Source organism: Cygnus olor, chromosome 2 (assembly GCF_009769625.2).
Source record: "Cygnus olor isolate bCygOlo1 chromosome 2, bCygOlo1.pri.v2, whole genome shotgun sequence".
NCBI lineage: Eukaryota > Metazoa > Chordata > Aves > Anseriformes > Anatidae > Cygnus > Cygnus olor.
Genome location: NC_049170.1, coordinates 136129549 through 136373341, shown reverse-complemented (window position 1 = coordinate 136373341; position 243793 = coordinate 136129549). Strand labels below are relative to the sequence as shown.

General features: G+C 41.8%; 7 protein-coding genes across 15 annotated transcripts; 5 read left to right on the top strand and 2 right to left on the bottom strand.

Moving 5' to 3' along the window:
- Positions 1–344: 344 nt before the first annotated feature.
- Positions 345–35182, bottom strand: ESRP1 (epithelial splicing regulatory protein 1). Of its 4 annotated transcripts, none has more exons than XM_040546548.1 (15): positions 34727–35182; positions 34382–34510; positions 33444–33557; positions 30785–30899; positions 23178–23276; positions 23019–23073; positions 21147–21257; positions 20928–21060; positions 20792–20834; positions 19175–19476; positions 17379–17597; positions 15377–15563; positions 13328–13496; positions 4004–4109; positions 1911–2510 (listed from the first exon to the last, which is right to left on the bottom strand). In XM_040546548.1, the coding sequence occupies exons 1-14, from the start codon at positions 34856–34858 to the stop codon at positions 4019–4021; spliced, it is 1899 nt and encodes a 632-aa protein (XP_040402482.1). In that variant the 5' UTR covers positions 34859–35182; the 3' UTR covers positions 1911–2510; positions 4004–4018. The 4 variants fall into 4 exon arrangements, with proteins under 4 accessions (XP_040402483.1, XP_040402482.1, XP_040402481.1 ...); XM_040546547.1 differs by having other exon boundaries at positions 1913–2510; positions 15365–15563; positions 34727–35180; XM_040546549.1 differs by lacking the exon at positions 4004–4109 and having other exon boundaries at positions 345–2510; positions 15365–15563; positions 34727–35179.
- A 3437-nt stretch (positions 35183–38619) lies between these two features.
- Positions 38620–64770, top strand: VIRMA (vir like m6A methyltransferase associated). The gene is made up of 24 exons (XM_040546540.1): positions 38620–39094; positions 41536–41651; positions 41892–41978; positions 42358–42406; positions 43073–43241; positions 44113–44235; positions 44768–45052; positions 45781–46933; positions 47785–48276; positions 49022–49176; positions 50588–50670; positions 51619–51712; positions 51851–52395; positions 52973–53208; positions 54019–54271; positions 55503–55720; positions 57303–57435; positions 58254–58406; positions 58796–58956; positions 59211–59307; positions 60371–60537; positions 60698–61029; positions 61926–62069; positions 62516–64770. Exons 1-24 carry the CDS (start codon positions 39032–39034, stop codon positions 62671–62673), a joined length of 5466 nt encoding a protein of 1821 aa, XP_040402474.1. The 5' UTR covers positions 38620–39031; the 3' UTR covers positions 62674–64770.
- A 5597-nt stretch (positions 64771–70367) lies between these two features.
- LOC121064673 (RING finger protein 151-like) lies at positions 70368–82305 on the bottom strand. 2 transcript variants are annotated; one of them, XM_040546545.1, is made up of 8 exons: positions 82174–82305; positions 80493–80589; positions 78224–78340; positions 76973–77198; positions 75785–75924; positions 73883–74045; positions 72400–72520; positions 70368–71425 (listed from the first exon to the last, which is right to left on the bottom strand). In XM_040546545.1, exons 4-8 carry the CDS (start codon positions 77176–77178, stop codon positions 71189–71191), a joined length of 867 nt encoding a protein of 288 aa, XP_040402479.1. In that variant the 5' UTR covers positions 77179–77198; positions 78224–78340; positions 80493–80589; positions 82174–82305; the 3' UTR covers positions 70368–71188. The 2 variants fall into 2 exon arrangements, with proteins under 2 accessions (XP_040402479.1, XP_040402480.1); XM_040546546.1 differs by having other exon boundaries at positions 80982–82176.
- Positions 82291–151669, top strand: RAD54B (RAD54 homolog B). Of its 3 annotated transcripts, none has more exons than XM_040546541.1 (16): positions 82291–82414; positions 85210–85363; positions 86036–86210; positions 121362–121562; positions 124213–124500; positions 127471–127633; positions 128224–128449; positions 133685–133892; positions 134435–134574; positions 135174–135464; positions 136841–137016; positions 139236–139497; positions 140816–140882; positions 141190–141390; positions 144962–145226; positions 151209–151669. In XM_040546541.1, exons 1-15 carry the CDS (start codon positions 82326–82328, stop codon positions 145180–145182), a joined length of 2862 nt encoding a protein of 953 aa, XP_040402475.1. In that variant the 5' UTR covers positions 82291–82325; the 3' UTR covers positions 145183–145226; positions 151209–151669. The 3 variants fall into 3 exon arrangements, with proteins under 3 accessions (XP_040402475.1, XP_040402476.1, XP_040402477.1); XM_040546542.1 differs by lacking the exon at positions 151209–151669 and adding an exon at positions 145952–146158; XM_040546543.1 differs by lacking the exons at positions 82291–82414; positions 151209–151669 and adding an exon at positions 82483–82778 and having other exon boundaries at positions 144962–145853.
- LOC121064671 (fibrinogen silencer binding protein) lies at positions 98879–106260 on the top strand. The gene is made up of 2 exons (XM_040546544.1): positions 98879–100468; positions 104767–106260. Exons 1-2 carry the CDS (start codon positions 100098–100100, stop codon positions 105290–105292), a joined length of 897 nt encoding a protein of 298 aa, XP_040402478.1. The 5' UTR covers positions 98879–100097; the 3' UTR covers positions 105293–106260.
- Positions 151670–178580: 26911 nt separating the features above from the next.
- GEM (GTP binding protein overexpressed in skeletal muscle) lies at positions 178581–187485 on the top strand. 2 transcript variants are annotated; one of them, XM_040546483.1, is made up of 5 exons: positions 178581–178748; positions 180336–180678; positions 183761–183837; positions 184320–184524; positions 186186–187485. In XM_040546483.1, exons 2-5 carry the CDS (start codon positions 180345–180347, stop codon positions 186461–186463), a joined length of 894 nt encoding a protein of 297 aa, XP_040402417.1. In that variant the 5' UTR covers positions 178581–178748; positions 180336–180344; the 3' UTR covers positions 186464–187485. The 2 variants fall into 2 exon arrangements, with proteins under 2 accessions (XP_040402417.1, XP_040402418.1); XM_040546484.1 differs by having other exon boundaries at positions 178595–178748; positions 183764–183837.
- A 16428-nt stretch (positions 187486–203913) lies between these two features.
- Positions 203914–230541, top strand: CDH17 (cadherin 17). 2 transcript variants are annotated; one of them, XM_040546482.1, is made up of 18 exons: positions 203914–204185; positions 206911–206980; positions 209518–209616; positions 210182–210316; positions 211575–211713; positions 212925–213083; positions 213673–213872; positions 215114–215245; positions 216033–216183; positions 216895–217110; positions 218496–218572; positions 219815–220006; positions 221157–221401; positions 223284–223414; positions 224634–224870; positions 225629–225745; positions 225866–225982; positions 228939–229859. In XM_040546482.1, exons 2-18 carry the CDS (start codon positions 206936–206938, stop codon positions 229049–229051), a joined length of 2505 nt encoding a protein of 834 aa, XP_040402416.1. In that variant the 5' UTR covers positions 203914–204185; positions 206911–206935; the 3' UTR covers positions 229052–229859. The 2 variants fall into 2 exon arrangements, with proteins under 2 accessions (XP_040402416.1, XP_040402415.1); XM_040546481.1 differs by lacking the exons at positions 203914–204185; positions 206911–206980 and having other exon boundaries at positions 209361–209616; positions 228939–230541.
- Positions 230542–243793: the final 13252 nt, after the last annotated feature.

Below are 243793 nucleotides of genomic sequence, written 5' to 3'. Positions count from 1 at the left end.
TATCCACAAATGGAAGAACTTACTCCTTTTCTCTTCATAGTAATTTTTTTAATATACCGTTACCATAGCTATCCTCTGTCTCCTTTTTGCCAACTTAAGCAATCCCAAGAGCTTCAACAAGGCCCTGGGAGCTGTTTCCAGGTCCCTTCTGTTTGCTCGGCAGCTGGTCCACACCTTTCTGCAATTTTTGTACTACTTGTTAGATAGGACTTTTTCCTAAAGTTTTATCAGCACTCCACAGAAGACCAGAAAACCTTCAATGGCATCCCAAGCAAATGTCCCATTTGTGCAACCCAGTGTGATGTTCGCCTGTTTTTTTTTTCCCTTTTTTTTTTTTTTCAGAAGCATTTCATTGTTGTTGCTTGAGTGCAGTTTGTGATATATTCTTCCAAACGTTTTCTGACCTACTGCTTCCCATCCAGTCATTCACTGTCTGTGTTTGCACACTTGGAGCCCTCCTAGGCAGTTAATATGCACGCGCTCTGTTCTGCCATCATTCCCTGAGTGGCTCACGTAGGCTAATCTTTTCTCTGCATAACTGCCAATTTATCATTGTGCTCCAAAATCAAAGGCAGAACTGTTTTCCAAGAAAGGTAAGCTGGAAATACCATTTTAAAAATATTTTGCATCAATTAATGCTGCTCAGTATACTCACATTTACAGAACAGTGATTTAAAATAATACCCAGTCAAACACATCGGACTCTAACATTGTGAAGGTTCCCAGAAGAAAATTTAAATCTAGATTGCTGGGGTTGTACTGTGGTTTTGGGGGAGAGAAGAAGTGTAGAAGTGTGGATTGGTGGCACACAGGAAAGAGCAGAGGGAAGAAACAGGAAGAAAATGAAGGGGGGAAAATGTCAGTTTTTAAGATGAGATATAGTCTCATTTGCATTATCACTTGCGTTGGCCGGAAGTCTTCTGCCTTGGCACCCCCATTTTTCCCTTGTACTTTCATAGCTACCACTGCACTGTTGTGGATTTAGGCATCCAGTAAACATATACTGCTTTAAGAGGAACATACACAAACCCTACCCAGAGCACTTTACAAAAATTGTCCTAACTGTTGAGGTTTCCTGTGGTCTCCCAGGCACCGTAGCACGTGTCACAGAAACAAGTTAGGGTCCTAACATTCTACCATTCTGTCTGCTGAAGAGGGAGCACAAGGGTGCAGCCAGCCGGCACTCACACAGGTACTGGAGAGCAAAACAGCAGCTGGGGGTGAAAGCAGCATCACAGAGAACAAGAGAAAGAACCTGAGGTGAAGCTCAGCATCTCCAGCAGACTCTGGTCCCAGCTTCTCCCACCATGGACCATCCGCACGTTTTAGAGAGCCTTGGACTAAAACGCACACGCAGCTCTGAGCACCTGCCTCTGGGAGGGGAAGGAGCAGCCAAGCGCATCCCTGGGCTGTGCTTTCCAGGGGAAGCAGAACAAGGACCGATCCCTAGGATACATGCTTCTGGAGGTGGATGGAGGAGAGTATAACCAAGCAGAGCATTGTGGATTTGTGCGTTCTTAAATAATGAGACAGGTTGATTTGCCAAACACTTTATCTTGCTTGGCAGCAACTTTTGCACTTGCAAGACATTTCTAACATGCTTTCCTAACATCCTCCCCCTTCCATTCTTCAATACCAATAACAGTATAGTAGGTATGTAAAGATGCTGCTCTCCCTCAAAGGAGACTGCTTGCTGGGTCTCACAACAGAAAATATGAGATCACTATATACTAAGCAGGGTAGAAAAATAAGGAATACTACAGCATGAGAGGGGTTAACTGCTTGTCAGTTTCTGAATAAACAGCATGCCTGAGATTTGGAGATATCTGCACCTGTAAGCCATTTTCAATGTAAGTACACAGATATAGAACATGTACAAGGTAAGAATCAGAGGCAAAGCATTTAACATCCCACATTTATGTGCGTATATATATATTATTTTTTTTACAGTTACAGAATTTTTTTCTTCAGACAATTTTACATTTGTGTGCTGTGTAAGGCACATCTAGTTCAACTGATATGATGAAGTACACAGGCTTCTTTTGCACAGAACAATCAGATAAATATGTACAAGACATGAAAACAACGTTTGATAAAAGTATCAAATACACAATTAGGTCTTAAAAACATTTTAAAAAATTTGAAGTGTGTGCAAAATTAGACAAAGAAAGCTTTTTTTCATATCCCAAAGGTTATAGTATTAGAGGTTTTAGGTGCTGGCTAAACTATTTCTATTTTAAGAGCAGCTTAATACTTAAAAAACAAACAACAAGAAACCCTCGAGGCATTGCATGATTTCAGTATCTGTGCTCTCAGTGAAGGGCTGAGTGGTCTGACGACAGTGTGTGTTAATTGTGCATTAACTTAAAATCTAGAGGTCCATAGTTCCAAAGCTCTGATGATTTCTCTTGAGCATAACTGGTTTGAGAATTGGTAAATCTGAGAATATGATGACGATGTCCATCTAGGTTTGCTGCATTTGTTCAAAACACCAGAAAGCTTGGAGGAATCTGCATGAGAGAGTTGTGCACGTCACTGAACCCCACCATGAAAGCAAATCTTAATTTCTCAATTTCCAAGCAATCAAATCTTTACTGAAATATCAAAAGCATTGATTTTCACATTACATACGTAGATTTTCAATGACTTTCTGTTAGGGAAACAGTGTTTTTCTTAGGAGCAAACCAGACTACATTCACTGTTCCACAACCCTTTAGTTTTCAAGGTGAAGTTTTACCGTCAGCTTCAAGCTGGTAATACTATCCTCCTCCTTCCCACTCAGCAACCCAGAGTGGTTGAAAACTGCCTGAAGGATGAACCCTTTCCTCCATGGGTGCAGCTTCCCTGATCCAGGTCACCATCGTACAGCGCAGGTGCAGAAACAAGCAGCAAGGTGTGGAGGGGAAGCAGCGTAGCATAGCTTAAGTCAGCATGCTACCAAGCATCCAACAATGGCCTCAGTTGTATGGATAGAGTTTAAGCTTTATAACCCAGCCAAAAAAACAGCTTTTGACTGACTAGATGAGACAGCCACTTTTGTCCTTACACATGCTGCACTTCACTCAGCAGGGCTGTTTGACTAGATGGCAGCTGCAGGTGAAGATGTTGCCTAAAAGTGGATTTTACCCTGAACTACATTGCCTTTGTGTCAGCAAAGAGGAAGAATAAAAAAAGGGCTTTGTTGTTATTTTTCAGGGAAAAGGTGAAAAATGGAGTAGAGGAAAGAAGATGGTATAAAAGAAGTCTTATCACATCTTGGACTAGGTATTTTTAGAAGACCAGATGTTACAGAAGCATTTTTGTAAGCATACTTCCACATCCTCCTCTAGGACTACTGCACATGATGAAGCACACAGTGCAGCCATCAACACGCTGCTTTTTCAGTTGAACTTGCATTTTTCTTCACAAATGCTTTCTGGGTGACTTCACCCTTTGACTGGTCCTGCACAGAGGATCAAGTAAACCAAGCTTGAAAGGCTGAAGTGGTCTGGTCAGAAAGCTCACAAAGCAAGAAAGTAGCTGCCAGTTATACAAACACAATCTACTTCAGTACTGCAATTTTACCTCAACCCATGGTTTAGAAATTAGATTTTTGCAGTTACCTAAAAAAAGTAGCTTATTCTGCCTAATGAATGCTATATCCTGCTTCTAAAAGCCTCAGTGTATTGCTAGCAGAGTAACATCTCCACACTTTGCTCCTCAGAGCTGTCTCTGAATGTTTCTGGAGGCTCTCAGTCCCAGTTTGAAAGCTTGAAGCAGCATGAGTTTGGAGCCCTGGGAAGTACACAAAGCAGCAGCCCACAACAAGACTGGAGCAATCAAAATCTGTTCAGTGGTGGCTTTCATAGCCAAGGTCTTACAAATCAGTACAACATTCTGGACGTAGCAAAGAGTAGCCATGTTCCCTGGACAGCAAATGAAAAGTGATGCTGAACATAGTGCTTATCTGAAGCAAGCACTCACAATACCCCCTGACCCATCTCCTGGGGTTTGTTATCCTTACCTTCTCTAAGGAATTCTAACTGCTGGGACCTTTAAATGCAAATCCATTCTTTGGACACTGTTCTGGCCGCATCATTTGCATGTACAAGTCCATCCTCTGCTGCATACTACAAACACAAGACACAAGCAATCAGAAGCCAGACTAGTACAGGAGAGAGCCAGCAGCTGGCTGTGCTACTTGAACCTTTATTAAAGCACTGGGCAGATATCAGAGTTCAGGCTACATAATCAGACATCTGTAATCCTCCATCACCATGGTATCAAGAGTCATTCATCAACAGAAACTGCGCTAGGATAAGCAGCTTCCTCTAATAGGACAACGCACGGGTACACTTAGGATCTTGTTGAAGACCACCAGCTCCAGGCTCTGGCAGCCACGGCTGACTGGTCTCATGACAGCATTCCTGGAGAGCAGGGGGAAAACGTACCTCCTGCACAGTCACCTTCCCCACAGGTCTTCTGTAGCATGGGAAAGGTTAGGAAGAAGTCCTACTCTGTTAGCCTATGTTGACTGTGTAAATTGAAGCTCACCTCTCCAGTTCCTCTGCACCTACTGAAGGTACATTTGCCTACAGACACGTTCTCATCACTGCTTTGTCTTCCCCAGTTCTCACTATCTGCAAATCCCTAGGTCAGCTTCGGCACAGTACTGGAGGGGATAGCTCAGTCACAGCAGGCGACAAAAAGCAACTCCAAGCAACAAGAACCATTCCTGGACACAATGTACAGATGTTCATGATTTCCCTTCAGACAAAGGCCTTCAAGGGGTTTCACTAAGCAAATGCAAGTAAGGTCTAACGCTACTTCAACAGTAAATAGCTGTCCATGTCTAGGAGGCCTGTTTTTTCCTGAATAATTCTTCATTCCATGAGGTAGCAGAGTTAGACTAATGCCAGAAGACGCCATTCACAATCACCTGCATCACTTAGGAGCCTGTTGTCAGAAAGACAGCCATGGGAAGTTAAGATTTTGTACTGCAGAGTAGCATCATCACAAAAATTTGTCACAAAACAAGACTTAGCACTAATGGTTCCCTGTGTGCCTTTTCCATAGTACTAACAATCCTACTAATCTCTAGTAAGTATATTGACTGTTCTAGTATTTTTATGTACTGCACAGCTTCTCAAACACAAGATCCAGTGGACACCTTATGACCCCAGTGCACCAGCTTTGGAGCTTCGTACCACAACATGCTGTACGTGACCACAGCTTTAGGTGAATTTAAACAGTAATGAGATGAACCCACAGCAGACGTACGTACCCATCCGTTGTTTGATGGGAGCTCCAGGCCAGCGCTCTCCACTAAATGCCTGCCAAATACCTCCAATGAAGGAGCACTCTATGACTGCTGGCAATGCCAGCAAGGCAGTATTGTTTTTTGTTTACTTATATTTCACGGACTCTTCAGGCACATCATCTTTAGTGGTCATTGGTAACTGCTGTAGGTTGAAGATTACTGCCACAAAGGAAGATGCTTGTCTTGCTTTAAAGAAATATTAATGCCAAGATATTAAATATAATTTATTCATGATTAATAAAAATACACTTCTCTAAGATCCAAAACACTAATAGTTTATAGACAGTAGAAGCTTTGTTATTCTTTGTCAGGTCTTCCAGCTTTATTCAAATTTTCACAGGAGTGGAACTAGGTAACAGACCCTTGTTTTATTTTTGACAGTTCCAGCAAATATTGTCTTTTTGCTAAAATGGCAGGTAATCCATTCACGTTTACGGTTCCTGCTAGACACATGTATGTATGACACTTAAAATATACATTTTACTCTGATTCTTTGAGCAAGATGATCCCCCCAGACTATTTGCAATTGCTTTGTGAAAAACATAATTAACATTAATCCTCTGGTATGTCTTCATACATACTCCTTCAGCTGCCTGGCCAAAAAAAAAAGGCTAATTTGTGCATCTGATATAAAAGAACAGAACATCATAAGAGAAAAGTTTAGGTAGAATAGTTTAAGTTCTTCTAGAATCCTTACAAAACCAGCACTATAACTTCTAAACTCATGTGAAAAGCAATGAAAGAGACATTTCCCAGTTTTCCTTGCAACAGAGTCAACTCTTGGTGAGGAAAATCAAGGAACCCAACAACAAAACCGACCACGATGCAACTTTCTGCTGTTAACTAATTTAGAAGAGGCAAGGCAGAGTATTTTTTTTTTTCCCCGTACAGTGAAGCAAACTAAAAAGCAACAAAAATCAACATGAAACACCACCAAAAATCAGACCCACAACAAGACACAGTTCGGGCAATCTAACCTTCCTCCCCAAAGCAAAGCTACAACCCTTGCCTTACGAAAGGATTGGTGTTGAACACAAATTCCCTTGCCTCCCTTACTCTTGCTGGGGGACCAAGCCACAAAAGCCTTCCCCCTTCCAACCCCCTTATTATTTATTGTATTATTTTTTCAGGGTCCTTATCTGTTATAGCAGAAGTCAGACATCCTTTTAAAGCTCCAGCTATCCAGGCTATCCCTGCTGGCTTTACACCAAGACACTCCGAGCACTTGCTAATTTGTAACACCAGCTTGGAGGTGAACAGCTTCTGCACCACGTTAGGCTAAGGGCACTACCACCTCTAATTCCTGATAGAAGACAACATGAACTGCCCCCAGCCATTTCAGTGTTCCCCCAAATTGAAGGGTGACATCTTCCAAGAGGAACAGCAGCAAAAGACCTAGAGTCGTCCTTCTTCAAGATGGAAAAGCAGCAGATGGGGACACTTACTGAGAAGTGTCCAAAATAAATAGCTATCCTAGCCTACGTTCTCTAGTTAAACAAACCAAGAACAAATACTGGCATGTTTTACATTGGGTCAGAGAGGATTTCTACAGTCATTCTTAAAGCTGCATACCACTATATTATGTTGCAGCGCAAGATCTCAGCTCTTTTCATATCAATATAGTCCTTGAAATCAAATGTGATGAAGCATTTCCCAATGCAGCCTTTTTTCCTTACGAGTTGATCCTTCTTGGGTCTAATCGACAGCCAGACTGGATTTTTTCCAAATCAATATTTCTGAGATTGTGGTACTCTCCAAAGACTCTCAAAATAAATCACAATTAAGCTTTAGAAATCAGTTTTGGATGCAAGAACAAGTCCTCACATGTTGATACTGGCATTCAGACAACATTTGTATGCCCCAAGGGATTCCAAACATTCATCACTAAAATCTTAAGAAACATCGAGGATCACTGTCTCTCATTTGATTTCCTAATAGCTACACACACACACTATGCAGTTGTTTAATAAATACTAATATCCAGAAGTAAGCTGTGATTTATATTAAAAGTAGGTGAGAGTTGGGAGCAGTCAGCATACATAACCAAGCAACTTCTCAGGTCTCTGCCAAGTATTTGGCAGGTCAGTTGAGAGAACCACAGACATGCCCAGCACTACTTGCTCTCGGGAACAGGTACATGCATAGACACCATCTACAGCTTTCAGCTCCCTCCTCGGAGATCTTCTTCTGTTTTTCCCTTAGCTTTGTTCTCTGTAGTCCTGAAAAAGGTTTTGGTTTGTTAAGCGTTAGCTATTTTCTGCTCTGTGACAACAGATACTGAAGATATCCTTTCAGACTACTGACTGACAGCTCACATTAATTTATGTGCTGTAGGCCAGGGCCTGTATTACAGGTTAGCCTTACTGCATATCCCTCACCGTACTACACAGAGGAACACTGCTAGATAAAGTCCTGGGAAAGACAAGAAAGGGAAGTGGACAGTGAAAAACAACTTGGAGAACTCATCTGTTTTTTTATTCACTTTCTTCATCTTCAGTTGTACCTGAAGTGTAAACTGCACAATACCAAGCAGCCGTCAGAAAACCTCGAGGAAATGTGATGGATCACCCCAGTTCCCTATAAACAGGAAATATTTTTCAGAGACCAACAGGGATTTTCAGCTACTCCTTGGGCTGGCACTGATCGTGGGTATAACGCGCACGTATACACGGACTTGCGGCATAATGCCCATAATGTTCATTACTGGAAAGCAGCCCAAACGCAGGAGGAAATGAAACTTCAGTATAAAGCCTTTTTAGAAGTGGTTCACACAAAGTTTGAGAGAGGCAAAACTAGTAAATTTTGCGGTGTAATTACCAGAGTTGAAAGTTTTAACCTGGTACTTTGTTCTCAAAAACTAACAAGGCATGCTATTAGCAAAAGTATTTACATAACCAGAATAATTCATTTTATAAGACTGGAATGTTTATCCATATTTAAAGAAAGCCCATGTAACTTGACAAATAGTAAAGGTAAAGAGTGCTAAATCATAAGGTCATCCGTTCATCAAATAGAAACATTGAGAACCCCATGACTCATTTAATCATGCACAAATATCACAAAGTTTAAAGAGGCCTGCTGAGAACAAAGTTTTCAACTTTAAGGAGCCTTACTCCAAGATCAACCCACCTCAACCTCTGGGAACACCAAAAGCTCCTTGGGTACAGATGCCATCCCCACATTTAAGCAGCTAACCTGCTCAAGGCACACTTAACCAGCCTGCCCGCTGCGTGCGGCATCCCATCCGTACAAGGCAGCAGTAGCACGACAACAGCAAGCAAAAGGAACACCAGAAGTGTTGGCTGCCACTGAAACTGCATTAGTTTGCCCTGAGCAGTGCTGGGACTTTACTCCCTGGTGTAAGGTGGCTGCTGCTGAGTAAAGAAAAGCATCTAGTAACGTATCTTTGCACCCTGAATTGCCGGAGATCCCTTTGTCATCACAAGTGAAGTTTAAGAAAACACATCTGCATGTATGACACGCACGCCTCGAGGCACAACAGGATACTCTCCCTACTGCTCAACGGTGCTGTAAATACGCAAAAGCAAGAACGACCCCCAAACCGATCTCCGTACAATGTTTGCGCAAGCTAGATAATATCAACTAATCGCTCATACGAATCCACATGAGTTACTAGATAGCAGAGGAAAAGTCAGCAGTTCTTAGCGTCACCTTCTGGCTGAACATCAACTAATTTCAGTACACTAAGTGAACAAAAGGAACTTGGATTTCTAAGACCCTCCATTGACATCCATGGTGGTGGTTGGTTTGGTGGGATAAGTAGGTCTTGGACATTATCAGCAGCAGGTTTTTTTTTTTTTTTTTAGTGTTATGAACTATGAAAAAAGGTATTTTAAGAACTTAATAAAAAACACTAATGTTGTTACCTTGATCAACAGGTAATTTCATATCAAGATATTACCATTCTGATACTTTTCAGATATTAAGACAGTTTGACTAATTAAAGCCTATAAGTGAAGGGATAATGACAACCTATGAAGGTGTGCAATGATTTATCTTCCCTGCTAATGCACTCTCTCTCCAAAGTAGAGAAAGGCACCCCTGCTGATCCAATGCTTGACAAGCTACCTTTGGTTTCAGAAGTGAATCATCAAGGTGTCCCCAGAAGCAATCATTCCAGTGCTAAGATTGTGCCACTAACTGGAAAGCTCAGCTTCTGCAGGATATTTTGACAAATCCATTGTGGAGACAGACTTGCCATGAGCAAGGGTAGTTAATGAAGAGTCCCAGATTCTGCCACATGATCCAAACATGTGAGCTCCATTTCGGCAACTGACCAGGCTTTTATCCTCAGCTAGCCCATTCCCTACAGCTGCAATCCAACCTGACATGCTTATTAAAAAAAAGTAAAAGTACTGCAGTGTAAGAGCCATGGTCTGGAGTATTACTATCAGCACAATTAAGCCGATGTTTTGTTTCTGGCTACTACTGCTCTCCATCTGTGACAGCTCTCCAAAGCCAAATATACATATGGTTGTTATCTAACCTAGTTGTCAAGTGATCCTGGTTAGCCAGAGAGAGATGCAAACAAAGCTACCAGCAGCAGCTCTGACTGATAGTACTCCCGATCTGGCCCACTTGTTCCAACTTCCTAGATTTGCTACTTTAAACTGGTTGGTAGTTGTGCTCTAACATGGATCTAAGCAATGGCCAAGGTTACAAAAAAGCCTCACTTGTTCTCCATGGTGGTTGTTATGGAGGAAAAAGTGAGGATCCATTACGAATTATAAGTTCCCCCCCACCTTGGTCTTTAATATACACACATTTTTTATGTACGTATGCATATATGTAACATTAATACATATACACACAGTATGCATACAGAGAAATACTTTCACAAGTTGATTAGTGTATAGATAAAAGTAATCCATAGCAGAAGGAGGTGGAAGCTTACAGGTGATAACGCTAACATATTACCCTGGATTTCCTCACGCAGGAAGTGCCAGAATCAGTTTTTTTTTTTTTTATCTACCACATAAAGAGACAAACTCAAATTACTGCAATGAACAGAGCTCTACATAGATTGATAACAGGGAAATAACTTCTTAACCCAAACTTAGCCACCATTAGACCAGCACAGTGGAATAAAACCACACTCTTTGGAAGAGACCCACGTTCACAAGCAGAACTAATCTCTCAAGACAAACAGTACTCCGAAGATGCTAACAAACAAGTTTTCCTTCCCAACTTAGTTCAATAACACTATCGTTTACCGTAGGACACCAAGCGTAAAAACATTCTTCCAGTTATTTTGGGTTCAAGGACTTCCTGAGCCAGATGTGGTTTCTGCGTATTCACTAGCTGACAATGAATTTCCTGCTCTTGAGTTTGTTCGGTCTGTTTGAACCCACATCAGTTTTCAGCTTCCATGTCATTTTTTGGCAACAAGTCCCACCAGCACACTACTCACTGAACACAAGCCTCCTCCTTCCATTTCACTCTTCAAAATATTGAAGAAAAATGTTTAAATGTGTTCCTACCATTCAGGATTTTGTCAGAAACTTGAGGTTTTAAAAGCATTGCTCAGAACTGATCAAAATGGCATTAGAACTGAGCAAATACACTAAATTAAGTTTATTTTAAAGCTATAAACCCTATAGCAGTAACTCTCAAGTTTGTGTATGCTAATGTTTCCATAGTACCTGTTAGCAGTTGCCAAGTAATGCAGCTATTCATTACTTTCAACATACATGCACATGACAACTAGTGCACCTATTTATCCAGGATTAGGTAAGGAAAGAAACCCCTCCCTCCCATGAATCCTATTGTTCTTTTTCTCAAAAGCCTGGGACTAGGCAGAGATAGAGACCACTGATTTGCTGTCAGAACACGTTGCCAGATAATAATTACAAGCTGAACAGAGATATCAAAGACTGACAGATCTCGAATAACTTGCTCTCCCTCCTTTTCATTGGTAGTTCACTAAAGCTATCTTAAAGAAATGGATGCCTTCTATGCTATTATGTCCTCACATTTCATCACCAAAGCCAGAAGAGTATTAAGAAAAGTTATATAAAGAAAGGGTTTCTGGTAGACACAAGAAAACCAAAACAATCCTTCCCCCAACCCTGCCACCTAGGTTAATTACTGTGTAAAAAAAAAAAAAGGAACTGGCTATTCTAAAGCAACCCGACCTTGCAAAACATGGGCTGTAGAACATTTTGGCAGCAGGTCAGAGAAACTTTCCTTATTGCCATAAATATTCACTAGATAGATTTATGAGCCATTGTCTGACCATTAGCCACCGGGTCAGTTTTGCTTTTCCACATATGTGCATTTAAATGCACGACTGAGTACAGAGGGTACCCTGCTCTTTCCTACTGCACATTTAACATTTTTTGAATTAAATTTCAGAACCAGAAAATTCCACTTAAAAGTTCTGATTGTTATGTGAAAGGGACCCAATTGCTCATTGCATCCTTTACAAAGCATGGGAACTTGCATGATAAAATAGAACTCATTTCTCTAACAAAATATCAGCTACAAGAGATCACCATGTCTATTGGAGTCACGTAGAAATTGTCTGTAGATCAAACATTTACATTGGACAGAAAAGCAATATCCAAATAGCAAACAGATGTCATAAAATGGAAAGAAGCCAAGTTTACTCCAGAAATTTTACCATTAAAAAACCAAACACAGGTACTTGTAATTGCTATAAGAATTGCTACGTAATTCTGTACTATTCTTAGGGAACAATTGCTGTCAGTTAGATAGGCATACAAAAAGGATATTTTGACCTGGGACTGATCAGTCTGTAACCAACATATGTCCACAGCTCAAGCAGACATTGATGGGATTCGTGTGGGATCCCATTCAGTGAGGTCTCTGTCAGGCTCGATGCTTAAAATAATTATAGACTAGCCACTGCAGATTAAGACACCTAATATGCCACAGTCACACCAAACTATTAATGATACTGTGTTCTCATGATGTAAGAGCTATTATTGAGAAACTTGTTTTATATTGCCAGTGCAAGTTCTGGAATTTTATTTTTTTTTTTGATCTTACATTAAAGAGGCTGAGTTTGGTAACATGTCATAACCATAAGACACATGAAAGCATTATAGAAATTAACTTTGAGTGAAAAACACATTTTAATGAAAAAAACAGGCAGCTCACAGACATACTGGTTTAGTTTAATTTGAGTAGTTAGAAAAGTTTGGTTATCTTACAGGTGCTACAGAGTCCGTACTGCTCAACAACTCCATAAGTAGCTATTTGGACCCTTCTCCAGAGATAAAAAGCTCTTGCCTGAACCTGGTTGAAAACTTGGGGTTCTTTTCTCAGGTTCCCTGACAGATGAGGAGCAGTTTATGGCTTATAGGGAACATGGCTCTTTCCAAGGCCTCATGACTGCAGAGAACAAGAGGTACCAAGAGTCTTTGTTCTGCAGAAGACAGGTAGTATGTGCAGAAGAGCCAAAAGCCTTTCACAAGAGGTGTTCATGAGGTCAGGGAGAACGTATGCTTCAAGGCACATGTTTCACATATGCATTCAATGCACATATGTTTCAATGCAATATTTTCATAAATAAGTAAACAACAGAATTTTCACCATAAAGGTCAAATGTTACTTTATTACAAAAACAAAGAGGCAGGCTTTCAGGAACCGTTATAAGGGCAAGACCCCAATCCACCCCTTCTGAAAGGGGGCCAAGGGTTTCTTTGTGGACCCAGGTAGGAGTGTCCATAATCAATTCCTACCAAGGGCACAACAATGCAAACTAACGAGTTGTAGAGGCATGTGAGAGAAAAACAAAACCACAAAATTCCCACTGTAACCGTGCGACTTGTTTAAAAAAAAAAGTAATCATCACTACCTGAAATAGTCTAAAACTTGGGAAATCCCTAGATATCCTGAAATTGTTTCCCTGAACAAGATACTGAACAAGCTGTTCTTTGCAGCACAAGCCTTTAGCATGACAGACAATGTTCTTTTGTGAGCTTTGTGCATTTGCTGCAAGAAGACTTCTTTGTTCCTGCTTGGTTTTCTCTTCTGCTTTACCTGGGGTAGTACGCTGTGTAGTTCATGAAGAGCTGAGCCCCAGCAGGGTAGTACGCCGTGGAGGGCTGGAGTGTTCGTGGGTTCAGGAGCATGGATGGCTGGTACAGAGCAGCTTCTGTTGGCACAACTGCAGCAGGAGCCGGAAAGGAGTAGGAAGGGGGTGAAAGGCCTAAGGGGACAAATGGAAAATAGATTAAGACCTTCGAAATCCCAGCATGTATGTGTATATACATATATATGAACTCCATTAGCTGAACAGCTCTGCGGTAAGTAAGGAGCTCTCAAAAGCTTCTCATTTGCTCGCTCATCACAGAAAATAAAGCTGGGGCACTGCTATGGGCCTGACTGCAAGACTAAAGTGTGTCCTTCTACCCCCGAGTCAAAAGCAAAGGTCAGTAACACAAAAGTCAGTAACCACCACTTACTCTGGGAACAGGGTCTCTTTCTGATGAGGACAATATTATTTCTTGTCTAGGCTCATGCGTTAAGATACTTCTCCATTAAAGGAAACTTCAGTGCCTGAGATCTGCCTAACTTTCTGCAGGGCAGAGGACGCCTTTCCATCTTGATACTCCCTATCCCCCAAACTGCTGTGTTCAACTGACCAAGAGCAGAGTGGGCAAAAACTTTGCAGCTTCTCACATTAACATTCAGTTTCAAAAAAAAAAAAAACACAACACACAACACACTGCACTTAGCTGTGAGGGCCTCATAAGGCCTCACCTCTTGATGAAACAGAGTTAAACTGCCTCCTTTCCCTTTCCTTTCCTTCCCACTTTTCTTCTCTAGTACCGTAACAGTGAACATATAAAAGTTTTAAATAGCCCTGAATAAATGACACAGAAGCTTACTTTAAAGCAACAGTCAGCATCTCACTGCATTGTGGGATGGGGCAGCGACAGAGGAGGAAGGGCTTATCTGAGGAATAAATCATTTGCATTTGTATTTACAAATAGAAACACTGCCACCTAAGAAATCCCAAACTTTGGGACTTCTACTCAAGAACCTGTCCTAGGAACTCTCAGAAGCTCCTGTCTGGGATACGTCACACGTAGGACCACATACTGCAGATCCCTGCTTGGATGAATCTTGCATTGCAAGAAGTGCTAGTCAACTGGAAAGCTTAGCTCCTAAAGATTAGCTGAAGGTCTACTCACAGCTCAGGAGGAACCACACCCAAGAAATTCACTGTCAGATTGGGAGCTCTGAGTAGGGTTTAGAGAATGTTTCTTAGAAATGCCACCGTAAACAATAATACATGTGCAGAGAGAGAGAAAGCTCCTACTCTACTGCCTTACCATTTATTATCTTGGAAGCAAAGTATTATTTTTCCCATAGGCTCAGATTTCTACAAGCGTGCATGTTTACTAAGTTAGCCCTTAAGCTCTTAAAGCATCTTCCCCAGACATTTGTCTAGAAGTCCATGCTCATCCTAACAGCTCTGAGGAGCATTATTGCACATGAAATACAGTTTCTGCAGTTCTCTGAGGCCAAAGGGATGTGTATTTTACTCCCACAGAGGCAATTTGGTTTTGCACAAACAACAAAAAGGAAGAGTTCAGCCGGTAGTGGTTCAACAGGTAGACCATTTGAGGATGAGTTCCAAAGGAGAGCATTTCCAATGATTTCATGAATTAAGTTTGGGGAGTGAAAGTGGAAGGACTTATTTGACACGTTCACCATGATGAAAAGTGTACATACAAATCAGTTTAAATGGGAAACTGCTCTTTAAGCTTTAGGCAGTCAAGTTACTTTTCAGAGTCATGGCTCACCCTGGCCAAGTTCAGTTTCAAGAAGGGGAGGGGAAGTTTGCCACTGGAAAAGCAAGAGGAATTTGAAAGTAGTATTTCAGTCATAATAATTCACAACCAAAGGGAAAAATAATGACTTCAAGCTGCTGATTTATCATGAAAAGGCCTTATTTTACCACCCCCATCTGAGACTCCTTTCCCAGAACCAGAATCAGAGTCAAGAAAGCAGCTCCAACACCTACCCGCACACAGCGTAGAGTATTGGCAAAACCCATGCAAAACTTACATGGTAACTTACATGGTGGTGGGGACAAGCCATTTCGATTTAAAGTGCCCCCCATTAATACAAAGTTCATCTCCTCAGCAGAACATTGAAAGACTTCAATGTATCTGTCCTTCATAGTCTTCTTGTGACACTTCTGTGCAGCCAGAAAAGCTCGGTCTGCAGATTTCATCTGAATAAAAGCATCTCCCGACGGACGTCCCTACAAACAAGACAAACAGAAGTGTTTCTGGAGCTCCCACAAAGTAGCAGCACAATAATGACTCGTGCTGTTAAAAAACAATCTTCAGCCATAAAAATATTTATCTCCAAAGTAAAGTGCAGCCAGTCATCCCTACAGACTCTTGCAACTATCAGCATGCTTAAACTCTCCCTGAAGTTTCCCCACTATTGCTGGGGAGTCAGTCTACCTGTTGCATCTTATGGGCATCCTTCCAACTTGTGCTAACTTAACTGAGAAAAGAAATACAGTCAAAAGCCTTTTTATTTTGTTAATGCCAATATGGGCTGGAATATTTTTAAAATGTCACTAGCTGAAGGCTAATCATGTAGATAGGTTTGGTGTGAGCGTGCAAGGAAGAAAAATTAGATCCTTGTATACAGCTGTAAGTGGGTGGGATACAGAACTAGGAAGAGTCACTTTAGCCACATAAAGCTGTTGGCTTGAAATAGCCAAAACAGGAGGTAGAGATCTGAAACCAGCTCTAAGTTAAGTTCTGGGCCAGTTCTTCTAGTTTCTGAGGGAAGAAAACCATAGCACCATCCTTTACACACTTGTTTATGATTAGAGGGTTGGAAACAGGAATGGTGGGAGTAGTGAGAATATTCAAAGAGATAAAAATCAAATAGCTGGGCAAAGCAGTACCTAAAAGAAGGGTGACAGCTTTGGGCAGGGATGGCTGATAGCTCTCAGGACGACACACACACGCTTCCTCCGGGTTCTTTCATTACTGCTGACAAGGGCTGACGCTAGCGTAAACCATTACTTGTGCTTTAGCATCTGCATCATTTTATTTGTCTCTCCCAGACCTGCACATTCCTCATTGTTTTTCAGTCCTGGCTCGGCTATGGCTAGGTCAGGTCCTCACAGACACAGAAATCTTTAGAGAGGTGCTGCAGAAACTCTAGTCCCTTCTCTCTTCCCATGTTCCTCAAGCACAGCAGCTTTACTCTGGAAAAAGGAACTAGTTTGCAGCTGCAACATAGGCTTAGCATCACTCAAAACAGTTTTAGAGAAAACATTTTTACACCATAGTAATCAGCAGAGCCACTCAAATCATCTCCACAGAGAACGAGGAGCTGCCCTCTCCTCCCCTTAAAGTCACAAAACTATGCAGATAAACAAGGAGGTCACAACATGTGCCTTTGTCTAAAAGGTTTTGGCAGAAACTACCTCCAGGAAACAATGGCAAAGATGAAACTATCTACACATGTCAGTGAGCCACTAATCCACATGCTTAGCCATAGCCATTCAAGGAAAGTAGCACCACAGTTCAGGAGACTTGAAACTTCAGCTGTAGATTTAGACTTGTGCCACAGGAAATCCCTCCATCTCAGAAAGGCTGCAGTCATATGGCCTCAAATACGCCTGAGGCATATCGTTCAGCAAAGCAGGGGCAAAACGCTCCTTTGTGAGTTAATGATGACCGCACTTTTGTTTTGAAGATATGCCTCACATAAGAGGAATTATTAAAGCTGTTGAGCAGGACTCTTCAGTTCAAGCAGTGCAGGATCACAGCTGGTGCTATAGGAACACCTCTAGAGGTTGTGGCTTAGCTTTAGGCACGTGGCTCTCAGCGACAGAGACCACTCTACAGCAGATGCAGCAGCTGTTATAGCGTGGTTCCAGTAAGCCCATCTATTATCAGTACATTTTTAGAGGAACGCTGGAGGCCAATTCATGTCATTAGTGTCAGTCCCAAAGGTGCTTCCCTACTGGTGATGATATCATCAGGAGGAGCCTGTAACACATACATGCAGTTGGCACAGAGTGCCCAGCAACGTGGCGCCTACCAACCTGGTGATTCAGTACCATGTGGACGCCATGGGTCCGAATATCTGTAGAAAACTCCCCCAAGAACTCCAGGATATCCTCAATAGTGGCAGCATAGGGGAGGCCACGCAAACGTATGCAGTCTCTGACGTTAGTGGGAGGCACGAACTGCTGAGGTAATACTGGAAGAATAGGAGGCGTTGGGAGAGGAATGAGAGGCGTGGAAGAGTACCTGTTCAGCACCTGTGCAAAACAGAAGGAGTTACAGAAAGCTTCCTTACTTATTTTTCAATTCATAGGATTGGTGTTACATTATTTTCAGTCTGGGTAGCATTTAAGAAACAAACAGTGAGCTAGTTTCTGGGCTTAAACCACAGCAGCAATGCTTAGAATTCAGACACTTTGCAGAAAGTCTTTAAATTCTCCAAAATAAGTTGATATATTTTTCAAAAAAAAAAGTCACTTGAACCATAATGCAACTCTCAGAAGATCTAAAACGTGAAACCTGCATTTCTACAGCATTTTATCATGAAAATATCCTACTGTTTGTATAGTCATGGGGCCATTTCTACTGAAAAAAATATCTCCTCTACTAAGTATTAGGAGAGTCTATGAACTAGAAACATACTTCACTACCAAACAGCCTTGACATGCAATAGTACATCATGTAACATGGGTGGTGTCACTGAGTCACAGTATTAGAAATAAGGCAGTCATGCTCTGAGATTTTGGTAGTCTTAACAGTAAAAACCCCACCCAGTCAAGAGTTTACCAGCTTTTTAATCACTTTCCTTTAACCACCTCTGAACAATATCAATATTAAATTACACAGGTGTCAGATGTTTTTGCTAAACAAAGAAATTACGGGATCACTTGATGAAAATACAAGAGTAGCAAGTTGCAGCTATGTTTTCTCACTCACTGTCACCCTTCAAATGAGGCACCAAAATCTCTGCATATTTGAGGGAAAGAGCTGTGCTGTTGCTTGGTTACAGTGAAATGGCTATGGTAGGCCACAACTTGCATCATGGACAGGACCTTTTAGAATCATGTGTAGAAGTTAGTGACATCAGCCCAAGCTCTACAGGTCTTTCGAGACACAGATACACAGTCCTCTCAGTCCTAATTCATTCCCTTGACAACGTACCTGCAGTCAACGCTCTATCAAGCCATGCTCATGCAAGAGCGGTTACTTCTCAAGCCCAGTTCCGCTAAGTTTTGCCACCCTCTGCTAGGTAGCCAGTGCTGTCAGAAGATGGCCGACAACTATCATTAGAGGCACTTTGTAAGGCTTTTCTGATACACTGCTCTGAAGAAGCCAACTAGATCAAAAGGCTCTGTTTTCTGTGTCAGTGACTAAGGATGCATTTTAGATCAGATTTGTTGCTAGCACTCCTCTTGAATAGAGCTAATCAGTGAATTCAGTGGAATTCACAGAAAATGTATGTGGGTCTACTGCTTTACACTACAGATACTGTTATTATCTATAACTACTGTTTGCAAGAATATCAGAAGACAAAAAATTCAAAGATTCTTTTATACACACTTATGTATGCATATTTTGCATGTGCGTGTGTGATTAAGAACATCCACATTCCTTAAGATCCTACATGCAGAGGGAGCAAAACCTTACAGAAGTTTGGACAGTACTCTTTCCAGCAACAGTTGTCAAAAAAAAAAAAGAAGAAAGAAGAAGAAAAGTTTTTCTTTCCAAAAGAAGAAAAACTTTCAGTTATGGCCAAGCAGTACTTGCTGACACTACTTAATGCCAATACAGGAACCTGGACTGCACGAAGCACGTTTGCAAGCTTTCCACCCACCTGCTGAACTTCTGCTGCAGTGCTCCTGAAGAGTTCAATGTACCTTTTTCCCAGCAAGTCCTTATGCTTTTTCAGTGCATTCTGCGCATATTCCTCGCAAGCAAACAACACAAAGGCATCCCCTGTTGGCCGGCTGTCAGGGTATGTGACAAATAGGACTCCCTCCTTCCCTCCTGTTACAGGGCAGTGCTGGCCAAAGAACGTCAGCACTTCTTCCGTTGTCACATTGAAAGGAAGGCCTCGCATCCTGACAATCACTTGGTTTTCTTTCGATAAGAACTGTGCAACCTCGTTGGAAGTGCCTTTAGCAAAAGAAGTACGGAAGCACTCAAATTTAGGCAGCCACATAAAACCCCGAGCAAGTTTGGCATAGCTAACTTCTCCTCCCCCTCCTAAGACCATTTTAAGACCATTTCTGAGCAGAATCCTTTCTGCGTGAGTACTGCCTCCACTACTGTTCACCTCACCTTTTTAACTTATACTTTTGGCATGCTTTGAATCCACAATATATAGCAATCAAGTTCCCAGACCATTATGCTCAGAAAGAAAGCTAGAAGGGCATGTTGAAGACAGCTCAGGAATTTCATCCTATCCTGAGGAAACTGTCAAAGTCTGACAATTCTACTTCCAGCATCTTTAGAAGACCATTATGCTCATAGTTATAAGCCTACACTACCCTATCCAGATCTACCTGCTAACCAATTTTGCACCTTAGCACAGTCCTTTCACTTACAGCTAGCTTGTTTTGCTAAGCTGATATACAAAACAAGTCTGGTAGCGTCAGACCTACAATTTTTCCAGCGTTAACAAGCAGTGTTTTTACTTTGAATGGTGCAACTATTACCAAACCTATCAGTTAGCCATCTATTCAACAACCTAATAGCCTCTCCCACTCCAAAACCTTAACTTTAGACATTCAGTTAGTCATCTACAACCCCCAGAACAAATTTATGTTAGGAACCAAGAAGGATTTTAAGCCAGTATTGTAAGTACATAACAACTTATTGGATCTTAACTCAAATTCTGTATGCTTGCAGTCATAAAGGAAGAGTGGTAGTCTGTGGGAAGATTAGTAGAACAAGTTTTGCGGTCTTTCAATTCAAGGTTTAGGAATAGTCCCCTTAAAATAAAGTATTTCATCTAAATTTCCCCTTCAGTCAGAATCGAACGTTTCATTTGAAGAAAAATCAGTTCCATAAATCCCTTGTTATTTACACTGTGATATCTGTTTGCTTTTATGTGCAAGTCTCCACAGCAACAGCATTGTTTTGCAGAGAAAAACAACCTGAGCAGTTTTTCCAATCAATAACATTTAGGTCCCCTCATTTAGGGAGGATTACCTTATGAACAAAATTCATAAGTGAGATCACCTTGTCTGTTCAAATCCTTATTTAATAGGCTGTTTGAAAATGGTAAGGGTGTGGAAGAAACAAAGGTGGACAGAAGTCATGGAACAGCTTGGACTGCCAGCAGACTACCTAATTATCACCCACCAGTTACCTACTCGATCATGGAAAGAAAAATGAAAGACCGCATCCAAGAGGAGCCGTTTAGAACCCCAAGTTAGTTGCAGATAATGATGGAACAAACCCTCCCTTCTCATCCCCTAAAAATTACCTCCTGCAATTTTAAGGAAGTCTTCACCTGTTGCCTTGTATACCTAAAGAACGGGAGGAAAAGAGAACACGACACGTGACTGACATGCAATTTGCATTCCTGTTGAGAAGAGGACCTCAAAGCCAGTGTCACACACCTCAATGTATCGATTTCCCATGTGATGCTTGTGTCTCTGCAGCGCTAGGTCTCTATGCTCTTCACTTACAAACCTCACGAGAGCCTCCCCATTCCTCCGACCCTGGGCATTGAGGCAGAGTGCAGCACCTCCCCTGAAAGATTTAAGTCAGAGAGAGAAAAACTCCGTGATTGGCACAGCAGAAGCACTAGAGGCAGAGGTAAGTTCTTTGCTACTAACTTGGCAATGTTTAAGCCTTTGAAGAACCTCGCTATGTCCTGGTCAGACGACTGCCAAGGTAGTCCTCTTGCTCGAATGACAGCATTGTCGTCCACAAGTTCCATCTTGCTGCTGCAGGCACCAAAAGAGGAAACAATGCTCGTCACCCACACTTCTGTGACAAGCTTCTGCCCATGCTCCCCCTCTGCTAGGCAAGGGGGAAGGTACTGCCAGGGCTTCCTGAGACCCACGACCAAAGTCACAGCAAATGGCAAGCTCTGCTGAGCTGCCCCTTTCCCAGCTCCCCACCACACTTGCCCCTTGAGCTCTCCTCTTGAGCATATTCCCACTTTGCTCTCCCCTCCCGACATACCAATGTTTTGTGCTCCCCTGTTGTGTGAACAGGGTTAGTGCACTGCAATGAAACACTTGCTCTTCTCATCTCGGGTAAGTAGAAATTGAAGCAGAGCTGTTAGATCCAAGTTAGTGTTTGTACAGCATGCAAGGGCCAGTCACAAGCTAAGACCAGATTTGTTTCAGATTTTGCTTCACCCAAGGAGTTGCGCCTGAATGTTTCATGTTGAGGCCATTACTGCGCTACTGGAGACTAATATAGCTACAGGCTACGTCAACTGCTTAGCATGGGAATGGCTCAGCCACAGAGAGCCAGATTTAATTGGTCATTACCACAGCCTCTTTTGTTCTCTTGCATGTTAAAAACGCCATGAAGAACAAAACACTGACAACAGCTACCCACGGCTGCTTTTATGGCTATTGGAAGGCCAGGTTGTTGCACAGAGACCACGAGATTGATTAAGCAGCTGCCTCCCCTCGTACAAGGGCTGTGCTTTGCCCTGCTGTAGGAGGGTCACGGTTTTGGTTGTGTTTTCAGCTCTCAGGTGGCCTTTCCTGTAGGAATCTGTTCAGAACTGCTCCTCCCTATCCAAATCGTGTACTTTAATACTTTGCCTTAATAAAATAAGCAATTGGTGCATGTGCCTGTGCAAATAAGACTTATCTTCCCTGATGACATACCTCTATTGGAACAGTTGAAACAAAACCCATCAAATTCCACTTATTATCACAAATGAGATGGAAATCTTTTACCTCATCGCAACATTTCATTATTGAAATGGGAAAAATCTTAAAACAATGCTAAAACAAATAGCTGCCTGAACTAATCTCACTGGATACTTTCTGCCAATACTGTTGCATTTTTTTTCTTGCCTCTTTTCACTCAGAATCATCTCTTGCCAATATCATCTACCATTATGAGAGTTCATTAATCTGGAAGAGGGAAGTAAGTGCTTGTGCAAGAAGGGACTAAGTAAAGCGAGGAAAAATCTGTATTCATACATGGAAAAGCAAGATTACATTTTAAGAAGTCATCAAGCATAGATGAAGCTTTATGTTTAAAACATGTTTGGGAAGAAGACAATCATCATAGCTCAAGCAATTTACTGGTAGCAGCCTTTTGTTTGGCACTCTGTCTTTATGGAAATGCATCTTTCCTTTGCAAGAAAAAAATCATCATGATGTATATTCACTGTGAAACAAATTGAAGGGAAAGCTTAAGACTTAATACTAAAATGGTTACTTCTGCAAAAATGCAGAAGTTCTTTGTTCACGGAAGAGCCCACTCAACATCCATTATATACACTTATTAGGAGAACCCAGAACTAACAGCACCTAGCAGGCTACAGTTTCCTTTCTAGGCTTCAGTCCTGCATCTGGTGCAGTTTTCTACCCTTTTTCCCCACTTAAAACATCTAATTTACTTCCACAGCAGTGGCAAGATAAATAAAAACAATGGCAACATCTATTTGCAGAAGTACAGTTTATCTAAGCAGTGCCTTTAGAAAAAAAAGAAAAGAAGAGCAAGATGATACATACCAAGGCCCACTTTCAAATTTGTAGTTCACTCTTTCTGGATCTGAAAACTTGTGATCTATGAAACACAGTACAAGTTATTTCCTTTTTCCTCAGCATACAAGACAGGCAGACAAAAAACAAACAAGCAACATAGAAGAGTAGTTCATCACAGTCACTTACTGTATGGTTCAGATATTAGCGTTAAAATAATGTTCCCCATATCTTCAACTTGAGAGGCTCCATAGGGAAGCGCTGAACTGTTCTTGTCAAGATTTAAATCTTTATGCTGGAGTTAAGTCAATCATCACTGGATAGATTTCTAATTGGTCTCCTACTAGAGCAACGAGCTTTCATGTTATCCTTAACGGTAAGCCGCTTCTCAGGGGAAGATTTAATCCATTTTCCTGCGGAGATGCATCAGCTGCTCTGGGTTAGCTGCTGCCTTAGCCTCTAACTACTGCCACCTGCGGGAGTGTGAGGTCACTCCAGAAAGCGTCTGGGCACATGAGACCCCATAATAAGGACATACATATTTAATTCATACATACAAAATGCATGAGCATAAGACAGAAACAATCCTGCATGCAGGAGAGACTGGAGTCCTGTCCTCTTTAATTAAGATCTTTAATCTCTAGAGGGAGATCTGGGGAAGGAGGAGAAGCAAACCATCAACTACAAACTCTAAAAATAAGAGGACATGCCACACGTTTTCTAAACAGGTAAATCCCAAAGTAGAGTAGCTATCTTACCACTTTGCTAAAATTCACAAGCAGCAGCTGGTCTAAATCTTGCCTGTTAGAAGGTACAACCTGAGCTTTGTGCTCTCGTGCAGCATTAGGAGAATCAGGTTTAGAGTTCATCACTGTGAAAATCCAAGAGACAAAGCAGAGTCCCACAGCCCACATATTTTCTGATCTGAAGGGTGTTGGAAGATGACAGCAAGGAAAAGCTCTCCTGTCAACAGAGAGCAGAAAATGTTGTCTCAGTCTGTAGACTGATCAGATACAAATCTGTGCTTGAGGGAGACTGATTTAAGTTACAAGTATCAATTTCTCACAAAATTTTTAAAGTTCACTAAGGTATCTCCCTCCCCATTTTCCTCTTGTATTTGCCCCTCCCTGTAGCACCAAACTGCAGAACAGTAAGATTGCTTTTAATTCCATTTATAAAGCCAATTTGTATTGGCTTTCCCAATGGTCTTTTCCATCCTCATCTCCTTCTTTGAAGAGAGAATGTTTAAGAAACAAACAAAACAAGAAGTCAGCCACAATGCAGTTTGAAGTGGGACTCATTTTGTTTTTGTGCCTTATCACTGCGCAACAAGATATCAGAGCAAAAAATGTACGTGTTTCCTAAACAACGAGACCTATCTTGGCATGGCTATACAGCAATGCAAGGCATTCAAAACAGACAAACACACCAGTTATTCACCCACATTTCCACAAAACTACACAAGATGCATTTCAAATGCTCAGAAAGTTCTGCATTTTGGACTAAAGAACAACTTTTGAACACCTAGATGGCAACACTCCTCAAAGAAAAGGTTTTCCCCATCTAGAGTTGAACCCATTTTGAGCTGGCAGATGCCTACATGAGGGACACACAGCAGAGGAACAGCTTCTGCTAGAAAGAGACAGTGCACACCAAATCCAGTGCATCATCTCGGGGGTGAGGGTAAAAGTGTCATCGTCTTCCCATTGCTTGTGGGAAGACTGCAAATCCTTCTGACAAACCTGATTTTTATTTCTATTTTTAAATCTCAGGACAAGCCATCAGTTAAACCTCAGAACAATTAAAAAAAACAATTTCAACTGTATCAAACTCTTCTTCCACAGCAGGGAAAGGAAAGGTGCAGCACTAAAATTTTGAGACTAATTTGATTTTGAGACTTTGCTGGTTTTAAGCATGCACTGAGTATGGAAGGCAAAAGGATTGTGCTTAATCAACTTCAAACGTTCTTGTAAGAAGTGACTTATATTTAAAAAAACAAACACAGGTAAACCAGTGATCTGTCCTGCCAACTGCTCCACTGAATACCGTCTGCTAGCCATTGCCATCACCTTCCCTTCCCAGCACCTTTGGAGTAAACTAGTAAAAACACTAAATAGCTTTCTTAAAACCAAGCTGAAAATCCTAAACAAGCCACATGAAACAACCCCACAACATGGTTTAAGAGACTATCGCCAGTAATTACGGCAACAAGGGACATCTTCATTGCACTCTCTCTTCCTAAGCCATACACCTAAGCTTGTCTCCCCCCACAACTGCCTGGGGAAAGCTGGTGCGTGTGGGGAGTGCTGAAGAGAAAAATAATCCACAAACAGACTGCCTTCATCCCTCTCAGTGTCTAATCAGCAGCACGCAGATGTTTCTGGACACCTCACGTATCAAAACAGAGGAGCGCTTCTCCTCCTTCGCCTGACACCGTCCCCTTGCAGCACCTGGCAGCCCCGTGCTGTGCTTGTGCAGAGCCTCTGCCACCCTTGTGGGGAAGGAGAAGTTGCTGAAAATGCAGGAATTAGAAATCTGGTCTTGTCTGACCTTTTTTTTTTTTTTAAATGATTATTCTAGAAATTGTGAATTGTGGCGTTTTTCCAACGTCAGAGGGGAAGAGAAATCAGGCAGTAGTTTCAACAGCCACTGGGACAAGGGACATGTGTACGTGTGCACACATGCAATAGCTTGGCTGTTAGACCGTGCTGTCACAATGAGGAGACACTTTTAATACTTCCCGTTTGCAGAGCCAAAGATCCCTACCAGCAATCAGCTGCAGAAGATGGGAACGCAGCAGTGTGAAAGGGGAGGACACTGAAGCGAGGTCGTCACACAAGGGAAAAAAAACAACAAATTCCTCCTCCCTGTTTATATTTTCCCCGGAAAACTTTTCATTGATAATATTGAACAGGAGGTAGTTTCTAAAAATGCCCCAATGCCTACAGAAATTGCTGCCGGCTGTTCAGAAGCAGGGAGACAGTTGTGCAAAAAACCTTCCAGATTAATATAAACACAGTGGGAGGGGAGGGAGAAATTCATCAACATTAGTAGGAGTGAGAGGAGAGAGAAATGGCTCACACCTCTGCCTGTGATTAGCTAGAAGCAAGGCTTTTAGGCAAGATTGGAGAATAAAACCGATTGCTTTCTGCACACGTGAAGGAGCACGTTTATAACAGCATCAACTAAGTGAAAACCTGCATTTTAATAAACATGTCCGTCCACAGGCAGATGGACCTCTGATCTGAGGCACTGGAAATAAAGGATGCTTAAAAAAAAGCTGTTAGTGGAATAGCCTTTAAAAAAGACCTACCACTTGTTCTATGAAGGTATACGAGACCACACATGCATACACTGATATTTAAAGCTTGTCCATCCTAGGCAATTAGCAAAAAAACAACTGTTGAATCCAGTGGACAAATCTAAGCTCACATTTAAAGCATTAGAAAAATGGACTTGCCTGTCTAAAGCTACTATAGACAATAACAGGTACACGCAATCCAAGTGAAAAAGGACAAAGGGCAAAAGATGTACTCAGAAAACAAGACAGGATAGGGAACAAGGATTTTCCTAATCTTGCCGTGCAGCTGTGGTACCGCCTCTCTGTAACACTCAACACACTGAGGGGTGGCACATCCTATGTCAAGCTTGTCTGCATAGCGTGGGAGACATTTTAAACCATTTCCCCTGATTCTGCTGCAGCTTCGCCTACTCCAAGTGTCCTCCAAGCCTTCTCCCCTCAGGCTGTCTCTTCCAGGGTCTCAACTCCTTTCTTAACCATGGCAAAATTAAAACTAAAGCTCACTTGGCCGAGATGACACGAACTACTGTTACAGTTATGTTCTGCACCGGTGCTTTTCCCCCTTTATTCTGACTGTAATCTTCTGCTTGAAGAGACTTAAATCTTTTTAAATACTATTTTGATTAAAGTAATCTGATATTACCTGGTTCCTGGGTGCTACCACAGGATATACAAATAGCAATGCACAAGATTCGCAGGTAATACCCATTCCATTAATGGGCTTTTCATAGCCAGGGCTAAGTACTGTTGGTTTTAGCTGTGCTCTACACTGTGGTTTTCAAAACATCCAGGTCAAAAAACAAGTTTTAGTATTGTAGTGCCCAGATCTTATCCAGAGCATTAAGCAGACTGCTCTGAAGCCCTGCTGTGTTTCTACTGACAACACCCAGCCGGTACTGCTGGTAAGGAGCTATCCTCACAATCCCAGTTCAGAAGCAAGTGGAGCAAACCATACACTGGAGGAAGCAATAGCTATTTGCCATTTAATGACTTCTGCACGCCCAATCTTGAGGCAAAGGATGAGTCTTCTGCAGACCAGTTACGAACAGTCATACAAGCTTTGTTCACTCCACCCTGGAGGCACTCACAGCAGTGAAAACTGGCTCAGCAAGCTTTGCAAATCAAGAAGTGCAGCAAGTATGGGAGGTACAGAAGGTGCAAGAACAACCCTGCTTCTTTTGTATCCTTACACATGCTTAGAGAGATTTCAACAGCACCAAGTTCTTTTCTTTGCCAGAACACGATCGTTTCTCCCCAGTTTTTTGTTACCCAAAATTTCTCATAATCGTCCTGCTTTAGTCAGTGTTGTGTAAGAGCAGCAAAAGATTGTCTGCCGCAAGACAGTCTCCTGCACCAAAAACCTGTTGGGAGACCTTAAGGTTGTAGCAGAGACAGCAGTTAAACTCATCTCAATTCTTCCTCAGTCTCCCAAATTCAATAGCATTTTAAAGACTGCCTTACCTTGCATTAAAAGAAATCAGTGGCCATTTGGACAAGGAATCATACTTTCTTTGGGAGCAGGGGGCACAACGTAAAGTTTTCACCTGAACTCTTAAGATTTAGAAGGGTTTCATTGCTATACACAATTTCAAGTAGTTTGCTGAAGGATTAAGTCCCCAAAATTCTTTTTAAAGGAAAAAGAAGTCATCAGGTTATTCAGTTTAATGTCTCTGTGTTCCTTTTCAAGATCATGCAAAGAAGGCAAGCACTAAGCATACAGCCAAGCACCAACTACCCAGTGTTTGACACCCTGGAATACGCCTCCTGAATGACTGCAGCAGGAAATTATTCCCTCTGATTGCTGGGAACCATAGAGCACATTCTCCACTAGCCTGTAATTTGTTGCTTAATCAAATACTACCAACCAAAATAAAAGCATTTGAAAGCCTGCTAATGATTTAAGTGACTGCATACCAATGGTCAGCTTTCTCATAACTCTTTCACATCAGACACATTTCCTCCCATTGATCGCAACCGTCTTCTGCCTGGGTCAGAGATACAAGCACATGAAGGGACTTGCCCAAACTCATTCTTCTGCTCCCACCAATTTGTGAATGCAGATCTTCTACATCTCTGCTCTGTGCTCAGCCCCTAAACCAAACGCTAACAAACCTGGCCCAGCGCAGTCTGCAGGCTACAAAGCAGTCTCATCGTGCAGCCCCTCTAATTGTGGGGTGGAAGAGCTGCAACTCGCTTCCTGCGAGGGTAACGAGATTGGTCAGGTTCTGGCACTAACCTGCAGCTTCCTTTCAACCTGCTCCATCAGCTTTTATTTTCTTCATCCATCCGTCTCCCTTCCTCCATCCACCCTCCCCATCCCCACCTCAGATATGATACTTTTCTATCAGCCTTCTCTTTGCTACCTAACTGTCTTAGAAAGAAGGCAGCTGTCTCACTTGAGGGAAAAAAAAAAACCACTAGGCATAAAATTGTTTGGACTAATCCTCAGACTTAATCACCTGCTTCAACAAAAACTTTTATCGCAAGCATTACACGCACGTACAGACTCTCCAGGTGCAATTAAGTTAATCTCCTCGGTGTCAGGAGGGGTGTAAACTGGTACATTTCAGCAAGGTGAGGGGAAAGAAAATTATCATATTGGGCAATAAAAGGAAAACAAGTATTTTACTCTTTTGGCTCTGCACCCTTCTTTTCCCAAACCCCTGCAAGGACTCCCAAACAGTGTGGGGTAGAAACAGTTGATTCCAGCCACGTTGCATAAACAGAGCAAGTTTACAAATAATGCATCAGCAGTTACAAAACAAGACAAACCACAAAGATAAAAACAGAATAAACTTATACACACACCCGAAGAGAAGCATATCGGACCTAGAATTCAGACTCAAGCTGAGACCACTCAGACCATCCAAACCTCCAGGACCTTGGAGGAAAAACTTCCTGCAATTGCCAACCACCACCCAGATGGTACTGGCAGTGGGGTCTGCTCCCCTCTCCCAGCACACAGGGAGTGCACAATCAGTCATCGTACCTTAACTGACTAGTGACCCTTCAGGTGTCTATGGTCACAGAGGTGTTTCCACAGCAGCAGGATACACGCCAGACACTCACACAGGGCGAGAGTAAAGGCATCTCTCTGAAACAGCTGAAGTAGCTCACTGCCTTTAATTTCTCCAGCTCATGTTTTCTGTTAGAGCATCCCCAAGCAACGTATTAAGCTTTTAACAATTTAAGAAGCCTCCATCATCTGGTTTCTAGACTATGCAAACACTTATGTAGAAAAAGCAAGATAAAAGTCCACACTCTTCCACTTAAATATACCACTTTGCTTCAGAGTAGGGGGGAAAAAGTGATTTCTGCCCCGTTGCTAGAAGACACGCATCTTAATTTGCAGATGGCAAAGGAGAGCAGACAGCCTCCAGCATTCAACCTTATAATTAAATACATGCACAAAAAATAAAGCCACAAACCAACAGAACACACTTAGATACTTTATGCCCCTCTCACTACAGGTACAAAACCCTGGTGATGCTGGTCCTACAGAGGAAGGCTAGTATGATTCAGATATCATGCAATTTTGAGTCTGAAAAATGCCAGTTCTTACTGGCGATCACTCTACAGGTGCAATAAGCTAGTCAAAGAAGTTATTAATAGCAACTTAGAATTCTCAAGATCCTTTATCTCTCCTTGTCAGCTAGCTTTTGTGGTCATTATTTCAATAGGTCACCAGGGAAGTCGAGAGTTTTCCATTCCTGAGAGCAAGTCCGAGATGAGGACTGGAGCCTGCAGCAGGAGGGGGGGCTGCCAGCAAGGAGAAGGGCAGAGCCAGCTCACTTACAGCACCAGCTTCAGCTCTGGGAATTGTACACGGCACACCAACAAAACCGAGCTGAGGCAGGGCTAGGTTACAGATTACTTCAGAATACTCCAAATGTAGTTTTGGACCGAGAATAGAAACACGATGCAGACTGCATCTCACTGCCAGCACAGCCTTGTGTTGCTAGGTGGAGCACGCACAACTTCCACGGCTCTGAGGCTGGACGCCACGTGCACCAGCAGCATCCCTCCCCGCCTTTGGTTCGCTCCTGAATTAAAGGCTAACTACCCGTTCACATCAAGAGTAACCACTCCCCCTGCTAACAACTAAGATGAAGAGGTCTCCCAACATTTACTCTTACCTAAAAAACCTAAAAATTTAATTAACCGATGCAACGAGCAAGCTCACAACTTTAAACTCAGGATTCACATCAAGGATTTGAATAAGTATGTCAGTTACATTTAGCTGTGAAGTTTAAAGGACAGCTATAAAGGTAGTAAAGAAAGCATACAGAAATCAAGAAGAAACAGGATTTTCCCCCATGGCATCACGCACCCTCGTACGTTTTTATCTTTGTGAGAAAGCTCTGTACAGCGCCGAGTCACTCATTAAAGTTATACCACCTCTAAACATGTGTTGCAAGCATTACTCACACATCTTTGTCCTAAAATTCAGCCAAAGCCGTAACAGTAGCAGACACCGTCGTTGTCAAAAGGATACATTCTGTCATGGCCGCAACATCAAGCTTGCTAATATCAGGTGAGCCAGGGCAACACTTCTTGAACTCTTTCCGCAAGTCAAAAAAGGAGTAGAAGCATTCAGGCAGCAAGATATTCTGTAAAAAGGACAAGGTAGCTACTGTCAGCTGGGGCAAGCATCTTCTACTTTGTCTTTACATACTAATCTTTCCCACTATTTCCTTATAACGGGTAGGGGGGAAAAATAAAAAGACAACAAAAAAATAAAGACAACAAAATATCAAACCAAAACACTTTTGCTGCAGAGAAGCTCATATAGCTCCTCAAAGTATGTTTATCGATTTATTTTATTTTATTTTTTGCTTAAGCAACTTCCTCTCTGTGATTTAAGGAAGAAAAATGTGCTTTTTCACTGCCAGAGAAGAGTTTGCTGTTATTACCAGTGCCTCAAATCCGATATATATGTAGGAGAGCAAACACGTGCTATTGCAACATTTATCATCAATTCCTGGTTCCAGCTTTTACTGTGAAAAGCCAGAGGGCACTCAGTTCAGTTTATAGAGCCAAGCAAATTTTGCAAGACTAGCAGAAGATGTCTTGGTTTGCAGGCAAGGCTGAGTTTTCAGAGAACAGTCACACTTCAAATATTTATTCCCTTGAAAAAACAATGGAGCAGACGAAGGTTTGATATGGTGTAGAGGTTATCAGTCTATGCTTGGTAACTGCTTTAATTGCAGTGCACGAAGCCAGGAGCAAGGCCATTGAAAGTGTCAATAAAACCCTTTTTGCCCCACAACGACATCTATCACACGCTTTATTTTGTTCATTTGTTTCAGGATGAGGAAGAGAAGAAGCAGGGAAGTTATTTCAACTAACACAACCTCCCCCCCTCTCCTCCAGACTTCCTCACAGCCTCGGTGCTTGTGTTCTACTTGGCTGCCTGCAGTGCCTCTAAATCACAGAAAGCCCTTACTTTCTGTCTAGAACGGCTAGTTAGCATCTTGGCTTTGTAACAGAATGACAGCATACGTGGATGTACGCTTAAAAAGCCAGAAGAAAGAAGTTTAGGCTCTGTAACTAGTTCTGCTTTGAAAACAGCAGAGCTTATCTTAGCATATAGACAGGTGCATTAGGCAAACGACATCCTTTAAAGACAAACTTATGAAAATGCAGGCGTGCTTGCCAAGATTTCCTGCTCTAGTTTTAGCATGGCTATTTTTCTGCTTCCATGAGAGACTGAATTCTGTACTTAACTGAGTTTCACTTGAAACAGTTGATACCAATTTACTGTCTGAACACCACGAGCTACTAGGCTGGTTGAGACCGGGCGTCTTAAAATAAACACAGGCAGAAATCACAAGGCTTTTGAATATACCTGGATTTTCATGATATACATGCCACCAACCTCAGCATTCGGTATTTACCAGAGAACTACTACAGGTCTCATAAGCATCTGATTTACTTGATCTATAGGCAGCACTGAGCAAATTTCAAATGAATAATTTGTAACAAAACAGCAACAGAACATTTTGATGACCATTTGATTCCTGTCAATGAGACTGAAGATATATACAGGAAAAAAAAGGATCCCCATCACTGGCACCAAATGAACTTAAATAATTGTAGGGGTACCCCCTTCTTTTACCTACATCATTTAGCTGCACAGAAAAAAAAACTGTATAAAAACAAATACCCATTTTAAGTGACAAAGTTTGTTAAAAGCCTCTTTTCTCCCAGCCACGTTATACTCTAACACAAAATTACACATACACAGGTCTGTTCATTATGAATCATGCTCATGGCTTCTCTGCTCAAGCTTTAAAGGTGTAAATACTTACGGCACCAACAAGTATTAGGAAACAAACACCCAATATCAGTTTTGTAACAGCACAGACTTGCAGCATTGCTCCTTCAAAGGCCAAGCAACAAAATGATAGGTGCAGAGATCAGTAGCCGGTGGGGATACCAGAACAGCCCTGCTACTGAGCAATGCATGTTCATAGCAAACCACAAAACAAGATTTTATTAATATTGAGGTAGTTAATTCAGGCCTGAAGACTCAGCATATTGCTGCAACCCTATCACTGATGAAAATTAGGCAGGAGCTCATAACACTGTTAGCAATTTGGCAACTCTGAAGTTGTAGAAAACTCTAGACTATGGGACTAGTCATCACTCTCAGCCTGCCTCATACTACTGCTCAGCTCCTCACAAATACAAGCACCGCCCTCGCAGAGTCAACTGAATGCACAGAGACCGAAAGCTGCTAAAGGTGAATGTAAAAATTTCAAAAGGCAGTCAGCCACCTTAATCATGAACTATTTGGCAACGTTTCCAAATTTCCATTTTAAAACCCATTGTAGCTCGCATAGCAGTACGAGTGTCAGATTTAGAGTAACCTCTCAGTGCATTGCTCCTTTCTCAAACACTTAATTCACAGTTATTCTTCTGATTTTGCTTCTAAAAGCTTCTCTCAGGGCAGCACAGGCATTAGACATTGCCTATGCCATCCACATGGACAGGCTCGTAGTCTGGTGAGTATATTGACTGACAAGCAGCGATTGAATTACAGACCTGTGGAGGTCCCCTCATACTGTGCATTTTAAAGAAAAGTTGATCAGTTTCGCAAGAAAAATATACAGAGCACACCAAGAGTTGAACTTCAGTCAACTGCTACATACCTTTTTGGAAGCTTCAGGATGCAGAACCTGTCTAATGTGCAACTGCCCGTCAGTACAGAAACAGAAGGAAGTACCTACACCAATGTTCAGCTCATTGCTCACGGACTGATTAAACTGAAAGCAGGAACAACAAAAGACATGCATGTAAGAGATCAGAGTTGCTGCAGGAGGAAGTGTCATCAATTGGCAGTATTAAACCTGGTCAGCAGGATCATAGGGCTGGAATTTCTTTCTGAGCAAGCCTTTTGTATATTTGTTTCTTACTAGCTAAGCACATGATTACTCTCATGGTAATTAACTTCATAGGGAAATTGCCCCTTTTCCCCTTCTACCACGATGTGGCCACACACGCAGCCCACACCACAAAAATAATTCTTTTTTCACTTGCAAGAGCTCTGCAAGGAGACGTAAAGCTGTTTGCAGAGAGCTGGGGGAGCACCTGGGCAGAAAAACCTCACAGACAGGGCATGTTGGAAAGGAGAAAGACTTTCAGCCCTGCCCTCAATGAGAGCCACACACACCTCCCTGTTTATTTAGAGGTTTCTATGCTGTCTTCTTCTTTCCAGGAGAGATAAGTCACCATAAACCCAGCTTTTTTGAGGGGCACCTCCACTTGGCTTCCTCCTACACTGAGGAGGACCCAGCCACAGCTGCAACTCAGAGCCCAGCAGGGCAGGAGATGAGAGCAGGGCAATGCCTAACCTTCATCTTCCTCTCAGGGTTCAACCCCACCTCCCAAGGTGAAAGAGCACAAGGCAAGAGAGAAAACCCCACAAAGGCCGACACAGACCAGGCTGCCTGGCCCACGTGTGACTGGTGCCCATGCCAGGCTCTGCTGCCCCAATAGTGGGTGGGGAGGGAGGGTAAACGGGTGCTAAGGTGGCTTCCACCTCCCACCAAGAGACTCCGGCCCCCAGCTGCTGGTTACGGGGTGTCACCTGTCTCAATGCCTGCTCCAGCGGCGGAGCCAGCGCCAGGCTCTCCACGTCCACCTTGGTGACCTCCTGGCACTCGGCAGTCAGCTCCGGGTGGTCGGGCCTGACCAGCACGTTGTGCGGGTGCCCCAGCTCCAGGGAAAGCAGAGGAGGGGCGAGTCAGCACCCGGCCATGAGCTCCCCCACCTGCAGCCCCACAGCCCTGCCCTCCACCACGACCTGCTCCAGCCTGGGGCACCCACAGCCAGCCCAGCTCCTGGGGCACCCAGCCCAGCAGGGGCAAGGGGAGCAGCAGAAGCAGCTCGGGATGCTCCCTCCTCCTCCTCCTCCTCCCTCGGGGGAAAATACCTCCTTAGTCCTCAGGTCGACCACTTTCCACAGGAGCTGGAGCAGCTCCCGCTCATCCGAGCCCAGCCTGGCCCCGTTGGTGCCCGCCGTGGTCACAAAGAGGATCACCAGGTAGTCGGGAGACGCCGTCATGGTGCCGCCAGGCAAGTGGAAAGGGGGGAAAAAGAGAGAAAGGGGGAAGAGAAGAGGCCAGAAACTTTCCCTCTTCAGGTCGCTTCCAAGCAGGACCCAAGCGGCAGATCCCCCACCTGCAGCCCTGGCGCAGGGGAGGCGCACGGGCAACCCCTTTCCTTCCCTCCCCCCCTTTGTTATCCTTATTAGATATATATATATATTTTTTTTTTTGTTGTTTTCTCCCCGGGGGCGGGAGGCTGCCGCTCCCACGCCGGCTGCACCCCTGGGAAGCTGGCAAATGGCTGCGGGCTTTTTGCAAGTTTGGGGCCGCGGCGCTACCTGCCCGCCCCCCACGTGGCGCAGGTACGGGGAGCGCTCACCTGGCGCCGCCCGCCCCGGGACGTGGCGGCCGGGCGGGCAGCGCCCATGGCGGGCGGGGCCGAGCCGAGCGGCGCTCAGGGCCTCGCTTCTCCCCGGGGGGGCTCTGAGGAGCACCCCCCGCTTCCGAAACGGCAGCCCCGGGTTCGCCGCGGGGTGCTCGTCCTGCTCGTACCGCCGTCGGAGTGCCGCCCGCCGGGCTGCGCCTCGCTGTTGGGGCGGCGGGGGGGCTGCTGGCTCCTGGAGGGGCCCCTTGCCTCACGACCCCGCAGCTCCCCTGCCCCACAACCCCACGACCCCATAACCGAGCGGGGACCCCCCCGTGGCACCACATACGGCCGGGAGCAGCTCCCCATGGGAGCCCCGAGCGGGTTTGTCATGGTCACGCAGCCTCCCCTCACGCAGCCTTCCCTCCACCGTACATGGGCAGAGGTGGTTTTGTTCCTTGTGACGACCTCCTCTTTTCTTCCTTTCTTCTTATTTTTTTTTTTCACTGTGAAATTTATGTTTTAAACGCGTGTTGATCAGAAAGCGATTTTCCATTATGGCAAGGTCCCCGAATGTAGGGTAAACAAGTAACGCTAACTTTCCTCAGTGAAATCCCCTACTTCTTTAACACCCCAGTTGTGTGTTTCCAACTTCACTGTGATGCCCCTTCCCTAAATATTTACCGAGATGATAGCTCACATCATACTTTTCTTCATCGCTGCTCCTGCTGTGGTGCAGGTCCGCGGCCCGCACCATCTCCTACTACCCCGTGCATGTTTGTTGCTTTGGCAGCAGGGCTCAGGACACATTTCAGAAGCGCTCTGGGGTTTGGGATCCTGGCAGCCCCCAAACGTTCAAGCACAGCTGGATGGCCTGATCCTGATGCACTTTGTTGGGCTGTGGAGCGCGCTCCTTGCAGGGACTGTCACCAGGGCCCTGCTCCATGGTTTATGGGCTTCACTAAACAACCTCTGTGTGGTGGAAAGCTGGCTGGAATCATTTTCGACCTTTTTGGTGTAAGATTTGGATAATGGCAGTCACTGAAACAAATTCCTATTGGTTTAAAAGAAGTGGCAGAAATGTGCTGTGCTAATCTGACATCAGGGACATGAGGTGATGGTGCCCCAGCTGCAGGAGGGTCGGAGCCCCCCATTTTCTCTGTGGATTTGTCTTTCAGCTTTCCATCTAGAAACCTCAGTCTCCTCACCTTACTACTACAGCAGGCTACCACTGCATACAGCAACCTTTTTATAGGTTGCCCTAAAAGTATTTTTATTTCCCATTATGTCTTCTGGGTTCTTGATTAATCAGTATTTTATTTATTTGTTAATTTTTGAAGCCACTTACCACTAATTGCTCCTGTAGTGGCATTACCCTTTCTTTTTCTTTTTCTTTTTCTTGGGTAACGCATTCCCTAAAATGCCTGTTTCCCAGCCACGGTTCCTGTTCCACCCTGCCTCTTTTATGCCTTCAGTATCCGGTCTGACAGCATGCACCAGTCGGTCAGGTTCCCATGTTTTGCTGCCCGGGCTCCTGGCATTCTGGTTGCTTCTCCCTGGCTGTGCATTATCCCCAGGCCTGGTTAAGCATAGTCCATGCATGAAGTGTCATCCTCCAGACGACATCAGTGTTATTACCTACAGGAATGTACTAGGATGCTTTGGGGCACGACGACCTCCTAAGGTTCCTCCCAGCACCTTGCTGCTGTATTTCTCTCCTCTCGTATGCCTTCTGTTGTCTGCCTTCCCACCATCTGTCTCACTTTCAGCCCCTTTGCCAATCTCCCTGTTTTCCCCTTTCTTTATTAGTTCTGTTTCCCCCCGGACGTTGCTTTGTACCACTTTCTGTTTCAAGGCATTTCTGAAACTATTCACATCTTCCTTCCTGCTGAGAAGCTGGGTTTAACTCCGCCTCCCCGACCGCAGCAAGAGACCTACCTATCTACCCACTTTTTTATTACCTGTGTTCCCAAAGCTTCTTCCCCTCTCACCCATTGATCCCCTTCTTCCTAGTTTCTTTTGTTAATCTGCACATCCCACTTTCTCCAAGGCTTTCCTACAACCCTGTGAGTTCTGCACATCCTACCCTGCTCTATTACTCAACAGGAGGGTCTTCAGTTCATAAGACCACCTGCAACTCTGGTATCCTTTTTGTGGGAATCTGTGCGCCGGATCTCCCACCATGGCTTCCTGTATCACTCTTGGGTTTTCTTGCAAAACATCAACTTTTTAAAACTGTGATTGGACAATCAGCAGAGCTGTACCATTTTATTGGAACGTGTTAGTGGTCACCACCAACTATTTTTCTAATCGAAGATAATTGCTGCTGCTAATCAAATCATTTTCTCCATATTCATCAGTTAATAAATAGAGTGTCTGCGGATACCTACATTGCTCCCTGAAATCGCACAACTGGCTGTAACATTCACGCGCTGCTGCTTTACCTTGTAGCAAAGAAATGCCAACTTGTAAGCTCTGCCAAGTCCCAAAGCCAACGACACCGTATTTACAGCCATCTGAATGCAATATAAAATGTAATACCACAAAGCACGGTATTACAGTCACATTCTCTCATCCAGAGGTGCAGCTGTTACTGGCAGCAGGGAGTCACTGTAGATAACAATGCAGGGTTGGAATTCCCCCGCCACTCACTGCAACTACTGGCTCTAGCTGGCCCGGTTGTGGTACTGACCCAGGCTGTCCCAGAGAAGCCACCTGACTGTGGTACGGACCACAGTGCCACGCTTGGAGTACACCTACAAAACACGTTCATGTGTAAAAGTCTAAACAGGGCCTATAAACATAACCAAAATAAGCCGTGGCAAGTGTCATGAGCATCTGTGAGGCATTGCATTACTTCAGCAAAATATATATAAATTCAGGTTTTTGTTTTTATACACACATAAGAATGTTGTATTTCACTTTAGGAGTGTATATCTGTTTGTCCATCAGGGCAAGAGAAGGTCCCAGCTCAGGGCAAGATTGAAAGCTGGCCAACCTTCTGCCAGTATTGTATATGAGAGCCCTTGATTCTCAAATTCTGTGATGTTTCTGCAAAAGGATTTGCAGTATTTTAAGCACATCTGTTGAAGCAGTACGGGGAGGCAGTAGTACGATTTCAATGGATTCAGCAGTGCCACAAGCCCCGTCTTCAGCGGTACCAACAGAACTGGTTGTGGAGCTGCGTGTCGTGACCCAGCTCCCAGCACGTGGCGTGGGGACCAACCTTCCTGAACTAGTTTCAGCGTGGAAAATGGGAGACACAGAACCACACCCTTGCTTGAACTGATGCAATGTTTTCGTATGAGGTCCGACCTAGAGGCCTGCAACCTCCAGTGCCAAGTGAAACTGTGGGGTGCCGAGAGAGCAGCAAGCTTAGTTACTGAAGTAAAGAGACTTGTCAGTTCCTGGTGTGCACACAAGAAGACTTATTTCGTCAAGAAGCTGTTCCAAACACAAGGCAGAGCTAATGAGGCATAATTAGCACCACTGAGGGAAACATGGTGGCAGTTCAGAGATGCTGCATTTCCTAGACTTCCCCCTAAAAGACCACGGGTCTTTGCTGTTAAACACCAAACTCGTGCAGCCCCACGCAGCTCGCTGAGAGCAGCTCTGGGGAACGGCTGGGACTTGTGAGGGGACACACTGAGGGCTTCAGCTGCTGTGGAGCCGGGGCTAAACTTCAGACACCCAGCTCTTTCCCCACAGCTCCGTCGGGCTGCAGCTGCCGCGTAATGGCCATGACGGCCGTACCGGCCCCGGCGGCCCCTGCCCTGGGAAGCGCTCGCACGGCCGCCGGAAGCGCTTCCCGCCCGCCGCAGCTAAGATGGCGGTGGACACCGCCACCGAGCTCCTCTTCCTCGATACGTTCAAGCACCAGAGCGCCGAGGTAAGGCGGCGGGGCCCGGCCGCCCGCTTGGCAGGGAGGGAAGGGGCGAAGGAGCGGCCCCGGGGTAGGGTCCCGCCGAGCGGGGGGTTCCTCAGCCTCCTCCCGGCCGGCGGCTCGGGGCTGGGGGTGAGGGAGGATAGGGGAAGGGGACGGGGGTCCGGGGGGCTCCGTGTGCTCGGGCTGCGGGAGAAGGAGCCGGGAGGAGCTGCTGCTGCTTCCCGGGGGCTTTATGGGGCGTTTGGGGGCCCCTGAGCTTTATGCATAGGAAGCAAAACGAGTGTTTCGATCTAGGTTCAGCAATGGAAGGTTTTACAAATAAATACCTCACTTTGAGCGAGGCTCAATAACTAATATTCAAAGTGAGTAAATACTTTGCTACAGGGAGCGTGAGCATCCTTGAAGATGCTGTGTCAAATGGGGTTGCCCGAGGCCTGGTCCCCTTCCCTCTTCAGAAGGGAGAAAGGGGACTATGAAGGTGGGAAATATAAAGTGTAGCATAACGTGAAGGAAGCTCCATGCATGGACAGGTACAAGGATGAAAACAAAGTATTTGGAGCTAATGCTATAATTAAAAACAAACCAGAAGTTATTCTGGAGTCCTTTCTAGTGCCACATTCGTGGATCCCCAAATGTATTTCTACTTCTGCAATTTAAGACAGCATTGGGTAGGACACAGTAGCCATTCCTCATCTTCTCCAGCACAGTGCATGCTGTTATTGGACATTTTCTAATTCTGTAGGTTGTTTTCTGGCATTTTCAGTCTTGCCGATGACTTTTTCATAACCAGAACCACACTGAGTTTTTATTAAAAACAAAACAGTTTATGTATGGCAGAAAAACCACCTTCACGTTAGAATAATTCTCCAGCTAAATGGATCGTGAGTCTTGCTTTGGAACTTGCGCTCCTTGAGACGTACCGCTTAGTTTTCTAATAAAATTATTTATTTGGCTTAGCTGTATAGTTTAATGTCTGTTGGGCAGTTCCACCATACATTTTTTTATATATATAGATGATCTGGAGAAAAAGGAAATTGGATTCAGTTTTGTTGTGATGAGGTTGCTGCGTGGCAGACAAGGCATAGTCCAGTATCCTTTAACCACAAGTTTGTCCCTGGGCTGTGCTGCTGGGGCCACAGCCTCCTTAGCAGCAGCCTTTCTTCAAAGTTTGAGTCCTACAGGCTGTGTACGTTTGTAAAAGGCACAGCAGAGAGCTCCCACAGCCATCACTCCACAGGGGTTACAGTCACCCCATTCCTTTAATGAAGTTGTGCCTCCTGTCACAGGCTCCTTTTGTTCTGCCTTCCTGACTGGACACCTCAGCCCCTGGGACAAGATACTGTATTTGTGCACTAAAAGATGCAGGCATAGATTTTTTTCTTAAATTATAGCAATATGTGTCATAGAGCACACACTTAAGTGTTCCTCTTAAAACTTTACTTGTGACTATTTCTTCAGTTATTAGCTTTCTAAAAATCTTAGTACCTTCTTGCTTCGTGCTGATAATTTTGGAGTTTCTTTTGCTTCGTAATCACGATGAACATTATGTAACTTTTTACTGAAGATAACTTTTTTAACTTTCATTTTTTATTTATGTTGGTAGACAGTTTTTTTTGTTGTTGTTTTGCTAGTGCAGTCTTTGCTAATCCAATGTGCTGGCTGGAAGCTGAGAAGCGTGATTCTGAGCTTCTGTTCGAGAAAGTCTTTATGTTTAAGGTTGGACATATACGTTATATACCTAATAAAATGAATTTAGTGAGAGGAGATTTTCGGCATTAATTGTTTGGTGGTTACTACACAGGAAGTCACAGTGACCTTATGATTACTTCCTAGTTTGCTCAGGCTTTTAGGAGTGCTGAAGCATAAGATGTCTTTACATTTGCTGTTTCTGTGTTGTAAACAGAAATCTCAGTTTCAAAAGGTTTTCAAATGTTGCAGAATTGGTATATAGATGTCACGTGTTTTTTTTGTACAGGTCTAGCAAAACAGATTTATAGTATCACAATTATTACTAATATTAGGTTTGAAATTTAACATTCCTGTATCTTTAACATTAGAACACACTTTTTTTTTTACATAATAAACTTGATAAGGTTTATTTAAAAGGGAACTGTATACTTAGTCTTTCTTTTAATAATTTAAGTTTCAGTTTTTCTCTTTTACCTTCTGTTGAAGAAAAGCTGTTCCTGTTTAAAAGATTCTCATAAATAACTGATTATGTAAATAAACCTGTAATGTTGTCTATAAAAAAGTGTCAAATATTTAAATAAGTGCCAGAAGATCATTTAAAAATCTTTTCTGTTTAGCAATGTTTAACATTTTGCAGAGTTGAATTCTGTAATTATTATGATTGCAACCTTAGTTTGGTTAATAAAGAATATACGAGTACGTTACGTTGCTTCCATTTTACATTTCATCGTTTTTCTTTCTTCTTTGTTTTGTAGCAAAGTACCAATATAGATGTAGTTCGTTTTCCATGCGTGGTTTACATAAATGAAGTACGTGTCATTCCTCCCGGAGTGAGAGCTCACACGAATTTGCCTGACAGTAGGGCTTATGGGTAAGTGAAAGATACTGGGTGCCCGATTCAGGAACACCTTCCTATTAGTTTTCCTTCAGCTTGTGTATTTCCATAGAACTTCCTGTCTAAAAAGGCAAAATGCATTTGTGTGTCTGCTGCTCTTGTAATTATTTTGGGGAACCATTTAAACAGTAAAATGTAAAGCTTTTTCCTTGTTAGGCCTACTTACTCTGACAAGGAGCTTGATGGGTTTAATTTTTGCCTTTGTTCTGTTTCCAGAGAGACATCCCCACATACATTTCAACTGGACTTGTTTTTCAACAATGTCAGCAAGCCAAGTGCCCCGGTTTTTGATAGGCTGGGGAGGTAAGTACTTTCACAATTACTTCTTGGCTTCATTAGCTACCTTTCTTTTTCTTCTTGAGAAGTTTTGAATGCAGAACATGTACAATAGAAAATCTGTATCTCTTGTACTTTTCTCGTTTGGTCTGCCTTTTGCTAGTTTGTGTTCTCCTTGCCCTTTTGCTCCAGTTTGTATGGGAGGACAGAGGTTTGTGCTTCAAAGATGAGACAATTCTGTTATTTTTAGGCTTACAGAGCCCGAATGTATTGAGGAAACGTGAAAATAAGTGGTTCTGCACTCTTGTTTTTAGGAGTGTGTATTTGTTCAGTATTTTATTATTGGCAGTTTCTGTAAACATGTTTTATATTAATGGAAAATAATTTTGTGTATTTTACTTAACAGCCTCGAATATGATGAAAATACTTCAATTATTTTCAGACCCAACGCAAAGGTAATGCAATACCATTTAAACCTCCTTTTCTACATGTCTGTCACTTGTGTATAAGCATGGTAATGTGTGGTGTGTTGGAACTGAGTAAAACATTTATTGTTTAATTTCTTACTCTGAAATCTGCCTGTAGTTCAGATACATACGACTTCAGAGCCTGCATTATAGACGCTATATAAATTACATGAGTTGTAGGAGACTTGATTGCTTTACAATTCTAATTGAGATTGCCAGAAGTATCCATTACTTATGAGCAAAGATGAATCAGAATGTTATGGCTGCAGGCCACAACGAAGCACATCCTCTTCAGTTCTGTTTAGGTTTATTTCGTTCTGATCAGTATGATCAAATGATTGTGACCTATGGTAATGTTTTTTTTTCACTAACTGGGTGTATAATATAAGCATGTAGGCTGTATTAGTTAGGCGACATACTGCAAGTAATTGAATACTCTTTAGAGAAAGATTACTGATTGATTGTAATGATTTGATATTTAAAGTTTTCTAACCTGCGTTTTGAAAACTAAGAAGGATACTTCAATGTTCAGTTCTCCATTCTTGCCTTTATGCACATACTGATACAATGATATAAAAATAACTATTTCGAAGTTTTCTCGTGTTGTTTTTAAGTGCTTTTTCTTTCCCTTAAAAAAAAAAAAAAACAAAACAGGTCAACACAGATGGATTGGTTCTAAGAGGATGGTACAACTGTCTGACTTTGGCAATATATGGCTCAGTTGACAGAGTAATCAGTCATGACAGAGAATCACCTCCTCCGCCTCCACCTCCGCCACCTCCTCCCCAGCAACAGCCTGGTTTGAAAAGAAACCCAAAACATGGTAAGCCTTGTGAGATGCTGTAGTGTTTTTTTAAATCAAAATTACATTATGGCATTTGAAAAGACAGTTCTTTAACATTTGAGATTTCACTGGCCTTATTTTTCTAGCTTTGTTTGTGTCCATATTTTTGTATTTTCTTTTAGATTTATGCTGAATGATTTTGAGTAGATTCTTTTCTAGTGCTTTTTTGAGAGTAGATTAATTGTTCTATTGCAAATTACTTAGGATTGTCAAAATTCAGTAACCTGTATGAACTCATTAATTTTATATGATTATAATACAAAAAATAAGGTTAGAAAAGTATTAATAAAAAGAAAAATTCACAACTGTAATTAGCTTTCCTTCTGTGGCTTGTATGTAACAGTACACTGCAGAAAAGTGTTTGCTTTGCCTTGGTATTAGAATAGCCATGAATGGAATTCATGAGCAGATTTCTACCTGACTTACGGGTTTAGATTTAAAGTTTTTCAAGGTACAGGTATTGTGCTACAAAATTTGAATAATTTTTATTGTACAAGAGAGTAGTAGACTAAAATATAATCCCCCTCCTTTTTTTAAAGTAACTTCTGTTGTTACTGATAATGGAACAGTCTTGTTACATAGCATTAGAGCCAAAAAATGGCAATTAACCATGTTAATTTTAATCATTATGTTAAAAAACATCTGTAGTGTTAAGAACTACATCAATAAGCAAGGTTATTGTTCACATCAAAAGTGATTTCAGAAAACAGCCTCATGTACTGCAGAGGTAAAATACAGATCAAATAACAGCTGGGAAAAGAAGGTGGTGTAGCACTAAAAACCTGAAATGTATTGTTTCTATTCCTGCAATTCTATTAATTGCAAGCTTTTATTTTCATAATAAACGTAGCTGATGGAGAGAAAGAAGACCAGTTCAATGGCAGTCCTCCAAGACCACAACCTAGGGGACCAAGGACACCTCCAGGGCCACCGCCTCCTGATGATGATGAGGATGAACCTATGCCAGTGTCAGGTAGAACCAGGCTGTGTTTTGTCTGCTGCACCACTGCTCAGTGGAGTCAGAATTGTGAAGTTTCCTGTCTGCTGTTGCTCTGCTGGACAGATTCTATTTTAGGGAAAGGATTTGAAAGAAGATATGTTGGATATGTTAAATTGTATCAATTTAAAAATTAGTAGGTTTAAGAATATCAGTAATTAATTGGTATATTCAGTTAACATTGATCATTACGCTGCTTGATCATACTGCTCATATTTTATAAAATTTTTGTTGCCTCTGTTATGTGTGGTCCTTCCCCTCCATCACTGTTTGCAGCTTCTGCTGAGTCCTCTGGAATCTATAAAGCACTGAGAACTCTTTACATAATTCTTTACAGTCTTGCTGAACTAAGTGATTGTTGCTTGTGTTCTGCCAAAACATTTGAAGATTTTCTTCAAGATGTTCTTTTGCACCTCCACAATGCGTAATGCAAAATTCTAAAATGTTACTGAGCATTCGGTTTCACAGAAGTACTCTGATTTCTTAAACTCTGTATATTGTTTTTTAGTGGTTGGGGAAAAAGAAGGTGATGTGGACCACAGGGAGGATTACTTCGAGCCCATTTCTCCTGATAGAACATCCATTCATCAAGAAAGCCAGTATTCTGATGAGGGAGAAGTGGAAGAAGATCAACCAGAAGAAGGAGATGATGAAGAAGATGTGGATGTTGAGGAGGAAGAGGATGAGGAAGAAGACGATGGGCATACAGTAGAGAGCATTCCTGATGAGGAAGAGGAAGAAGAAGATGAAGACGAAGATGAAGAAGATGGCGAAGAGGAGGAGGAAGGTGAAGGTAAGTAAAGTTACAAAAAGCTGAGGAAAAAATCATTTACCCTTCTAAATTTTGAAGGCGGTACCATTACGGTGACTAGGAGTGGAGAGAACTGGGTTTCATTTTGCAGTGGTCACTGGACTGTTGTGTTCCTTACGTATACTTCTGACATCGCTCGAGGAGAACAGTATTTTGCTGAGGAATATTTATTCCCTTATAGTAAATCTTCCTGTCGCTTTCTATAAAACAGAAAAACACAGATTTTATAGGTAAGAATGAACATTGGATCTTGTTATCTGATTTGTTTAAAGAAATAGGAAAGCTGTGAAGCAAATTATTTCCCAGTTAACAAATAAAATTGTTTATGTAATAATGTCGGTAGTTGTCATCTTGATTTATTCAAAGTTCCTGCTGATGCCTGTGCAAAATCTCAAGCTAGATGTTTAATGATAGATACAATCATAAGAAGAAAACTGGACAATATTTTTGTAGTAATGTTTTGTTTTATGTATTTTAATGTTTTTGTTTTTCTAAATGTCTCCCCTGTCACAAAAAATATTCTGTTGGCTGGGGCTTTCACTTAGAGCTGGGGAGAGAAAGGTTTTTGTGTGGTAGCATATGATTGTTTTCTAACCAGTAACATTTGTATTAAATAGTTTTTTGTATTTAGTTTGAGCAGCCTCTCAGCATTTATGAACTGGATTATCCGTAATTAATTTTATTCCATAACTGAATCCTTTCCTTTTTAGGAGATGATGGATATGAGCAGATTTCAAGTGATGAAGATGGAATTGCTGATCTGGAACGTGAAACATTTAAGTATCCAAGCTTTGATATTGAGTACACTCCTGAGGATCTGGCATCTGTGCCTCCTGTGACGTATGAACCTTTTGAAAGGGAGCTCGGACCTCTTTTGTACTTCAGCTGCCCTTACAAGACTGTATTTGAGAATGAAGTTGCAAAAATAAAGGACCAAGACCCAGAAAAAGAAAATTCAGGGGCAGTGGAAGCCTCCGTTAAATTAACTGAACTGCTGGAATTGTATCAAGAGGAAAGGGGTGCAAAATGGGTGACTGCATTAGAAGAAATTCCGAGTTTAATAGTAAAAGGATTGAGCTATCTGCAGGTTAAAGACACAAAGCAGGACTATATTACTCAGCTGGTAGACTGGACCCTGCAAGCTTTAAACCTTCAGGTAGCTCTCAAGCAGCCCATCGCTTTGAATGTCCGGCAACTCAAAGCTGGGACAAAGCTGGTATCGTCATTAGGAGAATGTGGGACTCAAGGAATAATGGCACTCTTGCAGGCGGGAGTTATTAATGTATTGTTTGAACTGTTGTTTGCAGACCACGTATCGTCCTCCCTTAAGCTTAATGCTTTTAAAGCTTTGGATAGTGTTATTAGTACGACTGAGGGAATGGAAATGTTTCTAAGAGGTGGCGTAGACGTACATGAAAAAAGTGGTTATCAGAAACTCCTTGAACTCATTCTGTTAGACCAGACGGTGAGAGTAGTCACTGCTGGCTCTGCAATTCTCCAGAAATGTCACTTCTATGAGATTCTGTCGGATATTAAAAAGGTGGTCGATCAGTTAGCCGAGAGCACTCCTCCTCTTCCTAATCACACGGAGACAGAACAGGACCAGGACTTGGCAGGACTTGACAGAACCAACCAAGAATATGAGAACGATGTGGAGGCTCCTATGGATATGGATCACCTTTTGGAATCTTCTAATATAAGCGAAGGAGAGGTGGAAAAACTTGTTAGTCTTCTTGAAGAAATCTTCCATTTGATGGAAACTGCTCCTCATACAATGATTCAGCCACCCGTGAAATCTTTCCCAACGATGGCACGCATTACAGGCCCTCCAGAAAGGGACGATCCTTACCCTGTCCTGTTTAGGTATGGTTCTTGCAAGTTCACATCTTAGAATGTATTTCCTATAGCTTGGTATAGATGTCTTTAGGGATGTGCGTAACAAAAAGTTAACCTCTTGCTGCTGCTGGTAGTGTGCTAGCTCCTCAGTTGCATTCGTAGACCTGGATGGTTGTGCTGGGTGCTGCACAAGTGTGTATTTGAAAATTGTTACGGATGTAAAGCGTCTTCCCTTTATCGTCTAGGAACGTGTCTATGCATAAGGATAAAAGTAGTCTGGAATTACCTCTGTCCGTGTGCTGAGCTGGCAAAACACAAGCCAGCGTGCTGTTCTGTCAGCGAGCTCAGTGTGCCAGAACGTGGGCAGACGAGTTGAGGCCTGTCTGTGTTCAGCCATTTAAAGGATTCCCTGGGTTATTTCTCTGTTAGCAAGTTTCAGGCTAGAAAGTGTTCCTCTGAATGCTAACAGTTTTCTTTGATAGTAACAGCGTAGGGTCACAGCTACATGGAAGTATCTGTAAGGAGTCTTCAAATCGCCTCCTACATATGTGGTAATGATTGGTTTCTTACTGCATTAAATGTTTTAAATGCTCTCTTAATGATGGTTCAAATGCAGCGAATTCAATAAAAGATAGGGTGTAGTTTTTGTGGGGCAGATACTTGGTTTTGGTAATCAGTACTTTATATTTAGGGATTTATTTCCTGTAAATATTCCAGCAACTGTGTTTTGTATGCTTAAAGTTTTGTACTACTTCATAATTAGTCATTTCTCATCATCCACAGAGCAGTAAGTACTGAGCTAATTTTATATTCTATTATTGTACTGTTATGGCAGATGATTGTAATATTACTGATTATTTCCTTGTACTTTTTTTCAGGTATCTTCACAGTCACCATTTCTTGGAATGCATTACTTTGCTACTGTCTATTCCGGTGACAGGCGTGCATCCAGGTGTGCTCCAAGCTATACGAGACCTCTTGCGTTTCCTGGCGCAGTCCCAGAAGGGTCTCCTCTTCTTTATTTCCGAGTACGAAGCGACGAACTTGTTGATAAGAGCACTTTGTCAGTTTTCCGATCCGGATCAAGAGGAAGGTCTCCAGTCAGATGGTGCAAACGAGGACACCTTTGCCCTGTGGCTCCTGCATTCGACGCAGACGTTACAGTGCATTTCAGAATTGTTTTGCCACTTTCAGCGGTGCACAGCCAGCGAGGAGACCGACCATTCAGATCTGTTGGGAACACTTCACAACCTTTACTTGATCACCTTTAACCCTGTGGGAAGATCTGCTGTGGCTCATGTCTTCAGTCTGGAGAAAAACCTCCAAAGTCTTATTACTTTAATGGAGTACTATTCCAAAGAAGCTTTAGGGTAATTTATATTTGCATTCTTTAGGTTTTTACATTTAAAAGTATCTACCTTTTAAAAAATTATTCAGTATATCTAAAAGAATGTTTTCTTTTAGACAATGATCTTTTTGAAAATATCTGGAGTAGGACAATGTTATTGAAAATCAGGCCTGTCAGTTGTGATCAACTACTTAATGCCCAGAATTTGTGGGGGTCATCCACAAAGGTGTTGTGATATAGGTCAGACATTCGTTTATATGAAAAAAAATCAGTTGGTAGGCATTTTTGAATGAAGCATAAGATTTTGCATTAAAGCATAAGATTTCACCTTGAAACGAGCAGATTTGGCTGGGGAAAGTCGGATTCTGCACACTCCTCAGGGGTGGGAATCTCTCAGTTTACGAAGTTCTTGTATGTGTTAAAACCATTATTTTTTTTTCTGGACAGGCAGTCTTACTATTTCAGGTAGCAGTGCTTTTAAAGCAAGATTTTAAAAATGGAAGCAAAGTTATGGGAAAAAGATTTGTTGGCTAGTTGACTCTAGTCAGTATTCTCAGGTCTCTTTTGTGGATGATAAAGTAAATGTAAACGAAAGCTTTCTCTTTTCACAAAGCACGGGAGTTTTTTTTTTTTAATAATCATATGGAGAAAGCCTTACTGAAGGTTAAAGTTCTGTAGGTAGATTTTTAGGGGTCAGAGAGAGCTAATGCAACTGGGTATTTCTTACATTTTCTGAGATCTAAAGGAAGTTCTTATCGTTGTTCCAGAGACTCAAAGTCTAAGAAGTCAGTTGCTTACAATTATGCCTGCATCCTTGTTTTGCTGGTGGTTCAGTCTTCTAGTGATGTCCAAATGCTGGAGCAGCACTCGGCGCCTTTGCTGAAGCTTTGTAAGGCAGACGAAAATAACACCAAATTGCAAGGTACAGCGTGTGTCATTATCAACTGAATTGTTTGAATGTATGGAAGAAACCTTTTATATGTGGGTAATTGGTACTTCACAATCATCTGGTTTGGATAATGTATATAATGAAATTCCTTTTCCAGCTGCATCTGATTAGTTGAGTCACAGAGATGATGTGTAATTTTTTTGCCCCTGTTAATGAGAGTTAAATAGGAAATTCTGTATAGTTAAATTATTTCTCAAGCAATAATAACTACCATGAATTTTGGATAATTACAGGAAGTTTGAAATTATTTCTGTGTTGAAAATAACTTAGGAGAGCAAATTTCAGTAAAAATGGGCTAACTAGTTAGCGAGCAGACTCTTACTTTTGTTTTTCTTGGTGATGTAGGCTTATGTGTATATATATATACTAATAAATATTCCTGGGACTGTTTTCTGGCAGCTGGGCCAACTGGCATGGAATGGTCAGGTCTCTGTTAGTAAATCTTTTGACTTCCAAACTGTGCCTTGGGATATTCCTTTGTTTGTGTTGACTCGCATGTCAGACCCAAATCATTTGGAATGGAGGAGATCAGAGAGAGCCTGCTGGCAACCATTCTGGCACCTGAGCCTGAAGCTGCAGGGTTGTCCTCTGCACTGCTTAACTGATGTGTGTACATGTGCCAGCAATTTCTCCCAAAACTTTAGCGCTCCAACAGAAATCTAAATTCTTCGAAAATTTAGTTTAATTTCCCCTTCTGCCATTCTTTTATCTTTTCATCTTATCTGATCAGACTATTTCATGAGAAGGGGAACTAGTTTATTAAAACAGATCATGAAATCAATCTGAGAATAGTAGTCAATTCGTAGCCATTCAACCTTTGAACCTTCTGATTATTCTACCTATTTTCAGAAATAATGGGTTTTGAAACTTGAGATCTCTTCTCCCAAAAGGATTGGGACATTCAGATTATTCTGGACTGAGAGAGAATCTGTTAATGTCTAAAGACTTCCAGAGAGGATAGGTCTTACTGGTGCAGATACTGGCTACATTTGGGCATTTAATAGGAGGTTCATTTTCAGTTTGTAATAACCTATTACGTATAACCGTAGGGGAATGTGTCCTTGTTCTTAATGGCTTTTTATTTATCTGACAGTGGGACCCTTACTGTGTTTTAGAAAATGTTTAATTATAAATAACACAAATAATAAGCTGAAAATTGAGTGTTCAAGTTGACTCGAGCAAAATTTTGTCCATATACATGACTGTTTTGAAGTCTTGCTTTTGTTGATGATTTTCAACTGGCTACAGCTACAATGTTTGCCTCATGGATTTCACGCTTGGACTTAGTACCCTTTGTGTAAATTAAGTGCTTAAGGTTTTATGTTCATAGATGCCCTGACAAGTTATTTGATTAACTATAGGTAATCTTTTTTTCTCCCTGCAGAGCTCAGCAAGTGGCTTGAACCTTTGAAAAATCTTAGATTCGAAATAAATTGTATTCCAAATCTCATTGAATATATCAAACAGGTTAGTAAAATACAGATAGATGCTATCTTTTAGTTGTGCTCTGTAGGCTTATGCTTTTTTGTCGTTTGATATTTTATATTACGTACGTACTAACATTTAAAAATATTATGTAAAATACATGTTTTTATTAAAGCTTACAATCTAAGCCAGTTATTGCTCTCAGTAATATATGTTGAAAAAAACCTGCAGGTAACTGAGTACAAAACCTAGCGGAACCCCCTGGGAACCTAGGGCCAAGAGATTAGTAGCCTGAAGAGGGATCAGCATAGGAGCTTGAGTTCTCAGCTGCCAGATCCTGGGGAGTAATTCTTCAGGCAGAGACAAGTTGCTCTTCCAACTGTATTGAACAGGCAGCAGATCTTCATCTTGCAGCTTTAGTTACTTAGCAAGGCCGAATACAGGATACTTTTTCAACAGAACATCTGAAAGGGGCTTCCAGCTGTTTTCTCCTGAAGTTAGCTCCCAGAGGATGCTGCTTTGCTTCAATAGATACCACTGAAATACTTCCATTCCCTTCAATAGAGGCTGATATTAGTCAGTGAATGGTAAAGGTATAAATGTGTGAGTTTATGTTTGTAGGTATATAATACATTTATAAATTTTAAACACTGATTGTATTTTGTCTGTAACTAATTTTCCAAGGCTTGTTCTGGTGGACTTGTTGATACATTGGTCCCGTAGTCTCTTTAGAGCTCTTTGTATAGCTGCAGATTATCAGAATTAGTGTGTAGTGGACCTGTTTTTCAAAAAAGTGGAAAAAGAATGGCATTAAGATGTGTCTTCTGGAAGTCATGTTAAATTTGCTTGTAGGTGTAATTAAGCATCTTGGTTTATATAACAATCTGATAGCTGTTCTTTCATTCTAGTCAGAATATTAATATAGTAATATATTTGTCATAAAGTCCTTCCTTGTAATACATGTTCATTTTTTTTAATTTTGTTTTTAAGAATATTGACAGTTTGATGACCCCGGATGGAGTTGGCCTTCCTACGGCCCTTCGTGTTCTGTGTCACGTAGCATGTCCACCACCTATCGTAGAAGGTATGGTAAATCTATTTGTACCGTTCAACATAGAAATCTTAATTTTCCGAGTTTCTTCCTTAAAAATGTCCCAAGTGTAACTGTGATTTCCCAGGAGGAATTAGGCATACAGAGATGTTTGTTTTTTTTTCTGTACAGGTCAACAGAAAGACCTTAAATGGAATCTTGCAGTTATTCAGCTCTTCTCTTCCGAGGGAATGGACACCTTCATTCGGGTCCTGCAGAAGCTGAACAGCATCCTCATTCAGCCTTGGCGACTCCACGTCAACATGGGCACCACGCTTCACAGAGTTACAACTATTTCCATGGCCCGCTGTACGCTGACACTCCTTAAAACAATGCTAACAGAACTCTTGCGGGGCGGATCTTTTGAGTTTAAGGACATGCGCGTTCCGTCGGCGCTCGTTTCTTTACACATGCTCCTGTGTTCTATCCCTCTCTCGGGCCGCTTAGATAGCGATGAGCAGAAAATTCAGAATGACATTGTTGACATCTTACTGACTTTTACGCAGGGCGTTAATGAAAAACTTACCATTTCAGAAGAAACTTTGGCAAACAATACTTGGTCTTTAATGCTAAAGGAAGTTCTCTCCTCAATTTTGAGAATTCCTGAGGGTTTTTTCTCTGGACTTATACTGCTTTCAGAACTGTTGCCTCTTCCACTGCCCATGCAGACAACTCAGGTATAACTTAGATTTATTTACTTTTTAAAGAATTTTTATTATGCATAACCTTTAGACCATTTTTCACCGTTTTCTTAGCTGTAGAAAGAACAGATACATGAAAGGGTGGATTACATTTTTTGTAAAGCATTTATATTCACATAGATGCTTTGGAGATATGTTTCTTGTTGGGGAAAAAACCACAAATATTCTTATTTGGAGGATTTTTTTTAAGTTAAGTTATATGTTGTTGTTCTGTCCCTTGTCAGATTATCTAGATTTACGTTGTATTACTTAAATGGTTGGCTAGGAAACCTCTGAATTTAACCCTGAATGCCAAACTCAGTTTATTAAGGCATGGATCTCGAATTTGTGATCTTTAAGTGTAAAAGATGTCACAACCCATGCTCCCAAAGGAGTTAGGAATACCTAATTTGTGGAACTGTGCCCTGTCATTTAGTGATACTAATGAAAATGGCATTGCATGTTTATGATGAGGGCAATATTAGTGCTTAGTATTTGTTTGTACCTTGTGGTGCAATTCAATTTTTATGATAAAAGTCGAGAGGAAAAACCTCCTGTTCTTCTGTTCCTGCAGGTAATCGAGCCACATGATATTTCAGTGGCACTTAACACCAGGAAGCTGTGGAGCATGCACCTTCACGTTCAAGCCAAACTGATCCAAGAGATAGTTAGATCGTTCTCTGGTTCGTCTTGCCAGCCTATTCAGCATATGTTGAGACGTATTTGTGTTCAGCTGTGTGACTTGGCTTCGCCTACCGCTCTTCTTATCATGAGGACTGTATTGGACCTGATCGTAGAAGACCTGCAGAGGTATTTTGGCTTTCCATTGCAAAGAATGGAATTTGGCATTTGGAATTCCGTTTGGCATGGAATTTGGCACTTCCATTTCTTTAATGGACTACTAAATTTGACCAGGTTCTGTGCAGTGGATTTAGCAGGAGAAAAACACTTTCATTCTGTTCATAACATAAGTAGTATTTCTGAATTCTCAGTCCAGTTCTATATACCATGTTCTGATACTGCTTTATGTGGCCAACAAACCATGTCATACAGGTATTCAGTTTCACATTATGTGCATGGAAAATATTTTAGGAAGGCTTTTTTCAGGTTGTCCCTACAAAGCCTTATCTATTCAGTGAACTTCTACACGACTTGTTTGAAATAAATAATAAAAGTAGACGTGTTATCAGTAGCGGTAAAATTTATTTTACTGGGATTTGCCGTAAAATCCTGATAAAATAGGAACAGGAAAACATGTAGATATCTGTAAGCTGGAGGAAGTTGAAGACTACCATGTCGGAGGGCATTGAAGCAACGAGTATTGTTTATTTAAAATCCTGTTTATTCGCATATAATTAGATAACTGTGTAAAAGCATATTTATCTACATATAATTAGATGCTATAGTGTTACATGCATAGTTAATTTGTGATGCAACTGAAAGATGTTTAGTGAAAGTTAAACAGCTTTTAAAAAGTACATGACAGTGTAAGTTTATATACATTAGGTGTTTGTTTAAAATGTGGAATTATGACTCCTGTAATGAGTATTTTTATAGCTTTTTTAGATCATTTTTGAGCAGCTTTTCCTATGTATTCAACATGCGTTGATACCCTTTCAGCAACACAGAAGATAAAGAGAAACAATACACTGGACAAACCACTCGATTGCTTGCTTTATTGGATGCCCTGGCTTCAAACAAAGCTTGTAAATTGGCTATTTTGCATCTTATCAACGGAACTACTAAAGGTGATGAAAAGTATGCAGAAGTTTTCCAGGAGCTCCTGGCTCTAATGCGGTCAGCTGGAGACAACGTCACTCATCAACAGAGTGCTGAATATGTAACCTCTCTTCTGCAGTCCCTCTGCGATCAGGTATTTTATACGTTAATGCATAATGTGTGTTGACACTTTTGGGAGAAACATTAAAGCAGGTTATTCCTAGGTGCCTGTGGTTGGTTGTTTCCTGAAGGGGAAAAAATCCATCAACATTTTTAAAATACAAAAAGTAAAAATTTGTGTATAGTTGGCTGCTTTGACAGGCTTGCTGCCAGGCTTTTTGTTCTTGAACGTAAATCTTTTAATTTATGACATCTCTTTTGCACTGTGTGCGCTATTCTGGTAGCTCATTGGAGACCAAGAGCTGAATGGCAGGCAGACTGACCGTCCTCTTAGCTGAGGGATGTTATTTCTCCTCACGGGGAAATTTTAGAACGTGGGCCACTGGCAAAACTTGTGCTGTCACTATTCACCTCGTACTCAGTTGAATAAGTATCTGTGTTTTTAGCTGTCTGAAACCTCTTAAACGTATGTTGCAAATCTGAAGATATGTATGATAGGCTGCTGACACAGTTTAAAAAAAAACAAACACAACAAATCACACAAGAAAACTACAACAAAACACACAGTTTACTAGAACAGAGTAAGAAATACTACCTGAAAACTGATTCATGGACTAGCCCAGGTGTATTCTTGTTAGTTGTATGCATATATTTGCATGTCATTATCTGTCTTACTGCTTGCATGTATTTTTTTGGTTTAGTGCATTTATACATCATTGTACAAATGATGGCTGAGTGCTGTTGGTCGGTAGAGATCAGTCAGCCATTTTCCATTTGCATATAAACAAGAGCTCTTTGCCTATGCAAATTCATTGTGAAAGTCGATCTTGTTTTATGCCACATAAAATATGAATGGGATAGTAGATCTTAAACTTCCTAGGTATTGCTTAAAACCTCTGAATTTGGATGTATGTTTTGAGATCAAGGGACAGTTTGACTCAGTAAGCAAGAAACTGAATGCAAAGCTAAGATACTATTCAGTTACTCCGTGGCATTTAGTTGTCTTTGCCATCACCTTCACCCTTTGAAGCTTTTATGTTTTTAAAAATCAGTAACGGTTTGTAACCCTTGACAGAACCAAATGAAAAAGGATACACTGGATTAGTGTTTTGCTGCTCAGTAATAATGTCAAATGCTTGAATAAGCTGATAAAGGGGTAGTGAAAGAACCTAGTGTTGCTGACATAATGTATGGTTTATGCTTATTGCTGGTATGTCAAACGCAGCTATGTGTATTTTACTGTGTGTAATAATCACTTTTTGTAGGATATTGCCCTCATTTTGCCAAGTTCATCAGAAGGCTCTGTGTCTGAATTAGAGCAGCTTTCCAATTCCTTACCAAACAAGGATCTGATGCCGTTAATCTGTGACTGCTTAATGGAAACATTAACCAATTCTGAGAGCAGTTACAGTTGTCTGCTGACGTGTATCCGAACAATGATGTTCCTTACAGAGCACGACTATGGCTTCTATCACTTAAAGAGGTACGGTATCTTAAGATATCTCTGACAACTTAAAGGTATTAAAAACTTCTGCAATGTGAAATCAGATGTCTAGAAAGATTTAGAAGTCTTATAAATGTCTTGCTTCTCTGTCTAGGAGTCTCAGTTATAATATGGGAATATAAAATAGTGTGCTAGAATCTCAACATTTAGTGAGAATCCTGAAGACTTCACAGTTTTAAAAATGCAGAAAAATAACATTGGGAAGAACGCTTACTCTTAATAACCAAGTGATCATATTTCTAGTATAAAAGAGTTTCTAAACACTGAGGTCACTCTTTGGTCACTGTAAAGAAAAAGTGCTGAAGCTCTTTTCACTTCCCCTACAAAAAGTGTAAGTATCTTTTAGTGGAGGCTGTTGCATGCAGCACACTGAGTGGGGGATCACTGTATTTAGCAGGAAATGAACTTTCACTTCTCTTTTGAAGCTTCAGTGTTTTACTCAGGTGTTTTTTTCATGTGGTTTTCTTTTTTATCTTTTTCCACTTGAGATTTTAGCTATGATTTACCTACCATTTCTGTAGTGGGCACACAGGAGCGCTTTCTTTTAAGAAGCAAACAAATATTGAAAAAAGGCTTGTCTTCCTCCAGCCTTGAGATGGGGGGAAATGGATTAGAATGAGATACAGTGCTTGTGTCCTTTCCTTTTCAGTAAAGCAATAGATACAGTTATCATCTGAAGCATTGAAGCGTTGTATATCTTTTCCTCTATTTTAAGGGAATTCAGTTTGCCCTTCTCTGGAATGTCGTGACCACCAGGGCTTTTGAAATGGGGATTTTTTTTTTGACTTCTATTAAGTCCTCTCCCTTTTGAACAGAATGTATACATACAAGGGACAGTACTATGTTGTTTTTACGCTTTTTTTTCCCTGTCCTATATTTGGACCTGTTTCTGCCCATCAAAAGTGAGGTGCAGAGAGGCAAGAAGGGTGTGAGGTTCCTGAAAATAAAAAGGTAGCACCTGGAGCCTTGCCAGTAAAAAGCTGCTCGAAACAGTCTTCTAAGGGATGTTACGGAGCTGTGCTGCTCAGACTTGAACAAGGTACACAGCCTGTAAATGAAAAATAAGTAGGTTAAAGATGCTGTCGTTTCTATGCCTCCCAAATGCCTATCTGTCAGCTTCAGTGCATGGCCGTGCTGGTTTTTGTTGTTGATTATGTTTCTGGTTTTGCTCCTGCAGTTAGGCATCATGGGATGCAGTGAAACTGGAAGCACAATCCTGCTCTATATATAAGGCACTTGTGTGAGCAAAAGCTTCTGTACTCCTATGCCTTTTCCCTCACCAGATGGAAATGCCATTTCAGGCAGGTTTTCAAGATGCTGCTGTAGTGTGTGTAGCTGTGTACATGCAGGCTGAAATACCTGCGCACAGCCCTGGTGAGAACAACAGTGGGATAGAGAGAAAGCAATGAAGCTCCAGCTTTGTAATCAAGACCCAACTTGATAGTTATCAAATGTACCAAATTTATTTTGCAATATATCTTGTTTTCTTATGATAAGTTACAGCGGGGTGGTCCCAATGTATGCACTAAAAATTTTTTTTTCTGTTTTTACGATAAAACAGCTCCCTAAGAAAACACAGCAGTGCTCTGTACACTGTATTAAAGCGAGTAATCACCAGTTTCAGCAAAGACACAGGTGAACTAGCCTCTTCTTTCTTGGATTTTATGCGACAGCTTCTAAACTCGGATACACTGGTGAGTGAGTATGTATTGAATACTTACACAAATTCAGCTGCATTTCTCTGAAATTGCAGGGTGAGATGCATTTGGGAACTACGATCTCAGAAAGCAGATGACTATTTAGATTGCTGCGTATGGCTTTTCTATCGGTAGTGTTAGTGCCATCTTCATTTTGTAATGAAATCTGTGAAAGCTGGGCAGAACATATGTTTAATAAATAAGAGCTTCTTTTCAGTAGGAAAAAATGGCATATTGATTCTTTAGGAGAAAAGTGCAGTTAGTTATTTTCAAGCTACAAATGAAGTATTTCAAGAAGTCACGCTGGCAATAAAAAAAAAAAAAAAAAAGGGCCCTAGCAAGCATTTCAAGTGCTAGCTCTGTGCAGAAAATATATTTATGTAACTGGTGAAACTGTGAATTAGTTGTACTGGCTTTCCTAGGGGAATAGTGTGCTGTTGCGTCCAGGTTCTGATTTGATACGGATGTGTTAGAGAGTAGCTGTATCAACATGTAGCATGGAAAATATGCCAAATATAATGCAGTAGTATACAAAAACTACTAACAAGTAGTAGACAGAAGTTTAAAATAATTGTTAGTTCTCTGATACAAACCTCAGCTTATATGGGAAAGGATTGGATTCATCTTGATGCAGCATTTGAACTAGCCTGTGGAAATGTATTTAATTTAAAAATGTTTTGCATTATATGCAGAATAATCAGAAGAAATTACTCTTTGTTCGATTTCTCTAATATGTTTGAATTCTAAGGTGTCTGCCATCCAGAAGTATAATAAATATTTAACTGTACTTATTTCCCACCCCTCATGTTTTCCAGGGATGCTGTGGAGATGACGGAAGCCTTATGGAAGTAGATGGATCTCATCCAGGCAGAACGCTGGGTCTGACCACTGCGGAGTTAAAACATCTACTGCAGAGCAAAGAGGAAACCCCAGAGAACCTATTGCTTGATCTGGAGAAACATGTTATGGTAAAAGAATTTGGATAATCAGGTTCATGTTGCGATCTGATATCTGACTCTGATTTTAGAGCAATATAGGCCATCACTTCTTGATGAGAAGGATATACATTTCTGTAGCATATGTTGCAGAATTGGTAATAGCAGTTGCTGTTGTTTTAAGAAGTTTCAGGTAGTGTTGGGATCCCCTTGTGCTGAGAGTATTTACACACCATAAAAGCATAGCAACTAACTGTGTGGTAAAAGGCAACGAATGCACGCAAGAGAGAACACTGACTACTGCTGAGAAGATTGTTAATGTAATAAAGCATGAGGAATCCTGTTTCATGTAGTATTTTTTAAATAATTATCAAAAAATATTTGAGGAGGGGAACAAATTTTGTCTTGATATGTTGACTTAGGATCGTTCTAAGGAAGACGATGGCCTTGAATCCTTGCTGGACAACATCGTTGGAGTCAGGCAAATGTTGGAATCGGCGGGTGATTCTTGTCCCCTGAGTGACCAAGATGTAGAGCCTATTCTTTCTGCACCAGACTCTCTTCAGAATTTGTTTAACAACAGGTAAAGCAGATAAAAGTGTGGGTGTACAGCCTGTAATTTATTTAATAGAATGCAATAACTTATGCATTTTATATTATAAACAGGATCTCAATAGAAGAGCTGTTGCTACTCCCTACTAGTCCCAGTGTATTTAATTTCATAAAACTATCAAGGATAAGGCAGCAGGATTTCACTGTATTTCTGTGGTGCTGCACATGCTTGCATTTGGTTGTAGTTCATAATCCAGTAGGCATCAGACATCTGTCTTATTGCAGGACTACGTACGTGCTGGCAGATGTGATGGACGACCAGCTGAAGCCCATGTGGTTCTCACCCTTTCAGGCTGAAGAAATAGACACTGATCTGGATATGGTAAGGGGCTTCATTAACGTTATTGAAGGGGATTTAAAAATCAGGGTTAACCTGAGCTAGCAGCGTCAGAGATTCATGTGGCCGAGTGGGTTGGCTTCCTTTGCTCACCCCTGTAAATTGACATAGACACAGGGGGGCTGGCATTTGTTAAAGGTTGTCATCAAATGCCTCCAAGTTCACATGGAAGTGGACAAAGAATTGGCACCTTCCACAGTGTCCTGACATAGGAGGGAGTCGTCTCCATCAGAGGAGCAGTTGCTGCATCAGTCCTAACCTGCTTTTGTGTTGCTGCTGGGTCTTTTCGGTAATTTGTGTTAAGCCTAAACAAGGAATCTGATTTATCCTCTCTCTCTCTTGCTTACCTTCCGTCCTTGCAGTGATTCAAACAGTCTGATAGCTATACATTGTTTCAAATTCTTTGCTCTGATGTGACAAAAGTGGGGGAAAAAAGACAGTAGTAAATGGAAGAAACTATATACACAAGGAGTCTTCGCAGTACTTGAAACATAATTTTTGTAATATGAACTTTAAATGTAATTTTGAAAAATATACAACAACTAAAAATAACATTTTATAAACTAAGCTGTTGTTAATGGCTTAGCTTCTTATGTGGGAAATGGTTACTTTCTGTTGACTTCATTGCCTTCCTTCTTTTTTAGTTTTACTTTTTAATATTCACTTCCAAAGACACTTGTATTTTATTTTTTTAAGCAAAACCCAAACTGTTCATTCCCATATAAAAGCAGCACTGATAAATTTATGGAACTATAGCTTAAGAGTGCTCTACTGTAAGTCATTTAGTGACAAGACGGGCATTCAAACTTGGAAGTTTGGCCCTTAACATAGAACCTTTAGGACAATTTTGCTGCAGTTCTGCTGCTCTTTTTGTTTTATTTCTGCTGCTTTTTTTTTGAGACACACTACTGCATTAAAAGGGAGAGGAAGGACCTCCAGAGTAGGTTTGGGACCCTTGCTGAATCTCATCCATCCTGGTGCAGCATGTTTTCTTCTTCAGAGGTGCTAGTGATGATTGTTGTGATAAAACCACCCTCTATTACCGCAGGTGAAAGTTGACTTGATTGAGCTGTCAGAGAAGGGCTGCAGTGACTTTGACTTGCAAGCTGAGTTGGAGAGGTCATTTTTGTCAGAACCGTCATCCCCTGGTCGGACAAAAACCACAAAAGGTTTCAAACTTGGCAAGCACAAGCATGAGACCTTCATAACGTCAAGGTAAGATGAGTTCAACGAGTAAATAGTATGTTTAGCACTGTTTTGTGTATCCTCAAAATGTTGAATACCTTTTAAATGGCATTTCAATATGAAGAATATTTGACTTTCAGTAAGAATATTTTTTTCTGTTAACTAAAAAAAACATTGTTTGTCACGACAGTGGAAAATCTGAATACATAGAGCCTGCAAAGAGAGCTCATGTTGTGCCGCCACCGAGAGGAAGAGGCAGGGGAGGATTTGGACAAGGAATTCGACCACATGATATCTTCCGTCAGAGGAAGCAGAACACCAGCAGACCACCCTCCATGCACGTGGATGATTTTGTTGCTGCGGAGAGCAAAGAAGTCGTCACTCCAGATGGGATACCACCAGCCAAAAGGCCACCGAAAGTGTCACAGAAAATTTCTTCACGTGGTGGGTTCTCAGGGAATCGTGGAGGACGGGGAGCTTTTCACAGTCAGAACAGGTTCTTTACCCCACCCGCTTCAAAAGGTACATTTGCTCTTTTATTAGAGTTGTAGTAAATGAATGCTTAAAATGCTTCAGTAATGCAAGCCCAATCTTCCAGCAATTAATCACCACAGCATGTGATGTTTTTGACCTAGTGTATCTGGGAAGGAAAGAAGTTGTTTGATGCTTAAAAAAAAAAGTGTTCTCATGTGCTGTGGAATTGAACTAAACTCTCCTCTCCCCTTTTCTCTTACAAAAAGAGCTGTTTTGTTTCTGATGTCATGGTCCTGTGTATAGCAACTGTTGGAGCATTTCAGAGATGCAGTCAGAAACATACAAAGCCCCCTCTCACATTTTTGATGGGGCAGTTCCTGAAATCAAACCTCAAAATACATCTCTGGATTTAAATGGGGCTTGAATAAACGGATGGAAGATTCTGACAAAAGCAAGGCGCAGTTTGATTGAACCTGGAGATTCTAGCTACAGAGTGTCAAGTTTCTCTCATATACAGAGAAGGTTGCATTCCTTTCCTTTCCATCTGGCAATTAAGACAAGTCTGCCCAGTGGAAACAAAATATTTTAGTTTAGAAAAGTTATAAATACTAGGATTTACTTTACTACAAACAGTGCTATGGATACTTTAAGGTAAAGTGTAGGATTATTTACCTTAAAGTATAGGGGTCTGTCTATCTTAGTACACTAGATAATGTGAATCTTTTTTTAAACTTCAGATCATGTCTGAAAAGTAGATATTGTGCTATGCACAGAAAATACCGTACACTTTGAGTTAAAATACTGATGGTATGTTGATGCAGAGTAGTTTTATCTGTCTGAATTATGTAAATATTGTTTACCCACCCTGAGTATCATGAAAGATTAAAATGAAGAAAATGAGAGACTTGCTCAAGAGCGTGCGTTTTTTCTCTCCCCATATCTAGGAAATTACAGTCGCCGTGAAGGCGCTCGAGGCTCAAGTTGGAGCGCCCAGAGTACGCCCAGAGGAACCTACAATGACAGTAGAGGTGGTCAAAGCAATTTTAACAGGGGTCCACTGCCACCACTGAGACCATTAAGTTCAGCAGGTACATGGTATTCATATGGGCATCGAACTATAGAAAATTCCTTGAATTTCATTTTTGCTTTACAAATGAAACCGTGCAAGGATGCTGCAGACACCTTGAAATTCAGCAAATGCTTTAAGCATATATGAACAGTTGTCACTGAGACTGTCAAATCCGTACTTTCCTAAGAACTGTCCTGTAATCCATAAGACTTGCTGAATTGAACGCTTGAGCGCAGAATCTTAATTTTGCAATCAGTTTTTTGCGGTTCAGTTGTCTTCGTAACTACGCAGTAGTTATAGAGCCAATCAAAACAAAAGTGCTTGCCTAAAAGAAAGGTGAAAATTAAGAGGAGAAAACAGACCCAGTTCGTGTCTCGTCTTGATTTTGTTTCTCATGCTTTCACAGCACCTGCTACGCCTAGGCTTTTTTTTTTTCCAACTGAGTATACTTTTCTTTGCTTTAAGGCTACCGACCGAGTCCTCGCGATCGTGCTTCCAGAGGCCGGGGAGGAATTGGACCATCTTGGACAAGTGCTAATAGTAGTAGCAGTGGTGGCTCAAGAGGAAAGTTTGTTAGTGGAGGCAGTGGAAGAGGTCGTCATGTACGTTCCTTCACGCGATAAAATGCGACCTAACGGAACAGCCCAACCTTGTGGACTTCTGTGAGATGACAAAACGGAGGCACTAAAGGACCAATTCAGAGTTGGTGGAATCTGGAGGACACCAAGAGAATATTTTTGTCTGAAGAAAAGTTTTTGTTTGATACAAGATGTGAAATTTCAATAAAATTCAAGACTTTTTGTGTACAATTGTATATTTTTGTTCCTTTTGAAAGGATGTTTTGATTTTTTTGTGGACAGTAGACAACATTCAGTAAAGAACCTTGTTGAGTTGACTTGAAGGACTTTAAAAAAAAAAAAAAATTCATTGTGCCAAAAGAAAGGTACAGGTGTTTTGTGTGTGACTTATTACTGCAAGAAAATTAAAAATATATATATGTAAGGCAATTCTATTTTTTTCTCTCAGGTTTAGAGCCACTAGCCCTTTTTTTAGCCAATCTCAGTTGTTAATGGTTGAGGTACATCTGAGAGCAGTTGAAGTAGCAGGTGATAGAAGATTGACTGAAATGAATTGATCTGTGAAAGAACGCAAATGTAATTGTAATTTATATGTATTTTATATGGGTTTTGTTGTATGTTTTTGGTAATATGATTAGACACTTGCTCCTGTTAAAATTTGTAGAAAATCTGTCATTGACTTCAGTGAGAATAAGAGAACGTTCTAGTACTTGCTTTACAACTCCAGTTCATGCATTGGGAGTGTGTCATTGTGTTGGAAAACAGATTATGTATGCTTTGAGGTTAAACGGTGAGATACCCATCCTCTGAGAGTCTGGAGTTAATGATGGTTGGCTGCCTATCTGCTGACTGAAGTAGTTGAGGAGAGGGCACAGACATGGAAAACCAACCAACCACGTAGCGAAGCAGTAAAGCTAAACTTTCCCTTTAAATAGATGGTTTGGATTTTTGTTTCTGTAATGTTTAGATGCATTGCAAAGAGGAAAAACTTCTGAGAAGTAGGAATTCATGAAGAGATGTTACCAGTAGATCCAGCTCTAAATTTACTTTCACGTTATACTTGTGTTCTTTTGAGCTCCGTGGGATTTCTTAGAAGTAACCAGTTCTCAATCACCTTACTGCATTTTTGGATGGGGTGAGGAGTGGTAGTTCTTACTGAAGGCCATGCACCATTTTTATTTTGATTTTTTTTTTTACAAGCTCCGCTGTTAGCTGAGCTTGATTTTCACTTATGCTTTGGTTTCTTGACATTATGGAGTGCTATAAAGGGGTTGTCTTCTGCTTAAGTAAGGCCCAGTTATAGTGTCCTTAAGTAAACTCTTGGGCAGCTAGCCTGCTTAGTATCACAAACTTCAACAACCTATTTTAAGGGTTTCTAAAATACGATCATACTTCAAATTGGATTTTTTTTAGCTTTTTGCTGGTTGGCTAAATAAAGATGTGTTCTATTTGAACCATTTTGTGCATGCTTTCTCTGAGGAGGCTCTGGGGCATAACGTCCCCCAGTTTGAGAGCTGTGCACAGTCAGTTGACGTAGCCTATGAACGTGGTAAGCTTGACTGGGTGCAGTGAAAGGGAATAATACTGGTTCACAAAGGTATGTATTTTAACATTGTTTAAAATGACATGAACAAAAATCAAATTTCTAAAATTCTAAAAATAACACAAAGATGTAATTTCACTAATAATGCAATTGTAATGACTAAAATGGGTGGAGCTCTCAGACATTACAGGTATTAATGCTATTTTTTTAAAGGAGCACTGCATAAATATTTTTCAAGCTGACTTGCTCCTTTAGACCATGTGTTTAAGGTTCTTTAATTTTTTTGGAAACTTTACTGTGTTTGAAACTAGCAGGGATATGAATCATTTGTTTTCTGTCAGGGAATTTGAAATGAAAAGTGTCAGGCATGGAAAAAATATGTAAATATATAGTATTTGTTCTTGAAAGTTTAAAATATATGGCATGTCACACTAATCATTTTCAAACTAGGAGGAAATAAAGGGTTGCTTAAGTTGTTTAAGATGTATGCAATCTGTAAATTTAGTCAAACTGGAAAAGGAAGTATGTGTCTTAATGCATTTAGTTCTGTAGCCCTTTACTGCAAAGCGGTTCCTTTCCTGGATAAATTCAACTTGAAATAATGCTGTTTAAAACTGAGTTCTTTGGTTTGACTCTTAAAACTGGAATCCTTCCATGATTAAGTAACATTCTAAGCATTAAATTTTGCTTTTCGTACCATGTCCAAAAAGAAACGTTCAAGTTCTGTTTCCTAAAAGGAGTGCTGGAATGCTGGAAGCTAATAACAATGCCAAAATACTGTTTAGTGAACCTTACCCTTAGCCAATGAGCAAAACACTTGGGAAGAGCAAGTACTGTAGAACCCATCCACCGTGTGATACAATTCTTCCTCCTACAGTCCTGGGGCTGAGTACCCAGATCTGGTGCCAGAGTGCGCGTGGTAGGGAAAGAAGATGGTCAATAAAGGCTGTTTCAGCTGTTCTGGCTGAAAGGGCAAGAATTGCCTTGGTTCAGTTAATGTCACAGTCAAGCACAGACAAATGCAGTTTATGGGATAATGGTGAGACAAGTTGTATACGCTTTATTTCCAAAATCTTCTAGCAGCCATGCAGTATTTCTGCATGTTCTAGTCTCTGTTCTCTACCCTCTGAAGGTCAAATACTAAGCAAGTTGTCTGCAAAGATCTATACTACTGTCTGTAGTTATCACGTGCAAGCTTTCAGCCTTCCCCTCCTGACTACTTCCTACCAGGTAAAAGAATACGCTTGGGACAGTTAATGCAGAGTACTGTAGGCAACTAATTCATGCTCTAGAGTGCCCTGTATCCTAACCAGTAACGCATCTCAGAATTACACCTTTTGGAGTGAAAATCCTAGAGTACCATGCTGTTTTCCTACTCTTATGTGTCCATGTATATTCTTATAGAATGTATGAAAAACTGGCATTAACAATGAGATCCCTTTAATTGATGAATGGCGAATTGATTTTTTTCCCCTTTGTGTCAGTTTATTTTCATGCTGCCTGTGCAGGACTGGACCATTGTATTCTTGCAGTCTACGAGTTGTCAACTTTTGCTAGCTCTTCCCTCCTTCAAAAATGGCTGCTTAGCCTATTCAGGAACTCTGAATTCAGGCAGGAGAAAAATCCATGAGAAGGGGGTACTGCTTGATCTAATGCTCGCTTTGTTCAGTGCTGTGCATTCGCTCTGTTTGGCAAAATGATGCGCAACTGGTAATAATGCCTTAACGGCTTTAGTGCACTGCCCTATACTGTTGTTTATTCGGGACCTCCTGCACGGTGCAGTCAGCAGGCCTGAAGTTGACTATTTCAGCCGAGCAACTGGGATACTCAAACTTTTGTAACAGAAAGAAATGACCCAAATTGCATTAATTACAGTATAATCCTTTATTAGTTCAACTTTTATACAAAGTGTACTTCAAAGTGATACAAATACTGTTTCTTGTACATACCAGAGATCAAGGTCTGTTAAGCACTGTTTTATCCATGTATATATAAAGGTAGAAAACGTAGCTAGGCTGGCAGTGAACCATAATGCTGGAAGACACGTCAATGGTTATTTGTTAATACAAAGTTGCATAGAATTGTAGGTCTCTGTAAAGGCATCTGTCAATGTGGTAAAATCTCCCTGACCTACCGTACCTCATCCGCTCAGCAGTACGTGAGAAAGGAAAGGCTGGTACTGCTCCTTTTAAATACTATCCAGCACTTGTAAGGAAAACAGCTGTAGAAAAGCACCGTGCCAGAAACATCCGAGAGGGCAGCATCTGGAAAACTTAATTTGCAAGACTAACCGTTTTATGTATCTTAGGAACTAGGGTCTATTAATGCATTGCATTTCTTAAAAACACTTAACAGTTGAGATAAAAACACTTTTTTCCAGTCAAAATACATCACTGTATTAGGCTTTCTGCTTGAATATACGATTCCATTCCCTTCTGTATTTCCTTCTATATTCATTCCCTTCTATATATGATTCTATTCCCTTCTAACTCTGGTGTATGTATTCGCCACCTGGCCGTGGTGCTGGGCAACCTGCTCTTGGCCCTGCTTGAGCAGGGGTGTTGGACCAGCTGGCCTCCTGAGGTCAACGTTTTGGTTGGTCAACTTGTTGGTCCTGCCAACCTCATACAGGCCTGTTAATCTAATACTAACTAAGAACTGTCATCTTCATGAGCAAGGCTGGTGAAATTCCGTCTTGCAGCTGACTCAGATGCAGGGGTCTCAATTCTAACCTCTGTCAAATCTCAGCTAACCCTACTAGAAGCACTCCCAACTCATCCTTCCCTTTCCAAATAATCTGAGCAGCACAGCTCCACGCTGGCTGAGGCTTCTGACAAATTTTTGCTTTGGGAAGACAGCAGGAAAACAGGGAATGTAACTTTAATACTAAAGGAAGCAGAGAGAGCAGTATTTTGAATTTGACCTCTCAAGTTGAGAGGTCGGTTTAAGGGAATTAATTTAAAGGTATTTTTAACTGGCCTCTTCAGAATAAATATGTAAGTGTTGGTTTTCTTTCAAATACAAACTTTAACACTCACTTCAAAATGTTAATTTCTTTAAATATATCTTTATCATTTTTCACTCAATTTAATGTAGGATAAGGATTTACTCAACTCATTGTAATGCCTTGTAATCTCCAGTACTTTACATAACAACCACCTCTCTGTGTGTTTTGTTTGAGGATGTCATAGGTTTGGTACTATTACGTTTAGCGCTCAGTTGTGGACAAGGACTTATTCTCGTTTTATTTCTAATGCTGTGTTAATTGTGATGCCCCAAGCCAGCAGTTCGTGTTGGTAAGCCAGCTGGCACAGCTGCATCGTTGCTCTCAGGCTGAGGGAAGACACAGGGTATGCTGCAGTCAGTCGTTCTCCCAGTCCTCCTCCCTGTTCTAGCTGCTAAATGCAACTGTTTGCATGGCTCCTGGTCCACTGGAGTACCTGTTCAATTTGCAAGATTAACCATTTTATCTATCTTAGGAACTAGGGTCCAATTGTGAGGAAACAGAATCCATTAGAGTGTGATGCAGTATAAGAATATTTAGCATAATTGTTGCCAGTAATTCAGTGCTGGAATGCACAGAATGAAATTAGGAAATTAGCAGTCTTTCATGTAATCCTAAACTGATGACTGGGAAGTAGCAAGTGAGTGCCTTCACCTACCCCAAGTCTACTACAGTATTTGGACCCTTAGTCTGTTAATCCTTTTTATAAAAACTATTTGAACGGAATAAAGAAATCCCTCTGCTACCTGTTGTTAAGAGCTGTGTAATACATGAAATTGGAAAAGCTAAAACCAGGTAAAGCATTATTTTAACGGGCTATTTCAGTCCAGTTAATTTTAAGAAATAGGTAAAATGATGACCATGGTTAAGCGTACGCTGCCCTGTGAGTGGTTCAGTAGTAGGGGAAAATCTGAGCGCAGAACAGTTGTCACTGAGGAACGGGCTCAAGCTTAAAGTGGAAGGAACAGATGCCATCAGCCAGTGTATCCCCGTTCAAGAGATGGGTGTGAGCTTGTTTCCTGCTAAAGGAGACGCAGCTGACAGGTCCTTCCAGCAGCAAGGGGGCCCACGGGACTGCCCCACTTCAACACTGGAAGCTGAGACTCTCCAGAGCTGGCAAATGGAAGCTGCACAGATTGCACCACCTAGGGCGTGTTTTCTCACACAGCTCCCTCCCTGCGTGTCGCTTAGGGGACAGAGAGCAGACCAAATGCTAGGTAAATACTAAATAAACCCTACTTCCTGTACTAGAAAGAATTCAGTCACAAAATCAGTGGGTGAAACCCTTAAAAACAAATAGAGAGATCCTGTTATAGGAAAAGCACAGCTAATTACTTGCTTTTTTTTTGATCAGAATAGAAAAGATCGGGTGATCTTTACTGCCCTCCAGTTTGGGACGGATGCTCCAGCTCATCTGAGTTCCATAGGATTTTGAAGGAATTTTCTTCTTTCACATTAAGCAAGGTAGATTAAAATCACATCACAGAACCGCACGGTTATAGAACACAGAAAAACATCCTGAAAACGTCCTGATTCTACTAGCATGAAATCTGGTGTGGCTAAGAAGCTTCAAAAATCAGTGGGAAAGCTGAAACAGTCACAAAAATCACAGAGAACACGAGATGATCAAAGCTTTCTAAGTCTCTACCTACAGCTTTAGTATGCACACGGATGTACATGAAATGACCACCGAATGCCTGCTGGGAACGAAGGGGATTATTCCCAAATCATAGCGACCGTGCTACTGTCCCACTTCGTGACATACGGCTGCTGAAGAGATGTGCTATGTCGTGAATTGGAAGAGACTGCTATAATGCCCTAAACGCTGTCAGTGAGCGTAGTTTAATCTAGAATATACACAGTGTGAAGTGAAAACCAAATAGATATTTGGTCGTAGCTCTTCCTGTGAATGTTTTCTTTCAGAAAAACAAAAGGACTTTACAGGAGAGTTATTTGTGTTGGATTTTCAGCGTACGACAACTGAACATGTGCGCGTTTGTTTCAGTGTTACTGAAGGAACAGGTTATAAGGATTTATTAATGCCTGAAATGAAGAGAACGCTGGCCACAAGTTTTTCTAATGTAGTGTATGTGCTAAAGAAGGCTGCTGTCTCTCTCTTTGGTTATGGTGTTAGCCATAAAAGCATTGCTCTGAGTGACAGCAAAGCACGCAGTATCGTATTTGCTTTCTAAGCTAGAGAATTGGCTTATTAAGACCGTTGCACCTGCACACATCTTTCCTGAAAGGTCAAAGCTGATTTAGCACAGTCAGTAAACAGGAGGCCAGGTTCTCCCCCAGCTATTCCACTGAAGGGCTGCACCAGAGGACAGAATATGGCTTAGTTATAGCTCTGAAAACAATGCAAACAGGCTTTGTGAGAAGTTTAGAGAAAAGTCTTTGAGCTGTACAGATTTCTCAGTCATACTCCAGTCCTTACAGGGATACGTCCCCTCAGTCCAGTATTTGTCAGTCTGTTACAAAATCCTAGCTCTGACACGGCTGCAGACTTGAGAACTAAGACACTCGAAGTCCAAGCCCCCGTGCAAATATTCCTCTGCTGTGGACATTAATGCTCAAATAGCCTTAAACACGCCAAAAGAAAACCAGAGCTACTCGTAGCTCTGCACTTGCCGGGAGAACAGCCCCCGTACTGCACCGCACCGCTGCTTCGCCTATTGCTGAGCAGCGCTGGCACGGCACCAGGGCTCCCTCCAACACCCCCAAACCAGGAGGGCAAGAGGTGGGGAAGGGACACAGGCAGGGCAGGTGACCCGAAGGGACATCCCCTGCCATGACATCCCACTCAGCAATAAAAGGGAAAGGGGAAGGAAGCAGAAGGTGGGGCTCTTGTTAGGAAGACATCCCGAACAACCACGTACGGAGGCCCTGCTTCCCAGGACATGGCCAAACATTGCTCACTGATGGGAAATAGAGAAGAATTGTGGTGTTTTTTTCCCTCCCTCTTTGCTTCCACGTGGCCTTTGCTTGTTTCCCCCCCCCCCCCCACTTTCTTTCCCATTTAATTAAATTATCCTTATCTCAACATGTGAGCCTTTTTCTTTCATTCATACTTTCACTCCCGCTCCTCAAAAGAAGAGGGGGAGAAGAGAGAGTGGTTGTGGTGGCGTTCAGCTGCCCAGCAGGCCAAAACCACCCCACTCAAAGTATTTATATATTTTTATTTTTTTTTTAAATATTGAATACTGAATGGGCTGAAGTTAGGCTTTAAGGACCCTATAGAAAGCTAATATTTTCACATAGAAAAGCTCAAGTTACTAAATAAAATGCAAGATCCTCTCCCACAAACTCTAATTTACACACAGATCTATGTAACAGGTTTTGGGTAACACTATTACCTTGGGCTCTGGTACATATCTCTTCAGTGTGTGTCAGCCTGGGAAGTTAAGAGAAGCTCTAAAGTAAGTCAAGCTCACCTGAAGCTGTTACATAGCAGTAGATTTAGAATTTAAAGTGCTTTCGTTTCACCTTTGAGATATACCTCCTACAGATGATACAAACAAAATCTATTAATTTCTATTACTGACTTTCCCCAAATTAAGTACATCCCAAGTGTCACTACAGATAATCGCATTTTCTTTTTCTTCCTGTTTCAAGTATAAGCATAAACTGGACTGAAACAGACTCTAATGGACCAGGAAAGAAAAAAACTTCAAGTATCCTTGACTTTAAAAGATTCCAGTTTTCATGGTACAAAGAGGTCTGTAAATGACACACTGAAGAGATAGAAATCAAGTTTTCTTCCCTCTTTTTAGGGAAACATGAGCTACAAACATCTTTGAAAATTACCAGGTTTAATACCCAGTGTTCTGTAAGAGAAAACTCCCCCATTTGTTTTTATGGCCCAGGAGGACAGGAGGTTGTAATCCAGGTTTAAAAAGAAAGCAAGCAAATCAGAAATGATGTGAAGTTTACCAATCATTCATGGAGAGTAAAAAATTTTGTCAGATGGTCACAGAAATCAGAAAAAAAATGCTTTTTGAGCTTACTTCTGTTTAGATAACTGTAACTTCCCTGGGTTTCCGTTTTGCACTCTCTAGTCGTGTCAGTGGGCGGAAGTTTGCTGACTTCCTGCTTCCCTCTGTGGTACTTAACCGACAGTCCTTCTGCAGCCCCCTCAGCAGCTCCATTAATTCCCGTTTTTCCAGCTCTGCTTGCTCCAGCTCCTGCCGATGCTGTCTCTCTGCAGCCATCAGGGAACGTACATCTGACATCATTCGGGACATCTGACTCTGAAACGCAAGTACAAACTTACTGCAATAAACAAACTCTTTTCCACTGATGGCATTAAGAGGCTGAACCGGTCACGCGTGTAAGGGAGATGGAGTATAAAGAAAAAGCAACACTGATGTGATCTACTGGTTTTGATAGCAGAAAAAACGTAAACGATTTAAGACACAATCCAGCATTGACCTTCTTGGATGGTCTTTTTTTTTTTTTTTTAAATTCCAAACCAGTTTTCCGACAAGTGCAGAAGTTTTCTCATGAAATATTTTAAACAGGGAGTGGATTTATCCGGTTTCTGCTTAAATTTCACATTTCAAGACCCCTACCAAAGTAAGGTATTGGTTACATTCAGATATACTCTTCAAGGATTTAAAACTCAAATCCATTAAAAAAGAAGAGCGTATAATCTGAGTATCTCCATTGCTTTAATATAATTGTTATTTGATGATACAATAAGAACTGGCTGTGTGAAAAAATAACATGGCTTTGCTTGTTATTTGATTTAATTTACAGTGCGACTTTGCAACCTTTTGACCACAGCTGATAGTATAAATACCACTGTCTGCAGGAGGGCTCTGTGTCAGCACAGCACTGGATTAAGTCATTTTGAACATCACTAAAAAGGGGGCTGGATATTTATTTACATTTGATTTGTGATGTATGAGCTATGTTTAGACACTGAAAATAGGTTTAGACTGATTTGCTGACGTGTTACATGCACAAAGAACAATGCAGTCCTTGTACAGAGGTATCCAAGCCAGCTCCAAATGATTTTGAAGTAGATAAACTGCATGAAAGCAACACTCAGTCTGCTTCTCAGAGCTGATTAGCCCAGACGAAGCGTTAGGCTAACATCTGTTTCGCTCTTCCCATCCTTGATTTAATTCGCATCTATCTGGGACTCTACATTTACAGAAGAAAAGACTGCTACTGGAAGAGCAAAACTTTAGACTGTTGGGGTGGGGGGAATCATATTTACCTTTAGTTCTTCAATTTCATTCTGCAGAATACTCTCTTTCTGGACCATATGCCTTCTCTGTGAATCTAACCTTGACTCCATCTCATGCTTTGCCTCCTCCACTCTGCAGATCATTTCTGACCTAAAAAAGTATTTCTCCTTTTTAAGGCTTGTTAACACAGGAAAAAAAAAAAAAAAATCAAATTCCCAAAAGCCTTCTTGCAGCCAGATAGCCTGATCTGATTCCCATCATGCTCTAGAGGATGCCTCTCTGGAGGCACGACAGTATTATCTATAAATTTTTCCCAGTGACACATTCCTGCTGCTTATCGTGCAGTGTTTAGTGTTATTCCTTTTTTTCTGATGGAATGTCCTGGTGAAAAAAGACTAGCATAAAAAAACCAGTGTATTCTGCTGAGAGGGCACCACATTGACCTTGGACAGCCTACATAGGGAAAAAATGCATCGTATTTCTGAAATAATTCTATGATCAGGTATTTATGACTTTAAATTATTTACTGCCTTTTACTATAGTATATGCTTGCTTAATATTACTAAGCACATGTAGTCAGGATAACGTGTGAATATTACTGGATTGCTAAACATGTCAACTTGTCACTTTTATGGAAGATACTAAACGACAGCAATAAACTAGCATAACCTAATCGCTCGCACGGACTCACAGCCAAAAACTAGCTGTTACTACAGTAACCTTGTTTGGTTCAGTAACGAGATATCTGAATTCCTCGTGCCTCGAGGCATTTAAAACAGATTTGAGCCAGATTTCACAACAACGTTCAAGAACACAAGACATAGTGGAAAGATAAAAAACAGGAAAGAACGTGGAAAACAAACACACAAAACCAAAATACAGCCCAGTTGGAATATCATGGAAAGGAAAAGCTACAGAAACACACACACACACACACAAAAATACACACATATATAAGCATACATATCTTATTGTATATAAGAGGAAATAAGAAAATGCTGGTAAGAACATGCATGTTTACCAAATGTGATGCCATGACTTTTATCAAAATTGAAAATTAGACTCTATGAGGTTTAATCTACCAGTCTGTACCGACCAAAATAATCAGAGATTTTTATATTCGGGAGGATTTGTAAATTATTAAATAATTTAGTTTATAAATGTGATCTTGGGTCTATATCAGGCCAGCGGAAAAATAAAGTTTTTAACTTCAGTCCGGTTCTTGGTAGGTATTTTGTCGTTTTATTTAGTCAGCTCACAGCTGTGTTCAACTGCAATCAATGGTATTTTGGGATTTGTAATAACTTGGACAAGAAATAACAACAAAAGAAAATCAAAACAGTAAGGACTTAAAGTCTGCATGGACAAATAACAATACCCTGGCCCACCAGTATCAACTAATGAACAGACTATTTAACACATACCAGCATCCAGTGCTAGTATTTGAAGCGCTTTACGCAGTGATTTTAGGCCCAGACTAACACAAACACCAAAGAAACAGCAGATTTGTACCGAAGTAGTTCTAGCTCGGTTCTCAGCTCTGCTACACAGTTATGCTGCGTGTCTTCTGCGCTGAGAATGGTGTAACCACAGCCGTTGGGGCATTCACGGCTCCGATATTCACACACTGCCAAGTGAACATCAAGGTTACGTCGCTCAACCTGAACTGTACAGCCTGAACAGGGAACAATAAGATGAAGTCAACCACTTACAACACAAACATTTTAATAATTAATAACATAACCACTTAAGTAAGTAAGCTGCAGTAACCTGAGGTAAGCAACTGTGAATCTGTTAAGAAGTGAAAAAAAGCAAGTTCTTTAGAATATTAAGTTCAATAGTTATAACGCGCATACTAGAATTAATACAGACTCTCAAAAACTCTTATTAAAACATTTATCAATTAATTGAAAGTACTGATTAAGAAGTGAGTATCTTTTTGTAAAGTTTTCTGCCACTGGTCTGGCATTAAACCAACTTCAGCAACGACAACACTGATGGCAAGCTAAGACACCAGCAGCTTGTAATGTCTGGAATTGAAGAATGATTTAATTTTTTTTTTAAAGTATAAATTTTCAAAAAAATGGTCCTACGACAGGTAGTAAAACAGTGGGTGAGATTGTTTTCCCAGCCATAGGTTGGTCCTATGAATAACATACTAAGCCACATAAAGCAAGAGCAATCATGTTTGAACATTTAGTATCTGTTGCAAAACAAGATACATTTTCACAGAAATGGCAGGATATAAACCTTGCAAATTGGTAGTAATTAAAAGTGTGGAGAAGCAGCAATAAACACTACATTAATTTTTGCTATATTTAACAGTAAACTTTGAAACTCATGGTCTTAGCTTTTAATCTGTGAGGCACTGTGTGCTATAGTATATGTTATAGCTCCTTTCATTTACTTTAAGGATAAAAATATATACAGGAAAACTGAAACAACACAGTAATGAAACTCGCCAACAAACCATACCAGAGAACTGCAAAAGAGAGCCCTCTAGGAGAGCTTTATTAATAAAACTGTAATGATTTGTAATTGAGGTACTCAAAATATACTCTCGTGCCCTCTTGAGAAAGGGATTCAAGAGATTTAAGAACGCTCACACCTTGAATGCCATATAGCAGTGACAAGATGTTGTAACTCTGTCTTACTGTGTCTCTAATCTGAAGCATCTGCGATAGTCACTGAGAGAAGTTGTAACTTCCAGTGGAGCAACACTAGCAACTTAATCTTCTCATAATTAATTACAGTGGCAGACTTAACTATGCCCTTAACATCACTAATTAGAAATTAAGTTTTTCTAGGAGCATGCAACATTGTGAATAGAATAAGCTGGAAAAATTTAACAGTACATTTCTTTTTAATAATATATTTCTTCCTTGGGAAGCTTTGGTTTGTTTTAAAGACCTTAACACCAACATATCAATTCTAATAAAACTTTAGTTAAAAATCCTCATTTCCAAAATACTTTTTTGTTAAAACCAAGAGACAGTGAGTGGCTGCACATGCACCAGACAACTAGCTGTTTTGTTAATAAATTATGACCTATACACATTTGACTTCTGTAGGTGCTATTACATCGATGGAATTCCAACTTAGTATTATTATAGTACTGTATTTGTTTTGGTTTCCGTGAAGGTATGAGTTTGTCTTTCAATTTTGAGAGTTTGAGATGTCTAAATTATTCTCATTCACTTTGGTTAGTTCTTGGATAAGAATTTGCTGCTAATGATCACGATGGCCATAAATGGGTAATAAATTTTCTTTAAAAATACTTCTGCAAAGAGTAAGTCACGCTAAAGTTTTGAATATGTTTAGAAATGAATGGACATTATTGCCATCCTGTTGACAGAAAGATGACAATTACATGTTTTCCTGAATATAGAGGATTTGATTTTGAATGTTACTCACCAGCATTGGAGCACGGTATCTGACTGTATTCACACTCCCGTTCGTGCCGGTCGATAGACTCTAAAGAACAAACCATTTCACAGCCATACTCTCTGTTTTTGCAGTGTAGCTGAAGACGATTTAAATCATTTTTCATATATCTACATACAAAAGAAGAGTTGTTCTTAAATCTGTGATCGTTATTGAAAAAATTGAATTTTCTACTTTGGGAAGAGAAACTAAAAATTCAAATTTTGATTAGAAAAACTTGTGAATAATCAGTTTCCATATTTGTTTATTTTTAAGCATTCAAGTGACAATATCGGAAAAGAACAGGCTTAAAATAAACAATTGAATGTTAATGGAAAACTCAGTCTCCACAATCAAATGTGCAAATATATAAAAATAATTCAGAAATAAAGAATTCAACTGTGCCTTTTCATTAGTTCTGCAGATATCACCAAACACTTCGGCTAATCATTCGTCATTTAAGTTTTAGCTTGTGTTTATAAACATGCCAAAGCAGACTGGCCACAGTGAGTACAGACTAAACAATGTATAAATTGAACTCTAAAATTGAACAATGTAGTGCTTTTTGTCCAATGTGTAATTTGAACAATGTATAAATGGAACTGTCTACATTATATTTCAACTTTCAATACAGTGAACTCTCATTAGTGAGAAAAATAATGAGAGTACTAATGGAGTTAATTTAATGCCTGCAGCTGAAGATTTTAAATGTAACTGTTAATCTGAGCAAGATCAGACAATGCAAGGGTTAAACACCAAGCAGCGTCTGCTGATGAAACTCTGAGTATTGATGATAGCAGGAATTACAAAAAAGAGAACTAATTGTAAGACTGAAAAGAAAAACAACAGATATACAATGTTCAGTTCATTCTCAAGAACTGCATTGCCCACTTTTCTCTGAAAAGATATGGGAAAGTTTTGGTGCTGTAGAAGACAGAGTAATATCCAGGCACACATCTATAATCAGCACTCAAGATATAAAAAGGTGGAGAACGAAAGTGTTCTTTCCATTTTGAAACCTTCATACCTCCAAAGGTAGGTGGTTATAATGAATACAAAAATTGCTTGCATGCAAGTCATCAGTTTCTGCCATAGACAGAAAATGGGTGAAAGTAAATGACAAGAGATGAAAAATCCTAAATTCATACAATTTTAACATACAGTGAGATCATTGTATACCTGTACAGAGGTCGTAGCATAGACACATCAACCACTTGTCTGTCTTCAGGACAGTTACTGTGATGAACGAGCCACCCGTGTATACAAGCAGTACAGAAAGCGTGTTCACAAGGAGCCTGTAGTGGATCTTCTAACACATCACGGCAGATGGAGCATAAGAGCCCTTCGTTAACGTAGCCAACAAAACGCTCGATATCATAACCCATGCTTCCCACACACTTTTAACCTATTCAAACAACAAAGAGAAATAAAGCAGCCTTCGTCCTCTTCGTCCTTTATCTACGGCCAGATCCACAAAAGGCCTGGAAGCAAAATCTAGAAATATAGAGAACTTAAGCCGAATACAGAACTTTACTGGCGAAAACACAAGCGCTTGCATACTTCGGAGACTTTAAGAATTAACTGAGAATTTGAGGATTGTACTGGTGGAGGACAGCATCCCAATTTTATATCAAGATTCTCTGCATTTTGAAAGCAAAGATTTTAGCAGATACATTCCCAACTGTTACCAAACACAGCTCTAGCAAGCGCTGGGATACACTTAGTTTCTACTGGAATCCTACCTGAAGCAGAATTGGCAAAAAAGTTCAAAAGTAAGTGTTTGCTTTCCATTTTCATGCCTTTTATATAATGCCTAACAAACTTCCAAAACAGGATACTTACAGCCAGTAGCTGTGGTAGTATCAGCCAGCAGACTTTGTATTTATGAACTACGTATAACTTTGTGTTGCTTTCATACTGGAGGGAAGAAACAAAACAAAACAAAATAACAAAACAAACAAAAAAACCACCTAAGATTCCCTACTCGTTGTTGACTTCCATTCCAGAGGGAAGAGCATGAAATCTCCACATGCCTAGAGAAATACTTAATATTTGGGAGAAAAAAGCCCAAACTTATGGTAAATTAAAAAAAAGCCAAAACTTATCCTCATGATAGCCCTGAAATCATGATGAGCTATCGTCTTCTCCTACAGGATCTATTTTATAAAACTGAGTACCTTTTAAATTGATTTGAACGTTTTGTGAAGAAAAACTAAGAAGCAATCTACCTTCATCAAAATCCTATCAGGAAAAGCCTATTAAAATTTGGCAAAACTCAGAATTCCCTTAAAAAAAAAAAAAAAGTGTTTTAGATTTTGCCTTCCTCCTTAATGTACAAAATCACTTCTGTAAACCCACTCAGGGTTTACAGGTTAATTAGTTACGAGATTTTCTAAATAAAAGAAACAAACAAAAAGGAAAATGTCTTACCTTTTTAGATTTTACTACTTATATACTTGTTTGCCCAAATACTTCAGAAACAGTTTTCTGATCTTTAACACATGCAGTACTTCTTTCCTTCAGTTTCTCTTCACTGCTTTATTACGTCTGTAAGAAAAATCAGAGAGAAAAAGGCTCAGTTGTGTTTCCTAAGTTGGTGAGTCCTATGCCTAACCAGCCAGCTGTTGTATGGAAAGCTGCCCTAACAGCATTAAAACAAAGCTTTTAAAAGTACGTCACTGTAAAACCTGTAATTCAACACAAGACATCCGACTAGACTAGGGAAAAAAATCATCAGTCTCTCTTTGACAACAGAACTCAGTATTATTAAAAAGTAGCAACTGAAATCTGTTAAAATCCTATTCCTTAAAATGATGTTTCTTAACTAACCTAGTTTTAATGGACGCTACACAGTCCATTCTTAAAATAAAACTATCACAGTCAAGTTCATAGCATTGGTAAATAGCATAACTCAGGTTGCATACTTAAAAAAATTAGAAAGGAATTCATCACTTAAATCCCCTAGGACAATATTTAGTAATTGCAATATGACATCCAAAGATAATCTGTGCTAGCTGGCCAGAGTTCTGATTTATTTGTCTAGGGTGCTCTCAGTCTGAATTAGACCTGTTTAAGAACAGTAAGGATCTCTAATGACTAAAGTAATATTTTGCTCTAGAGGGAAAAAAAATAACTTGGTAGTTCCTCTTCATTAATGCAATATAAATCTGGAATTTGGAAGATCTTATATATCGGAGTAACAAAGCATACCTCCACTGAACATGAGAGATGCTTGTGTTAACAGGGTGACTTAAGATTAAAGTTAATAAAATCTGCAATGGGAGCACACACAACACAGGCAAGCATGTACACTACCCAAACAAAACACGCCATCTGCTACAGTTTCAATGCTGTGCTTTGTTCCCAGCGGCATGCTTACAGCACAGCCACAGCAGCATGTAGCACAGTCCAGACTCCTGACAAGGTCTCAGGTAGATTTCACAGTCTGCATTTAGCTCTGTGATGATGTTGTCATCAACAGTACAGGCCTCTTGGATATGCTATTCCTGTGGTGACAGCACAGACATTTTGTATTTTAGAAGAGCCTGCTCAAGCAAATACTGTATTATAAAGACAATAATCCTTTTCATACCGCTATTTCCTTTTATGTTGTATGTTTATACAGGTCTCCTGCAAAGACAGGAAATTCAGGACTTTGCTAGTTGAGGGTAAACAAAACAAGCAGTATGTTTGCACAGAGCTGTCATTGCAAGAGCAGCAGGGAACACAGGGGGAAGTTTAAGAACTGGAGAGCAAAGCTATTAGCAACAAAACGTGAAGTTAAGTACCAGCCCCCAGTACTGATGAAAGCACTGAACCATACAGCACGTTTGTGCTGGAGGAGTGTTAAATGGCCCACGACTTTCTATCATTTGAATTGCAAGCCTAAAATTTTGATTTGGCTTGGCGGATCCCAGAGGATTCAGCTTTTGGAAAACTTTCACAGAGACATAAGACGTATCAGCAGAACTCTACTTCTGCTGTTCCAGGGTTTCTTTTCCACGGGAATTGGGGATGCTGTAAGCTACAGCTTGCACACACTCTGTTGATCCCCAAACACTAAATCTTCAAGGCACTGTTTAGCTTATTTCAGCAAGTTTCAAGAGTATCAGAATGCACGAAAGAGCGTTTTTATTGAGCGGGAAACCAAAACTTCCTTTGTGCCTGACAGAAAAATGAGTGCGACAAATGTGTGTACACATAAATATATATATATATAAATACATATACATGCACACCCACACGTATTTATATATACAAAAAGCCTCAACCTAAAGAGCTGAGAGCGCGCCCAGAGTTCAGATGGAGAGTGGATGAGAACTCTGAGGCAAACAATACAATCAATGGGGTTTCTGACGAGAACGTCAGTATGTTTTAAGGTCTGATGCTGGAGCAGCAACATCCCTACACACCACCACAATCCTTGCTGCTTGTACTATGGGTCAAGGCGCATTTTTAGTCTGAGACCACAGACAGCCTTCCCTTCAAGAGATGTACTTAGTTAAGATATAAGTGGAGGGAGAACATCAGCTAGATGCCATACACTCTTGCAGTGCAGATCACTTTGCTCAGTGCTTTCACCGCAGAATTATATCATTTTCAACTTTTGCTCCCTCCCTGTAATTTCTCCTTTCCTGACTTTGAAACTACACCAGGTGTCACTGCCTTCTCACACTCCACTAACAGTTCCAAACCTTACTTTGCCTTTGGTTTCTCCGGTCCAGAACTCTGCCCATCACCTCGCCGTTGCCAGCAGTGCTGTCCCTGAGGAAATCTGGAATTTGCAGATGCCAAACCTGGAAGGCAAGAAACCGGAAGCTATCACATGCTATTCACTTTTCCATTGTTTCAAATGTTTTTTTTCTTCCCCATGACATACAACAATCTCTCCCAGTGTTACGGCTTAACCCTAGTAGACAGCTAAGCACCACGCAGCTGCTTGCTCACCCCACAGCAGGATGGGGGAGAGAATCAGAAGGGTAAAAGTGAGAAAATTTGGGGGTTTAGATAAAGACAATTTAACAAGTAAAAAATAAAACAACAAGGAAAAAACACAAAGAGGAACAAACCCAAGGAAAACAAGCAATATAAAACGGAACTGCTCAACACCAGCAAACTGATTCCCAGCCAGCTTCTGAGCAACAGCAGCCCTGGCAAACTTCCCCCTGGCTTTATTGCTGAGCACAACCTCACATGGCACGGGATATCCCTTCGGTCCGTTTGGGCCAGCTGGCCGGGCTGTGTTCCCTCCCAGCTGCTGCTGTACCCCCAGGCTCCCTGCTGGCAGGGCAGCATGGAAATGAAGAGATTTTGACTGTGTATCAGCACTGCTCAGCACCAGCTAAAGCACTGGTGTGTTATCAACGCTGTTTTCATCACAAATCCACTGCACAGCACCATAATGGCTACCAGGAAGAATATTAACTCCATCCCAGACCAACCAGCACTGATATTAAATCCTTTTTCAGTAGCTGTCAGCCCACGTTCACCAGGCAGATGCACACTTGAAGGCAGCCCTGAGCTATGTACGGTCTGCTCTGCCTTCAGGGATTTTTTTGTGGGTATAAAAGTAGGGAAAATACAGGTGGTAGGCAGGTCCCACCAATGTAATGGAACAGCTTGCCAAATACCTAGCACTCATCAAAGCCATTCCGTTGTAAAATCAGGACCGTGATATATTAGTGACCTGCATTTTTTTCTTCTAAGGTAGTTCCTGAATTTTTTAAAAAATGTTTCTTTTTACGTGACAAACTAAAGGCTGTTAGAATCATGATAGCACTAAATGTGCATCACTAAGACACGTTTCCAAAAGTCCTCAGTGGAAGAACAAACAATTTGTGCAGGGCCCAGCACTGGGGTGCCATTAACATGCTACGGCTTCAGCTCCTATTTTCACAAAGACACACCGGCAACACAAAAGGGACATTTTATGGTGTCTTATGGCAACACCACAGTCACTATAAGCCAGTTTAAGACACCGTTAATGCCTGAAGAAGCAGACTAACCCCTTCAACTGTACCAACACATGCTATTCCTACAGCCACTTGGCGTATAGTGGGGCACTAACTGCTTTTAAGAGAGAATTGCCACAAGTCCTACAAGTTTTCACCTCAACACGGTTCCCACAGCAGCCTAAGCCGAGCTGCCCCCCGATGTACCCCCCAGCTCCCCTCCGTCGGCCCTCCCCACAGCAGCACCCGCTGCCCTGCCCTGCCCTGCCCGCAGGCGGCTCAGCAGAGCCGTGAGGGGAACCAGGGCAAGGCAGCGGGACCGGAGGGGCCACCAACGCCACTTGGCGGGGCGGAGGGGGACTGATTTCTGCCATAAAAGCCCCTCCAACGCCCATTACAGAGAATTTAGGGCACACAGCGAGCACCCACCTGCCGCCGACGCTCGCCGCACGACCCCGCCCACCGCAAACACGGCCCTTTTGCGGCAGCGCCGCTTGACAGCAGCGCGTCGCCCTTCCCGCCCCAGCGCGGCCAGGCCGCCATCTTGTGTGTGGCGCAGGGCGGCTCCCTGCCTCCGAGCCATGCGCGCTCGCCGAGGCAAGATGTCCGGCGCATGCGCGGCGCGGCCGGCGGGTGACGGCGGCGGGCGAATTGAGCGGCCGGGCCTGAGGTACGGCAGGGGCGGCGGGCGGGGACCAGGGAGCGGGGGCTGTTCGGGCGGCTCCAGCCCTCACGGGGTTCGATGTGGGTCTCCTGCGTGCCTCCTGTGGGAGGCAGCTTCCCTAATTAGTTCTTTTAGTTACGTTTGTTGGTAGCTAGCAGCAATCGCAGCGATTTTGTGCCCAAATTCTTGCAGTTACTACTCGTTTCGAGTCACCTCCAAGTAATCCCGATACCCAAGGGGACAGCTCGCTGCCTGCAAAAAAATAACTAAAAGTTAGTCCCGTGTTACAGCTTCCTGACCGCGTCCAGAAAGCATTCAGCCTGCTCAGGTGTGCCAGGAACCTCCAGCGTTGGAGGGGGCAGCCCCTTAGGTTGGTGCTAAAATGGCTGACCTCACAGCCTGTAATGGGGTGCTGCATGGTGTTGAGCTGAACGTGTACAGTTTTGAAGTACTTTCTGCACATGTGTTTCCTTTTAATGCAGATGTTAAGAGAGAAAAACACCACCGAGTACATTGCTTGCAAAAACAGGTGCATTTGGGAGGCGTTTTAGGCTGTGGTTTCATGGTACGCTTATTCTGGTCTGGTTGGGTCACTAATAAAAGCAGCGCTTTTATCATTGCCTCCAGCAGTTTCCCTGGAACCAAACCCAACGTGTTGAAAGAATGGGATAACTCCAGTTGTTGGTGACTCTCTCCTTACAAAGGGCACATTTGGTTGTTGGTTGAATTAGTTGAAATGTGGAGCTATTCCTTGACCTAGTTACACCTGCATCAATCCTATCTAAAAGACCAAGTGTTACCGTCACCTACAGGGCTGGGTAGAGAAGGCCAATTTCTTGACCACCCTCCTGTTACCATGACAGAGCTACTCCCTTATCCCGTTAGCTGAAGCACACATGCTAACGATGCTGTTCAGAAGGCCTAATTTGTGTGAACTGCCAGAACTGTTCACAGAGGCCTCTTCTTTCCTTATTTTTTTAACAGCACAGCCACAGTGGAAATAATAGCAGTTATAGGAGGCTGCTTTGTCATCAAGATTTACATCTAGAAACAGCATCATATATGCGTAAATCATGCAAATATGTGCAGATGTAACAGAGAGAGCAGTACCGTCAGCAGTGTATATAGTGTCTGCATGTCTGCAAAGTGTTTTAATAGTGCTCCGTTACTAGTTCTGTGCAAACCTGGGGAAGAAAGGTTGTTGTGCCCTAATAGGCCACTGGAGTGCAGAATAGTGTAAAAGAAAAAAATAAGCACAGTAATACACAGTGCTTCTTGGAACAGGATGCAAATAATACTTTCAGGATGGTAGACGTGATTGTATCTGCAGTTGGTAAAAGTATGTTTATAAATTGCTGTGCCATGCTTATCTTTGTCATTTGAGCTGCAGGGTTACTTTATTGGATTATTTTTTTCTTGTTTTAAGATTGTTGCTTTTTTTCAAATGGTTGCAGGTATACTTTGCCATATTAATTTTAGTGTATGTTTGGTTTTGTTCTGAGGTTGGTTGGGGGAATAATGGTCTTCTATTTCAGTGGAAAACACCTAGTACATTCTTTCCACTGTTCAAGTGCACATAGTTCAGAGTGATAATCTCAGCTGTAATTTTGAGATCGTTCTTTGCTGAATTCTAAACTTTTCATAGATACTGGAATGACCAATATCCAAATCTAATCAGAGATTTTGATTAGACATTAGGAAGAATTCGTGAGGCTCTGGCACAGGCTGCCCAGAGAAGCTGTGGATGCCCCGTCCCTGGAGGTGCACAAGGCCAGGCTGGATGGGGCTTTGGGCAACCTGGTCTGGTGGGAGGTGTCCCTGCCCATGGCAGGGGTCTGGAACTGGGTGGGCTTTAAGGTCCCTTCCAACCCAAACCATTCTGTCATTCTACAGTTAATGTGTTCAGACTACACCTTCCAGTTGCACCTGCAGGTGTTCAGTGTTACTACACATGAGATTGATTCTCAAATCAGGCACTCGTGCAAATCTCTGCTGCTGAAAAGTTTGGGTTAAATTACTTTCCTTACACCACAAAGGAACACTAGAAAAAATGCAAGCAACATCCAGTTCTCGAAGGCACTACTTTTCTAAACATGAGCGTACACTTTGTCATTGCTCTCTTGGCCTCCTTCACCACCCATCTTTTGTCTTTTGCATCAGAGCAGGTCAGAGGCCTTGTACATAGTAGCCTCTTTTTGCTGCAGAGCAGTTTGATTTTCAATTAAAGTCCTTTTCAATTCAAACCACTCTATGATTCTATATAATTGACTGTCTGGTGCAAAATGCTACTTCCAGAAATGATATGTAACTTAACCATTCCTTGTTTGTTGTTTACTAATGCTGTTTTTTTCAAAATTATGTTTTAAGTTTTTAGAATAGTTAGTTCTGTTACCTCAGTCAATGATTAGAAAGATGACATGGCAGTTGATAAGAAGCTCTATATCATTCATCTCCAGAGCGTTTCTTGCTCTTGAGAACATGCTTTACTGACTTTTCAAACAAAAAAGGAAATGTTCAACTTCAGAAATTGCTGTAGTTTATCTTAGTATTTAAACAAGGCATTGCAATTATATTTCTTTTTCATATGTTGTGTTATGTTTATGAATTAAAATTGTTATTTGAAAATCACAGAATCATAAAGGTTGGAAAAGACCTCCAAGATCTTTTATGCTATGCAAGTTTATGTTTGTTTGTTTATTGTTGTTTTTAAAAGTGTGTTTATATTGTCCCCTATGGATATATTTATATATATATAAAGCCTGTTCTGACTGCGGTTGTCCTATCTGCTTCGTTCCTTCCAGAGCAGTACAACCAAATATGAGGCGATCGGCAGCTCCAAGTCAAGTGCTAGGAAATGTAGCCAAAAAGCCGAGGTTTATACCACCAGGAAAAAGTAATGCACTTTGTCCCAAGACTGAAACTAAGGAGGTGGACCAAGACATGAAATTAAAGGAGGTAAGTGAACAGTGCACTAAAAATTATATCTGTTTGAACACCGTTGTTACTAAAAGGTAGCATTGAGCTCAGCACAGACAATTCCAGCTTAGACAGTCTGTTTCAAATAGACTTTGATACCTTTGCTCTTACAAGCTTTGATCTTGCATCTTGGGTAGGTTTCTCTCACTCTGAAATGCATGCAGAAAAATGTCTTTAGAATAAATAAAGGTAATTAGTATTGAGCCCAAATACAGTTCTCAATGCAGATGAGGCACGTTGGCCTGGACTTTGAATTCAAATGTTTGGAATGCTGTGACAAAAGCAGTTTCAGAAAACACGATACTTATTAATGAAATGCCAATACATTGGGTTGCAGTTTTGCTAAAAGAAACTTCCTCTGAAACCTTTAGTATCGTCCAGAAAGAGCACCACAGTTTTTATTAATTTTATCTGTAGAAGACTTCTATTAAGTTATAAACTACTTGCACAACTGGTGTTTGGTATTGTGTTCCTGCACTTACTGTTCTGAACATTGGGATGCGTATATTTGTGTAGGGATGTATATATTTATCTCGACAGTTTGATAATAAGGATCACACATCTATTAAAATCCCTCCTTGTTGCTCTTTTTTACGTTTCTCTTCAACTGCTTGAAGGAAATTCTATCTTGATCTTGTTTCTCTTTTGCAGGTAAATGAGCAACAGGGAAGCGCTTCAGGGCTTTCTAAAATATACCGCCAGAATCAAAATGTAAATTTTACACGGTCTGTGGACTCAACTGGGAAAGTAAAGACAACAACAGCGTGTAACAGCGGTAATAAGTGCAGCAGGTTGGAAATGAAAATGCTAAGTACGCCCAAAGCTGGTAAGATGCTCTTTCTTACTTACTGCTGTGTAACGTGAGAGAATCTAAAAGCTTACGAGTGACGTGCTACTTCGTAAACTTTTATGAAATACTAACGTGTTGTGCAATGGGACCATTATTTGGTGTTCTAATTGATAGAGTGTGACAGGAACAAACACTAAATGATTCTCTTAAATGGAAAACAAACTAAAAAAGTTGACATTTTCAGAGGCAGTTGGTAGTGCTGCTATTCAGGTGTGCGTCTTCCAGAAGAGTACTTATAATCAACTTGCTCTTACCCAGGGTGACGTCACAAAGAAAGTTGGGATACCCTAAGTAATAGAAAAGTGTTGTGATTTGGGTACGTTGTTGGCCTCATGCAGAGTATGCTAACCGTACTGAGGGAATTCAGTTTACTGAGGATTTCTTCAATGCAAGACCTGAGCAGTTTTCTTCGGTGTATCTGGTGGGTATTCAGGCTCAAGGGGGTTGTTAACCCCCATGTCACCAGAGCAGGGCTGGCTCTGCTCTCTCATGTGTGCCATTCATTAATTTTTTACCCGGTAATGAGCATTACTCAGAAAACCTAAGTAGCAAGCACTGCAAAGATAGTGAAGCACCTGAAAGGTAGCAAATGCACTTTGGTGGACCTGAATGACTCTGTGGGGTTGAGTGTCTTCATTTTCTACTCTTCGTGTGCCCTGACCACAGATGCAGTGCAGGGACATTCCACCTTGTATGGATGCGGGTACTTTAACCGGGTTGCTCACATTGCTGGAATAAAATCAGTCTTCTTGGAGCCAGCTCAAGCATCCTAATGCCTGCCTAACAGATAATTCACTGCTCTCTCCTCACAATTAATTACACTGATAATTAGAATAGCTCTCCACGCTCCCCTCCCTCCCGCTGTAACTGCTCTGATGCGCTCGGCCTGCCTGGGCATGTGAACCACGAAGGCCCCCAGTCTCATTGCAGGTTCTCAGATGCTGGTTTTCCTGCACTCCCCCAGGTAAACACTTTATGGATCCCCCCAGGAATTGGCCTTAGACGCTTGGTCTACTTAGTAGCCTGACTTCTGGCTCCCCTGGTCTGCCAGAGACCTTGTGCACAAGAGATGCATGCATACCAACGTGTCTGGGTGTTAGAGCTGGGCCAGACTTGCTGGTAGCCAACCCCCCAGATGTGCTGATCTCTCCAGTAACTCGTTTCGACTTCCCAGTGACTCCAGTAGGCAACTTGCAGACCCTCTGGTCTCTGCAGTGTGTAACCCAGATTCATGGCTGCTCCAAAACCTGGCTCCCAAACCTCTTTTCCTACTTGCCAGTTAGTCCAGCTCGATGTTTGCTAGCGATCACCCACTGACAGCCACAACCAGGCAGTATGCACGGACTCTCCAGTTGCTGGCACTTCGGGTGCCTGGGCCCTGTGACCCGTGTGTGGTCCAGCTCCACCTTCTGGCTTGTACAGCTCCATGGGCACTTGTGCACACAGGATGGAGAGAGCCCCTTCACCCAGAAAGTGTTTTGACATGTAGTTTCATAACAAGAAGGGACAGCTTGTGAAAAGAAAGAGCACAGGTGGACAAGTATACTGACCAGTCACCTGTTTAAAGCTGGTTCCTTTTTTCCTTTTGTTCCTCCCCAAACCACCTTCATCTTTCCCCCTTGCCCATCTTTGTTTTATCCTCTAAAAACCTCATTATAAGCCTTGTGCAATCCCCAGTGCTCTTTCTAGCGTCTGCGAAGTTCCATACCCACGTGGGCAACAATTCCCTTCATTCCATCGGGTGCTCTGGAGAGCCTTTCCTGTTGACTCTTCTTGTTGACTTTCACCCTCAGAAAACGGGGTTGGTTGGTCCCCTGTGGCGGGGGACCAATTCCATCAGGTGCTCTCTTTGGCAGGGATAATGTGGGAAAATTCAGCCATCTTTTATGCCTGGTCTTTTGGGTTTTGTGTTTATCTGCAGCATGCTGTAACTCCCAGTTCTTCCCGTGATGCCCATACATGCAGAGACCTTTCAGTGTGTATGGGACAAGTTGTTTGAGTGGTCCTGCTTCCCTGTCGATACATCTGTGAAAATTTGTGTCTGCTAGTGGATTTATTTCCAAAATAACCTTCCTGCGGCCTGCAGGGAAAATTGTCAGTCTTCCCAACAACAACAGAAGTTGTGAAATGGAAAAGATAATGTTTTCTGGTTTCGTGTGTTCCAGGTGCAGTTGGTATGGGTTCTCTGTGATGTGTTTAGGAAAAAAAAATTGGGATGGGGTGACCTGTTTCTGTTGATGTTGCGCTCCTAGCTGAGTGACTGACCAAATCATTTCGTGCCAAAGCCTTCCTGTGTCTGTAGAACGGGGCTAATCCTGCAACTCTTTGTAAAGCTCTGGTAAAATGTGGTATAAAATAAGGATTTTAAAAGTAAATGCTAGTTATGGTCATCAGGCTCACTGGTGATACATGCGCTGTGAAAACAGTCTTGCATGGAGGCTTCATTAAATCTTAAGCAATTTCTTGATAACTTAGATTCTCTAAGACGTAGACTGTGTGAACCAGAACCTCCTTTGTAGCGTGAATTAACTTGGTTTGTCAAAGCTGTTGCTGGTGTGAAATTCGAAAGTAATGGAAACCAGTTGTGAAAACCGGAGTCACTATTTATTTCTTTATTTATTTTTGTCCTAACGGAATTATATCTGACTGTCGGTCTCTTCAGCCAAACAAGACTTCTCTTTTAAAGGGGCGTTAAGACAATTTCAAGATTTAAAGTCAGTGTGCATGCATTATTTTGGTTCATTGTCTCAATATCATTTAATGCGCATGATAAGCTGTTTGTTAACGTTATATCACGCTGAAAACTGCTGTGTTTGGGTTGCCAGTGCAGTAGTGGAATGTGTAAATAAATACCCCAGCTTCCATTGAAATTCTTATGAAACACCTGTGGACGACTGGACAACTGCAGTGTTCATTGAGCTTATCTTTCTGAAACCCAGCCCTGAAAATGCTGCGCATTCTTTCAATAAAACTTGCTCTCTGACACACGGTGTCCTTTTCCGGGAGTAGACAAGTAAGGATTTGATCAGATGCCATCAATCTAAAAATTACAGCATATCTAGGTTAAAAAAATACTTGCTTTTCTAGCCTTCTTCTCAAAACGAGCTTTTTTTTCCTAAAATTTCACTAATAAAAGTAAAATGAAAAGGACCCTGAAATTCTGTAAGATGAGATAAAAACCTCTAAAGAGGCTTTAATAAGATGGTAGCAACTGTTGTAGAGTGAAACCTACCGATGTAATTTGAAGAAAGCTGTGGTGGTGGTAGCAGGGTTTGGGCTCGAAGCTATTTCAGATGCATGTTTATGGTGTTCAACAAGCAGATTACTAATTGTGATTATGGTGAGTGCTGAATACTGGAAAATGATGCTTCTTCATAAATACATATCTTTGTAGGAAAATAAACTTTACTACTGCTTTATGAATCAGCGTGGGTTCTTTTGTTTGTTTGTTTCAAGAGGAAAACGGTGTGGCAATCATTTTGGTACCTTTTTTCACATTCAGAACATAATATTCATTGGCACTGGTGTGGTATGGGGAGGTCATTTATTTTTCTTATATGCCTGTACTGGATAAGTCTGTATGTCTTTAAAAGTGAAAGTTACTTTACCATTCCAGAAATACTTAACAGAAATCGAAAATTATATGTCTGGACTATTACCGCAGCTCTTAAAACTCCTTGGCTTCTACTTGTCCTCATTCCATTCTGAGGTCCTATAACCGAGTACAAAACAAACACAAATAATTTGTTTGAAGAATCCGCAGACAGGCAAATCTCTGAACTATAGTTAATATCTCCTCGGTTTCTTACCTCTCCTTCTGGATTACGCTTTTGGATTTATGCTCTGCAAGATGATGAATTCAGATATGGTGTTAGTAAGTGGGATTGGCCAGAACCGGGGTTCTCACCTGCACTACCTTCTTCAACTTAACATTTTATATGTCAATATATATGTAATGAATTTAATGTATGCTTATTATCTGAGTTTACAGTTTACTTTCTGTTGGTATTTTTAATCTAGGAGAACCTTGACTTGTTTCTCCTCTGGGTTTGCCACATCACATGTGGAGACAAATAGCTCTTTCACCTGCGTACTTGGGCACAGCATTGGGCTCGTATGGACACAGTTGGGCTCAGGCTTCATTATTTGAACCTGATGTAGGTGAACAGAAAAGCTGCATACTGAGTCTGTCACTTTCTTCCATCTCCGCTCCTGTTTAGTTTTTGGTTGAGGAATACCTTGTCTTTCATCCATCATTAACATCTCTTAATGCTTCTTCTAAGAGAAACTTTGTCAGAAGTCATACTCAGAGATTACCTTTGAACTAGCAATGCAGACAGATTGTAACTGTATTTCAGAACAGGATTAAAGTGTTCGCCCTATGATGACAGAATGTTTTTCATGCTTATGATGTTAACCGTATTTATTATTTGCATGTAGTTGTGAATATATTTTCCATATTTTCCCTGGGATGCTAATGTTTACTGAGTTTGTTGGCCTATAAAGTTTAAACTCTTTCCTCAGTTAAGTCATTTTTATTTTCATAATGGGATTGTTTGGCTCCTTCAGCTTTCTCGAGCATTGTTACAGGTTAGCCTGGTTTCTTCTCACTTGATACGAATACAAAACCCTCTTAATTAATATGAATGCTATATGAGAAAATTTGCTTTTCAGTAAATCATGACAGCACCAATCAATTCCCTATCACTGCTAATCAGAGGATTAAAAAAATGCTATTTGGAGTTTTTTTTCGTACTGTGCAATTTCAGCCTATTTTCGGTTTCTAGAAAACACAACCGAAGACATTCAGTCCTGACATCTTTTAATGAAACATCCTGTTGCTAGAATTACTTAAGCATCTTTGCAAGTATTAATTGTAATTTCTTTTATTTCATTCATTTCCATTATTGCACTTTACAAACCGGAAAAGATATTCCCGTTGAGTATTTTTACCATCTGCCTGTATTAGTGGTGGAGCTGCAGTTCAGTGGGCCCCTCACGTGTTTTCATAAACAGTTGGTAAAGCAGTTAACTCTTTGGGTAAAAGATACTGCATAACCGTGTGTAGCTCTTAATAACAACTAAGTGTGCCTTAGTACAGCTGTTATTTGATGCCTGAGCTCAAATAAGTTATTGTTGCATTACTTGCAAGTTAGCTTTAAAGTGTGTAGATGTTATTTTTTATCAAAATGGTATCGCTGCTAGCTTCTTTCTGATTTAAAGTAAACTGCTTCTCCTTGCAGTGTGATGGACAGAATAGCCAGTAATAGCGAACAGACAGCTGTAGCTAAATTGAAGATTGTTTTTATTCTGTATGGGTGTCACCTGTACCTGTTTGAGTTCACCTCAGGAGATGGGGATTGGTTAAGAAAATTAGACTGATGTTAAAGTAAATGTATTGGAAATAAATTAACTGTCTCTCTCATCTGACACCATTCAGAGACAGTTTTGTGATGTTTATTTGATAAATGAACCAGAAGCGTTCATTTATCCATCAGCCACGGTAGGTATAGCTGCAGATTGTCACCCGTTGGCCAAGTACCCCACGGGCCAGCAGTCGACGTGGTACTGGCAGACTTCTCGATGAGACTTCTGTGGTGTAGTCCTACACGGCTTACATTGTTCTCTGGCCTGCAGCTTTGGGGCTCTGACACCTCCTCAGGATGATTCCTTTCGCTTGATGCTCTTCCTTGGGATGTGAGGTGACGTCCTTTACTTTGCTGCTGGTGTCTGACCTTCTCTGGTATTTCCCCGGCTAGTTACATGCACTCAGATTTCCCCCTTGCTGAGGTCATGCATTGTTTTCAGTTATGCATGGAAATGGTATGGTAGCAAAGCAGGAAACAGCATTTTAGCAAAGTAACTTTACTACTCTAATCTTAGCGTTCAAAAAAAAATAAATTAAGATATTCTTCACCCTTATCTGCCATTGCTTGTTCTCATGACTCTTCAATCCTATTTTTTTTTTTTGCCTTACTCTTGCTATAGATTCCTCACCTGCTTTATGGTAGTGGTTAGAACAGAACCCTGTCCTTCAGGGTTTCTATTCCTGTGCTCAGAAGCACCAAATGCAGCAGCCGTGACTTCCCTGCTTCTGCAGTTTTAAGGTCTGCAGCGGAGAAACCGTTATTGAATTGTAGCGGTAATCCCTTAACTCAGGGTCATCGCCACAGACTGAAAGCAAGCAAACCAGCATAGTGTGCTTCTGGGATACACTGGCCTGCTGAAGTAGTTCACACCTCTAACCAGCGTTACTTACCTCGAATTTGGACTGTCCACCAGTTTGAGCAGTAAGATGCACCGTGAGTAGGAAAAAACAAGCAAGTACGAGACGGCTGGCAGGAAACTATTCCAGCTCCACCACCAAAGGCAGCGTATCGTATAACATTCACCAAGTGCCAAGCTGCTGTCCTGGGCTGGGTAGCCACCTGCGATGCGCTATAATGGGCTGCTGTAAAACAAACCCTGCCTTTCTCAGGCGATATTTCCACGGTTAGTCCAACACAACCTATAATTTGATATGATCGTGTATAGCTGTCGTGTGAATAACGAGGCTTTAGGTAATGATAGATGACATAACCAGGATATTCCCACATTTGAGGAAAGGGCAGTGAAATGGCAGCGAAATACACTTTTCATCTGTCCTGATACGTGCATTTGAACTAATGGAGATAATGAAGGAGAGAGGAAGGAAACTAGAAATCAGAAGGGTGTTACATGGTCAGAAAAGGAAACGCACATCAGAGTTGTGTTAGATGGAAGATACCCAACGCTTCCAAAAAGTTGCAAGGATTAATGTAGAAGGTTTTCAGTAGAAACTTGCCTATTAAACTGAATGGTATTTGCTTCTTTGCAATGAAACACAAATTGCTAGTTTCTTTACTTTTTAAGTAGCGATAGATATACTCACTATTGAAGAGAGTTATGCTGCACATAAAGATAATAATCTTTCATGCTTTATTCCTTTGTTTTTATCATAAATTATTGAAAAATAGAATTTGTAAACAAGAAAAAAAAAAGACTTAAACGCTCTTTTTAGTGCAGACACAGAGACCTAGTGTTGAAACTGCAGATATAAAGGAAACTCTCTTTTCCAGGGTGGGAGTGGGCCTGGGAAATGAACTATTAAGCCAATATATTTATTATTATTTAGCTCCTTGGCAATTGCATGCAAATATATGATATATAGTCTGCAATATGTAGAAAATGAAATTACCTAACACTGTAATTTTGAAATAAGGAACTTAGGAGATACTTTGTCTTGAGATTATTTTTAACAATTTAGGTTTAGCAGTAAAGATAGTTTCAGTTTCTTCATTCATTCTGGGGGAAACTGTCCGTATAATTTCTTCTTAATTTCTCCTTCATTATCAAAATTTATTATCAGGCTGTGTGTGTGTGTGTGTATAAGGAGTGAAGATGGACAAAAGAGGAAAATCACTGCTACTCTAAATTTCTCGGATATTTTCCACTCCCACCCTTCAGAAAGCCCTGTTTTGGGGGTGTGGGGGTGGGATGTGGTTTTGCTCCCCCCAGCACCCTCCCGTCTCCAACAGATACAAAGCTGGATTTAAAGGAAGACGGGAGAGAATGTAAGTACCAGGTAAAGGACAAGAAATGCCTTATTCAAGTGAAGTGGAAGGGTTTTTTGAGTTATAATGAGCACTGTTACAGACTTGGCCCGGATCCCTTCAAAGATAGTCGCCAAATCTTTCTGTAGCTCTGCTCATTGTTTGGATCCCCTTTGTTGCCATGCCAGCATAACTAGAGTTCAGCCCCAGCTTCTGGCTTTGGGCCTTAGGCTTCCCCCCGAACAGAAGCTTTGTCACAATACGACTTTCCTAAAGCCAACAGGATAGCGGTAAGACAGTTTGTTATCTCAGGGTCCTCAAAATAGCTGCTCTGAGCACATCAGAAGAATGGAGAAAGCTGCTCCTAAGTCAAACGCACGAAGTAGTGGGTAGGGAAGTATTTTGAGGTTACTATTAAAGAATAATATCCAAAAGATGGGAGAATTGCAGAAACTTGGCTTTTCTTACATTCTTTCTTTTCTTCTAGAGGCTATCTCGCTAATGGGGATTTAAGAATATAAATATCCTGAGAAAACCATACTTTGAAATCTTCCTGTATTTCTTGGCTGCTTCTGGTCAGTCATCAAAAAGCTTGTTGAAAAACAGGATCAGAGAAGGTGCAAGAGTGTATTAGGAACCGGAGGCACTTCTGAATTTGTAGAGAACGATGCCGTTCCCTTTTCTTACTTACAAAGCGAAGAGCTTATTTATGGTGCTATAGGCACTTAGTAGGATAGTTTGGAGTCCTGTAGCTTTAAGCCAAACTTGTTTGAAGGATGATTACAGATCTGAATGTGTGGGCTGGAATGTCAGATTGAGATGAAGATAAATCCTTAAAATTTGGCATGGAGAAGGCCAGTGTAATTATCTAATTTGAATATTTCCCATTTCAGTGGGCTAGATGTTGAGACAACACATAGCATCAGCAGGGGGGATGGATGCATAATTAGCTTTTACGCCTGGAATTTTAGAGGACATGAGAGCTCTGGAGTGCATAATTCAGGCTAGCTTCAGGAGAGCAGTGCAAAGGTAATGATTGCACTGTTAACTTCTGGGGTTTCTGGGCTTGTCCTGAGATATAAGTGCCCAGAAGCTGCAAGAGTTATTAGTTAGACATTAGGCGTTAAGACGTGGTAGATGGAGATGACAGAAATAGATGCAGAAGAAAGAGTTAAAGCTTCTCTTTATTTTTCCCTTTCCTGCCCACCCTACCCCAAATGCTAGGCAGAGTTTTAGAAATGTTTAGGAATATTTGTGCAAGGAGAAGGGAAAAGAGTGGTCTGAGGGGTTCAGGTATGGTAAGGGTAGGAAGAAGAAAGTGTAAAGTTGATGGTGAAACAGGAAAAACAAGAATGAAATGAGAAAGCTATTTGAAACAAATTAAATGCTCTAAAAATAATTCTCAGAGCCTGGAGAGAATCTATCCAAGCACAGGAGCTTCCAGGTGAAGTTTTTCTGCAACTTTTGTCTCTCAATTCTTTGCCATCCTCAGCTCTCTCCATAATGAATAATGCCTGCAACCCTTAATTTGGGAGATTACCCACGAAACAGCTGTCTCTACGGGAGACCTTTGGAGCTGAAAACTTTCTCACCCACCCTTTGCCGCAGCCGGCTCTCAAGACGGATCGAATGACTTGGCACCATCTTGCTGGTGTGTCAGTGAAGAAGGCTGTGTGATGACCTAATGGAACTTTTGCAGCCCTTGCTACCTATAGACCCTCTCAAGTCATCTTCTGCAGCTGCCAAATCCATTTGCACGAGTGAGCAACTGCCTCGGTGCTTGCCAAATGTTTTTGCTGCCAGTATACCCCAATATATTCAGAGATGTGTAACGTAGCCGTAGCTGCTCAATCCTCTTACGGTTTCTAATAAGCACAGGGCTATCAGGGTTTCACTTCAGATTTGGGATCAGATCTTGCAGTCATTTTCTTGTTCTTAAGATTCTCAGGCTTCTACCGAATGCAAATGCCAGTCTACCCAGAGCTGGTTTGCTTACACTTTAAATAAAAGAAAAATTGATCTCTTTTAGACTTACTCTGAGGCTACCCTTCTGTGGGCAGAGGACCCTCACAGAGTTCAGCAGCCCTTTATTGACTTAATATTATTTGCATTGAAAGGTCCCAGCCTGGACCAGTGTAATTCACTTCATTCAAGTCTGCTCCGAACTTCATCTTTCATGACGTTCTTTTTTAGGGTCTCCTCCTTAATTATCTGTGTGTGTGTACCCTGTAGAGATCCTCCCTCTTTTTTTTTTTTTTTTCTTCAAGAATAAAAGCTTGTCATGGAGATATTCTTCCTCAGTGTGTTTGACAAAGGATCCTTCTTCTCCCTCTCCTCTCCCCAGTTTAAGAAACCAGCCTTTATAGGGTGTTGTCTCATATATATCAACATATACATGGGCCACTTGGTGCAGTGATTGACCACGGTCCAAATGTGTCACTTGGCTTCTAAAATTTGGGCCCATTGAACTTTTTCAACAATTCATCTCATAGTAGCTTGGCTACTTTAATCCCTGCTTGTCTTCTATCTGTGATTCATTCATTCATCTCTTGATAGCTCTCCAGGAAGCACTATTTGTATTTTTTTTTTGTATTTATTCTAGAATTTTCAACTGCAAAGCGCTGAACTTACCTATTACCTGTAGTTTTGAGTCTTATTTCCCAACTATTTAAGTTCTTCATCCTTAGCAAGGGCCTGTTGCTCAGTCCTTGAGTAATTGTGATGGTTTTCCGTTCTCTTAATATGCTGATCTACTCTCACAGCTCCCATTTTTCATCAATTTCCAAATATAAAGATTTCATCCACTTGAAAACTGGGGTTTTAAATGCTAACATTTAAATTGGGAAGCATCTGGCTTCTTGAAAAGAAAGAATCAAGCAAATGGGGAAAAAAATTGCTTTGTGAGTGCTAATATCAGCACAGGGCAGGGGCAGAAGCACAACAGGGCTGGGGGAGAACAGGTTTTTTTTTTCAACTGTCTTGGAGCTACACCTTTGGTAGCTCAAAGAAGTCTTCGTGTGATGTTAATACGCAGCCTTCTCACCTTCTGTGATTTCTCATCCAAGTACTGACATGACCTTAGGCTGATGAGCAGAACTATTTAAAAACAACAACAACAAAAAAAAAAAGGAAAAAAAAAATCTTGTTTGGCAGCTGGCTTCGTTTTTTACAAGGGTTATTTTACACTCCTACAGAACAATATGTAATTCAGACTGATTCCTTCAGGCACTTGCTCAAAAGAAATCATTGTAGCGGTGTTTTGCTGTAATTGCATTAGTGTGGAAACCGGGTCTCTGTTAAGCAGGAAGGTGATGAAGTAACACGAGTTCAGGTAGGTTTATTAAGATTTGCTGCAGCCCGGCACAGAGATGGCTGCTGCAGCATTTTGGGGAGTTACTCTACTCACTGGCTGGTCCCTAATCCCCTGGTCTGTCCCGGTTGCCTCACCCGCACGGACACAACCCTGCACTGGTCTGGATTTCTGGCCTGACCAGTAGCCAGCCCGCAGAGGTGCTGGTCCCTCCCGCAGCCATCTCACAGACCCTCTGGTCGCTCCAGAATGTGGCCCAGGCTCATGGAGGCCAGGTCTTGGCTCCCAGCCCCATATCTCCTGTCTCTTATGGTTTGGTGCTTGCCAGCGACTGTGTGCTGCCATATGGGCCGAGGCGATAGCATGGGTTTGGCCTCTGCTTGCCGGCACACCAAGCAGGTGGGTCCCTCTGACCTGTGATCAGAATAAAGGCTTCTCTCACCCAGGAAAATAGTTACAAGTGTAGTTTAATAAGAAGATGGGACAAACTCCAGTGATCAGGGCTAGGGGATGGCTGGACATGCATCTGGGCTCCTCACACCCCATTTCCCTGTGCTTGTTCCTTCCCAAACCACTTTCATCCGCTCCTTTTCTTGCCCTTGTTCCCTCCTTGAAATACCCCGTCCTAAGCCTTGTCCAATCCCAAAACACACTTGCTGGCATCTCATAATGAGTGCCGTACCCCGGTGGGCTGCAAGGTGATCTGGGGGGCCTCCCCCATCGACTCTCCTGTCACGGTCCCACTCCTGGGCCGCGGGGCCACTCGTGTTTCTGTGGCAGGCATGGAGCAGCCATGTCGAGGGCCCCCCTTCTTTCCTTGGGGTTATTGGGGTTCCTCTGCCTGATGATGTTCATCTGCTCTGTGTTTGTGGGGAGGAGCCTTTACTCACACAGCCTAGCCCTGAGTTTTGTCACTAAAAGTCAAGAGATTGGGGCCTGCACAGCTCCTTAAACGTCCAAGGGCACAAGGTGGGCTTTTCTGTGGCTCCTCGATTCCTGTACTCCCAGAAGCCTAAAATATGTGAGGCATATTCCTTTTTTTTTTTTTTTTTAACCACTAGTACTCCACTCTTTAGTAATATTAAGAGCAAAGTGTGGGGAAATAGGGAAGGATTAGGTGTTTAAAAGTAATGGTTTTCACGCGGTGCTTCTAACCACAGAAGTATTTTGTTTCTCAAAGTCTCCCGAAATGAGCTTCAGACTATAAAATGCTTTATTTAATCTTGGCTTGAAAGCAATTCCAGCAAAGTGGACCAGTCACAATTTTGTTAGGTGGCGTGGGCAAGCCAAGCCTCGGGAAGTTGTTCCAAACACGCTTGTTATTGTAAACGCTGGCTGATTTTTAGCAGTGAAAGTCTCCTTTCGTTTAGTTTCAGGCTTTTTGTTTTGATTGCGGCTTGCGTCTGCTTGGGGATTTTTCCCCTTTGAGCAAGCAAGTTTATACCTAGATCTTTATTGCCTGCAGATAGATATTTCAAGCTATAATTAGATTTCTCTTGCCTTCACCCCCCCCCCCCCCCCCCCTTCTAGGCTCCCTTTTTTTCAAGGCTGAACATGTTAAGCTTGAGAAGCTGTTGCCACCATCTCAAATTGTGTTCGTTTCCACCCTTTGGCCTCTTGCAGTGACGTACGCGATTTTTTCAAACTTAGTTGTTGCTTTTTGTATTTATGAGCACCTTCCCTTTCATCTGCAGGTTCCTCCGCTTTGTTAATCGAGTTTAGACCAGAGAAATGTCAAACCTCGCCTGCATTTTTGTGCTAAGGCTTGGCTCAAGGTGATGCATTTTGGAGCAAACAGCGGAGATGCACCAACGTAGCACGCACATCTTGCTCCTAAAAGTCAGGTTTTCACAAAGAAGGAATGCCTGGAAGTATTATCACGCAAGTAGCATGTTTCCCGGTGGTTGTTAGGAAAACCCCAGCTTCCACTCGCGATGGCAGACCCAGTAATTTGGGATTGAGCCGTAACCTTTCTCGCAGGCATCCCGAGAGGCAGGTCAGGCTGTTTCGCAGCCGCCACGGGCTGCACGGGGGATGCCACACGCCCCGAGAGGCAGGCATGTTCCAGCAGGGCACAGCTGCAGGCTGCAGCCACGAGAAAAAGCCGGATAAAAAGCCGATTCAGCTCTCACGCTGCCGCGTTTGTTTGTTTTTTGTTTTTTCCACTGGGATTTTTTTTTTTTTTTTGTCGTTTTCTCCGCCATCAAACGCCGGGCCGCGAATAGCGGCTGCCTCTTTAAGAAGCCTCTGTGTAGGTAGCAGGAGCAGGCTGCAAAATGCAGGAGAAGCTTAGCTTTGCTGGAAGGCCGAGTGTAACCTAACCAGCTGGAGGATATGCAATAGCTGATTGACAGCAGGACTAGCATTATGCAAATACCGCCGGAGAGCGCGGCGGCCGACCGGGGGCTCTCTGAGGGAGCTCCCTACACACGCCGCGCTTATCTGGCTGGAGCTTTCCGCCTCGCCTCCCGCTCGGTGTAACAGTCAATAAATCGCCCCCCAAAAACAATTGTTGCTTTTTTTTTTTTTTTTTCCCTCCCTTTTTTCGGCCGCCCGTTGCGTGCGAAATCCCGAGTGCGGTTTCAGTTTGCGATATGTGCGAGAGAGCTAGGGATATGTGTCAGAGCTTGTTACTCTGGCTAAATTAGGTAATTTTTAGCTGGGTAACGTGCTAATCTTTAAACCTTTATGTCTTTAAATCCTGCGTATGTCTGGTCTCTTCATACAAAAGTGTATTTTGCTTGTTTCTTCTCGTCTTCTTCAGTCTGAAGCCTTATGTAGGTCAGGCTTGGCTTAAGCAGATTTCCTGAACCTGCGTCAGCTTAAGCTGAAGGAATTTTAATAAACCCTCCCTTGTAGGCGTGGGCCTAAATGAGACTAGCCTAGTTAAGCCTGATCTTTTTCTGTTTGTGAAAAAGAGCCGAGCAGAGCTAGGGACTGCATGGTGGCTTCAGGAACGGCTTCCTTAATTCCGAGCTAACAATGGTCGGGAAGGCCAGATCTTCTAATTTCACCTTATCTGAAAAGCTCGATTTGCTAAAACTCGTGAAGCCGTACGTTAAAATTCTCGAAGAACACACCAATAAGCATTCAGTCATAGTGGAAAAAAACAAATGCTGGGATATCATAGCTGATAACTACAATGCCATCGGAGTAGATCGCCCTCCTCGTACCGCACAGGGCCTGCGCACGCTGTACAAGAGGCTCAAAGAATATGCCAAACAGGAGCTATTGCAGCAAAAGGAGACGCACTCCGATTGTAAAAGCAGCATTTCCGAGCCAACCAAGAAAGTTGTGGAGATGATTCCACAGATTTCCAATGTGTGTTTAAGAGACAGGAGCGGTGTACAAAGGTGAGAGAATTTTTTTTTTTCATTTTGTTACTGAATGAAAATTATGGCGCCTCCTATCTGCTCTGTGATGCGTTTCTCGTGTTCAGTGTCCTGAAGAAAACGTTCGTAAGAGAAAAATCCCCAAATTGGGAGCAATGGCTAAATAATATTGCTTTTGTTTTATGGGAAGCTTGATGGTGACTTAGCACTGCATTCATTTTTCAGCTCTTTCAAAGCCTGTTTCAGTCTTTGTCATACTCTGGAAAGTGAGGGTTAAGGGAGAATCAAAGAGAAATAGTAGCTCCAACCTCTACCCCTCCCCTACCTTTTAATAGGCAGATTATTCAAACATTGGCAAAGTGATGGCTATTCTCCTCCATTTAAGGTAATACTGCAGTCATTTTGCAACATATGGAACTATTAGCAGTTTATATAAGATTTTTAATAAAGTTACTTCACAGAGCTAAGGAACCTTGTTCCTCGAGCTTTCTTCTCTCATTTACTCTGCTGTTTGCATATTACGTTTTAACTGATCCCAACCCTTTAAAAAATCGACTGCCTGCACCACAGTGCCTTTGTGAGTGCAAGTGTGTTTTTTTTAAATACTTTTATTGCATTGACAGTGATTTTCTGAAACTGGAGCAAAGCTAATTGCAGTCTAAACTCCAAGCAGTTCTGCATCGTACGGTAGGTAGTTTAAATGCACACAGAGAGAAACTGAGAGGTACAGCTATAGAAGTTTTCTTTTTTTTGGTAGTTTTTTTTTTCTACACTGCTCAGTAAAGTGAGACACACTGTCTAGATTTGAGCCAGACATAATACAGGCAGGCAGCATGCAGGCTTTCTCACACAGCTGGCTAATGCCCCTCATATCTGACTTGCAACACTCTGCTGGTTCTGTATTGGTCCTTGAGGGATCAAAAAATGCCTGGGTCAGGTTTTGGTTCCTCCAGATACAAAAAGCAAGGTAGGGAGGAGGGGAAAAAAAGCCAAATAACTCTCAGAAATCTTGAGAAAGCTCAGATTTTTTTTTTCCTCTTTTTAACAAACAGATTAATGGGAAGTGAACTTTCCATATTTTAATCAGACACACTGCTAGTTGGTGCAACAGCTAACGGCTCTAAGAAAAGCTGGCGTGCGCGCACAGGGCGAATTTGATTCGTGGTGCCACTGGTTGAACTGAATGGTAACAATTGTCTAAATCCCAACATGCCAGATGCTCTAAAAATATGCTGTTGTGGGTCCTCGGCGTAAAGGAGTCTGAAGCAACTGGGCTGTGCTGCTGCTGCTCCTGGTGAATGCCCCTGGAGGAACAGTTCCAAAGAATTCCCTGGAACAAAACGAGGCTTTTAATTGCGCTAATAAAGGTTGCAGTGTCTTGGCTACCAACTTTTGTAAGGAGGAAGAAAAAAAAAAAAAAAACAGTGTGAGAACTTTGGTTTGGAGATCGGCTTATAAAAAGCGGTGACGCTTTTCATGAATGATTAAGAGCTAATGATCTCCATAGTTTGTCTCCTATAATTTAGGCATTTTTTGCAGGCTTTTATGGCTCTGGGAACGTTGACTTGATTGCTGCTTACCGAAAATGGTTGTTCTAGGAACAGCCAATGCACTGTGTGTCGAAGGGAAGGATTATCATTTAAATATTTTTTTTTCTGCCTAATTACATCATTATTTGATAGTTCTAATTTTAACTCCGAGTTGCATTTTCCCCTGATTTTGAAAACCCTGCGCTGGGTTTTAACTCACTAGGATATGGCTTAGCTTTTTGGGAAGGAAATACAACTTATAATGAATCCAAATTCTTAATTGCACCTTTAAGCAATTTCTAGCTCACGGTGATTAAACAAAACCTAGTGAATCATGGGTGCCTCCAGGGTTATAAATACCATCCCCCAGTTGTGGTAACTGTTGTTTGTCTTTCTTTCAGTCAAGTTGTCAGAAACAACATTAGTAACCACCATACAGGCGTTCCTTTTGTTTCCCAATTCCTTCTTTCTCTCTTCCCCGTCTAATTGTTTTCCTCTTAGGAGGCTGACTCCAAAAGGGGGGAAAAAAAGCCCCGGCTGAGCTACCTGAAGGTTTGGTAATTGTCAAGTTTCCTGTGAAATACACTGCAAGAGATGAAATTGTCACCGTTTGGAGGCTGTTAGCCTAAATCGTACCTATTTTTTCTTTCTCTTGAACCTCTCTCACTTTCTCTTTCTGCTCTCTCCCTCTCCGTTTCCTTTTGTCACAATGACCTGCTTCTCCTGCTAGTTGTTTCCACCATTCGCAGGCGAGACGCTGGCCGGGAGCCAGCAACCCCGACCGAGGCGAGCCGTGCTAGAGGCTGAGGTGGTGAAGAGGGGGAAACCCAGCGCTACAGCCAGCCCTGGGGAGGCACAGAGGACATTTGTATGCGGGAAAATAACGCCTGATGCTCAAGGAAAAGGAGGGGAAGGGGTGTGAGAAAGAGGTGCATAGAAGAAGGTGAAGCTTTGTGGCATGAGGAAGAGAGGGAGTAAGGTGATATAATCGATACTTTATAGGCGGCTCAGGTGACGGTGGACAGAATTACGATTATCCCGATGTTTTCTTAGGGATAAATGAAAGTTCTGTTTCCAAAAGCCTCCTTCAGATGGACTTTTTCTTCTTGAAAGCTTTATTTAAAATAGCGTGGGTGATTGGCAGAACTGATTTTTGCGAAATACATTTCTCTGACCCTCTTGCTCATTCTTATAATTGAGTATTTAGAAGTTTCCATGCTTTTATTCTAGAAATTGCACTTGGATCTTAGTAGATGGTGGGCTAGTTCAGGGTCCTTTGGAAATTGCACCCATGGCTGCTTATTTCTTTCGAACCAAGAGTTTTGCAGACCATGGGAGATGCAGGGGAGTCTTTTGGTGTCTCCCTAAGGAGTTTGTGCACTTCCACAAAAAGTAGGATGTACAAATTAAATTTCTCCTGTACTTGTGGGAATGCGAACCCACGTCTGCTGCTCACGGGCAGTGTTTCAATAATCAGTGTTCCTCAAATTGTGGATTGTAGAGCTCAAAAGGAGTTTTTAAAAAGAAAGTGCAAGCACAGACACACGCCCTACCCCTTTAACAGGCAGCAACTCAGGTCTTCCAGGGCTGGGGAGCATCTGTGGATGTTTTGTTCATCGCGGATCCACTCGCTGCCTTTAGCTGCTAGCAGCAGCTCAGTTCTTCATGGGATGGGGACTGTCTCACGTCTTCATCCTCTAGTTAGAGCCTCAGTTTTAAGGAGTCCTGGCCATGATGGTGCACTGTCTTTGCTGCCACTACCAGGTTTATGTATTCCCGTTCCCATATTAACCGAACTGCCTCCCAAGTCGTGCTGGAGGTATTCTTTGTAGATCCGTATTGTACAATAGTTCAAGAAGCTGATCTGGCTTAAAAAAAAAAAAAGTATTGCCTGAATAAAGGAGTGATGTGCAGAGCTCTGGGGTTTCAAACAAGTGGTGGAGAAGTCGGCACGCACAGCTGGGGCCGTTATTAGCATCAAAGCCAGCGTAATGTCAGATCGTGACTGGAGGTGCTGCTGACTCAGGGCTTCGCACAAAGGCAGATGAGTCAGGTGGGTGTTGTACTTCAGAAAAGGGGGAAAAATGCAGCGCAGAGCTGTTCTGAGTGGCAACGTTTCCACGTCTTCTCATGAAGCTTCAGAAGAATAGTGAGATCATTGATTCGTAGGGAAGGAGCAAGGATTAGCTTGATTCCCTAATCTACGGGCAGGGTCATCATCTGGGCTGTGGTTTCTTCTCCCCAGGCACTTTGTGTAATTTTATTCGGCGATTGGTTTACATGGAAAAAGGCACACAAAACAAACATTTAGGTGCGTGAGTCAGAAACGGGGAACACATTGAGACAGGAGGAGATGAGTAAGTTTGGGAGTTGGAAATGTTTCTGCCATAGTCCACTCAATCTGAGTTTATGCCCTTTTATAATCACTTTCTAGGTTATATAAACCATTTCCTCTGTCACTTGCATCAACTTCTACTTCTTTGTTTTTATTCTCATTTACCACTATCATTTATCACTAATGCCTATTTACCCTGTTGCAGAGGAAGGGCCAGCCAGGATTGTTCTTTCTAGGCTACACTTCGTAGTAGCAGTAGCATCTGAATAAGACAAGGCTGTATACATGTGGTGGAAAGAAGGAGGGGTGCACACGGTGTTCATGTAATGAAGTAGAGTTCCAGGCGTAGCTAGCAAAGAGTAGTATTTCAAATGAAGCTTTGGTTACTTACATCTGTGTCTTTTTAAAAAAATAGTTTTTAATGGATGATTTACATCTGATTTTGTGTGTTCTAGTGCTAGTATCGATAAAGAAACAATTGCTGGTACCAGTTCACCACAGGCAATGTTGGATCACCATCCTGCGACAGTCATGATGGAGTTGCAGTCGGAAGAGGATGTCAAACCTCCTCCTTCTTTGATTATAGACTCACAGCAAAGTGAGAGCTTAGAACAAGAGGAAGAACACCAGCTGGTGCATATTATGGAGAGGTCTCCTTCAACATCGGTGTCTTCGGTTGACATGAGAGTTATGATGTCTCCTTCTCCTGTACCAAGAAGAGATGAGTTTTTTAGGCTTGAGGTTGGAGAACGCTTTAGACCAATGTGTGGGTCTGACCCACAGATGCTGCAAATGCTGAAAGAAGAGCACCAGATAATATTAGAAAATCAAAGAAAAATTGGGCTTTATGTCCAAGAAAAAAGGGATGGTTTGAAAAGAAAGCAGCAGCTGGAGGAAGAACTGTTGCGAACAAAAATCAAAGTAGAGAAGCTGAAGGCAATACGATTACGCCGTGATCTGCCAGAATACAGCAGTATCTAAATATTTTATTACTTCTGTCATATCCCTTGAAGTACTTAATAATAAATACTTTTACCCTAGCAAAGTTGTTCCTTATGTTAATATGGATGGATCAAAATGTGGTCTTGAAAGATGAGAGCATATTTTCCATGTTGTTGTCTATGTACCTTAATAAAAATACCTTGTATGGGTTTGAGTGCACCACCTCTTCTGAACTATAATCAAATCCTGTAGATTTAAGTGGTTAGGATGATAAAAATCCCAACTTCTTAAATATTTCCACTTCTCTCTGATAGAAATGTGATGACCTAACAGCAATTTAGCTCAATTCTTTTTAAAAATTTGATCATATGCATTATTTCTTCGAATAATTACCTCTGCTTCATAATCTTAATGAAGTTACAGGTTCGTAAATACGCATTAAAAGGAGGAGTAAGAGGCGATGTTTAAATATGCTCTTCTTTTCAAGTTGGTGAATCTTACGGCAGTGGTGAAATTTTGCTGATATATCAACTTGGAAAACAAAATTACTGGATTGTTATATTTTTTTAATGTTCAGTAGGCAGTTGCGTAAATGTACATTTTTTAAAGAGTTAACACTTTTTATTGTTTTCGGTGGATGAGCGTTTCCATAGGACGTTATCAAAATAGAGACAAGGAATGCAATACTTCATCGTTAAAACTGCATGTGTGTGTAATTTGTGTGTACAGTTACCATGAGCGTATATTCAGTTAGAGTAATTATACTGGTGCTCAACCACAGAAATGTCTAATTTGCTCATTTGCATGCATAATTACTACTGTGCATGTGCAACCAAGACAGTTGCAGGTGCCTTTGATTGATATCAATATGACTATAAGCTACCAAAATGAAATAGTTGCTGTGTGTAAGTAATGTGACTTGAAGTCAACAGAAGATTCTTTGTTATTCCGCGTACCTTTTATAACTGCTGTTGTTCTGGTCTTTTGATTAGTTTCAAATAAAAAGCCCAAAATGAAAAAGAAATTGATTCTTCTGTCTGTCCTAGTAGCAGCACTTTCCTCTGCAGTTATGATCAACACTAATAACTGGAAAAAACAGACAAACAAAATAAACAACCCACAACAACTGGAAAGCGTAAGTCCCAGACAATTAATTTCTCCATAATTCATGGTCTTCTGCTTGTTATGAACAGATCCACACCTGCCTTAGAGCTCTGGCTCCTTATTCCATGTAACAATACTTTCTCCTTCCTCTAACTTCTAGCATGGAAAAGGAAAGGAAGCATGGACTCAAGGAAAAAGAGAGAACAAAGGAGGTGTAATTCCACCCTGGTCTCCAACTCAGAGGGCCCCAACAGCAGAAAGGACAAAAGCAATAGGAAGCAGAACGTTTTTTTCCTGTGTCTGCTTGTTACTGTTGCTTCTGTCACTGTTTTTCCTCAAATCTGCTTCTTTCTCCATTCCCACAGAACCTCAGCTTGTGTGAATGGGGCACTGGTCTGCATCAGCAGACTCTTTAAATGAGGTAAGCCTTGCTACTTCTTGCCAGTCTCCGGAGTGAATCAGGTTACCTTTGTAACCACGGGGATAAATGCTTATTAAAAACTGAAGGCTGGAAGCATGTAAGTTTAGCTGAGGGACCAGTCGAGCTTAAAGCATTGTAGTTAAAATTTTATGACAGCGATGAGAGAGAAATCATCTCGACTGTCAGTGCCCAGGACACCTTTAACAGGTTACAGGAGGGGAGGGTAGAGGAAATAAATCTTTGGTTTACAATCCGAGGAAAAATACAGTCAATGAAAACAGATGTCAGCAATATGGAATCGCCCCCTACTCTTCTTCTTCCAGTGGTATTGTAGAGAAGAGAGCTTTTCAAGCACTTGTTCTTTTGGGAATGTTTGCGTGCGCTGATGATGGTGATGTCTGAATGAGTGGCCTTGGTTTCTGTTCAGACCTTGCCTTTCTTCTGTCTTTTTTGCGGTTCAAGGACATTGATCTCTTTTTATGTAGCCAGGAACACTTCAATGAGATACGCTCTTCCCTGAGTTTACAAGAGTCAAAGTCTTGGCTTTAATAAATAAATGCAGATCTTATTTGTTCTACTTTGCTGTGTGAAATGTGGCTGCTCAGAAATTGGGTAACAGCACGAAATTCCCTGCACTCATAATTTGGAAATACCTGATTTTATCCTTTCAGTTGAAAATTAGAATTCTGTTTTCCAATTTCAAGGAATTTGTTGTTTCTGTCCTTACATACTATGCAAATGGCTACCTTTTTTACTAGTCCAGAAGATAATTCCCAACTGGCTTATTGTCTTGCGGTGGTTTTGAATTATAGCTAACCTTATTTTGGCCACTGAAATGCTCTTCAGAGACTTCAGAATATTTTCTGTTGAATTCTCCATTCTCCTTGAGCTACATCAGGAGGTGACCTCCAGGGTCTCTGTTTTTATTTCAAGGAGTAGAACCAGAGGAATTTCCAATCTTCAAAAGCTTGTAGTCCTTTCTGAACTGAAAGGCAAGGCAGATACAAAACTCAGACTCTGGGCAGAGCAAACTGCCCGTTATAGTCCTGATATTGGAGGGGGAAGGATGCAAATGAGTAAGAAATAATGCAATACAGGGGTCTGCTCAGAAATGTCTCCCTGTAATCAGGACGTTTGGTTGTTCTGGCACTGTCTCATTTGTTAGTGGAAGGCCTTTCATTCTTACTTGCAGGCAGCATCTCTAGTTTGGAGATCTCTCTTCTGGTTTCCTTTGTTCTCTGGTGTGGGTTTTTGTGTTTTTTTTTTTGGTGGTGGGGAGGGGGGAACCTCTTGAATCCCCGCGTAGCTTGCTTGTTTCTTTACTTGCGACATGACATTTATCTTCTTTCACTACGGATATGTTTCTTCTTTCAGTGACATCAGTGCAGCATGGTGCTGACTATGTTATGCCTGTCCATGCTGGCGGATCTGTCTCACCCCACATCTGCTTTTCAGTGTCAGGTTATCTGTCTGCATCAGACTTCTCTCTTCTCGGTGCCTGTTCTCGTTTTTTTTTTTTCTTGTATTCCTACAAGAAATGCGTGGGTACATGCACGCACAGCTGTGGCTAGTCCTTCCGGACCTTCAAGTACTATGAATTTTTACCGTTCCAGCAAATTATATTTCATTAGCATGTGTGAAAGCAATGGCAGGAAGCCCTTCACTCCTTCACCCCCATCCTAATCCTCCTGTTCTCTTCACTGTACCTGGCACTGCCGTTCCCGGTCTGCATGTTTACAATGTACTGTGTACAAGCAGAGTAATTTTAGGCAAGGGCAAATTTCTACCATATGTTCACGTCCTCCTACTAAGGTAACCAAAATAAACAGGCTCTATCAGTAGTTTAATTCCCAGTTTCTAATGTATTATTTTCATTTTAGGATTAGAGTAAAAAAACTGTAACTTTGGTAACTTTGTGATCATTGTAATAACATCTTGCATAACTTCATCTATGTGAGTAACTGTCTAATTATTGGTCTATACTTTTGTCAAACGCTCCCTAATTATCTTTTCCTTTTTCTCCCCATAAGCTCTCCACTCCTTTGTCATCATCTTGTTGGCAGTGCTTGCCTTCTGTCAGAATTATCAGGTAAAAATCGTGGAAGAGAGACCGACTCCAAGACCAGGAAATATTACTTACCAATCTTGCATACTCCTTTTCTGTCATCCTTCGCCTCACTGCTTTTGAATGATTTCTTTCCTTTATGTTTCCACGTATTTTCTTGCTTGGGACTTTTTTCCCCAGGGAGTGAAAATGCGTAAACTAGAGCCTACACACTTTGCATCCCATGGATTGCCAACAGGCAAAGCCGTAACCGTGCTTATAACTATAAAAGAATTGCTTCTAAGTGGGAGGAACAAGTGGTGAATTCTGATGCTCAGGTTTGCTGGATAAGCTGTCTTTCCACAGTTCAAATATAAAACATTTTCACAAGGCGATTTAATCTCGTGTTGATGAAGTTCATAGTATTGCCCAAGGGTAGAGGGAGAGATTGGATAAATAATTAGTTTTTTTGTGTTTTTTTTCCCCTTTTTCTTGAAAATTATTTTTGCTCCAAACTGCATTATAGAAAGGTTAAACCTAACAGAACTTTACATACATCTAGCCCCGGACATTCAGACTTTAAATTATGGTGTTTTAAAAGTTTTAAGATAAAAGTCTTGCTTCTGAAACCTCCAATTTTCAGTACTGAAGTAGTCGAAAACCTCGGTTGTGATCTGTGCATAAGCAGGGATGGATAAGGGACGGGGAACCCATTGGGAGACTCAGCAGTCTGCAAGCCCTGACATTCTCCGGTGTCCTTGTGTTTTCTGAGTGCTGTGGGATTGCATACCATTTTATCCTAGTGATTGCACAGTGATTTGTTGATGTATCCAAATATTTGAGTGAGCACAGCACGTTGTCAGACTGTATTACTCACACGAGGGAAATATTGTACGATTCTCTTTGCATACTTAATCAGCAGTTGTTCCATGTTATTTATAATCTCGGTTTGCTCTTTAGGAAAAACGCAGACTTGAAAATCATACTTCATTTTTTTATATTTTAAGTATGTGAGCAGAATTAAAAAAAACTAATTCATTATTTCCTGACTGCTTCTTGCTGATTTTCATCTGTAGTTAGCACAATCACAATAACAAGCATAATTTAACGTAAATGCAATCAAAAAAACGATTTATCTGGATTATGATGCCCCGCCATATGCCGCTGATGCCAAGGCCTAGTTTGGTTAAATTTCAGTCATTTTGTTTACAGTACTCTGAGAGTTGCCTTTTGCTCTCTTTGCATGTCTTTGTGTGATCCTTGTCTGTATTGATACTGCTGTCTCAAAACACGTCTGCTTTAAAAGTTCAGAACTTTGTGTGCGTGAAATAAGTGGGTTTATAAATTGCCAGTTATACTGCAGATTTAATTTAACGGTGAAACAAGAGGACAAAACCTTTATCTAGCTTTGGGGATGGGGCAGGAGGGATTTTGTACTTTTTCTGGTTAGTTACTGCAACATTATGTTTTTTCTCTGTGTTATGTATAGATCAGATCTGTTGCAGTAATCTCAAGCTGTACCTATCATTAATCACTGAAGGTATCATGTGAGAGAAAGTAATTTATCGTAACTCCGCAGCAGTTTGCAGGTAAATTTCGCTTAGCCCACTTGTTGCTACTGTTAATACAATTCTGTGTGGAGTCTAGGAACATTTATGTACGGTCTGTATCAGAAACACAGAATTAAAATCGGGCACGTATCCAGAATCCATACCTCCATATGGATATTGGAATAAAGTTGGATGGTAGAATTAAAACATGACATATCATCTTATGGCATTGACTTTGGGTTGCATGCATAAGCCAAAAATATATATATATTTTTTTGACTTGCAAACTCTACAAGTTTCATCTGGGTGATGTTTGCATTGTTTTGCATTGTAAATAAGCTCTGACAGCGGGTTGTCTGTCAAGATGGATTTCCATGTGACACTGGTAGCATCAGCTATCAGTTTGGCCAAACCATTTATGCTGTTAGATGCTTGTGTTTATGCTTTTTCAAAACAGCTCGCCTTTTTTTTTTTTCTGTGAGCCAGATTGAGGGGAGAATACCTTGTATTGTTTTGTATGTATTGAATTTTGATGATCTTTCCTTTGTAGTGTTCTAGCTTCCCTGGGCTTTTGAAAAAGTCCTTGACACTTGGCATCGAGATGCCCTTTGGTCATTGCTATAAAAGCTGTCTCACATTTGGCTACTTCATAACTCATTGGCAAGCACAGAACGTGCAGTTTGTTTGCAGTAAGTTTGTTATACTTCTGTTATCGTCCCTAATAACTGAATTCTTAGGAGAATCTGTCCAAACTGGGCACATTGAGTTGCTGAGAGCTGTACAGCGATTTCTTTGCTGGGCACTCCTTGAATGAAAGCAAGACAATTTGTCTCTGGGCTCGCCACTGGCAGGCCTGGTGGCCTCAGTGTGGAAGCCACTTGGTTTAGATCCAGAGGAGATGATGTGACAGCAAGGATCTCGAGCACTTGCCCTTCTTTCAGGATAGTTTCAAAGCTATTGAACTGTGCAGCTGAGCAGCTAATGGCTCAGCTCTTCTGGGGGAAGTTCAGGACCAGCAATAACCTGGAAAATATAGTCTGTATTTAGGTGGTTCAGAGGGCTGAACGTCATGCACGCAGAAGAGGGCTGAATTAAGCTTGCCTGGGGAATTTAGCCATTGTTGTTTCTTGTAATTATTTCTGACAGATAAATTTTGTTCCTTTCATATCTCATCCTTTCCTGATGAGCGTGCACGTGTACTTATACACATATACATACCCAGTGAGATCTACTTATGCTAGCTGGATAAGAGCTAAAGCTGTGCGTGCTGCAGAAGCTGGTTGAACACCTTGCAGGTGACATCGAGGGTCAAAGCAGTCCCTTGGGAGCAGCAAGAGGACCCGGTCTGTGTTGAGGAAAGCTGCCACATCTCCATGGCTTTCAGTGTTTCCTAAGTACTCAGTTCAGGATCAAAACCAGGCAGGCTTGACACAAAGTAGGCTCTGCCAAAGGTATCCTGACTTTATGGCTCCTCGCATGGAATAATGTTATTAATTTGCGTTGGAATTTTTATGCAGTTTAAACCACGTTCGATTTTCTTCTGTCAAGAAGCAGCAAAGGCAGCACAGTAAGCACCCCATAACTGCACAGGGGTAAATTTCTCCTCTTCCCTCCTCTCTCATCTTCCGTGTTAGTTTTGCTTTTCTTGTGAGAATTGCAACTAAAGCCCTAGGTTTTTATGCCTTGGCCATAAATATTACTTTTCTGCTTGGCCTATTGAATGGATTACATTTATGTAAATCAATGTTATGTAACTTGATTTGGAAAGATTACTCGTTCCCTTTCCAAAGATTTCGTCAGCCACCCTGTAAGTAATCATTGCTGCATAACACATGAAAACTCTCAAAAATATGACTCATCCTTTGTGTGCCTCTTTCCAGAGTAATGTCATAAATTTTAAACAGTCCTGTTTAAATAATTTAGATAGAAATATATTGTGTTCCATGCTTATGACAGTGGACATAAGTTCTATTGATTATTTTAAATACTCTTTATTATAATCCAGAGAAATTAAAGATAATTAAAAATTAACAAGCAAAACCAGTACATTGAAATGTTTTACTTTCTAATATATGCTAAAACAGATGTGAATACGAAGTATACATAATCTTAATACATCCCTTTCTGCCTGCTTGCTGTTTCCTACCATCTAAAAGTCTTCAGATTTTATAAATAAGATTTTGTAGATAGCAAAGTGTTATTTTTAATTAAAAAAGAAACAGTAGAAGCAATAGCAAATGTTTAGAGAATGCGAAACTATGTATTTTGAAGGTCCCACATATATGCTTAGCTGTGTACCTTCCATTAACATTCAAGCACAAAAGAATGCATATTTAAATCTCTGCAAGCTGCTTCAGAAATTGGCTGCTTTTTGAGATGGCTCTGATTAACCTGTGATTGTTTAACAGTCTAATAACTGCTTTGCTTCCATACTTCTTAGTAATTTGGATTTTTCAGTAAATTAAATATTTGGAATTTTTCCACTTATCCCATTTAGGCTATCATTTATCACAATAACATTCAATATTTACAGAGCCCAAGTACAAATGTTGCTTTCTGATACTACTTTTTGCATATTTTTTTTTTGAAGGAAAAGAGCCTTTAATTGACAAATTAATCAAAACAACTTTCAGCGTGGATGGCAACACTAAGAGGAGCAGTAAACAGTCAACTCGGATGGCATTTGAATGGTTCCAATATTTTATCACGCTGATCTGGCTTGCTGCACCGTATGATGCCTGCAGCATTTCAGAATCCTCAATGATGCTGCTTTTTCCTTTGATAATAGGACTTGCACCTCTATTTCTGCGGACTTGACAGAAGCTTTCAGCTCAGTTCATTAAATTTTAAAGTGGAAGCTGGAGTCAGTTGGATTTTTAGACAGCTGAGAGGTTTAAGAAGAATAGTTTTCTACCATGGAGATATAAAAGTAAAAGCTTTCCTCCCTCCTCTGTTGCTGATACCCTTAAGAGCTTAAAGTTTCATTAAACGGTGATGAGGAGAATGTTCCTCATTGTTCAAATTAAGTGCATCTATCATCTCTTTTATTGCATACAGAAGGTTCCTATTTGAAGAGAAAATTCAGGTTACAAATGCAGGTACCCAAAAATCTTGCAAATGCATGCAGCCTGTTTCCAGCTTTCTCATGCATTGCGGTGCAGCCCTTAATTGCACAATCATGTGTTCTGGTTCGGTAGGCTTCCTTGCCAGTTTCAGTTCACAGAATGTACTGCATCTACTCAATGAACAACTATTCAGTATTTCCTTTCCTCTTTTTTGCTCAGCTACAGACTTCTGCCTTGATTTCTTCTCAGCATTCAAACTATCTTGAATTAATTTCCTGATGTTTTTTTTTTCTCTGATGTCCATCATGGTAGTAGCTGAGCACTTCACAAATATAATTGCATTCTGCAACATCCTTGTGAGATGACAGGTTGGCATAATCTCCACTTTCAAGGAGAGAAACTGGGAGCTGAGGCACAGAGAGAGTAAGCTCCATTAACACTGAAGGTGTAGATTGAATCAACTAGGACCGCGTTATCTCAGTGCTTCAGTGTTCTGTGCGGGGAATGGGTGGATGGAGAGCAGCCCTGAGGAGAAAGACCTGGGGGTGTTGGTTGATGAGAAGCTCAACACAAACCTGCAATGTGTGCTTGCAGCCCAGAAAGCCAACCGTGTCCTGGGCTGCACCAAAAGCAGCGTGGCCAGCAGGGCGAGGGAGGTGACTGTCCCCCTCTGCTCTGCTCTCGTGAGACCCCACCTGGAGCCTGCGTTCAGCTCTGGGGCCCCCAGCACAAGAAGGACGTGGACCTGGCAGGGGGCTGGAACTGGGTGGGCTTTAAGGTCCCTTCCAACCCAAACCATTCTGTCATTCTACAGTTAATGTGTTCAGACTACACCTTCCAGCTGCACCTGTGAGTGTTCAGTATTACTACAAATGAGACTGATTCTCAAATCAGGCACTCGGACAAATCTCTGCTGCCAAAAAGTTTGGGTTAAATGACTTCCGTCACACCACAAAGGAACACTAGAAAGAATGCAAGCAACATCCAGTTCTCAGAGGGACTACTTTTCTAAACATGAGAGTAGACGTTCTGTCCTTGCACTCTTGGCCTCCCATCAGAGCAGCTGCATCAGAGCAGCTCGGAGGCCTTGTACATAGCAGCCTCTTTTTGCTGCAGCTGCAGAGAGTGTAATTCCATGCACACATACGAGAAGGGTCCCAAGGAAATGCAGTGCAGCATGTTTTCTGTAAAGACTTACTGTTAATGCATATGGCCAATGGGGCAGATCAAGTCACTGGAACAGTCTTATTTTGACGTTTCCAAACTTTGCTCAACTTCACAACCTTAAAATTAATTTACTTTAAATAGGCTGGTTTTTGAGAGTGTGTAGGGGTAAGGTAGTTTGGTACCACAGGTTTGTAGATATTATTCTTTTGGCTTGTAGAGCAAATTAACATTTCTAAATAGATTATTCCCTATAATTTAATGTTTTCATTTGTATAAGACAGACAAGGTTGAAACTCTGATCTTTACCCTTTGAGGTAACAAACCAAATGACTGCATTAGGAGGTTGCTTCATTCAGTGTAGACCATTAATACAGTGGCATGCAGTGTTTTGATCAGTGAGTTTTGCACATTTGCTGACAGCAAACAAACTGAAAGACTGAAGATATTTCATATTGAAGAGCAGAAATTACCAAAGGGACTTGGGGCATAACAGCAAGGTCACCCAAGCTTTAGCTCCTTATTTGTCTACACCATCTTGTCCATTACAAATTGTTTGCCTGACTCTGGGTCCTCCACCAGTCCTAAACTCAGAATTAATTTGTCTTGCATGGTCAAATGGAGCCAGTTCAAAAGCTTAATTGCTGCCATCTCATACATTGTACCTAAGCCTCCCCTCGCTCTCCTTCTCTGGCCCTACCCACATGGAGGGCGACTGCTGAACCTGAGTCTGTGCAGTGGAAGAGATTAAAAATCATAGCAATTTTATGCTATTTTTAACCTTGGTAGTCTTAAAAATTGGATTAGGAGAAAAGTGAAACTAGAAGGATGAGCAAAGTGGAGCGGGCCCTATGTATTGGGAGGGTGAATTGGTCTGAGTGCCCTTATGTCTTTGTACAGCCATTTCTGTTCTGGGCTCACCTGCTTGCCATCTTTTATGCTGCAATGCCCTATTGTCCTTTGCTGTTCTCTCCCCTGTTGCTTTTCTCTTTAGTTTCCCTGTCAGTGCCTAATCAGCTTCTGTTCTCATTTCCTTCTCCCTGGTCTTCCTTGGGTTTCCCTTGGTGGCTTCCAGCAAGCCATACATTTTTACTGGACCTTGAATTTTGAAGGACAGAGTTGAGGTGCAGCAAGCTTTTCTTGCTCCCATTCTTGCTCATAAAACCCCAGCTCTCTCTGCTGCATGACTCTTACCCTAGACTCCAATCCCAGTCCGCCTCTGTCTTCATCTCCACTCCTCCTTCTAATACAGACTGTTGTCTCCTTACTCTTTTTATTCCCTTACTGTTTTCTAGCCTTTCCTGTGTGCTTAGCTTCCAGGTCCGACTGATAGTCTCTTACCAGTCATCTTTTTTTTTTTACTGTTTTAACATCAGCTTGCCTTTCCCATCGTAGCCTCTTTTCAGGCTTCTCCTCACAATGAACTCTTCCACGTAGCTGCTCCATGTCCCCTTTGCCATCTTTTCCTGTTTGGCATCAGGAGGGGAGACATCGTCTCTGAATGAGAGGGACAAAGAGAAAAATTCCCTGCTGGCGTGCTTGGAGGGGACCCAGCTTTGGTCCAAGCAGCGAGAGCTGTGACTACAGAGAAAGCTATTCTCGGCCTCGGTTAGAGCATGTCCACTGTGTAATCCTCAGGAAATTAAGCTGCAGAGAATGTGAAAACTGCATTTATTTCCAAGAGCTTTTAGCTCTCAGGAATGGAAAAAGTTTTACCCAGGCCAAAAGGAAAAAGAAGCGCTACCTTCTCCCCAGATTTCTAGATTCTCCACAGCATTGAGTTATTAGAGCTTCTACAAGGAATAATAGCTTACTGAGACTAAAACTGCATTCATCTATGATTTTTGTTCTCATAAAACAGATATTTATGATCAATATTTGATCATTTGTGGTTTTGTTTAAAAAAAGTTTGTAAAACGATTTATTTTTTGAAAAAAAAATATTCCTGCTTGAAATATCATTCTTTAGATGAATTAATTTTCACATTCAATAAGCTCATCCACCTAGTATGAAATGAAAGAAGGAAAAAAAAAAAACAAAACACATTGCTTTTGCTTTTAAAAAAAACTTAATCTTAAAACAAAAATGCCCTACAGACTTGGGCACCGATGAAATTATGTTCAAATTAGGCTTTTCTCTGTCAGGATCTGAAGTCCCTATAGGTCATGTCCATAACTGAGATACTGATAGGACTATGGACCTCCCCTGCTAATAATGCTGGTTGCATTTTGGCTGCAATATTGATGTGTTCATTATACGTTTATTATACATTTTGTGTTTAAAAGAGGGGTATGAAGCACTGAATTGTAATTGAGCAACTCAGTTGTAGTCCCATCTGTCATTGATTCCTATAGTTGTAGGCAAGTCAGTTCAACTCTTCGTGGTTGCACTCCTCATAAAAAGTTCCACAGAAGTGCTGTGAGGAGAGTTATTACATATTTTTCCATTTTCAAGGCACAGTAATATACATTGACATGTTAGCTTAGTATTAAATTTATTATTAGACTGAAATTGCTTTGCAAACGAACGATGATGCTATCTCTGTCTTGTATTTCTTTAAATATTCCTGGGAAGTGTTTAACATACAGGCATTTCATACAGAACACGACACTTAACTACTATGTACACATCAGTTCTCTGAATGTCGTGAAGTGATTTGATTAAGGAATTTTCTGAGGACTGTGGAGGGGAGCTTCATGGAAAATCTCCTCTGCTCAGAAGACGGGGACGACGCTGGCTCTGCAGGGCAGAGATGGCACACGTGTGCAGAAGTGGCTGCAGAGGCTACAGGAAAACACCGCCACCGAGTTTCAGCTGTGATTCATTCAGAGTCCAAATCTCTTATCTCTATCTCAGTCCAGATTTTTGGCTCAGCTTACCTTCTCTCTCTCTCTCTTATTCTTTTTACCACAGAGCACAACTTGAATCAAAGTTGTTTTCTATAAACTGCAGTTCGTGCATTTTGGTAATGCTTTTTTGTTTAGGGGATTTGGAACCCACTTACAACGTGAAGTCCTGGCGCAGAGCTGTTAAGCAGCCTGACAGACCCACAGCTTCAAACCCCCTCCGACCTACCGGGGGCTGCTGCGCGGAAAGGAAAGGGACAGTCTCCTTGTTTCCCTTCCTCGTATGGCCCTCGGTTGCTCATGTGATTCATCGATCGGCCTTGCCCTGGCTGCTCAGCCACTACAGCTGCCGGAGGAACGGCGGTGGGGGAGCAAGAAGGAGAAGGAAGCTCACGGGTTTTGGCAGCGGCCCGCAGTTACATGGGGTTAAGCCATCCATTAAACCCCACCTTGGCCTGAGGTGCCCGCGGCCCTGCTCGCTGGAGCCTGACTTCTCCTCACGAATGTGCACGGTTACACTGCAGAGGCTACTGAAAATGCACACGCGCTTTATGTTTTGTGGTCTTTCATAGTCCAGCTTTCTCAGTTGGGAGTAGCCGAGCACATTTCATCGATGTGTTTTCTCCAAACCCCGCTCAGCAGAAACTGGTTAAGCTGGTTTGCCATTGGGACGCTCCCCCCATCCCCTTTCCTGGATCCCGTCCCGTTTTCTGTAAATCATCACCTCCAGGAAGTTTGCTGGAGCTTTTCCTCACATCAAGCAAGCGATGGTTTATATCTTGAAACTTAAGCCCTTGCTCTCTCAGCCAGGTACGTTTCTGTTTGTGGAAGCATTTGAAGCCTCATTACCCACGTTTTTAAGATTCCCAAGCCCTTCATTCTGGGAAGAAAGATATGTCACTTGCCATGGTTTCTTCATGGTTAAGGAAACTGCACCCAGGCGAGGCAGTAGACCATTTAGGAGAGATATGAGTGGGCATGATTTCCTGATCTTTCTCTTACTCTGGTGCGCACATAGTTCCTGTTACTTATTATTTGTAGTCCCAACTGATTAACAGCGGAGCCCAGGATCTCCACCTGCGGTTCAGGATCTTGGCAAAACCAGCTCTGTGTAAGGGCAGCAAGGGTTTTTACTGTAGAAGTCATTGCTCTCCATACCACTATATCAAATACTGAACTTAGCTACTATACATACCACCCCAGTCTCGTTTTGATTCACGAAAAAATCCTGGCAGTGTATTGACAAAATGTGTTTATTCTCCTATTGCACTGGAATAAATCTTCGATGTCAAAGAGGTGTGATCCCAAGTAGAAACAAAAACAACAAGAGGAGCATATCATAACGAGAAGGGTGAACGCCAGTACCTGATCAGAGTTGTTGGTGAACAGGTTTAGATTTTTATTCCAGGGAATTCTGTAGAAGATCAACTTGAAAACATTTAATTATCTTTATATAAAAATGATTAAAGAAAGAAAAATTACACTTTTATCTGAAATTCTACTGTAGTTGTAGGTAAAAGAATACATTATGTATTCTTATGTATTTATTATGTATTCTAGCATTGAAGCAAATCACTAAAGGATATTTTTATAATCAGAAATTATGATAATACAGAAGACAAACAGAGGGAAGAAATCTGAGCATTGCAGAGTCTGCTAATTTTTAGTTTTCCCATAGGAACATGACACTTATATGGGGAATACTGGTAGCCAGTTTGCTGCTCACTGGGGGCAGTTTGCTTTAGAAATCCTTCTCTTCAAAATTCACTGTTATACAATGCTTGCAGTTTCCAGCATTGTTTCTAAATTATTATTTTATTATTTTTAACTGAAGTGGGGATTAGAGGAGTTTGAAGAATTGTTATTGACTTGAAAGTTAATCTACTGGTGATTCAAATAACACCAAGCAGGACTCCCTGGGTAAAAGAGTAATAACCATAAAACAGATCTCAGGGGTCACCAGACTCATGTGGGAGGTCAATGGAGGAGACAAGGAGGTGGTCATTTTTTTATGGACAAGCATCCTTCAGGAGACAAGGAGAACGTTCTTCAACAAAATCTCTCATTCTTGCAGTAACTTATTTAAAATCTTAAAATGAAGAAAGAGGTAGCAGTTGCTGATTAAAATGTGAGAACCAGTTGAAAAAGCGAAAACAATCTCGTATGTATTTTTTTGGATCAGTTTGCATTTCAAAACTCAGAATAGAATCAAATCAGGCTTGTATTTTTGGCAACGTAGGGGGGTTTCTCTCTCTCCTTTGCTCCTCCAAATCTTATTACTTGTGATTACTGAAGATCCAATAGAGCCCTTGTACCTTTTTGCAAAACTGTAAGGATTTATTCTTGCTCTCTGGCTCATTTCCCAGGTTTCATCTATGTAGAATTCTCTACGTTTCAAAAGGAGGTCATCTGGTCTGTTTGCTGATCCTCGTGTGGTGTGCCTGTGCTCAGTAGCTGTTCTGTTACCCCTTGGGGATGGGGGGCACTACAGTTGTCGGCCAGTGCCCTGAAAAAAGATCAACATCAAGCACTGTGTTAGCATAAAGTCCTATCCAGACACGAAAACTTGCAGACAGCTTTGGGAAGAAAACTATTTTCAATAAATGTAGCATTTTTTGTTTAGATAATACTTCTTTAGTATATACTAGTCCGAAAAATTACACTCATTTTACTAGTCACTCTAGTGACTAGTGAGTTTACACTCACTTACTAGTCTTTTGCAGTTTTAAGAAAATGTAGACTTGATGTACAAGCAATAAAGTTGCCTCTTTATTTATTGTGAAGTTGCCTGATATTATTATAAAGTTGCCTCACCATTACTGTGAGCAACCTTCTTCTGCTCTTGCTGCTTCTCCTTTAAATACCAGCACACTTGGAAATTTTGGAAAGGTTCGTCTGTGGCATAAGCGCTTTTTTGTAACAGATTTGTGTAGTGTTGAATCCCAGATGGAATCAAAGGAGCAAACCGATTTAAGCCTTTAACCAGCATGCAAGGGTATTTTAATGAAAATTAGTCTGATTCTCTCTTTGAAGCTGTGCATGTGCTGAAAAGGAATGCTACAGATATTCCTTTAGATAATGCTGAGGACTTATCTGCCATTACTTGACTCATGTCAGATTGCTAACTCTGGGAAGCATGCGTTTATGCTTAATCGATATTATAATCAACAGCTGTCTGTTCTGTTATGATTTCTTAACCTTATTAACCTAAACATTTTGTATTAGCATTTATATTTGTGTTACTTATAATGAGCTAACTGCTGACAAATCTAAATCAGTCTAAGCCTGGTGGCATCATTTGAATGGCTGCAAGCTCAAGAGATGATCTGTTTCAATGTTTGCATAATTACTTATTTCTAAAGGCCACGAGGAAAACAGTCGAAATAATCTTTTGCATTATTACAGTTATAGCTATTTTGCAAACTTAGGACTAATGACTTTAGCTTCAGACCTCTTTACTGGCCTCCTTTGCTCCCTTTCTGGAGTTCTGTATTCCCATCCTTGCTTCCAGAACATTGCCCAGCACCATCTCACCAGGACTTCTCATTTTCTCATATGCTTGTTTCCCCGTCTGTTTTCTCCAGCCATTCCTTTTATTCTTTCTACACACTCCTCATCTGTTATGTCAAGTCAGTTCTCTGATTAATGTACTTTGTCCTTTTTCTCTAAATGTCCTTTTCCTGAAAGTACATACTTTCCAAAAACAATTTGATGGTTCCTATTTCAGGATGAGTCCTTATGTGCTTTTCTATCTCAGTCCAAACTTAACATAAACAGCCCAGGAGAGGAAATATGCCACTTTGTTTATATAAGATGAAATGCATAGATTGTCCTTGATTTGTTTGAAATGAAAATGACTGTACGCTTCATCAAGAGAACTTGAGATATTATTTGGTATTTTATTTCCCTTTTAGATGCAACGTATTTGCCAACATCAGGAATAGCAAAGGAAGAAGCAGGGCAGGAAGAACCTGACTGCCTTACAAAATATTTCAGCGTTGTGTGGTGTAAGGCATCAAAGAAAAAGCACAAGAAGTGGGAAGGTGATGCTGTTCTTGTTACAAAAGGAAAGTCGGTAATATTGAAAGATATGGAAGGCAAAGACATTGGAAGAGGTACTGTAGGTTTGCACGTTTGTGTAAGTGAATAATTGGCTTAAAATTAATGTGCTTTGAATAACAGAGAAAAGGTTCTTTAGATATTTCAGAGTTCTCAATACCAAAGTTGAACACTTGATTAAAGCACAGTAGCCTTTTTTTGCAATGGGGGGAGATGGAAAGACGGCTTTATGTTTCTTACGTATAAGGCAGATGTATGGGGGAGGCTGGAGCAGGCTGAATAACATTATTCACAAAAACACCAAATGCTAGTCCAAGGAGAGGATCTGGAAATGAGCGGCAGTACTAGCTCAGCTGAGATGCCAAATGAGGAAGAAGTAGTTGATTTTGGTTGCTCATATACTGCATTGAAGGTGTGAGAGTTCAGGGAACATATACAGGTAAGTTTCTTGTAGATATTCCAGTCAGTAGTATGGTAACTGGGAATGTCTGAGATTGGATCTGTACTTTTCAGCCAAACAGCTAAAAATATTATCTTTGTCAGAAAGACAGGCAATAGCAACGGTTTCCAGCCAAGCCAAAGTCAACTGTGTAGCAATTTTTAGTCTTGCAGTTTTAGCAGCAGCTGCTGCTGTAAGACACAGTTTGGGTTGTTATCAGAGTTAAAAATAAGACTTGCAAACTATAGGCTGCAGTCAACTTGGAGCAGTATTTTTTTAGCAAAAAAAAAAAAAAGAATTAACTTTGCTAACTGAGCCAAAAATATTTGAGGAGGAAGTAGGATTGGACAATGTTGCTACAAAACATAATTTGATTAATACTGGGGCCGAGGTGGCTTCTCAGCTCTTTTGTTACAATCATGACATTGTGAACCTTGCTAGGACCAAGCAGTTGTAATTTGCAGATCAGTCTGTGACTTAGAAATTAATTCAAATTCATTTATAGCAAAGCAATATATGTACAGACTTGCTTGGGTTTGAAAAAGGCAGAGAGAAAGAGAGTAATGTACGGAATGCATCAGCCACCACCCTGTTGTTCTTGTATTTTTTTTCTAGTCCTGTCTTCTTGAATTAGCAGAAAACACAATAGAAAATTGAGTATTCTCATTGTCTCCGGTAAAATTTTTTGGCTATGTTTGATTGTGTCTGGTAGCACAATGATACTAATGCCATTGGTCTAACTTGCTCATTTAGAGTTGTTTCCAATGCTCATGGTTTCTAAGAAAATCATAAATTCACCAATGTAAGCAGTGTAAATTTTAAATATAAATTAGCAAAGGGTAGGTCATAACTACTCTCTACAAGCACCTCGACTAGAAAGACACATCCCGTCTCTTATGTCCTGGCATCTTTCCTGAAAAGAAAATCCTGGCTCTTTCCTGAAATCCTGAAATCCTGAAATCCTGAATCCTGGCTCTTTCCTGAAAGCAGATATGTTTCTTTCAGGAATCAAACAAGGAGTACTGTGCATTTTTGCATGCATTTAGAGGGGAAGAAAAAGGCCTCACTTTGCCTTTTGGCTTGACTATTTTTCAACACTTGCTTAGACTTTGAAACAGCTCAGTAAATTTCTGCTCTTAAAGGAATTCACATCCAGATCTTCACCTTCCAACCTTTTCGGAAGGACACATTCCTAGAAATGGGAGACCTGAGCTTTGCAAACAGCTCCCAGCATTCTTTATATGTACTATCTGCTGGACACCATATGTGTAAAACTTTGGGGGGATTTGCCTCTTACAGGTGAGTGCTTTAACTGTTGGTCAACATAGTCATGCCTTTTATTTTTCTGACCCAACCAAGAATCCGAGCCTGTTTATCCAGAGTGGCATAAATCCAACAATGGGGGTAAAAAAAAAAAAAAAAAGTGCCTGCTTCTAATCCTGAGAGAGAGGCGTCTTTGACCTCCCTGAGTTAAGAAAACAAATTATAGGTAAGCCTCCCATTTCTTATGTGAGAGTTTTAACAACTAGAACACTGTTTAAAAGAAGGAACCACAACTCTTTCCTACATCTTTATATTAAAAAGAAGTGGAACTACATCTTTACTTTTTAATCAGACTGACTGGTAGCTGCTCTGGGAATGTTCACCCGACAGAGTCTGTAGGAGGGCAGAGAAAAATGCATGAGCTTCCTGATAGGTTTTGGAATGAGCAAAGTATTGAGTATAAAATATATATATGAGCAATATATAATATATATGAGCAAAGTATAAATCCTGGCAAAAATCAGAGCATATATTCCCAGTTGTGAAAAGCTACTTTAGAGAACGGTTTCAGAAGAAGAATATTTTGTGTAGATCAACAGCAAGAGGGGCTAGTTGTGTTCGTGCTGGGGTACAAAAGAAGGGAAAAGGACCTAGAATGGTTATTAGTTTTACACAAGTTTAAAACTAAGGCAAGCTGCCATTTTTTATGATATGGTATTGTGATTTTTATAAATTTCCCTTAAACGAGTTCAATAGAACTTATGGATGAGGATGGTAGAATGTTTGCTCACATATTCTGGTATCTAATTCTGAACATTACTGCTGAAATGTCAAGTCTGTTAAGGAGGAAAAGACTTTATATGTTCACATGTTTAACAATTCAAATGCTTAAGAACCAAATACCTGTTGACAGTTTTATTTTTCCTTCCTGCAAATGAGTACTGATGTTAAGGAAGTATAATTTGCTGTGTTGTCCTAATTCATAAATTTTTATATTCTTTTAGGTACTGGATATAAACCTAAAGAGTTAGACAGTCTTGATGAAGGTCAAACACTGATGATTGGAGGAAAAGAAATTGAAGTGATGGGTGTAATTTCAGCAGATGACTTCAGCAGTGGCAGGTGTTTTCAGACTGGAATAGCGACTCATGACACAGTCCCAACTGCTTTACCTCAAGCTACTATGAAACGATTCTGTAAACCATTCAAAAATGTCTGTCAACCCAATACTAAAGAGAATATTCTCAACAATTCTCAAAGCTGCAAACCTCGCCATGATCCAAATGCTTCAAGTAAGGTTCAGATTTTTAAGGTTATTTAAGCATCCCCTGTCTCTCAAAAAAGTTGAGGGTGTAACCAAAATATTCACGTTCCCCTATGTATTAGTGTAGTATTTCTGAAATACAGTAGTCGTCTTTCTATCAGTACCATTTTAGGATTTTATCATGTGTTTCTAACAAGTGAAATGCTCTGCAGTGCAAGTTTCTCATAGTTGTTACAGATGGCTGTAGAAACAGGTTAGAGTGGTTTCTGAGAGTTTTGCCAAGAAGAATATGTATGTTGATCAGAGAAACAGTCTGACATACCCTAGAAGTTCTAGATGAGTTCTGGCTTCCCGCCGGGGTCAGTGAAGCACTAACAGAATATGGCAGCACTATAATTGCTGTGAAGGATCAGTAATAGATCAGATAAGCCAGATTCAGAGAATTGTTCCTGATGGTGCCTGATTCTTCCCAGCCAGTGAGTGTAACTTCACTGCCCAAAACTCAACAGGATATATTTTGGGATAAAAGTTTTGATTTGTAATACTAAAACTACCCTGTGCTGAAGAGCCACGAGAATTCACGTGGAAACAAACTGGTTAAGCAGTTGTATAAGAGGGATCCTGTAAACATTTGATAATTGCAGGAAGTGACATTGCTTATCTAAACAAGAAGTGCTCTTCTGTCTATCAATAACAAACCAGTCATACAACCTGCTGGTTAGGAACTATATTCTGCTGATGGCTTTGTCTTTCAGATGGAAGATAGAATCAATTTTAAAGAAATATTACTAAGTAGACAATCCTCATTTTTTTTTAAAAAAGGTCGTTCTGGATTCTTACTATAGTTTTACCTCCATCCAACTTCTTACCTCATATCTTGATAGTGTAAAGCTTTTCAAAGCTACTGCTTGACTGCTATGTAAATAAACAAGGAAATCCTCATCACCTAGCAATTAATGATATCATTTGTACTTTTGTAAGAGCACTTTCATTAGCACCGTCTTCTAGTCTCAATTCAGCTTGATTATGTTGTTTCTAGTAATGCAGCTTCCTGTGTTTTCATGATGACTCTGCATTAGCTTTCTAACCTAAAATCTGGCAAAGAGATGATATATTCTATACCCAAATGAACTTCTTTGTTGCTTAAGCAATACTCTGTCAAAAAACTAAGTTTTATTCTAGATCTTTGCCTTCTGTAACTTTTCTTCTGGTGAATTTGAGCACCTCCTGTGACACTTCCCCAAATTGCCTGATACGGAAAGCCCTCAACACATCCATAGGTTGGACTATCACTCATTAATATCTTTGTTGGTGACATGGACAGCGGGATCAAGTACTCCCTCAGATGGAGCTGGGGATGTTCAGCCTGGAGAAGAGAAGGCTCCAGGGAGACCTTACAGAGCCCTTCCTGTGCCTAAAGGGGGCCTACGGCAAAGCTGGGGAGGGACTTTTTGTCAAGGAGTGTAGGGATAGGACAAGGGGGAATGGCTTTAAACTAAAAGAGGGGAGATTTAGATCAGGTAGGAAGAAATTATTTGCTCAGAGGCGGTGAGGCAGTGGCACAGGCTGCCCAGAGAAGCTGTGGATGCCCCATCCCTGGAGGTGCTCAAGGCCAGGCTGGATGGGGCTTTGGGCAACCTGGTCTGGTGGGAGGTGTCCCTGCCCATGGCAGGGGGCTGGAACTGGGTGGGCTTTAAGGTCCCTTCCAACCTGAGCCGTTCTGTGGTTCTATGATTAGTGTTGTTTAACTCAGGAGGATCACATAGCTTATTTAACGTCTTGCTGCATAATTTCTTTCAGAAGTAATGGAGATATTTTCCTAGACCAGGACCTCGGTATTGGAGCATTCAAAGGTTTTCATGCTGAGGTCTATGACAATCATTGATTAAAATGCATCTTTTTCAAAATGGAATGTTGTTTATCTGTATGCTCAACAGAACTGAGCACAGTGACAAAGATGGAAACCCTTGTCTTCCAGATATGCTTTCTAAGCTTTTAGTCCAAAACTCATTTAAACTGTGCTCTTCCCCATCTCTGATACTGAAAAATTTTGTTAGAAAAGTGTTATTTTTGTCACCGCCACCTTTTATGTATACCCAGATGCAATTTGATGTAATCCATCAGAACTCAGCCCTTTGTCAGTAGGAAACAAAATCCCTCTGAGTGATAGAAGCCTTCAACTGACCTATTTCCGTGAATAAATTATCAATATAGATCTATTCTAGCAACATAAAAATATCAGAAGCTGTGAATTGCTTTCTCTTTCTGTCTTCTGACAATACCACTTTTCAGTGAGGTTGTGTATCATCAATATAAGCAACCTTTATGGACATCGTCTAGCAAAATAATGACATCAGAGTTTATAAACAAATGATGGCAAGCAAAACTGCTATACAGATGTAGCCAAAGGACATATCCCAGTCTCTCTTTGCCTCTGTATGTCTTCAAACTTGTCGAATTCTTGTATTCACGCACTGTGGCAGCCTTTGTCAGCTCACTCTCATTCTTTCTCTCTTTTCTGGCAAATCATTGTCTTATCTCTGTTTCTCAAGAAGAGAAGTCTTTCCCATCATCTACAAGAATATCCCCTTGAAATCCCAGTCTTTCTGTGTGTCATTGTTTGTGTTCTTAGACTTTCCTTTTAGAAACCTTTTAGACCTTCTTCTGATTTAAGTATTCAAAGTCATCATGCAAAATTTATTAGGTAGGCAGTTTCACTTCATAAAATAAAACTTCCCAGTTTGTCACTTTTACGTTGGAGAAAAGTGCAAACTATTCTGGAAACCTCTGCAAAGAGATTTTTATTTCAAAGGCTATCTAAAAGTTTTGTTGGTAAGTGCATTTTCTGACTGAGAATGGTCCATATATTAAACAATACATTTAGCAGCCATCAGATCACTGACTTTTTTTTTCTGTAGATGATTTAAATAAATAATAACCTATGCTAACAGCCAAAAAAAAAAGAAGTGCAACATTTCCATATGTTTTCTACTTCAAGATTCTCTAGTTATGCCGAGACCAAATGCAAGCCATCAGTGGATGTTCAATAAGGCTGGTTTACCTGTGGTGGATGTAGTTGTGGATCCTTACATTGCAAATAATCTCCGACCACATCAGAAAGAAGGAATTGTATTTCTATACGAATGTGTAATGGGAATGAGGTAAGAACATATTCTTTTGGCTTTCAATACATATAATATTTTCATGTCCATGTCAGAAATTAAAGAATTGGAAGGGGAAAATTTGAGAAGTTGTTCAGTTAATTAATATTAATAATATTAATAATTTTCTCCTAGTAAAGGTTGCACAGTGTTTTCTTTTCTGACCTGTATGTATCATTGTGCTCGCTGTGACTTTGCCAGATATGATAAGTGCAGCAAAGGGCCTGTCAGTTCTTCTGAAATTACCATGTCTTGAAAACACAGATAAAATCTGACCCATGCTAACGCACACTGATTTCTGGACTTTATAATTCATATAATTCATAATTATTCATATAATTTATAATTCAGTCATTTGGGATAGAGAAACTGAAGAAAGTATGTACAGTGAAGGTATATATGAAGGTATGTAGAAAATGAGGAGCTTCTCGCTAAGGACTTCTTGTCCTTCCTGAATGAAAACCTACAGCAGAGCATAAGTATACATAGGTTCTTTATACTTCAGAAAGCAACCTTGAGAAACAATTCCCTAAAACAGTTGTAAACAATAACAGGTATATCTTTTAAAATGTTATCATTGTATCTTACAGAGTTAGTGGCAGATTTGGAGCTATTCTTGCTGATGAAATGGGCTTAGGAAAAACTTTGCAATGCATTTCACTTGTCTGGACTCTTCTGCGTCAAGGGGTCTATGGATGCAAACCTGTACTAAAGCGAGCACTAATTGTGACCCCTGGGAGTCTGGTAAAAAACTGGAAAAAAGAATTTCAGAAATGGTTGGGAAGTGAAAGGATCAAAGTCTTTACAGTTGATCAGGTAAGATTTATTTCCAAAAGGGGATTAGGTCACATCTTGCTCAGAATATAGGACTTGTGATTATTTTTTTATTATTATTTTTAACCAGAGACCTAAACTAGTAATCCTCTATTAATATTTATTTGGAATACTTAATTTCTCCTTCATGTAGTTGTCCAAATGTGCATTTAGCTGTCAGTAACCAGGTTATAGCTCAAGCTCACCTGCCTGCGTCTGTCGTATCTTCCCTCAGGCTTCACCTTTGTGGATATAAAAGGTAGCATGCTCTTCCTCGTCCCTCTTTGGTTTAAGGAAGAACTTTCTGTTGTATATCAAAGTGCATACCTTCCGTGCTTTATATAACACCACTTCTAGCTTGACTGACTTGTACTCATTTTCTTTGGTAGTTCCTCTTGCTCTGCACTGAAAACTTTTTCCGCCTCGTTTCAGCCGTCTGCTTCAGGTCACTTTAGAAGGTTATTCCCTTTACGGTCACTGTCAAGAGTTAGGTTTCTGTAAGGATGATTTAGTCTTATGCCAAACCTAGAGGCTTGGCATTACATACTGTGAATATCTCTTCTCTCTGGAAGAAAGCAGACAGGTACAAATCTCGATAAAGAAGCTGGCTGACGCTGACCCATCCCTCCTATTGTGGAGCTGTTCCTGCTGGTAATGACACTCCCAAGTTCCTGTATTGCCTAGATGAATCCCATGTGCTGAGGGATCTCATCTTTTAATCTCCTTGGTATACCTCTAGGATCTTGCCTCATTTTTGGAACACAGATCTCTCTCTATGTCTAACTGCAAAGACTCAATGTTCTAGCATGGGCTCTGTGCTTCACTGATCTTTACTGACCACAACAGTCAGGAAAGCACCTGGTAAAGACAAGTAAAAGAGAAAGGAGTTCAAAGAGTGAGGGTGTACTATCACTGACAGGGCTTTCTCTGGAGGAGTTCCATATCATGCTGTGGTTATTCAGAAAGGCTTTCTTGTCATGCTTCCCTTTAAGCATGGCTCAGTGTCTCAGTCAAAGTGTTGGCTCCCCTCAGACTGACATTTGTGATGCTCTGAACAGGAGACTCTCTTGTGTCTTTATTAACACTTCCAAAGCTTTTAAATTCAAGCTCTGTTGTTTATAATTTGCCATCCACTATTTATTTTCCTAAGCCTTCTGCTTCCCATGTCCATTTGGAGTGGGCATTCATAACAGAAAGAAAAGGGAAGTTACTGAGCAAACACACAAACTGTGTTTTCTACACGTACATTCAACAATCTACCGTACCCTTACTTCTTCCCTGGTTCTTACTGTTTGGATTGTGCCCATGGGAGGGAGTGGAGACACAGGAGGTCTGTGCCTGTAAAACATTAGAGGAGTATGGGAGGCACCAGGATGGGGACACAGCCACTTAACATGTCTGAATGAAGCATTCAGGAGGTAGTGTACCCCAACAGTTAAATGTGTTCCAGACAATGCCTCTTAGAGAACTAGGAGGTAAATAACTTATCGTTTTTTGAAGTAAACAAGCACTAATTTGCCAGTGTTTGCTAGCCAGGACTGTTTCTCACTGAGAACACCAGATGAAATGGAATAGAAGCTGACTTGACAGCTTTGGTTGTACTAAACAAGAAGAATAGAAAACACAAATGGTAAACGTGTAGTGTTTACATTGGTGTTTACATCAAAGATACAGATATTTATTTTCCACAGTTATTTTTTAATCTATAGGTTCCATACAATTACATCGAAGGAAAAAAAAATACTTCATTTTAAAGATAACCTAATTTTAACATAATCTGCTTTTAGTTTCTTGTAACATTTTTACTGTCTATATGAAACAGCAGATATTTCAGGGAAAATGGAAGTTTTCAAACTATTTTAAATGTAGATATAAATTTTATAGAACGTATAAGATTTTGTAAAAGTAATTATTTATTTGAATACCACTCTTATTACTGTCAAAACCCTGAAATTACTGAACCTACTCATCTTCCACTGGGGCCAATCTACATGTCTGTTTCAGTAATAGGTGCTCTTTGCATCACTTTTTTTTCCTTACTAACTTGTTTCAAGATGTGGAAACGAAGCAGACTGACTTGTCAGGAACTGTATAGGTTGAAGGCTTGAGAAATATAGAAGTTTCTAAAGGAAGTGGATACAAGGCAAAATATAATATGCAACATTTTTGCCTGACAAAGGTAATTAGAAATAATTAAATGTTTTCTTTCAGTTTTTACAAATAATGTTGGGAAGAAAAAAAATCTGACTTTGCTGACAGTTACTGTGACCCAAATCGACAGTAGCTTTTATTTGTCTTTTAATTTAAATAACTTTAATATTCCTACTCATTTCATTGGAGCCATTTGGATTGAGGACACTCAGCAGCTTTTAAGATTGTGTTCCCAAATAGCAACGAATACATTGTCATGCAAAGGCAAGATGCAGTATGACTTGCCTGGGGTATAATGAGGTATTTAAAAATAATTTACTGTCTATCTTCTACAGAAAAACAGCAATTATCCTACTGTTATTTCTTCAGTATAACTTAAAAGGAAGAGCTTGTCTCAAAGTTTTGTTTTTTTTTTATTTTCTATTCTTGCCTATAAGGAATACACTCAAAGAACTAGCAGACTTTTCAAAATGTGTTAGGCGTGTTTTCCTCATTTTCACACTGAAGCACTGAGAACTGATCCTAACCCTCCAGTAACAAACTTTAAAAAAAACAGGACATTATTTGCTTTTAAAATGTGATTACAGTTTACAGAAGAATTACAGTTAAAATGCAAATGTCAGGTAGAGGACATTGCTTTTAAAATGAAGGTTTCCTCACAAAAATTGCATTTAGGTCTCATTAATTCACACTATCAGTGTTTGAGATGTGTTTCAGAGAATAACTCCCATGATCTGTTTGCAGAGCATCACTTCCACAGAGGTTGTGTTGGGTTAGTTTTTGAGTTGAAGAGTCTGGAGAATGAATTAAGGCAAGGTTCAGGATTCAGCATTTTTTAATTTACACTTCACTGGCTATGTTAGATTCGGACTAGCGCAAAGCAGGGTCTGTTCAAAGAGTAAGTGTGGGACATTATGGAGCTCTAATACTGACTGACAATTGCTCCATACGAAGCTCCAGGCACCTCACTTAAACCTGTCAAGTCACTCTGGGTAACTGAAAATGGAGGCTGTAATACATACATATCTTGCAGCTTGTCAAGAGGATAAATTAATTGTTTGAAAATGACTTGTAAATACAGCTGTGAATATATTATATTTGGCTGCAGGGGGGTTATAATATGTCAGGACTCTCCTTCTTTTTAAGGGATTCAAGCACTCAAAATGAGTAGCCAGGGGAGGGAAGTTGCTCAGAAAATGCAGAAAAACAAAATGATTTCCAAACCCTGCTCATCTTTTGATGCTTCACCACCCCAAGAAAAGATCAGGGGGCATTGCATCTGTCCTCAGGGCTGCAGTATGGAGCCTGAACGCTGGGTAGGGACAGCACTGGGTGTTGCCAGCAGGGCTCCTCTGCTCCCGTGTTGGGAATGGAGGGTGAAGGAAATTTTCTGCTCCTCTTTCCAAAATGGCAGTAAAAATACTGGGCAGAAAACAGGCACTTAACTGCCATCTTGGAAGCAACAGGAATGCCGTGGTCCAGTTCAGACACCTGGGGGAAATCAGTGCGTGCCCTTGTTAACCTAGTCTTCACTGCTTCTTTCTTCCTCCATCATGTGCTGGGCCTCTTCATGAGCAAGATGTGGGGATTCATCTACCACAAGGTACTTTGTGGGATTAACTTGCCAGATTTGGCCCATGGATTCACCTGAATCACCTACCTGAAAGCTCTAAAGACTGTGGTAATTAAGTGGTATTACTCTTTCAGTGTATTACACCATCTGGCTGCAGACTTAGTTGTCTGTCTTTGGTAACTGATCTTGTTTGGAAATAGAAATACCTTTTGAGGCTCTAGGTTGGTCTGCTTCAAAATTAAAGAGATAGTTCAGCTTGTCAGCTGGCACCATTGCCTGCTTGGGAAGTGAACACTGTTAGGAAACAGGAAAGAGTATGCAAGGAATTAGTATCTGGAGCTAAGTGGAAAGGCAAGGGATGTGCCAACAGAAGAATTTTTCATTTTTATATGTAATTACAAGACAGGTAAGCAATCCCAGTACATTCACAGGTCTGTAAATATGTAAACAAATAATCATAGAATTATAGAATCAAAAAGTCATGTAAAGAAGGAATTCCAATACATAGAATCAGAGAATCATAGAATATCCCGAGTTGGAAGGGACCCACAAGGATCATCGAGTCCAATAACTATTTCTAGGAGTTTTTTTGTTTTTGTTTTTTTTTAAGAAACTGCCTTAAACATTACAGTGGCTTGTTAATTTAGTGGGTTTTTTTGTTTGTTTGTTTGTTTGTTTGTTTTTTTAGGCTAGTTCTGTCTATAGGGTCTAGAACTGTACAACTGGGATTCTGGTTCAGACTTGAATGATCTAACATGGACAGCTGTTGTTGGTTTCCTCATTGTCGCATTTGATAATAAATAAACTTTGTTCTGGTTGTTTTATTTTGGAGTTTAGAAACAAAAGTCTTAATGTCCATTGAAGGAAAAGGGGCTGAAGACACTTTCTGACCACTAATGCAGGGTTTAGAGATCAATTGCATTTAATTACCAATAGACAGGTGTGTTTTCTGGGACTATTTATAGGCTTAACTCTGTGAGTCCTAGGCTGCTTTTAGCTTTTGGCCAACCCATCAATCTTAAGGGCTTTTGACAAAGTGAGTATCATATTCAATTTAAAACTACAAGTGGAATTTTAGGTTGGCAGAACGTGGTAACTTCTAACTGGACACTGCAGCTTGAGATCCCAAAGTGAATGTATAGGCAGCTACTTATGCCTGTTTGTTATCTTGGTTTTAATCATTTATTTGAAGCTTACCTGAATGCCAGGATCGGGAAGCTGTTACAGGGAATCTGTGCTTTTCACCTTCATGATAATGTGTCTCAGAGGATCTGAAGGTCTAAAAGAATAATAAATTGTCTATTAATGAGGTGATAAAATAAAGTTAAAAAATGCTGTATCAGCTCCCTTATTTCCTTTGCAAATTAGGAAGGAATCAATAATCCAACTCTTGGAGGAGATAGTAAATGTTTTGTGTCATGCTGGAAAATTTCTTCAGACACTAGATGTTTAAATAGTGTGATGAGTGATCTCCAAAGAAATAGTTGTATGATATATTTTCTTTATGACTGTAGGACCACAAAGTAGAAGAATTCATCAGTTCACCACTTTATTCAGTTATGATAATCAGTTATGAGATGCTGCTACGATATTTGGAACAAATTCAGGCAATGGAATTTAACCTCCTGATCTGTGATGAAGGACATCGTCTGAAAAATAGCTCCATTAAGACAACTACAGCCCTTACTAGTCTGTCTTGTGAGAGGAGAATTATCCTTACTGGTTAGTATTTATAGTTACTTGTAATATTTTGCTATGCTAAAAGTGCCAGCTTGGGGTAAAGGGAAAAGATATTGTAAATGTGACAGGAGTACAATATAAATTTTGGCAATGGGTATTAAACAGACAAATCTTGAGTCTTCTTAAAACAGATTATTTCATTATTATTTTTTTTTTTTAATAAATGCAAAATTTGTCTAACTTAAAGGACAGGCAAGGAGCCTGAAAACTTCTGTAAGGGAATCAGGACTCTGTTTATATACATTCTTTATTTTCTTTTGTAATTATTTAATAAAACTGATTTAGAAATTGACTTTTTGAATTCCTTTGTTAAAACAACTAGATGTGCAGTCTGTTCAGTTAGGGGGACAGTAGTTTATTAATCACTGTTCTAGATTAATTCAGTACTCTGAGTAATTCATATTGAAACAAAACTTCTGTCCTTGGGATGCATTCTCAACGTTAAATTCTGCATTCAACAATCTTACTTCTGTCTGTTTCAATAAATAGTTACCAAATGCATAATTACGTTTCTCTCTTTCCAGGTACTCCAATCCAAAATGACTTGCAAGAATTTTATTCATTAATAGAGTTTGTAAATCCAGGAGTACTTGGTTCTTTATCCACATATAGAAAGATATATGAGGAGCCGATTGTCAGATCCAGAGAACCTTCAGCAACAAAGGTATATTATTAAAAAAAATGCAGTTATGGAAGGAAATTAATAGAGAGCAATGTGAAATTTGCTTTTTATGGAATAAAATGAAGCTTGGGACCACTAATGGTAGCAAAAGCTTTTCGGCTTCCTATTTGAATAAGTTCAGTTGTTTTTCAAAGGGTGGCGGTGGAATATGTGTGTGTTGAGATCATGGCATTTCAGCTGCATTTTCATTATCAGGCAAAATATATTCTTCCAACATCATGCATTCCTGATAATGCCATGTAAATTTTGGTATGATTATACTCTATTAATTCTCAGTTTCCCCACAATACTGCAATATCTGCATGATTTTACTTCATCTGTACTGCATACAGAAATTCTGGAATATAATTTGAGCCTTGGATGTCTTTTGAGACATTATCCTCCTTTGTGTAAGACTTTATAAACCAAACCTAGAACTAAGCTAATGCAGTGGTACTAATTGTAGAACTGATCATTACATTCACATGCTGGAAGTGGTATCATACATTTAAAATGTTCATTAGCTGCCTAATTAAAATCATATAGAAAATTATTTTGATGGAATGCAAGATGAGCATTAATTTTGTGCTTTGTTCTTTTAGGAGGAAAAGGAATTAGGAGAAAACAGAGCAGCAGAACTCACGCGCCTCACTGGACTCTTTGTTCTTAGGAGAACACAGGAGGTTATAAACAAATTTCTCCCCCCCAAAAAGGAGAGCATAATCTTCTGCCGACCAACAGCACTGCAACTTGAACTGTATCGAAAACTGCTTAGTTCTCAAGTTATTAGATCCTGTTTACAAGGCAGGCTAGAAAATAGTCCTCACCTAATATGTATAGGAGCTTTGAAAAAACTTTGCAATCACCCGTGTCTTCTGTTTAAAGCCGTAAAGGTATCTATTTGCATGGGGGTGGGTGCCTGCAATTAGTCATTTCAGTGGACAAAGGTCACTAAAAATGTGTTATGGTCAATGTGCATGTTAGTTAAGGTCATTTCCATGCTCTCTTTTCACATCTGACTTGCTTTAGGAGATCTGCTTGCAAAAATGTAAATGTTAGGAAATCTGAACATACTCAGGGAAGGTATCTCTACACCTTCCTGTGGCTTTAGGGTATTTTCTTGTTCTTTGTTGCCTTCATGTATTTTCCCTCCTACTTTGTCTTTGAATATTTGTAGATACAGATATAAATGTGAATTTTACAAAGAACACTTAGCTAGAGATTATTCTGTATACTCTGTCTGCTGGTTCCCCTGAAATTTCCCTGCCCGTACATTCTTGAGTTCAATGATACCAGGAACTGCAGGTTCCACATGTCATTGGTACTAGATGTCTCAATTTTCAGTTCTCCTGGAATCCTATCATGCTGTACACCTTATTATTTCTACAGAAATATTCTCATTCCTATAGGTAAACAGTGTGATAGAGCTTAGTAATAGTAACTTCTTTGGACACTAGTCGAAGTCCAAGTAAGGTGAGTGGAAATGTAAATGTTCCTTCAAAGAGGTTCTTCGTGACTCTGTAGGAATGTCCACAGGAGACATCCCTGTAACTGACAACACTGTCAAGTAGTTTGTTGCTTTTAATTAACTGTATAGGCATTTGATTTTTTTTGTAAGTGAAAGCATAACCCTTTAGAAACTATGTGGATGAAAAAAGGACTGTATGTGCAAGTCATTTATTACTGTTGTGAGGTTTTATTAGTTTGGCTTTTTCCTCCTCGTGAAACATCGATTTTCAAATTACAGCAAAATATTACCTGTATTTCTTCTATTTTATTGTTATTACTTGTTAGCTTTTCTTCACTTCCCTTTGCATAACTGAATCCTAATGACAATATCTTTCCCCCAAAAGTCAATGATTTTGGAGTTCCATAGTAAGCTATTACAGGATTTAGAAAGAATAAACAGAATATTGATTTTTTTTCCCAAGCTTTAGTTATGGCTGTATATCTGTTTGGTTGTTGAAGTAGAGAAGAAGAAGTCAAATGCATTTTTCACTTTTCAGTATTTCAACTTGCTCTCTACTCAGGTGTAAACAACATTTTGGATTAGAGGGTGTAAGCCACAGTAAATGCTATCAGTATTTTAAAACTGTGTTTTCAATCCAGTATCGGGAGGTTGTCATGCTCACATGATACACTGCTTTGTGGCAGCTTTCTATTCCTCCTTTTGTCTTTGTAATAAAAAACATAGCAAAGTTTTAAAAATAAAAAAAGCAGAAAACATTTTAGTGGGGATATGAAACTTGAATCCTTTTATTTTCAATAGGAAAAAAGCTGTGATCCGATGAATGATGAACATGATGAGTCCAGTCTCTACGAAGGTCTAACAGATGTCTTTCCGCAAGATTATACTTCTGACACTTTCTCTGAAACTGATTCAGGAAAATTGCAGGTGCTGGTGAAGTTGTTAGCAGCAATCCATGAGCTCAATTCTTCTGAAAGGTAAGTGTGAAAGAAAGGTAAAAGGGAGATAATAAGAGTGACCTTCTGCGTATGGTTTTGCTTTTCAAATGTGTAGGAACATAATATTCAAAATAAAACCTTTGTAACTGTTTGCAGAGGTGCCAAGCATATTTATGCATTTTACTTCTGGTTCTTCCTTGTTAAATTACTAACCTATGATTTGCAGCTGACATAATTTTCAAAGTTGCTCTTCATATTATTTCCAGGCAAAGATAATTGTATTTTTCATACTGAGTTCTAGCGACTAGGTTAGAGTTTGCTACAGCTCCTGTGCTATGACAAATTAACTTTACCTACAAAGACTTCCCAAAGCTTTGTATCTCCTTGAGGCAATTATTTAATGTATTAAATGTTTGAAATTGCACTAAAATATTTTTAATGACTGGATTATGAGTTCTTTCCCCTTTAATCATGTTAAACTGCTCAGTGCTTGCTGCCTTTTCTGTCCAGGGCAACAAGTCTTAACAGGTGAACTTGCACAACAACTGCGTATTTCCCCCATGGTAAATGTCACTGACACGTAGGAAAACCTCTGTTTATCATGGGGGATGCACATGGTTGGTTACTGTAGAATTGCTGATTCATGGAAATCTCAACATGACCTTGTGTCTCATGATAACTTTTTTATGTACTCATACCTTACAGCCCAGCCATTTCAAAAGTATTTAGCTTTTAACTTTTATTTTAATTGATGCTTAAATAGGACATGCTGTAATTCAGTAGTGTGAAGTAACAGCAGATCTCTTGGCACTGATGCAATGGAATTTGTTTCTTCCTGATGCTCTCTTCTTACAAATTAGAAATCCGAGCCTGTCATGGGAGTTTATATGCCTAGCATCCAATGAAACCAATGACAGCTAAATATCTAAATGTGCTAGCCTTTTTTCATGTAAGTCAAAAGAATCAGGGGTGTGAGGGAAAAACATCTTTCCCTGTGTCAGTGCTATGGGACTTGCTGAGTTACAGTTCATGTTGTGGCATTATTGTACAACTTCAAGAACTTTTTAACTTTAATTCAGTGCTATTCATGTTTCTTTTTCTTCTTATCTGCTCTCATTAGCATTAAATAGTTTTTGCAATATACAGAGCCAATTCCAGTCCTCTTTTAAAGTTTGTGTTTCTATTTTTAAGTGAAAACAAAGGTGTGAATTTCAGGTTGATTGACAAAAAGTCTATCTTGCAAAGTCTTTACAAACATGTCTTGGATTTAGTTTGATTGTAGAGGCAACTGTGATAATAACAACAACAACAATAATAACAACAATAATAATATAAAACAATTTTTAAATGTTAATTTGCAAAATTTTCCCTGAAATTGCTTGTAGAGTTCTTCAGTATTTGTGTTTAGTAAAAAAATTATTAAAAAAAAAAAAAATTAAAAAAATTGATTATTTGGTGGAATTTTGTACCATTAGTTTAGACCTCTAAGCAAGATATATCAGAAAATGCCCTAACTGTGATTATTTTTTATGGCTTAAATTAAAAAGATCTGTCTTTGTCCTCTCAGTAGTGTCATCCTCACTAACTTTGCGGATAGAAATTCAAGATTTTCAGATCTTTGAAACTTATTTACTCAAAATGTAAGAGAAATAATACTGACATAATAAAAGTCATTAGTGTCATGAACCAGGAGACTTACTTATTTTAAAAAAATCCAGACTATATTTTTTGTGATATCTTTCATCATGCCTCAGTCCATTTCTTTTCAGTCATCCAGTGTAGGCAAGAGTCATTGCTTTCTTATCTGACTGAATTTCATGATTTTATTTATCATTATTTTTCTAGGCTATCTATAGAAGTTCACAGTAGCTTTTTCAATAAGCAGAGTCATACGTAGTTTTAATTAGCTGCTACAACATCCTCTGCAAATGCTGCCTTAAGAGCAGCTATTTTATATTATATATATATATGTGGTTTATTCTGGATCCCTGTAATCTGTGAATTGGGCCAAATTCTGTTGTGAAGGAGAACATTAATAATTTAACATTCAAATGCTTGATGATAAGACTTAATGCATCCAAATCTAGTATGTGCTTCAAATAATATTAAAAGTTTCTTAGGAAATGTGAGTAACCTCATGTTGATGTTTAATTTTTGCTTGACTTGTGATTTTATTTTTTTAGTTGTCTTCAATAATTTGTTGTTGTACTTTAACTTTGACGAGGTCTAAGATGATATTTTTTTTTTCTGCTTGACAGAGTCGTACTAGTATCCAATTACACTCAGACATTGAACATATTACAGGAGACATGCAAAAGTTATGGATACTCTTATACAAGACTTGATGGACAGACGCCTGTCTCTCAGAGGCAACATATAGTTGATAGTTTTAACAGTAAATTCAGTCCAGCTTTCATCTTCTTGCTGAGTTCAAAAGCTGGCGGAGTAGGACTGAATCTGGTTGGAGCATCTCACTTGATCCTGTATGATATCGACTGGAATCCTGCTACAGATATTCAGGTCTGATACAACTGTGTATGTATAGGTTGGGATGGGCATCAAATGAGTTCTTGATTGATTTTGAAATGCCTGGCTTTACGTGTCTTATTGCTACCTCGCTATCACATTATATCTGGGTAAGTACAATACCAGAGGAAAATTCTTTCTGAGAAGAAAAGAAGAAACATTTATCTATGTGTATACGTATATATATATATATATATGCATCATTAGAAGGGCCTTGTCAGTAAAAAAATGAAAAGAGTAGATTCTGGTTACTTTGGAGGAGTGAGTCGTGTATCCCCTTTGTCTTCTGACCACTTTTTAACTGGAAAGTTGCTGTGTTTCTAAAAAGAAAATAAAACTATGGTTAGACTGTGTAGCAAGTGTTGCTGTTGATTTGCTGTACATAAGAAGAAGGGAGAGGTCCTGATCAGAATTAAGAGAATGAGAAAATCATGTGGCAATGACGTTAAAAGAAAGAAAACAAAGCTAGTACCATGCTATTCTTGTAACAGTGCACATGGCCCTAAGGGATTATTTAGTTGGCATAACAGTGTTCAGTTAAAATAGTCCTTAATAATAGCAATTAAAAAAAATCTTTTTATAAGCACATGAAGAGACTTCTGATTATAGATTAATACTAAGTTCTTAATACCTACCTGAAAGAAGCTCCAGTTCTTGCCCCTGCTCCTGTTCCAACTGTGAATTAGTACCCCCATGTGGTCACTTGTCACGTTGCTTTAAACACTGTTACATCACTCAAAATTGCTACAGCTTGCCAAATACCGCAAACCATTTATGAGTACTTGTACCTAATATGTACATGTAACCCAGACATTTTTGACAAAAATCACGTAATAGTACTCACTTACCTTTTTTTGTTTGCTTGTTTAAGAATTATGTGTGAAACTACAATCTTAAAAAAAATGGCATAGTCATTTATAAAGATGTATTATGATAAAAAAAGAATTGGAGATGGGGGAGAATGACAAGTATTCCTGAAATATTAAACTGTTGCTAATGCTTAGAAAAGAAATGTAAAGAGGGGATTGCTGGCAGGAAGGATATGAAACCCCCGCTTTCCTAGTATAATATACGCAAACAGGAGCATAAATAGCAGAAAGAAAGTAAAATATATTTTCAAAATAATTTATAGTTAATACCAGAATATTTTTATAAAAATAGTCAAAGACAGCTACTGAAGAATGCTTTCTTTGGACAACATCTTTTTGAATGAGCTAGCAGATCTGGTAATTTGATCAGCAGATGCTAAGTTTTGGCTGAAATTCTATTGTATTGTATGCTGTTAATGCTTTTCATCTTTTCCTTTCTTCAGGCAATGGCCAGAGTGTGGAGAGATGGTCAAAAACATACTGTACATATTTACAGACTGCTAACCACAGGTCAGAGATGGTGCTCAAATATACTCCAGACTAAGACAGCTATTGAGATTTTGCCAGTAGGAGAAAGAGAAAGAATGTTTTTGGAAATTATTTATTCTTTTAAAATATACATAATTTGTTCTGAATTCAGTTAAAATAGCGACATCACATTGACTCATTTACCTTTTCCTTGCTCTTGTTTTAGTAGTTGAAAATAGTGGTTCAGCATTTCCTGTGAATATTGTTGTGAAGAAATGGATTTGACTTTTCTTCTTGGCAAGTACTAGTCAAAAATTATCCCAGTGTATCTGTTGTTTTTTCAATCCAGGCTCAATAGAAGAAAAGATTTATCAAAGACAGATCAGCAAACAAGATCTTTCTGGGGCAGTTGTAGAACTTTCCAAGACTTCCGAACACATCCATTTTTCTGTTGAAGAGCTCAAAAATCTCTTCACACTTCATGAAGATTCCAGCTGTGTTACCCATGACTTGCTTGAGTGCGATTGTATGGGAAACAAAGACCATCAAAGTGAGTTTCTTTTCCATTATCTCCAGACATTGATGAGGAAATACCCCCATTTTGAATATACAGTCTGTCACTGGAGAAAACTCAATGCTCAGAAAAACAGGACTGAAATAATGAGTTTCATTATGGGATCTACCACATATTGCCTGATTTTTCTGATTCATAGGAGCCCCTAACAAGATGAAGAAGAGAAAAGATTCATTCCTTACCCTAACAACCAATTCCTATATCATGCCTTTTAATTCCTTGAATTAGCTATGGCCAGCTGAATTAGTGATTAATTATAATCAAATGCCATTGTGCCAAATGTGGTGTTTTGTTTCTAAATATTCAAGGAAAGGAATGATAAATTCAATTTCCAATTTCTTAAAGGAAAGAGAGTCTACTGCCCTTGTGCATTGCTTTCCTTTTGGTATAAAATATGTATATGTAGTATTAACAGATACCACAATAAAAAGAGCCAAAGGAATGGCTACAAAAGCACATGTTCTAAACAGACATAAGCAAGGAATTAAGTAATACAGACCTGACGTGATTATTTTGCTTGATGGTTTTCAAGTCTCCATGCAATAGGCTAGAGCTGTATTCCTCTCTCAACTCATTCTATCCGAAATGGGGAGGACTTGGTTAGTGAAAGCACAATGCTTCTGTAACCATGACAATGTGAGTTTTTTCCTTATTTTCGCTCCACCTATTGATTTCATTGTCTTTATATCTTTCTTTAATGATTGAAAAATTAGACCTTCTGTTCTTGTATGAGTAAGTAAGTGATGTTCAAATTATGCCAGCCTCCACTTAGGCACTGTTACTGGAGTTGTGTAGAAAACGCAGCTGTAGTGTTAAATCTTAACCAGTCTTTTTTTTTTTTTTTTTTTTTCTTTTTTTTTTTTTCTTTTTTTTTTTTTTTTTTCCCACTGGTGTGCAATGATGCAGGTTCAGAGATCCAAAGAAATTTTCTTTTACTTCAGTGCTGACCACTGGTACATATAGTTTTATTTAGGATTTTGCAATTGTCTTAACACTCTTCACTGCTTATCTTATGCTTTGAATGCACATTGGTTCCATCTATGCAACCACAGCATCAGTCTCTTAGATCTCAGGGCAGAGAATGTAACCAGGACTCCATCAAGGGTAATCGTATGTTGGTCCCAGTGAATAGAACCTTTGTGGTGGTAAATCAAGAGAAACCCTGAAGGTCATTCTTAAACTTATGTTGGAAATGATAGAATGAGCAGGGGAAGGTTTGGCTTCCTAAAGAGCAGAGAAAAAACTAGCTCATCGGTTCTTTAGTCAAATTGTTGTAAACCATGATCTCATGTCTGATCACCCCAGAATGCAGCTACCATTTGTTGGTCTCTTTGCCTTTCCTAAAAATTCCTCTCTGGAATTTTTCCTTTCCAGAAATACATCAAATTACTTTACTGTGGAACCAGCTTCCAGGTTACTAGGAATACATGTTGTCACAGAGAAAAGGCCAAAAACTTTCACTGATTTGTCTCCTCCATTTCTAGCAAGTATGATTCAAAAAAAGGAGCTAAAGAAGAGACAAACAATGTAATGCAGATTTCAAAACATATAAACTTTTCATAATGATCTGCATTATATCTACCAGTGAGACTGGATGTTCTTGACCAAGCTCCTGTTGTCCATTCACACTGGGGCCATCTTTAGCAAGCCACAGGAGTCTTGAAGGGAAGCAATTAACTTTGTGTGGACTGTGCAGATGGGTTGCCTGCTATTGTACTGGCTTTCAGATCAGCTGCAAAGTTGTAAGCCTATTATTTTACTTGATGATTGTTTTGTCTACGGAGTTAGGAATGCAGAATCTGTAAGGACTTGAGAAGTGCATCTAGTCTAAATTTTCTCCTGGACAATAAAAGAATATGTTTTGTGTCTAGTGCAAATGTGTATCATAAGTCAATAAAAAGGAGAGTCTTGCTTATGGGAGTCTTTACGGTTTCTCCAAAAGCTTAAAAATCTCAAGAGTACTCGGAGTCATTGTGCTGCTCATATCACTTGTCTTTCTTAAGGAGCAGGTAACACTGATGTGAAAATATTTGATGATGTTTTTAACCAATAGCAGCAGTGATGTGGGTTTTTTTTTCATCCAAACTGATCTCTTCATTTATCACATGCGTCAGATGAATTGTGAAGTCAGCAATAAGTGACATACCTTGCGATGACCTGCTCTTGTTTAGCACTCTAGGATGCTTTGTTCAAAGTGAATTCCTCACCTTGTGCTTCACAGGGAACTGTCTTTTCCTTACTGTAATATACGGTATACAATATAACATATATTGAACCACTTGGCATAATGTGAATGTGTATTGGGTTTACGCGGTGAGGTTTTTGTAGAGGGGGGCTGCAGGGGTGGCCTCTGTGAGCAGAGCCCAGCAGCTGCCCCATGTCAGATCAGAGCCAGCTCCAGACGGCTCCAAAACCATGGCAGAGCAGGTGGATGTGGCCTGGAGGAGGCTGTGGCCCATGGAGAGCCCCCGCAGGAGCAGGCCCCAGGCCAGAGCTGCAGCCCGTGGAGAGGAGCCCACGCAGGAGCAGGGGTCTGGGGGGAGCTGCCACCCGTGGGGGACCCGTGCTGGAGCAGTTTGCTCCTGGGGGATGGACCCCGCGGTACGGAGCCATGTGGGAGCAGTTCTTGAAGAGCTGCTGCCTGTGGGCAGCCCCCGCAGGCTCAGTTGGGGAAGGACGGCATCCCGTGGGAGGGACCCCCCGGGGAGCAGGGGCAGAGTGACTGTGAAAGAGCGGCGGAGACGAAGTGTCAGGGACTGACCGCAGCCCCCATTCCCCATTCCGCGGTGCTGCACGGGGGAAGGAGGTAGAAGAGGGTGAATATGGGGAAGGTGTTTATAGCTTGCTTTTAGTTTCTCACTGCTCTAGCTTGTTAGTAATAGGCAATAAATTTTACTAACCTCCCTACTCTGAGTCTGTTTTGCCTGTGATGATAGTTGTTGAACGATCTCCCCATCCTTATCTCAACCCTTGAGCCCTTTCCATCATATTTTCTCCCCTTTCCCTTTGAGGAGGGGGAATGAAAGAGCAGTTGTGGTGGAACTCAGCTGCCCAGCTGGGTGAAACCACCACAGAATGTACAGAGTGCACTAGAGATCCACCTCTAGTGTGCTGAGTCAATGAAATAGCTATTCAAACTATTCCGAGCTGGTTGGAATGACTCCTTTGAGAGGAAATAGAAATTAGCTTGAGTTTTGCTGCAACATACTTCTACATTCAGAATTAAAGAATGGGAGCAACCCAAATGTCACATAAATGGGAAGACAAAAGAAAGGAAATTGCCAGATAGGATATTTCCTTTCCCATCTATTTGTGAGAAGATTCATCTTTGTGCTAGCAGATGATGATTTTGATAAATTTGATCAATGAGCAAGAAAGAGAACCTTTCCCCTCATACTGTGGATACATACATTTGGTTTTCATTGACATAGAACAATTCTATATGATGTTCTATTTTCTCTCATTTACTATCACCAACTGGCTTATTGATTCAGACTGAAATTCTGTCTCAGTTTTCTCTGATTAATTTTCTGCATCATTTTTTCAGATCCTTCCTCAGAAAAGCCTTCTGCATCTAGAAGCTGCCAGCTTGGACAAGACCAGGGGAAGCCTAATTCAAAGAAACCACTCTCTATGTCACAGTTGATGCAATGGAAACATTTCTCTGGGCAGCATCAGGCTCTAGCTGATCCTTTCCTTGAAAGGATCAAAGAGAAAGTTTCTTTCATTTTCCAGAATGTAACGAGTCCAACTTCCCCCGCCCAATAAAACTTGAGTGTCTTTCCCTACCACTTGCATCCTCCTCCTCACAGGTATGGTAAAACAACCAATGTACATTTACCTTTTTCTTTTTGCCAAATTCTGTTTTAGGTGTTTATGATGAGGTTTCTGGATAAATGTGATTATACGATTCCTGAGGTTTATAAAAAGTTACAGTTATTACTAAGTTAATCATAATTGCAATAATTGTAATACAGGTTTTTAAATCTAACTTTGCTTTCAAGTCTTCTGTTCCTTTGATATCATAATTAGTAAGATTATTTTTATATGCATTCTTATGTATGTCTACTTTGTTATATGGTTTTCATCGGATTGTAATGATTTATTACTTGTAAAGCTGGCAAGCCATCAGCCACATTTTGTGAGATTAGGCAATGCTATATACATACATACGCTGTTTACAAGAGTCTGGCTGGATTTTTGTTTTGACAACGAAAAGTTATGTATCTGTATAATTGTCTTTACAACAAGGGGAGGTGTTTGTTCCCTTGAATTTACAGTTTAATTATAGTAGAAGCAATAGCCACTGAGGTCTTAAAGTCTGAGGCCATGGCTTGTTGTGTCAAAATGTTATGAAATTCACCTATTGCTTTTACTTGGAAAAATAAACAAACTTCATTTCTCAGGCATGCAGAGTACAGGCTTATCTAATTTCTAGCTAACTACCTTTGAGGACACCTTTTGTCAAACACTGGAGTACTGCACACATTTTCACTGTATATTTTTCTTATGACTATATTTTCCTTCTTCTCTGAAGGCACAAAAGCTAGAAATCAGATTACAGCTTTTAAGTGAAGTACTTCAAAGGGCCCAGAAGAACAGAAGATTGGATAATTTTCAGAAAGCCTGCAAACTTACAGAATTTGAAAGACCTCGAGCAAGAATAGGGCTGCATTTAGTGCCACATTTTGCATGGCCTTTTGATATTTGGAACCTGTTGTGATAGCAGTGGCTCATTAAAAAGCCCAACCAACTTCCAGAAAACAATCGATTGGTTTGTTCTACGTGTTATAACAGTGCTCTCCCTCCCCCTAGATTGTCGTGGAGTTCACAGTCCATCCTAACCCATCATCAAGCATTTTCCTTACATTTTGATGCAGTTTGGGAACTGAAAGTCAGATGCACTGACTTGTCTCCAACGTAGACATCTATTTCAGAAAGGTTTTTGAGTTTGATGGCTGAATTGCACAAGAAAATAATGAAAAACAAAGTGAGGGAATGATGGAGAAAGACATCAATTATGAACATTTTTTGCCATGCAAATTTTGTTCTTTGGTACAATTAGAATGATGTTAGTAGACAGAGTTTAATTCTTTAATATTTTAGGCTGTCTTTAAAGAGCCTGTTCCTCACCCTGCCTGTGGTGGAGCATGGTGGTGATCATGTTTATCCAGGTGCTGTGCTGCTGTGGTGCCCATTGTCTGCTAGACAAAAGCTGTCTTATATCTTACTGCTCCCACAACTTATTTTAATTAGCAAGGCCAAGATTTGCCTGCACCTTTGTAACTCAAGAAAGATTTTAGCTATTCTGTGCAATAATGATTATTGTAATTAACAGTTATCTGAGAGTGAAGATACTAGATCTGTGTTGCTCTTAAGTTTGTAAGTTGTGCCCCTGTCTGTCTGTAGGAAGGATGCCAACTTCTCTGTTCTCTGCTGTTGCCGGTCTCAAATGTGGTTTTGTGCATCTGCATGAAAAAGTAGTTGCCTGTTTGGTTCCACTGCTGTTTGTGGGACCTGGGTCATCTCTCCACTGAATACACACGAGCGCACTCTGGTTTGGAGCAAATCAGCTGGCAACACTTGAGGAAACTGGGTATATAATAGAAGGAAGTTTGCTCCAGGATCCACACCATGTCACGTTTCATCTTCTCTGACGAAGGCAGTCCCTCAGGGTTATCTCAGCAAGCCTTCTGACCTCACGTGTTGAGTCCCTGCCCTCGGACAGTCCTGCTCGCTGTCACACCACGCACCACTCCACACAATACAACTGTAGCTGCTTGCTGGCAGAACACACGTCTGGCAGAGAAGCCTTTCCATTGTTTGGCCTGCAGAGGAGTTGTATTTTGGCAGGTTTTAAATAAATAAATGAAAAGCTGATGCTGGAGCACCGTGGAGCTCTCAGGAGGTTGGAGGTGACGAGAGCTCGGATGCACAGCTCTGTGTGTAAAGGTGATCCAGGCTCAGATCGCTGCTCTGGGAGGGATTTCTGGCAGGTGGGCTATAACACTAAGTAATGTTGCTTCAAGGTTAAGAAGCCCAAAGCAGCCTATACAAACATGAGCTGTGCCCTGCTATGCCGGGTCTCTGGCAGTGGCAGCTGCATGTTGGTGGTCAGTGCAAGGCTCCTCCAGCATGCACCCAACCAGCCAGATGGACGCCCCTCTTTAACCCCTCACATCTCTGAGCATGAAGAACGCGTGTGCTACTTGGTTGTTTGGGTAAGACAACACTACCCAAATTACAGGTTGAATAGGGCATTACACGTGATACAGATTGAAACTCTGATTCAGAAATTTGATGTCTCCTAGAAAACTACAGTTCTCACTGGAAGAACAGGTTATGGAAAATACAGGAAGCATGAATACGGACTAATTCAGCATGCCATCTGTAATTCTCCCACAGTAGTCTGCAAAAACCCCCGAATGAGATTAGCCCATCCTGCTCAAATAATCATGGTATCATAATCAATATTTTCATACAAAGTGCAGCACGTGGACATGTGAATTTCTTCACCCACAGGTGAAAAATGTCTACAAGGAAAAGGCCCCATGGTGATCTTACCATGATGTGATTGTTGACTGATAAGGTATATTGAGGATTTCAAGTTTCCACAGGGTCATGTTGCCCCTTTTCTTAACAAATGTGAAATTCTAGAGGATGGAGAAGGTGGCTGGTGCTGAAAGACGAGTTGTTAGGTCCTAGCAGATGGTCTCAGATGTGGCTTCTGGATTCACTGCCAGCAACACCAGCTGTAGAGCACTAAGCAGCCTTTGTTGCAAGGTCCCACCAAGCAGTACTAGCCTCCTAGACCCAAGACTTGCTCTGCAGAGAGGGAGAGGCAAGGACAGTTGAAACCATGGTCGTGTTCTAGTGCAATGCTTGAAACGTAAGGTGCTGATTAACGCCCTTGACTGTCTGTTCCAGTGTTTGAAGGATGCAAACGTTCATCCACCTTGTGTTTCACATAGATCCACTCCAAAGACTAAGGCAGGTCTGCCTAGAATAGGTCTCAAACAGTGGCTTCTTGATTGCAACATGAAAAACAAGAGGAGCAGAAACCACAGGTTTCTGTGGCAAAGCAGCTTATTTTTTTCAACAATACTAAGCAAAGATTGCCAGTTAGTCTTTGTATTTTAGCCAAAGTAGGAAAAATACATAGTGTGTAGAGGTATGCATGAGGCAGCCAGTGGCAAGCACAGGGCTTGCCAGAAGTCCCGGTGCTGCTATGAGTGTGAGATATGGAGGACTATCAAGTTATTGTTCTGTCTGAGCTGACAGATGTCATAGGGTGCTCTCACGGACACCGATGGGAGCGGGTTTCCACCAGTGGGTGCAGACAGCAGGGCAGGACAAGTCACAACGGCAGGTATTCTTAGGGAATGGTCTGCTAACCTTAGAATGGCTTCTGTGGGGCTCTGAATCACACCGGGGGGGAGCGCTGTCAGCCAACCCTCAGATGCAGCAATCAATATTATGTTTATTGCCAGCCCTTAGCTGGGAGGAGGGGATTTTGGAGAAATTCTGTTACTTCTGGTAGAGGGCACAGTGCCAAAGACACAAGCGTACTGCATGTTCTTGGTTGAGACCTGCGCAGATTTCAAAAAGCAGAAGGATGTTTTATTTATTGCTTTATATTGCATCATTTTTTTAAACTGGTTTCATATGACTATTTTTGTTGATTCAGTTTTTAGCCATCTTGGCTCACTTTTTTTTTTTTTTTTGGTGATTTAGATAGTGACCCTATATCATTTTTCATTAGCAGTCTGAATTGCAACTCTATTCACTTCTTGCCAAGGAAATGTATAACAAGTTTGTATCACAACTGCAGTAGGTCTGTGATGCATTCTGACAGCAGGTTGACATCAAGTCCAGTTAAGGGTTTGCCTTTTTTAGAGATCTTGAAGTTCTTTGACTCGTCGTCTGCTACAAACGGGTGCTAAATAATGACCGAATGATTTTGTAATGGAATAAACTCCGGAATTTCTTAAAATGCCAAATATGGAACAAGCTTTGACAACTGCTTGGGGTTAGCACCAGGAATTTGCAAAGACAGACTCCAGCCCTTGCAGGCAAGAAGCACACAGAAGGAAAGTAGTTCTTTCATGTGCTTTCCATTGAATGAAAATGCTTGTTTATGTGTGGCTTAAACAAATGATGTGTTTGTGGCTGGAAGATCTGGGAAAGCTATAAAGAACAATGAGGAAAACCACTTTTGGCTTTACAGCATAACTGAAGGATAAGCTGAGCTGAAATCTGTTTTTAACAGAGCCTCGTTTGCACCAAAAGCAAGACTGCCCTTCTGGAAGTGCAGACAGAGACACTCACAGGACCTGCAGTGTATGATGCATTGTCCACTCAGGAGGGGATAAGCACCAACACGTCTGCACAAGCACCACTGATTCTGTGAACTGGGACCCAGAGAAGTAATACTGAACGCTGAAACCGACTTGGGAGTATTCTCTGGAAACTTCCGAGCTTAGATGTATTGGTTGCTGCTGTCTTTCACCCAGCTTTTCATCAGCTTGTTGAAATCTAAGCTGATGCGAAGGAAATGTGTCTAAAGACATCTGCAGCCTTTGCTTCCTCCAGCCTGTTCTCTTTTCTTGCAGCCTTGATGCCAGCCTGAGTTCTCCCTGTGCTCCTTTGTTTGCTTAGTTTGATTTACACCCACTTGACAACATATGCTCCTCATTCTCCTTTAATTAATTTCCTTCCAAATAGGCAAGATGTCAGTCACTCTGACAAAAGCCTGTGCCCCTGCAAGCTAGTTTTTTGGTATTTTCTGTCAATTAGCTGAAGGTCTTTTTCCTCTCTTCATTATGACTGCCTTGGCCCAGGCTTTAGTTTTCTAGAGCGTGAGTAAGCTCCTTCATGACCCTTGGCTTTTCAAGGCTCATCCTGATGGATGGAGTTTGCTGAACAATAAAAGTGCAGCTGCCTGAATTTTCCTCCCTCCAGCTGGAACGGGTTGACTCTGGTGGGGTTTTTGTCCTGTCCCGTTAACTGGTGTGGATGCAGGGACCTGCACAGCCTCATCAGGTCAACAGAGTTCTGGGCACGAGTCAAGGCTGACCCATAAACCTCGCAGACTTGGGATCTGGATTAGATGCCCAAGGCACTGAGTTAAGTAGATGAACCTTTGTGGGTCGCTCATGCTAATGAAATATTTAATATATATCCTATGAACGTAAAAGGGGTAAGCAGTCCTTCCTAACGCTAAAGCTTGCAGGGATTTCCTACTACAGGGCACTTTTCCCATTCTCTTGTTACTTTGAAACCTTTCCCCTTTCCTGTTTGGGCTAACATTTCTCCCATCAATTTTCTGGTGTCAATTTATTTTTGTGTTGGGTTGAAAGCTTCTGCAAAAATGGCTAGTGTACTGCTAAGACTGGGTAGGAGAAAACAGCTTGTTTTGTCCATATTCTGGAATTGGAAACCCTTCTGCTGAAATGCCTCCTTGCCTTCCTAGTTTGAATTAGGAATTAAAAGAGAGATGGGAAAAGGCATGACTTCCATATTAGCATGTTTTCACTGTTCCCCTTAGATTCTGCACCAATTTATAAATATTCGCAAGAAAATGCACTAGGAATATACATAGTAAAGACTTCTTTGTTTTGAGCAGCTAAAATATCTCCCGATTCCTTCTATACCAGGCTTGTGTGAGACCCAGAACTGGTAAATTTTACCAGTTGGAGCAAGTGGCATTCCCTCATAGGTTTTGCCTGTGATTCTGGAGTTGTTCTGGATTCTTCTTGTAATTCTTGCTTCTGGTTGTTCTCTGTCCTACCCAGATATCACTACTGAAAAGAAAAACTGCATAACATTTGGTCAAAGGAGGGAGAATGCTGTCCCCCATATTCTGTAATGGATGCTGGGATTCCCGAGTCTCACCCTTCTCCTGCTCTTGGCAAACGCCCATGAAGACACTGGCAAAACTTTTGTTTCCTCTCAGCTGACGTCTCTAAGCTTTTACAGAGCCATTGAATTCTCTTTGCTATTGATTTGTGAATCACTGCAAATCTGAAAGTATGATCCAGATGGAAATGTTCGTAACCTTTATGGCAGTGCAAACTCTCAAAAAATACTGATAGCGTTTTGGAAGCTGCAGGTGTTCAGGATTAAACTTGCCTGGTGGACTTTTAACAGCCTTTTTTACATAGACAGCACAAAAGCATCTTGCATGAGCACATATTCCTTTTCCTTGACTCGTACAGCTAAGAGGATGGACAGTGATCTGTGAATAAGCTGAATTTTTGTGATAAAGAAAGTTATCATAAAATGGTTGTTGCTACAGCCTGCAAGTATGTGATGAACAAAGCAAGGAGCTGCAAAAAGAGGAAAAAGGGTAACAGGTTAAGGCAGTTAACTGCAGACCAGTTAGGTTGCTGATTCTTCCTGGATGTACATCTGGGCAAGTGTCTTAAGCCAAAGTTAGGTAAGAAAATTGCTACTTAACATTGTCATGTTTTCTGATACCTTTCAGTCTGACAGGCAGATGCATTGCCACTGATGCACACAGAATTTGCACTTTCTACCCATATGGAAATCTGGTACCATTTATCTCACGTGGGAAATTCCACATTCGTGAATGTTTCTGACTTAGTTTTTGTGTGCCTTTATGGTCCACCAAAGATAAATAAATAAATGAATAAAACCAAACCCCCAAACCAACAATGATGAACAAAGCCTGAGCAACCTGATCTAACTTTGAAGTTGGCCCTGCTTTGAGTAGAGGGATGGACTATATAGCCTCTAAATGTTCCTTCCAACGTGCATTATTCTGTCATTCAGTGATCTCCTGGACTCTGTTAGGAGTATGGAGAAAGTATAGATCTGCGAGGGAAAGCAGCCACTGGCTATCATCTTCCATTGTTCATTGGGATCTAAAATCTGCGATGGATGTGAAACAATAGAATCTGATCAGGGACAATGAGATTTAAAGACCTGATATGATAAAAGAATACAGGAATTATCTTTTGTGGTGGGAAACTTAATACCAGGCACTATGAAAGCAGCCTGGAAAGGGTTGTGAGATCTTTTACTGACAGCCTGTCGGCAGCTCCCTGAAGCCAGTGTTAACCAAGTGCTCTTGGGCATGCGGAGAGCAGTGGAAGCTTGCCTACACCTGAAGCCACTTGAACTTGTAACACCAGCTTTCCTCAAGTTGCTTTTAGCAATGGTTCTACTCTTTGTCTAGTCATTGAGTCTTCCTGTACGCTGTTTTACATGACCATAAAATTAAAAAAGGCATAACCCCAAAGCAATTGTAATCGTAATACGTATCTCCCCCATTCTCCAAAGATGTTGCAAAGGTCTTTAAGAAGTTGATCTAAAATCTCAGCCTTGATCTCCGCAAAAGCTCAGAAAACTTTTTTTTTTTTTTCCCTACCAGCTATGATGGTGTTAGAATCCAACAGACTAGTATTGGGAGGGAAGAACAAGCTGGGGACAAAAATATCGCTGATGCTGCTGAGATGAAACTCTTATGAGCAAAATTTTTTTGGAAAACAATTTGGACTTAGTCTCTTCTTCAGCGTGCAGGCAACCTCTGGAAAGAAGCTTCCAGGAAAGCCATAAAAGCCACCTCCTGGCTACAAATGACTGGGCAGAAGCAAAGTTTGCTCATTTGAACTCATCCCTCCTACTGCAGAGCCTTCAGAGCAACACCGAGCGTCCCGATGCTTTTAATTTAATTTTATTTTTTCCATTGCTATCTCATCTCAAGGGTGTTGAGACCTATGCCCCTCAGCTAGTACATGTTGATGTAGTCAAGGTGTGTGGTGGTACAAATACAACCAAAACACTTGTTAGAGAACTATTAGGATTGCTTGACATGGCCCTTTCCCAATCTTTGCCACAGCTGTGGGTCTGGGTGCAGACGCACTGCTAATGATGGGAAGAGGAGGGTGGATAAACCTAGCTATTTACCTGGGACTTTGGAATTGGGAAATTAAAGGTGACTTCAGGCCACCCCTTTTATTTATTTTTTGGCTCTGGTTCCCAGTCTCCTTCTGGCTGTTCCAGCCCTTGCAGCGGCACATTCCCAGGAGAAGCACAGCTCGTTCGCGGCCCCGTGTTCCCGCACGCCTGGTGCAGCTGGCTGGCCTGCTGCCCACCTGCGCCTGCCTGCGGGCATTTGGGTAGCGCAGGGGTGAGGCAATACGTGCTTCTTCCTGGCTGCGGGTCCTTGCCACAGTCCCAGTTCTGGACCCGAAACAACTCAAGGGAACAACTTGGGCACACGACGTGACCATCTTGCGTCGGCTCCATCCATGTCAGAGCCGTCCCCGCTCTTACGCAGAGCCTTGAGGTTAAAAAAACTCCAGCCAGCCTTGGCAAGCAACTCTGTCGTGCCAAGCGAGTGCGAGAATCATACTGGCCGGTGCCTTTGCTGAGCTTGCTTTTCATGATTTGTTTCGGAGACAGCATCCACCAGAGGCAGGCTGAGCTTTTCTGAGGGGTGACCTGAGGGTGGCAGCAGCTGCCCGCAGTAGTGTCGGTGCGGGTCGTGCAGCGCTGGCTGCCCACCAGCATGTAAGGAGACTGCAAAGCCCTTCGCGAGGGCTCCTTTGGGGTCTCTAGGGGTGAGGTGACAGAGGACCACGGCCCTGTCCTGCATCAGCAGCGCCTGTGACCAGCAGGGAGGCTTCGCTGCAAAGGACACCCCCTGTGAAACTGCTTCCAGACAGAAAAGAGGCACGCTGCCCATATTCTGTACTAAAACCAGCGAGCTCTGTCGTCAGTGAGTTACGATGTGGTCATACCTTTTGGCAGAGAGGGCACACCGAGCGTGTTTAGAGCTGATGTAAAAGGCACGGTCGTGCTGCCCACAGGAGAGCCAAGCGCGGGCACTGCAGCTCCGTCAGCAGGAGCTTGCTACCTCAGTGCTGTCCGAGTGCTGCTGTAAGCACCCGAAAACCTGCCGTCCTAAAACCATCCTGCAGCTGCAGGCTGATCTGCAAAATATCTCAAGTCTCTAAACACCTACACAATCCATTAACGTCCCTGGGGGTAATCTCAGGTCTGTGTTTCACTGCCAAAGACTTGTCACCATGCAGGGAGAGCCCACGTGTCTTTCTTCTAGTGCTGTAGGTACCTGTGGATTCTTTTTTAGGTACCCCCCTCTCCCCAGGTGTGCACCTAACTCACGGCTGTGGATACTGAATGCAGGCAAGGCACCCCAAAGCTGGATGCTGCACCGCTGAGTCTCAAAGCACCTGTGTCTCTGCAAATCCAGCTGATGCTGGCACCCTCCGCCAAGGCCTGATCATGAGCCAAGAGGGAAAAGCAGAAATGACTGCATAAAACTGCTCTGTTCTTTTAATTTCCAGGGCCAGCAAAAGACAGTAGGATCTCATAAGTAACTTAAGGCAGCCTGAGGGCTTCTCTAAATTACAATGCCTGGTAATAGTTCAAAGAGGTTGCTCCATTATAATCCATTATAAACCTTCAGACGTGCTTCAGTGGTGGTTAAGACCATGGAAGGTCCCAGCTCTATCCATTACCGAATTTGGCCAGTTTGCGTCATCGTATCAGGATCCAGGATCATGGTGTTTCGTTTGGGAGGGCCAGAGTCCCAGGGGACAGAATTAAATCTTGCTGCATTGCAATTAGGCAATAAAATCTTGAGACCACACACAAAACTTCTTTCAGGCTACACTTCTCCTGAAATCCTTGAGTAAGAGCTGAATAGGAGAGCAACAATGCTTTAAGTTTGGCACTTTTTTTTTTTTTTCCAAATCATCAAAGCCAGTTCAAGCAAGACTGGCATTCCCCAGCTGCTTTTTCCTCATGCCTATGAGCCATCATCCCTTCAGAGTGCTCAGCTGCACTCTGCTGAGAACTGAAAGTTAAAGATCAAGAGGGCTGATCTGCTAAGGAAGGTATCTGAGATGTTGTTTGTCTTTCCCCAGAGCTGTCTATTTCACTCTTCATAGGTTGACTGCTTGCACTCAACCTCTGGGTGCTCTCCATGTGCTCAGTATACATCCCATGAAGATATATCTGTTACAGCATCCAAGCCAAACCTGGCTGGGTTGATTCCAGGTTGGTGGAATCTGAAGGGCATTTCTAAGAACCAGGACAGCAGCATCTGAGGAAGGTCATGGGGATAAGTCTGGTGAAATAGGAGGAAACATTTGTGTGTATCACTGATATAAAAATGGGTGCAACTTCCACTTCATTCTGCAATATCCAGGCAGACAACTTCTGGTGACCAGGAATTCCCTGTACAGGTTGTTTATTATCAGCCAAAGCTGCTTTGTGTTCTGCTTTTCCCAGCCCCATGAAAACCTATTGAGCTGTCTGGAGATGGGACTGGTGAGAGCTCATGTTGAAAGAAGACAGCTTTGAAGCAGTCTCTGCCAAAGGCCCTGATGCGCAGGCAGGTTTAATGACAAGTTCAAACTAATTGCCCAATGTCCAGCCCCTGGCTGCTACCAGCGGTTGTCAGCAGCAGGTCCTGTTTTGGGGTGGCTGAGGGTGGTTGTGCTGCCAGCTGGAATTGAACAAAGTCCTTCCGAACCTGAGCTCTGGAGCTGACCTGGAGCCTCCATTCCCACCGACTTGTCTGCATGTTGGACTCGGTTGTTCCCCATGTGGTCTCTCCGCAGATTTTCACACTGTCAGTGTTGATCTCCTCTGACACTCCTCAATCCCTTTTCTCCATGGGAGCACCTCTCTGGTTGCAGCCATGGCCAGTGAGGGGCTGGATCCAGGCCAGGGGTCCACCATGGGGACCCACGCCAGCCCCTCGGTGCAGAGTAATGGCTTTTATTCAACCATATGATATTCCCAGTCATTTCTCCACCCTCCCCCAGCTCCCCACATAACCTGCAAAGCCAGGAAACATATGGCCCTTTGTTATTAGGGCTTCCGATTCAAAGGGTTTGCTACGTGATTTGTAACAAACAACAGTTGTGCCGGTCAGTCATGCTGATAAGAAGCTCTGATCTTTGTGCTGCCTTGGAGAGCAGGCCGCTCTCTCGTGTCCCTGAGCCCAGCTCCCGAGGTTTGCCCTGGGGCACTGTGGCTGTGGCTGGGGACCAGGCCACAAGGCCTCAGCCCCAGCCTGCCGCGTGTCCCCAGGGTGCCTGGGTGGGGATGCTGCCAGAGGGACCCCTGTCCAGACGTGGTGGCTCATTTGCTGCTATGTGCAGTGGGCTGCTGCTCTCTGACAACCCCCCAAGCCAGGTGAACGCGTGCCCTTGCTGGAGAGAGTCCAGCAAAGGGCCATGAAGATGATGAAGGGCCTGGAGCAGCTCTCCTAAAAGGAAAGGAGCTGGGACTGCTCAGCCCGGAGAAGAGGAGGCTCAGGGGATCTCATCACTGTCTGTAAATCCCTGAGAGGAGGGTGCAGGGAGGACAGAGCCGGGCTGTGTCCAGTGGTGCCCAGTGCCAGGACAGGAGGCCCTGGGCACAAACTGGCCCCCAGGAGGCTCCCCCTGAGCACCAGGAGCACTTCTGTGCTGTGCGGGTGACGGAGCCCTGGCACAGGCTGCCCAGAGGCTGTGGGGTCTCCTCCTTGGAGCCCTTCAGAAGCCGCCTGGACGTGGTGCTGGGCACCCTGCTCTGGGTGTCCCTGCTCGGGCACGGGTGGCACCAGGTGGCTCCATGGTCCCTGTCAGCCTCAGCCACTCTGGGAGTCTGTGAGTGGTTGGTTTTGAGGAGGAACAACTTTCAGTGATGGTTTGGCAGGTTATCACCAGTTAACGGTCTGTCTGTCCTTTTTAGGAGAGGAGTTGCACAGTTGTGGTGCTGGAAGTGTATATGAGAGGAGGGATGTAGAGAAACTGGCAGAAACTAGAGAAACTGGTTACTGTCAGGCTGTGCAGCGGAGAAAAGTCTGATGAGGAATCCCCAGCATCATAAGTGGATAATGCAATGTTGACCTGAGTGAGGAGTGGCAGCATTTCCCAGGTCATGTTGACATTCCCTTCAATACCAGAAAAGGGTTCAATGTCAATAAAATGCATTTTATTATTCTAAAATGCAGAATTAAAAAAAAATATCTAGAATTCAAAAAATCAGTTACAAGTGTTAGAACGGAAACATGTTTTTGTAATCTCTGGAAACTTTGATGAAGTCTCCAGAGACCCCCCTCTGTGCACTCATGGCTAAGAGAATTAATCTGCGGTCCTTTGTCAGCCCAGCCCACCCTGTGCATCTTCATGCTCAAGTATCTGACTCCAGACAGGGGCCTGAATGGTCTCCAGGTGTGTATAGTCCTAATTCCTGGAGACTTACTGGTCATAAACACACTCTGCTGGCCTCCCTGTAACATAAAGTGTTGAAAATTAATTATGATATCAATTTCTCCTTCTCACGTTAATTAATTTCAGCAAAGAGTATGCAGACTGACCTCCTGTAGGTGGTAAAGCACAGCAGGTGGGTACACATTTAAATGCAAATCAGTTCCTCTAGGTAAATCAATTACATTGATTGCAGAGCCTCCTGGTTTGTCTCAAGTGTAAATAATGGAAGTCGGCTCCTTTCTTCCTTGCACTTCTGGATGCCTGAGATCACTCTCTGGTAGCTTTCCTTAGCTGAGATTTTTTTAGTAAAAGATGCATCTTAAAAACACAAGGTTGCAGGCATACTGAAGTAATACCATAACAACCTGCCAGTGCCAAGTCAAACAGAGAGATTTAATGTAGGTTTGCTGAAAGCAGATTTAAGGGTGGGATGCCACGCTGCACTTGCTAGTAGAGTTGGGAAACTTATTGCTGGAGGCTACAGTAATGTACTGTAATGTGGGTACTGCAGGCTGCTCTTGTATAGACAGTGTACGTCAGGATGTCAGTCAAAAGCTTGTGAAAGCTGGGAATTTCCCGGATGGGCACGTCTCGAGTTGTTTATCAACACTTTATGCTGTCCAGACTCAGTGACAGAAATTCAGTATTTCTTATGGCTTCCAGAAAGGTACTGATTTTTGTGCAGGAACACAAAACCTCTTACTCTGAAACTCCTTATGATTTGCCATGGCGGACACATTTGGAGCCAAGGTCTGACTGGGTGGCTTTGTTAGCCTTTCAGGAAAACAGAAGAGTTGATAAATGTAAATACACAAGCTGGCATCAGACCTTTTCTTCTGGCCTGCTGTGACTTGTCCGTCTGTTGGTCCTGCTGTGTGTCCGACCACTGATGGCATCCCCGAGAAAGCATTTGGGTAGGTAATGTTTCCTTTAAAGACTTCTGAGCTCATGAGAGTGAGATAGTGCATTCCCATGTGGTTAAGTTATGCTCTTGCAAGTCCCAGCTCGAAGTGTTAGAAAAACAGCCTTTGGTTGCTAGGAGGTGCTGTATGGGGTTTAATTAATCAGGATGGTTGTGCCTTCTGTTTGCTATCACTGCTGATATAACAGAGAGGTTTCCAAAGCTGAACATTGTGATGGACTCCTGTTGGGCTGACAGCTTTACATATAGAAATGCACACTGTGAATGCATTTATGGCAAATGGCAGTCGTTACAAAACACTGCACAGAAAAACATCTCAAACGTGAGGCCCACGAGAGGTGCTCAGGCTCTGTCGGCTCTGCACAAACTTCTCCTCTGTCCGTGCCGTTACAGGCAGCAGCGACGCAGAAAGTCAGCCAGTACAAAAGATTTTCCTCTTCCATGAAATGGGGAAAAGAGGTCGATATATAGCTCAGAGTTTTTTGGTCGGGTTTTGAAACGGCAAGCTAAGCTTTCTTAACAAATAAGTAAGAGATTTGGCTTGCCCCTTGCAAGAGCAGAAAATGCTGCCACAGGGTGCAGCGCCCTTACTGTCACCAGTTGAGTTGCCCAAGGGATGTATTTCTGTCAATAAAGTCTAAATTCAGTCAAAAAGGTGGGCTAGTAGATGGGATAACAGCAACTCAGCAGGCAACAGAAGGGCCGTGAAGAGGGTGATGAAACCTAGTGGAGTTTGGAGCAGTCTCTTCAACTCGAAGGCAATTGCGTAGTAGACACAGCGCAGTCTTGATTGTAGTACACACACAGGATTAAAGCCACACGGTTTTCAAATGCTCTTAGATATTAAACTGGTTGGACAAGTGAACTTGCTGCTAGTTGGCTCCGACCATTCGTTCCCTTGGAGGTACTGTCCAAACAAAATCATTTAGTTTTCCCTCAGCTGAAGTCAGGTATTTCCTCAGCAATTCGGGGAGTCTGTGGATGGAAGGCAGGCACGATGTCCGAATTCCCAAAAGCCCTTAACTTGGAGACACTGTGCCAATGACTTTAAAACAAGTGGCCTCAGGGTTCAGGTATTCAATGCAGCATGAGCCAGGAATGGATGCCCTAATCCTGTGTCCCCTGGGACCAGCTCACTTCCTCACTGGTGTAAGATCCATGTAAGGATGGGCTCAGAGCCCCCACCACTGTGGTTCAGAGGGCACGGGACTAGCAGTGCATGAGATCTTCAAGTGCCATGCGGGTGGGGGTGAGAACTGACCTTACAGAGCAAGCTACAGCTCACACCTTAGCCCACGTGCACCTGCAAGCTATTTCTTTTCTCTTTCTCTCTCTCTTAGCCTTTGAAAGAGGGGCCTGCACAGAAGGTAAGGACAACCTTTTGCACAACAGCCCCTGCTACATGGGTCTTGCTGAATACTTCAGATGTATGCTGGAAATCCCTAAGGGCCCAGCCTGTCATGACAGTGCAGGCACCAAAGTGAGCGGCTGGTGAATCTCGGGAGAGTTACAATAATCATGGACACAGCAGTGGCACTTAAGGGCGAGGACAGTGCGCAATTGGGAGCACCTGAGAACACTGACTGGCAAAATCCTGTGTGCCTATATCCTCTCGTGTTGGGCTGGGTGGGGTTTGTAGGTTACTGTGCTGGAGTTAATCTCCCAAATTCCTCCTGCGCTGCACTTGAAGAACTTGTGCACTTGTTTTTGTACCAACACTAACGCACTTTCCCTCCCTTGTGCCCCTTGCATAAGTGCTAGATGTGAGAACAGTACAGGCACTGTCTTTTCTGTACTCACAGCAACACATAGGCACCAAACCAAGCTGTTCCCTGCACAGATGCTAGACATGACTGCACCCACTGCCCTCTCATGCTGCCCGCTTTTCCCCCATGTTTCCTCCTGGGGTTCGAGCCCAGGCACTGCAGCATCCTCGCTCCTGTGGATTTCCTGCTCTGCAGCACCGAAGCAGCACAGTGTTGCTCGCGCCGTAAGTTGTTTTGCAGCCTGCAGTGACAACCATCTGCTGTTTATGATGAGCGGGATTACCGAAACACCGGGAGACAGCAGCCAATGGATTTGCTGTGCAGGCGGTGCCTCTGCAGCAAAGGAGGCAGAGGAATCCCCGGGTGCTGCCAGCAAAGGAATGTTTGCTGCTGGGGAGCACCGCGCTGGCCCGCTGGTGCTGGCACCTCTCCTGCAGCCAGGTACAAACTGGTTTGTTCTTTGTGTCCCTGGGGTGAGTGATCGTGGCCCTGATCCTGCAAGATATTTAGGCTGCTGTTACTGAAATCAGTGAGATGAGATGTCTAAATAGTTATCAGAATGTGGGATGTCATGGCCTCAGAGACAAACCACGATATGTCTGCAAAGCTAGGCACAAATATGCAACCCCATTGCAGCAGCAATGGAGAAACCCTGCTCCTAACCTGTAAATACTTAGAGCTAACATGCAGAAAGAAAAGTATAGTCAGCGTTTTAGAAATAGAAATGCATTTTGTTCCTACATGGGTTTCCATTTTTCGACATCTCTCAAATGAAACAGAAATTATATGCCCTCAGATTTTCCTCATTAGAATTAATCAAGCACACTTGACTTGCTTACAGATGAATTTGATTAGGATCATGTATACTCCTAGGAACCAAAAATAGCGAATCAGGACTGGAGCGTACATGCTGCTGCAGCCAGCACTGCTGTTTGTGCCTGATGCAGCGATGAATGAACAGAAATTAATGAAAAAATGAACAAACAGAAAGCTCCTAGAAGGGGAACCCAAACCATTGGCAACAGGAGATGGTAAACAGCGTGCTCAAAATATAGGAAGCAAGACCACACAAAATGGAGATGTTATAAAGCACGCAGTTATTTAAATGACCATACAGTTGGTTGAAATTCTTTGTTTTCTGACATAAAATGAGCTATAATGGAAAACTTAACACTGTACCTATGCATACACAAATATTTTTCATACATTTCGGTATATGGCCCATAATGGGTGGTTCTTGGATCCGTGAGCTCACCTGCACTTTTTGTGATGCCAACATATTCTCCTGTTTGTGGTCTTTTAACACCGAAGAAAGAAACCTTTTCCAAACAAAGCCTTTGAGCTGAGTTTCTGTAGATCGGAAGGAGTTTTGCATGCTCACTGCCACCTGTGTAAGTTCATTCAAAGCCCTTGTGTACAAACATCAGCTGAGGGATGTAGCACCGCACTGCACGTAAGGATGTTTGCTAAAAACAAGATAAAAATAATAATAATTTTAAAAAAAGAACAGAGAAAGGAGGAAAGAATGCTTTGATTCTGTTTTGACAGTTTACTGATATTTCACATAAATTATTCTGACCTTCTGTCATCCCCTTTTGTTTCTTCCTTTTGCAGTTAGTGTTGTGCAGTAATCCTTACTCATACTCGTATCAGCAGCCAGCTCCATGAGGACTGTCTGTGTAAGGGATGCACAAGTAGTTACTATCTATTATCATGCCAACCACCTGGGCCTTTGACAGATCTGAAATCTACTGAATTGTTTACTTAAGTGCCAGAAAATGCCTGTGAGAGAAGAAGCAGAGGTGTGAAAGAGGAATAATACATAAAGAAATATCTGCATTTGAGATCATTTGTCATTTTTTGAAAGGCCTTGGGGAACAATGCATACGTTTGGTATAGCATAATGCACACAACACTGCGGGTTTTTTAGGGACTGGCAGCCCTTATCTCTACCGCAGTGGTGGGTTACAGTGAAAACACACGTATCAAGCTTTTATCATGTTTTTAACATTCCTGCTGGGTGCACTGGCTGCAGAACCACCCCTGGTGCTGCATTCAGTAGGGACAAACCGCCCTGGGGCCATGCGATGCTGGAGAACCAGGTGGCACAGCTGGGAGGGTTTGCTTAGGTTGGGCTAGCTGTCTTTTTCATGAGCTGTTTTCTTTTTTCTTTTCAACTCCCTGATGACCAGGCTGGGCCCTGGGGCTCCCTGTGCCCTCACAGCTTCCCTGTCTCTGATGCTGTCGCTGCAGACCCAGCTGAGGGGTGACCTCTCCCTGAGCTCCCCCATCACCAGCATCTCCTGTGCCCTCAGCTTCTCCGAACCACGTTTTGAGAACTACCTCCTAGGAATAAAAACCACCTATGCCAATACGTGCAATGACCAGAGAAGGTAACGGTGCTCCTGGGAGTGATGCAAGTGCAGAGGACAGACAGCCAGGCTCACGGGGTGCCAGAAGCTGCAGGGTGGGACCGCCTTGGCAGCGAGCATCGGCAAGGGATTTCCCATTTTAACTCGGACACATCAGCTCCCCACCAGGGACTAGTCACCTCGAATTCTCTCTCAGTGCTGTGATTTCAGTACCAGATAAATGTTCGTGGCGTTGCACAACTTCTCCCAAGACAAAGTGCATAGCTGGGGAGTTGCCGTGCAGGCAGAGCTGTGAGACAGCATCCTCGCTGCCCGGTGGGTGCAAGGAGGCATTGCAGCTCCCACGCTTCCCCTGTTCGCATTTTGTGAGCCACCAGAATTGCCTTGGGGGCTACCTAATGCCAAATATTGGGCTATTAGGGGAATACACAAGGGAAAGTTTGAAAAGCAGAAACATATTTCATATATATATATTTTTTTTCATGAGCTTTTCAAGTGCAAGATGTGCCAAAATATTTCCACTGGAAACTTTATATAAAATGATTAATGTAAAGGGGTTCTGCAATTCTGGCATCTCTCTCCCCTCTCCAGAGAGCTGTCACAGCTCATGCGTGGCAGCTCTGTTCTGTGTACTGGAAGCATTGGCAGCTGGAAATTATCATTTACTGATCTTCATCTTTCTGTAGCTCATTTGAGAGACTCTACCAGTAATGAAGGATCTCATCCTTCTACCTGCAGGATGGGCTGGAATTCCTCTGGTAGGGCCAGAAATCAGTCCAGCATTGAATTTATAACAAGCAGGAAAAAAATAAGCATTGTGTACGGTATTCAGACCAGCTCTGGGCATTCCTCAAATTCCTTCAAAGGGCAACCAGAGGGACAGACATGTCGTAGCCCTGGGCTCTTTTCCCCACTGCTCTGCTATTGCATGACGCCCTCCTTAAAACCTCCTCCTTGCTTTTTGTCTCTTTTTTGGCCTTTACGAAGACTTTAGCTGAGGGTTTTCAGACTGCCTGCTGCCGTTCCCAAGAGGTGGCCTCCTGCTTTGGTGGCACTGGTGAGACACATGGAGGAGGGCAGCTTCCTCCAGGGAGGGGGAGATTGGGCATCTGCCATTTCGGAAACGCGGTGTCCCCTGGGGATCTTGGTAGTGTGGGTTCTGGGACATTTATTGTGATTACTCCTTACTGCACCATCAAGATGTACTGGAAGGAGGGTTTTCCCTTAGCTATTTGCCTTCTCAGAAAGGGGAGAAGAGTGCAATTGTTCTGCTTGCTTGGCTCACGTGAACTATTTCCATGAAAATGTTGACGTGCACCCACACATAGTAACCAGGAAGACTGCAGCGATGGTGTCAGCCCCAATCTGCCAGCTTTCTCTGTATGTCAGAGGACTTCTCGGAATAAAGAGTGTGAAAGAGAAAAAAGCTGTCAGCTCTGGCAGTGACAGCCAGGAAGGTGGCCTGTCCTGCCCTGTGCTCCCCGGAGCATCATGTTGGCTCCCCTCCCGATGACCGTGACGCAGCCACGTAGCCCATCTTGTTGTCCTCATCCCCAGGTGTTCAGACCCAGGTCCTAGCGTGGCTTGTACCCGTCTGTACCCACATTTCCTTCCAGAGAAGCCTTGTCCTGACCTTCATGCCTCATCCTCACCATCTGCAGGGCCATGGCACCGCCACCATGGCCAAGGGCCCCCAGCCAAGCACCCCCTGCTCCATCTGCCTACTTAAGGAGCAAATGAATCTGCCACAAGAGTCTCCTGCACAGGGATTACATGTGCTATTAATAAAAACTGCCTTCAACTTCTAAATTGAGGCGCTTAAAAGCCGCAATGAATGCATTTTTCATTAATGAAGAAAACCACAATCTTTGCTGTTGAAATTTAAATAGACCCATGAACTTTTGTATCATGTGTGCTATTTTAAAACTGTAAATCTATTCGGCTTTTTCCATTGTGGTTATTTTCTTATTTCATTATGTTCTCACACAGGCGAGCCTTTGGTCTTTTAACATAAAGGATTCTACATTTCCAGGCACAGGTTTTTGTGCCCAACTCAACAGGTTTGGTAAGAAACTAGTTTTCAGATACTTTTTACGGTGCAAGGTTAAAGAAAGGAAATAAAGAAAGTATTAAGGCACCAAAGCAGCAAGAAATTAATGCTAACTTCTGGAAATTCAGCCTAAGATGTTCTAAGCATTTTTTAAAATGTAAAAATGAGAAAACTTAAATATGGGCAAGTTAATTATGTTCTGTGATTTCTGTTTTCGGGAAAACCAAGCGGGGCTCAGACTAAGAGACTGTCTTAGGCCAAATGTTGTATTGTGGCATAGATCATGAGCATGGCCTCAGACTAGAGGATAAATCTATAGGCAGCACAAAGCCATGCAAAAAGCTGTGCGGCTATGTAGCGAGGAAATATACTCAACCATGTTCTAAAGAAAATCCCGTTCTTTTCCGCAGTAATGAAGGAGAATTGAACAGCAGTTTCCACTCCTCCATACTCTTTCCTGTGCTGCCCCTTGGGCCTAGAAGATCCCAAAGGACCCCAGAGCTATTTCCTTCTCTGTTAAAGTCTTCATAAAAATCTTCTTTGCTTATTCTGCAAATGCTTTGATATCTGTTGTGATGCTGACTTGCCCTGGCCATTGCCTGTCCTGATGAGCAGTGCTGTCTCTTTGTTTCCTCCCATTTTCCATGTCTTGGGTTTAATAACAAGGCTGACAGCTGCCTGGCGCAAGGGCAATATTTTTGATATACGTTTGTATAATGCTTGGCATGGAGGAGCCTCATCTCTGACTGTGTATGTCAAATTATAATGATGTTGCTCCCAGTTCTTTCAATCCCCAGCTTGGTAAGCACTTCAGAACTACTCTTTTAAATAGTTAGAAACAAATTGTTATTTTTGGAGTATTTTCCACATCACTTATGATTTCTTCTAACTGTCTCAGTGCTTTTTCCTATATTCCTCACAAGAACTGTGTTATGCACATATCATTTTACAGATGTAAAGCCTAAGAGCTGAGGACCCTGGAGATCAGCTCCAGATGTCTGAACAAAACCCACGCAGCACGACCTCCAAAAACCAGGTGCCAGTGATGTGGGGAGGCAGGATGAGGAGCACAGCACGTGCCTGGCATGTGCCCTCGGTGTCAGCGATAATTTAATCTTTAATGTTATTCCCATGGAGTAGTTACTTGTCTCAGAATACTTAAGGGATGCCCTTGTCTCAGCATAGGAAATGACATAAGCTTCACGGGCATCAGGCTGCTGTCATCGATAAGCATCCATCCCTATTTAGCAAAACCCACTACTCACAGGTTCGTCATTGTGCCTGGGCCCTACTATTACCGTCAAGTTAATCTCTTTCTATTTCCTAAGTGGTCTATCAGGATCTAATTCTGTATTAAGCTGGTCTCTAATCCTTGTACCCAGCTAAACATAACCACAACCTATTTATATATTGGGCCATCCCTAATTAAACTAAAAAATACTATAACCTACTTCAGCAATTGGATAACACTAAGTATTAATGGTGCCTATTTATATCATTAAGATGTTCAGACCTGCTGTGTTAAATAAAAGCTTTGACTAAGCTTTTTAATGCTTGCTGTCACTTACGGCCACACAGGCTTGAGTATGTAACAATACAGTGACCCCAAATTTCCAGCTCTGGGGTGGTGGCTCAAGTCACTGGCATTCCCGAGCCCTGCAGGACCCAGCTTTTGTGGCAGCTGTGAATGTTTCAGTGCAGTGTGGATCGTGGCAGCTCCTTCTCTCCGCTGCTCTTGGCACAGAGACAGCAAGCAGGAGGTTTCTGTTACTCCGTGGATGTTGGTGGTTAATAAATCTGTTTTCCACCAGATGCAGGAGGCAGGGTTTGTGCATTTGAGCAGGTGGGTTTCGGGAACTGGCACTCGCTTTGCAAGGAAGTACATGCTCCACAAGTGCATCATGGAAAGGCAATAACTAAAAGAGTGACGCAGACTTAACAGCATGCCCCTGCAAGAGCTATAAACAAAAAGGTTACTACCAGGTGATTTGTGCAGCTCTAATGAAATTAACTATTAATACTAGAGACAGCGTGTTGCTTTTGACTCTGCAAGGCACTATATCTCACCTGCTTGCATCTGAACTTGGCATTATTCTGCCTTTTCCTTTGACACAGAGCACAGAGAGCTGCTGAGGCTGCCAGGCTTTGTCCATAGCTGTGTTTGCCACTGTTATGTTTGTTTGTTTAAGGTTAGATACATGTGTTTGCTATTTTCATTGCTCCTAGACCAAGGCAGGGCCAGGCAGCTGAGTTTCTCCCAGTGCTGGTGCTAAGCTGGAGAAGACAGAGCAGCATCAGCGTCAGGGAACTGCTGCAGGCAGCCACCATGGAGAAACCACTGGCATGGTCTGGAGGCAAAATTAGAGTTGTGAGGCCAACAGCAGGGTACCTCCAAGTACATTGAAGGTGTGGAACAACCCCATGAAGTTGGTCACTAACCACATATTGTAACTTCAAAATTTAAGTCACTTTCATGACTTTTTATTGCATTTTTCTAAAATTTAGGGACTTTCCCCGCTTACTGTGAAAAATCTTTCCTGGTTAGAAATGGAGGATAAAATGATCTGAAAACCAGCTGCTTGCAAGCCAGGTAGGTCCTCCACAGAAAGTCACATTTCATGCCTGATCCCTCCAGAACTTAACTGCTGCCTGGCTGGGGAAAAAGCAATTTAATCCCATCTTGTCTCATGTCATCTCTCCTTTCATCACTGATGAACGGTTCTTCACGCAAACTGCCCTCACCTCCACATCATAGCTTTCCCCCCTGATCTACAGAAGTAGAAATTCATCAAAGGTGCAGGTTCCCTTTCCTGTTGAATTTGAACAAGGGCTGCTCATGAGTTTGTGTTTTTGCTCCATGGCTCCCACCATGAGCAAGGTGGCTAACACTCCCTTCAGGCAGCACTACAAGTGTTTTGCAGCCAGACACCCGTGGAGAAACCTCTGTTTCCTCACAAAGTTGGAGAAAGGCCACCCCTGCCTGCAGGTTAATTAAAAATCCATGGTGAGCACCATAATGTTAGTGATGGCTGAGGAGTGCTTGGAAAGCCAAAGTGGTGGAGCTCTCAGGTGGCAGGGTCTGTCCTAGTCATTTTGGGCTGAAGAGGCCTAGATCCTCAATGTAGTCATGTTGCTGCAAGCAATATGAGACTGAGATGCTGGCAGCTGGAAGCCTACAGGCTTCCACAGAGAGTACTTTCCTGGGATGCCAGCAAAAGAATAACTGGGAATGACACTCTGCAAGTGACGCAGCATCCCAAACAAGGGACAGTGCTTGAATCATCATGATCCCAGGAAGGCTGTTCTGAGGGCAGGGCCTCTCTCCCTCTCTCTCTTGCCCTCACTCCCTCTCCTTCTCACTTTTTCTCTGCTTTCCTTTTTATTCAGCTAGGTTAACACGTTGCATATAAGCAACATATAGGGACAATATTAACCATGTGCTTAATCAGAAGACAACCTAAAGGTGCAGTTGAAGGTCTTCTGCAATGTGAGGGCAGACAGCAAGGGACTTTATCCCTTGTGCAGGCAGGACACGGGGTAGCTGAGGCAGTGGAAACGGTCTGTCCTTTGTGTGAAGTGTAAGAAGCATCCAGGCACATGTTTTGTACAGATTTTGCTGGATGTGTGCAGTGTATGGGTTACAAGGTGTTCATCCTCCTCAGAACACGTGGACCTTCCCTGCTGTTTTCCCTTCAGGTATTTTGGACATGCTTTTGAACCTCAATTATGTTTGGTTTTAACTTATTTTAAGGGTGACTTCTGATATATATCAGTGTATGAGGAGTAGAAGGGATTTCATGAGAGCAGGTATTTGAAGGTATTTGGGTAAGCTGTCAGACTCTGCCATGTGATCCTATAATTAAAGAATATTTTTCTCTTTAGGGTGCTGCCTGTTTTAGCTTCATCTTTTCCTCAAGCTACGAGTGAGGAAGAGCATGGAAGGCAGTGCAGCCTAGAAGCCTGTCCTGGCTGCTCTGCCCTCGCTGCTGGAGGAGCCCATTTCCCTGCCCTGACTCACCCAGCCAAAGCTGCCCCTCTGAGCACCCTGCTGATGAGGCAAAGAGCTCTTGGCAGCAGTGTTATGCTGCCCAGCTGCAGGGATGTAATTGCTGGCAGCGTAGTCTTAGGTCAGAAGTCAAAGAGAAGTGGGCTGGTAACTAGGAGATCAAAATATTTTCGCTGCCCTTAGTAATGGGATGTGTCCGTATTGTTCCCCCGCATGTCTCTGTTTGCTGAGATATGTTTTATCATCTTCATTCATGTTTGTGGTATGTTGGGCCTTACTTTACAACATGACGGAATTGTTTAAAATTCATCAAAGTGCAGTTCAAAAGCATGCAGGGCAGTAAGGGGGAGGAGGCTGTGATTCAAGGGGTCAGACCCACTGCTCAAATGACCAAATTGTGGGCTACATAGAAAAGAGTTTTGCAGAGAACCAAAAATCAGATCTAGTTTATGAGTCATGCCAGAATCACATTCCTTGAGCTTGTGACTTTGAATTATCTATTTTTCTCTTAGCTTCTAAATCTGCCTGCCTGGCCACTGATTAAACTTCCAGCAACAGAGAGGATTTATGAAAACCAGGACTGTAGCTACTTCCTCAGGCTCAAGGAGTCAAAGCTTTTTCTCTAATTTTTTGATTTCTCTAATTTTCTGATTCACAGGAACAATGCACATCAGGTACCCCACCTCAGAGCAGCTCACCTGACAAATGTGCTGCTTGAGCAATGGGTAGATATTGCCTTTTCATCTACCTGGACTTGTGCAAAGCACTTGACACTGTCTCCCGTGATATTCTTGTCTCTAAATTGGAGAGACATGGATGTGACGGACGGACCACTTGGTGGCAAGGAACTGGCTGGATGGTCGCACTCAGAGTTGTGGTCAATGGCTCAGTGTCCAGGTGGAGATCAGTAATGAGTGGTGTTCCTCTGGGGTCAGAACTGGGACCACCACTATTTAACATCTTTGTCAGTGACATGGACAATGAAACTGAGTGCACCCTCAGCAAGTTTCCTGATGACACCAAGCTGTGTGGTGCAGCTGACACACAGGAGGGAAGGGCTGCCATCCAGAGGGACCTGGGCAGGCCTGAGAGGTGGGCCTGTGTGAGCCTCGTGAAGTTCAACAAGGCCAAGTGCAAGGTCCTGCATCTGGGCAAGGGGAATCCCAAGCACAAATACAGGCTGGGTGGGGAATGGACTGAGAGCAGCCCTGAGGAGAAGAACACGGAAAGGCTGGTTGAGGAGAAGCTCAACATGAGCTGGCAATGTGCGCTTGCAGCCCCAAAAGCCAACCGTGTCCTGGGCTGCACCAAAAGCAGCGTGGTCAGCAGGGCAAGGGAGGTGATTGTCCCCCTCTGCTCTGCTCTCGTGAGACCCCACCTGGAGCCTGCATTCAGCTCTGGGGCCCCCAGCACAAGGAGAACATGGGTCTGCTGGAGAGAGTCCAGAGGAAGGCCATGATGATGACCAAGGGGCTGGGCACCTCTCCTACGAAGACAGGCTGAGGGAGCTGGGGTTGGTTGGCCTGGAGAAGAGAAGGCCCCAGGCAGACCTTCCAGTGGCCTTCCAGTGCCTAAAAAAGGGGGCCTACAGGAAAGCTGAGGAGGGACTTTTTGTCAGGGGGTGTAGGGATAGGGCAAGGGGGAATGGCTTTAAACTAAAAGAGGGGAGATTTAGATTAGATATTAGGATGAAGTTCTTCACTCAGAGGGTGGTGAGGCCCTGGCACAGGCTGCCCAAAGAAGCTGTGGATGCCCCATCCCTGGAGGTGCTCAAGGCCAGGCTGGATGGGGCTTTGGGCAACCTGGGAGGTGGGAGGTGTCCCTGCCCATGGCAGGGGGCTGGAACTGGGTGGGCTTTAAGGTCCCTTCCAACCCAAACCATTCTGTGATTCTGCAATTCTAGATACCCACACCTTAGAGTCAGTAGCATACTCAGTATCCTTGGCTTCACAAGAACAGATCATCCCCCAGTACAATGAAACTTTAATACCTTTCATTGTAGAAAATGCTCAGGAGACATTAAAGGATGTGCTAATTACCATAAAGAAGAAAAAATGTGTGTGATAGACTGCAGTTCACTTCTTCTAAAAGGTGCTGTTGTCCCACATGTTATCACACAGGCACACATTTTACAAATGCATGAGATGCACTGGAGGAAAATGCAGTGAAAGTATTAAAGGTTCTGCTACCCATCAAAAGTATTGTTTTTAGTTATTAGAGGTGGCTTTTTTTTTTTTTTTTAATCATGCCCAGCTCCTGTATTTACTGCCTGCTATCAAAACGAATAGATTTTGTAAAAACAACAGAGAGAAGGCAAAAGACAAGCAATTGGCAGCTGTAGGAGGGCTCCCAGCAGCCTGAGCATGGCCAAGTGTGTGTTTCCCAGCTACGGGACTTGAGAAGATCCTGCTGCAGCTGCGCCATCCCTTGCTGGCTCCTGCAGGAACGCAAGAGCCTTCAGTGCCAAGGAACTGGTGTTGGGAAGCAATATTGAAGGTGACAGCCCTGTAACTGCTGGTATTGTACTGAGCACATTCCCTGTAAAATGCGCTGGCTGGGATCCTCCTTTCTTCCAGGGGCAGGGATTTGCGCCGTTTACTCTGTGCACAGCTCTCGTTCTCATATTTCAGCTAGGACTTCTTGTGAAGCTTCGTCTGCTGAGCGCCTACTGCTGCTGCTGGGCACCAGCAAGGGCTTGGTGTGGAGGGATGTGGTGGCACACAGTGACAGCATGCGCTGGCCTGCAGAAGCAGGGCAGAAAGCTCTCGGTCACTGAGCCATGCTGCTGTATGTCAGGGGATGTAAAGAACATCATCAGCTGGTGATCACTGCACGTGGATGGCATCAGAAGCGATGCAGAACCATCCCAGTGGCTACTGGGAGAAGACCCCTGTTTCCATCCATGCTGACCATGACACACGTAGCAGTTTCCCCAGCTTTGTGGCCAGGTAGCCTGTGCATCTCTGCGCTGCCTGCACCACAGTGGCATAATTTATTCAGTGTTGCATATGTAATGACCATATTGTAAGCCCTGTCTCACCTGTTGCACATCTGAAAAGGTAATGATCAGCCTGTAAAGCTATTAGATATTGGTTCATTTCACTTGACTCTCAGATCTCCTGGCAGGGAAGTTCAAGGCTCCTGTTAGCGCAGGGAGATTCATCTCCCCAGTGATGCATCTCACCAGGGACAGACGCATCTCCAGGGGTGATTCATGCCGCCTCTGTGGGATGACCACCCTGGAGGTGCCTGTCTGACCTCGCTCAGTTCTCTTTGGGGACCAAGGCAACTAGTGTAAAGGAGGTGAAAAGAACACTGCCCGAGGACCCGGCACTTGGTTGTCCTGGCGTGATAACGGTGTAAACAGAGACAAAGAATTCGATCTTCAAAGAGAAAACAACAAACGTATTTTCACTTCTGTGTTCACTTTATTTCTTTCCTTTTGGACAAATGCAAAGTGCATGCTGAAAGACAGCAGAATTAAGCCGTGTAAATAAAAGATATGCTGTCGTTCAATTAAACAGATATTAATGACGCCTGACCATATACAGCATCTTCCTAAAGGCATTCTGCACGGCTCCAACCCGCTTACATTCTGACGCTGGGGAGCATGTGTGTTTTGCTGCTCAACACAAGCCCGGGAGCCAGAAAATCCAAACAAGGCGGTGAATCACCGAGCCATCACATGGAGCATCGCTTCTCTAGGTGCTGGTGCAGCCAGCAGTGAGCGCACGGCTGCGCTGAACCGGTGGCACTGGTGAGACAATACTGTAAACGGGGAGAGAAGAGAGCCACGCATCCCTCACAGCAGACCATATTTAGCTGTGGTTTGGTTGCTGCTGATCTTCTATACAGTAAAAAGAGCACAGGGGAGGGGTAAGATAGCCAGACACTGTGTTACAGCTACGGCTTGATCTTGCTTTGCATGACGAGAGGAGCTGGTTTAGCCATCATGATCTAACACTTGTTGAGCATTTTTACACATCACCTTCCTCCCAGTGCAGATATCAATAACAGTCTAGGAATAATTTTGATTGAAACAGAATCCCAGAGTGGCTGAGGCTGGCAGGGACCTCAGGATGCCACCTGGTCCCACACCTGTTCCTGGTCCCACCCCACGTCCAGGCGGCTTCTGAAGGGCTCCAAGGAGGAGACCCCACAGCCTCTGGGCAGCCTGTGCCAGGGCTCCGTCACCCGCACAGCACAGAAGTGCTCCTGGTGCTCAGGGGGAGCCTCCTGGGGGCCAGTTTGTGCCCAGGGCCTCTCGTCCAGACAGGCTGAATTCAGCTGTGCCTCAGCTAAACCGGAACCAAGGGCCACCACCTTTTCTCAGGCCAAAACTCCTGTGAGTGCAGGATGGACCCAAGCCCTTAGGCAGCATCTTAGGTTGCCATGGGCTTGCAGTGGCAGAGGATGTGACCCAGCCTCCCTCTTTCTTACTGCTGAAAAGATGTCTCCTATGTAAAAGGCACAAAGAAGTGCACCAAGTGGGTGTCAGACCCTGAGGGTACCCACAGCCTTGCCCATCCCTGCCCACCCCCAGGCCCAGGACCCCCTTGCAGCCCCCTGGGACCACCAGTGACCCTGCCCAGGCATTGGCACGCCATCCGCCTGCTCCCAGCCCACATGGCAGGGACTCCTCCACGCAGATAACAGGCCCCAGCTGATGTGAAACCAGAAGGAGTTTCACAATCTGATGCTTACGTGGGTTGCAGAGCAAAGCGGCGTGCACGGGAAATGAGGCGCTCTCTTCCCACCCTAGACAGGTTTATCACAGAGATAAATGCAATCGGAGAGCAAACTGGTGGGTGCTAGTTGGTGAATGTGTGTCCGTGCATGGAGAGTTGGAGAAAATGGCAATAAAAACTGACAGGCAGCGATGATAGCTGGAGCAAACCTCCCTGGAGACTGTGGGGCGACTTGCCGGGAAGCCTCTGATGATATATCTCTGCTTTGTGTCAAATGTTGGGAAGTTTTTGAAGTATAGGCAGGTTTTTGTGACCCAGCACCCCCGAATCTTGGCAATGATTGTTGGTTACCCTTTGTGTGACAGCTTTGGGTATCGCAGGGAGGAAGGAGAATTTGTGGTTGGATCAAAAGACCTTTTTCTGGATTTCTCCTTAGTACTTCTGAAGATCAGAGACCCAGGATATTCTGCTGAAGTTTCCAACCTATGTTTTGCTGATGCAGAGGTTGCTTATCATTAAATACCACCATGGCTTTCTACTATAAAAGCAAGTGGGATTTGTTTTGGAAAGTCACGACCCCAAGTTGAAAAGGAGACTGTGACTCACGAACCAGACTCCACTGAGGACTGTGACGTGCTGCAAAGATCCCAGCTGCAGAAAATGGTCTACGCTGCTACCATTTCTCTAAACGCTTTTTTAGCTCTGTATTCAAAGAACATTTATGGCTAACTCACATCCTACTATTATTAGAATATTATGATTTTTTTTTTTTAATTTACATCGATTCTACTTGAAAAGTACATTTATTTAAGTCATGCATGATTTAATCCTGTTCTCTGGGCAACTATCAGCAGAATTCTTTAATGTCATTCAATGCAAGGGTGGGAAATAGGCCCTCCTTTTTCTAACTCTTACTGAAATAATTCACTTCTTCCATTTGCTTTTTGTTATTGTTTTTTTTTTTTTTTTTTTCCCACATCTGATAGCAGTTTTAATTTTTTTTCATTTAAATAAACTAAAAAGAAACTTGTAATTTTGTAATTTATTATGAACCTGACTGCATTGCTTCCTTTGGCTGCTCATTTTTCACCCTCTACTTAATATTTGTCTTTGACACCTTACTGTATTAATGGGGAAAATACTTTTTGGACGCTCATCACAACTACAAAGACTCTGCAAAGCTCAAATGTGGAGCACACCTTCCTTTTGGTACATCAGAATCCAGATTATCTGCCAGTAATAGACTAATGAGGGGTTCCCTAATGAGGCAGCTGATTAAAGACAATCCTATTCCCTCAGAGCTCTAATGCCAGCTTTTCCTGCTGTCTTGCACAGAGGAAGAACAGATCAATGCTTCTCCCCTGTCCTTGTGCTCCACCACCAGAAGATCATGTTCTGCTTTTACTGTTCAAGTAAAGAATTGTAAAATGCTGCTGTGGTGTGGGAGAAAAGAAGGTGGTGGAACAATGTCAGTACCATTTGTAAGCAATTGCTGGGAGAAGAGGCAATGAAATCTGCCCCTCTGAGGGGAGCACTGGCTCATTTATTAAACATTTTTAGATAGGGAAGCACTTTCAGGAGCATTTTTTGACTCTCTTCCCAGTAAAATAGATCAAAATTCTATTATTCCTTAGTTTCTGAGTCTCCTTCTCTCCCTATCCCCACTTAAGACTCTCAGTAGTTCTCCCCAAGCACACGATCCTTCATTTACCTGCCCCATAGCAGTGGGTCCGCACTGTTCTGCCCAGCATCATGCCTGTCCCCCAAACACATTTCTGTCCGCTGGCAAGCTGGTAATCTAATGCTACAGGGGGACGGAGAGTTTCCATGTGGCCAGCCAACACTGATGGATGTGGGAAGTGGAAAAAAACATAAAATGCTGGTATGGTGTGGAGGGAAGAAGGGTGGTGGACTTAATTCACTGCCTTTGCAGGCAACTAACTGTTGGGAACACAGTCTGCTAAAGTAGGTCATTTACAGGGAAAACCAAAGATATACTCTTCTGCTGAATGTGCAGGGAGCAAGTGTACTTTCAGACACAGCGTTCAATTTCGAGCAAAATAAATCTGAGTTTTACTCTCCTTGGTTTTATCGTTGTTGTCGTCATTGTTTTTCCCTTGCATTTCCTTCCACCTCCAAGCTGATTCAGACCCTCTCTAGCATGACCTTCGTGCTAGATGGCAATTTGAGGAACTACTTTTGCCTTCATATACATAAATACAAAACAGCTAATAAAGTGCCAGCCTAAAACGCACTCCTGTTTTGTATCCAATGGAAAATTTCTGCCTAATTGCTCTGGGCATCACCTGGTGTAACTGTAACTGGCCAGAGAGGGATTGCAGAGCAGTTGCTCTGCGGTGTTTATTTCATCCTGGCTGCAGGGAACATTCCTCTAAGATGCGATTATTGAAGCACACAATGGATAAGATGGGCAAAAAGCAATCACTCTATGTTTAGTATTGCACCAGCCAGCAGCATCCAAGCTCTTGTGTGTGTTACGACAGCACTTGGCCTTATGTTTTTTCTCTTCTTGTACCTTTGTTTCAGGCGGTTTTTGTTGCAGAAGTGCTGACCGTCAAAGAGTGCAAGAGGACAGAGCAGTCCAGGACCACAGAACCACCCATCAGTCTACGGATCTGTATTTGGAAGTGCAAGTTGATAGTCAGCCCTCTTGGGAAGGGCTCAGTTCATGATTCATTAATCAATCTGCTCTTATCCCTCGTAAGCAAGTAGCAGAAGGCTGAAAATGTTGCAATTCTCCCTAACTTTTTTTTTTTAAAGGAATGAAAATGTTTTCCCTGCAGTTATAACGACAGATTCATGAGGTCTGATGGCATTACCTGAGGAACAAGAACTCTCTGTCACGTGCAGACCCTATCCAGAATGGGGGCTGCAGAGTTAATTGTCAAGTTGGCAAAGCTAGGATAAGCTCAGGAGGAAAAGTGAAAAGGCAAACGTGTGTGAAAGTTTCCCCGGCATAAGTGCTGTGTGCCACAGCTGGGACAGTCCAAACGGACAGCTTTATCACAGAGATATATCGAGGGATTGCTGGAGAGCCATGTTTTCTGCGTCTGCCTTGCATTCTACGAGGACAGTACACAAGACGATGTCCAAAGATTCCTGATCTAACACTAACCATAGCTAAACACGAAGGCTTTTCTGACCGTGTTTTATATCCACTGCCTGTGCTTTCTGCCATGATATAAGTTAAACATTTGGGCGAGATGCTAGAGCCTACAGTTCTGCTGGCAGCGATCTGGCCATAAATACCTCCAGCCCCGTGGCGGACAGGTTTTGCTTTTGTCACACGTGGTGACAAATGAAGGCAATGTAAAGAGAGCTCAGTGTACCCCGGGTGCAGCACACGCTTCTCCAGCCACCCACTCACCTACATCACTTCCAATGTTTCACAAAGAAAAAAAAAAAAAAAAAAAAAGCAACTGCAGAGCTGAGTGTACCGGCAGCACAAGAGCAAAGTGTTCTGTGTTGAATTCCACTGGCCGTGCCATGATCTTTCCCTGCTGGAGGTTTTGCTGTGTTTTGCCACGCACAGTGAGCACAAACAGCAAAGGGACACGCCGCTCCATGAGGGGTTGCAGGATCGGGGGCCGGGGCAGCTGCTGGCGAGCAGGGTGATGCAAATTCAGGGCTTGTTTGCATTCAAGTCTCCCCTCGGTACCTCTGAGTAATTTCCACGTGCACTGATGAATGTGCATGACTTTGGGAAATGCTCCTGGCTCTTTGAGGGTGGGCTCAGGAGGTCCCTGAAAATCCTCATGAAAGATGCAAGGGGACAACAAAGCCAAAGGGGGAAGAAAGCGGGCATATTTCAATGGAAGAATTTCATACAGGTCCACTGTCTATCCACTAGACAGGGTTTAATCAAGGCATAAAAATGTAGAGGTCTGCACCATAAGTGCTGGGCAGCAACCAGAGGTTCTTCCTCTCTGCAGGTTGATCACGTGGAACAGAGGAGAATGGCACTGTGAAACAAAATGCTCTTTCCTCTGCTCAGAAGTGAAATTTTTCAGACTTCCTAAGTGCAAGGCAAGGGACAGTCACCAGTTCATTTCGGGGGGGGGGAGGAGGGGAAAAAGGAGGGGGCAGTAGAATAACAAGGAGTTTGTTAAAATAAGGGAAAACTGTAGGCATTTTCCATAATTTTCTATGTAACTGGTGCTATGCCTACCGAGAAGTTTGTAGATGTTTATTATTCTTTCTCTGTTAATCAAGAAGTAATTTCCACATTTGTTAGAAGTGTCACCCAGGGGCATACATTATGGCTTTGGCTTTACTCTTTTTTTTCTTCTGCCAAGGAGTTATGAGATGATAAAAATTTAAGGAGCAGGCACTTGTTCTACGGACATACACCATATATTCATCTCTCCTAATAAACTATGGGCAGAATCAGCACTTCACTGCCCAGACTTTGTGCCCGCTAGTACTCATACATCTTTTTCCAGTGCCAGCATCCTGCTGGAGCAACGCTCAGTGTGTGGCCAGGTGTTTTGGCAAGCCCTTGCTAGTGAAAAGGAATAGGAGCAGAAATAGGAGTCAAGCCCTTGCTACTGAAGGGGTACAGCAGAAATGGGAGCTAGTTGTGCAGTTCAGAAAACTGAGTGCAGTGACTTGGAAGTCGACAGAGAAAAATAGGATTGTATAAATTAGATTTAAAAAACAACAACAGGGTAATATTCTTACTTGTGATGCAATTGTAAAATAACATTCAGATATCTTGTTCCAAAGAATCATTTTGTCCAGCAGGGAGTCAGCTGCATTTTGCAGACAGAGAACATCATACATTTACAGCATTTTATGCGTTAATGAGACGTGTCATTTTTAAAACATCATCGATTCTAATAGCATTTACTTGAAAAACTGTGGTGCAAGGGCACTTATTATTATGTGTTTTTCCACTTTCCTGTTTTCATCGTGTAAGACCCAAATGTGTTTGTTTTACTGGCAATGCTAAGCCAATCATATGATTTCAAGTAAGTCTTTTGAGCCTGTTTGTAAGTTTTTGCTCTTCTGCATGTCTGCTTCCTCCCAGCTGGGGGCTGGCTGTTGTATGGAAAGGCCAACCACGTCACGGAAAAGCCCTGTCTCTGATCAGATGGGCTTAATATAAACCAGGTTTGCTGAGAGGGAATTAAAGAGGCAGCCCGTAAGCGGGAGAGGATTTACTTGGGCAGAGCAGCACGGTGTAGCACGGTCTACGGGGAGAGGAGGGCAGCGCGAGCCGCGGACCCGACCGTGAGCAGGAGCCAGGCACAAGTAAGACACTGTTGGATGAGGTGCCCTGGGTCGCGTGCAGTGTGTGGTGGCTGCTTTGCTAGATCCCAACAGCTACGAGCAGCTTGTGGCACCAAAACCAGCCTGCACTCGGACCGCGATGTGCAGTCGTGCCTTATAAGCCTTGGTCTCGCTAGGATTTGCTTAGCAAGGGATGATAGTTTGCTGGAGGAGAAATCATTAGATGTTCGTGAGTGAGGCTGTTCGGGGATTGTTTATTGAAGGTTATCTTTAGGTGCTGTAGTTTGAATTGGAGCTGGCTTTTCTCATCTGATCTTTTAAATGGGGAAACTCCAAGAAAAAAAAATTAAATTGTGGTTAATATTTCCCTTCATTTGTGAAGCAGTCTTTGCTTGCTGCCTGGTCTCCAGTTAGATCTAATTTTGCCTCTAAGCACTGTGCATCGCAGAGAAAATATCGCATGTGTTGTAATAAGTTCAGATAGAGTGTGCTTTTTGTTGGTTTGTTCTCTGACCTGCCATGTGTTTTTTCTAAGAAGTTTTCAGATAGTGTTGTGTGAAGCGGACTAGCAACTTGTACATGTCGTTTTGATGTGTTGCCGTACTTTTTTTGTTGTTCACCATTTATTATTCAAGTTTGAAAGTGATCTAGTGTATTTTATGGGCAGTTATCCTGCCTACTAATACGGAGAAGAGAGCTGAGAAACTTCAGATATACAAAAAAAAAAAAAAAACACACACACACACAAAAAAAAAAACCAGCAAAATGTCTAAATAACTGTCACTTTGGGAACTGGAATGCATCAAAGTAACTTTCCTAAAAATGGTAGCTGCTGGCCAGTGAGGATGACATCACTGTCCTCTGACTCCAACCAAGGCAAAATAGAGTTTGCTAAATGAAATATAATTAAGAGCCATGCTTAGACAGGAAGAGCTAACCTCTTTAGCCAATTGTGCAGTAAATGAAGTTGTTGATTTAACATCTTTAAATTTATGAGCTTTTCTCCCAGTGCTACCTCCTGTAGTAGCTCAAACCTGTACCTCCTCAGAAAAGCCATTGGGCTTGGCTGTGTCCCTCCTTTAAGCAGCCAGAAAGCCACCGCCTGAAGCAGCCATTGTCCTGCCATAGGGGAGACCCAAATCCATCCCATCACAGCAAGGCTTGCTTGCTTGGCTTTCTTTTCTTATGAGTGTTGTCTAAGTTTGTGGGCTGGAGGCAGCTGGGACTGGTCCCTCTGTTTGCCCCCAGGCAACCACGCAGGGTAGGGACCGGTGCCTGCAGGGCTGTCCCAGCAGGGATACAGCAGTGTCCGTGCTCTGGCCCTCCCCATTCCTCCCCCGGGCTGGGCTGCACCTAGCACGGCAGTGAGCTTGTAAAGGATAGGATTTAGCATGTGAGGGTGGCATCATCCCTAGGAAAAAGCCTCTGACTCACTAACTACAAATATTTCTTTGCATACCAGCAACTGCGAAAGAGTGCAAAGCCTCAATTTTCTTCTGTTGTATACTGGATACAAGAGCAGGACGCGCTGCCTTGAGTTAATACGAGGGTGCTAGTGCATTTGCAACTGTTTTGTGGGTAACAAGTGATTTCCGCATTTCTCACCAGGGGTAAAAAATGACCCTCAACAACGTTACCATGCGTCGCACCCACACCAGCAGCCTGCAGCAGCAGCAGCAGCGGTGGAGCATCCCCGCTGATGGCAAGAACCTGCTGGTCCAGAAGGACTCCAACGAGTACAACGCACAGAAGCGATACACCATCAGCCCCGACGAGTACTACAGAAGGAGCTGGTCCTCGGAGTCGTCTGACTCCGTCATCTCCTCTGAGTCCGGCAGCAATTGCTACCGGGTGGTGCTGATCGGGGAGCACGGCGTAGGCAAGTCGTCGCTGGCCAACATCTTCGCAGGGGTACACGACAGCATCGACAGCGACTGCGAGGTGCTGGGAGGTAGGTCATTATGCTCTGGGGTGTTTGGGTTTGCTTGCAATTGGCCCTGTTGCCAGAAATTGGCACAGAAAATCAGAGAGGCCATTTAAACTAAAATTGATGCAGCAAATGTTTGAATCTGATTGTCAAAAAGGAGATCAAGCTACGTAGAGTAAGATGCTCTCCAACAACACTCTAAAGCCTCTGAAAGAGAACAGTACAGATTCTCATGCTCTTTCATTTCAAAATACCTGTTGGAAGATGTTCAGCTTTCATGCTGGTCCAACCTTTGTGTCATCACAGGCTCCATGGGGTCGTCTTCAGCTTTCTATAGGGCAGAGAAAATCATTGGAAGTCCCCATGGTCTATGAGAGTGCAGTGCTTAGAAATAATACATAATGAAAAATAAAAATAAAAAACCTGCCCAGTCTTTTAATCACCTTGAAAACATTTGCCATTAGAAGTCATCTCAGTCTTATGTATAAATGTGTTGCCTCAGTGTAGGCTGTATGGAGTTTGCATAAATGTGCCCACCCCTCCTTCATGCTCCTCGCATAGGTTGGATTCCCCCAGGAAAAAGTAGATAAAGATGCTTCGGCATTGTAGGGAAATTCCTATTGCCCAAACCAGGGGAAAAGTCAGAAGATGTAGGGTTTTCTTTAATGTTTCGCCCTTGCTATTCTCCTCTGTGTTGGTGAGGATTGTGAAACCTTCCTTAGTCCCAAAGAGCCGCTAATGCAGAAAGAGGGGTCATGGCACCCAGCTGTAAGGCATACTGTGTAGGGGATGTGGTGGGAGAAGGGTTGTGTCATGACAGAAGTCTGCTGTGGCCCTAAAGTCACAAGTGCTGTCACCTTGGGAGGACTTGCAAATTGCTGGGTGGTTTTGCTAGTCAACACATCGGAGTTTTCTCTTCTCTCCCATATCCTTTCCTGGTGTGTCAGTGCCTGTGCTAGCACAGAGAGTTTCTGGGCTTCTTTTCCAGTCTTCAGTGGAGCAAAAACGGACTGCTTTTTTTGTCTTTATGCCAGGACTTAACACAGTTGGGATTTAATATAGCCCAGGGCTAGGAAGGTAGAAGCCACCTTCTTGCTTGTTCTCGCAGACTGGAGGTACAGATCTTTGTGCCTTTGGGGAATCTAAAGCTCCCCACAGTGCAGTGACCCTGGGTCACTAAAAGCAGGTTTTGCCTTCACCTTCCACTGACTTTTTCTGAAAATCCATCAGCTTCTCAGCCTGGAATATCTCTGATAAAACCTTTTCTAGTGCTGCTCCAGTGACCTGGTTAGGACCCTTGGGCAATCATTCAGAAAACACAGCTGATTTACTTTGCACGCTTGTCAGATGGTTTCCTTCTCCTCCATGCAAAGCAGTGTGGTTTCTTCCTTCACTTGCACTCCCAGAACTATTGCTTGGAGTGTAGCCATGACAGATTTTCAAGGTCAGCTCATTGGAGGTATCAGACAACTTGCTGTTGTTGTATTTCTCCTTTTTTTTAGTGTCAGCTTCAAAATAAGCATGAGATGAACTAATTGCTCACTTTCAGTGTGTTTTATATCCTATATAAGTTCCTTAGGATTGTCCGAGGTGCAAATCATTGCTGAGTATGACCATTTGGGGCACAACATTTTCAAGTACTGTGGTTACGTATTTGTAGCCTCTCCTTGTGTCACAGAATAGAGAAGTAGTCCTCTAAATGTTGTCCTCTGGTGCATATGGAGTTTGTTCCCATGCAGATGCTTAACCAGTTGAAGAAACTCCAAACTTTAGCTTGCAAACTGGAAATATTATTACAAGAGTTGACGGTTTCAGGACAGCCAATTCACAGAGGGAATACAGCTGCTTTTGTGGAGTAGTTTTGCTACTGGCAGCGAGATTAATCAAACTCACAAACACAAATGTCATGCTCTTGGCCTACAATGGAAAGGGCTCCTCTTGATTAGCTTTGTATTTTGAATCCCTCCACTTTAAGCTGTGCCAAACCTGTGCTCTTGTTTACAAAGTCTGATTTTGTTTTAAATGTGGAATATTTTTGGCTGATTCTTCTGCATGGATGTAGATTCCTGGCTTTGAGGAAAGCCTGTGATTACAATTTAGGGGAAAGTTCACTCTGCTAATACCCAGCAGAAGTTTTATGAGGCAAGAGTTAAGACATGGTTCTATCTATAAACGTGGTTGGGACAGATTCCTGACACAGTGCCATGAAAGGTGTGGTATGCTCGGAAACCCTAAGCCAAACATTTTTCACTGACCAGCAACACAGGACTCAGGATAGGTCCAAGCCCCATACTGCTCATCGAAATGTCCCTGGATTTGGGGGAGAAGAAGGAAGATCAGTATTTGAAGCAGAAACTAGACTGAGATTTAACATCACGGATAGATCATGATTGAGTGGGAACAGCCACACACACACACACACACAAACAATGATCTAAGCAGAACTTAGTCATGTGGTGTTTATAATTTAGATATGAGTTTTTGTGGTTTCAGCACAAAATAATTACCTTCTGTGGTTTGTTGAGTCCTTTGGTTTTTGACATCAAAGGTAATGTGGGAAACTGTGAAATAGGAAAGAAATGGGACACAGCAGTCATTTCAGTCTCCCTAAAGCTCAACAGCTCCTGTCTCACAACCCCCTGTCCTCTTTGCTTGGTAGGCTGTTAACTGTATTGCTCTCAGCAGCAGTGACTGTTCACCCGTAAACTGTCCCTGCTAAAGAGAAAGCAAATATTTTCCATTACTCAGCCTCGCTGGACTCCGCTGCTCCCATGGGGCAAATGTTCAGCCTTTGGTTATTTCTTCCACTGGTTCTATTTTCTCTCTCCCACATAAGATAAAGAGAATATCGACCTAAATAATGAACATTTCATTTCCTGATCTTTCTGTCTCCTTCATATATCATGGAAAGTTAGACAACCAGTAATGAGCAGAGGGCAGGTTTAGTGCTGATGGAAATGAGGAAAGGACTGAATGTGAGCCAGCACAAAACTTGGCTCAATAACTTGAACTGTGAACAAATTATACATAGTCAACTATTTGTTTTTTATAATGTACATGATGCCACAAAATAATATATTACCAACATTTCTGATTTTCTTTCCAGAAGACACGTACGAAAGAACCCTTATGGTGGATGGGGAGAGTGCAACCATTATACTGCTCGACATGTGGGATAATAAGGTACTTTTATTTATGTACGCCAATCACATGCTAAAAGAAAAATTGCATATAAATATGCTAATAGAAAAAATAGGTATCTTTTCCTAAAAAAAGTAGGTGTTTTCCATAATTCAGCATCAGGGAAAATACAGGATAAATCCCCTCCCTGAACCAAGCCGAGCATGCCTAATAGCTCTGTAGTGTGAGCCTGAGAAGAGCAAGCCTTTATTTTTTTAATGATAAAACAAAACATTCAAGCCATTTTCCAGACCATGTTCATTCCAGCCTAAATCCAGCACAATGAATTATCTGGGGCAAGTTTTACCCTCCTTCATGATGAAGTATTCATATGGTCACCACTTTGGAATGGCTTTTAGTACAACTGTGATTCAAACCATACCCAGTGCAGCTACAGCAAGAATGTGTTTGGATTCGCTAATGTTATATTTTCTAAGTAAAACCTGTTCAGGGCATAACAATGTCTGACCATTTTGTTTGACCAGCGTGAAGGAGAATGGATTCGAGACCACTGCATGAAAGTGGGAGATGCATACCTGATTGTCTACTCCATCACAGACCGAGCAAGCTTTGAGAAGGCCTCTGAACTCAGAATAGAGCTCCGCAGAGCTCGCCAGAAAGAAGATATTCCCATTATTTTGGTTGGCAACAAAAGCGACCTTGTCAGGTGCCGCGAAGTTTCAGTGGCAGGTAAGGAGAATGATGAGGGTAAAAACTACGTAAAATTTAAGAGTCACATAAGAGCTTTTGAACAACATAGGGAGCTCTGGCTGCGTACACTGTGATCAGGACCAGGCAGTAAGAAAGCAATAAAGCAACAGAGGGCTGGAACAGGGGACAGAGGACTGGGGAGGGTCTGCCATTTTTTTTCAGCCTCCATTGGTCAACGGTGTTACATGTCGGATAATCCCCTTCCAAAATTTAAGTTCCATCATACAAGCAGCTTGATTTTTTTCCCTTCCAGCTCCTAGCATAAAACCACTGCAAAATGAGATTGCTCTGGTACCTAGGAACCCTTTGGGTTTCCAATACATATTTATGCAAAACCCCTTTTTTTCTGCTGCCAAATATTCTCTCTTTGTTTAAGGAGTTCCTTATCCTCTCTGACATTTTACTTCCAGATGAATTAAAATTCCCTCTCTCCTTTCATTTCACTAACCTGGGCAGGTACTGCACAGCCTCCTTGGTGCCTTGCTCTGGGATGCAGCCCTCCCTCTGCTGCATGTAGAGGGATAAATAAACAGCCTGTGCCCTGCACCCAAAGCACTAGGAGTCCTAAGCCCATAAAAAGGAACAGAGAGACCACCTGGAAAGCTGCTGCCAACCCTCAAACTCTTCAGTCAGTAAAATCTCTTCTTAGACAGTCCTCCCTGAGGTTTAGGTGGCTTAACACACAGCAGTGCATTAGATAATCTCGTCTTGGCCAGAGCCAACAAGAGACATGGGTTCCTCAGCTCAGCATTCTTCTCTCTGCATCTGTTCCACTTTTTTATTTCCCAATTGAACTAGGCTATTGTTTCACTGAGGATATGCACTCTAGCCCCTGTCACAATTGCTCTAAGTGAAGAGTTTGAGCTGAAGTAGGTCTTTGGGAGCCCAGAGATGACTATTTTCCTTCTCATGCCTCTCTGGCCCACTTGAAAAATCCTTTGAAAGATGGCAGATGGATTCATGTCATTTTAGTCATCCTGGCGATGAGTTCACAGCAAGTCAGAAGACAGCGTAAATTGACTTGCATGTGAAAGACAGCTGCTAGGGTTAGTGTATGTTCTCTTATGTTAAGGATAAGGACTGTGATTTCATATGTACCTCTGAATTTATGGGCATAGTTTTGCCTTTATTTAAGGACTTTTGTACATGCTCACACCAAAACTGATACCGTCTGAAGACCCTGGTTTATACACACAACCTGTGGAGGGGATAGGGTCCTGCCCCCTGTGGTAACAAGAGATGTGCTGTACACACGAACAGCACTGCCACCATCCTTTAAGGTGATCTGGGGTGGTCTGCACACAAGGTGACCAGGTGATTTTGAGTCATGGCTGAGCTCTTCCCCCTCGATGTCTCAGCGTGTCAGTTAGCCCCGGCTCTCTCCCTTCACAGCCGATGACAAGGACCGGGCTTCTCCAGGGGGAGACTGACCCCCCTCGCTGCGAAGGGAGTGTGACACAGACCAGATGAATCATGGCCTACCAGGCAGCATTAGATGATTAAAGACTTATCCCCGGCTATATTAGGCTTGAGGAATTCCCCTGGTGGTGCTGGCTCCCCACACGTGGCAGCCCGCAGCTGTGTTGTCTCCCTCCCAGGCTCGTGACATCTCATGACATGTCCCCGTTGCGATTTTGCAGAGGGCCGAGCATGCGCCGTTGTGTTCGACTGCAAGTTCATCGAGACCTCGGCAGCTGTGCAGCACAACGTGAAGGAGCTCTTTGAAGGCATCGTGAGGCAAGTCCGGCTCCGGAGGGACAGCAAGGAAAAGAACGAGAAGCGGCTGGCTTACCAGAAGCGGAGGGAGAGCATCCCAAAGAAAGCCAGGCGGTTCTGGGGCAAAATAGTTGCCAAGAACAACAAGAATATGGCCTTCAAACTCAAGTCCAAGTCTTGCCACGACCTATCAGTACTTTAAGAACGTTGGACTCTGCCAGAGCTTGTGGCATTTTGTGGACATTATCTAACGATGTTGTGGGAAATAATCAATCTATATTAGATTGGGCTATGAAAATGACTTAGATTCACAGTTGTGATTGTGATGATATGTGCTGGCATAAGAACAGCACAGTGCATGGAAATCTCTCTCTCTTTTTTTCTTTTTTTTTCTTTTTTTTTGTTGTTTTTTTGTTGGTAGTTTTAGAAGTATAGACCAGAACGACCCAAAGTTATGCTGGAAAGTGTTCTGGAATATACCTATTGCTTCTCCTCTTGGCTTTGTATAATAGCTTAAGAACCTCAAGCCGTCATCACTTGGGAAGTAAATACTGCTTTCTTTACTCTTTCTCACTGTCATTATTCTTTTCTTTCTTTCTCTCTCTTTGTTTCTTTTCTTTTTTTTTTTTTCTTTGAAAATTGTGTAAAGAGTTGAGGAACTGACCAGGAATTGGTCCTCTGCCAATTGGCTGGTCAGGTTTGAGCACCCACAGCTAAAAAATTTGCATTTCTGTAGAATAGCCACCAAGACACTTGTTTTTATTATTTCAAGGATTGGTTTCAGTGAGTTTACACATCTCTTACTTTGAAATATTTAAAGGCAAAATCCTGTAATCAAACAAATTTTCCTCTCATATTTCCATATTATGGGACTGTTTAAAAACCACAGTAAAGATAAAATTAAAGCACAAGTTGTATCAAAGTACATCAAGTGCAAGATGCCAAAACTTTATAAATCACCTGAGCTTTTTTCAGAAACCACATGGACTTCTTGTATCTAGTCTTGGCTTTTCTCTATGCTAGAGCTATGCTGTATTTATTGTCGTGCAAAATAACAAGCATTTTAATGTTGAGGGGAAATGTATTTATTACCAATTTCTTAAAACAATAATGTTAATTTTATTACTGTTTTCTATCTAGTATCTTTTTTTTTTTTTTCAGATATGCAAGTTTTTACTTACATGCCTTGTAATAAATAAAATATATGACTGCCTTTGAGCCTCAGCAGGAAATCCCTAAGAATTTTTTCAACTTGAGAAAATATTTTGGATGCTTGTGAAGATTGCTGCACCACAACTACCAGGAGGATTCCTTGTGTCTCTGAACACAGAGGCTACTTAGCAACCTAAATCATAAAGCAAGAATCACCCACAGCCTGAAAGCGATTTGTGTATGGTGTCCCTTATGAGCAATTAGAGTTGTGGTGTCAGAGATAAAAATAAGTCATTCTTAAAAAAGGTATCTGGCCCTGAGTCTGAAAACACGTCAGAAATGTAGTTAAGTACCATTGTCCCTATTTTGGAGACAAAATTAAGTGAAATGTTATGTTCAAGGACAGAAAACATCAGCTGGCATGGCATGCCCTAAACCTCAATTTATGTTGGAAATAATGATGTTAGCATAGATTTTCCTCCTGACTATACTGGTTTATGTGGGCACATCTCAGAGTTCCAGGTAGATGTAGAGTCATTTCATTTTGCCAACAGATAGCTTAGAAAAATCAAACCTCCAGCCTGGCAGCTTGTCTTCCTTGCTGATGAATGTAAGAACAGGAGACACTTTAAGACAAGAACTGCCTTCCGCATCTCTGACTGTGCAGCTTTTATCCACCAAACACTCTGGAAAGGAATGAGCTTGTTGAGTGTTTGCCCAAAACTGCCTCTGCCGAGAGGATGATTAAAGGGGCAGGAGAAGAGTTTTAGGTGTAGAAAAAGAGCTTTAGGAGTTCTCCAGGGGTAAAATATCACATTGCAGGGGTGGCTCTATGCATGTGCAGCATTCAGATCTCTCTGGAAGGGAATTCCTGATCTAGAACAAATAACAGAAAACAATATTTTGAATACTGCATAGACAAGTTTCCTGTTAACGGATGTTGATTGAGCACTTCTGAGTTGTCAGCATGCAACTTCAGGTCAATCCAGAGCAGTCTGGAGAATACAGGGCTCTCCAGTACAAGATTTCAGAACTTTTTAGCTATCAAAACTTGTTGCCTGTTCATGAACAGAAATAAAATGGCACAAATTAAACAGATGTATTTTCAAGAACTGAAAGTGTAGCTGAACACAAGGAGGACAATTCCTTAGCCTGTTCTGTATCTGTCAACCTATGGACCCTACAGTTCTAAACCAAACAGGTTTTGAAGAAATATAAAATGTCCACGTTGATCATATAACCATTCATGTTCACAGCATTGCTTCATGCATAGCAGGTATCCATAAAAATTTGGAGTTACCTAGTAAGTTTTCATGGCCTTGTCTCTGACCCACAATAATGAAATTTCTTTTTAAAACCTGTAGGCTCCTGGATTGTCCTAAATTTTTGGGAAGAGTTTCTGAGCATGGGGGAAGCTGTGGGGTAAAGAACCACCAGAAGCAGCATCCCCTCCAGGGAGCTGTTCCTTCAGCTTGCTCAGACACCATCGGGGTGTGTTAGTGCCTGACCTTGGGATGTGGAGTGAGAGGGATGGTGCTGAGCATCCACACTCTGCACACTTCAGGGCTTTTCTTGCTGTGGATCAGGCCTAGTCTGGTCCTGTGGACCAAATGCCCACCTGGGACTGCGATGCCTTAGTTGCACTCCTGAAAGACACCGTGTGTTTCACCTGAAAGGGACCTCTGTCACCTGTGAGGTGGGCAGGGGGGAAGGGCCAGGGGTTTCTTCTGCAGTGTAGGAGATGAATTTGATTTACAGTTTTAGCTGATAATCACCAGATTATCACATACAGAAATACTCACTCTATATAATAGCCAGTGTACATGGAATGGCTAATTAATACTAATTTAATCTGTAATGCTGACATTTCAAACCCTAAATATCCACAGGCCATCTGTTCATCTCAGATGTGAGTGTCCAAAACCATGGAATGGATCAATCAGTGATTCTAATCACTGCTCTATTTATTAAGTCGGAGCTGCAATGACAGGTCCTAACGCGATAATTACAACGTCGGCCTCAGAGATCTGGCAGTAGCTGTGGAATACGTGAGTCACAGCAGTGAGTGCACCAAGGCCAAAATGGCAAAACTCAGAGAGTCCAAACAGCATAAAACAAATAGAGAGAGAGAGAAAAAAAGTCTAAGACTAAGAACACGAGAAATACCAATTATAGCGTAATAGCTCTTATAAAAAGCTCTTTTTAGGAAGACGGACCTGATCAGCAAGAGGAAGCAAGAAGCATGTCCAGCTTTAATTAATTTAATCATGACAGATTCACTGCAATAAAAAAGGTTTGCTTGTGCTTTGGTACAAAACTACACTAAGGAACTATTATTATTATTTACAAGTCTTACGAGGAGCAGCTGAGGGAGCTGGGATTGTTCAACCTGGAGAAGAGGAGGCTCAGGGGAGACCTCATCGCTCTCTATAGGTACCTTAAAGGAGGCTGTAGCGAGGTGGGAGTTGGTCTATTCTCCCACGTGCCTGGTGACAGGACGAGGGGGAATGGGCTAAAGTTGCGCCAGGGGAGGTTTAGGTTGGATATTCGGAAGAACTTCCTTAGTGCTCATGGCAGCATTTTTGCCACCACTGGTACTAGTGTCCCAAACTTTTAATGTCTTCCCTAGGCCAGCTGCTCCAACCCTTTACCCATGTTTTTTTGCCTTTCTCTGTCCCTTCTTTACTGAAAGGGTTGTTAGGCATTGGAATGGGCTGTCCAGGGACTTCAGTCAATGATGATGTGTCACCTAACATCTTTTTGCCCACTCACTTAGATTTTTCAAAATCCTTCATCACAAAAAATAGTTTTAATGTAAATCATACTCTATTTAAATGTACTGTGCAGTTCTTTCATGCATTACTTTGAAAACAACTAGGCAATTTGTACTGTACAGTTCTTGTCCTAACCAGAGGCCTAAATATATGTTTGGTTGCAGGATACAACTCCTGTATTCTAGGTAAAATAAAACTTGTGTTCATAAGGATTATTGGATCAAAATCTTCTTGCAGATAAAAACCTTATATGGAAACCTGAAAAGAATTGTCAAGTTGGTAAAAGGCAGCTCTTTCAGTCCTACTAGTGTCTGGCATTATGTCATACACGGAGCATAAAGAGGGATGCCTGCAGTTAGTGTTTGCAATGTTTGCTTAAGAAAGTAGTCCAGCTGATGTAACTCACACTAGTGGTATCCAGAAAACTAGACTGTGTCCTTTCAGGGACAGGATCTGTTGTTTCACGTGTGTGAGTAAAATGTTACGTCATTCTCCCACAGGAATAGGAAATATGTCATGGTTTCACATGGTTCATCAGATACTTTCATTACGTGTGCTCTTATCTCTGTTGGGTGGGACCTGGAAATGCTCTGCACTTTGGCACACGCTGAAACAAGATATTGTATTGAAATGAAACACAGACTTCTCTCTAAACGGCTCTTAGCTGGAAACGTTGGATGGAGAAAAAATTACATGTGCAAGTATAATTTTCCATTCAGGTTGTATGGGCAATCTCTTCTCAGCAATAGCTTGCTGTCCAGATTACCAAAAGCTATTTAAAATGCCTAGAAGCCATGAAATAGCATGCAGATATGCTAGCTGACTCACATTTGCTTTGAAAGAGTAATTTCATGCACAGAGTTTGGTTGGAAAGAGGCCTCTCTGAGGCTACAGTGACCTCGGGGTTAAGGACGACATCTTAATTTTATTCCTGATCCTACCCTTTCCTTCAGATCCAATTATAGCCAGGCCACAGAAACATGTATCTAAGTTTGCTCTCTGCAGAGAACAATATTAGAAATATTGCTTTAATTTCTAACCTATATGGTTGAAAGATGTCATTTTGAATGTCTTTGCAGGACTCGGTGCTACCTGCTGCCTTTTGGCAGAAGCAATAGGTGGTCTCCGGCCCTGCCAGCCCCCCTGTGCAGCACAGTGCCCCTGCTCTCCAGGAACTGAAGGATGATAAAAAACATGGGCTCTGTAACAGGGAGGCTGAGGACTTCTGGGTCTGCCAGCTGGGAGAGATCCAAAAAAAAGCTTGCCCATGGTCCAGCTCCATATCCAAAGGGCACTACTTTAATAGCTCCTACCTGCAGTATTTCATCAGCATGGTGATTGAGCACTTCTATTTAAGTAGAAGAGAGAAATGGCCATAGTGCTTCTAATGCATAAAGGGACTCTTGCTGGCTATAAATACTTGGCTCTAGAAGGTGGGATTTGCTGGGAGTACAATACAGACTGTGTGGAACATCTGCATCCCTGATAGATGGCACCTGCTGCAAATACAAGTTAATAATGACATGTTTTTGCTTTCTAGAGTGGTAACCTGGAGAGGAAGGATGCATACTTCAAGGCCTGCTGTGGGAATCAGAAGATTTTTGTTACAATAGTCTAGACTGATGTATCATATATAGAGAGAGGAAACACTTTGGCAGAACTGCAGCCTCAGACACTGTTCAGGCTCCATCATTGTTCATTTACCACAGTGATTTTGGCTATGTTTGGCAAAGTCTTTGCCAAAGTTTACTGAAATACAAGTAAACTAACAAACGATCTCTTCCTTCTTTAATTAAAAAAAGTTTGCATGACTGCAGGCCATTGTATTTAAGATACATACACATATAGAATTGAGAATTTTGACCCCTGAAATTGCATGTCTACAGAAGCCACATCATTGACTGCATGCAATGTGTATTTAAAGCAGTTACAAAAATATTAACCACATTTACAGAAGTAGAATATTATAGTCAGCTGTTGACGCATGAGCTAATGTCAATCATAAAAGACAGTCCACCTATAGAAAGTGAAACAACTTCAAAGCTAACTAAGAAAAAAATACAGTGTTTTAACAGGACTGTTCATCGATCTGCAAGGGTTTTAGTATAGGAGCAAACAGCAGAAGCATCTCTGCACAGCACCTTTGACTACCCCTGAGGACACAACCCACAGCCACCATCCAGCTCTGCCTGGTGAGCTCTTGCCTCCCTGAGGTGTGTAAGTAACACCAATGCCTCTCCCTTCCTATTGCTTCTCCCTCCGTTGTGGTCTTTGCTATTTTGCAACAGGACTTTGCATCAAGTTATCAGCAACGAACATGCAGCCAAAGGTGCTGCCCAGCTGCCAGGCCACCACCTAGGTGGCCTGATGCCAGCCCTAATGGTCTAATGACAACTGTAATGGTCAGCTGGAAGATGTTCCCTGCTGGTCCCTGCCTGCTCAGTGAGCAGGGCATTTAAGTAAATGATTACAGTCTCCTTGTCAAACTGGTGAGCAAGCAAGGATCTTGAGGGCGTACAAGAAGTACTGCTGTGTTTGGAAAGAAAAATAAAGGAGTGAGCCAGCGACCTGTTGGCTTTGAATTCTCCCAAGCCAGTATAATTAAAGCCCTTGAGAACATTGTATTTTCTTTCTTTTGTTTTTGCCTTTTTTTGCCTTTCTCTTTTGAGTCTTCCCTTTCTGAGTGCATGTAAATGACAGTTAGATGTGTCTTGGAACCCTAAAATAGCCGGTCAGAAATTTTCCTTTATGCCTATAAAAATTGTAACACAATGATAGAAGTGATATAAATTATTTGAATTAGTAGCAACACACAGGGCCAGCATCTGGCTCAGAAATTATATGGCAGCAGCAGCAGCAGATGAAGGGGACAGCAGACTTGCTCCATGCCAGAAACCCGCTTAGCTCGGTTATGCTGGCTCCTGTGGGTGACAACAGTGCCCAGGATCCCACCCATACGGCTGGTCCCTCATGTTCCTCCTCAAAGCCCTCTTGTCCTCAAAGCTAAATTCTCTTTCTCATAAAATAATGTACCAGTCATGTATCCAGAAAGTTTGTTCCTCCTCTTAAATAGCTTTATTATTCAAAAAAAAAAAAAAAACACAAAAAAAACCCTGCCATGTTTTTGATTGTACCGACCAAGAGAACATCCCCAATGATCAACTAAACTCTAGCTTTCAACAATCAGAAGAAACCACCATAAGTCTTGATAGCAGTTGTAATCTGCTTGGGCTTCATGGAAATTCATGATTTTGCGTAGATCCTCACATAATAGTCACCGTTGTCTAAATACAGAAGCAAAAGTCAGCTACAGAAATTCCCAATGCTGTGAAAATATATTTCTGGGGGACCTATGATAAAAGCTTTGTTGTGCTCTTTCTTAGATTGGGTAAAAATTAACAACAAAAATTTAGAATACTACTCTACATGTATTGAATTTTGCTAAAGATAAGAAGTAAAGTGTTGATATTAACCATATAGAGAACTAACACTTACAAATAGATTAAGATCCCTTGCACTTACACATTATACGAAGGCCTTGACTCTTTATAACAAAGACAATAAAGGTATGCTATGTAAATAGAAGTTATTTAACATTTCTGTAGCACTCCCTCTCATGTGTCAGTCACAGCATTTCTATTATGTCAAATACTTGTGATTGCTCAACAAACTGCTTTCTATTCTGCAAATAACCTGGAGCATGTCTACATAAAAATATACATACATAGCTTCCACAGTAGCTAAATATTAAAAACAAAGAAAAACGAACCTAAAAACATCAAAGTTGACCTTCATTCTTGGAGTACAACTGAAAGTCTGCAAATGTGGCATATTTCAAACTGGATTCCATTATCAGCCAAAAAATAAAGAACAATAAACAAGGAAAATAAATTTGCTTGTCTCATCCTCATTAAGGTTAATTTAATAAAAAATTTCAGTGATATGAGGTAAGAATAAACAGTACTTTGCAGGAATTAACTACAAAAATTCTGTTATAGTCAAACTTGCATATAACTCAGAAGTCTAGCTTTTATATTCACCTAAAATGCTATAGCATTGTCAAAAACTGCTTCTTTTGGTATACCTGTTTTCAATACATAACCAGAATATAAAATACTACGAATGTCTTATGTTTGCATATTGCTTTTCAAGTTGAGATGTTTCTGGAAGCAAAAGGGCTCTTACTTAATGGGGATTTAAAATAACCTAATTTGCATTTTTAAAGTAAAGATTCCAATCTTATTTAAAAAATAAAAAAAATAAAGTTATAAATCAAGATAGAATTAATAAAAGTGTCAACGTCTGACAAAGGTGGTCTCTCAGTTGACGCTGTTGCAGTTTCAGAAAGGATTCCTCCTCAGCTGCCCACTCCACTGGTAATTGCTGTCTTCACAGCAGAGCACAGGGAACATGTCCAAATGTCTCAGACTGTGTGGCACAAAATGCTGCATAGTGCTGTAAATGAAGTTGACATGAACATAAAATGACAGTGTTTGCCCTTAAAGCAGCTGAGGCTTAAAGGGAACACCCTGCCTCCAGCACAGCTAGCTGAGATGAGGAGGGTGCACACAGGCACTCACCTGGGAGTGACTCCCTAAAACACTACCCAGACATGATGGGGCATTCCTCCTAGTCAGCTTTTCTCAATTTCTAAATATGGGAAGTAAAATATTTGTTAGACACATTTGCACAAGTAATGAACAAACAAAATGTTTCCAAAATAAATAGAAATATAGTTAAACATAGTTTGGGCAACAAAGAACCACCACTCCCAACGTTATTTTTAAAAAAGAAACAACCAGCTACCATAAAGAGCAATGCCCTATACTCCTTCCACCTTTCCTCTCGGTGATCTTGTCACAGTAGATTGCACAAGTATCAAAGCTGGACGTGCATTGCTTCTCTTTCTACATTAGATGTTCACTCTGCTCTTTAATTTAGCAACAAAATTGATTCATAAAAATTTACTACTGGTACCACTGTTTCATGAATGCAACTCAAAGTCCTTAGACTGACAACATTTTTTTTATCCTTTAGATTACCTAAAGATAGCAGCTAAATATCTCTGTAGTTCCAACCAGCAAGCTAATTCGTTTGAAGAATACATAGACAGTTCAGACAAAGCTGTATTTTTTTCTTTCAGCACACTGTGTAGAAACAATCTTACTTTTTGTTTTACAGCTCCTACAATTCTATGAATATGTGAAGTTTACTTTTGTTCAAAAAAGTTTAAACTTCATAACTGTAAAGACACCTTATGTGTCACACAGCAAAAGGAGAATACAGACACTCATTCATGTTGTTCTTATTAAGACCTTTTTAAGCCTTTCATTGTATTTTGGACCTGAATTAAATTTTTTGAATTCCTGGAATTTGTGAAAGGGAGATGACTTTTCTTAAAGATATATTAATCCAAGTCTGCAACATGCTTGGAACTCCTAAAATGCATAATCTAAATGTGAATGTACTACTAACCATTAACTGATATAATTTCACCAATATTCCAAGAACTGTTGTGTCCACTCAGCATTTACAGGCGATACATAGAAAACAAGAAGTTCAAAGTGGCAAACTATTCCTCTCAGGCAAACTATTCCTCAGCAACTTTGTTTTATCGAAGTGCTGCTGAAGTGTGCTGGTCTCCCTTTAGACTGGGAGGAGACTACACGCCATGGCAGTGAGCTTGCTAGGCGCCGGGCACTTGTTTGTTCAGCCCTACCCTTCTGTACCTGTGCTGTGGGAAGTAGCTGTATAGAAAGGAAATGCAAATCTGAAGCAGACGAGAGATGATGCTGTGACCTGAGCTGATTGCAACACTTTGCAGGAGCGTTTGGGTTAAAGGAAACAGCTTTGCACTTTTGTTTCTTCATTGAAACCTTTAACCCTGTGGCTTGGCTCCTTTGAAAGAAGTCTGAGTTGCCTTTCTTTTGTCTTTGACCATGAAATTAACCCCTGAATGCAGAACATTTCATTCTTTGCAGCTTTGGTGGTCCTGTATTGCTGTGGTCTGGGTTATATGTTGACACTGGCAACCTAGGCCAGCACCATTTCAACTCTGCTCACAGGCATTGCAATGTTAAAAGGATGGTTTATCGTGTGGCTGTGCTAAGCTTGAGATGCAATAAAGCCAGATATAGCTCTAAACTCATGGATTTAGCCTACTGACTGCCCTTTTAACTTGAAAGTTAATGAGACGTGCAAGTTTGAGACTGGGGAAGAGCATTAAGTCATACTATTTCGTAGAAGAGTCAAGCAAGCAGAGGTGTATATTCAGGGAGGCATTTCCATATAAGTCACAAATGAGGTAGGGAAAGAGCTAAAATGGTTGCACTGCAATCTTCAAAATTATGGAAGAACTGAACATGAAGTACATAAACTGATAGCCCAATACCACAGCTATTTAGTCACAGAAGTAGTCCCCTGGGGTCCCAGCTTGCGTATGGCGTGCCAAGGAAAGCTGGTTATCCACTGTTGGCAGAAGTTAAAATTATGTGGTATTTATGGCATTTTCTATTCTAAGCAGAGGAATTAGTCCTTTAAATAATGTTCATCGTAGGTGGCTGCAACACAAAATGTGCACGGTCCTCTTTTGCAGACAGTAGGCCTTATCTTCTGGTGGCTCATCCATGTGACTTGGCCTTGATCACAAAAGTAGGCAACTGAAATAAATGAGATTATGTATGTTTGGCTTGGCCTCTAATGCATGTAAAATTTGCAATGGATACAAGTGAGTTTCAGCGTTGATTCAGGTTGGTGATCTGTGCCATATATTTTGACTCTGAAATGAAATTGTCAGATCCCTAAAAGGCTCGTCTCCTTCTAGCACCTCTTTGGGAGTTCATAATACTTTCAGTGGAAGGCACTGATGCGGCTAGACCTTGTGGTCCTGCTGAAATGAGAGTAACAGAACTTATTTGTGGCATTTTTTCCAGCAGGAATTACATTTATGCCCATCTGGCTGTTCCTACTGAGAGATATGCACTAAAACGAACCTTGAATTTAGACATAACGTACCTTCACTGCTAGTCAAAATCAATGCAAATATTCAATCCCTAGCTACAAACTCCTGCTCTTTTCAAAGTCTTTATGGAAGCCAATTTAGCATTAGAAATGCTGATATTATTTAGGGAAACATACTCTGGGAACTCAACATCACTAGCTCTTGATGAGCTGAAGTTTGCTGCTTTTCTCCCTGTTACAGTTGCTGGTACTAATATGTATGAGAGATACTGTACTCAAGGTACCAACTAGTATCTTATCAGGCTGTAAAAGTCCCACCCAGTAATGTAAAGCAGTGTCATCCTGAATACTGCATACACAGAGGAAAGAAGGGCTAAAACCAAGGGAAAATGAGCCAGGATTACCTGATCCTTGTTTAGGGAAAGAGTGTGATTTTTTTAACCCATCCCAGAAGAACAAAGCTGATTATAAAGAATAAAGCTGAAGCAGTTCTGTTTTCACTGGTCAAACGGTCAGTTTCTTACATTTGTATTAGCATGGCAACAATAAAACCCACCAGTTAGATGACCCATCAAACTTGAGGTGAGGGCGTTGGACTGATCCCCTTGCTGCTTATGCAGCCTGGGCAAGGTGAGAATCTGTGAAGTCTGAGAGGCAGAAACTCATTTTGTATTCAAGGGTGTGCAGGTGGGGGAAAGAGAGAAAAACGACATCAGCTTCCAGCTGCAGAACCAGGGCCCAGTTGCTTGTGCTGGTGTTTGAAAGATGTTTTCATTCAAAGGACAGGTTTTCAGGCTTCTAGATGAGCTGTGGAACATGTGGTTGTCTGGCCACTGCAGACATGTGTGTGTAGTAGAGTGTATTTCAGTTTGGTTTATCTTTGTACATCAGTCAGCACAGGATATGGTGATAGTGTCTTTTTCAAGAGGTTGAGAACCAGACATAACATTTCTGAGGTCCTGAAAAGGGAGCTGAAGAGCACCTAGGTCCCGCTTCAGTTTGCAGAGCGGAGTCTTGGCATCTGGGCTCTGCTCCCGGATTTATTTCTGTTTTTTATGAAGTGGTTGCTATCTGTAACATCCAGACAGCAGTGTATGTGATCACAGTGATAAACACAGCCCTAGAAACTAGATTGTTTTATCGTGCTCATTTCAGAGTCCTACAGGTGGGCATATTCATTCAGGTGACTGAGTGCTCTCAGACCATCTGCTTCATGGGTCCTAAGGCCACCTGCATTCACATATGTGTTTGAATAAGCAAAAAATTTTGTCAGCCTGCCAGCTTAGTGGTTGTTTCTTGTCATAATATTGTCTTGCTGTTTTCTAAACAGAGTATAGCTGAGAAAGGACTCTGGTTTCCTACTTGTTTTTGACACAATGTTATGCTTTGTATTACATTTTGAGCCTTGCAAATTGTGGATGTGTCTTTGTATGTATTGAGTAATGACCAAAAGATTTTTTTAAAAATTCTGTCTTCAACATTTATAGCAAAAAAATCTACTTTTGAAAAATGCAGGTCATAACTTCTAATGTACGTGCCACTCCAAGTCCCCTTGAAAGAGGACACCATCATTCTGAAAAAACATGAATTTCCCTGTGCTTCAATATGGAGTGCAAGTTTTAAACTCCTTTGGAGGTCTTGCAATGAGTAGTGTAAACACAAGTAATCTCTAGAATATGCATTGTTTATTCCAGAAGAGCTATTTGGTTCCATTATGTCATTGCTTGCATGAAGAAAAAGGGAAACTAAAATCTATCATCTTGACCTGGGCAAGTTTAATAGCCCAGGAGTTTAACAGCATTAGCTCAGCAACTAACAGGGGCCAGGGCCTGATAGCAACGAACAGAATTTCACAATGGGCCCCCTGTTAGCGATGAAGAAGTCAAGCTCATGTGCTCGCTCTGTGTGCTGAGGGAGAGGTCAGACATCTGTGCCTGGTGAGGTGGGGATGTAGCTGGGAGCACAACATGTCTGGGGCAACAGCTGCAGAGCTTGGGCTGACTGATACCTTCAAGGAGACACTCCAGGAACAAAGGTGGGGATGTGCTGCCTCATCAGAGACGGGCATGCTGCTGATTCGGCTTCCACCTACTTTATTGGTGGCCACATGTACTTATAAATGAAACCAGCTTCAGATATCTCCACCCATGTCATGGCTGGGATTTACTCAACTGCAGTGTATCATCAGTATCAGCGTGAGCTGGGAACAAGACACTGCATGGGTGAAGGGCTGCAGGAGGAGGTGGTTAGGCTGAGATGCAATGGTGGCCAGGAGAATTTAATCAAAGTAGCAGCCACGGAGTCCTCCAAGGATAGGCAAATGAAGGTGCTGGAGACATACAGCAGCATCAGTGAGACAGAACAAGCCCCTCAGTGTGGTAGAAACAGGCTGCCAGCTTCCTTATGAAGGAAGGACAAAGCCTACATTTCCCAGCAGATGGGCGATTCACATAGACAGCTCCAAAGAAGAAGGAAAGCAGAAGGCATCTCTGTTTCTGAGATGGGAGGGCTTGGAGGGGTGGGGACACAATCCTTTTAGGTACCTCACCTGAGCTCCAGGTGGTCAGTTACCAGCTGTCCCAAACAGGCACTAAGGGTCTGGCCAAGAGCTAAGGGGTGCAGTTCAGAACTGACTACTGACTTCAGGGAATAGGGATGATTCAGGTAAGGTTTTCATCATCTGAGGCACAGGCATTATTCAAGGGCTAGTCAGAAGGACATACCTACAAGGCCTGTCATTTTGGTTCTTTTCATTCATTTCAGTGAAAAGTGGTTACTACACACTCTCTGAAATTCTAAATTGAAAAAGTTTATGGAAAGCATCCTCAACTGACGAGAACATTGCAAGATTTTTAAAAAAAGGTTTATTCAGTAATTTGCAGTTTGCTGAAAGGCATACTTTATCACTTAAATCAAGTCAGCAGTCTCTTCCTCAGTTATCAAGTACTTTGTAACTGTGAATCTCATGTGACATTTTTCATAGTGTATACTGACCCTTTTACTAGTACATTAGATCAAGTTACTCATAAACTGCAGTTGAAAGTCTCAATAAATACATATTTCTGTGTTTTTGTTGGCTGAGTTAGAAAGAAGAGTTTAAACTAGGATGAAAGGGAGGTGATAGTGAAACCTCACAGTACAAAAATTACACTGAAAACTTGCTGAATAGTCAGTGCTGTCCTTTGTTCCTATCCCAACATGTGCCTACATAGTTAGCCCCCCTTATTTCCTTTACCATGTTGCCTCTTGTTAGGGATTAGACGTTAGAAAAGTCTCACTAAGAGGGTGGTGAGGCAGTGGCCCAGCTTGCCCAGAGAAGCCATGGATGCCCCATCCCTGGAGGTGCTCAAGGCCAGGCTGGATGGGGCTTTGGGCAACCTGGTCTGGTGGGAGGTGTCCCTGCCCATGGCAGGGGGCTGGAACTGCGTGGGCTTTAAGGTCCCTTCCAACCCAAACCATTCTGTGATGCTGTGTGATCCTGTGGATGACTTAGCTCATTGCTTACAATACTGTGTCTATCTGATCTTCCCAGTTAGTGTACTTTGTCCAAGTTCCCTTTCCTCAACGTTATATCCTGTACCATCTTATAAACATAAATTATCACAATGTGGACAGGGATCTAAACAGTAGAAAGGGCAAGGCTGTGCAAACAGAGTGAGGGATATAAAAGGAAGGCCTGAAGAGCATCTTAAAGTAATGCACAGCCCCGGAACTCTTAATATGTTCTGAGGATTATGAGAAGCATGGAGACTTGGCTGAATAATATGAGACTGGACTGTTTGTATAGAAGGGTAAAGTGCTTCAGAAAGAACTGTTAGGAAAAGAAGTGAAACATTCATGGGGATGAATATATTTATTTTGAAGTCCAGAGTACAGAAGATAGGGGTGATGTAAGTGTCTGGTAATTATAACATGATGAGAGTCCACAATCCTTGTAAACGGAGAGAGGGAACAGGAAAAAATAACAATGAACTTGAAAAAATAAGATTTCTATAAAATAAGATTATTGATAAGAAGGATTTCATAGGAAACAAGACAACGAAGAGCATTAGTAGGAATGACTATGTCTCTGTATAAATGAAATAAAGGGCATAATATGTTCCAAAGAAGAAATAGTATTAGGAAGGGAAGTAAGAATAACCTACTCGGTTAAACCAGAGATCTTCAGTGACCTCAAGCTCACAAAGGAAGCACAAAGACAGTCATAAGAAGGTTACACTACTAAAAGTGAGCAGATAGCACAAGCAAATGCAGGCATAATTGGAATTACTGAGGTGCAACTACCAATGTAGTGAAGATACCTTTAAAAGTGTTATAAGCAAAACATAAGTGCTTCGGTGAGAGTTGCATTGCTCAGGGAATATTGTTTGTAGGAGCCTGTCCTCAGCAGCATCGGGAAGTCTTGCCTGGAGAATCTGGGGCACAGCTTATCAGGAAAGGCGGAGAGGACTGAGCAGAGGACAATGATATGCATAAGCAGATATATGGAAGTACCACAGTGGATTACCTATAGAGACTAGGCGTGGCCATTGTTTGCATTTTTTACAATCAGGGAGGTTCTGGGTGTAGCTGGTTCTGCTTCTGGAGAAGTGAAGGAACTAGATGGCTAGAAACTTGAGATCCTTTCAAGCATTATTTTTCTACACTTCTTTTTCCTACACTAGTGCATTTTGACACGTATTGATGATGTGAAATTATCATGCCCTAAAAGATTAATAAAAAAACCGCACATTTTCTAAACAAGCAGGAAGGGAAAGCAGCTGAGGTCAGGGAGTTCTTGTTAGTTTGGGAAATTGAAGTACATGGAGAGACATGAGGTGAATCAAAACAAAGAGTAAAAGTAAAAAGACAAGAAGGCAAAATGAAAAAGGAAAGAAGGAGGGATGTCAATGCTGATAAATGGGAAGAGTAAAAAAGGATGTGACTAATGAAATGGGAAGAGTTGTTTCTGGAAAAACTGACTCGTTGAAGAATGATTCACACAATAAACACCTGGACACTTGCCTTCTTTTCATCAGATTTACTCAGAGAAGCAGCTGGCTCAAGGAACCAATCTCAGTGCTCAGTTTCTTCTTGTGATTTTATCAGTGGCACCATGTTATGACTGTTGTAAAGCCTTAAGTGCTTCTGGACTTTGTAATGCTTTTGACATAGGAGATTTTTCTTTTCTGTGTGGCTACAACCTGTAAGCAGTTGCTCTGCAGCTGGGAAATTATTTCACCCGGAGAAAGATGCTCAGGGAGAGCAGGCTCACCTCTTCCAGGAGCTTTAAAAAATGTATGCATTCAATTAAGCGTATTAGGTATCTTAAATCTGTATTTAAAGTACCTCACTGCACTTCTCAATAACAGCACATCCAAGTAGACTCTAACATTTTAAAGACAAATGTTAAACTTGTTTATGTGACTCTGACTTAATATATGTGACTTGACTCGGCATTTTTTAATGAAAAAGAGGGCTAAAAATGATGTTCAGAACCTGTTTATGTGATTTTTTTTTACTTTAGGCTTAATTTTGAAATGATTGGTCATTCATGTTCAAATAATATACAATTAATCTGCATGTAAGTCACTTAAAGTCAACATATTTCCAAGAAAGTCCAATTCCCTCCCACTTATTATATTTGCTTTGAAATCATTAACAATGACTTCTACTGCTTTAGTGGAAACTGTTGTTTTTGAGCTGTGCTCCAAAGATAACTCACTGCTTTCAGGCAGCTTTTGAGAATGTCTGAATCACTCTGAGTACGTGAGCAAATGGAGAACAGTCGTGTTTGAAAGCATGCTGAAAGCACTGTCTAGATGTTTTTTTGTTCCTACAGAAACAAATGCTGTTTTCAAGAGAAAAGTGTGATCTGGAGTAGAAACAGAAAGCTCACCCTTCCCAGAATTTACACCTTCCAGCTGTAGTTGACTCTAACCGCTTCTTTCTTTGGATGCATAATCCAGAAAACGCTTAATGCGCTGCACAGATAATTAAACAATGTTCAAGAGTAATTTAACATACTTAGGAAACTGAAGCCAGAAGTTAGAACCTGGATAAAAATTAACATTTGATGAGAGAATAAGTCTGTTCAAAACATCTGAAATAAGCACGATATTACAAAGTGAGTTAGCAGACAGCAAAGCATCATAAGGATTACTATTCTTAAAAACCTTCTATTTATTTCCAAATATGATTTAAGTGTAATGTATTTTATTTATTTTATTTTATTTTAATTTAATTTCATTTTATTTTATTTTTACCATAGCCCTTTACAATCCAATTGATTTCAGTTCCCCTTACTATAGGTACTGTAATTCACAGAGTAGCAGGCATTGGTTACCCTGAAGGGCTGAAAACCTAAACAGACATAAAAGATGACACACGAGGGAAAGGTATTATTACATCCTTACTGAGAGGAGCATCTGGAAATGGGAGAATAGAGTGATTTGCCCAAAGTTACCTAAAGTAGATTTGCTGCAGAGCTCAGGCAGAATTTGAGCTCTCTGAGACCACGACTGAAGAATTATTCTTACAAACAGGCCGAGTCCTCCCCACGCACAGGTCTGCTGTGAAAACAAGTCACGTTTATGTCCAAAACCTTGTCTTCCACATGCAAACTATCCCTGTGACTGGCAAGCAGCAGACATCTCCACCTGAGGCCCATGCCGTCTCCTTGCCACCTCCTGTCCAAAAGGACAACTTTCGCCCTGCGGCTCCAACCTGCACCCTGCGTGTTCATTCCTTGAAACCCCACTGAAAAACTGGATTCAGAGAGAAAATCCCAAAGGACATAAAAAATACTGAAGGCTGTAAATTATCTCAGAGCTACACTGCTTCCTTCCGTGGCTGCCATTTCATACCACACCTAGTCATTAAGAATCAATAATTCTCCATGCTGTTAATGTTTGAGCCACTGAACCTCTAGGGCGAGTCTCAGAAACTATAAACTGTGTGGAGAAGCACAGGCAGACACTGCCAACCTGCACAGAGGTGAACCCCACAGATGAAAGAAAGAAGTATTTTTTAGACCGAAACAAGCTTTTCGTGTTACAGGTAAGGGATGATCTAGCTGTCATTTCACTGCAAAATTGTAAAAGCTGAAGCAAGGGATTTGCTGAAGGCTTTGCTGGCAATATTAGAAACTCAGCTGTCCTTGTAAAATGGATGACTGCTGTGCTAAGGCTTAGTCTGGTTTGTATTTCATTTGGATCAATTTCCTCTGTTTTCGCTTTACTGAATTTTAACATCTGAAATCAATCATTTAAAGAAAATCAACTTTTTTTTTTACTTTTTTTTTTTTTTTTCCCATGGAACCAAATACTTTTGATTGTTCCTGATATTCAACCTCTGGGAATATTCTTTGTTCTCTGAAAGTTTATTATTGAAAGTCACTGGGATATGTGTATGCTGGCTATGCTAGAGATTTCTGTTCAGGCAGAGGAATCAGAAGGGATTATTAGGGATATAGCAGTGAAATGAAACAGAGAGATGAAGGGGAAAATATGGGTCCCGTCCTCAGCCAGATCTCAGGCTGCTTTTAGTTAAGTTGATCCTATTCTAATCCTGAAACTGTCTATTGTTGAAAACCTTTGTATGAGTTTATATGTACTGAAACTCTATTCTGAGTGACAGAGGAGTATGCAGTTCAGGGCTCTGGTCCTTGGCAGTGCCATGACTCGGTGGAAGCTTCCCGCCGTACAACAGTGGGCACTGAAAACACCCCAGACATTTGGGGTTCAGTTCAAGGGCTGATCAAGCCACTCATCATGGCCGTACAACAGGCACTGTAAAGGGCACAATATTAGGGCATGATATTTATATTCAAAGTGGAACTGTAAAGGCACTTTACCCACAACCCAAGAAATGGCTGTATTTCCACTGCTGCGCTTTGTAGTCAGTTTTGGGCAGAGACTCCTGGCCAAGACACAGCACAGATGGACAGCCACATGAAGGAGTGCATTTTCCAACATTTTCTGTCCCCTGCACTAAGGCCGGACATGTCCCATCTATAAATTTTCTCCTCACCACAGTAGGTCTTACTGCCTCTCTTTTCCCTAAATCTGGACTATAGTATCCCCAGACCTCCCCATACCCTTTTTGCTAGCCTCTTGCCCTCCTTCCCCCAGTACTCTCAATTCCCATGTGTCCCACCACTGCTAGCTGGCCAAGGGGCACATACGGACATGTATCTCCCAGAGGGTCAGATGAAACCACTCAGCTAACCTCTGGGTGCATACTGCAGCCTTACCCAGAGAGGGCACAGCTTTGGGTCTTCTGTCCCACCTGCCACCCCAGATCAACAAAGAATTAGTTTTTCAAGGTTTCTGCCCTCTATCAAATGCAGTTGAAACTGGCCAATGTATTCAGAACGTGCCAGGAGGAGAGGGGAGGTTGTGAGACAGACAGGAAAAGAACCAATCTCCATACACTATCTAACTGCAATATCAGCAACAGTTCAAAGTATCATTTCAGGTGGTTCAAAATGTCTTCTCTACCTCTCAGTCCTGTTTCTGCCAGATCCCAGTTCCCCTGGTTGCAGGCAGGCTGTTGAGGGACCTGATCAACAGCAGCAGTGCCAGGCAAATGCAAGGATTTCCCCTTCAGCCCTACTGTCCAGACAAATATAACAATCTTCCTCATCACCGCTGGTTTCAAAGGAGTGCCATTTTATTTTCTTCCGGTACCCACTCAGGTAGCTGCTGCCCATGGGAAAGAAATAATAATTTCGAAGGGCTTGATTGCCCTTGATGAAGACCTGCTCGGAATGGGATTTGCAAGACAAGGTCCCGTGTCACATACTAAAATGACTGCTAGAGAAAACAGCAATGTGGGCAACATTTTCTATATTTGCAGGTCCTATTTTTGGTCAGCCATTGAGAAAAGAAAAGTTAAAAAGAAAAGATATGCTGGAAAGCCCGAGCAGGTGGGCATCTAGAGAGAGCTGTGCCTCCACACTGTTCACACTGTTGTTTTTTTTCTCTGTGAGTGCCTCCATGGGCTCCAGGGGCTGTGGTGGCTGAAGGATACCTGTAGGTGTGAGCCAGCTAGCACGGAGCACCATGGAAGACATCAGCACTGTACACCAACCTCACCTCTCTCCAGAACCTGCCTCAACCTTTTTCTTAAAATATAGAAGTAACGAGAAAGCAAGACTTAATTTCTGAGGAACACATTTTGTTTGCAGGAGGATGCAATATCAGTCACTGCACTGTGTGCTCAGCCTTTTCTTTTTTTTTTTTTTTTTTTGAAAATCAGGTTCCCTTGAGGTAGGCAGTGCCCCTTGGACTTGGAAATTTCATTTCCAGTAGCTGGGTTGTTGTAAGGGGTGCAGAGGCCTACTCCCTCTGCCTCTGCAAGCCTCATTGAAGGGATATTTTTCATAATCAGAAGATGGGGGCCTCAGGATGGCTTCCACAAGACCTTCAGCTTCCTGTGGTTATAATGTTCCCTGTGAAAGTGTCGTTGCTTTCAGTAAAGCAGAAATGAAAACAGGGCTTGTGTGATACTGGTCAGCTAAGCAGTGAGGCTGCATGACTTGAAGTTTCGTGCCGGCTTTAACTTCTTTTTGACAGCAGCTGAGGCTCTCACGGGACCTCTGGCAGCCTAGGGGACAGGCCTGATGGGCACAGCCACCCAGGACGCCAGTTCTGTGCCCACTCCTGCTGCCCTAGCAAAGGGCAGCTGGTTCTCCAATTTTGGGAAAATTTAGCTGTAACCTCTACGCACAGAGTTGGCCAACTCTATAAGGGTTAACTTGACTTTCACATCTTCTTTGCAGGTGCTAAAGCAAAGCATATTCCAGTATGTTTAAGCTGCGTGGACTTCAGTTTCTGCTTGTCATTCAGTGGGTGAGTTGTAGTTTTTCCTTCATTTATCTAGGAGCAAACAGCAAAGGTTGCCCAGGAGCCTCTGAGCTCCAACCTTGAAGGTGCCTGGCAAAGCGGCTGTAACCCTGGGTGCAGGAGGACATCCCAGCCATGTGTGTGGTCCCACGGCCAAAAGTTAGGCAGCCATGTCAATCATTAGAAAAAAAAATAAGTTAGAAGAAACCAATTTATCTATTTTGACTCTTGTAGTTCCTCCTTAGATACTACTTTTTTTTTTCAATAGATATGTTTCACGCTAATTACAATTTTAAAATACTGCAACAAATCACCAAAAAATGAGGACATCTGCATCATCCTAGTGCATTGTTCTGCTTTATGATCCATACATGTGCTGCCATATTAAATACATTTAGAACATATAATGGCATATGGTTTAAACCATGCATATTCATTATTTAACCTCATTATTCCATGTATGTGAATCCCTTCTCAGAGGATTTTCTTAAACTGAAATGTATTAATTATGCTATTTATGGACTTCATCTAATAAATTCAGTAGATTTACAGATGTTTCTAAAGGCTTCAGTGACAGCTCCTGCTTTATAATTGAAATCAACAGCAAAGATAAAAAATGAGTCAAATTCAATTCTATGAAAAGAATGCCTTAAAATACGGAGGACCTGGGACTGGGGCTGATGTGCAGCAGCGAGCACCTCTGTGCCTGGCAGTGCCAGTCCCCATGAAGGCACACCACAGCCATTACAGCTGTCTTCAACTGAGCTGTCAGCCAGACACAGGCCAAGGAGTAAACCTTAATTCCCCTTCAGGCCCCTGAGGAGTGATTCATGCTGTAGACATGCGTTTGGAAATATTTATGGTCCACATAAAGTAATTTTAATTGACAGGAAGAGATATCTTTTACTTGCTTCACAGCCTGCACTTTGAACCTGGTTTTATGGTGTCAGCCTTTGTTCCTCCATGGCGGGGCAACTCCCCCTGTCAAACATGACCAAGAAAAACCTCTCCACAAAATGGCCCTGGGAAAAAACTCCAGGAGATTTGCCCTCCTCCAGGAGTCAGGCTGTGCCCACCAGTGCCACGTGGGTCAGATCCAGGGTCCTGCTAACCTTGTATCTTGACCCTGGCAGAGACGAGCTGTCAACATTTAGTGAAAAAGCAAAGGGTAGCCATAAAGTACACTTTTCTGGTATGCATAGCTATTACAGGGCTTTTGGGGGTATGCTTCTACTGTCATTAGCATTCACTAGCATCCTTCCCCCTCCCCTCGCAGCTCTTTCCCCAGTTCTCACAATGTTCTAGTTTTCCCGTTTGCAGAAAGAGTCACAAACCCTTGTAGGCGAAGAGGGCAAAATCTCTGGCTATTAATAAGCAAAATCTGGCATTATTCAAACGCAGCTTGTGACACACACACAGAGAGCAGTGCTTTAGGGTAAATTGTGCTGAACTTAGCTATGTTTTTGTCATAGCTGGAATTAAGTTTTCCCTTGGTGATATGTAAGCTGTGCTTTTCTGTGAGAGGCCAAATAACTGTCTCAGCAGCAGCAGGACCAAATCCAGGGGAAAAGTCATGCAGCAGAGAACAGGCACTTCCAGAGCCTGACTCCATAGAGTAGTGGACAGTGTGACTATGGCTCTCAGGATCCATACAGCAGAATAAACTCATTTTTCCTCTGGAAGAAAGGGAGGAAAACCCTGTAAGACTCTCAGCAGAGAGTTTTATCTCTGCTGCCTAATGACGGAGCCCTAATTCTGGCAGGTGGCTCTTCAGCATTTCCAAGACCTCAGGGACCAGGAGAGAACAGTAGGTGTTTAAGGGATTTTGGTTTTGCCATTTCAGAATCAGGCAGATTGTTTGAACTGTAGGCTGAATTGTCTTGTATGCAAGAGCTGCTCTAAGAAACTTATTTTTGCCTTTCTTTTTTTATTTGGAAGCAAGAACTGCCCTGAAACACCAGGGCTTTTAAGAGTGTGTCTGGAGGTCTTTGGGCCCTAGGGAGGGGTTGGCTATAAAACACATGAAAAATTTGCCAGAGAAAACAGCCTGTGAAGGCATTGCCAGCTGGAGATCAGTAGGACAGTAGTAGAAATTACAAGGGGTGCATCTGCAAGTCCTCCCCTTCTCCAGGTGGGGTGCTGGGTGTCCCAACACACTGGTGGCCACAGGATTGCACAGCTCCTGGATGGGACATGGGAGTGGTCCAGAAACGCTTCTGTGAATTTCCTCTTGCTCTTAGTCTACCTTCAGCTCTTCGGTGTGTCTGTCTGCTCTTGAAAGTAGATCAAAACTCATTACGTAGTGGTTAGAAAAGGGCAGGACACAAATGTGTTTTCTTAAATTAATCTAAAAATAACACTGCCTTTAAAAATGGGTGCATGTTAAAGAACTATGAGATGTTCAGTGCAAGTGCCTCTACTGTTACACCAGAGCAAAATAACTTGCAAGAGGCTCAGTGATGGAGAGTTGCTGTGTGTGTGTGATGACAACAGACATTCCTCAGCTGCTCTTCTCCACCGTTCTCTCTTTTTCTCTCTCACAGGCTATGTGCCAGAATCTTGGGGACCTGAATTTAGCTGGGCCTCTGAAAGACATGAATTTCTCTATTCCAGAAGGTGCAGGAGTACGCCCCATTTACCAGGTAATCAGCATCTCTTGGTATCCACTCCATTCAAATTGAAGTCTCTACATGCGAAAAACAGGAGACAAGCCCTTCTCTCAAACACAGTTTAGGGGCAAAACAGAGATTAATAGTTTAGGGGTAAAACAGAGATTAGTAACAGCATTCCTTGAGAATGGGTTTCCATGCAACTTGTGTCATCATTTTCCTTAGTCGCTGAGGTTTTCTTCCCAAAACCTTAACCACAGAAGGACAGATCCAGCTCCTAGGCAAATGGAGGATGTGTGTCATTTTTTTTCCGTTCCCATGCTCAGACAAAGTCCTGTCCTAAGCAGACGTTTTCTTTGGAAAGAAACCACAGTTGGGATTTCCTGCAGCATTCAGGAAATAATGTGAAAAGTTCTCTGTTGCAGATCAGAAGACAGCAGAATTGTTTCAGCAGGCTCTTGCAATATCATTCCTCCAGCCAAATGCACTGTTGGCAACAGGCTTTAAAAGACACAAAAGCAAAAAATTCTTTAGATTTTGGTGAGATAATGCTGAAAAAAAAACAATGATTTTTCCCTCTGATTTTTCCCTATACTAGTTCACATCTGAGTCACCTGTGATTTTCAGAGCAACTGGTGAAAAAGATGGAATAATTGACATTGTGCCAAAGACAGGAATGCTGTATCTCAATGGATCTCTGGACTGGGAGACTAAAGCCGTGCACAGGCTGCAGGTAAAAACTCAACGAAAAATAGAAAGGAAAGGTTTTTCATATTCATCTTGCTAGTTATTCCTGAAGACTGGTAGGGTGAATTCCATGGCTAGAATGTGAAAATAAACTATTGTCATGTATTTAGAAAGGTTATAATCTATTTAGTGACAAATGATGTAACTAGATGACATTTAGACACAGAAGTACAGACCTAGCCTCTGTTAGATAGCAGCAGAAAGCTGTTTGGAGATATCCGGGACTATGTGCTTGTCCTGTTATTATATTCTTTCAATGAAGACCTTAGCATGAACACTGCTGGGAGTGGGACAGCAGGTACGCAGTATTTTTGCCTCAGTACAGCCTTGTGCTCTTCTTCTATGTCAAGAATGGCATTGCCTTTTTTTCTGAGGCACTACCAACTGAGAAGGAAATGATCATGAGAGGATCAGTGTCTGAACAGACAAAGGACACGATAATGTTTTAGTTAGCCTTAGTTATCTTTCTAAAGAACAAGATGTCTAGCACTTCAGGTTTAGTAGTTTCACGTTCTCAGCTCTAAAGCACACATGGATTGGTGAAGTATTAGAGAGGACAATTTCCTAGCCCCAGAAGTTAACTCTAAACTTGTGAGTCCTTTACAGACAAGAAGAAACAATGACAGAACTGAAGAATGATCCTTGGTGAGGCATAAATAATCATGATTTGATCTATTGTGTGCAAACAAAATAAAGTCCAACAGACATAGTATATACTTGATGTTTTAAAGTCAAACAAATGAAAAATGAGAAGTCTCATTATTCGGAACAAAAATATCATCAGAACTAAGGATTAAGTTTTATTAACAAATCTTTGGATCAGCCTACCCTTCTGGTTGATGTTAACAACAGTACACTTGAGTCCTCTATATCATGTTGGGTTTTCTCCTTTTTCTTTAGAAAGTATCTATTTCTATTTAAAGGAGATCTTGAGGTTTAAGCTATGCAAGAGTACAGGTAGTCTGCTGAGGCTGGAAGTTAGAAATTGCCCTCTGAAAATTGTCAGTAAATGCAGGAATAGGTTATTCTGTTTTGTTGACGTGAACCATCATCAGTGAGCTACTGTGGTAAATTTGTTCTTGTAGATGGAGCCACCCAGTGATGGCTCTCACCAGATTTGCATGACAGTAGAAATTACTTTGCATTTGACAATCATTTGATTGTCATTTTCATTTAGGTCTTTACATCTCAAATTTATCTATGTGAAAATAATTATTTGTTGTTCCTTCTTTTTTCAAATCAAGGTGGAATGTCTGGATGAAAATGGAGATGTAGTGAAAGGTCCATATACTGTGACAATATATGTTGAGGATATCAATGACAACCCACCAAAATTTGACCAGCCAACTTACACTGGAGTGGTGAGGCAAAACTCCCGTGCAGGTAATAATCGCAATAATTAAATTCTTTAGTTAATAGGAAGTTAGATAGATTAGTTAAACAGTAAGATAAATTGGATGCTATACTTCAACAAGCTGAAAAAAAAGAACAGTTTTCCCTCCCACGGGATTGTTCTAAATAAAGGTACAAACATGTACAACAGAAATGAAAGTGCAAACAGGTGACCACTATGTGGTGTAAAGGGATGACTATATTTAGAAATATTTCAAAGTACTTCTTGTTTTGGAAGTACTGTTTAATAGAGAAATATAGCTGCCCTCTCCATTGCACAGAAAACAACAAACAAACAAACAAACAAAAAACATGCTTGAAGAAGTTTAAAATTTAAAGGTTGCCGAAGATTATACAGACAGACAATGTCAAGAACATGTAAGTCCTTGCACATCAGTGAAATAAAAAGCCAGTGCATAAGTGGGGTATGTGTTTATGACCGATGGTTCTCAGAACCTGGGGTGAACATTAGTATTTACCAGAGAGGCCTGGGTTATGGATTGCAGTAATCCATTCCAGAGATAAGGAAGAATCAAAAAGCAGTTTGAGACCTACATCTTGGAAGTGAAATGAAGAACTCAGCCAGATGCTATCACTGTGACCATGGAATCAAGAAGAAACTTTCACTAAAGAATGTGCATATAAGGCTCCATGAGGCCAGAAAATCATTCTGCAATATTTTAGCGTGTACTTCAAATGCATCCAAGTTGAAAAGATTTTGAATGTTGCATGGGTGCTCAAAAGGCAAAAATGCGCTTATTTTACTGTGCATCTCTATTTATTTTTTTCATTGTGTGACTGTTCCTTTATTTACAAGTGTGCCACAACTGTGCATTTTTCTCAAGGTGCTCTGTGTTGAACTGCCTTATATAAGGACTGTGAAGTGTCTTTAAAGTAGTAAGAAATACCAGGTGTGGGCACTCTGGCTAGTAGATAGCTGCTCTCTGAGTTAGCTCTGCCACTCCTGCATCTATTGTTCTTCACCCCTATTGTGATCCTAATTAACAGATAAAATGGACCCGTGGGATGGCACACAGGCTATGTAACCCCCATGCACAAGTATGTCTTACCACAAGAGCTGTGTTATGAAACAACAGCAGCTCACTGTAAGATGACTTCCCTGCTTGTGAGCTCTGCTCAAATGGGCTATGTGTTGAGGTTTCAGTCATCTCTTACAACTGTTTCTTCTCTAATCCAAACAGGCAAACCCTTTATGTATGTCCACGCCACTGACCTAGATGATCCAACAACCCCCCACGCACAGCTGACATACAGCATTCTCCACCATTTTCCCAACCCTTATTCAGAAATGCTTTTCCAGATTGATAGTGAAACTGGAGCAATCTCACCAAGTAAGACAGGTAAGTCAAATTACTCATCTGTCAAAAAACAAGCATGAGTTTGGGGGTATACATAGGAAAGAAACAACAACTCTGATGTTAAATTCTAAATAAACTCAGTCAGTGGGACATACTCCACAGAGACCCTGGTTTTGGTGAAGTTTCTTTATGTTTCCCACCAAATTCAAGAGGAGTTAGAAGAAATGGAGACCAGGATCTGAAAATATGTTGAGAAGACAGATAGATCCTCTGACCCTCTGGACTACACTGAGTTAGATCCTGGGGTTAGTTCTCTTCCTTGAAATCTAGAAAACCAGAAGCATTAATGTGAAAAATGTAGAGAAAGGTCAGCCAGCTGCATAATCCCACATAAACTGCAATAATTTTAAAAAAAAAAAAATATATATATCTTCTGCTAGGCCTACTATGTTGTGCTGCATTGTTCAGAGAAGCCAGAGGAAGCAGATTGTTGAGATTTGGCACAGAGGTCTATCTAAGGAGTGATCCCGGAGCAGATGTAGAAGCAAGATACATGTAGGAGGCAATGGGCAGGTGAAACACCTCCCCAGGCTCTGCTTCATTTTCTCACAGCTCTTTGCTCCGTCTCTAGGCTCCTATTACTTAGACCCCCAAAAGCAGGACACCTTCACACTTGTTGTCACCGTGAAGGATATGGCAGGGATGACAACAAACGCTTTCACCAGCAGCGCCGACGTGATCATCAATGTGAAGGAGAGCCTGTGGAAGGCTCCCGCCACCATCTACATTCAGGAAAACTCGACCAAAACCCACCCTGTGAACATCAGCCAGGTAGGATCCTTCGCCACAGTCCCTGCAATGCTCCTCAGTGCCGCAGTTATTTTCTCTTTTCTCAGGGCATTCAGCAATGGATTCTCCAGAAGGACTTTGGCACCTCCCAGTTATTTTCCATATGGTATCCTTAGGAAATGATTTTTAGGACAGGTCTCATTAACATATTGTCAGGATGAAATAAACGGTTTGACGGGAATAGATAGAGCCAATATAAGCATTAGAGTGACTAGACTTTGCCTTTCAGTTTGGAGAGGCTGGTGGCATCACCTGTGTACAATAATATTCCATGGACAGAGGAAATTTTGGAAAAGGTCATTTAGGTTAGCTTCTTCTGTCTACAGAAGAGCTTGTCAGGTGTCCAGCTCCACTGCAACCCTGTTGTGAGTAGTTCCCCTTACTCAGAGACATCTTCTGTGGCCAGTTTTGTGTGACACAGTGAACCTGCCATGTCAAAAGTACCTAGGAAAGATTTGAATAGCCTCCTGCAGCTTCCTGCATTCCCATGGTATTTCTCTTCCTCTGTTATTTCATTGGGCAAACACGAAACATTTTGCCTGTAACTGCAGAGTGGGAGTGATGTATGTACCAGTAAATATTAACCAACAGGCCAACAGCCATTCAGAAATGTTTGACTTTGAAAACCACCTTGGCACTGGCACCCCCAGTGCTGTGATCCCCTGAGCATGGCGGGATTCCTTCATTAATTTGGCAGCCTTTACTACATTTAATTTTATATCTCAAGTATCCCACTGAAGATTCCCTGTCACAGACTTTGAGGCATATAAAGAGCTTCCACACACATATGTGCACTTAGGTTCTGGATATTTGTTTTACTGTTCCACATCACAGAATTAGATAAAAAAAAAAAAGAAAAGAGGGATAGGCAGTGTAAGGAGATGGAATAAATTAGCGTCAGGACATTCAAATAGTAATTCCTTCTCTTTTACCACCATTTACCTTCACAAAACCCTTCCACAAAAAGATAGGCATAATAGCCCATCCTTGACAGCTGGAGAAACTGAGATAAAATGGCTTCACCACAACAGTTCAGAGAGCAGGGATGGATTATTGGTCTGGTTTTCTGAGGTTTATCCCGAGAGTCTGCCAAACTGTTAATTTTCTGGTTTATGAAGCTAACAGGAATGCAGTCTTTTCTGTTTGTGGCCCAGAAATGATCCCTGTTAAATCTCAGTCCACACTTGTGACTTCCTATCCTGACTTATTTTTGTGTTTTTTAGGTGCACTCAAATGAGGCAGATGTAATTTATGAGCTTTATGAAAAAGAAAAGCTGGCCAGACTCCCATTTTCCATTGATCAGAATGGAGTTATTTATGTGACTGAGCCATTGGACAGGGAAGAAAAGGATGCTGTAAGTAAACATGCACAACCTAACCGATGGGAGGGAGCAGCCAGCTGATTACTGCTGTGGGAGTAAACACAAGAAAGCTGTAGAGGATAGAGGGGGGAAAAAAAGAAAAGAAAAGTTTTGTTTCTTAATAGACATGAAAGTACATTCATAAATGTAAACAGTTTTCAGTTTGCTACCCTAAAATATTTCTCCATGGGTCTGGTGTAGCAATCACCACCCATAATGTTATGCATAACGTGCAACACAGAACACACCGTGCCGGGGTTGTAGGTGCATAAGCAGAGGGCAAGAACTTTGCACATTTTAAACCTAGTTCAGATCCCAGGGACCGCAGCAGAGGAGGAGTTCAAGTTGCAGCTGGAATTTTAAAGTTACACTGAAGCCCTCCATCTTGGGGGCTTCTATGCAGAAAACCCTCTCATCTTTTTCTTGGAGGAAATCTGGGGACAGGAAGGCCAAGAATCAGCTATGCTGGAGGAATCGCATCTTTGTATGTGACAGATTCGTTTGTAAAGTGACAAAAATTAAATGTTCCTGCTCTTCATTATTTTTTTGAGAGAGTAAGTTCACAGGACAGAGATTTGTTCAGGACTTCTCAGTTCTTTTGAGAACTCAGACCTCGGGCACAAAGGCATCATAGAAAATCTCTGACATAAACAGAAGGAAAATACTGAGCAGACGAATGAGAATATTTCATTTGCATGGAAGGCTCCCATGGTTATCTATTTAAATGCAAAAATGTCACTGTGGACATTCAACACATCTAATCTTGCTACCCTCTTTGCAGTATTCGTTCTATGCGGTCACAAAAGATACAGTGGGAGAACTGGTGGACAAGCCTCTGCAAATTCACGTTATTGTGAAAGACATTAATGACAACCCCCCTGTGTGCGAGAATGCCCTTACTATATTTGAAGTTCAAGAAAATGAAGGTGGAGGTAAGAAAACAGCTTCTACTCATTTATACACATCATTCTAGTCCTCTTACTGTTTCCAGCTGGGTGCAAACAGCTAGAATTTCTTATCCCAAAGAGTAAAATACAGCTATCCTGGAGGAACATTCTTCTGTGCCAACAGCCCTGTTGTTTTTGTTCTGAGAATTCATGTGGAAATCATATCAGTAAACTGAGGAGGACAGACCCCAAACCAGTATTTAATAAATGGTGTTCAATTTAAAACGTAGATTTGCATTTTCCCGTAATTGGACTAATGCTTAGAATGTAAAAAAAAAATAAAAATAAAAAAAAAATCCTTTTATTATCATTTCAAGAAATACCATTCTAAAAGTGGCTTGAGCCCTTTTCCACCTATGCCCATGCTCCTCCAGTGTAACACCTTTGACTTCAGTGGGCCATTACTGAAACCTATCCCTGTCTTCACATCAGTTATTTGGTTTCAAAGAGGAAAGTGCCTTCTTCAAAAGCACAGTCCTCTTGCACTGCCCCAAGCCCAAACCATCTGTTTGGGATGTTAAAGGAAAAAACTCTAAGAAGTCAAATGATTGTGTCCGTCACAGTGTTTTCCACACAGCTGTGTTCTAATCACCACCCTACTTGCATCGGTGTCACTGTCATCACTGTGCACCTCTGTGGAGAAATAAATGGGTACCCTGCATTATCCAACTGACTCTGATTTCTCCTCTGCCACAGGAAGTACTATTGGCACCCTGCATGCTACAGATATGGATGAGAAGGACACCCTTAATTCTCGCCTGAAGTTCAATATTGAGAGTCAGGTTCCTGCTGTTCCTACAAGTAGTATGTTCTTTGTTCAGCAAGACACTGGGACTTTGCAGTTAAGGGGTCATTCGTTAAACAAGCGAATTGCAGCCAACTATACCTTGAAGGTGATGGTGACAGATGCAGGTATGTAATGCCTGAAGTTATATGTTGAAGTAGTTTTGTTCATGCTGACATCTCTGACGCTCAGTGTGCAAGGGACAAGACGAGTCCTAGGGAATTCTAATATCTGGAGGTATTCAAGGCCTGTCTGGATGCTTACGTGGGCAGCCTGCTCTAGGGAACGTGCTTTGTCAGGGGGGTTGGACCCGATGATCTCTTGAGGTCCCTTCCAACCCCTACAATTCTGTGATTCTGTGAATTCACTGGAAGCAGCACAGGCATCTGGCTTGTTCTAGAATTGCCCTTCCTTGTTCTCGAGGTGCAGAGACATTAATTGTGATTCATAATGCAAGTATGGAAGGAAACCAGCTCTAGGGCAGTGCATGGTTCAACTGGGCTTGTTCGTTAACACGTAAATCTCTCTGGTAAGATATTTCATTTCACAGGGAAAAAAATAAAGAGATCATATGATTGATTGTTTAGATATTGCATTTTCCCCCCTAAAATCTCTCAAAGAGACTCACTGAAATAACTGAAGTTATTAAATGCAGCTGCCTAGAGAGTCTAGATGATGTATTTTAAAAGATTAAGAGCTGAACTTTATCTTCAAAAAACAGTCTTGTCCATTAGGCAAGTTCCCAGGAGTCCTTTGTCGTTCACTGAATGGAAAGGAAATCAAACTCCTTAGAGCTTTGTGCTGGAGTCCTCACAGTCAGGCAAAATTTGTGCTTGGAGGAACTTGCTAGTACATAAAGCAGTGTGATGTATCCCTTAATGAAATAGCATCACTTAGATATGAAAACCTTGCTGGGGGAGAAGCCAGTGAATTGTTTGGGATGCTTGTTTGAATTCCATCCAAACGTTTTTAACTTTCAGCTTATGGAGCACACATGGAAAACACTAAAATCCATCTACATTGGAATATCACACAGACAGAGAGAGTATGGTTTCAAAATCACAAATCCCTTACTATGGTGCCCCTGCCCAGGGAGTGAATAGATTTATGCAGATCTGAGGTTTAAGTTTGGCTATAATGAAAATGAAGGTGCTGTCTGATGGCCCACCGAGAGGACATGGTAGAATAACATCCTGAGTGTTAGTTTTTATACGTAAAAGTGATGTTGAGAAAGATAACACAGTTCATAGCCAGGATGTGGTTAAAAAAAGTGAGGGAAATAAAACAAAAGAGGATGGTTCAATGTTCAGAAAACTGGGAAAGTGAATAGTAAGACAGAGTGAGGTTTTCACTGATTACAAGGTACTGGAAATTGTCATTCTTACAGTAGCAGGGCTTTGCTTGATTCAAGCAATTTGACAGGGCTCATTTTTGCACATAGTGAACCCTTCTGAAGCAAAGTTATTTTTGGCAGAAGGGCTGCTGTGACATTGCTTGTTCTTTTACCATGCAGATTTCCAGACAATCTGTGAAGTGCAAGTACATGTCATCGACATCAACGACCAGATTCCCATCTTTGAAAAATCAGATGTGAGTATTTTTAACACCGTCTTTGATGTTCCTAACAAACTTTTGACAAATGTTTGAGCATGCACTCAATGTCTACAGAAGTCAATGGAAAACTAACCATTTACAGAACAGGTAACAAAGCAAACCACTAGTGAAACTAAGGGCAAGGTATTGCTGGAAAGCCTGCTTATGAGGTCTGTCTAGACAATAAACAGTGGGACTAATTCAAAGTTAATTATGAAATGCAAGATAATTTGCTGTGCAAAAAACTATGTGTATAGAAATAAATTATTCTGTTAAAGCAGTTTATTCCAGAAGTGTACATTCCGGAGGGAAAAGGGGAAAGAAGAGGTTTAAAATTAATTAAAATAGCTAAATGAGCAAAAGCTAACAACTCCCAAGTTCACTTCCAATTATAGTACTAATGCATCCAGAAAACCCCAAAGATGAAACGTACTTTTAGCTGAATGGAAATATAACACTATTTTTTTTAACCAGAAACAGTTGTCCAGCCATCCATGCCCAAACACAGACCTGCTAGCCCTTGGTTCAAAAGCAGGTGTCAGGCTCTTGCCTCCTGCTCTGGTGTAGGTGCTGAAGCCTGGCAGAGATCTGCAGACCCTCCCTGACTTCTGTCAGTTGGCCCAAATCTCACTGCAGTGGCTGTCATGCCTACATTTAGGTGCTTAAGCTCCCACTAAGCTCAGAAAAGCTGTCCAGCCCGTCAAGTGTAGGTGGCCTCTTGGGGAAGCTGTATTGGTTTTGGGCCTGTTGCCTTTCTCATCAGAAGGTCTCAGTTCAGGACCTGGTCTCAAAATGAGATTTCTGGGTTAAGGCATACATCAAATAGAGTAAATTAGGGCTGCTAATGTGGCAATATCCCACAGTGCATGGAGCAATTAGATATTTAAGAGTCTCAGTGCCTGGGGTGCTCAGTGGGGACAGAGGTGACCTCTGTGCTGTCCCTGCTGCTGTGAGCATTGCACGTACACGGAGTGGTTCCACCAGAAGAGGTAAAAGCTGCTCCAAATGGTCTGTGACTGCTGCTGTACTAGTAGCTTACCCACTGACAGAGATCCTGTCACCTTCACTAAATGTACAGCTAAGAAAGGGGATATAGTTTTGCTCTAGTGCCCTTCTTGCAGCACTAGGTTCCCCCGTGCAGCGAGGTAGCTAGCCTCTACTGCTGAGCTTGTAGCACTCAGCTTTTTATCTGCAGATGGTGCTAGGTGTGTTATGTTTCAATGATCTCTCTCTCCTCAGTATCACAATGTGACTGTTGCAGAAAGTATCCCAGTAGGAACAGTGATATTAGAAATTCAAGCTACTGATATGGACGAGCCTGGCACAGGGAGCTCCTACATCATTTACCAAGTGGAGGAAGGAGATCCAAACAACAAGTTCATCATAGAGACAGATCCTGAAACAAACCGAGGGTTTGTCAAGATTAACAAGGTGAGTAGATGGGTTTATTCTCTTCTCTCTCCCTCTACATGTACATAATTTGCCATAAACAGTACTTCATTGGTGCAGTGCTCAGGCACACCTATCCTCCTGCCTTTGTTATCCCCCACCTGCCCTCAGCTGCTGGCCCCGGCTCTGGGCTCCGGCCGATGAAGGAGCTCTTTATGCACCATGGGGAAAAATGGCGTTATTGAGTTTTACTTGAGTGATGTAGATTTTCCTTCCTGCTGGTGATCTGGGCCATTGGTGGTTTTTGCCACCAAGTGCAAGTGAAACTAACTTGTCTCAGTGCCAGTACAGTGAGGAAGTTTGTTCCTGCTGAGGCCAACGTTGGCTGTGACAAAGCCAAGGTCAATGTGTGCTGAGGTGGGTGATAAATCCCGCATGCTGAGCGTTGGAATCAGAAACACAAGGAACGATTTCCATTGCATCCATGCGTTTCAGTATCAAAAGGGTCCTCCCTTTGAAATTAGCATTCTTGGAGGCACGTGAACTATGGGCCTGGAAAAATGATCACTCATTTTCCAAGGAGTTACACATAGTTTGCATCAAGTTCACGTGCCACTAGTCAGGCCATGGGCAGTGATCAGTGGGTTATCTTTGGGCTCAACCTCAACATCATTTTTTCCTGAAGATGCAATTGTGAGAAACTCCGTGCTGTAACAACCCTTGCAAGCAATTCTGTCAGCCAGAGGTCATCCAAGGCCTTCTAGTACAGAACTATAAATACCATTGCTGTAAACAGGATATAGTTATTAAACTTAGGCAGGTGGCAACATTATTAGGAAATGCAGTTGCTGAGGAAGCCTCCAAATGGGCATATGGTTTCACTTACATTGACTTCTCAGTGTCATTTTACTCTTGACAGCTCTCCCCTATTTCCTCTATATCTTCCTTGGGAAGAAGAGGATTTTGCCATTTCTCATGGCCAGAAAGGCAGGGATGCTCTCCTCTGCCATCCAGCAGGGGCACTGGGGTCTCTGCCTGTGGGTTGCTGCCCCATCACGGGTCAGGCACACTCAGGTGGGCTACAGATGGGAAATGAGAACACCCTCATGTCTGCCTGGTGCTTGCTGAAGCAGACAGCGGTACTATTGCTTAAAACACTTTTTTTTTTTTTTTTTTTTTCTGATTTACCCAGGCTCTTGATTTTGAAACAGCTAAAGTGCATAACCTGGTGATCAACGCCACAAACCCCGAGCCTCTGGTGTCAGGAGTGCAATACAATGCCAGCTCCCGTACCCTCTTCAAAGTTTTTGTAACCAACGAGGATGAGCCACCTATTTTTCAAAAGCACGTTTACACAGCAAACGTATCTGAAGACATTCCTGTGAACACTCTGCTAGTAAAAGTGGAGGCCTATGATCCTGAGGGGAATACTGTAAGGTAAAAGAGAGTGACCAAGATTTATTTATTGTATTTAAGATTTAGAATTTTTTCCTAATAGAGGTACAAGGAAAACGCACACAATATTTGGCATAGAGGAAAAATTTTTTTTAGAAAAGCTTGCCTATGCTCAACTTCTGGTAGAAAATCAGGTGTGGTTGGGTGGTGGCTGGTGACTTACCTGCAGCCGACTGCTGGGCAGTGCTTTTCTAATCATCTTTCTGTCTGTGTTGTGACAAGCATCACCAGTGGGGCCCTTGAACAAGGAAACTAAAAGTGAGAAAGCCCAATGTATGTCTCCAGGAAAAAGTCAAGAGCCGGTTTGAGAAAAACAAGGTTTCCAAATACATCTTACCAAATGCCTTTAAGAAATTAAGTATGTACTGAAATGCTCTCAGGAACCATTAGAACAGTAGCCAACTTTCACATCATTCAGGACACCGCAAAGGGCTTTTATCCACCAAAACACAACTAATAGCGAAGCTCAAGTTCGTGGCTGATAATTCATTCAGTTACTTTTCTGACTGTCAGAGACTAAAGGTCTACCTCCACCATGGATGCAAAGTGCTGTGCAAGCCAACTCCTGTGCTTGTGAGTGGGATACAAAACCTCAAACTGGCTCATTTGGTGGACCAACACTTTGTCATAAGGTCACCATGAGCCTCTGCCAGAGCACAGATCCATGCAGAAAGTTGTGCAGCATGGTATAAATGTATCTTTTCCAGTAGTGTCAGACAGAACTGTTTGTGGTTCTTGCTGCACGATTCCCAGCTAGAATGCTGAACAGATCAATCCAAAGCAAACAGTCCTTGAGATTTAACTAAAATTCAGCAAAACACCAAGTAGTTAATGGAGTTGCAGAATATGACCATTAGGCCTCCTGTGGATTTTTATTCCCAGAGGTTTCTCATCTACTTCCCCCTAACTTTTGGGAACTTAGCATGTTTGGCCTTCTGTCAAGCTGGTTAAACAGTGAGCCACATAGTCCAGAAGCTCTGGGAGATGATGACAGAGACAGATGACAGAAATTCATGTTTACATAAACCACATCTATGCTAAAAAATAGGTTAAAAGAAGTATAATAAAAATTATAAAAAGTAAAAATTTACAAGCATGTCAGCATGCTGTTTTAATGCAATGGGTACTGAAAGAGCAAAAGAATGAAAAAGGTCACATATAGTCAATAAATGGCTTTGTTTTAACTGGGTCATATGTTCATGGTTAAATTTGTATAAGTAAATACCCACAGACCCTGTGATTTTTCTGCCTTTTTATTTTTATATTTTTTAAACAATAATATACAGGCAATTATGTGGTGATGTTTAAAACACTCCCAAGTTCCTATGGTAATCACAGCCTGCTCCAGACTGGCAGCAGGTGACCTCTGCAGTCTATCTCAGGGTGCTTGGTCCCTCATTTATGCAAAAAAGGGTGCCTGGCTGCACTGCTCCTCCCACCCCACACACTTTGGCTTGTATCCCCACCAAAACCAAGGCATGGCAGACATGATGGGGAGAGAGAGACACGGGGTTGGGACAGAGCACCCCTCTGGACCAACAGCTCAGGAATGCCACGGGTTTTGCAGTTACAAGGCAGGTAGAGTTGTAGCATATATAAGCTGGAGGAGCCGTGGCATTCCCATAGTTCTGCTCTCACTCTCTAGTGTCTGAACTTAATCCCCACCAGAAATTGATGGGTTTGGCCTCCCTTCTTCTGTCTGTCCCTCCTGGATGGCTGTACTATTAGGACTCTTCCAGTAACCCTCTCTTCAAGTACAATAGCAACCTAGCTACTTGCATATAATCAGTAAAGTATACGCTTTGTCAACATTTTTTCCTGATTTGGAAAAATATATGTGATTTTTTCCTATTTCCTTCCAAAGATACTCTTTAGAAGGTGACGTGAAGAAATGGCTGAAGATTGATTCAACCACTGGGAACATATACACTGCTTCCACTTTGGATCGAGAATACAAAGAAGTGTACAAAGTTGATGTTGTTGCATCAGAGACAAGTAAGCAATGCAATGGCTACACACACACACAGAGGAATCCTCTGCCCTTACTGCTTTATGAGGAATTATTATACTTCCCATGACTTCAGGAGGACAGGGCAGCAAAACTGAGTGCATGGAAAGTACAGGAATATGTGGTGTATCTTTAGAAGATACATTCCTTAAGAATTTAACTTTCTTAAAAGACATTTTGGTCTTGCAGATAATGAAGATTAAAACAGCTTTCATGCAGTTAGCTCTCATATGCCATTATATTTGCTTGAGCAACATGGCATAAGGTGAAGGCCTTAATTTCTTCAGTGTTTACAGCATCAACAGTTTTTTACCATTTTTTCCTCTACACTTATAAAGATTTTAATCTTTCTTGTAGGTATGTTTAGGCTTCCTGAAAATATATCTGGAGAGTAATTTGTAACCTTGTATAGAATTTAATTTTATTATAAACAAATCTAATACCTTAGTTAGTCTGAAATCCATTAAGGCTCCTGGTTCCAGCCATTTGGATATTTCATACAGTCCACCTGGGGAGATTTCATTGTGTATTTTACATAAAATAGGGGCTAAAAGTCTGGACTACATTTGACTGAATGAGGTGTAAATATTGGTTTCCCTTACTAAACACAGATAAACAGTAATGCTGGCCACTGTTTTGAGGGACCTGGGTAAAGATGCAGATACTGTATGTCAGGAAGAAGGCATGTTTCCTCAAACATTGAGCTGGTGTGGGGCTGGTCCTGCAGGAATGGGCAGGAGAAATGACAAGGCTCTGAGAGCTTCTCTTGGGTCTCTTGTCATGGCCCTGGGGCAGAATATTGACTTGAATTTCCTATATACAGAAGAGAGATGGGAAACTTTTGGAGTTTCACACTTAAAAAAGTGTTCCAAAGAGTGAATGCTCTGACCTTGGATATGACCACTTACCAGATATGATAGTCTAGCTGTCTCCTTTTGCTTGCTACTATTCTGTAGTTAGCTGGGGAAAAATAAACCATACTTTTTAGAAAGTGGAAGTAGCTAACAGGAGTCCCTCAGGACCTCCTGAGACCTTACTTCTGTGTCCTGCAGAAAAAATACCACCTCCCACCCCTGCCTGATGGTGTACCAGGTGATATGATGGTGTATCATATAGGTGATACATATACGATAGCTGCAAATGCCACAATCCAGCCTCTAAGTCCAGCCTGTGACTTTTAACTTTGCATTCTGTTAAACTCTACAGATAATGCTGCTCAGAGATCCAAAATACCCTTCGTATTACACTTAAAGGATGTGAATGACAACCCTCCGCAGTTAGTTACGGATTATCCTACTTTCTTTTGCCACCCGCTTCGTGGAGGAGAGAAAGCACTAATTCAAGCTACTGATGTTGATGAATATGTATTTTTCCCCACAATTACTTTTTCTCTCGGGGATGATACGGATACAAGAAATAATTGGGAAATCTCAAAAGTCAACTGTAAGTTAATAAAGCTATTCTTGTAATGATATGGGATTCTCTAGGTAATCTGGGAAACCCATAGAAATGTTGAATTCCTTTCTATTCATACTTTTGCATATCTAATATTTCAGGTAGAAAAAAATGTAAGTTATTAAGAAATTCCGTACATTTTGGCATGTATTTATTTGAACACCTAAGTCTTTTTTTTTCTTCAAGAGATAACATTTAGTATGCTGCAAGCTAAGATTTTTCTAGTACTTATGAGAGAAGAAAGATGTAAGAATAAAATGTACTGCATGCTTAAAAGAATACAAGATGCTGGCTTAAAGAGACCTTTGGACTGACCCCATGGATGGTATACTCTTACATTTCCAAGTTTTAAAGCATCTTAGATGTGGTATAAGTGCACTAGAAAGGTGGTCTCTCCTACTAAACTATCTTGGGAACAGTTTAAGTTGGTTATGGCTTATAAAAGTATGTGATGATTCTCTTGGTTTAGATGTGATCATACCACTGTAGTACTGCCCAAGATTAGATTTGGCCCACTCCAGAAATTAAACAGGAAATTCTTTGAGCATATGATACAGAAGGCTAGACTAAGCATTCAGACAGTCCGTTTTGACTTGAAGTCTGCAAACCAGTGAGATCTCAGAAGACAAGGAGGGAACTACCATCAAGAGGAAAGGGGCCTTAAGAAAGAACGCTTGCAGCTGTAATGAATGTTGACCTAAATTTTGTGCTTGAGCTGACACAAATATCCCATTTTTTACTTACAGATACATACGCTTACCTTTCTCCAAAACATAGTAACTTTGAAGAGAAGGTGTACGTTGTTCCAGTGATAATTAATGACAATGGAAAACCACCTTTGGAAAACAAAGTGAATCTTGAAGGTATGCTATGCACAGCTATTTCAATATGGAAAATATTATTTCAAGACAACAGTAATACATAAGAACAATCAAGCTACACTACTAAACTTCTTGTTAACTTCATGGCATTTCTTTTTGCAGTAAAAGTCTGCCAGTGTTCAAGTGAAAAGTCATGTTTTATAAAACTACAGCATGAGAACTCCAAGCCAAGCGTCGGCCAGGCAGTTGGGATTCTTCTTGGTGTCCTGCTAGTTATTGGTAGGTGACTTCTTAGCTGGTATGAAGGTCTCTGAGTCGTCTCTTAGCTGGTCTCTGAGATGGTGCTGCTGCATTTCTGACACTGATTCACTCCTTTGGTGAACAGATTTTGTGAATGTTGCAGAATGAGCAAAAAAGCAAAGATCTCATATCTGAGACCACGATCAGTGCTTCAAAGGTTTTCGTCATAGGGATACCTTTCTTTGGACTTTGCTTCTGCATGTCACAGCAAGCAGTTATAACAAAAAGACAAAAGAAAATGCTGCACTTGTAGTACACTGTGATTTCACTGCTAACTACCACCTTTTTCCTGTCAGAGAATGGATTGGAACCCCACCGTGGGCTTTCAGATTATAGTGAAAATAGCAAAGCATCCAAGAATGTCATGCTATTTACTGTCTGTAGATTTCCAATCAATTGCTACCCATAGCTTATAATTATGCTTTCTTTCACCTACTTCAGCTTTGCAGGTTTACACATGCCAGTGGGAGAATTGCTTTGAGCTGTGGGAAACTGGCATTTACGTTAAGTACGATTATATTGTTAAGCAGTACTGAACAGTGTTATGTTCTTATAGGCATGAGCTGATACAACTTTGACAAAAGGTTTAAAACTTTTTTCCAAAACAAGACAAAATCTCTTTTTGGTATTCTTTTTATGAACATATGTGCAAAAGTAGTGAGCACTGTTGATGGGATCCAGTTCCCTAGGAAATGAAAAGCAAAAAGAATTCAGTGCATAATGCCATGTGATTTTTGACTGTGAAGATCACAAGCTCTAGACTGGGGGACTGACAACGAGCCGTGGAGAGGGAAGGGAGTGTGAAAGACCCATGGAGAAAATCAAAGCAAAGAAATTAAACACTTTACAGACCTCATATTCAAAAGAGTAGGGTGAAATTAGAGGATAAAGGGGAACAAACAAAAAAAACAAAAACCCCAAGAACTTATGTAAGTAATAATTAATCCAGTTTGAGAAGAAAAGAGAATGAGTCCCTGAGAACAAGTTCCTGTTCAACACCTAAAAAGACAAAGACAAACCTCTGTGCTAACTTTTCTTTTGTAATACACAAACGCCAGGGAAGGTGCTCATGCATATTTGATATGTGTTCATCTTTTGAAGATAAAAGGAGAAAAAAATTGATTCAAAGAACCTAAAACAGAAGAAACCATTCTCAGACCAAGCAATTGACAGAGAAAACCCTCAATATGCATCTTTACCATTTCTGTTCAAGCTTCTCAAATAACTTGTTTTCTCACAATGCCTTAGTCTGATCCCTTGCTTAGCATGGAGTCATATAATAGTGAAAATTATGTTGGGTAATTGACTAAAGTTATTTTCATTGAAAGAGAGATGTCAGCTTTAAAGAGCACATTAAAAGTTTTTTTCTGCATTGTAACTAAGAAAGAAAAATGCAGTGTATGTAGCTCATAAAGGATTTTTAAAAGAATTCCTGAAATGAGTATCCAGGGTTTATTTTTCAACATAAATTTTTCCACTTTAAAAGCAAAATCAAACGATAGTCTCTGGGGTGGACTTAACAGGGATCTGGGATCAGATATGGGCAAAAAGAAAAGAATAAAGGAAGTATCTAAAAACTTTTTGAAACCTGGGGATATTACAAATGTTGAGTTTGACCTTGAAGCTCAGAAGATATGACTGTAAAAACAATCATATCTTGGAGGCCTGTCTGACACAAGAATGAATTCTTGCATGAGCTAAAGGTTGTCTCAGATCTCAGCACCTGTTGTGACATGCACAAGGATCCTCTGTACTTTTACTTACGTTAAAAGAAACACAAAGCATAGACATTGGAAACCAAGATACAACAAACCAAAAAATGAACCACAAACCCTCAGCCAATCCAGTCTGATGGGACTTTCATTAAAACAAAATTTCTTGCTCTTGGAAGGTGTTTCTCCCTTTGAGAAGATGGTGGGAGAATGACAGAATTACAGAATTGTTGAGGTTGGAAGGGACCTCAGGAGGTCATCTGGTCCAACCCCCTGCTCAAGCAGAGACACCTACAGCACAGGGTCCTGTGCCTGGGACCACGTCCAACTTGGCAGATACTAGGTGTGTTCTTTGATCAACTGCTGAGATACTACAAATATAAATGTCAAATATGAACAACTACAGAAGAGATATTCAGAGCAATGAAGGGGGGGGAAGGGGAGCAGCAGGGCACTTCTCCATAATTCAGTACAGGACCAACGGGATGTTGAAAGTGAAAGATAATCTAACACTGATAAAGAGGAGATAAATTTACATTCAGTGCAACGAGCTCATTTTGATTTTAAAAGGATCAAATATATATATGTATTATGTACATAATATGTATATTTTCTGTGCATATATACACATATATATATATGATTAATGAAGACATTCACAGGCACCTTAGATTGGATATGACAAGTAATGATAAAGGGTATAAATACTTCTAATTCAGGCCAGAAGCAAATCCCACTCATTCTCAGCCATAGGTGAAGAGATCTCTGAGATCCATCAGTAATTATTAAGAGATATAAAAGCGTTCCTGAAGGAGAGAAATTTCACTGTCAGTAGTCTTAGCTTTGCTGTAACGGAATTGCCATTCCATTGGGGGAAAAAACAAACAAACAAACAAACAATCAGGGACTACAATTCATGACAACAAATTGCAGCTCAAAGGAAGGGGGGCTAAAAAAAACCATCTGGTCAGGTACCAGAGGAGAAGTTCTCCTCCAGGGGAAGTCTCCTGAGTGCTGAGGCATCTCATTCTCCTCACCAGTGCCACAGGTCCCTGAACGTGCTGTTGACCCAACAGTACGTGGTCATTGTCCAGAGCCATTTGGTTCCATTCAGGATGTAAAGCAGTGTGTATATTACAGTATGAGTGTCAGACCCTTTGCTGAAATACCTTCTCAGAATGTTTTCTCTTTGCTTTACTGATGAGTGCTCTCTTTTTTTCCAGGTGCCATTATAGGGGGGGTATTTTTTCACATGAAGTACAAACAGAAAAATGAAAAGAAGAGCCAACAGAAAGATGTAAAGGATCAGACTGAATGTGAAGTACTGAATAAATGACTGTATATTTCATCAAGAGAAAAATGCCCTTTGGGTTGGGAAGAAGTGGCCTTTGTATCTCCCAAAGCCCTGAAGTGTATTATCATCAACTGAGGATACAAGCATGCAAAAGCAGGCTCCCAGGGTTTGGTCCTCACTTTCATAAGTAATACTATTCAGTCACATAACCAAAACCAAAGATGCACTTCAGCAGCAGCCATTACTCATCAGCTTTGACAAGTGTTAACTCATGACACCACCAAATGCTGAGCTCCTGCAAGGATCAAATGCATGGAACCAGTCTTTGTTCGGCAGCTAAAGTAAACATGGGCTTTCCAGAGGACTACACTTTATCTGACTGCATATCTATGGCTCTTTATATCTCAGTAAGTAACTGAATAGCAGAACAGGGAGTAAAGTCCTGTGCTACATTTGAAGATGTCCCATGAAGTAACAAGAGTCTCTGACTGTTAGCAAAGTTGCTCCCAAGCATTGTAGTCTGTAATCTGCCCTGGGTAACGCCTGCTTACATTATTCTGGTGACTTTTTGCTAGCAATATTCACTAGCAATGTGACATTTCAGCTATGATATCCAGGGTATAACCAGTTTGTGAAGTGCCATGGCTTGTCATTACAGTTTTGAGGTTAAAAAACACATGTTGACTCATGTGGAAATTGGGTGATGTGCTGTTTTATCATACTGCTGCCAATATTTTGCTTGCCCCCTACATACTTGATAAGAATAAAAATCTTCTTTAAAGGTTTTAGAGTCTATTTATTTTTAAGAAGAGAGAGAGAGACAGTGCATGAGAGCAAACCATGGCTGCTTGGTTATCTATTGTATTTAACCTTTACTTTCACATCATACAGATGCAAAATGGCTCTCAGGCCAGAGTGGTATATGGCTGTCTGATTCTAGATGCAATGATTGCTGGAGGCACGTGTATATTGATTTTAGTAAATGTATTTGGGCCCAGGATGACATGCAGGGAAGGAAAGCCTTCCTCCTGACAGCATGCCTATAGAAGGGCATTTCTGGTGACAATTTGAGGGAGACTTTTCTTTTAAGCTATAAATAAAAGCTGACAAATATTGTGCTAAACTGAAAAGACAATATACTTTTGAAAACATTGTAGAAAAGGTCATATGGAAAAGAGTATGCTTGTTTATGCAGTTTGTTGGTTTTTTTAATAACTTTTGCATGCAGCACAGAACTAGAAAGAAAAGAGCGCTTTTTTGGTAGCATTGCATTATAATAGGTTTTCCTAGAATGCTGCCAGCAAAAACTGTGCTTTTGGGCTTCAGCGACACAACCCAATTGTTGTATCTCTTACCCCAGCTTCCCCAGCTGTCAGAGCTCTGTTATTTGCTGTGGGGCTCGCTGCTGGAATGTATTTATTTTATGATGGGAATGCAATCCATTATATTTGGAAAGTATGACATTCAATTACGTCAGTGTGTCCAGGGACTGGGATTAGTATATTGTTTTATAAATAAAGGAGCCAAAGTTCAGGAACCATTGTACTTGTGTATATCAATACGGCTTTATCTGAAGATGGGGAAAATGTGCAGCTTTCCTCTTTGTTTTATTTCCCTGACCTGTCCCGTTTGCTTATTTTACCAAACAGAACCTCCTATTTTCATCAGTTTCTTTTCTGATAAATAACCAGAAAATTTCTTGCCTAATTTACCTGCATTCCTGTCACCGAAACACATCACTGTGGGATGGTGAAAGGAATGCAGGTAAATCAGGCAAGAAATTTATTGCAGGACCTCATCCTGCCCTTAGCCTATGGAGGCATTGCAGCAGTTTCTGTATCTCAGGGGGTAAATCCCCATAGCCTTTGCCCCAAGATCCATGGACAGCAGAGCTTCCAGGACAAACAGAAAAGTCCCCTTTTCTCAGGATCTTGACCACACCTTCAGTCCTCAAGGCTTTGGTCTCGGTGTACGTTTTTCTGCCTGCAGCAGAGCACAGCTGGGTCCCACACCGTCCTGGCCACCTCACCCCACCACCAACCTGAAGCCCCCTGCTGCCAAGGGACGTGTCACATCCATGCTTGCAGGGGCACTAGCTAACTGTGGTGACAGCTTGCTAGCCTGTAGCTGGGGCAGGGGGCACAGGGCACTTCTTAGTGCTTCTTGTAGCACATATTAGCCCTACCCTCAAACAAACAAACAAACACAACAAAAAGAAAAAAATTTCCAACCGTGCCCAAGTAGTCTCATTTCCTTCACCCTGCCTGCCTGCCAGGACTTCATTCCCAGTCCTTTGAGGGTTTATTTAACCCACTCCTGCTCTGGCTCCTCTATTTTTCAGTCTCTTTTGGGAGCCAGACAAAAGCCCTCACCCAGCCTTAACCTTCCCCTGCAGTAGGCTGCTGTCCCTGGCCTCCTTTCCAGAGGACAAAGTCAGTTTTCTTTGGGTCTCTGGAGAGGGAGAGAAGCAATGTTTGTTATTGTTCCTTCCCACCATGCTTCTCCACGAGCCCCAGCTGGTTCCCAAGTCCCTGCAGGAGCAGCATATACTGGGGTGCTTTGCCCTTGTGGATTACAGTTTGCTCTGAACTCAAGATTTAAGGGACAAGAACTTCTTTCTGAGTTCCTCAAGTTCCTGTCAATGGCTGTTGGTCACTGCATCCTCCAAAATACAATTTCACTGAATCCTCTCGGTAAGGATTAACAACACATAAGCTGTACTTTACATGTAAATGTGTAAAGATGCAGACAGTACAGAAAACAAAATTTAGGACAAACCTCTAAATGATAGTTTTCTGAAGTTGGCCACATTCTTTTTTTTAAAAAACAACTTTGAAATATTGGCCTACATTTATTTTTAATGCTTGAATAATATGTATAACATCCCTCCATGGCTTGCACAAATATAAGATCCACTACAAAGAAACTTGTAAATTCTGCAAGCATCAAAACTGGATCAGTTCTTTAAAAGTGTGATACTTGAAAGAAAACAGTAGAGAAGCTAAAGCTCTCTTACTTTATATCCACAAATTATTAGGACAACTTTATACATTGATAGCAGAAGAACACATTTTGATCACTTTGGACTTCAGTTACAACCTTCCTGCCAAGAACAATATCACGCAAGAAGTCCAGTGATGAAATCTGCTGAGAACATGTCTTCTGGCACTGTTCCTTCCCACGGCTCCTCCTTTAAGTATGCAACATCTCATTACAGGGTTCAAAGATAGGAAGAGATGTTTCAATGCATTCTAATTCTTTTCTACAAGATTAGAGACTTATCAGGGTTTTGATTATCTCCAGGCTTAATGGCATACATTAATTAAACTGTCGTTAGGCCTATTTTTCAACCCTTTGGTAAACACAAACTTGAAAAGTACAAAGAGGAATTTTATCTGGATTTACAGAATGAATGCCACAGAGCAGCAACTCTTGGGAAAAAAAATATACTCAAAAAAAAAAAAAAGCTGTTTTAAATCCATGTTTTGAAGAATAGTTCATCAGTTCTGCTCACACGATCAAACCGGGGTGAATCCACCCCACGCAGCTACTGCAGTGCCTATCAGTGGGGCTAAAGACAGGGCAGCCCCCAGTGAGCCACTGGTGCTAGTGGAGAGACAGACCCTGTGGTACATCAGTATATGAAAAATGCAGGGAGAAGCGTGTCTTTTTGCTTGTAAAACAGCTCTGCAGTGAGCTGGACTGTTAGAAAGGCAATTGTCATGTGGATAGCACAGAGGACATTTAGGTGGAGCTAAGAAGCTGACATGTAAAGGGAGCTGGCTTTGGCTGAAAGAGGATGGAGGCTCTCCCGTGCTCTCTGTGGAGCAGGTAGGCTGAGATATGCACCTCGCTAGGAGTTTGAGAAGACTTTACATTAACAGAAAAAAACATGCCTTTTTTCCTGGTGTTATTTCCTCCAGATTTACCAGAACTGGGAGCTGAAATTAGGGAATTGCTTGTGCAAACGAGAACAAGGAACCACAAAATTCATAGTTACCGCTCCTTCTAAACACCAGAGATCTTGTACAGTCTCAAAACATTATTCCAATGACATTCACCGTCCAGACATGTCTTCCTTTCTTGTTGGTTGACTTGGGGCTTTGAACAGAGGAAATGTGCAGCTTAAACTGCAAGACAATGCCCCAGAGCTACAGGTCACTGCCACAGCAGGGGAACATCCTCTGGGGATGGAGCTCAGAAAAGGGAGGCACCAGAGCTTTTGACCAAAGGGCTACAATGATGTACATGAGCATCCATCAGTGCAGGAAAAAAAAAAAAAAACATTCAGAAAAAATGGACAACAGTATAGTGTCAAGGACCCTAAGCCAGGAAAAACACTTGCAGATTTTTAATTACATATTCCAAAAGCTAAACAGAAGATTAAAAGGAAAACAGCAGCAGAACTTTGAACTCCCTGCTGAACAGTATGTTCCTCCGCTGATAGCAGAAGATCGTACAGCGCAGGGAGATGAACTAGCTGAGCCTGCTCTGTTTACAGCTTGGGGGCCAGAGATAGGCCACGAGTACAGTTGCAGAAGGATGTCATGCCATAGATGAACACAAGGAGATGAAATCTCATGCATTTGCAGCTGGGGAGATGACAACTATTACTGCTATGAGCTGCATGTATGCGTACATCCAGCTCATTCAGTTATGGTCTGAGTATCCTAAGTGGACTCCTCTCACCATTCCTAAGCCATTCCATAAGACCCATGTCAATGCTGAAAAGGGAATACGGCCAACAAATGCATTTCCACAACTTCCTATTCCAGCACATTGTTCCTCAGGACTAACATCTAACTTGCAAGTACTCTAGGGAAGTGTAGGTCTGGGGCATCACCTGAGTTACAACTCAAGAAAACTTCTCAGTGAGTTCGTAAGAGCAGAAAACCTTCTTCTCCCAGCCAGCTGAGCAGACTAACAACTGGTAGGCACCGGTATAGCTGGCACTGGGTTGTGCCACACTGTTCAGTCTAGTGAAGGATTACCAGAAGAGGTGATGGTGGGGGAACATCAAGTGGAAGAGGAAACACGAAGGTGGCACCAAGAAAAGTATACTGAAAAATAAGAGCAGAGGTGTGCTCAGAGCCCTGGCTGCAGACTTGTGTGACTGCACCTGAAGGCTGTGAAGCTGAACCACATGTCCTTCCTGAACCACCACTGTCTTTCCTACCTGGAAGGAGGTCGCTGAACTTCAGGACACAGATACATCCTTCGGGGTCTGCTGGCTGCCAAAGAGCTAGAGGCAGCAAGTGCGGTGGCTTCAGGAGCTGTGGCATTTCCAAGTGCCACCCCTCTGAAGCTCCTTTCGCTGGTGCCTGCTGCTGCCAGACCTGACTGGGAAGGGGCCTGGTTTTCTTTCACTTTTGGCCAACGTCTGAAAGCTATGGATTTTTTTTTCTTGCCCTTTGGATAACTCTGTTGATGTTAAAATCTACTCTTGTGAAACTTTTTCCATTTCCCCAGGAAATATTTTGTGTTAATATATTCTTATTGACTTTATCTGCTACGCATTTTGCCAAGTCTAATTTTTAGAGCCTTACGTTTATTGTCTTAGGCCCCAGTCATGAAGTGTTTTGCTGGGCTACTTTCTTTTTTTTTTTCCACGATGCACAGTGCACTTCTTTCAAGCGAGGCATGGCTGGGAGCAGCTTGTGATTTCTGTGTAAGCCAGGCTGGCAGTGTGGTCTAGCAGACAGGGTGAATGAGCAACAGATAGGGCAACTTCCTACATGCTTACATCAGAGGGGCTGAGGCCAGGAGAAAGCTGAATGATGCTTAATTAGTTGTGATTAGATAGAAACGAGAAGGGGACACACAGGAAACACTAGGCAGTGACAGCTCATGCTTATGGGTATGTGGGATCAAGTACTAGTAAAACATTTTGTACCCACAAGTCATTTAGTTAAAAATACAGTGTATTTTAGGAGCTCCCTGGTTGCCTGCAGGTTGGTCAGGGACTCATCTCGCTTACATTTCCTGAGCTCTGTGACAGGGTGGGCGATGGTGACCCCTGGGGCAGAGGAGCTCTGAACATCTCTGTGTGAGAGCTTGCCAAAATGCCCCCTCCCCAGGTCTCTTCCACATCGGTCCACATGCTTGCTTAGTGTTTTTTTTAAGGCCTAGATCCTGAAAGCTGCAAGATGTAGTTACAAAGGCAGGTGTCTTCTCTGCCCCACCTGCAAAAGCAAGACCAGCAGGGAAATGTTTTTTAAGTCAATCTGTGGAGTTTCATCACCTGCAGACCCCGACTCCTCCTCACCTGCTGGGCTGAAGCCCCCAGGAGGCTCCTCTCATGCTGTTTGTGTGATGATATTCCCAGCTCTGACAACGATGCAAACTCTGCATGGCCCAAGCAAACTCCAGACGCAGCCAGCAATGAGCTGAAGTGGTACGAGGGTGGCCCAAGGGGCGGCCAACCCACAGCAGAGGACCTGGAGCACCCAGGAGCTCTGCCCACAGAAGCGATGATGCTGGGGAGGGAGCTTGGCCGGAGCCACAAGGTGCTGAGCAGCTCCGTGACCATGCAGAAGGTGTTTGGTTTGCAGGGAGCTGGGGAAAGCTGCTCTCCCACAGGCCAGGGAGGTGTTATCACAGCAGAGCTGTGACGATAGCCACTTTCGCAGACTATTTGGAGCTCAAGATACCCTGGACATTTAAATATTATTGATATTGATACCAGCAGCCTCCAGAGCTTGTTTAATTTGCACGGGCCTATAACCCAGACTCAGCCTGCCTTTGATGTGCATTCCTGCATACGCACAAAGCACATTCATTTCCTTTTGCAGTGTTTTCCTTTGCTGCTAGAAAGCCTCTAGGCCTCTCAGATGGGCCTGTGGCTATTCAAACAGTGTCAGTAGTTTTCCTATCACTGAGAGTCTTAAACAAACTCTGCTAGTTTTCTTCTGCTCTGCATACCAGCCTTTTACCACGGTCAGAGAATTTTAAATTCCCACAGTACGAGCTACGGCTTCTCTTCAGAAATTACCCACCATCACCACTGCAACCATCCAAACTATCGGCCTGAAAATCGAGTCCTTGGCAACACCCACCGTGGAGTCCCGCTTTCTAACACTATAGTATAAAACAGGGCTTCCATCTCCAAAAGTGTGCCACCAAAGCACAGCAAGGAGAAATAAAATGAGGTGTAAGCACAACTCAAATATATTCTGAAGATGCTCTTAAGCCGCACATATTTGTATGCGGCAATGTTACCTGGAGTTAGCCTTAACAAAGAAGTGTTCCCATAAAACACTTTTACAAGAAAAGATGACATGAATGGGAGAAGAAGCCGTTCTCAGGCATCGGGCTGTTCCCTGTGCCACCTCTACTTGTGCCCTTGTTTGTCTTTATATGATGCTCACAGCAGAATTACTATAACTAACCTGCCAGGGGCATTACTGTTTATCAGGGTGTACCACCGTGCCTTCAGAGGGTGGTGACGTGAAAAGGCAGGCAAATGTGTTGAAACCGATGTGCGTTACCAGGGATGCAGGGTGGAGTAGCCAAAACTGGAGGAAAGCAGAATTAAAAGGAAGTAGAAGTTTGGGTTCAACGCCAGGGTGGAAGTGTCTGTCCGATGGACAGGCCTGTGGTTGAGGGCCTGGTCATGATTCGAAAAATCAATGAGCCTTGAGCATGGCGCATGAAATAGAATCACCATCACATTTAGGCAGCTGAACCTCATGAGCCCAGACTTTCTGGCACTCAGCCCCTGCAGTGAGACCTGTGGTAGCTGCATTAGGTACCCCCCTGCCCACTCTTGTCCCTTTGCTCCTGGAAGAGCGCCTGCATCAGGGAAGGGGATGTCTTCTGCTCATGTCCAGAAACAGCACACAACGCCATAAGCCTTCCTAGTCTGTGTATGTGGGAGTTTGTGACAGGACCTTCCGGGGTTCAGGATGGGTTTAATTATTAACCCTTCATGACCATGGATAATGACTAATGGGGGAGGGAAATGAGGAGGGTGTGAGCAAAGAGAAAGGGTTAAGCAGTGAAACAAGACAGTCTTTCCTGGACTGAAGGAGAGTGACAGGAGTTGGTCAAGAAAACACAATGAGCCTCGCTGCTTTAGCTTAAAATGGGTTCAGGTAACATGGGCAAGTACATCTGTGCTTTGGGGACTTCTAACACTTACCTGTCTGCTGGGAAATTAGGAGCTTTCAAAGAGGAGGAGTTCAGAAGTTCTTGCCAAACTGTCTTGGCACGGTGGCTGATCAGCTTTGCCACCCTGGGGATTCAAACAGGTACACCAGGTACACTGAGAGTAGGGTGCAGGCAGAGAGGAAACCCCCAGCTGATGAAGAAGCACCCCAGAAAGTGACAGCACTGAGGGCATCATCCAGAGCAAGTGTGGCCAGGGGCTAGGTGTCCACCACATCACTTCAGTGAAAGTTCGAGAGGGCAGTGTTGTTACTTGATTTCCATTGCAGGGGGCTAACTGACAGAGCTGTGTAGATGAATTTGAAAATCATATTTAGAAGACTAAGGATTTAGTGCTAAGAAATGAATGTGTCAGCCTGAAATTACTCTGACTGACACCACAGGGAAGCAGATGCTCTAAAGAGCAGTGGGCAGTAGAGGATCCTTGCACGGAGCCACCCAGTTCCCAGGACGGTGCTCACCAGGTACAGTCTTGTGATCAAGGTGTTCCAGAGATGGTTTCTGAAGACAGAGCCACTGCAGTCTGGGAGAAACCAAGGGCTGTGGGCCTCTGTGGAGCAAGTGTGAGCTTAGGTACAACATGAGTCAGTAGATATTCAGATCTTAGGTTTGTATGTCTGGCTGCCAGAAGTTGCCCCTGTTCCAGTATTTCCAACCTAAATTGTTCCTGCAGAAGGAAATCTCCCCTTTTTTTATGATAAAGCAATCTTAATTTAAATCCAAGACAGCTGTTTTTGTCTGTCAAGGTGGGGCAGATCTGTACAAGGATTTTTACTAGAACTGTCTTTCTTGGATAATTCCAGTGGAACGACTTCTATAAATTGTACGTTTTTTTCAGCGTGGTAACTGGGAGGTCTCAGAACAGTACAACTCGCATTTTCCCCTTGCAGGGTGTTTGCCTTGCTGTTTTGATTACTTGGCTGATAAGCAAGCTACAGGAATCTAAACAGTGAGGAGAACAAGGACCATGCCGCCTGTTGCTTTGATAGCACAGCCTTAACTGCTGTTCGAGGCGTCTGCCCCCCACAAAGAAGAGCTCTGCTGGGTTTCTGTGTGTCCACACAGGGAGGAGGTGACCATCTGCTTCAGCTGCTCCAAAGCAAAACACGTTTGCCTGGAGCACTGAATCAGTCACATTTTGGAGCGTGCAGTTAGAGGGGTCACTCACTTAAAAAGCCTTTGATGGACCCGTAATATAAGTCAACAAGGAATTTAATTATTTTTTAATTATTAGGAGCAGTAGCCAAGAGCACAGTTTCGTAACTGTGATCCAGAAGAGGAACGTCTATGGTCCCTTGGAAGATGTTATGCAGCTCAAAAATACCATGTCTGTTACTTCCTTGGAAGATGTTATGCAGCTCAAAAATACCATGTCTGTTACTTTCTTCTGATTAGATAGACAGAATATCTTGACAAAAACGTCCCAGAGCTCAGGAAATGTGAAGATTATTACATGTTTCTAGCAAAATAAGCGATTATTGTGTTATGTCACTATACATAGATCTAATGCTAAAATTTTATGGATAAAAGCATGGAACGTCACTGGACATTAAAGACATTTGGGTATTTCAAGATACCAAAATGTCCATATCAGATGTGGAATATGGTCTTCCATTCACTGCCCTGATAGATGATGGTATGTTCCCTGAAAGCCAGCTTTAAGTTAAAGACTTCTGCTGCTTTTAAATATTTAATGATAGCAATTCAAAGAGAATACCCTCATCGCTTTTAGGGCAGAGGTGAAGATAACTCCAGGAATGGATGTGACAACAAAGATGACAATAGTTGCAGGAGGGGCTACCTAAGGGGTTTCCTGAGAGCACCTCCTTACGCATGAAACCCCACCTGATGCAGCTCATGGCACAGAGTGCAGATGGCAAGTGGTGACCCTGGAGGTGGACACGACATGCAAAATGGCAGACACCAGTGTGAGAAGAGGAGCAGGAAAAGTGTGTTAGCACTAGAAGAAAGCAACAGTTTGGATTTGGCTAATGATCTCTGGTCCTAACGAGAGAAATACTGTCAGCAAGGAAGTAAGAGAGAAGGAGTAAAATTATTCTGGAGTAGAGAGGACATAAAGCAATAAAGAGGGTATCATTGCACTTCACAGAAGAGCACCTATTTCCACCAAAGATAAAGGAAGATAAAAAGATATGAGAAGATGAAGAAGGTAACAGGTCGTTGATAAATGAATGCTTATGAGAAAGGTTTTGACATGCTGAATCACTGACATTTGTGGAAAGATTACAAATGCTGTCTCAGTAGCTAGTATCAAGTAATAGCATCTGAAATACATGTGTTTCAACTGAAGAAGCAGCTACAAGGTTTGGGAGAAAGTGCACATTCATGACAAGTTTGAGAATAGACCATAAAATTAGATGTACCAGAGGACAAACAGTGAAGAATAGTAAAAGGATTGCCATAAAAAAAAAAAAAAGAAAAGAAAAGAAACCAGTAATTCTAAGGTGAAAAATAATTTAGGAGGCAAAACTAAAAGATTGGCTAATCTGACCAAGAAATACAGGGATAGTATAAGATCCTCAGGAGCTAAACAACAGCCTGGAGGAATTTGACCTAGCCAGGTAAGGCATCAAGCCTGATATAGCAGAAGCATGGTGAAATGGCAATATATCATGGATATTGAGGGGCACGCACTTATAATAAAGGTATAAATAAAGGCATAATACTGACACAGAGGTATGTCATTGTGCACAAGTGAAGTTTGAGACTACTGAAACAAGAAGACATAGAAGGGATAAAGCAATCTATTAATGTGAAAGCCATTCAGGAAGGGTTAAAAAAAAAAACATGGTTACAGCTGGGAACATGTCTTAGGTCTCCAGAATTAAGTTTAGATTTGGATAATGATCTCTATTGTTAACAAGTGAAATACAGTCAGCAATGATGCAAATCAGCAATGATACAAACACGGGAGGCATGCTGTGTGTTTGTTACGATCTCAAGAAGTTAAACTGAGATCTGGTAGCAGACCACATGCACAATCTTAGTCATCAGACTGCAGCAGAACATAAAGGTTTAGGATACAATGACTCAAACGGGTGTAATGATGTGAACATACTCTTATTCTCCCAGTTCAGCTTGGAGAACAAACTCTAGTAGAGCGTAGATGTTCCTAGACGTTCTAGGTGGAAGATGCCTTCAAAAAGTTACTAAACAAACATAAGCAGTACTTTTTTAGACGACTTCAATAAGTAGGAGGAAACTATAGAATGCATGATTAGAAAATATAAGTTTAGAAATAATATTCAGAATTTAAGTTTTCTGGAAAGACTGTCAAAGATAGGCCTGTAAACAAAGCTTTCAAGTCCTAAAGCACAAGCTTTATTGAAATACAAAAATAAAAATAAAAATGGTGAAGCCGAAGAACCAAACTGAAGAACTCAGAGAACTGAATGAGGAACAATCTTGGAATTTCTTTATTTCAAAGATGCAAAATCTATTTGTAGACAGAGAATAACTTATGGAGAAGCACTTCGGACTTAATTAGCTGAGTATCCTCTCAAAGCAGATATTAGGAATAAGCAGAGTCCTTAAAGAATGAAAACACATTCTTATGAGAGAATAAAACTGTTTTGCACATTAGGATGTGCAGAGGTAAAGTAAGAAAAGGCCAAAATTCATAATAGATTTAGATGCTGCAAGGGAAATTAAAAAATAATAATAATAAATCAATAGAATAATAAGAGAATAACAGAGAAAAAAGTGAAGCTGCAACAGAGCAAGGACTAGATGGTTGAAAGATTTGACTCAAACCTCATCCTTGTTTATAAAAAGAAAAAAAGAAAAGTAAAACATTGAAAAAAGCAAGGCAGCTAAGGGAAAATATTGCATCTGAGGCATAAACAAAATTTCAGGTACTCTAATAAAGGGCTTCTTTGCCCTAAATTTTCAAATAATTAAGTGCATGCAAACGCAGTTTTGGTAGCCACATTTTTGGTAGATAGTCAGAAATGCTGCAATTATGAGTGGAGAACAGCAAATATGAGGACTCTGTTTCAGGAAGAAAAAAATAGTGTTCCAGGCCAGGACCAGTGCTCTGACTTCAGGAGTAGGCATGGCTTTAAAGAAAAAGCACTATTTAAAAGAAAGAATAATTAAAGACATGGAAATAAGTGCAGAATGGAATAAAAGATGACATGGGTTTATGAAGTTTAATTATCTCTGACTGACTGAATTTTCCCTGAAAAAAAATAGAACAGATCTAATGCCACCGAATGTCAGCCAATATTTTGATAATCTGTCAAATAGGAAATGTTTAAAAATCATACCAGGGTTTCACAGAAGGGAGACAAAACCAGACCATGCTGAAAGAGAAATTGCCGAGCTGAAATACATTGTCAGCAGAGTTTGTCAAATATCAGTCTCGGTTTCATCTAATTAAATATTTTCCTGTGGGACTTCAGCAAGAAGTGTAGTTTCACCAACGACATTTGCTAGAGACACAAAATAGTCAGTAATGGTCAATACAGTGCAGAAGTAGAGTATCACAAAGGAATAAAAGGTGATCTTGAGAAATTAGTAATAGAAGCGGGTTGAAAATTAATAATATGAAGGGTGCCATCACTTGGGGAACAAAAAAAATCTGCTGTATCTGAAACAGTAGATGGGAGTGGCGGGGGGAAAGGTGCAGCATATCACCACGGTGTTGGATGGGCAGGAGCCTGTTGCAACACAGCCGTGGGAAAAGCAAATACGTGACCGGCATGTATCAGAGGAAACAACTTTCACTGCAGACAGCAAAGTGTGAACACAGGTCTCCAAGACACGGTGAGACCTCACCTGAAACACTGTGGAAATCCCCGGTCATTCTCTGATAGGAAAAATTAATTAAAATGGGAGCAGATGGAGACAGCGATGAGGAGAATGGGCACTGCCCTGCAGGAGGGAGCTGAGCCTGCCTAGCAGGGGAGAGAGGAGGAATACAAAGGGTTTCTATAAATACTTCAAGAAGAAGTAAACACCAGTGGAAGAAAAATAGCTATATAAGGGAAAGTGGCATAAGATGGGAATCTAAACTAGCTACAAAAAGCATTCGTATAGAAGATAGAATACGGTTTTTATGACTCAGAAGAGCAAAACTGTAGCGCAGCCTTCCAGGAGAAGCGGTGAAACAGGAAATTTGCCTGGTATCAAGGTACAGCAGGATCCCTGTGCAGGACTACACCTGCCAGGGTGGGATGAGCAGGAGGAGACTGCGCTTGGTGCTCCCATGTGCTGCTGCTACAGGAGGAGGCAGGAGGTCCCCGCTTCTGGTGGCGTGCCAGGGCCCGGCTCCTGCGCAGTCCCTGTGTCCGAACAGGTAGCCTGCTTTTGGTGGAGCTCTGCGGTTCTGCCCTGTCCTTGAATTATCATACAATCATAAAATTACAGAATGGCTCAGGTTGGAAGGGACCTTAAAGCCCACCCACTTCCAGCCCCCTGCCATGGGCCGGGACACCTCCCACCAGACCAGGTTGCCCAAAGCCCCATCCAGCCTGGCCTTGAGCACCTCCAGGGATGGGGCACCCACAGCTTCTCTGGGCAACCTGTGTGTTCAAGAGGCAACCAGGAAGCATTCAACGCCAGGCTGGATGGGGCTTTGGGCAACCTGGTCCGGTGGGAGGTGTCCCTCCCCATGGCAGCGGGACTGGGACTAGATGGGCTTTAAGATCCCGTCCAAGCCAAACCATTCTGTGGTTCTGTGATCTCCTGCAGCCAACAGTGCAGCTGGACCGCACACTGGAGTCTGTCTCCAGCCTCACTTCAGTTCCGCTTTAGCAGTGTAATTCATTCCTCCCGTTTGAGTGAGAAGCTCTCCACATCAGGCTGGGTGTTACACTTCATGCACTACTATATACATTATACGATTACGCTATATCACTGCCAGTCATGAACCACTGATACCATGCACTAGTGGAGTAACACATTCCCTATAGTCTGCTCCCTTTTAAGGGATTGCCATTACTCTTGACTGCCAGAAACATGTATCCCCTCATGGACTATACAGTACTGACTTCTTGCAGTGGAAGGTTATCTCTGTTCAAGTTACAGAAAAAAACAAACAGATTTCCACAGGCCACACATTATATAATAAAGCTATAAGCTGCAAGGTTTTGCTATCTATTTTGCTTGTAGCAGGAAGCGTCTTCAGTAGTACAGTGGGTGATGTATAACAAATACCAGCTACAGTTGGTGAGTAAATGAAACAAAACATGAAGGGGATTAAGTGCTACCATCACTCCATCACAGACGTGATTAGGAGAACTGCTTTGTTTAAAAGTTACAAAATATTTTTGAAGTCTCAGCTTGGATGGAGCTAATCTGCACAGGAAGCAATCATTTTTCTCTCTTTCTCTGTAACTGTTGTTCTTAACATTTCAGCTCTCTTGTGCCTTTTTAAGCAAAGATGCGGATGGGAATTGGGGAATGGATTGGCTGCAAATCCCTCGTCTTGCACAGCAGTGGATGCGTCCAAAAGCCTGGGTTTACTCTCCTGTTCAGAGCACAAGACGTCACAGGTCAGGTGTTCAGGGTTTGAGGTAGCCTCATGAAGTACACATCATTTCATTGCAAATTCAATGACCCCATGGTCAGGTGCTGTGCTGGGGGGATCAGAGA

Bases quoted from the DNA above. Each gene is read 5' to 3' on its own strand.
- ESRP1 (XM_040546547.1), bottom strand. From the start codon at position 34,858: ATGACGGCGTCTCCCGACTACCTGGTGATCCTCTTTGTGACCACGGCG. The intron at 34,511-34,726 runs GTATTTTCCCCC...CTTTCCCTGGAG, and splicing joins TCGACCTGAGGACTAAGGAG to CTGGGGCACCCGCACAACGT. The intron at 19,477-20,791 runs GTAATTTTTAGG...CTTTTGCTAAAG, and splicing joins CTTCCTTAAAATTGCAGGAG to GCACTTCCAACGAGGTTGCA.
- VIRMA (XM_040546540.1), top strand. From the start codon at position 39,032: ATGGCGGTGGACACCGCCACCGAGCTCCTCTTCCTCGATACGTTCAAG. The intron at 50,671-51,618 runs GTTAGTAAAATA...TTTGTTTTTAAG, and splicing joins TCATTGAATATATCAAACAG to AATATTGACAGTTTGATGAC. The intron at 55,721-57,302 runs GTACGGTATCTT...ACGATAAAACAG, and splicing joins GGCTTCTATCACTTAAAGAG to CTCCCTAAGAAAACACAGCA.
- LOC121064673 (XM_040546545.1), bottom strand. From the start codon at position 77,178: ATGGGTTATGATATCGAGCGTTTTGTTGGCTACGTTAACGAAGGGCTC. The intron at 75,925-76,972 runs GTATACAATGAT...TTTTGTATGTAG, and splicing joins ATGCTACGACCTCTGTACAG to ATATATGAAAAATGATTTAA. The intron at 74,046-75,784 runs GTGAGTAACATT...TTCCCTGTTCAG, and splicing joins GATACCGTGCTCCAATGCTG to GCTGTACAGTTCAGGTTGAG.
- RAD54B (XM_040546541.1), top strand. From the start codon at position 82,326: ATGCGCGCTCGCCGAGGCAAGATGTCCGGCGCATGCGCGGCGCGGCCG. The intron at 85,364-86,035 runs GTAAGTGAACAG...TCTCTTTTGCAG, and splicing joins AAGACATGAAATTAAAGGAG to GTAAATGAGCAACAGGGAAG. The intron at 141,391-144,961 runs GTGAGTTTCTTT...TCATTTTTTCAG, and splicing joins GGGAAACAAAGACCATCAAA to ATCCTTCCTCAGAAAAGCCT.
- LOC121064671 (XM_040546544.1), top strand. From the start codon at position 100,098: ATGGTCGGGAAGGCCAGATCTTCTAATTTCACCTTATCTGAAAAGCTC. The intron at 100,469-104,766 runs GTGAGAGAATTT...TGTGTGTTCTAG, and splicing joins GACAGGAGCGGTGTACAAAG to TGCTAGTATCGATAAAGAAA.
- GEM (XM_040546483.1), top strand. From the start codon at position 180,345: ATGACCCTCAACAACGTTACCATGCGTCGCACCCACACCAGCAGCCTG. The intron at 183,838-184,319 runs GTACTTTTATTT...TTGTTTGACCAG, and splicing joins TCGACATGTGGGATAATAAG to CGTGAAGGAGAATGGATTCG. The intron at 184,525-186,185 runs GTAAGGAGAATG...GCGATTTTGCAG, and splicing joins CCGCGAAGTTTCAGTGGCAG to AGGGCCGAGCATGCGCCGTT.
- CDH17 (XM_040546481.1), top strand. From the start codon at position 209,434: ATGGAGAGTTGCTGTGTGTGTGTGATGACAACAGACATTCCTCAGCTG. The intron at 224,871-225,628 runs GTAAGTTAATAA...TTTTACTTACAG, and splicing joins GGAAATCTCAAAAGTCAACT to ATACATACGCTTACCTTTCT. The intron at 225,746-225,865 runs GTATGCTATGCA...TTCTTTTTGCAG, and splicing joins AAACAAAGTGAATCTTGAAG to TAAAAGTCTGCCAGTGTTCA.